Here is a 288,358-nt window from a genome sequence, read left to right on the forward strand (position 1 = left end):
TCTGCTTTAAATTCATCATCATCAGAATCTTTCCTGAATACATACTCGGGCTGTGTGTCTGGGTGTTGCCGGTACCAGAGCAAGCTATAGCTGTCCAATGCAGTATCATAGGTACAGTTTAAAGTCACCCCACCTCCTTCCGTCTCAACCTGCGAGGAAATCGGCTGAGTGACAGAATCTCCGTGACTCAGATCTGAAAGAAAATCATAACAGAATATGGTAATCGGCTGTTTACATTTTATTTCATACCATGCTTAAAATACGATGGAAACCATGAAAGGTATTAGTTCCGAAATGACCTGTTAGAAGAGCTCCCCACAGAAGCCAGATGCTAAGTGGCCGCATTTTTGCTGTGAGCTTTGTGAAACGGGAGTTGGATACTTGAAGACAGCCGATCTGATCCCCGCCCCGAATAATCTGCTGCCTTGTATCCGGATGTTCTCACCTCACTTCCTTCTGTCGCCATTGAACCGGGAAGGTAGTTAGCTGTCCTTCCGTGTCGAGGTGTAAGGTCTGGGTGTACGGATCAAACATATGCCGACTTAATGTGACCCGGAAGCAGATGCATTTTCCTGTTTTTATTGCCATTTTTTCAGAATCCCATTAACCCTATTATTCGGATAGTAGTGACACTTACTCCAGTCAGATCACACTCACGGCTCAGTTGGCAACTTTATTTTCTCCTTCAATGTTTTTCAACGCCGCTGTCAGGAATCAGGCATATTTACACTTGAATCATCGCATCATAGAATCCATGCAGTGCAGAAGGAGACCATTCGTCCCATCAATTCTGGACCCACTGAAAGTGAACCCAAGAAGGTAATGTGAGCCATTTTGAACGGTCTCATCGTTAGGGCGCCTGCTTAGGGAAAAGCCGGATATTGTCTCATGTCAGTTTGTATGCGACCATGCGGGGCCAACGTTTATTGCCATTATCATTTAAGTGTCAAACACATTCCCGTGGGAGAGCAGGTAAGGATGACATATTTCCCTCCCTAGAGGGAATTAGTGACAATGGTTAATGGTTGTCATTATACATTTCTATGCCAGACTTTTATTGAATTTAAATTTCACCAACTGCCGTGGTGGAATTCAATACACCACTTCCTCCCCGGTTAAAGACAGCGACATATTTCCAAGTCAGGATGCTGTGTGACCTAAAGGCAGACTTCCACATGGCAATCTTCACATGTATCTGTTGCCCTTGTCTTTCCAGCAGGTAGAGTTGGCAACTTTTGAAGGTATTCACAACGGTGTCTTTGTAATTTGCTGCTGTGAATCTTGCAGATGGCGCGCCCTGCTGTCAATGCGCACTGGTGGTGCTGTGAGTGAATGTCAAAGATGGTGGATGAAGCTCAAATCAAGGTGTGTGTTCTATGTTGGATGGTGTGAGGCTACTTGAGTATTATTGAAATGGCGCGAATCCAGGCAAGTGGGAAGAATTCAGTCACACGACTGGTGTGTTTCCTATCGATGTTGGGCAGACTTTGGGAGTTTGGAGACAAGTTCCTCGCCCCAAAATTCGCATTGTTTTGTCTGCTGCTTTAACGCCGTATTTATGTGATGGATCCAGTTAATGTTTCTGGTCAATGGCAACCTCCAGGGCATTTATGATCGAGGACACAATACCAAGGGTCGCTGGGTGCATTTGCTCTCGTTTGAGATGAACGTTGCATGCTGCTTTTGTGGCATAGATATTAGCTGTCACTTATCATCCTGATTCTGAATGTGTCCATGCCTTTCTCTATGTTAGGCTCAAATGCTTCAATAGTTCTGGGGTCTGTGGCGAGGCGGATGACATTGAAGTATCCAAATAACGTCCACATAGAGCCGTCGATAAATGTGTGTCTGAATGCACTGATACAGAGACTGAGATAAATAGAAGGAGTTTGTTGAAATGTAACAACAATCAAGCAGTAAGACTATTTTCCTATCAGAGTAGCCGGTAAGCCCATGTCTTGCCGTGGGATTGGGATTGACATACTTCTGTATAGCCATGCGGACAGTGAGAAGGGTGGTTGAACATCGCTTAATTTAGGTACAGTGCAACACATGAACAGAGAGAAGAGAGACGGATTGACTGAAGAAAATACGATGATTGGATGAGCAAAGTCATTGAAACAGAGGCTAAAAACAGAGAGATGGCAGAAAGAAACATTACACTTTGAAATCAAAGAATTCTTGATGTGGAATAAGACAGTTCAATGTATACAATCGAAAGGATACTTGACCAAAACAATCGTGCTGGCGATTGCGGCTGCCCTCAGCGGAGAGACTACCTGCACTCAATGGTTAATTGTAATCGCCATGGAGCAGGCAGTAGACCCAGAACCACCGGCACAGTCCTCTCACAGGCCCAACAAGGAGGCATGTGGGAAAATGGATATGGAGTGGCGAAACTAATTTATTTCTGTGCATTTTGTTGCGATCTGGGATGATGCCCTCATGGTGATTGAGAAGATGATACTAAAGCAAATGTAAAAGTTGATTATCAGTTCAAAAGGAGAATCCTGGGATGGTGGGAGTGGGTTAGGCGGTTTCCGATCTGAAAGGCGATTGAAACTTCGCTTTCTAACAGGCACACCTACTGTAAACCAAATCCTCTCACCGGATCCGAGATTTTTGTAATTCGGGTCAATTAATGCCCTTACCACACTATTGTTTCACAGTCCCTTGGAAGAGCGAGAAAGGGCAGGGTTGTCACAGACATTTGGAGATTCAATTATCTCTACTTCCGCTCTATCACTTGCGGAGACAGCTGAGGGTCACTACACAATTCTGTCAGGTTGACTCTGATTGTCACCGGCCACTGCGTCCAATTATCAGAGCTCTCGCTCTGACAAGACCACAAGACAGCGAAATTGCTGCCGCATGCCCATTTCTGTGATTGAGTGGATCAGCAGTGCAGTGACATTTCTGCGCCAACAGTAACTTTCCTGCACTGAATAGTGTCTGACTCATGAACAATCGCGGGGAGCCATTTCACAACACTCCTCGTCACCATCCCAAATCACTGTGTCTTTCCGATATGATAAAGCTCCCGCGTGCTGCAACTGAGAAACGACCATATCTGATGACAAGTAGCGATGGAGCATCTCAGACAAAAGAGGCAACCTCCAAGAACGGATAAACTTCCCCATTAACGACAATGTCAGAATCAACCTAACTCTGGGGCTCACATGTGCAAATTGTGATTAACACCGTTATCAGGGAGCCAACGCGAAACCTCAGAACGTTTACTTTAGACGTGCTAATGTCAAAGCATAATGGGTATCCACCATAATGAACATCTATCATAATGTACATCAAACATAATGGGCATCGATCATAATTGATACTAATGACATATTGAGCAGCTGCATGACTGAAATAGTTAAATACAGGTAATCAAGCAGGTGATTTTCAAACAGCTGGACAGTGGCCGAGGCCTCGGCCAGTAGTTCTCCCGATGCAGTCAGGAAGGAATGCACTTCCGCAAGTACAATCATCAATAATTTGTTGATAAACGGAAAAATGAGCCCTCTAATGCCGTGGAACCTGTACATAAATGTCGTGTGATCCGGTACCAGTTAGATTGAAAGCAAATGAAACTCAGTTGGTCTGAATGTGGGGATTGTTGCTGTTTATTTTGCAGCTAATAAAGGATCAAATTAGCGAGGGGATGACTGAATTTCATAAGAATATAAGAACATAAGAACTAGGAGCAGGAGTGAGCCATCTGGCCCTCGAGCCTGCTCCACCATTGAATGAGATCATTGCTGATCTTTTGTGGACTCAGCTCCACTTTCCGGCCCGAACACCATAACCCTTAATCCCTTTATTCTTCAAAAAACTATCTATCTTTATCTTAAAAACATTTAATGAAGGAGCCTCTACTGCTTCACTGGGCAAGGAATTCCATAGATTCACAACCTGTTGGGTGAAGAAGTTCCTCCTAACCTCAGTCCTAAATCTACTTCCCCTTATTTTGAGGCTATAACCACTAATTCTGCTTTCACCCGCCAGTGGAAACAACCTGCCCGCATCTATGCTATCTATTCCCTTCATAATCTTATATGTTTCTAAAAAATACCCCCTCATCCTTCTAAATTCCAACGAGTACAGTCCCAGTCTACTCAAACTCTCCTCGTAATCCAACCCCTTCAGATCTGGGATTAACCTAGTGAATCTCCTCTGCACACCCTCCAGTGCCAGTACGTCCTTTCTCAAGTAAGGAGACCAAAACTGAACACAATACTCCAGGTGTGGCCTCACTAACACCTTATACAATTGCACCATAACCTCCCTAGTCTTAAACTGCATCCCTCTAGCAATGAAGGACAAAATTCCACTTGCCTTCTTAATCACCTGTTGCACCTGTAAACCAACTTTTTGCGACTCATGCACTAACACACCCAGGTCTCTCTGCACAGCAGCATATTTTAATATTTTATCATTTAAATAACAATCCCTTTTGCTGTTATTCCTACCAAAATGGATAATCTCACATTTGTCAACATTGTATTCCATCTGCCAGACCCTAGCCCATTCACTTAGCCTATCCAAATCCCTCTGTAGACTTCCAGTATCCTCTGCACTTTTTGCTTTACCACTTATCTTAGTGTCGTCTGCAAACTTGGACACATTGCCCTTGGTCCCCAACTCCAAATCATCTATGTAAAATGTGAACAGTTGTGGGCCCAACACTGATCCCCGAGGGACACCACTGGCTACTGATTGCCAACCAGAGAAACACCCATTAATCCCCACTCTTTGCTTTCTATTAATTAACCAATCCTCTATCCATGCGACTACTTTACCCTTAATGCCATGCATCTTTATCTTATACAGTAACCTTTTGTGTGGCACCTTGTCAAAGGCTTTCTGGAAATCCAGATATACCACATCCATTGTCTCCCCGTTATCTACTGCACTGTTAATGTCCTCAAAAAATTCCACTAAATTAGTGAGGCACGACCTGCCCTTTATGAACCCATGCTGCGTCTGTCCAATGGGACAATTTCCATCCAGATGCCTCGCTATTTCTTCCTTGATGATAGATTCCAGCATCTTCCCTACTACCGAAGTTAAGCTCACTGGCCTATAATTACCCACTTTCTGCCTACCTCCTTTTTTAAACAGTGGTGTCACGTTTGCTAATTTCCAATCCGCCGGGACCACCCCAGAGTCTAGTGAATTTTGGTAAATTATCACTAGTGCATTTGCAATTTCCCTAGCCATCTCTTTTAGCACTCTGGGATGCATTCCATCAGGGCCAGGAGACTTGTCTACCTTTAGCCCCATTAGCTTGCCCATCACTACCTCCTTGGTGATATCAATCCTCTCAAGGTCCTCACCTGTCATAGCCTCATTTCCATCAGTCACTGGCATGTTATTTGTGTCTTCCACTGTGAAGACCGACCCAAAAAACCTGTTCAGTTCCTCAGCCATTTCCTCATCTCCCATTATTAAATCTCCCTTCTCATCCTCTAAAGGACCAATATTTACCTTAGCCATTCTTTTTGGTTTTATATATTTGTAGAAACTTTTACTATCTGTTTTTGTATTCTGAGCACGTTTACTCTCATAGTCTATCTTACTCTTCTTTATAGCTTTTTTAGTAGCTTTCTGTTGCCCCCTAAAGATTTCCCAGTCCTCTAGTCCCCCACTGATTTTCATTTAATGATTTCCATTTAATGTGATTAAGCGTTTATTCTTGTTGACTGTTGATATAGGTATTGACATTCACCATTGACCATCGGCACCTGCACAGTTCATCCCCACACAATTGGGCAACGGGAAATCCCGAATAGACAAACTTCCTCTCTGCTTTCAATCAGCATCTCATTAATGTGCAAGTACTCATCATCTCCGCCAGAGGGCGCCGTCCTCACGTGTCCCACCGAGACTCAGTTCAAAGATTTCACCCGTTAATGGAAATATCTAGATTTATGAATCCAATTCAGAACGTCCATAAGACCATAAGGCCACAAGACATAGGAGTGGAAGTAAGGCCATTCGGCCCATCGAGTCCACTCCACCATTCAATCATGGCTGATTTCAACTCCATTTACCCGCTCTCTCTCCATAGCCCTTAATTCCTTGAGAAATCACGAATTTATCAACTTCTGTCTTAAAGACACTCAACGTCCCGGCCTCCACCGCCCTCTGTGGCAATGAATTCCACAGACCCACCACTCTCTGGCTGAAGAAATGTCTCCTCATCTCTGTTCAAAAGTGACTCCCTTTTATTCTAAGGCTGTGCCCCCGGGTCCTAGTCTCCCCTGTTAATGGAAACTACTTCCCTACATCCACCCTATCTAAGCCATTCATTATCTTGTAAGTTTCTATTAGATCTCCCATCAACCTCCTAAACTTCAATGAATATAATCCCAGGATCCTCAGACGTTTATCGTATGTTAGGCCTACCATTCCTGGGATCATCCGTGTGAATCTCCGCTGGACCCGCTCCAGTGCCAGTATGTCCTTCCTGAGGTGTGGGGCCCAAAATTGCTCACAGTATTCTAAATGGGGCCTAAGTAATGATTTATAAAGCTTCAGGAGTACATCCCTGCTTTTATATTCCAAGCCTCTTGAGATGAATGACAACATTGCATTTGCTTTCTTAATTATGGACTCAACCTGCAAGTTTACCTTTAAAGAACCCTGGACTAGGACTCCCAAGTCCCTTTGCACTTCAGCATTATGAATTTTGTCGCCGTTTAGAAAATAGTCCATGCCTCTATTCTTTTTTCCAAAGTGCAAGACCTCGCACTTGTCCACGTTGAATTTCATCAGCCATTTCTTGGACCACTCTCCTAAACTGTCTAAATGTTTCTGCAGCCTCCCCACCTCCTCCATACTACCTGCCCCTCCACCTATCTTTGTATCATCGGCAAACTTAGCCAGAATGCCCCCAGTCCCGTCATCTAGATCGTTAATATATAAAGAGAACAGCTGTGGCCCCAACACTGAACCTTGCGGGACACCACTCGTCACCGGTTGCCATTCCGAAAAAGAACCTTTTATCCCAACTCTCTGCTCTTCTGCCTGACAGCCAATCGTCAATCCATGTTAGTACCTTGCCTCGAATACCATGGGCCCTTATTTTACTCAGCAGTCTCCCGTGAGGCACCTTATCAAAGGCCTTTTGGAAGTCAAGATAGATAACATCCATTGGCTCTCCTTGGTCGAACCTATTTGTTATCTCTTCAAAGAACTCTAACAGGTTTATCAGGCACGGCCTCCCCTTACTAAATCCATGCAGACTTGTCCTAATCCGACCCTGCACTTCCAAGAATTTAGAAATCTCATCCTTAACAATGGATTCTAGAATCTTGCCAACAACCGAGGTTAGACTAATTGGCCTATAATTTTCCATCTTTTTCCTTGTTCCCTTCTTGAACAGGGGGGTTACAACAGCGATTTTCCAATCCTCTGGGACTTTCTCTGACTCCAGTGACTTTTGAAAGATCATAACTAACGCCTCCACTATTTCTTCAGCTATCTCCTTTAGAACTCTAGGATGTAGCCCATCTGGGCCCGGGAATTTATCAATTTTTAGACCTCTTAGTTTCTCTACCACTTTCTCCTTTGTGATGGCTACCATATTCAACTCTGCCCCCTGATTCTCCGGAATTGTTGGGATATTACTCATGTCTTCTACTGTGAAGACTGACGCAAAGTACTTATTCAGTTCCTCAGCTATTTCCTTGTCTCCCATCACAAAATTACCAGAGTCATTTTTGAGCGGCCCAATGTCAACTTTTGCCTCCCGTTTGTTTTTAATGTATTTAAAGAAACTTTTACTATCATTCCTGATGTTACTGGCTAGCCTACCTTCAAATTTGATCCTCTCTTTCCTTGTCTCTCTCTTTGTTATCCTCTGTTTGTTTTTGTAGTCTTCCCAATCTTCTGACTTCCCACTACTCTTTGCCACATTAAAGGCTTTCTCTTTTGCTTTGATGCATTCCCTAACTTCCTTTGTCAGCCATGGCTGCCTAATCCCCCCTCTGATAACCTTTCTTTTCTTTGGGATGAACCTCTGTACTCCAGGAAACTCCTGCCATTGCTGTTCTACTGTCTTTCCCACTAGGCTCTGCTCCCAGTCGATTTTCGTCAGTTCCTCCCTCATGCCGCTGTAGTTACCTTTATTTAACTGTTACACCTTTACATCTGATTCTACCTTCTTTCTTTCAAATTGGAGATTGAATTCGACCGTATTATGATCACTGCCTCCTAAGTGCTCCCTTACTTTAAGATCTTTAATCAAGTCTGGCTCATTACATAACACTAAGTCCAGAATGGCCTGTTCCCTCGTGGGCTCCATCACAAGCTGTTCCAAAAAGCCCTCCTGTAAACATTCAATGAATTCCCTTTCCTTGGGTCCACTGGCAGCATTATTTACCCAGTCCACCTGCATATTGAAGTCCCCCATGATCACCGTGACCTTGCCTTTCTGGCATGCACTTTCTATTTCGTGGTGTATTTTGTGCCCCCGGTCCTGACCACTGTTAGGATGCCTGTACATAACTCCCATTATGTTTTTTTTGCCTTTGTGGTTCCTCAACTCTACCCACACAGACTCCACATCATCTGACCCTATGTCGTTTAGTGCGATTGATTTAATTTCATTCCTAATTAACAAGGCAACCCCGCCCCCTCTGCCCACATCTCTGTCTTTTCGATAGGTTGTGAATCCCTGGATGTTTAAATGCCAGTCTTGAACCCCCTGCAACCATGTCTCTGTGATGCCTACCACATCATACCTGCCAGTCATAATCTGGGCCACAAGCTCATCTACCTTGTTCCGTACACTGCGCACATTTAAATATAGCACCTTTAATTCCCTATAGACCGTCCCTTTTTGTTTCCTTCGTGTGGTGGACCTTGGTTTACTGAGCCTTTCCATACACTGTGTCATATTTTGTGGGATGGGGACAATCGTAACGTCGTTGTGTTTGTGCGTTTCAAAAATGTATTTTACAACTCACGTGTATGTGGTCCGACATTCATGTTAAAAATACAGCTGAATATGTATCTTATCATACTCAGGGATTGAAAACAGTTCGGGCTTGAGGTTTTGATAGCTTTGTAAAGATGCTTTCCAAACAAATAGACATCGTAATTATTGACATTTCGAATGAAGTCACGTTCGTGGAGATCGGCTATAATCCAATAAACATTTCTTCCCGTCTAATTTGCCACCATTTCATGCCCCATATGATTCATTTTAGCAGATTCGAACGGTCGGTCCGGATTGTTTTTCAGGAAGACATTAATGTTTTTCATCAGATAAAAGAAGCAGGAGCCTATATAGCCGTCCGTGAACCTACCTAAGGTGGGGTAATGCTGGTCAGGTCTTCTCCAACAGCCCAAAAATCGATTCTACTTTGGACAAAGATTTTCAGGTGATTTCCGTCACGGTCTGTTTCAAGTTTATGTTACTGACGCGGGGTGAAATGTAATTAACCTGATGGTGCGACTCACAAGGTGAAAGTATCATTTCAGTCTCTTTGGGAATCTGTTCTGAAAGCTGTTTTTTCTGTTATGGTCAGTATTTCTCCAAAATTAAGCACTAGAGAAAATCCATCTAAAAGTATAGACAGTTCAGAGTTGCATGAAAACCATTGTGTAAAAACTTCCAGTCACACGTCCGACAGTGGCATCAAATAAACAGATAATCTGAGGATGGCACGGTAGCGCAGTGGTTCGCACATTTGCTTCACACAGACAGTGACCCGGGTTCGATTCCCTGCTGGGTCACTGCTTGTGTGGAGTCTGGAAGTTCACCCCGTGTCTGCGTGGGTTTCCTCTGGGTGCTCCGGTTTCCTCCCACAAGTTCCGAATGATGTGCTTGTTCGATGTGCTTGTCACTTTTCCCTCAGTGTACCCGAGCAAGCGACAAGAGGATTGCACAGTAACTTCATTGCCGTGTTACTTGTGACACTAATAAAGATTATTATAAATGTCTGATTCGAGATCGTGCTTAAAATCAAGCAATGCAGACTATTTCCTCACCAGATAGACCGCACACATTGTGTGACTGTTTGCTCAATCGGATAATGTATGCTCTGACTATTAGTATCTTTACAGAAACCAGCGAGCAGAAAGATTGCTGATCAGCTTCTCCGTCGGCTGACACGTGGACAGATCAATTATCCATACACCAGATTGCTGCTTGATGTAGTAACTTAAATTGAAAAAAAGTGGTTAAAGTTTAGCTGTTCAGCCATAAAGCTATTGATTACAAATTTAGGTTTTGCTTATTTTTTAAATTTATGATAAGCGCATGATCAATAACATGTTGGAAATATTTGCATGGTTTATTTTCGCAGAACTCATTGATTCCTCTTGATTTTCTCGCAGTCCCATTGCTCTCCAAACTCTGAGTCACTCCACATTTCATATCGATTTGTATAATCTGAGGACAGCGGTTCAAATATGCAGCTCACCGCCAGTTTCTAAAGGGATGGGCTATCAATGTTGCTGCCAGTGAAGCCTACACCCTTGAAGGAACAAGCAAGCAGGTTCTGTTCTAGTCCTTCAGAGGCCACTGCATGTCTATTACTCCTCTTTTCTATCCTCAAGGCAGTCATAACAGTTAGAGCTAAGCACTGACCCTGAGGAACTCTGGCCTTTGTGCCACAATAACATTGGCTAGTCGGCTTGACAGACTCATCGTCATCGACTGACGCCCTTCAGATGATTTTCGTCCCCTTGGAAAAGGACAAACTGACCCTCGGCTTTTTCGATGCAACGTGAGATCTCAGTTTTTATTTTAATTATATTTGGGCCGTGTGCTTATTACAAAAATGCAGGTGAACACAAGAACAAAGAACAAAGAAATTTACAGCACAGGAACAGGCCCTTCGGCCCTCCCAGACTGCGACGATCCAGATCCTTTATCTAAACCTGTCGCCTATTTTCCAAGGATCTACTTCCCTCTGTTCCCCGCCCGTTCATATATCTGTCTAGATGCATCTTAAATGATGCTTATCATGCCCGCCTCTACCACCTCCACTGGCAAAGCATTCCAGGCACCCACCACCCTCTGCGTAAAAAACTTTCCACGCACATCTCCCTTAAACTTTCCCCTCTCACCTTGAAATTGTGACCCCTTGTAATTGGAAAAAGCTTGTTGCTATCCACCCTGTCCATACCTCTCATAATTTTGTAGACCTCAATCAGGTCCCCCCTCAACCTCCGTCTTTCCAATGAAAACAATCCTAATCTACTCAACTTTTCTTCATAGCTAGCACCCTCCATACCAGGCAACATCCTGGTGAACCTCCGCTGCACCCTCTCTAAAGCATCCACATCCTTCTGGTAATGTGGCGACCAGAACTGCATGCAGTATTCCAAATGTGGCCTAACCAAAGTCTTATACAACTGTAACATGACCTGCCGACTCTAGTACTCAATAACCTGTCCGATGAGGGCAAGCATGCTGTATGTCTTCTTGACCACTCTATCGACCTGCGTTGCCACCTTCAGGGTACAATGGACCTGAACTCCCAGATCTCTCTGTACATCAATTTTTCGCAGGACACGAAACACGAGGAAAAGAGAACATCGACACCTCGATCCTACACCCTGGGCCAATAAGATCATCGATATTCGCCTTAACTCCACTTTCCAGGTGACCCACATGAACACTGATTCGCCTGAAGTTCAAACATATCATTGGAAATCAGAATCACAAGTAGGGATAGACTGGCGGAACATTGGAAGTGACGACGGTGAATAATGTCGAGAGAGAAAGGACAACCCGCGAATCAGATTCTCACATACTCCTCAGGAATGTTTCGACAGGTTGGAAAACATTTTCACAAATGTAGAAAAATCGAGTGAATCCGATTACAGAATAATCTCTACACAGACTTTATTCGTTAGAGCCTGTGTAAGGTAAAATTAAATGTACCTCGACAGACACCGCTGGCTATTAACAATCGTGTATCCATCTGTGTTTGTGTTGGAGTGTGTGTGCTGTGCGTGTGTACGTTGTGTGTGTATTTGTGCTTGTGTATGTGTGTGCTTGCGTGTTTGCGCATCCCTGTGAAATATGTATCCATCCGTTTGTATCGGAACTTGTGCCTGGGCAATTATCTGCCTGTGTGTCTGCGTTTGTGTGTCTGTGTTTGCGAGTACGTGGTCGAGTATGCATATCCGTGGGGGCATCTCCAAATGTTTGTATGTGTGTCTCTGCAGGTACCAATGTAGGTTTCTCGAGATCACCTTCCCCGAGTGCTATCCTGTTCAGGACACAGGAGGGCGCTACTTCATCATCTATTAAATCATTTTCAGCCCAAACACAGTTGAGTGCCCGTTCATAACTTTCAAATATATTAACAGTTAATGTATCCTTTCCCCTTTCGTATTATATTTCCCACATTATTTCAGTTAAAATAATTAACGGGTCACTTCAACTCCAGGCAGCTTCAATGTTCAACTTAACGAAAGGACAAAAGAAGCATTGTGAGTGAGAAAGGCGGAGAAAATCATGTCGTGAAAATGGAATGAAGCAGCAAGAGGCATGCAGACAGAGAGAGAGAGCATGCAGAAAAAGAAAGAAAGTGAAAGAGGGAATGAGGGAAAGCGAGAGAGAGGGGGAAGTGGGAGACTGGAACAACGAGAGATGATGAAGAAAACTGAAGGAGAGGCACCAAGAAAGAGGCACCTGCAACAGATGCTGAGTGGAGCAAAGAAATGCATCAGCGTGGGTGTGTGTGGATGTGCCCGTTTGTACTTATCCGTCCAAGTGTATTCCTGTTTATCATAGAATCCCCACAGTGTAAAAGGAGGCCAATTGCCCCATCGAATCTGCACCTATCCTTTGCAGGAGAACTCTGCCAAGGCCCGATCCTCTGCCCTATCCCTGTAACCCCATAATCGTTTGGACACTCATGGAAAATTTAGCTTGACCAATGTACCCAACCAACACACCTTTAGACTGAAGGAGGAAACGGGAGCCTCCAGAGGAAATCCACGCCGACAATTTGCAAACTCCACAGCGGCAGTCACTCAAGACTGGAATTGAAGCCGGGTCCCTGGCGCTGTGAGGCAGCAGTGAAAACCACTGTGCCAGTGTGCCGTGTGTGTGATTTGTTTGTGTTTGTGTGCGTTCGAGTATGTTTGGATGTGTGCGTGTGTCCGTGTTTAGAACATAGAACATACAGTACAGAAAGAGGCCATTCGGCCCATCGAGTCTGCACCGACCCACTTCCGCCCTATCCCCGTAACCCAATAACCACTCCCAACCTTTTTGGTCACTAAGGGCAATTTAGCATGGCCAATCCACCTAACCTGCACATCTTTGGACTGTGGGAGGAAACCAGAGCACCCGGAGGAAACCCAGGCAGACACGGGGAGAACGTGCAGACTCCGCACAGACAGTGACCCAGCGGGGAATCGAACCTGGGACCCTGGCGCTGTGAAGCCACAGTGCTATCCACTTGTGCTAACATGCTGCCCACAAACAAACGTTTGTCCGCGTATTTGTGATTTTGTGCATTCGATGTGTGTTGATCTATGTGTATGTCTCTGTTTGTGTTTGTCTGTGCGTGTGTTTTGCGTGTAGCTGTGCTTTGACTGCCTGACTGTGTCTGTGTGTGCATGTGTGGGTCTGTGTGTGCGTTTGTCAATGTTTGTTTGTGTGTGTGTTTGGTTTGTGTGTCTGTGCGCGCGTGCCTGTGTGTTAGTGTTTATGAGTATGTCTGTGTTTGTCTGTGAATGTCTGCTGGTTCGTTCGTGCCTGTGGGTGTTGGTCTGCCTTTGTGTTTCTGCGTGGCTGAATTTGTCTGTGTGTGTGTGAATATGTGTGTGCCAGTGTGTGTGGGGTATGTGTGTGTATCTACCTGTGTCTGTACATGCCTTGGCGTGGTTTTGTTTATGTTTGCGCGTCTGCACGTTCTCCCATTGTCTGCGTGGGTTTCCTCCGGGTGCTCCGGTTTCCTCCCACAGTTCAAAGATGTGCAGGTTAGGTGGATTGACCAGGATAAATTGCTCTTAGTGTCCAAAACGTTTGGGTCTGGGTTTGTGCTTAGGTAGGGTGCTCTTTCCAAAAGGGCCGGTGCGGACTCGATGGGTCGAATGGCCTCCTTCTGCACTGCAAATTCTATGATACTATGATCCTATAATGTCTGGAGGTGTGTGTGTGTTTGCCTTTGTGTCTGAGAGTGAGTGTGCCGATGTGTATGTGTGTGTGTTTATCTGTTTGGCGGTGTCTGTAGGTGTTCCTGTGCCTGTTTTTATGTGTTTTGTGTGTGGTTCTATGTGTCCGTGTTGTCTGTGTCCGTGTGCCTGGTTTTGCGTGTCTATGTGCGTGAGTGTATGTGTCCCTGTGTTTGTTTGTGTTTCCCTGTGTGTTGTTTTATTTGTGTGTTTGTTTGTGTGTGTATCTATGCGTGTTTATCTGTGTGTCTGTTTGCCCGCGTTTCTATCTGTTGCGTGTTTATTTACGCATGTTTCTTATCTATAGGTGACCGTGTGTCTGTGCTTGTTTGTCTGTGTTTCTGTGCCTGTGGGTGTGTCTGTTTTTGTGTCCAGGTATGGGTGTCTCAGTGTGTGAGAAAATGAGTGCGTGCCTGTCGATATGTGTATCTGTGCTTTGAGTGTGTGCCTGTGAGTGTGCCTGTATTGTTGTGTGTATGTGTGCCTGAGTGTGCGCATGTTAGTGCCTGCACCTGACCATGCACAAAGAGAGATGGGGTGAGAAGCGCGATATCCTCAGGCAGACTTCGGGCGGAAACAGGCGAGATTATTTCACACCAGTGATACTGATTGGTTGACAGTTCGTATCTGTTTTAAAAAATCAGCCAATCCCGTCGTGAGCAGCATCCTCAGTGTCAGACGTGGTCTGTTTTTACTTTTAAACATGAGAATGAAAGGTTCCGCAGTTTGAACCATTCTGTTGTGCTAATCGGACTGCACAGCACATACCATGTGCTCCGTATATTCTTTACTGATAATCATGGTTCTGTTACCCGGTGAGTCGACGGTTCAATACGTCTGTGTGCATTGATCAGGTTACTCCCAAATGTTTAACACAGCCTGTTCTTTATTTCAGGAACAGAGGGAAAGGATACAGTTTCCCAGGAACCGCCTGATGTGACGGTTCATGAGGGACACGCGATACTATTAAACTGCAATTACTCCACAACCGATATCTATCCCTACCTCTTCTGGTACATCCTGTATCCCGGGGAATACCGAGATATTTACTGAACAAGTTCGGCAAGGCGCAGGGGAACAAGTCGCCATATTTCCCCGACCGGGTTTCTGCTCGTTTGGACCAGGAGCAGAAAACAGTACCTTTAACTATCACCGGGGTCCGTGTCTCTGACTCTGCTGTGTATCACTGTGCTCTGAGACCCACGCCGACACAGTCAGTCCATACAAAAAACGGCAAGGCACTCTCACATCCACTCATTGACTGTGAACTGTTGTCCCCTTGTTCAAGAAGGGGAGTAGAGACAACCCCGGTAACTATAGACCAGTGAGCCTTACTTCTGTTGTGGGCAAAGTCTTGGAAAGGTTTAGAAGAGATAGGTTGTATAATCATCTGTAAAGGAATAATTTGATTAGAGATAGTCAACACGGTTTTGTGAAGGGTAGGTCGTGCCTCACAAACCTTATTGAGTTATTTGAGAAGATGACCAAACAGGTGGATGAGGGTAAAGCAGTTGATGTGGTGTATATGGATTTCACTAAAGCGTTTGATAAGGTTCCCCACGGTAAGCTACTGCAGAAAATACGGAGGCATGGGATTCAGGGTGATTTAGCAGTTTGGATCAGAAATTGGCTAGCTGGAAGAAGACAAAGGGTGGTGGTTGATGGGAAGTGTTCAGACTGGAGTCCAGTTACGAGTGGTCTACCAGAAGGATCTGTTTCGGGGCCACTGCTGTTTGTCGTTTTTATAAATGACCTGGAGGAGGGCGTTGAAGGATGGGTGAGTAAATTTGCAGATGACACTGAAGTCGGTGGAGTTGTGGACAGTGCGGAAGGATGTTACAAGTTACAGAGGGACATAGATAAGTTGCAGAGCTGGGCTGAGAGGTGACAAATGGAATTTAATGCAGAAAAGTGTGAGGTGATTCATTTTGGAAGGATAACAGGAAGACAGAGTACTGGGCTAATGGCAGTGTGGATGAGCAGAGAGATCTCGGTGTCCATGTACATAGATCCCTGAAAGTTGCCACCCAGGTTGATAGGGTTGTTAAGAAGGCGTACGGTGTGTTAGCTTTTATTGGTAGAGGGATTGGGTTTCGGCGCCATGAGGTCATGTTGCAGCTGTACAAAACTCTGGTGCGGCCGCATTTGGAGTATTGCGTGCAATTCTGGTCGCCGCATTATAGGAAGGACGTGGAAGCATTGGAAAGGGTGCAGAGGAGATTTACCAGAATGTTTACTGGTATGGAGGGAAGATCTTATGAGGAAAGGCTGAGGGATTTAAGGCTGTTTTCGTTAGAGAGAAAAAGGTTAAGAGGTGACTTAATTGAGGCATAAAAGATGATCAGAGGATTGGATAGGGTGGACAGTGAGAGGCTTTTTCCTTGGATGGTGATGTCTAGCACGAGGGGACATAGCTTTAAATTGAGGGGAGATAGATATAGGACAGATGTCAGAGGTAGGTTCTTTACTCAGAGAGTAGTAAGGGCGTGGAATGCCCTGCCTGCAACAGTAGTGGACTCGCCAACACTAAGCGCATTCAAATGGTCATTGGATAGACGTATGGAAGATAAGGGAATAGTGTAGATGGGCTTTAGAGTCGTTTCACAGGTCGGCGCAACATCGAGGGCCATAGGGCCTGTACTGCGCTGTAATGTTCTATGTTCTATGTATATTGAACCTGTTAGGGGGAAACAATCTGTTACAATTTGAAATGAAGTCCAGGATTTCTGAAAAGCAGTGGATCCATTATCAGCAAAGATCTCACCCACGAAGCAGATAAGTTACTGAGTGAACCTCTTCCCACCCACAACCACACCTAGAAGGACAAGGGCAGCAGATGTATGGAACATCACCTCCTGGAAGTTCCCCTCCAAGCCACGCCATCCTGACTTGGGAACATATTGCCGTTCCTTCACTGTTGCTGCATCACTATCCTTCGTAACAGCGCTGTGGGTAGACCTACACCACATGGACTGAAGAGCAGAAACTTATAGCCAAGTTCCGCACACATGAGTGCGGCCTCAACCGGGACCTGGGATTCATGTCACATTACATTCATCCCCCACCATCTGGCCTGCGAAATCCTACCAACTGTCCTGGCTTGAGACAATTCACACCTCTTTAACCTGGGGTTACCCCATCTCTGGATCTGTAAAGATTTAATCACCTGCTAATGCTCGCATTCCAAGCATTGTTTGGCATCTTTGAATTTGTCTACATATGTGTTTCTGGAACAGACCTCTTCATTCACCTGAGGAAGGAGCAGCGCTCCGAAAGCTAGTGACATCGAAACAAACCTGTTGGACTTTAAGCTGGTGTTGTAAGACTTCGTACTGGACTGAAGAGGTTCAAGAAGGTGGCCCACTAGGGGGTTGTCAAGTAACTTCATTTGAAGCCTACTTGTGATGATAAGCGATTTTCATTTTATTTTCATTCATTTCATTTCATCTCTGCCTTCTGAGTAAACTTAATGCACCTCTTCTGAAGTGGAAGTCACTTGTCAGGAACAATGCAAGTTTCCCTCTACGTTTTCTAAGGTACAGAACAAATTTCTCTCTAAATCATCCCATCACAAACTCACAGGACAATAAAGCACAGGCTAGGTACAAAGGAAAACTCCCACTACATGACACATCAAACAGTGCCAGAGAGTAGGTACAGCACAGCTTTGATCAGGGTAATATTCCCTCTGCCCTGCCCCATCAAACACTCCCAGCACTAATAAGCTGGATTTTGCGAGGGCATTTACCAGGCAATGGAATGATGTCATAAAGCATCACCATTCAATGGAGCTGGTTCTCTCCTTGTCCCTTTGAAGGTGGAGAACTGGGACATCCTGTCTCCAAAACACATCCCGCCCTGTTCACACTGCAAATGCCAGGATGGATAATTCTCACACACATTCATTCCTGTGGATTTACCTGCGTGCTAAAACAGACATTAGAGGTTCACTGGTTAGTTAAGCACACAAGAGTTCCTGGTAGCATTTGATCCAATAATTCTACACATTTCACATGCCCCAGTGACATTATTAATAAAGGGTCAAGTTAAGGGAGTGTCCCCAATGTGATAGAACAGATAGATTATAGAATTATAAAGTTAAGACGTAATTATTCTGCAACCTCATAATTGGCTGGGTGTTTTGCAGTATGAAAAACCCCACATGTTTGAAGGTGGAGAGAGGCCAATGTCCAGCAGATTTCTTCCTCCTGCACATCTGCACCTTACTGTCATAGACATAGAAATGATAGACACAGAATTCTTACAGTGCAAAAGGAGGCCATTCGGTCATTTCAGTCTGCACCATCCCTCTGAAAGAGCACCCTACCTCGGTCCATTCTCCCAATCTAACTTTGGACACCAAGGGGCAATTTTAGCATGACCAATCCACCTAACCTGCACATCTTTGGACTGTTGGGGGAAACTGGAGCACCCAGAGAAAACCCACCCAGACATGGGGAAAATGTGAAAACTGCACTCAGACATTCACCAAAGTTCCGAATCAAACCTAGGTTCCTGTGAGGCCACTGTTCCATCATGCTGCCCGTGTCCTTCTGCTTGGAGCAATGTGGACAGAATGATTCACCATTTATATATCACAGAATGGAGGGGAAGGGCATATCTCATAATCCTACAAAATAGAATAATATAGATAGTGAGCATTATCCACTCCCACTGCCCAGAGGTGTTCGGAAAATGAATGTATTAATTGAAAAACAATTCTTTTTATTTTAAATTTAACACCTTAGTTTATAAATTGAATTGTGTTTGTTTAACTAGATTTCCCAAATAACTTACACAGCCTCATATTATTTTTTCTTCTGAGACCATGAACTCTGACAATGATCGGAAAGTGGACCGGGTCCTTAAAGGACAATTGTTTCCCTCTTTCCGTGTTTGTTGAAGATACAGAGTTTCATATCCTCTCATTTTGTACCTACTGTGGACAATGTTTCACTTTACAGCTCTGGATAAATAACGTAAAATGTTAATGCCTAATTTAGTAGTATACCACAAGGATATGTTTTGGGGCCACTGCTGATTGTCATTTTTATAAATGACCTGGAGGAAGGCGTAGAAGGATGGGTGAGTAAATTTGCAGATGACACTAAAGTCGGTGGAGTTGTGGACAGTGTGGAAGGATGTTACAAGTTACAGAGGGACATAGATAAGCTGCAGAGCTGGGCTTAGAGTTGGCAAATGGAGTTTAATGCAGAGAAGTGTGAGGTGATTCATTTTGGAAGGAATAACAGGAAGACAGAGTACTGAGCTAATGGTAAGATTCTTTGTAGTGTGGATGAGCAGAGAGATCTCTGTGTCCATGTACATAGATCCCTGAAAGTTGCCACCCAGGTTGAGAGGGTTGTTAAGAAGGCGTATGGTTTATTAGCTTTTATTGGTAGAGGGATTGAGTTTCAGAGCCATGAGGTCATGTTGCAGCTGTACAAAACTTTGGTGCGGCCGCATTTGGAGTATTGAGTGCAATTCTGGATGCCGCATTATAGGAATGATTTGGAAGCATTGGAAAGGGTGCAGAGGAGATTTACTAGAACGTTGCCTGGTATGGAGGGAAGCTCTTATGAGGGAAGGCTGAGGGACTTGAGGCTGTTTTCGTTAGAGAGAAGAAGGTTAAGAGGTAACTTAATTGAGGCATACAAGATGATCAGAGGATTAGATAGGGTGGACAGTGAGAACCTTTTTCCATGGATGGTGATTTCCAGCACGAGGGGACAAATTGAGTGAGATAGATATAGGACAGATGTCAGAGGTAGGTTCTTTACTCAGAGAGTAGTAACGGCGTGGGATGCCTTGCCTGCAACAGTAGTGGACCAGCCAACACTAAGGGCATTCAAATGGTCATTGGATAGACATATGGACGATAAGGGACTATTGTAGATGGGCTTTATAGTGGTTTCACAGGTCGGCGCAGCATCGAGGGCCAAAGGGCCTGTACTGCGCTGTAATATTCTATGTTCTATGTTCAAATTCCTGCACTATGGAAGGTGTCCATTGAGTCGGCACCAGTACTCTGAAAGAACACCCTCTCTAGGCCCAGCTCCCCATCCCCGCTTAACCTATACATCCTTGGATTGTGAGAGGAAATGAGAGCACCTGGAAGAAACCCATGCAGACCCGTGGAGAAAGTGCAAACTCCACAAGTCACCAAAGTGCTGGAATCAAACCCAGGTCGCAGGGACTGCGCGGCAGCAGTGATACCATGCTCACCACTGCCCACCATGCTACCTGAGTTCCTAATATTACTGATTTCCGCTGCAATCGCCAAATCATAGCGAAATAATTAACAATTCCCTTCTTGGTTGGTAGCTACCATGGCGGGGACATTACCCGACACCCCCCGGGGTTGTGAATGTCCTCTAGCCAGAGCATAGGAGTGCAGTGCGCAGGCTCAGGTCCGCCTTGTCTTGGAGCATGCGCAGTGATAGCGATGGGAAACCTATTGTTTATCGGATCTCCAAACCGGTGAGGTTGCGGAAACGCGGAGGTGGCGATGGAGCCGGCGGGTGGATAGGGAGGGTTTCTAAACACCTGGTGAAGGCATCAAGCCCCGAATCCGAAGCTGCGGGTCCCACATTTGCAGCTCCGGCTCTTTTCCCCGGAGACAGACCGAGACGAATGGCCGCCATCTTATTTCATGGGCGAGAGTGCGCAAGCGTTCGTGTTTTGGCGAAAACGAAACATGGTGGGCGGGACTTCAGAGCCTCTATTTCCAACCAGGTCCTAGTGTCCGGGCAGTGCATTATGCTGCAGGTGGTGCTTGGGTGGCTGCAGTCCCGATAGTTAGTTACCTGCAAAGCTACTTCTCAAGTTTTAGTTACACTTCAGCCCCCTGCTCCTAATCTTTGGCTGCCCGGGGTGGAGGGACTGGGCAAGTCAGAGGACCTTCTCCTGGACTTGCTCTTGGGCCTGGTTAAAACAGCAGTTTATAGAATTTGGATGATCAGGTCCCATTTGGTGGTGGGGATGACACTGGTTAAATATAAGAAATAGGAGCAGGAGGCAGCCACTACGGCACTACCACTATACCAGCACCACATAGTGGAATTGTCACTGGACTACTAAACCAGAAATCCAGGGTAATGCTTCGGGTAAAACCCAGGTTCAAATCCTGCCACTACAGATGTTGAAATTTGAATTCAATAAGCATCTGGAATTAACAATCTAATGATGACCATGAAACCATTGTCGATTGTCGATAAAAACTCAACTGATTCACTAATGACCTTGAGAGAAGGAAATCTGCCGTCCTTACTCGGTCTGGCCTCCATGTGACTCCAGACCCACAGCAATGTAATTGACTCTTAACTGTCTCCTCCAGGGCAATTAGGGATGGGCAATAAGTATGAATGAATAAAATAAAAATCAGTCCATTGAGCCTGCTCCACCATTGAATAAGGTCAAGTTACTGCTGCCCCCATAAGACGCTGCCAGCCTCTCTTCCATGGACCTGCCTGTGTCTGGGTGGCTCTGGGGACGTAGCATGTGGTGTCCACCAGTACAATTGACACCTTCCACAATCGGTGGGTGGGTTCCTCAGATTACAGAGTGTCTCACAGACATTGGTAATAACATTCTGGTTTAGTCAGGAAGATTCGCTTGCTCTTGTTGGGACTTTGTTTCTGATTATGGTTTATTTTACTATGATTGAACAACACGTTTGGGAAAACAAGAAAAGAATGAATGTTGCATTGAAACTAGAATTGTCTGTTGTAGGTTTCTATCCTGCACTGACAGCAATGACTTTTGTAAACTCTGATTATAGGATATTAGGAGATGACCTGTGGATAGGAAACTCAAACCAAGCATCACATTAAGATCTGATCATCACTTGATTCACTAGGAGCTGAATATCATCAAGCTTTGAATGTCAATGGAGAAATATTTATCTGTTTTGTCAGCAAGAAATGATTTCAAACATCAGTGAGACTGGGAAAGCACCGAGACAGACACACACCCGAGTGAGAGTTTCCAGTTGAACTTTAAGCAGTTCCACAGCCTGAATAAACATCACACCATTCACAGCGGGAAGAAAATTGTACACATATTCTGTGTGTGGACGAGGCTTCAACTGACCATCCAACCTGGAGAGACACAAGCTAATTCGCACTACAAAGAAACCGTGGAAATGTGGGGACTGTGGGAAGGGATTCCTTTGCCCATCCCAGCTGGAAGCTCATCGACGCAGTCACACTGGGGAGAGGCCATTCACCTGCTCCGTATGTGGGAATGGATTCACTCTAATGTCCAGCCTTCAGTTACACCTGCGAGTTCATACTGATGAGAGACCTTTTAAATGTTCTGATTGTGAAAAATGCTTTAAAATCTCACCGGATCTGATTAAACACCAGTTTGTTCACACAGATGAGAGACCATTCGGTTGTTCTCAGTGTGAGAAGAGATTCAGACAGTCGCCTCACCTTATTCAACACCAGCGAATTCACAGCGGGGAGAGGCCGTATACCTGCTCTGTGTGTGGGAAGGGATTCATTTCATCATCCAACCTGGTGAGACACCAACGGGTTCACACAAGGGAGAAGATATTCACCTGCTCTGTGTGTGGGAAGGGCTTTACTCAGTCTTCCAACCTGCTGAGACACCAGCAAGTTCACACTGGGGAGAGGCCGTTCACCTGCTCTGTGTGTGAGAAGAGATTTGCTCGATCATCTCATTTGCTGACACACCAGCGAGTTCACTAGTGACTGTGGAGTTTAGATTCTGCTGTTAATCACATCCTTTGTTTGTTTCTGTTGCTGTTAGTAACTCCTGTAACTAAATCGGTGATGATGAAATCAGACAGTGCCATTGTTGGCAGGCAAGGGTTAGGAGCAGGATCAGGCCAGACAACCTGTCTCACCTCCTCCGTTATTCAATACAATCATGGCTGAATGAGCCTCAATTCCTCACTCCTGCCTGTTCACCAGAACCCTTGATTCTCTGAGAGACCAAAATTCAGTCTATTTCAGTCTTAAATGTGTTTGATAATGGAAACAGAAAATTTTAATTTATAGGACCAAAGGAGGCCAGTTGGCCCATCATATCTGTACCAGCCCAACCCCACTTTCTAGCTCTTAGTCTATAACCTTGTAGGTTGCAACACGTCAAATACCTCACTGTAATGATTTGTTCGACAGGCACTCTCCACCGCCTTACTGCTAAATAATCAGTAAGAAACGGAATTGTGAATCACAATGGCGGGGTTTTTACCCAGCATTCCCCACATGGTGAATGTCCCCTATCTGCAGCACAGGAGACGAGTGTACAGGTGCAGTGTCACCCAGTGTTTGGAGCATGTGCTGTGTTGGTCATGACTATGGACAGGTGTTTATTTGTCACATCTGCAGCTGGCCGAAGGAGTGATGGAGTTGGCGGCTGGATGGGGAGGATTTGGAAACACTTTGTGGATCCACAAACCCATCAGAATCATTGTCAGCTCCCTGGTTTGCCTGTGGGGCTTCTCCCTCCCTCCCGGGAACAGGCCCAGGTTAACGGGCACCATCCTGCTTCAGACACTGGAGGATGGTTCACATCAGAGGATGGGGGAGGGGACAATAAATAAGAGCTTACTCTTTGCACTCAAATCAATGAGGACTCTGATCTCTGGGAAACTATTAACAAATGTCTCACTGTGAAACATCAGCTCAGGGTTACGTTGGGCAGGAAGAGAACCAGAAACCAAAATGAGAGAGAGAGAGAGAGAGAAAGGTTAATGTCTGAATTGTGATGACGATACAAATATAACAAGTAATTAGAATTCATCACATCGTTATAGATAGCCATTAAATAAAAATATAAAATAATAAAATAATAAAAGTATTGCACATTATGATCATTTCATCAGGCAAATAATTACAATAGGTTACAAAAAGCAGGACTCCTCAACCAACAGAATAGAAATGAAAGATTCTCTGCAATCTGCGTTTTATATTAAATCCACAGATCATATGTTGTCAGCTTGAGTTCATTAAATTCTCAATCATTTACATACTGTCTGTGAGTTTTATAAAGTAGGTCATTGGGCTGTCTTGTAGTCTATTTGTTCTATATCGTACTTGTGGAGCAGAGTCCTTTGTCCTGAAATCCAAATAACATTTATTTTTGTGTGGTTGTGACAAGAGATAGTGGCAGTGGGGACGAAGGTTCAAGAGTTTTCCAGTGAAATCCAAACACAGTTTTCCAACTTGCTGGGAACACATATTGAGACGATTGATTGTATAATATTTTATCAGGATTCATGGATGAAATGAATTATCAAACGTGTTTCTATCTCTATTTGTAAAAAGGATACAGAAAGCAATATCCCACACTTCATTTGGATTTCAGCCCAGTGGGGAGGGAGAGTGTGTGGGACGGGGACTGTAGCTGTCGTGTTGGAGGGTGCTCCGGTTTCCTTCCACAGTCCAAAGATGTGCAGGTTAGGTGATTTGGCCATGATAAGTTGCCCTTAGTGTCCAAAATTGCCCTTAGTGTTGGGTGGGGTTACTGGGTTATGGGGATAGGGTGGAGGTGTGGACCTTGGGTAGGGTGCTCTTTCCAAGAGCCGGTGCAGCCTTGATGGGCCGAAAGGCCTCCTTCTGCACTGTAAATTCTATGATAATCTCAGGAGAAACCCATTAACATTTAGTTCTTATGGTTTTGGTTGCAGAATGAGAAGTGTAATCTGATCATTTAGATTTTATTGTAAAACGAAGTGAGGGGAAAAGGAAGCAATATTATAAATGTCTCTGATATTGAGTGACGTCCATCTTTGTGCGGGGCACAGCAGTTCCATTAGGCCAGAGGGTGAATGGAATCGGAGCGAGGTGCCCCTAACACAGATGGTGGCGGGATAATGAGCGGAGCATGCATTTCGCCGAGGACGTCCGGACAGCAGCGCATGCTCATTGCAGCGGGTGTGGTTTGTTGACGGAAGTGCGCGGATTATTCCCCAGATCAGATTTGAGGGGGGCTAAGCGCGCGCACTGGACCCTCGAGCTCAAACTCAGCGGCGGCAGCAGGTGCAGAGGCTGCGCTTGAGCCTGGGGCTGAAGTAGGAGGTGCAGGACGGGCCAGCCTGCCTCTCCCGTGGGGAGGGCACCGCTCACTGACCCGGGGATGTGAACACCAACCCAAAATTTTCCATCCCACGGTTTTCCAGGGCCCTTTCACTCCGCACTTGGCCCCCCTCAGCAGAAAGTAGCCTCTCAAATCTTCGAGAAACCACTCAGAATGTCCAAATTTCGGGACTTGTGGGACTCAATGACTCCCCCCTCGGACTGATGTGTTCCCTGTAAGAACACTGTTCACAACGCCCTATGCTGCTCTTGCTCATGTATTTGCTTTGTGTGGCCCCTTGTTCCGCACTGTAACCAATCACTGTTTGTCGATGTACCATTTGTCAATGTACTCTGTTGATTATTCTTTTTTTATCTACTGTGTTCGTTCCCTCAGCCGCAGAAAAATACTTTTCACTGTACTTCCGTATATGTGACAATAAATCAAATCAAATAACTTGAAACAGAGAGACTCAACGTGCAGACTCCGCACAGACAGTGACCCAAGAGCAGGTTGTTGCTGAGCAAGTGCCACTTGATAGCACTGTTGATGATCCCTCCATCACTTTACTGATGATTGAGAGAAGACTGATGGGGCAGTAAAGGGCTGGGTTTGTCCAGCTCTTTGTGCATCGGGTAATTTTCCACACTTATTGGTAATCAGTAATTTACAAAGATTCACGGTAGCTTCCCTGCGTTTGTACTGTGTCCACATTAATAAACAGGGGAACCCCATTAGCTTATTTTTAAACAGCTTAATCAACCAAATGTGTACATTTACCACCCCCCACCCAGACAAGATTTTTGATGCTACACTGTTTAAAATTGCACCATTTAGTTTATACTGTCTCTCCTCCTTCCAAAATTCATCATTGACTGTGAATCACTTTGGGATGTTCTGAGGGTGTGAAATTAACACAATAACTTTCTTTCTCTTTTATAGCTGATTTAAATCTGCAGCGTTTGAACAAAAGATTAAATTGGGATTGATATCCAAAGTTAATTATTTTACTGCAGGAACAGCTTCAGCTGGGAGTCAGTGAATGAAGAGGAAAGGTCCTAGACTGTTGTTCTTCAAGGTTCACTGCAGGCCCGACAGCTCAATCAGCTCCACTCTCAGCTCAGGAGAGCTCAGCAACTCCACACACTGTCCACAGGGGAGTTCTTCTGGTCCAGAGAGACCAACATTCATGTTTTAATTGACACCACCAAAACATCTGTGTTCCGATCTCAGTTGATGTTGGAACTGGACGGGAAGATCCCAGAATGGAACCCTCGCTCAAAAAACCGTGGGCGGGATTCTCCACTCCCGCGCCGAAGTGCCCACGCCGTCGTGAGATTCACGATGGCGCGAAACAGCCTCTATCCCGACCGATTCAGGGCCCGATAATGGGCTAGGAGCGGGGCCGCGTCATCTACAGGCGCAGGCCCTGTCGCCGCGTAAAGGTGGTGCTGCATACATGTCGTGGCCGGTGGCGCATAACTGGCGTCACCCATGCATGCGTGGGGTGGCCGGCACCAACCCACACATGCGTGGTTGCAGTCCTCCCCGAGTCCGCCCCGCAAGAAGATGGCGGACGGATCTTGCGGGGCTGCGGAAGGAAGGAGGTCCTCCTTCAGAGAGGACGGCCCAACGATCGGTGGGCACCAATCGCTGGCCACCCTACATTTGAGGTACCCCCCCGGTGCAGGATCCCCCCCCCCCCCGCAGGCCGCCCCCCCAGCATTACCACGCCGTTCCCGAAGGCAGCGACGGTGCCGGGGGAACCCGCCGTTTTGGTCTGGCCGCTCGGCCCACCCGGGCCTGAGAATAGCGGGGGTGCCAGAGAATCGCCATTTTGGGGGTCTCCGGCGATTCCCCAGCCTGCGGCCCGCAGAACTCGACGGGGCCGTTCCTGCCGCTTGGGAGAATCGCAGGAGGGCGTCGGACCGGCGTCGGGGGAAATTTTGGCGGCCTAGGCGATTCTCCCAACCGGCGCGGGAGTGGAGAATCTCGCCCCGTAACTTTTACTTTTAAAAAAAATCAACATGGAAGAGTTACAGGACCGCTAATTAGTTAAAAAAGACATTTATTAAACTTGAAAACATGGATTATAATACAATACTCCTTTATCCTCCTCCCTTTCCTTCACAAATATATGCAGGTTTTAAAATTAACAAGGGTGACAAAATACATTTGAAGCCACAATGGTCTCATCGACACACCAAAGTCTCTTTGACACACACAAGATGCCTATGGTCAAATACACACCCCACCCAGAAATCCCAAGTGAATGTCAGTGGATGTCTCCTCAGAATCTTCCCAGATGATTGTCATGGATCCCAAAACACTCTTTTAAAATATTCAGTCATTATTATTCTTTGTTAGCGATTTGCATTCTGAAATCCACTCCATATTATCCATCGGACTCTTTTGAACAGGGCCTCCGCTCCACTAAATCAGTGACTCAATTCCAGGCTTTACACCAAACCCTTTTCGGATTTATTTGTCTTGTCTGCTTTTACACACATAGAACTTCGACATCCAGTCACTAATTGCTCCACAATTATTTCAATTAATGTCTCACAAACTGGTCAGATATCACAACCCTTAGAACCACTGAACGTGTTTTTCTGACATTGCAGTAGCCAGCTCCTTTACAGTTCTGTGACTTCTGTTCTGCTCCCAGTTCCTTTTTCTTCCTGTAGAAGGGACTTTAGTTGGCAGATTAGCTGCCTTAATTCTCTGTATTCATTTGAACCAGCTTCTTGACTATATTTCATGGAAATAGGCACATGGCAAAGCATGATGGATCTTTAGGCTTATATTTTAGTCAAGAGGTTCTGTATGAAACAGTCAGAAGGTCATACAATGTAAATAAGCATACAGCTGTATACTGTTTTGCTGACAGTAAACAATTATTATTTTTCTTAGGCGAGGAACTCAAGGCCTGCTCGTTTTTTCTGTCTTTCTGCTTATCTAAAGAATGCATTTGGTACGAGATATTGCTTACTGTAACATATAAATTGTTTGCCTTACCTCTGTAGAGGGGGGACATTTGGAATGACTTTGGTCTATCTAATCCCCCCACGAACTTTGTGTTAAATAAAGGACCTTTCGCGAAAACTCAAAGTGCTGACTATTATTTTTTTCTACAGTTCTGATAACTTCAGGCTCCCTGGAAATACGTTTTCATTTCTCTGGTTTCCTTAAGTAACTGTCCTTGAGATTTCTGGCACTGGCTTTCTGAACCATTACTCCTTGTGTGACTTTCAGACAATGAATGACAGAAAAGCTGAGAGATGTTCCCTCTCTATCTTCCTATCAAACTGTTGTTGCTTTGAACTAACACTAACAAAGGAAAACGTTTTTTCCTTACCAGGGCCTCTAGTTGCTAAGCAACTGTATTTATTCTTCACCCCGGAGCTCTCTTTCACAATAGAAATATAATTGGAACTTAACCAACCACCACGCACTCAAACACCTTTTTCCAGCACGAGTTTAACTATAGGTCCGTTCCAGGCACAGAAACATGAAATTCAACCCACCTAAACTTACACCTTATTTCTACTATTTACCAATACAAATATATATCTCATAAAATTACCTTTTGTTTCCGAACAACTGGATTAATGGGTCACTGATCTGATTGCTGTTTGCGGAATCGTACTGTGCGCAGTAACAACTGGTATTTATACAACACGATTACTGTAATAAAACATCCCCAGGTGATTCAGAGAGGTTTCATAAAGAAAATATTGACACTGAGTCACATGGAGATATATTTGAACAGATGGTTAAAAGTTTAATTGGAGAGGCTGATTTTAACAACAATCTTTAATCAGGAGAGAAAAGTGGAGTGGTGGAGAGGTTTGGAGAGGGAATTTCACAGTTTCCGGCCTTGGCCCTGACACTGATAGTGGAGTAATTAAAATGGGGAATGCTAATTAGGCCAGAGTGAGCAGAGTGCTGATATCTCAGAGGGTTGTGAAACTGGAAATTATAGGGAGGGATGAGGCCATGAAGGGATTTGCAAACAAGGATGAGGATGTGAATTTTAAAATCAAGGCTGTGTTGGTTAAGGAGCCAGTGTGGTTAATGAGCACAGGGGTGATGGTGAACAGGACTTGGTGTGAGAAAGCTCACAGTCAGCAGAGTTTTGGATGATCTCATATTTCCCTGTGGGGGCGGGGTGAATGTGAGAGGTTGGTTTAGCACAGTGGGCTAAACAGATGGCTTGTAATGCAGAACATGGCCAGCAGCGCGAGTTCAATTCCCGTACCGGCCTCCTCGAACAGGCGCTGGAATATGGCGACTAGTGGCTTTTCACAGTAATTTCATTGAAGCCTATTTGTGACAATAATCAATTATTAGAGGCTGGTAAGAAATGTATTGGAATCATCAAGTCTAAAGGTAACAGGGGCATGGATGAGGGTTTCAACAGCAGATGAGCTGGGATGGGTGGGAGACCGGCGACATTATGGAGATTGAAATATCTGGTATCAGTGATGGTGTGGATATGAGGTCAGAAACTCATCTTGGGGTCAGATCTGACACGGAGATTGTGCAGAGTGCGGTTCAGCCTCAGGCAGTTCCCAGGGAGAGGGATGGACTCGGGAGTTAGGGAACGGAATTTGTGGTGGTGACTGAAGACAATGGCTTTGATCTTCCCAATATTTAATTGGAGGAACTTTCTGCTCATTGAGTACTGGATGTGGGATAAGCAGTTTGATAATTGAGTCACAGTGGAGGAATGGAGAGGGATGGTGGTGAGGTAGAGCTGGGTGTTGTCAGTATCCATGTGAAAACTAACGCGGTGCTTTTGGATGATGTCACCTCATGGCAGCTTGAAGATGAGAAATAGGAGCAGCCGAGGATAGATCCTTGGGGGACACAAGAGTACAAGGACTTTGGAGAGAAAACAGAAGTTGGAGATGGGGCGGCAGGTTGTCAGGACGATGGGGTCGAGGGTTTTGTTTTTCGGTTGGATGATGAGAGTGAATTTAACGCTGGGAGGGACAGGATCAGAAGAGACAGAACCATTAACAATATCAGATAATGTGGGGAGTCAGGTGATCAGTAATTTAATGGAAAAAGGGTAAAGAAAAAATACGGCAGGTCTCATGGACAGGATGATCAATGAGAAGGTTTGACAGGAGATAGGAGAGAAACTGGAGAAAGATGTGAGTTCAGATCTTGGACAAGGGGACTTTAGAGACAGTTTGGTTCAGTGGGCTAGTGGGAGGGAGGGAAGCAGCAGAGACAGCTGATTAGATTGTCTCAATCTCAGTGACAAAGAAGCTCCATGAGCTCCTCACATTTGTTGTTGGAGGTGAGGAGACAGGGGAGGGGTAGAGCCATTCAAACGGAGAACCCTTCAGATATTAAAAATACACAATACAGCATGTTTAACACAAAGATGGTATATTTAATTTTTGCCCAGGGTATTTGGCTCTACGACTGGTCTGAAGTGTATTAACATCAGCAGTAACAGACCTCAATGAACAGGGCTAAGTTCTCAATGAGAGTAACAACAAAATCCAATCACTGTAGTTACCAGTGAACTCGCTGGTGTCTCAGTAGGTTGGATGACGAGTAAATCCCTTCCCACACTGGGAACACAAACTGTCTCTCCCTGGTGTGAACTTGTTGATGTGTCAGAAGTTTGGATGACTGAATGAATCTCTTCCCACAATCAGAGCAGATGAACAGCCTCTCCCGAGTGTGAACTCGCTGGTGTCTTCGCAGAGCGGATGACTGACTGAATCTCTTCCCACACTCGGAGCAGGTGTACGGTGTCTCTCCTGTGTGAGTGCGCTGGTGTACAGGGAGATGAGATCATCGCCTGAACCCAGTCTCGCAGTGAGAGCACCTGAACGGTTTCTCATCAGTGTGAACACGTTGATGGGAGACCAGTTCCTGCGAGGTTTTAAAACACTTCCCGCAGTCCAGACTTCGAGCTGACGGCAGCCAATGGCAGCCGGGGCGGCAGCTTTAAAGACGCAGCCAGCCCCGAGCAGCCATGGCTCTAGCAATGATTTCAGACAGGCCCATGACAGCGGTGATGAGGCAGGATGAAGTTTTCTCCATGAAGTGCCCAGTTTGGGATTTGAAGAAGCAGCTTAGTGACACCAAGGTACAGCTGGGTAAAGCAAAGACACGGGTGTCGGAGTACACAGACAAGCTGGAGGTCTCGGAGCTGCAGAGAGACAGATTCATAAATGAAAATGAAAAATGAAATGAAAATCGCTTATTGTCACAAGTAGGCTTCAATGAAGTTACTGTGAAAAGCCCCTAGTCGCCACCTTCCGGCGCCTGTTCGGGGAGGCTGGTATGGGAATTGAACCGTGCTGCTGGCCTGCCTTGGTCTGATTTCAAAGCCAGCGATTTAGCCCTGTGCTAAACAGCCCCGCATAAGACTGTGAGTCTGAGAGATGCAGAGCTGGATGCTGCCAGATCCCAGATAAGTGACCAACAAAGCAATCTAACTGCCATGGAGCTCCTATTGAAAGAGCGAGAAGTGGAGTTGAAAGAGTGTCTATATGAAAGTGCAGCCAAGCAGAGAAGGTTGGACGTACTGAAAGCTGACAATATTGAAGAATTAAAGACTGAGTTCCAAGGCTTCCTCTCCGCTATAATGGATGATTCTGAGAGCAACTACATGGATTTTTCACAAAAGGCTGCGATCATAGAAGAGCAGCAATCCACAATTGAAGAACAGCGTGAAATGATAATGAGGATAGTTTTTAAAAATGCGTTGTACAGAACTGGAGCGGCGCCGGTTACACAACACCGTGGAAGAACTGAAGGTTCAGAACTTGATTGCACTGGCAAAAAACAATCGGTCCGTAGCAAAAACGGCAGCGAATGACCATTCCCCACAGTGTCTTCCAACTCAAAACTGAAGGGACCAACTCTGGCCATGATCTCCAGTGTACATCCACCTTAAGTCTGGTGGACGTGGCGGGCAGTGAACGCCTGGACAAATCTCAGTGCAAGGGTGATTGTTTGAGGGAGGCGCGGGAAATCAACCAGCCTTTACTATCTTGGGCATGTCATCATGCCACTGACGAACAAGATGAAGAACTGTGTGATTGAGACGGCACAGCTGAACCGCAAATAGTTGTCCACAGCTGTACGGTCTTGTTAACCAAAATCGATTTTCAGCTCCAGTCCATCATTTGGGATCCTGTGGTGTACATTCTTGTTCTTTGATCCTTTGTATCTGTAAACGGTAAATTATTTTCATGTTCATATTATTCAGCTCATACCTACACTGTACAGTGCTGTGTACGTCTGAATGGCCCTCGCTTTATGGCATGAAATGCCATTGGTGAAAATAATCAGCGCAAGAGCAAAATATTATGAATTATTGTGTAAACACTGTATAGAAGAAATACTTTTTAAGATGCCAATAAAGTTGTGTTGTCCAATCAGTTTTTTTAAAAAAAGGTCTCTCGTCAGTATGAACTCTTTGGTGTATCAGGTGCGATGAATGAATTAATCCCTTCCCACACTCAAAGTAGATGAATGGTCTCTGTTTAGAGAGAACTTGCAGGGTGGATTGGTGAGAGAATCTCTTCTCACAATCAGAGCAGGAAAATAGCTTCTCCCTGGTGTGTATTCGCTGGTGTGTCAGCAGGGTGGATGACTGAGTGAATCCCATGCCACACACAGAACAGGTGAATTGTTTCTCCCCAGTGTGTATTCGCTGATGTTTCAACAGAGTGGATGACTGAGTGAATCTCTTCCCACAGTCCAAGCAGGTGAATGGCCTCTCCCCGGTGTGACCACGCTGAATTAATTTCCAGCTCTGATGGGTAATTGAATCCTTTCCCACAGTCCTCACATTTCCACAGCTTCTCCCCATCATGCCTACATTTATGTTTTGAAAAGCCAGATGATCGATTGAACCCTCGTCCACACACAGAACACGTGTACGGTTTCTCCTCACTGTGAATGGTGCTTTTTCCTTCCATCTTCAAAATCCGATGATATTCAGGTTACAATAGATTGGGCGCGTCCATGAGATCCTGATGTGATCTTTCGTTTCAGTTTCCCGTCTGCAAATCCTCCCCTTTCTAATATCCTGTGATTATAGATTTCAAAAAGAAAAAAGGAAGTGAGAGAGAGCCCACAGAAACACAAAGGCAAGCTGTAACATTCTGCTGAATGAATCTGGTCATTTGTGAGGTCGACACGAGGAAAGTGACTGTGGAAATTGCTGGATTGTCATAATAATCAGGCTGGTTTACTAATGTTGTTCACAGAATGGATCCTGCCACCCAATCTGGGATTACACAATCTAGCATCGATGGAAGGGGGTGAGAGGAAGAGACAGGGAGGGGGGGGGGGGGTGCAAGAAACAGGGTGAAAGAGAGGGATTTTCTGCATCTACAGCTTGACCAGAACTCTGACAGAATCTTCTAAACCATCAACCTCCACCGTCTGGATGGACTCGGGTAGTAGGTGCAAATGAAGATCATCACCTAGTTCATCTCCAACTCACACACACTGTCCTGGCTTGTCTGACATCAAGTGCTGCAGGAACAGAAATTTCCAGCCTTTAAACATTGAGAAGACTGAAGCCATTCTCTCCAGTCACCACCACAAACTTCACTCTCTAACCACTAACTCCATCCCTCTACTTGTTAACTGTCTGAGGCTGAAGGACAGCTTTTGACCAATGTCCACATCATCACCAAGTCCACCTATTTCCCCCTCAGTTACATTGCCCGGCTCCACTTTAGTCTCAGTTTATCTGCTGGAGAAATCATCATCATCCCTTCCTTTTAGTTTTATAGACAGATGTATTCTGTTAAAGACACAATATGAATACAAATGATTGTCATTGACCTGATATCGTTGTTCGGCGTCATCGATAAGAACAAACAAAGAACAAAGAAAAGTACAGCACAGGAACAGGCCCTTCGGCCCTCCAAGCCTGTCCCGACCATGCTGCCCGTATAACCTAAAATCTTCTACACTTCCTGGGTCCGTATCCCTCTATTCCCATCCTATTCATGTATTTGTCAAGATGCCCCTGAAATGTCACTATCGTCCCTGCTTCCACCACCTCCTCCGGCAGAGAGTTCCAGGCACCCACTACCCTCTGTGTACAAAAACTTGCCTCGTACATCTCCTCTAAACCTTGCCCCGCGCACCTTCAACCCATGCCCCCTAGTAATTGACCCCTCTACCCTGGGGAAAAGCCTCTGACTATCCACTCTGTCTATGCCCCTCATAATTTTGTACACCTCTATCAGGTCGTCCTTCAACCTCCGTCATTCCAGTGAGAACAAACCGAGTTTATTCAACCGCTCCTCATAGCTAATGCTCTCCATACCAGGCAACACCTGGTAAATCTCTTCTGCAGCCTCTCTAAAGCCTCCACATCCTTCTGGTAGTGTGGCGACCAGAATTGAACACTATACTCCAAGTGTGGCCGAACTGAGGTTCTATACAGCTGCAACATGACTTGCCAATTCTTATACTCAATGCCCCGGCCAATGAAGGCAAGCATGCCGTATGCCTTCTTGACTACCTTCTCCACCTGTGTTGCCCCTTGCAGTGACCTGTGGACCTGTACACCTAGATCTCTCTGACTGTCAATACTCGTGAGGGTTCTACCAATCACTGTATATTCCCTACCTACATTAAACCTTCCAAAATGCATTACCTCAGATTTGTCCGGATTAAACTCCATCTGCCATCTCTCCGCCCAAGTCTCCAAACGATCTAAATCCTGCTGTATCCTCTGACAGTTCTCATCGCTATCCCCAATTCCACCAACCTTTGTGTCGCCTGCAAACGTACTAATCAGACCAGTTACTTTTTCCTCCAAATCATTTTCTATACACTACGAACATCAAAGGTCCCAGCACTGATCCCTGTGGAACACCACTAGTCACAGCCCTCCAATCAGAAAAGCACCCTTCCATTACTACTCTCTGCCTTCTATGACCTGGCCAGTTCTGTGTCTATCTTGCCAGCTCACCCCTGATCCCGTGTGTCTTCACCTTTTGTACCAGTGAGGGACCTTGTCAAAGGCCTTACTAAAGTCCATATAGACAACATCCACTGCCCTTCCTGCATCAATCATCTTTGTGACCTCTTCGAAAAACTCTATCAAGTTAGTGAGACATGACCTCCCCTTCACAATAATACGTCCATTTGCTTCCAAATGGGAGTAGATCCTGTCTCGAAGAATTCTCTCCAGTAATTTCCCTACCACTGAAGTAAGGCTCATCGGCCTGTAGTTCCCGGGATTATCCTTGCTACCCTTCTTAAACAAAGGAACAACATTGGCTATTCTCCAGTTCTCCGGGACATCAACTGAAGACAGTGAGAATCCAAAGATTTCTGTCAAGGCCTCAGCAATTTCCTCTTAGTATTCTGGGGTAGATCACATCAGGCCCTGGGGACTTATTTACCTTAATATTTTTCAAGACGCCCAACACCTCGTCTTTTTGGATCTCAACGTGCCCCACGCTATCTACACACCCTTCACCAGACTCAACATCCACCAATTCCTTCTCTTTGCTGAATACTGATGCAAAGTATTCATTTAGTACCTCGCCCATTTCCTCTGGCGCCACACATAGATTCCCTTGCCTATCCTTCAGTGGGCCAACCCTTTCCCTGGCTACCCTCTTGCTTTTGATGTACATGTAAAAAGCCCAGGGATTTTCCTTGACCCTCTTTGCCAATGACATTTTGTGACCCCTTTTAGCCCTCTTGGCTCCTTGCTTAAGTTCTTTCCTACTTTCCTTATATTCCACACATGCTTCGTCTGTTTCCAGCCTTCTAGCCCTGACAAATGCCTCCTTTTTCTTTTTGACGAGGCCTACAATATCTCTCGTTATCTAAGGTTCCCGAAATTTGCCGTTTTTATCCTTCTTCCGCACAGGAACATGCCGGTCCTGAATTCCTTTCAACTGACATATGAAAATCTCCCACATGTCAGATGTTGATTTACCCTCAAACATCCGCCCCCAATCTAGGTTCTTCAGTTCCCGACTAATTTGTTATAATTAGCCTTCCCCCAATTTAGCACATTCACCCTAGGACCACTCTTCTCCTTGTCCAGCAGCACTTTAAAACTTACTGAATTTTGGTCACTGTTCCCGAAATGCTCCCCTACTGAAACTTCTATAACCTGGCCAGGCTCACTCTCCAATACCAGGTCCAGTACAGCCGCTTCCCTAGTTGGACTATCTACAGATTGTTTTCAGAAGCCCTCCTGGATGCTCCTTACAAACTCTGCCCCGTCCAAGCCCCAAGCACTAAGTGAGTCCCAGTCAATAGTGGGGAAGTTGAAGTCTCCCATCACAACAACCCTGTAGTTTTTACTTGTTTCCAAAATCTGTCTACCTATCTGCTCCTCTATCTCCTGCTGGCTGTTGGGAGGCCTGTAGTAAACCCCCAACATTGTGACTGCACCCTTCTTATTCCTGATCTCTACCCATACAGCCTCGCTGCCCTCTGAGGTGTCCTCCCGTAGTACAGCTGTGATATTCTCCCTAACCAGTAGCGCAACCCCACCACCCCTTTTACATTCCCCTCTATCCCGCCTGGAACATCTAAATCCTGGAACATTTAGCTGACAATCCAGTCCTTCCCCCAACCAGGTCTCTGTAATGGCAACAACATCATAGTTCCAAGTACTAATCCAAGCTCTTTTCATCTGCCTTACCTGTAATACTTCTTGCATTAAAACATATGCACTTCAGACCACCAGACCCGCTGTTTTCAGCAACATCTCCCTGTCTGCTCTTCCTCAGAGCCATACTGGCCCTAATCCCTAATTCTCCCTCAATGCTTTTACCTTCTGACCTATTGCTCCAGTACCCAACCCCCGCCATACTAGTTTAAGCCCTCCCGTGTGACACTCGCAAACCTCACAGCCAGGATATTTATGCCTTTCCAGTTTAGATGCAACCCGTCCTTCTTATACAGGTCACACCTGACCCGGAAGAGCTCCCAGTGGTCCAGATAACGGAAACCCTCCCTCCTACACCAGCTGTTTAGCCATGTGTTTAGCTGCTTTATCTTCCTATTCCTAGCCCCTCTGTCACGTGGCACAGGGAGTAATCCTGAGATTACAACCCTAGAGGTCCTGTCTTTTAACTTTTTGCATAGCTCCCTGAACTCCTGCTGCAGGACCACATGCCCCTTCCCGCCTATGTCGTTAGTACCAATATGTACAACGACCTCTGACTGTTTGCTCTCCCCCTTCAGGATACCCGCTACCCATTCTGAGACATCCTGGACCCTGGCACCAGGGAGGCAACATACCATCCTGGAGTCTCTTTCACATCCACTGAAGCGCCTATCTGTGCCCCTGACTATAGAGTCCCCCATGACGATTGCTCTTCTGCGCTTTAATCTTCCCTGCTGAACATCAGTGCCAGCCGTGGTGCCACTGCTCTGGCTGCTGTTGTTTTCCCCTGATATCCCCCCCTGATAGTATCCAAAGGGGTATACCTTTTTGAGAGGGACAACCACAGGGAATTCCTGCACTGACTGCCTGCCCCTTCTGTGGTCACCTATTTCTCTACCTGCACCTTGGGTGTGACCACATTTATATAACTGCTATCTATGACGCTTTCTGCCACCTGCATGCTCCTACGTGCATCCAACTGCTGCTCCAACCGAACCATGCGAAGTTGAGGAGCTCCAGTTGGGTGTACTTTCTGCAGATGAAGCCATCCAGGACACTGGAAGCCTCCCGGACCTGCCACATCTCACAGTCAGAGCACTGCACCCCTCTAATTGACAGTGCATTAATTAATTAGTAAATGAAATGTTTAAAAAAATGTCATAAACGTTACTGTTAACTGTATGTTTCCTAGCATTAGATTTCTACAATAAATGTGAAAGCTAAATACAGTACTCTCCGATCTCTGGCTTAGATACCCATCTAAATTATAATTAAGTAATTAATTAATTATGTTTAATTAGTTTAACAATGTTTAATTTTTTAATTTAGTGCAGATTCCCAACCAGCCAATCAGGTCACAGCTTTACTATGATGTCACTTCAGTTTTCCCCCCACACAATTTGAAAAAGTAATAAAAACTAAAAATCACTTACCTTCCCATGATGCTCTCTGGTTCTCTCCCTACAGATTAACAGTTACAGGCCAGAAAAAGAGAACAAAACAGTACTCTGCACCGAATTACCTCACTCCACCAAATTACCAAATTCCAATTCCCACTCTGGATGTGTCTCCTTGACATGCACAAAGCTTACTGAGTGAGCTTTCTGTCTGTCTTTTATACAGACCTCAGCTAACCAGGGTGACTCAGACTACTTAAGCTTCAAACAGAATAATACAATGTACAGCCTTGTGCCACTAAACAGGCCTCAGGTGACTGACATATAACTGCCTGTCAGCAATTAGGGTGGGGGCAGCTTCAGCCAATTAGACACTAAGCTACACACTGCACTTTTAACTGAAAAACTGCAGAATTAGACTTACCACTTACCTTTCCTCATTACCTCACTGCACCAAATTACCAAGTTCCAATTCCCACTCTGGATGTGTCTCACTCAGGCTGTGTCTCCTTGACCTGCGCAAAGAAATTGGAGGTGAAAGAGTGAATCAGTCTATTGAACAATTTGTTGACATTCTGTCACTGGGTAAATCTCAAAAATATTGCCCCTAACAAAGATGGCGGGTGCACTTGCCAGTATCTTCAATTTTTAAAAAATATATATATTAAAGTTTTTTAACACAATTTTTCTCCCTTACAAACAATAACCACCCCCCCCCCCCCCCGCCCCCCCATAACAAAAAGAAAACGAGAAATCGCGCAGAGCAAGGTATATACATGGCAAAATGATATATTTACACAGCTTTGTACACTGGCCCTCACCCACAAATGCCAGTTTCCCCAACCCTTCATGTTGTCTGTTGCTCATTCACCCTCCCAGGCAGTCCCCCCTCCCCCTCTAGGACGTCCCCTCTTCCCCCCCCCTCCCAAGGTTGCTGCTGCTGCTGACCGACCTTCCTCTAACGCTCCGCGAGATATTCTAGGAACGGTTGCCACCGCCTGTAGAACCCCTGCGCAGACCCTCTCAAGGCGAACTTAATCCTTTCCAACTTTATGAACCCAGCCATATCATTTATCCAGGCTGGAGGGCTTCGCCTCCTTCCACATTAGCAGGATCCTTTGCCAGGCTACTAGGGACGCAAAGGCCAGAATAGAACATAGAACATAGAACAATACAGCGCAGTACAGGCCCTTCGGCCCACGATGTTGCACCGAAACAAAAGCCATCTAACCTACACTATGCCATTATCATCCATATGTTTATCCAATAAACTTTTAAATGCCCTCAATGTTGGCGAGTTCACTACTGTAGCAGGTAGGGCATTCCACGCCCTCACTACTCTTTGCGTAAAGAACCTACCTCTGACCTCTGTCCTATATCTATTACCCCTCAGTTTAAAGTTATGTCCCCTCGTGCCAGCCATATCCATCCGCGGGAGAAGGCTCTCACTGTCCACCCTAGCCAACCCCCTGATCATTTTGTATGCCTCTATTAAGTCTCCTCTTAACCTTCTTCTCTCCAACGAAAACAACCTCAAGTCCATCAGCCTTTCCTCATAAGATTTTCCCTCCATACCAGGCAACATCCTGGTAAATCTCCTCTGCACCCGCTCCAAAGCCTCCACGTCCTTCCTATAATGCGGTGACCAGAACTGTACGCAATACTCCAAATGCGGCCGTACCAGAGTTCTGTACAGCTGCAACATGACCTCCCGACTCCGGAACTCAATCCCTCTACCAATAAAGGCCAACATTCCATAGGCCTTCTTCACAACCCTATCAACCTGGGTGGCAACTTTCAGGGATCTATGTACATGGACACCTAGATCCCTCTGCTCATCCACACTTTCAAGAACTTTACCATTAGCCAAATATTCCGCATTCCTGTTATTCCTTCCAAAGTGAATCACCTCACACTTCTCTACATTAAACTCCATTTGCCACCTCTCAGCCCAGCTCTGCAGCTTATCTATATCCCTCTGTAACCTGCTACATCCTTCCACACTATCGACAACACCACCGACTTTAGTATCGTCTGCAAATTTACTCACCCACCCTTCTGCGCCTTCCTCTAGGTCATTGATAAAAATGACAAACAGCAACAGCCCCAGAACAGATCCTTGTGGTACTCCACTTGTGACTGTACTCCATTCTGAACATTTCCCATCAACCACCACCCTCTGTCTTCTTTCAGCTAGCCAATTTCTGATCCACATCTCTAAATCACCCTCAATCCCCAGCCTCCGTATTTTTTGCAATACCGAGGAGCTTTGCAATACAAAGAATGGCGGCCTCTTTCGCCTCCTGCACTCCCAGTTCATCCACTACTCCAAATATTGCTAGCCCCCAGCTTGGCTTGACCCGGACTTTCACCACCTGGGATATTGCTCCTGCCACTCCTCTCCAGAACCCCTCCAGTGCCGTGCATGACCAAAACATATGGACATGGTTCGCCGGGCTCCCTGAGCACCTTCCACATCTGTCCTCTACCCCAAAGAACCTACTCAACCTCGCCCCCGTCAAGTGCGCTCTGTGGACCACCTTAAATTGTATCAGGCTGAGCCTGGCACACGAGGAGGAATTAACCCTACCCAGGACATCAGCCCACAGACCTTCCTCGATCTCCTCCCCCAGCTCCTGTTGCCAGTATCTTCAATAAAGATGGCGATTCCGGATTGTGCCGCCCTGCTACCAGTGACCCCGACAAAGATGGCGGACATTAACCTGGGTTTGTAACTGAGGAAAGCTGCAGCCTTGCTCTGTGGAAAGGGTGGGGGACCATCCCGGATTATCGGTAGGTTATTTTTCATGGGTTTGTGGTTCATATAACATGTTTACAAAGCTTCTCCAACCCCGCCCGCCCGATCCGTAGCTCCCTCCGGTTCTGCCACACCCAGCTCTGCGGATTATCGAACCGAGAAAGAACCGTCTCTGCGCCGCCATTAATCACACTGCGCATGCCTCTAATGACACTGCGCATGCCTCAAACGACCTAGCCTAGCCCAGCCCTCGCTCACTCGGATTGGTTGGAGGACCAGTCACTCCCTCTCGGTCCTCCAGCCCCGCCCCCATTTTCCTTATTGGCCTGGAGGTGCCGTCAATCATCCCCCGGACATTGTGAGGTACCAGGTGAGAGGTCAGTGACTATCCGCCGCTTCTGGCTTACATAGAACATAACAGCGCAGTACAGGCCCTTCAGCCCTCGATGTTGCGCCGACCTGTGAAACCACTCTAAAGCCCATCTACACTATTCCCTTATCGTCCATATGTCTATCCAATGACCATTTGAATACCCTTAGTGTTGGCGAGTCCACTACTGCTGCAGGCAGGGCATTCCACACCCTTACTACTCTCTGAGTAAAGAACCTACCTCTGATGTCTGTCTTATATCTATCTCCCCTCAATTTAAAGCTATGTCCCCTCGTGCTAGACATCACCATCCGAGGAAAAAGGCTCTCACTGTCCACCCTATCCAATCCTCTGATCATCTTGTATGCCTCAATTAAGTCACCTCTTAACCTTCTTCTCTCTAACGAAAACAGCCTCAAGTCCCTCAGCCTTTCCTCATAAGATCTTCCCTCCATACCAGGCAACATTCTGGTAAATCTCCTCTGCACCCTTTCCAATGCTTCCACATCCTTCCTATAATGCGGTGACCAGAATTGCACGCTATACTCTAAATGCGGCCGCACCAGAGTTTTGTACAGCTGCAACATGACCTCATGGCTCCGAAACTCAATCCCTCTACCAATAAAAGCTAACACACCGTACGCCTTCTTAACAACCCTCTCAACCTGAGTGGCAACTTTCAGGGATCTATGTACATGGACACCGAGATCTCTCTGCTCATCCACACTGCCAAGAATCTTACCATGAGCCCAGTACTCTGTCTTCCTGTTATTCCTTCCAAAATGAATCACCTCACTTTTCTGCATTAAACTCCATTTGCCACCTCTCAGCCCAGCGCTGCAGCTTATCTATGTCCCTCTGTAACTTGTAACATCCTTCCGCACTGTCCACAGTTCCACCGACTTTAGTGTCATCTGAAAATTTACTCACCCATCCTTCTACGCCCTCCTCCAGGTCATTTATAAAAATGACAAACAGCAGTGGCCCCAAAACAGATCCTTGTGGTACACCACTAGTAACTGGACTCCAGTCTGAACACTTCCCATCAATCACCACCCTTTGTCTTCTTCCAGCTAGCCAATTTCTGATCCAAACTGCTAAATCTCCCTGAATTCCATGCTTCCGTATTTTTTGCAGTAGCCTACCGTGGGGAACCTTATCAAACGCTTTACTGAAATCCATATACACCACATCTCCCTCCACAAACAACCTCATAGAGACCAGGGGTTGGAAACTGACCCAGTGACAATGTCACTGCATTGGTCATCCAGAGAGACAGGAGAATGTTCTGGGGACATGGGCTCCAATCCATTAAATTAATAAAATCTGGAATTTAAAGTTAGTCTCAGTGATGGTGACTGAGGCTCCACTGAGAAAATCTTCACACAGTCAGTTCTGGACAAGGTTAATGTCTGTTATTCTGTCTCCTCAATCAGGGTGATTCAGATTCATGTCTTGTCACAAATCCTGAGTAAATTTATATCCAGATTGTTAAAAGGATCTGGAAACAATTTGCAAAAACATTTTTGGATTTCAGCCCAATGAAGAGGGAGTGTGTGTGGGATGGGGATTTACAGTTCTGGGGGAACGAGAGGGAAGAAATGGTCCACAGAAACTGGAATTAATGTTCAAAATTTCTATCCTGGACTGACACTGGGTACTCTTGTAAACTCCTTTAGCAGGATATTTATGGGGAAGGATTTGCAGATGGGAAACTCAAACCAAACATCACATCAAGATCTGACACAGGCACTCGATTAATCAGGATCTGAATATCATGGACCTTTGAATCTAGAAAAATACATTTGTTGCCTTGCTGTCTGTGGGAAAAGCTTTTAAACTCGTGTGACTGGAAAAACACCGAGAGACACACACACACACTCGAGTGAGAATGTTTCAGTAAACTGACTGTTGAAAGAGTTTTCACCACTTACACAGCCAATGTGATGCCTGCTAATTGAGTAAACGCCTTCCCACACACTGAGCAAGTGAACGGCTTCTCCTCAGTGTGAATGCGTCGATGGTTTCTCAGCAGGGATCGATAATAGAATTTGGGCGGAAAAGTGGAGCTGAGTCCACAAAAGATCAACCATGATCTCATTGAATGGCGGAGCAGGCTCTAGGGGCCAGATGGCCTACTCCTGATCCTAGATCTTATGTTCTTATTATATTTTATATTTACTGCATGTCAATAATTTAGAATTGTGAGGGATGATCTGCAGGTGGGGAGGATGAATCTGAGTCGATGGTTATCACATTTTACTGGAAATGTTTTACTTGTATTCGTGTTGACAGCTCAAGGGTTTGTGTCACTGATTGTGATCATTCTGCTGGCTTTAGTTTGTTACCTAGTTTATAATCAAGAAATTAGGAAAACAAGCTCACAGCTTAGAAATAGCTGGGTTAGTCAGAAACCAGTTGTGAGAAGTCAATCAGGATATTCCCTTCTCCAGTTGGGAAATCTGTAAGACATCCTTGTCCAATAACTTTAAGAAATGTATTGATTGTGTTCAGAACAGTTCTCTTTCTCTCACTCTCGTCACCTCCAGCCCCGGAGTTCAGCATCCCCCAATCCAGCACCAGTAAACCATTCCGAGGAAACTCACCTCCAGTCCCGGAGATCGGCATCTCCCTGATCCAGGACTGGTAAACAATTCCAAGGAAGATGTCACCTCCAGCCACAGAGGTCAGCATCTCCCTGATGCAGGTCAGTAAACTGTTCCCACCTGATCCAGGGTTGTAAGTCTTTTCTGTCGATTTAGCTGATGCATTATATCTAAACTGTTGCTTCTTAATCAACTGCTTTAAAATCACCTATGATTTCGACCCCCTTTTTGGAGACTCTGTGACTCCTGGACACTTGTCCATGAGAGTACGGGAAGGTCTGAGAACTGAAATAATCCAGAATAATGATGAGGTGTTAGTTGTGGCTCAGTGGTTACATTCTTATCTCTGAGTCAGAAGGTTGTGGGTTCAAATCCACCTCCAGAAACATGAGCATCAAATCCAGGTTGATATTCTGATGCAGTCGTGAAGGAGCACTGCACTGTCAGAGGTCCAGTGTTCCAGATCAGACCTTCAACTCTGGGCCCATCTGCCCTCAGTTGGGTGTAAAAGTTCCCATGATGTTATTCCAAAGAGCAGGGGAGTTCTCCCTGGTTTACTGCTTAATATTCATCCCTCAACAAACATCACTGAACAGATTCTCTGGTCACAGTCACATTTCTGTTTGTGGGATCTTTCTGTGCACATTTGGTGACTGTATTTTCTACATTACAACAGTGACTACATTTCAAAAGAACGTCATTGGCTGTAAAGCACTTTGGGACATCCTGAAGTTGTGAAAGGCGCTATATAAATACAAGTCTTCCATTAACAAAGGAGAAAAGACCCAACAATGGAACAGTCAGTAAGAGGACATCAATCAGTCTCCTCTTATCTTAGAGAAATCAAGGACTCCAACACTGTGTGTTTGACACAAAGCGGATTTAATTCATCTCTATCCAGAACATTAAACTCCAGTTACAGGGATTATTAACATCAACTGAAACAAACTCCAACTTTCAGAATTCACATGGTTCAGTCCTCGATGTGATTCACAGCAGCAATAACAGCAGAATCCAACTCCTGTAACTTGTGAAATCGCTGGTGTTTCTGCAGGATGGATGAATGATTCAATCCCTTTCCATTCTTGGAGCAGTGAACGGTCTCGCTCCAGTGTGAGCGCGTTGGTGAGTCAGCAGATTCATTTTGATTCTAAAGCTCTTCTCACATTCAGAACACATAAAATGTATTGTGTCAGAGTGAACATGTTGGTGTGAAGTGAGATGGGTTAGAGTTGTAGAGTTTTACAGCACAAAACACGGCCCTTTGTCCCATTGTTTCTGTGCCGGCTATCAAGCACCAATCTATTCTAATCTCAGTTTCAGGGATTATGAACATCAACTCAAACAAACTCCAGCTGTCAGAATGAACATGGTTCTGTCCTGGATGTGATTTTGGTTCAGTCCTGGATGTGATTAACATCAATAACAGCAGAGTCCTGGAGGCACTTGTGAACTTCCTGGTGTGTCTGCAAGGTGGATGATGAATGAATCCCTTCCCACACACAGGGCAGAAGAATAATGTCTCCCTGGTGTGAAAGCGCTGGTGTTTCAGCCGGAGGGAATGCTGAGTGAATCCCTTCCCACACACGGAGCAGGTGAACGGCCTCTCTCCAATGTGACTGCGCTGGTGAATCAGCAGATCCATTTTGCCTTTGAAGCTCTTCTCACAGGTGGAACATTTAAAAGGTCTCGTGTCAGAGTGAACACATTGGTGTGAAGCGAGGTATTGTCACGAGCAGTCTTAATGTAAGCCTATTTGTGACAATAATAAAGATGATGTGTTTGGCTATTTTAGGGAACAGGAAGAACTTCCTTGGTTCGACCTATTGTCCCCTCAGATATTCGATCTGTTTTTGGTGAATGTGTCTGGAGTCTTTGAGTTCTTCCAGTCTGGATGAACCCTCCCTCCCTGGTGTGAATGCGCTGGTGTTTCTTCCGGAGGGACTGCTGAGTGAATCCCTTCCCACACTCGGAGCTGCTGAGCGACTTCTCCACAGTGTGAACTCGCTTGTGTTCAGAGAGATGGGATAAATTAGTGAATCGGTTCCCACATACAGAGCAGCTGAATGGCCTCTCCACAGTGTGAATGGACTGGTGTCTCTGCAAATTCCCTGTACTTTTGAAGCTCTTCCCACAGTCAAAACATCTAAACGGTCTCTTATCTGTGTGAACAAGTTGATGTTTACTGAGCTGTGATGACTGAGTGAATCCCTTCCCACACACAGAGCAAGAGAATGGCCTCTCCTCTGTGTGGAGACGTTGGTGTTTCATCAGTTCATTTCTGCTTTTAAAGCTCTTCCCACAGTCAGAACATTTACATGGTCTCTCATCGGAGTGAACAATTTTGTGTCTTCTGAGATAGGATAAGCATGAGAATCCCTTCTCACACAGGGAGCAGGTAAACAGCTTCTCCCCAGTGTGAACGTTCTGGTGTTCACGGAGGTGAGAGGAAGTAGCGAATCCCTTCCCACACTCAGTGCAGGTGAATGGTTTCTCTCCGGTGTGAATGCGCTGGTGTCTCAGAAGATGGGATGATTTAACAAGCCCTTTCCCACAAGTGGAGCAAACAAAGGGTCTCTCTCCAGTGTGAATGCGCTTGTGTTCAGTGAGGCTTGAATACTGCCTGAACTTTTTCCCACACTGAAGGCAGCTGAATGGTCTATCCCCAGTGTGAACACGCTTGTGTTCATTGAGGCGGGAAGCACAAGTGAATCCCTTCCCACACTCACAGCAACTGAATGGTTTATCTCCCTTGTGAACACGCAAATGTTCAGTGAGGTGAGACACTTGCCTAAATTTCTTCTCACACTGAGAACAACTGAATGGTCTCTCCCCAGTGTGAACTCGTTTATGATGACTTAAACCCTTAGAGCTCTTAAAACTATTCCCACAGTCAGAACATTTAAAAGGTCTCTCGTCAGTGTGAACTCGCTGGTGTGACACCAGGCCAAATGATTCAGCAAATCCTTTACCACACACACAGCAACTGAATGGTTTCTCTCCAGTGTGTCTGCGTCGATGAATTTCCAGCTCAGATGGGGATCTGAATTCTTTCCAACAATCCCCACATTTCCATGGTTTCTCCGAGATGCTGGTGTTGTTGTGTCTCTCCAGGTTTGATGCTCAGTTGAAGCCTTATCCACACACAGAACATGTGTACAGTTTCTCCCCGCTATGAATGATGTAATTTTTTTTAGGTTCTGCAAAGTTCTTTCCACAGTCAGATCACTGGAGCTTTCTCACTCGAGTGTGTGTATGTGTCGGTGCTTTTCCAGTCACACTGATGTCTGAATACTCTTGCACAGACAGAACAGCAAATATTCCTTCTTCCACATTCAAGGCTGATGTTCAGGTCCTGATGAATTGAGTGGCGGTTAAATCTTGATGTGTAGTTTGATTTGAGATTCATGTCTGTAAATCTCTCCCTGCAAAAGAGCGAACAAAAATATTAACTGTAAGTACATGGTAGAAATTCTGAACAAACAATTCGAATTTCTCTGGAACATATTTTTCTCTCTTATTTCCCCAAAGCTGGAAATCCCCGTCCCACACACTCTCCCTCCTCCCTGGGCTGAAATCCAAACCCATCTCACCATTTCTTTCCTCTATTCCCAGTTTGCTCCCTCCCTCCCCTCTGCTTAGGTTCAGTTCTCCAGCTCCTGTCTGCAGATTGACAATAAAATCAATGGATCTTATTGGGGTTTGGAGCCTCCAGCGGATGTTTGTGAATCCTCTCCGCCCACCTGCCAGGGTTTCCTTCCTTGTCAGAGTCCTCATTGATTTGAGTAAAAAGTGGAAGCTCTTATTTCTTATCGCCCCTCCCCCATCCACTGATGTGAACCATCCTCCAGTGGCTGAAGCAGGATGGTGCCCGTTAACCTGGGCCTGTTCCCGGGAGGGAGAAGCTCCGCATCTGCAAACCAGGGAGCTGACAATGATTGGGAACAGTACAAAGTCTTACAACACCAGGTTAAAGTCCAACAGGATTGTTTTGATGTCACTAGCTTTCGGAGCGCTGCTCCTTCCTCAGGTGAATGAAGAGGTAACCTGAGGTAGGAGCAGTGCTCCGATAGCTAGTGACATCGAAACAAACCTGTTGGACTTTAACCTGGTGTTGTAAGACTCTGTGCTCACCCCAGTCCAACGCCGGCATCTCCACATAATGATTGGGAAGGGTTTGCTCCAGCTCACAATGCCCGGGAACTGATTGACGGCAGGTTCGGACCAATAGGAAGAGGGTGGGACCTCCAACCAATTAGAGTAAATGAGAGGCGGAGCTAAGCCGAGCCTCTCGCCCCCTCCGCATGCGCAAGGCCGCACACTTCGACCAGCCGGGCCTGTCTCGGGGAAAAGCCCGAGCAGCTTTCGCCGGTTCAGTTGCTGTATCCGAGCTTCGTATTCGGGGTTGGGGCCAGACGGAGTGTTTTTGAAGCCTCCCGACCCATCCGCCGCCTCCATCCCTCCCTCATGACTCACCCGGCTGAATTTGACCGGATGAGGATTTCCACCCGACCGCCTCAATCCTGAGTTGTCATCTGTAATGCGCATGCTCAACTCACGATGGCGATTGGGGCTCAGCCCGCCCCTTATTCACTCCGATTGGTTGGAAGAGCAGCTACTCCGCCTGGTCCTCCACTCCCCCTATTGGTCTAGAGCAGCCGTCAATCATTCCCCGGGCATTGGGAGCTGGAGCATGCGCAGTGCCGATGCTGGACTCGACCGGGAGGTTTCACTGAAAGAGGTGTTTTCAAGAGTCTTAAAGGACGAAAGTGAGCTGGAGAGAGGGAATTCAGTGCTTGGGGCCGAGGGAGCTTAAAACCATGGCGGAGTAATTATACTCGGGGGGTGTACAAGACTCTAGAATCAGAGCTGTACAGATATCTCGGGAAGGGGGGGGGGGTGGCGGCTGGAGGAGATGACAGACACAGGGAGAATGCAAGTCTCGGAGCACAGGGATCATAGGGGAAAGGAACTTGCTGTGAATTAAGACATGGGTAGCAGACTTTTGGATGGCTTTAAGTTTACAGAGGTAGAATGTGGGAGAGCAGCCAGGTGTGTGATGGAATAGTTGAAAATGAATGAATGAAAATCGCTTATTGTCACAAGTAGAATTCAAATGAAGTTACTGAAAAGCCCCTAGTCGCCACATTCCGGCGCCTGTTCGGGGAGGCTGTTACGGGAATCGAACCGTGCTGCTGGCCTGCCTCGGTCTGCTTTCAAAGCCAGTGATTTAGCCCTGTGCTAAACAGGAGGTGAGGATGACATGACCAAGGTTTTAGCACCAGATGCACAGACACAGGAGAGAAGCCGGATAATGTAACGCAAGTGGAAACAGTCTTAGTGATGGCACAGGTATGAGGTCAGAAGCTCATATTGGGATCAAATATGAAACCAAGTTTACAAAGAGACTGGCTAAGTCTCAGACTGTTGCCAGGGTGAGGGGTAGAGATGGTATGTCAGGAATGGAGATTGGAGAAGGGACCGAACAATGGATTCAGTCTTCTCCATATTTGATTGAAGTTATTTAGTCAGCAGCAAGAGAACCAGAATGGGCACCGAGTCTGATATCCGGTATAACTTCGTTCGAGAGGGAGAGGAAGAACAAAGGAAACCGGGAAGATTTGGAGAAATGACCTTTGCGATTGCTCATCAAATCTCCACACGTCAGTTCTGGACACAAGGTTCACATCTGTTATCATAGATCATAGCATTTACAGTACAGAAGGAGGCTATTCGGCCCATCGAGTCTGCACCGGCTCTTGGAAAGAGCACCCGACCCAAGGTCAACATCTCCACTCTATCCCCAGAACCCAGTAACCCCACCCAACACTAAGGGCAATTTATCATGGCCAGTCCACCTAACCTGCAATCTTTGGACTGTGGGAGGAAACCGGTGCGCCCGGAGGAAACCCACACGGAAAGGGGGAGAACATACAGACTCCGCACAGACAGTGACCCAGCGGGGAATCGAATCTGGGACCCTGCTGCTGTGAAGCCACAGTGCTATCCACTTGTGCTTCCATGTGTTCTGTGTGAGGATGAAACTTCACTTGATTATGGAAAGAGAGGCACAAACACGATGACTCCATAGAGGTACCATGGAAACGTGGAGATTGTGGAAGCTGGATGTTCAGCAGTTTAGTGAGAATCGGGTCAAAGGAGCAAAGGGTAAGTCTCACAGACAAGATGATCTCTGAGAGAGCATGATGGGAGATAACAGAAAAAGAGGGGAAAGATGTGAGTTCAGAACTTGGAAAAGAAACGACTTTCGAGGCAGATTTACTGAGTGGTTTAGTGGAGGAGCAGCAGAATCAGCTGATCGGATTGTTTCAATGGGTGGGATTTTCCAGCCCTTCCTGCTGGCTGGATCTTCCAGTCCTGCCAGAGGCCACCCCCTCGCGGCGGTTCCCACGGCGGGATGGGTGAACCACACAAATAGACCAGAGACTTTGACAGGACCGGAATATCCCGCCGGCAGCCAATGGCGAGTTTCCTCCCCCACCGGAAAGCAAGTCGCGGGAGAACCGGAAAACCCTGCCCAATCTGAGTGACAAAGAAGCTCCATGAGCTCCTCACATTTGTTGGGGGTGAGGATGGAGGAGACAGGGGAGGGAGAACAAAGGTTCGAGATATTAAAAAGACAACACACCGTATTTAACACAAGGCTGATTTTATTAGAATTTTATGCAGAATATTAACTCCTATAACTGGGCTGGTGTTTATTATCAACAGGAGAGACTCCAATGAATCATCTTTAGGTTGTTTGGAGACTTGGGCGGAGAGATGGCAGATGGAGTTTAATCCGGACAAATGTGAGGTAATGCATTTTGGTAATGCTATGGTAATCATGGCGGGAACAGGGAGGCAGGAAAGAGGGGGCCTCACACAGTGGGAGCCGAGGTCACGGGGGGAAGCCGAGGTCGGCCAGAGTTTGCTGACTTCTGGGAGCAACATGGGGGGGTGCAATTACGCTAGTGAGGGATCTAGCAGGGGGGGGAGGTTAACTGGGTTGCTGCTGCTGGGGAGAAGGGGAGCTGGTATGGGGTGGGGTGGTCGGGGCGGGAGGGCGCCGTTGGGGGGAGATACGGCTACGTGGGAACCGGGTGAGGAGCTGGATTGAAAAAGGAGATGGCTAGTCGACAAGGGGGGGGGGGGTAAAGAGCCCCCCAACCCGGCTGATCACGTGGAATGTGAGAGGGCTGAACGGGCCGATTAAGAGGGCACGGGTACTCGCACACCTAAAGAAACTTAAGGCAGATGTGGTTATGCTGCAGGAGACGCATCTGAAACTGATAGACCAGGTCAGACTATGCAAAGGATGGGTGGGCAGGTGGTTCATTCGGGGCTAGACGCAAAAAACAGGGGGGTGGCTATACTAGTGGGGAAGCGGGTAATGTTTGAGGCAAAGACCATAGTGGCGGATAGTGGGGGCAGATACGTGATGGTGAGTGGCAAATTGCAAGGGGAGGCAGTGGTCTTAGTGAACGTATATGCCCCGAACTGGGATGATGCCAACTTTATGAGGCGTATGTTAGGACGTATCCCGGGCCTAGAGGTGGGGAAGTTGGTAATGGGTGGAGATTTTAATACGGTGGTGGACCCAGGGCTGGACAGATCGAGGTCCAGGACCGGAAGGAGGCCGGCTGCAGCTAGGGTGCTTAAGGACTTTATGGAGCAGATGGGATGAGTAGACCCCTGGAGATTTAGTAGACCTAGGAGTAAGGAGTTTTCGTTTTTCTCCTATGTCCACAAAGTTTATTCACAAATAGACTTTTTTGTTTTGGGAAGGGCACTGATCCCGAAGGTGACGGGGACGGAGTACACGGCTATAGCTATTTCGGATCACGCTCCACATTGGGTGGACCTGGAGATAGGGGAGGAAAAACAACAGCGTCCACACTGGAGAATGGACATGGGATTATTGGCAGATGAGGGTGTGTGTTTAAGGTTGAGGGGGTGTATTGAAAGGTACTTGGAACTCAATGATAATGGGGAGGTTCAGGTGGGAGTTGTCTGGGAGGCGCTGAAGGCAGTGGTTCGAGGGGAGCTGATATCTATTAGGGCACATAAAGGAAAGCAGGAGGGTAGGGAAGGGAGCGGTTGTTGAAAGAACTTCTGAGGGTGGACAGACAATATGCGGAGGCACCGGAGGAGGGACTGTACAGGGAAAGGCAAAGGCTACATGTAGAATTTGACTTGTTGACTACGGGTAATGCAGAGGCACAATGGAGGAAGGCACAGGGTGTACAGTACGAATATGGGGAGAAGGCGAGCAGGTTGCTGGCCCACCAACTGAGGAAAAGGGGAGCAGCGAGGGAGATAGGGGGGGGGTGAGAGACGAGGAGGGAGAGATGGAGCGGAGAGAGTGAATGGAGTGTTCAAGGCATTTTATGAAAGATTATATGAAGCTCAGCCCCCGGATGGGAAGGAGAGAATGATGTGCTTTCTGGATCAGCTGGAATTTCCTAAGGTGGAGGAGCAGGCGAGGGTGGGACTGGGAGCACAGATTGAGACGGAGGAAGTAGTGAAAGGGATTGGGAGCATGCATGCGGGGAAGGCCCCGGGACCAGACGGATTCCCAGTTGAATTCTATAGGAAATATATGGACTTGCTGGCCCCGCTACTGATGAGAACCTTCAATGAGGCGAGGGAAAGGGGGCAGCTGCCCCCGACTATGTCAGAGGCAACGATATCGCTCCTCCTAAAGAAGGAAAAAGACCCGCTGCAATGCGGGTCCTACAGGCCCATTTCCCTCCTGAATGTGGACGCTAAGATTCTGGCCAAGGTAATGGCAACGAGGATAGAGGATTGTGTCCCGGGGGTGGTTCATGAGGACCAAACTGGGTTTGTGAAGGGGAGACAGCTGAATACAAATATAGAGAGGCTGCTAGGGGTAATGATGATGCCCCCACCAGAGGGGAAAGCGGAGATAGTGGTGGCGATGGATGCCGAGAAAGCATTTGATAGAGTGGAGTGGGATTATTTGTGGGAGGTGCTGAGGAGATTTGGCTTTGGAGATGGGTATATCAGATGGGTACAGTTGCTGTATAGGGCCCCGATGGCGAGCGTGGTCACGAATGGACGGGGGTCTGATTATTTTCGGCTCCATAGAGGGACGAGGCAGGGATGTCCTCTGTCCCCGTTATTGTTTGCACTGGCAATTGAACCCCTGGCCATAGCATTGAGGGGTTCCAGGAAGTGGAGGGGAGTACTCAGGGGAGGAGAAGAACACCGGGTACCTCTGTGTGCGGATGATTTGTTGCTATATGTGGCGGACCCGGCGGAGGGGATGCCAGAGATAATGCGGATACTTGGGGAGTTTGGGGATTTTTCAGGGTATAAACTGAACATGGGGAAAAGAGAGTTGTTTGTGGTGCATCCAGGGGAGCAGAGCAGAGAAATAGAGGATTTACCATTGAGGAAGGTAACAAGGGACTTCCGGTACTTGGGGATCCAGATAGCCAAGAATTGGGGTACACTACATAGGCTTAATTTAATGCGGTTGGTGGAACAGATGGAGGAGGACTTTAAGAGATGGGACACGGTGTCCCTGTCACTGGCAGGTAGGGTGCAGGCGGTTAAAATGGTGGTCCTCCCGAGATTCCTTTTTGTGTTTCATTGCCTCCCGGTGGTGGTCACGAAGGCTTTTTTCAAAAGAATCGAGAAGAGTATTATGAGTTTTGTGTGGGCTGGGAAGACCCCGAGAGTGAGGAGGGGATTTTTGCAGCGTAGTAGGGACAGGGGGGTGCTGGCACTACCGAGCCTAAGTGAGTACTACTGGGCCGCCAATATTTCTATGGTGTGTAAGTGGATGGGAGAAGGGGAGGGAGCGGCGTGGAAGAGATTGGAGAGGGCGTCCTGCAGGGGGACTAGCCTACAAGCAATGGTGACGGCACCGTTGCCATTCTAACCGAAGAAATACACCACAAGTCCGGTGGTGGTGGCTACATTGAAAATTTGGGGGCAGTGGAGACGGCATAGGGGAAAGACAGGAGCCTCGGTGTGGTCCCCGATAGGAAATAACCATAGGTTTGTTCCGGGGAGAATGGATGGGGGATTTGGAGCATGGCAAAGAGCAGGGGTAGCACAATTGAGAGATCTGTTCATGGATGGGACGTTTGCGAGTCTGGGCGCGCTGACGGAAAAATATGGGTTGCCCCAAGGGAATGCATTTCGGTATATGCAACTGAGGACTTTTGCGAGTCAACAGGTGAGGGAATTCCCGCAGCTCCCGACACAGGAGGTGCAGGATAGAATGATCTCAGAGACATGGGTGGGGGATGGTAAGGTGTCGGACATATATAGGGAAATGAGGGACTATGGGGAGATCATGGTAGATGAGCTGAAAGGGAAATGGGAAGAAGAGCTGGGGGAGGAGATTGAGGAGGGGCTGTGGGCTGATGCCCTATGTAGGGTAAACTCATCGTCCTCGTGTGCCAGGCTAAGCCTGATACAATTTAAGGTGTTACACAGGGCGCATATGACTGGAGCACGGCTTAGTAAATTTTTTGGGGTAGAGGATAGGTGTGCGAGATGCTCGAGAAGCCCAGCCAATCACACCCACATGTTCTGGTCATGCCCGGCACTACAGGAGTTTTGGGTGGGGGTGGCAAAGGTGCTTTCGAAGGTGGTGGGGGCCCAGGTCGAACCAAGCTGGGGGTTGGCTATATTTGGGGTGGCAGTAGAGCCGGGAGTGCAGGAGGTGAGAGAGGCTGATGTTTTGGCCTTTGCGTTCCTAGTAGCCCGGCGCAGGATATTGTTAATGTGGAAGGAAGCCAAACCCCCGGGTGTGGAGACCTGGATAAACGACATGGCAGGGTTTATAAAGTTAGAACGGATTAAGTTCGTATTAAGGGGTTCGGCTCAAGGGTTCACCAGGCGGTGGCAACCATTCGTCGACTACCTCACAGAAAGATAGAGGGAATGGAAAAGAAGAAGACAACAGCAGCAACCCAGGGGGGAGGGGGGGGGGCGGGAGGAATCGGACGGACTCTCAGGGATGTTATTGTATATGTATAGACATTTGTTATAGGTAATTGTATATTGAACTGTTGGATTGTATCTTTGGAGAGTATTTATTTTTGACAAGGCAGTTGCCATTTCGTTTTGTTTTTGTTTCTGTTCATATATTATTTATTTATTTGTTTAAAACTGGCCACTGTTATTTATATTGCTTTATTGTTGTGTAAAAGAAACACTATGTACTGTTATGTTTGGCCAAAAAATCTTGAATAAAATATATTAAAAAAAAAAGAATTGGCTTGTTTCCTCTGACAGGTTTGCGGTGCCCTTTCATACGGCAACATTCCAGCTGAGTGATAATGGGGGGCACGGTAGCACAGTGGTTAGCACTGTTTCTTCACAGCGTTCGGGACTCGGGTTCGATTCCCGGCTTGGGTCACTGCCTGTACGGAGTCTGCACATTCTTCCAGTGTCTGCATGGGTTTCCTCCAGGGTGCTCCGATTTCCTCCCACAAGTCCCAAAAGACATGCTTGTTCGGTGAATTGGGCATTCCAAATTTTCCCTTTGTGTACCCGAACAGGCGCTGTGATGTGGTGACTAGGGGATTTTCACAGTAACTTCGATTTTTTTTTTTTGATTTGATTTGATTTATTGTCACATGTACTGAAGTGCAGTGAAAAGTATTTTTCTGCGACCGTGGGAAGGTTCACAGTACATACATAATAGACAAAAAGAATAATCTACAGAGTACATTGACAAATGGTACATCGACAAACAGTGGTTGGTTACAGTGCGGATCAAAGGGCCAAACAGAGCAAATACATGAGCAGGAGCAGCATAGGGCGTCGTGAATAGTGTTCTTACAGGACATCAAACCTGTAAGAAAACATAGAAGAACATTATTAGTAATTATATAAGAAGTGGAAAATACTTTTAGTAGGTCAGAATGGTGATAGGAGATAAAAGAAAAAGGTGTGGGGCGAGAGCTCGCAGAGAGTCGCCATGCTCTGGCGCCATCTTGGATCTTTACAGTGTTCATAGAGTGTCATAGAATTTACAGTGCAGAAGGAGGCCATTCGGCCCATCGAATCTGCACCAGCCCTTGGAAAGAGCATACCTAAGCCCATACCCCCGCCCTAGCCCCATAACGCAGTAACCCCACCCAACACAACCTTTTTGGACACCAAGGGCAAATTAGCATGGCCTGCACCTGACCTGCACATTTTTGGACTATGGGACAAAACCGGAGCACAGGGAGGAAAACCATGCAGACACGGGGAGAACATGCAAACTCCACACAGACAGTGACCCAGCCAGGAATCGAACCTGGACCCTGGAGCTGTGAAGCAACTGTGCTAACCACTGTACTACCGTGCCCCCCCACTGTACTGGGGTTAATGTCAGCCTACTTGTGACATATGATTCTGATATTGATTTTGACATTGCAGGATATTAATGCCTTTAATTTGTAACCCCATAATTCATCTGCTCTATCACACCAGGATACTCCCTTAACTTGACCCTTTATTAATAATGTCATTGTGGTTTGTGCAGTCTGCCAATTGTTTAATTAACTCAGTCAGGTGCTTTGTGTGCATAACTAATAGTGAGCACTTAATATCTGCTCAATAAATTGGACAATCAATTTTTCCACCGGGGTGAATGCAACTGTGAACTATCCAACTGAAAACCTTTTCCATTAAACTCTCGATTAAAGCAGATATACGTTGTTCTAACTCTGCCAGCTGGGCTGTGGGATTAATTGGAGAGATCTTCCGAAGAGCCAGGACAGGCATAATGAGCCGAATGACTTCTATTTCCCGTAACAGCCTCCCCGAACAGGCGCCGGAATGTGGCGACTAGGGGCTTTTCACAGTAACTTCATTTGAAGCCTACTTGTGCCAATAAGTGATTTTCATTTTTTAATTTAATTTGTGCAGTATTATTCTGTAAAATAGTGAATAGTCAGAATTAACGATGGAGAGGAAAACAGAGAGGCACCAGTGACTGTGATTGAACCCAGCCAGAGTTTGAAACATCAGATGAGAGAGAGGAAATAGTACAAAACGCTTTAAAAACTCTGCATGGTTGCACAGGAGAACTTTGAGAAATGAGGCATAGCAGATCACCAATTCACAATTCATCACATTTTTAAATGAATTCATCTCAAATGTTAAGAAAGTTATTTTGTTTTAACAGTTTGATGTTTAAATGGTGCATGTATTACCCAGCATGCCCCGCGGCAGTGAATGTGCCCTATTCGCTCCACAGGAACCCAGTGCGCAGGCGCAGAACCACTTTGTTCGGAGCCCTGCGAGTACGGGAGAGGCTTTTTGGGCGGGTGAGTCGGTGGGGCGGAGGGAGGAATGGAGTCGGGATAGGGAGAGAACGGAGGCTTTATAAACACCCGGTACAGGTCCCCCGATCGGAATAAGATTCTGCAGGACCCGAGTTTGTAGCTGCGGGGCTTTTATCGGGAATCAGGCCCAGTTCCACCGCCGCCACCTTCCATCAGCGGAGAGCAGAGCGCATGCGCGGCCATCCTGGCTTCTTTGATCACAGAATCCCTGGAGTGTGGAATGAGGCCCATCGAGTCTGCACCAACCCTTTGAAAGAGCACCCTACCTAGGCCCACACTTCACCCTATCCCCACTTGACCTGTGGAAGGAAACCAGAGCAGCCGGAGGAAGCCCACGCAGAAACGGGGAGAATGTGCAAACTCCACAGTCACCCAAGGCCGGAATTCATCCCAGGTCCCTGGCGCTGTGAGACAGCAATGCTAACCACTCTGCCACCATGACGCCCAAGGGGCTTCAGGGTTCCAGTGACCAGGAGAGAAAATGTATGACTCATTGATTGAAAGGTCCAGTTTTGAGGGGGGACTTGCTTCATGGTAGCACAGCGATTAGCACAGTTGCTTCACAGCTTGAGGGTCCCAGGTTCGATTCCCTGTTTGAGTCACTGACTGCACGGAGTCTGCACGTTCTCCCCATGTCTGCGTGGGTTTCCTCTGGATGCTCACGTTCCTCCCACAGTCCAAAAATGTGTGGGTTAGGTGGATTGGCCATGATAAATTGCCCTTGGTGTCCCAAAAAAAGGTTAGGTAGGGTTACTGGGTTACGCGGAAAGGGTGCAGGTGTGAGCTTGGTAGGCTGCTCTTTCCAAAGGTCGATGCAGACTCGATGGGCTGAATAGCCTGCTTATGCACTGCAAATTCTATGTATGTATGTATTGAAAATGAAAATCGCTTATTGTCACGAGTAGGCTTCAATGAAGTTACTGTGAAAAGCCCCTAGTCGCCACATTCTGGCGCCTATTCGGGGAGGCTGGTACGGGAATCGAACCGTGCTGCTGGCCTGCCTTGGTCTGCATTAAAAGCCAGCGATTTAGCCCAGTGTGCTAAACCAGCTAAATCAGGGTGCATCTGATGCCATTTTAATAACAGAAGAATAAGATCATCAGAATTAGCAGCAGGAGAAGGCCATTCAAACCATTGAGGCTGCTCTGCCATTTGATAAACCCATGGTTCATCTGATCATTAACTCCATTTTCCTCCTGTCCCTAACAAGTAAAATGTTGTGTAACACAGCCTTGAATATACTCCATGGCCCAGCCTCCACTGTTTACTGGGGGAAAGAATTTCACCAGCTACTGGTTCTCTGAGAGAAGCAATTTATCCTGTTCTCCGTCTTAAGCCCTTATGTTTAAACTGTCCCTGCAGTTTTAGATTCCCTATTGAGGGCAAGCATCCTTCCAGCACTTCCCCTGTAAACTGCCCTCAAATACTTGTATGCTTCAGTAAGATCGCCTCTCGTTTATCTAAAATCCGTTTCACACTTGGTCAACATTTCCTTATGAAACCAACTCCTTCTAGCCAGGAATCAGCTCAGTGAATGTTGTCGGAACTGCTTCCAATTAAGTATATCCCATCTTAAGTAATCCTACACCAGGAAACAGAAGGAGAGAATGTTATGAATTTGCATCCCTGACTGACGGACTTTGAAAACTCCTTAAACTCCTTTTACAAGAGGTTAAAATGGGAGTAGTTACACAGCAATCTCAAATCAAGAAAAAATGTTTCTCTCTCAATTTGTAACCACAATTGCCACATGACTCTTGTAATCTCCTTTTCCAGGGAGTTAGAAGATTTGAAGACTGTGATTTTGCTCTGATTCCAGAGAATTCTTTCGAGCTGCTGCTCCAGCAGCAGGGTTTAAATTTGAAACCAGTGAAATTGTTCCAGAGGTGAGTATTGTTGAGCATTAATCTTTAATTTAGAGTTTTTAGTGTTGTGCTTTGTTATCTATGCTCTGGTTCCATGGCTCTGGGGCAGGTTTGGCTCCTTTACTGTGGATCTGATTCCATATTTCACCCATTGCTCTGTTATGCCTCTGCCCTCCCTGATCACCTCTCTGCCATTGTTTAACTTCTTCTGCCTCTAATAGTGGATTTATTTTATTTTATTAATTTTTCCATTGAGGGGCAATTTACGTGGCCAATCCACCTACCCTGCACATCTTTGGGTTCTTCGGGTAAGACCCACACATACACGGGGAGCAGTGACCCAGGGCTGGGTTCGAACCCGGGTCCTTGGCGCTGTGAAGTAGATAGTAGATTTATTTTAACCACGTTTGGTATTTTACCTGTTATTTCTTTCAATTTGTCTGAATGAAGATTTCATTGCTGCCCATCCCTCGGCTATGTGCTGCTGATTTACCATCTTTATCTTCCCAGTTTTTCCTGAACTGGAGACCATTTCTCTTCTGTTCATCTGTTGATATTAACCATCAAATTCTGCACCACAGTCCGGTTGCGGCAATGACCAGCTAAGCCGCACGTTTCGGTGGCTCCAGCTCCAACGGACCTTCGGGCTCTTTTAAGAGCCCCAACGGGAAATTTTCGTGCGACGAAACCCGGTGTGGGGTGAGTGAGTAGGGAGTCCCCCCCCAACGAAAGAGGAAAATATCGGCGGCTGCAGCGCGAGGAATCCTCGACGATAGGGACAGAAAGGGAGAAGACACAAGATGGCAGCGGAGAAAGCCCAGGCGACATGGGGGCCCGAGCAAGACGAATTCTTGAGACGGTGTGTGGAGCTACTAAAGAGGGAGGTGCTGACCCCGATGGTACAGGCAATTGAGGGGCTCAAGGAGGCACAAAGGACCCAGGAGACAGAGCTCCGCGTGGTGGAGCAGAAGGTGACGGATAATGAGGACGAGATCCTGGGCCTGGCGGTCAAAACACAGACGCGCGAGGCGCTCCACAAAAAGTGCATTGAAAGGATTGAGGCCCTAGAAAACAGAGCGCGAAGGAAGAACCTTCGGATACTGGGTCTCCCTGAGGGAGTGGAAGGAGCGGATTGCGGGGCTTATGTAAGCGCGATGCTAAGCTCGTTGATGGGAGCTGAGGCCCCTGCGGGCCCCTTAGAGGTGGAGGGGGCCCATCGGATCCCGGCGAGAAGACCAAAAGCGGGAGAACCACCTAGGGCGACAATCGTGCGATTTCACCGCCTTAAAGATAGAGAAGAGGTCCTGAGATGGGCTAAAAAAGTACGGAGTAGCAGATGGGAGAATGCAGTGGTACGGGTGTACCAGGATTGGAGTGCGGAGGTGGCGAGAAGGAGGGCGAGTTTTGGAGGTGTTACACAAAAAGGTGAAGTTCGGGATGCTGCAGCCGGCACGACTATGGGTCACGTACCAGGAGAGACATCACTATTTCGAAACGGCAGAAGAAGCATGGTCCTTTATTAAAGAGGAGAAATTGGATCGGAACTGAGGGACTGATACTGTAGGGAATGTTATTGTCGATGTAAATAGAGAAGTAAATTGAGAAGGGGGGAGACACTAAGAAATGTGGGCGCCGGTGAGGGGGGAAAGATGGGACATAGGCGGAGAATGAGGAATGGGAGTGGGAGGGGAAAGGGAGCTGCGCCACAAGAGGCGGGTCAGATATAGGGATGTTCCCGCGCCAGAAAGATAATGGCGGGAAGACATTCGCAAGGCAGATGGGAGTTCCCCACACGGGGGGGTCAGGGAGGGAGCAGGAGTAGCCGGGGTCAGTTGAAGTCAGCTGACTTGCGGAAGTAATATGGGGGGAGCAATCACGCTAGAAGGGGATCTAGCGAGGGGAGGGGGTTGGAGAGGGATAACTGGGTTGCTGCTGCGGAAATCAAAGAGGAAATGGCTAAAGAGTGGGTGGACGGGGATGGAATGCGACGCCTGGGGAGCGAGTGGGAGCACGGAGGCGGGACACGGGACTGGCCTAGAGAAGGTGATGGCTAGTCGACACGGGAAGGGGGCAGGTAGCCCCCTAGTGAGGCTGATCACGTGGAACGTGAGAGGCCTGAATGGACCGATTAAAAGGGCCCGAGTGCTCGCGCACTTGAAAGGACTAAGGGCAGACGTGGCTATGCTCCAGGAGACGCACCTGAAGGTGGCGGACCAAGTTAGGTTAAGGAAAGGATGGGTGGGACAGGTGTTCCACTCAGGGCTAGATGCAAAGAATAGAGGGGTGGCCATATTGGTGGGGAAACGGGTAGCATTTGAAGCAAGGAGCATTGTAGCAGATAGCGGAGGAAGATATGTAATGGTGAGTGGCAGGCTGGAGGGAATGGAGGTCGTGCTGGTTAACGTATATGCCCCGAATTGGGACGATGCGGGATTTTTGAGACGGATGTTGGGTCGTATACCGGGCCTGGAGGTAGGAAACTTGATATTGGGAGGGGACTTCAACACCGTGCTGGACCCAGGGTTAGATAGATCCAGATCTAAGACCGGAAGAAGGCCGGCAGCGGCCAAGGTGCTCAAGGGGTTTATGGACCAAATGGGGGGAGTGGATCCATGGCGATTTCTTAGACCGTGGGCCAGGGAGTTCTCCTTCTTCTCCCATGTCCATAAAGTGTACTCCTGGATAGATTTTTTTGTTCTGGGAAGGTCGTTGATCTCGAGGGTGGAAGAAGCTGAGTATTCAGCCATAGCGGTTTCGGACCATGCCCCACACTGGGTGGACCTGGAACTAGGAGAGGAAAGGGAGCAGCGAGCACTCTGGCGATTAGATGTGGGATTGATGGCGGATGAGGGAGTGTGTGGAAGAGTGCGGGGATGTATTGAGAGGTACCTGGAGGCCAATGACGATGGGGAGGTCCGAGTGGGAGTGGTATGGGAAGCACTAAAAGCGGTGGTCAGAGGAGAGCTGATCTCCATCAGGGCCCACAAAGGGAAAACAGAGGCCAAGGAAAGGGAAAGATTACTGGGGGAGATTTTAAGGGTGGACAGGGAATTTGCGGAGACCCCGGAGGAGGGACTGTACAGGGAGAGAAGACGACTCCAGACGGAGTTCGACCTTTTGACCACCAGAAGGGCGGAGGTGCTGTGGAGGAAGGCACAGGGGAGGAGGTATGAATATGGGGAAAAGGCGAGTCGCCTGCTGGCCCATCAGCTGCAAAAGAGGACAGCGGCGAGGGAGATAGGGGGAATTAGAGACGAAAAGGGAGCTACGGTGCGGAGAGCAGGGAAGGTAAACGAGGTGTTTAAGACCTTTTATGAAGGACTGTATAGGTCCCAGCCCCTGGAGGGAGAGGAGGGGATGCGGCAGTTCCTGGATCAATTGAGGTTCCCGAGGGTGGAGGAGCAGGAGGTGGAAGGCCTGGGGGCACCGATTGGGGTGGACGAGGTTGTTAAGGAGCTGGGGAATATGCAAGCAGGGAAAGGCTCCGGGACCAGATGGGTTCCCGGTGGAATTTTATAGAAAATACGTGGACTTGTTGGCCCCGCTGTTGGTGAGGACGTTTAATGAGGCCAGGGAAGGAGGGACTTTACCCCCGACAATGTCGGAGGCGACGATATCGCTAATTCTGAAGCGGGATAAAGATCCGTTGCAGTGCGGGTCCTATAGACCTATTTCATTATTGAATGTGGACGCCAAATTGCTGGCAAAGGTACTGGCATCGAGGATAGAGGACTGTGTCCCGGGGGTGGTGCACGAAGACCAGACAGGGTTCGTAAAGGGGAGACAACTGAATGTCAACGTGCGACGACTATTAGGGGTGATAATGATGCCCCCAGTGGAGGGGGAGGCAGAGATAGTGGCGGCAATGGATGCAGAGAAGGCATTTGATAGGGTGGAGTGGGAGTACTTATGGGAGGTGTTAAGGAGGTTTGGGTTCGGGAACGGGTTTATTAGCCATGTCAAACTCCTTTATGGGGCCCCAACGGCAAGTGTGGTCACGGGTCGGCAAAGATCGGAGTATTTCCGACTATATAGGGGAACAAGACAGGGATGCCCGCTATCTCCATTGTTGTTCGCGTTGGCAATTGAACCTCTGGCCATGGCGTTGAGAGACTCCAGGAAATGGAGAGGGGTGATTAGAGGGGGAGAAGAACACCGAGTGTCGCTATACGCAGATGACCTACTGTTGTATGTGACGGACCCAGTGGGGGGGATGACAGAGGTCATGCAGATATTGAGGGAGTTCGGAGATTTCTCGGGATATAGGCTTAACATGGGGAAGAGTGAACTATTCGTGATTCACCCTGGGGACCAGAGTAGAGAGATAGAAGGCCTGCCTCTAAGGAAAGTGGAAAGAAACTTCCGATACCTGGGGATTCAGATCGCTAGGAGCTGGGGAACCCTACACAGACTTAATCTGACACGATTGGTAGAACAAATGGAGGAGGACTTCAAGAGGTGGGACATGCAACCTCTGTCGTTGGCGGGCAGAGTGCAGGCAATTAAGATGATGGTCCTCCCGAGGTTCTTATTTGTATTTCAATGTCTCCCTATACTAATCACTAAGACCTTTTTTTAAAAAATAGACAGGAGCATCACGAGCTTCGTGTGGGCAGGGAAAGTCCCGAGGGTAAGGAGGGGGTTCCTACAACATAGCAGAGACAGAGGAGGATTGGCGCTACCGAATTTGGGCGACGACTATTGGGCCGCCAATGTGGCGATGATTCGTAAATGGATGATGGAGGGAGAGGGAGCGGCGTGGAAAAGACAACAGATGAGGGAATTTCCGCTGCTCCCGGCACAGGGGATCCAGGACAGAGTGCTTTCGGGGGTGTGGGTCGGGGAGGGCAAGGTGTCAGAGATATACCGAGAGATGAGGGAAGAGGGGGAGGAGCTGGTGGGCGAACTAAAAGGAAAGTGGGAAGAAGAACTAGGGGAGGAGATAGAGGAGGGTATGTGGGCTGATGCCCTAAGCAGGGTAAATTCCTCTTCCTCGTGCGCCAGGCTTAGCCTGATTCAATTCAAGGTGCTACATAGAGCACACATAACGGGAGCAAGGTTGAGCAGGTTCTTCGGAGTGGAGGACAAGTGTGGGAGGTGTGGCGGAAGCCCGGCAAACCACGCACATATATTTTGGTCGTGCCCGGCACTGGAAGGGTATTGGAAGGGAGTGACGGGAGTGATTTCGAAGGTGGTGAAGGTCCGGGTCAAACCAGGCTGGGGGCTAGCTTTATTTGGAGTTGCGGATGAGCCGGGAGTGCAGGAGGCGAAAGAGGCCGACGTTGTGGCCTTTGCGTCCCTAGTAGCCCGGCGTAGGATTTTACTCATGTGGAAGGAAGCAAAACCCCCTGGACTGGAGGCCTGGATAAATGATATGGCGGGGTTCATAAAACTGGAGCAGATGAAGTTTGCGCTGAGAGGATCGGCTCAAGGGTTCACCAGGCGGTGGCAGCCATTCCTCAACTACCTAGGGGAACGTTAGAGGGAAGACAGATGACCAGCAGCAGCAACCCAGGGGGGAGGGGGGGGGGGGGTGGAAAGTTTTAGTTTATGTTAAATGATTAGTTTACCATGTTGATTAGCCATTTGTTCACTGTTACATTTTCTTTTTTATGAGTTTGATGTGTAAGGGGAAAAAATTGTGATCGAAAAATTTTCAATAAAATATATATTTTTTTAAAATAAAAAAATTCTGCACCATATTTATTCCCTATAATTGAAGATTTGAGATTACTATCAGACCAGCCATGATCTTATTAAATGGTGGAGCAGGCTTGAGGGGCTGAATGGCTCCTGCTCCTTGTTCGTATTGATGCTGCACACTCTGAGATATTATCTGTTTCTCCTGCCACAATTACTTGCTGACATATTGAGTATTTTCAGCAACAACAGTATTTTGCTATTATTTTGTTGGAGGTGTTTCTCACAGAACCCAAGTTTAGAAGCAGAGATTAAGAACAGATTTGTATTGCGGAGGGTGTTGGTTGTGGAGGTTAGTCTCTGGCCTCCAGTTACAGTCCTTTTTCACAGAATGATTGAATGATTACAATACAAATGGAGGCCATTCAGCTCATCATACCCATGCTGGCTCATCCCATTCCCCTGCCCTTTCTTCTCTTCCTTGCGGCATTTCTTCTTTCCAAGGTCTTATCCAATTCCCTTTGGTTTGTTGTAGCAGTTTGGCTGGAGTGGCGATGCAGGAGAAGCTGCTAGGTTTAACCCCAAGGACTTTGTAACCCAGTATTGAGCAATATTTTCAGGTGCAAAGTTGTCAAGGGAGGTACGGGGAATGACACTAAGTCATCATCCTTGTTTGGAGAGTCGGTGCAGACACGATGGGCCTTCTGCACCCGAACAATTCAATGATTGGGGTGATCTACGATAGTTTGCTCTCTGGTCAGCTCTAGCATGTGCTGCTCTAAGAAACTGTCCCAAAAAGACTCTGCGAGCTCATCTGCCTGGCTACCTTTACCAATCTGATTCGCCCAATCTATGTGTAGATTTAAATCACCCATGATTATTGCTGTACTTTTCTCACAAGCCATTGTCCCTCCCTGTATTCTCCGTCCGTCCTACAGTGTGGTTACTGTTCAGGGGCCTAGAAACTACTCCCACAAGTGACTTCCTACCTTTATCTTTTCTTATCGATACCCAACCTGATTGTGCATCTTGCTCTCCATAACTAAGGTCATCTCTCTCTATTGTACTAATGCCGTCCTTAATTAACAGAGCTGTCCCTCCGCATATTCCCAGCTTCCTGTCCTTCTGAAAAGTCACGCAGCCTTGAGTACTCAGGTCCCAGCCCTTGTCATCTTGCAGCCATGTCTCTGTCATGACTGTCAGATCACAGTACCTGGAGTACGGTGCACACTTTTAGTCTCCTTAACTGAGGAGCGTGATTCTTGCATTGGGAGCAATTCAGAGAAGGATCACCGGGCTGATTCCTGGGATGAAGGTGCTGTGTTGTGAGGAAATGTTGGGTCTGTACTCATTGGAGTTTAGAGGTGACCATATTGAAACAGATAAGATTCTGAGGGAACATGATAGGGGAGATGAAGAGAGGATGTTTCCCTCCTGGGGGATTCTGGAACAAGTGGGTCCCCATTTCTGATGGAGATGAGGGGAAATGTCTTCCCTCAGAGGGTGGTTAGTCTTTGCAATTCTCTTCCCCAGAGAGCAGTGGAGGCTGCACCATTAAATATATTCAAGGCTCAGTTAGAGTTTTGATCAGAAATGGAGTCGAGGGTTACGGGTGACAGGAAGGAAACAAAGTTAAGGTCACAATCCGATCAGCTGTGATCTTATTAAACAGAAAAACAGGTTTGATGGGCCGAATGGCCTACTGCTGCTCTTATTTCTGAGGATATATGATCTCTTGGTCGAGAACAGGAAACGCTGTGTGTCGATCTGTCGATCAGCATGAATTACCACCTTCTGGAGAAGAAGGAGTGTGTATCTTAGATACAGCAGAGTGAGAATGGAGGGAGAGAGAGAGGGAGAGAGTGTGTGACAGCAACTAGAATTGTCTGTCCTGAATTTGTGAGCTGTATTGACAGTGATGATATTTGTAAACTCCTTTAACAGGATATTCAAAGGGGAGGATTTGCAGCAAGAAATCTCAAACCCAACTTCACATCCCAAGATCTGACGGAGTCGGCCATCAGTCATTTTACCATTAGTGTGACTGGAAAAGCACCGAGACTCCCGCACCAGGGGGGGATCCGTGGAAACGTGGCAATTGTGGGAAGGGAATCACTTCCCCATCTCATTGACACACTCACACCGGGGAGAGACCGTTCACCTGCTCTCAGTGTGGGAAAGGACTTACTGCTTCATCCAACCTGCTGACACACCAGTGAGGTCACAGTGGGGTCACACTGTTCACCTGCTTCGTGGGGGAAGGGAGTTACTACTTCTTCCAGTCTACGCAAACACCAGCAAGTGCACACTGGGGAGAGACCATTTACCTGCTCGCTGTGTGGGAAGGGATTCGTCCATTCATTCAGTCTGCTTACACACTGGCGACTTCACACTGAGATGCCGTTCATCTGCTCCGTGTGTGGGAAGGGATTCGGAGATTCATTCAAACTGCTCACACACTTTCGAATTCACACTGGGGAGAGGCCTTTTACCTGTTCTGTGTGTGGGAAGGGATTTGCTCAGTTATGCAGCCAACTGAGACACCAGCGAATTCACACTGGGGAGATGCCGTTTATCTGCTCCGTGTGTGGGAAGGGATTCGGAGATTCATCCAACCTGCACACACACTCCCGAGTTCACACTGGAGAGAGGCCATACACCTGTTCTGACTGTGGGAAGGGATTCACTCAGTTGTCCAGCCTGCTAACACACCAGCGACTTCACTCTGGGGAGAGACCATTCACCTGCTCCGTGTGTCGGAAGGAATTTGGAGATCCATCCAGCCTGAGCAGACACCAGCGAATTCATACTGGGGAGAAGCCGTTTACTTGTTCAGTTTGTGGAAACAGATTTATTGATTCAATCCACCTGCAGAGACACCAGCGAGTTCACACTGGGGAGAAGCCATTCACCTGCTCAGTGTGTGGGAAGGGATTCACTCAGTTATCCAACCTGCAGACACACCAGCGAGTTCACACTGGGGAGAGACCGTTCACCTGCTCAGTGTGTAGGAAGAGATTTGTTAATTCATCCAACTTGCTAACACACCAGCGACTTCACACTGATGAGAAGCAGTTTATCTGTTCCGTGTGTGGGAAAGGATTCAGAAGTACAGCCCACTTGCAGAAACACCAGCGAGTTCACAAGTCATTGCAGGGGTTGGATTCTGCTGTTATTGCTACTATTCGTCGCATCCAGGACTGAACCCTGTTCATTTTGACAGTTGATGACGTGGGAGCGTCTGCACTGGCCGGTGTCCCAATTTTCATTTCTGTCGGCTGAATCTCTGAGCAAGGGCACATTTCCACTGAAATGATCCACAGAAGCAGATGTAATACATTAATTTTATCCTGAACAGTTGATGAATGTAGGAATTTATTATATATATTGTATCATATATATCTGTTGCAGTGATATTTTTAAAAATCCATGTTTAACATCTAGGCAGGTGGTGTGTCTGCAAGATATGCAATTAAGATGTTGTAAAAGTTGGATAATCATTGATTTAAAAAAAATAAATTCAGAGTACCCAATTATTTTTTTTCCCCAACTAAGGGGAAATCCACCTAGCCTGCACAGCTTTTGGGTTGTGGGGGTGAAACCCACGCAGACACGGGGAGAATATGCAAACTCCAGACCGACAGTGACCTAGAGCTGCGATTCGAATCCCTGTCCTCAGCGCCGTAGTCCCAGTGTTAACCACTGCCCCACCTTGCTGCCCAGGGGATAATTATTGATGCTAACCATTTAATTGTTTAAACTATATTGTGCTAATGGAAATTTCTTCATGGAAAAACTGTTCCCTGGGGTTCAGTTAATTGAGGGATTGTGTTTAGTCTTATTAAGATGGACATGAGACTGTTCGTGGAAAGAGATGTATTTAATGGGTGGAGCCAGGTCTGCAGCAAGCAGTTGAACTTTTAGTCTGCCAAAGACAGAACGACTTGCAGGTTGTGCCTGAATGGATGTCTCACATTTGCTGAGAGCAACTCTCTACACAGGATAGTAAGTAACGCTGGGTTTGCTAACTTTTGACCTATAATAGGCTTTGCTTAATTGGAGATAGAGAAGGTATAAGTTAGTAGTTAAATTGTTTAATTTTATTGTAAAGAATTGTTTAACTGTTAATTGTAAGCTATTTTCTGTGATAACAATGTAGTTGGAACTGTGTTAATAATAAAGTTTGTTTCAAAATAAAAGATCCCTATTGGCCAGTGGAATAATTCCGTGGGTTGGCAGCGCTCCAAAGACTTGGAGACTTGGGCGGAGAGATGGCAGATGGAGTTTAATCCGGACAAATGTGAGGTAATGCATTTTGGAAGGTCTAATGCAGGTAGGGAATATACAGTGAATGATAGAACCCTCAAGAGTATTGAAAGTCAGAGAGATCTAGGTGTACAGGTCCACAGGTCACTGCAAGGGGCAACACCGGTGGAGAAGGTAGTCAAGAAGGCATACGGCATGCTTGCCTTCATTGGCCGGGGCATTGAGTATAAGAATTGACAAGTCATGTTGCAGCTGTATAGAACATTAGTGAAATGAAAAAGAAATTGCTTATTGTCACAAGTAGGCTTCAAATGAAGTTACTGTGAAAAGCCCCTAGTCGCCACATTCCGGCGCCTGTTCGGGGAGGCTGGTACAGGAATTGAACCGTGCTGCTGGCCTGTCTTGGCCTGCTTTCAAAACCAGTGATTTAGCCCTGTGCTAAACCAGCCTAAGTAGTTAGGCCACACTTGGAGAAGGTGTTCGATTCTGGTCGCCACACTAGCAGAAGGATGTGGAGGCTTTAGAGAGGGTGCAGAAGAGATTTACCAGGATGTTGCCTGATATGGAGGGCATTAGCTATGAGGAGCGGTTGAATGAACTTGGTTTGTTCTCTCTGGAACAACGGAGGTTGAGGGTCGGCCTGATAGAGGTCTACAAAATTATGAGGGGCATAGACAGAGTGGATAGTCAGAGCTTTTCCCCAGCATAGAGGGATCAATTACTAGGGGGCATAGGTTTAAGGGGCAAGGTTTAGAGGAGATGTACGAGGCAAGTTTTTTGCACAGAGGGTAGTGGGTGCCTGGAACTCGCTGCCAGAGGAGGTGGTGGAAGCAGGGACGATTGTGACATTTAAGGAGCATCTTGACAAATACATGAATAGGATGGGAATAGAGGGATACAGACCCAGGAGGTGTAGAAGATTTTAGTTTAGTCGGGCAGCATGGTTGGCACGGGCGTGGAGGGCCGAAGGGCCTGTTCCTGTGCTGTACCTTTCTTTGTTCTTTGAATCTCCACTGATTTAGAATTAATACATTTAATTAAATTAACATATATTTGATTTTGGTGGGTTAGGTTTATGCACGTTAGGGAAAGTTGCGGAGAGGGGTTGACAGGCTCTTTAACAGAAAGTGGGTCCCTCTGAGGTCATTGGCAGAGCTGGAAATGCGATTTTAGTGAGTTTTTCTGATCTGTCTGAAAGCAGATTCAATAGTATTTCCCAAAGGTTAAAATACTTAAAAGGGAAGAATTTGCAGGGCTGTTAAAAAGAGCAGAGCAGTTGGATGAATCAGGGTCCTTTCAAACAAATAGCAGAGGAATGTTGGGCTGAATGGACTCCAGCAGTCTGTGAAATTGTGCCTCCTACTTTGTGCAGATTAAAAAGGACAGATTTCATTGCAGCCTCTTCCCTGTATATGTATTTAAAGAGAAGGGTTTCCATTCGCTCCGAGTGATGACATAACAATGTCTTCACTCTTCTGTGTATTTTAACCATTGAAGTCTTGCACGGCCGAATATAGTCAACAGCCTTCCTGTAGCTCTCTCTGGACACAGCAAGAAAGCGTTTGACTGCTTAACAAGAGCAGGTTCCACTGAATATGATCTAACCACAACAACAAAAACAACATCCATTTGTATAGCACCTTTAAACTTCCTAGAGATCTTCACAGATGTGAATACCAAACAGAATTTGACACTGAGCCACATAAAGAGATATTGGTTCAGATGACCAGTCGCTCGGTCAAAGAGGAAGGTTTTAAGGACTATCCTAAAGAAACAAAAAGATTGAGGAGCAGAGAGGTTTATGGAGGGAATTCCAAAACCTAGGGCGCAGGCAGCTGAAGACAAGATCCCCAGTGGTTGTACAATTGAAACTGGGGGTATTGAAGAGGGCAGTATTAGTGAAGTACAGATATCTCGGAGGGAGGGCAGCACGATAGCGCAGTGGATAGCACTGCTGCCTCACAGCGTCGAGGTCCCAGGTTTGGCTCTGGGTCACTGTCCGTGTGGAGTTTGCACATTCTCCCCGTGTTTGCGTGAGTTTTGCACCCAGAACCCAAAGATGTGCAGGCTAGGTGGATTGGCCACACTAAATTGCTCCTTAATTGAAAAAAATGAATTGGATACTCTTTTTTTAAAAATAAAATTTAAAAAAAAAAGATAGCTCCGAGGGTTGTCGAATTGGAGAAGACTACAGGGATGGGAGTGGGGAATTTGTGACCATATGGTGATTTGAAAATAAAAGACGCTGTGGAGGTTTTGAAAAGAATGGACCTGATTTTAACTGACCCAAATTCGCAGTCACTTGTACAGAGGTAAAATCAGGCCGAAGGAGAATTTTAAAACTGAGGTGTTAATTGAACGGACAGGCACGGTAGCACAGTTGCTTCACAGCACCAGGGTCCCAGGTTCGATTCCCAGCTTGGGTCACTGTCTGTGCAGAGTCTGCACATTCTCCCCGTGTCTGCGTGGGTTTCCTCCGAGTGCTCCGGTTTCCTCCCACAGTCCAAAGATGTGCAGGTTTGGTGCTATTCTAAATTGCCCCTGGTGTCCAAAAAAGGTTGGGTGGTGTTACGGGTGGGCTTGTGTGGGGTGCTCTTTCCGAGGGCCGGTGAGGACTCGATGGGGCGAGTGGCCTCCTTCTGCACTGTAAATTCTATGATGTAGATCAGGGAGCACAGGGGGTGATCGGTGAATGGGACTCGGTGTGAGTTGGGACAGTGGCAGAAAAGTTTCTCTCTTGAAGAAAACAACTGGGACAGTTCTGTACATTTCCCATCACACTGCTTATGTCTAAAGTCAAGCTGACATCACCGTGTTCCTTTGGGAGTGTGGAATCCACTGATGTCATCACATTCTATTGCGGTGATGTCATAAGATGACAGGGGAGAAAGAGAGAGACCTTCAAAGGGAACTAACTTGTTTGTGAAATGTTAGAAAAGATTTAACTGTGTTCAACACAAAGCTGTTTTATTTAAATTTTATCCAGAATATTAGCCCACGCAACTGGGTTGAAATTTATTAACATCAGCAGAAACATACCCCAATGAAGATGGATCGGTCTTGGATGTGCTTCAAAGAAGAATCCACTCACTGTAACTACTTTTACATTTTTAACATTTAGAATCATAGAATTTACAGTGCAGAAGGAGGCCATTTGGCCCATCAAGTCTGCACCAGCCCTTGGAAAGAGCACCCCACCCTAGCCCACACCTCCACCCTATCCCAGTAACCCAACCTAACTGGACATTAAGGGCAATTTAGCATGGCAAACCCACCTAACCTGCGCATCATTTATTTCCAAAGATGGCATCTGGAGCATGGCGACTCTCTGCGAGCTCCCTCCCTCTGTCCCTTTTCTTTTATCTCCTATCAGCGTTCTGACCTACTAAAACTATTTTCCTCTTATATAATTCCGCACTGTAACCAATCACTGTTTTGTCGATGTACCATTTGTCATTGTTCCGTGTTGATTATTCTTGTGTCTACTATGTACGTGCTGTGTACTTTCCTCGGCCGCAGAAAAATACTTTTCACTGTACTTCGGTACAAGTGACAATAAATCATATCAAATCCAAATCATATATCTACGATGGAAATTTCAGGAGGGTCAATAATATGGAATATATATTCCAGCCATTAAATTGTTTTCCCCACTATCCAGTGTTGCCATTTTGGATGCAGATGGAAAACCAGTTACATAGATGTTTGTCAGCCAAAATTGTAAATGGATAAAGTCTATATCCGGACTAGTTGAGCAAAAATCTGCACTGTACAAGATCAGTATTAGCTGCCTTATATTAGTATGGTATTCAAACATTTGATTAAGTTGTCAACATAACTGCTACTTTGTGACGGTTTCTTTAGTTAATTCTCCGAATGGTTCAAACCACTACTTTATTAACGCTGAAATTATGGCACAAAAGAAAGGGTGCAATAGGTCCATATCTACCTTATTTAGAGGCTTGAGATTTTACATATTTAAACAGTAATGGGAATACTTAGATTCTGCTGGCCTGTAAGTTTTAACTAGCGCGGTATCAGTGTCTATCCTATACCCAAACTTCCTCCAGTAACAATATAAAAAGCTGACAAAAACCATCTACGGATGGCATCAAATCAATTAAAGGAGCATTAACGCATCCTGTGTTTGTAAAATTAAAATAACATTCAGCATGGAATAGTTTTATTTCCATCTACTTGACTTCAATTTTACAAAACCAGAGAAGAACAACAGTTCCAAATGCATCACTTTCATCTTTTATTTAGAAATTGTATGAGCAAATTGTTCACCATGATCAAGGTGAGAAATGGTGGTTTAATTGCTGGCTGTGCACGCTTCCATCTTTGGTTTTTGGCATAAACAATTGGCAAACATTCCCAGTCAGGTCGAGCAGATTTGATTCTGAGCACAGTTCCCTGCAATGGCCCATACTTCCCACACCGAGCAACAATCTGTACCTTATAAATAAATGTTTAAGCACATGGTTGCTGCATCACTTGCTGAACCAGGAATGAAGCATAATTTTGGCTTCAAGTTCTGACTTGCTGTTGGGTACATTAAAGTAAACTTTAAAGTCTCCCGGCCAGCCAGCAAATGCTATAATCAAATTCATGACGCATCTATTTATGTTCCAATCACATCCTGTTAAATCACCTAACAAAAACAGCACTGTAATGTAATCGCTGAAAGCTGCATCCTGTTGTGCTATTGACATTACTTTCACTATTTCTGATACCACCAAACCTTATTGCATGCATTAGATAGGTTATTGTCAACAATTCGCTTGACTGTCAGCAGACTGGATAACGTGTGAATCTCTTCCCACTCATGGGGCAGGTTAATGGCCTCTCCCCAGTGTGAATTTGCTTTGTGTGTCAGCAAGCTGGATGACTGTGTGAATCTCTTCCCACACTGGCAGCAGCTGAACGGCCTCTCCCCAGTATGAACTTGCTTGTGTGTCAGCAGGCTGGATGACTGAGTGAATGTCTTCCCACATTGGGAGCATGTGAACAGCCTCTTCCCAGTGTGAGTTCGCTGGTGTACAGTGAGGTCAGATGATGTCTTGAACCCAGTCCCACAGTAAGAGCACCTGCTCATAAAACCATCCCTTGCATGTTCCACTCCAAGGGACGCACTGTCTGAACTTGTCTGACATCCAGTACTGGAGGAGCAGAAATTTCCTCTTTAAATATTAAGATTCCGTCCCCTCTGCAAATTCCACTCCCTCGCCACTAACTCCATCCTTGTCCCTGCCAAATGTCTGAGGCAGAAGCAGCCTGTTCACAACCCTCGTGAAATATTTCACCCCTGTTGAGCTTCCAAACACATATCCACATCATCACCAAGATCACCTATTTCCACCTCAGCAACACTGCCTGACTCCGCCTTAGTGTCTTTTTATCTGCTACAGAAACCATCATTTATTCTTTTACCCCTCGACCAAATTTTTCTAACACACTCCCAGTCAGCCTCCAATGTTAAACAACCCCCTCCATCCCATCCAAAACTCTGCTGCCCATGTGTTAACTCATAAGTCTTGTTTCCCCATCCCCTGTGCTCACTGATCTACAAATGATTCCCTTTCAGAAGCACCGAAAGTTGAAATTTCTCATTCTTCTATTGTAATAGTTGTGATCATCCTGATCTCTGTAATCTCCCCCCCCCCCCCCCCCATCACCACCTCTTGGAGATCTCTGCCCTCATTAATTCCGGCCAGTACAGCATTCCTCATTTTTCTGACGCTGCACCATTACTGGTCTTTTATCATTTGGCTGGGCCGCATTCTCTGAAATTTCCTCTTTAAAACTCTGCGACTCCCTGACTCACTTTCCTCTATTAAGATTCTCCTCAAAGCTAATATCTCCTGTGGCTCAGTGTCAATTGTTATTTTGTAACGTTTCTCTGAAAAGTCTGAAAGTTTTATTCTGGTCAAGGCACAATACAAATACGAATTATTGTCATTATACATTGTTCTGCCTTATAAATACTCAGAGTGGAACAGTTTGATGGACATTCTGACACGAAGAAACATTTTTAAAAATTTGCCCACATCAATGATGGCGACTGCGCCTGCGCTCCGCTGCTACTGCCCCAATAAAGATGGCGGGTGCGCATGTGCACTGCTGCGAGTGCCCAATGTAAAAGGCGAGTGCGCATGCGCATTGCTGCCAGTGCGCAACTAAGATGGCGGCCGCTGAGTCCTGTCAGAAAGCTGCAGCCCCCGCTCAGGTCACCGGGTCCCGGTCGGTTATTTCTCCGGGTTTCGTGATGAATTATAGTTGTGTGGTGCCAGAACCTGCAGAGAAGCAGCTGCTTCCGTTGTTAGAATCACCAAACAGATTTCTGATTAATGAGGATGTCCAGGGTTATGGGGAACTGGCAGATAAATGGCGAGAAAGCTGAGATGAGGCGTTTCTGTCCTGTACTGACAGTGATAAAATGTGTTCAATGTTTTCACAGGATACTAGATGAGGAAGAATTACAGACAGAAATCTCAAACGTCACGTCTCGCTCTGACAGTCACTGGTTTCCTTGGAACCTGAATATCATCGGCCTTTGAATCTAGAAGGAGAAATATTTGCCTGAACTCTCAGCTTCTAAAGATTTCAAACATCAGTGTGACTGGAGAAGCACGGAGATACAACACGCACACCCGAGTGAGAGTGTTCCAGTGAACTGACTGTGGAAACATCAGTGTGACTGGAGAAGCACCGAGATACACACAACACACCCGAGTGAGAGTGTTCTAGAGTGACTGGAAAGTTCTTTAACCAGTTACACTGCCTGAATAAACATAACATTCACAGCGGGGAGAGACCATACCTGTGTTGTGTCTGTGGACGAGGCTTCAACTGATTGTCCAGCCTGCAGAAACACTGGGAGACCCAAAACATGGAGAAACCGTGGAAATGTGGGGACTGTGGGAAGGGATTCCGAGCCCCATCAGAGCTGGAAACCCATCGACGCAGTCACACTGGGGAGAGGCCGTTCTCCTGCTCCCAGTGTGGGAAAGGATTTACTGAAGGATACAGCCTGCAGTCACACCAGCGAGTTCACACTGGGGAGAGGCCATTCACCTGCTCTCAGTGTGGGAAAGGATTTTGTGATTCATCTAGCCTTTTGAGACACCAGCGAATTCACACTGGGGAGAGGCCATTCACTTGCTCTCAGTGTGGGAAAGGATTCAATCAATTATCCACCCTACAGAAACACCAGCGAGTTCACACCGGGGAGAGGCCGTTCTCCTGCTCCCAGTGTGGGAAAGGATTTACTGAAGTATACAGCTTGCAGTCACACCAGCGAGTTCACACCGGGGAGAGGCCATTCACCTGCTCTCAGTGCGGGAAAGGATTTTGTGACTCATCCCGCCTATTGAGACACCAGCGAATTCACACTGGGGAGAGGCCATTTGCCTGCTATCAGTGTGGGAAAGGATTTACTCAATTATCCCACCTGCAGAAACACCAGCGAGTTCACACCGGGGAGAGGCCATTCATCTGCTCCCAGTGTGGGAAGGGATTCACTCAGTTATCTCACCTGCAGTCACACCAGCGAGTTCACACCGGAGAGAGGCCATTCACCTGCTCCCAGTGTGGAAAAGGATTTTGTGATTCATCTCGTCTATTGAGACACCAGCTAATTCACACCGGGGAGAGGCCGTTCATCTGCTCTCAGTGTGGGAAAGGATTTACTGAACTATGCAGTTTGCAGAAACACCAGCGAGTTCACACTGGCGAGAGGCCATTCACCTGCTCTCAGTGTGGGACGGGATTCACTCAATTATCTCACCTTCAGAGACACCAGCGGGTTCACACTGGGGAGAGGCCATTCACCTGCTCTCAGTGTGGGAAGGGATTTACTCGGTTATCTCACCTGCGGAGACACCAGCGAGTTCACACTGGGGAGAGGCTGCTCTCAGTGTGGGAAGGGATTCCCTCGGTTATCCACCCTTCGGAGACACCAGCGAGTTCACACTGGGGAGATGCCGTCCACCTCTCAATGTGAGACAGGATTGCATGATTCATCGCACCAGCTGTGACACCAACAATTTCACAATTGATTACAGGGGTTGGATTCTGCTGTTATTGTTTCTGCTCTACACCCAGGACTGCATTTTGTTCATTCTGACAGGTGGTCAGTGGGGATGGTCGGAGGGTTTCTTTCTGCTGGACTGACCGGTCTCACCACTTTGCCTCCTGATGCACTTTGAGCCTTGTTGCTAATACTTGGCTTCAAATTGCACAAGGATCACAGAGTGAAAGGGTATTTGGAAGTTTGAAGATATTTAGTTTCCATTTCTGTTTCAAACCCCTCAAAGCATGCCATGTTGCCATGGAGATGGGCCCTGATGGTTACAAAGTTCTTTTGTTTAATTTATCTGGGTGTTCCTCACAGAAGAAACCTATCAGGATATGAGGGGCAAGTTGTTTGAGGTGGAGTGGGAAACTGATTGGTCCAGGGAACACCTAATATTTAAGGAATTATTACATATTTACGAGAGGGTCGGTTAGCTCAGTTGGCTGTACGACTGGTTCGTGATGCAGAGCAAGGCCAACAGTGAGGATTCAACTCCCGTACTGGCTGGGGTTATTCATGAAGGCCCCGCCTTCTCAACCAGGCCCCTTGCCTGAGGTGTGCTGACCCTCGGGTTAAATCGCCTCCAGTCAGCTCTCTCTCTGTCAAAGGGGAGAGCAGCCTATGGTCCTCTGGGATTTTTGCGACTTTTATTTCACATTATTATGGGCCAGGGTTTAGAGAATACCAAAGTTTGTTTTTCCTCTGGAAGGTAACTCAACAATTTATCCCAATTTTTAAGAACATCCTCATTTTACAATTTAATTTGAGGGATGTCAAATTCAAAGTCATCTGGATTTGGTTTGTCACTTTGAGTTAGAATCATTAAAACCTCCTCCAGTTTCTCTCCTTCCGTTTCAAAGTACCTGTTAAGCAAATTCACATGACACACTCGGTGAGTTTTCCTTTCTGGCATTTTTACCACATAATTCACCTCACTTAATTTCCTTGCAATCTCATAAGGTCCACAAAACTTTGCTTTTAAAGGTTCACCGACCATTGGTAACAATACTAAAACTTTGTCTCCACTGGCAAAACTACAAACCTTTGCTTTCTTGTCCGCTACCGTTTAATCACATTTTGTGCAACTTTTAAATGTTGTCTCGCCAATTCCCCTGCTCTATTTAATCATTCCCGAAAGTTTGACACGTAATCCAATAATGTAAGTTCCGACTGCTCAATCACCAATTTTTCCTCAATCACTTTAAGTGGTCCTTTTACCTCATGACCAAAAATTAGTTCAAAAGGACTGAATTTGGTTGACTCATTAGGTGCATCCTTAATTGGAAACAGTACGAATGGAATTCCTTTATCCTAATCCTCTGGATAATCGTGACAATAAGGCCTCAACATTGTCTTTAACGTCTGATGCCACCTTTCTAACGCGCCCGTGATTCTGGATGGTATGCAGTTGATTTAAATTGTTTTATTCCTAAGCTATCCATAACTTCTTTGAACAACCTTTAGGTAAAATTTGGTCCTTGATTCGATTGTATTTCTGTGGGTAGTCCATATCTAGTAAAGAATTTAAGTAACTCCTCCACAATCTTTCTAGCTGTAATATTTCTGTTGTAACTCCACCAATTTTCCTGAAATAAAAATATCCGCCTCAACCTCCACCTGTTCTTGTTCTTTTCCAACCATCTGATCAAAAGTCGTTTCTGATAATTGAACTTTGACTTTATCTTCACTCTTTGATGTCTCTCTGATAATTGAACTTTGACTTTATCTTCACTCTTTGATGTCTCCCCTTGTCTTAACCTGTGACTTTGCGACCTCGTTACTACACAATCCTGAAAAATCCCAGGATATTCGTCCTTCAATACTTCAGTTGTCTGATTTTCCACTGGCTTATTAACCACAGTGGGCATCACTTCCACATGCGATCCAGCTATATCATTACCCAAGATAAACTGTATTCCTGGACAAGATAGTTTCTCTGTTGCTCTTACTACCACTTCACCACTCTTCACTGGACTTTCCAACCTTACCTTATATAATGGAACACTACTCCTCTCACCCTGAATTCCACATATTACCACCTTTTCTGGCAGTATTCTTCCCAAACTACATAACTCCTCATCTCTTACCATTAAAGATTGACTAGCTCCCGTATCTCTCAAAATTGTGACTTCTTTACCTGCTCCTCCTGATGCACATGAGCAAACTTTACCCATACAAGTAAATTCTTTAAAGAGATCTGGCACCTTCTTATCAATCAACTCTTGATCAGCCTGTACAATCTTTTGCACCTCCTTCGCTTCACTTGGGCTTTCCTTTACCACTTTAAGAAACCCCACTGTCTTATCCTGTTTTACCACATCAGCTTTTCTTCAACCACCAACACTGTGACTTTACATGGCCTAGTTTATTACAGTGAAAACATTTGAAACTTTTCATTTCTCTTCCACCCTCTTGGATTTCTTTTTTATTCTGAGGTACACTCTCATTATCTCCAATCAGATCTCCTTTCCCTCTACCACTTGAGTATTTCTTTTTCCCCCAGTTTCTGTCCCTCACAGGCTGAAACTAATGTTGGAAACCAAGCTTTGATTTATGAACTAATTCATAATCATCTGCCATTTCTGCTGCTAACCTCACAGTTTTAACCCTCTGCTCTTCCACATGAGTTCTCACTACATCAGGAATTGGATTTTTAAACTCTTCCAAAACTATAATTTCTCTGAAGCTTCATACGTTTGGTCTATTTTCATCCACCTATCAAAATTACTCTGTTTGATCCTTTCAAACTCCACGTACGTTTGACCAGGTTCTTTCCTTAAATTTCTAATCCTATGTCTGTAGGCTTTAGGCACTAGTTCATATGGACCTAAGATGGATGTTTTCACCTCCTCATACGTCCCAGATATCTCCTCTGATAGTGATGCAAACACTTCACTAGCCCAACCTACCAGCTTTGTTTGAATCAGTAATAACCACATCTCCTGAGGCCATTTCATTTGTTTAGCCATGTTCTCAGATGAAATAGGCTTCTACCTCCTTCTCATCAAATATTGGCAATGCTTGGACATATCTAAATAGTTCCCCACCAAGCCTTTGACTACGATGCTCTTTCTCTTTATCCTCATCACTATCCTCCAACTGTATGTTTCCCTTTATATCCGTCAATTTTAACTGACTATCATGTTTCATGGCCATTTTCTGAAGTCCAAAGTCCCTCTCTTTTTCCCTTTCCTCTCTTTTTCTTTTTGTTTTTGTTCTGCTGGGGCTATTCTTTCTCTGTTTTTTTTCTTCTCTCTCCTTTTCTTTTTCCTTGATCTGTGTCTCCCTTTCTCTCTCTTTTTCTCTCATTTTGTATTCAAGCTGCTTTAATTCTTTTTCATGTTCAAGTTGCTTGATTTGTAACTGAATTTTTGCCATTTCTACTGAGACTGGATCTCAGGCAATTGTAAATGCTCACCTAGCACCGTAAGTACCTCTTCTTTCCGTGTGCTGTCAGGTAACGCTAACCAATGTTTTTGCCAAATCTAAAAATCTTTTTTTTAGTCTCTGTTCGAAACGTATTGTGTGTGACCTTCTCCAGCCCCAACAATGTCCGATCCTCTGAAAGAGTTATTGTCCGCAACACACTCCCTACTTAAACTGGAGTTCCACACCAGAAAAGCAAGCACAAATATGCTCACCCCTCACTATCTTTGAGTTCACTAAGCCAACCCAATCACGAAAGATAGACTTTTATCCCGGACTAACCTCCAATTTATTATGGGCCAGGGTTTAGAGAACACCAAAGTATACCATGGAGTTCACCTGACCCACAACTTTAAATAGATTTTGGTTATGGGGAGCACAAGGGCCCACTTTACAGGTGTGATGCAACAGAAAGCTAAAGTATGTTTGAAACAAAACAATGTTTATTCTATGAATCCAGTTAACATTTTATAAACACACAGTAAACAGTTTATCAACTACCAATCCTGATCCCCCCCAAAAAAAGATACAGTATTCTATAGATAACCCTTGATAACTTTTCAAACAACATCCACAAGTTAAACCCTTTTAAAATAAAGACAGCAGGTTTAAATTCTCTACAAAAACAGGTATTACTTTGAAATGAGCAAGTGATCTTTAGTTTGCAGAGAGAGATCATAACATCTTGGTGTGAATGCAGCTCTTCACCTCTGAAAACGAAACCAAAAACACACTGCAGCTGCCAGCTCAAAAACAAAAGTGAAAGACAGACAGCCCAGCTCCACCCACTCACTGACATCACTGCAGCTATTTGATAAACACCCATTTCTTAAAGGTACATCTACCTGACAACATGTATACAACAAATATAGATTCCTTTAAGGAACAAAAATCCAACAGGAAAAGTAATGTCACTGTGGAGAACAAGAAACGTTAATGATTTCATGAGATCCATTAGAATTCAGCAAAGAAGGACCAAGAAACTGATGAGAGCAAACTGGCGAGAGACATAAAAAACCGACTGGGAAAGCTTCGACAGGAATGTGAAAAGGAAAAGATTAGCAAAGACCAATGTGGGTCCATTCCAGGCAGAGACAGGAGAGTTTGTAATGGGGAGTAAGGAAATGGCAGAGAAACTGAACAATGTGTGTCTGTCTTCACAGAGGAAGATACAGAAATTGTCCCCAAAACACCAGAGAACCAAGGGACTGGCAGAGATTAGTATTGGTGAAAAAGTCGTACTGGAGAAATTAATGGGGTTGAAAGTTAATAAAACCTCAAAAGCTGATGATCTGCATCCCAGAGTGTTGAACGAGGTGGCTGTAGAGATCTCTATTCCTCATTCTAAATTCTCCTGACTCTATCGGGAATGGACAAACCTTTGTCTGAGCCAAATGTTTACAATCCATTTTTATGTATTTTGCCAGTTCACATTCTACTCTGTGGCCACCTAAAATGGTGTCCAGAAAGGCATGCTGGGAAAGGTTTTATGGACAAGCAGGCTGCAGAACAGATCAAAAACGTTGCAACAATAGGTTTTGCAGACTTCAAAAGATTTTACAGGTTGATGCAAATAACATAAGCAAATGGCCATCTCCAGGCCATCCCAGGAACAATAGAATCGTCCTGTCATTCACGCTTCTTTACCAGACACAGCGGCACCTAAATTCCTTATTTGGAAAGCCTACATGCCCCGAACACTTCCAGGCATGGTCACTGAGTACCCACCCCAAAATTGACACGGCAGCCCCTGATTGGATTTGATCGATCAGGCTGATTGATCCCTGATCAATTGATTGACAAAAGACCAAGGGGTCCACCAACGGGGACGAAATTCAAGCAGCTTTAAAAGGTTCTGCACAACTTTAGAATCTCTCTGCAGCAGTGACCAACAACTGTGATTTCCACTGGTCGACGGAGTAGACCATCACCCGACCACCTGAAGGAAGACCAGAGCCAGGGACAGACCAGACCAAGGACTGAACATTGAGGACTACAAGATTCGAGATACAGATAAAGGTCAATATCTGTCTGAGACTTGCCAGTCACTCTGAATTAAGTTCAGGTCTTGTGCATAATAGCTTTGCAGTTTGAATTAAGTGTGTGTGTGATCGAATAACAATAACAAATATGTGATAGTGAATAAATATTGAATCATTGTATGAAACATAGTCACAGGGGTGCTGGAGGGGAGGCTAGTGGCGCTGGTAAGTGTATATGGTCACATTGGGACGATGTAGGATTCGCAAAGAAGGTGTGTAGAGCCATCCCCAACTTGGATGCACACAAACGGATGGTGGGGGGCGGGGGGGGGGGGGAGGTGGACTGGAACCTGTAGCAGGAGCCAAGGTTGGACAGGTCACGCTGCGCTCGCATGTTCCGTCAGTGGGGGGGGGGGGGGGGAGGTGCTGGCTGGGCTAATGGTGGAAATGGGAGGGGTGGACCCATGGAGGTTTCTGCACCGAGGGAGCGGGAGTACCCGTTTTTCTCAGCAGTTCATAATGTGTACTCGCGGATTACTTTTTCATGGTGGGGAAGGTGCTGCTGGCTGGGGTTAAGGGGTCGGAGTACTCCGCAATTGCAACATCAGATCATGCTCTGCATTGAGTGGATATGGTACTGGAGAAGGGGGTGGTACAGGAACCAGGGTGGAAGTTAGATGTGGGACTGTTGGGGGACCAAGGGGTCTGAAAAATTGAAAAAGTAATTGAGGAATATGTAGGTTTCAGTTGCTTGGGTGAGGTGTCAAAGGTGGTTGTTTGGGAGGCTCTAAAGACGGTGGGAGGGGTGAGGTGATCTCGTTCAAGGCTAGGCAAGACAAAGATGAGAGGTTGGAGCATCAGAGGGTAATAGATATGCTGGAGGTAGATAGGAGGTATGCAAAAGATAGGGACCCAGCGAAGTTGGAAAAGAGAAAGGAACTTCAGTCGAGCTTTGACCAACTAGCTACCAGCAAGGCGGTATGCCAATTGGGGCGAGCAAGGGATGCAGTTTACGAGCATGGAGAGAAGGTGGGGCATGTTGGTGGGTCAGCTCCGGAGGGAGGCTGCAGCAAGGGAAATTGTCCAGGTGTGGGACAGGGCAGGGAAGTTGGTGGTAGCTCCAAATCAGATTAACAAGGTCTCAGGAATTTTCTGAGAGGTTGTACAGGTCTTAGTCACCTGGGGGAGGCCAGGAGATGTAGAAATTTCTAGATGAGCTGGAGTACCCAAGGTTAGGGGAGGGGGAGAGGACGACATTAGAAGGGGTGATAGTGGAGCAGGAGATAAAAGATGCGATTGGGAGGATGCAGTCGGGGAGGTGACAGGGTCGAATTGGTTTCCGGTGGAATATTATTAAAAAATTCAAAGATAAGCTGGTACTACTGATGGTGCGGATGTTTGAGGAGGCGATGGGGAAGGGGGTGTTACCACAAACTTTTGGGCAGGCACTGACTTCCCTGTTGCTTAAAAGAGATAAGGATCCGACGGAGTGTGGGTCGTATAGGCCCATATCACTTTTAAACGTGGCGCAAAGATATTGGCGAAGGTACTGGCAGGTAGGCTGTAGGAGTGCCTCCCGAAGGTGACAGGTGAAGATCAGATGGGGTTTGTGAGAGGGAGGCAGCTCTTTTCGAACATTAGGAGGGTATTGAACGTGGTTATGGCATCAAGGAATCAAAGGTGGTTGTGGCAGTGGATGCCGAGAAAGCGTTTGACCGGGTAGAATGGGTGTACTTGATGCCAGTTCTGGAGTGGTTTGGGTTTGGACCAAGATTTGTGGACTGGGTAAAGCTACTGTATAAGGAGCCAAGGGCGAGTGTCCGCATAAATAACATCAGCTCAGAATACTTTTCTCTCCATCGTGGGACGAGGCAGGGATGTCTATGTCCCCCCTGCTTCTTGCATTCGCGATTGAGTCACTGGCCATCGCGTTAAGAGGTTTGAGGGTATTGACAGGGATAGTGTGGGGTGAGTGGGGGGGGGGATATAGCATAGGGTGTTCTTATATGCCGATGACTTATATGTGTCAGAACCGAGTGTGCCAACAGGGGGAATATTGGAGCTGCTTCGGGTGTTTGGGTCTTTCTCGGGATACAAATTAAATCTAGACAGAGTGAGTATTTTGTGGTGTCTCGGCCAGTCGTGGGGGGGGGGGGGGGGGCTGCCATTCCATAAGGCAGGGACTCACTTTAGATACTTGGGGGTGCAGGTTGCTTAGGATTGGGGGGGGGGGCACCATAGCTACAACATTTATAGTTTAGTGGGGAGGGTGAAAGCCGATCTGGCAAGGTGGGATGGTCTCCCTTTGTCACTGGCGGGTTGGGTACAGGTGGTTAAAATGAACGTGTTGCCACGATTTTTGTTTGTTTTCCAATGCCTGCCGATTTTACTCCCAAATGCATTTTTTAGAGAGGTTGAAGGGTAGTTTACCTCGTTCATATGGGGACGAAAGGTGGCCAGAATTAGAAAGGTGCTATGACAGAGAGGAAGACAGGCAGGGGGTTTGGGTCTTCCGAACCTGATGAATTATGGAGAATATGGAGAAGGTACGGAGCTGGGTCAGAGGGGTTGACTCCCAGTGGGTCAGAATGGAGGAAAGTTTGTGTCAGGGGTCGAGATTGAAGGCGCTAGCAACATCACCGCTCCCGACGGCCCCGGGGAAATACTCAGGGAGTCCGGTAGTAATAGCTTTGTTGAGAATTTGGAGGCAGTTTCGCCAGCACTTCGGGTTGGGGACAGGGTCAAGTGAAATGCCGATTCGGGGAACCATAGATTTGACCCAGGGAAGTGGGATGTAAATTTTCAGATATCGGAGGTGAAAGGAATGAGGAGACTAAAAGATTTGTTTCTTGGGAATCGGTTTGCAGGATTGAAGGAGTCTGTCTCTGCAAAGATCTGTGGAGGGGGTAGTATTGAGGAAGCAAGGGGGCTGCAGAAGGATTTGGACAAGCTGGGAGAGTGGGCAATGAAGTGGCAAACAAAATACAATGTGGAAAAGTGTGAGGTTATGCACTTTGAAAGGAGGAATTTAGGCATAGACTATTTTCTAAATGGGGAAATGCTTAGGAAATCAGAAGCACAAAGGGACTTGGGACTCCTTGTTCACGATTCTCTTCAGGTTAACATGCAGGTTCAGTCAGCAGTAAAGAAGGCAAATGGAATTTTTATTTTTAACAAACAATTTTATTGAGGTATTTTAGGCAAAGAGAAAAAGTGACATTGTACAGTACAAAAAAAAAGTCAAGACACAAATTAAACATAGTGCAAACCACGGCTCTGTTCACGGAAGGACCTGCCTCAATATCCCTCTACTCTACTCTATCCTAGCCCCACCCCGCTCCACTGCTGACGCTTACTCCTCTGCGAAGAAGTCAATAAATGTCTGCCACCTTCGGATGAACCCTAATAGCGAACCTCTCACGGCGAACTTGACTTTCTCTAGGCCAAGAAAGCTCGCCATGTCCGATAGCCATACCTCAGCCCTCGGGGGCTTTGAGTCCCTCCATGCTAACAGTATTCGTCACTGGGCTACCAGGGAAGCAAAGGCCAGAACTTCAGCCTCTATTTCTTCCTGGACTCCCGGGTCCTCCGAAACCCCAAAGATTGTCACCTCCGGGCTCATTACCACCCCAGTTTTCAATACCCGGGACATGACATCTGCGAATCCCTGCCAATACCCCCTGAGTTTAGGGCACAACCAGAACATGTGTACATGGTTAGTTGGCCCTCCGGCGCATCTAGCACACTTGCCTCCAGCCCAAAGAATTTGCTCATACGGGCCACTGTCATGTGGGCCCGGTGCAAGACCTTAAACTGGATCAGGCTGAGCCTGGCGCATGTTGCGGTCGTGTTTACTCTGCTCAGGGCTTCTGCCCAGATACCATCCTCCATCTCCTCCCCCCGAACACCTCTTCCCACTTAAGCTTCAGGTCCTTGGTCTACATATCCTCAGCTCCCATTAGTTCCTTATAGACATCTGAGACTCTACCCTCTCCCACCTCTCCCCTAGAAACTACCCTGTCCTGCCTCCCCTTCGGCGAGAGACATGGGAAGCATGACACCAATCTGCGTACAAAATCCCACAACTGTAAGTATCTAAATTCGTTCCCCCTCGCCAGCCGAAACCTCTCCAGCGCCCTCATGCTCGGAAACTGCAGGTCTACCCAGTGCTGAGCATGGTCCGATATGGCAATTATTGAATATTCTGTCCTCACCATTCCGGCCAGCAGGTCCCTACTCACAACAAAGTAGTCAATTCGGAAATACACCTTGTGGACGTGGGAGTAGTATGAGAACTCCCTCGCCATCGGCCCGCTAAATCTCCATGGATCTGCTCCCTCCGTTTGCTCCATGAACCCTCTCAGTTCCTTCAGAATATCCAATTCACCTAACAGCACGTCTTTCGGGACATGTGGGAGGAAACCCACGCAGACACGGGGAGAACGTGCAGACTCCACACAGACAGTGACTCAGGCCGGGAATCGAACCTGGGACCCTGGCGCTATGAAGCAACGGTGCTAACCACTGTGCTACCGTGAACGTGTCCAGGGAATGTTGAAATAATGAGCTTCACATTGGTAAATAGTCGAATCCTGAGTAAAGGAGAGAATTTTTTAAATCTGGAAAAGATAAACATAACAATGAATAGTCAGTATGAATTTAAAATGGTAAAATCTTGTCTGACCAAAGTTATGTGTTTTGTTGCTTGTGCGAGTGCTGCTTATCATTAGATGTCAGCAACCTTCCTCTTCAAGCAATGTGGTTCCTGACAATTCCATTGAGTGATTTGAATGGTACGATTAGAGTCAGACAGTTTTTTCAGGAGTGAAAAATGCGTTTTAACCCATTATAATATAATAATAATCGCTTATTGTCATGAGTAGGCTTCAAAGAAGTTACTGTGAAAACCCCTGGTCGCCGCATTCCGGTGCCTGTTCGGGAGGCCGGTATGGGCCTCCATGTGTGTCCACATCAAGCACCTATTTATTCTAATCCCATTTTCCAGCACTTAGTCCATAGCCTTCCATGCTACAGCATTTCAAGTGCTCATCTAAATACTTCTTAAAATGTTGTGAAGTTTACATTCTCTACCACACTTTCAGGCAGTGAATTCCAGATTCCCACCGACCTCTGTGTGAAAATGTTTTTCTTCGCAATCTCCTGTAAACTTCCTGTCATTACCTGAAATCTATGCCCCTGCTTATTGATCCCTCCGGTAAGGGGAAAGTTTCTTTTCCCAGCCCACTGGTTATTGACCCCTCCGCGAAGCTAAGGGGAAAGTTTCCTTTCTAGGCCCACTGGTTATTTACCCCTCGGCTAAGGGGAAAGGTTCCATCCTGTCCACCACATCTATTCACCACTAATGCACTCGATAATTTTATACACATCAATCAGGTCCCTCTCAGCCTTCTCTGCTCCTAGGAAAACTCCAGACTATCCAGTTTCTTTTGTTAGCCGGAACACTCCAGCCCAGGCCATCCTGGTAAATCTCCTCTGCATCCTCTCGAGTGCAATCACTTCCTTCCAGAACTGCACACACTACTCCAGCTGTGGTCTAACCAGCATTTTATTCAGCTCCATCAGGGCGGCAAGGTAGCACAGTGGTTAGCAGTCGCTTCACAGCTCCAGGGTCCCAGGTTCGATTCCCGCCTTGGGTCACTGTCGGTGTGGAGTCTGCACGTTCTCCCCATGTCTGCGTGGGTTTCCTCCAGGTGCTCCGGTTTCGTCCCACAGTCCAAAGACGTGCAGGTTAGATGGATTGGCCATGCTAAATTGCCCTTAGTGTCCAAAGGGGTTGGGTGGGGTTGCTGGGTTACGGGTATGGGGCGGAGTTCTGGGCTTAAATGGGGGTGCTCTTTCCAAGGGCCGGTGCAGGCTCGATGGGCTGAATGGCCTCCTTCTGCACTGTATTGTCTATGTAATCATAACCTCCCTGCTCTTATATTCTATGATGTGGAGATGCCGGCGTTGGACTGGGGTGAGCACAGTCCACCAGGTTAAAGTCCAACAGGTTTGTTTTGATATCACTAGCTTTTGGAGCGCTGCTCCTTCCTCAGGTGAATGAAGAAGTATGTTCCAGAAACACATATATCGACAAATTCAAAGATGCCAAACAATGCTTGGAATGTGAGCATTAGCAGGTGATTAAATCTTTACAGATATTTAAAGATTTAATCACCTGCTAATGCTTGCATTCCAAGCATTGTCTGGCATCTTTGAATTTGTCTATATATATGTTTCTGGAATATACCTCTTCATTCACCTATGGATATGCCCACCAAGGTCCCTCTGATCCTCTGTAGTTCTTCGGGTCCTACCATTAATTGTTTATTCCCTTGCCTTGTTTGCAGATTCTTTATCCAGCGTGAAACCACAGGCTGACCGTGTGCTCTGTAAAACCTGACATTCCACAGGCCCCACTTTCCTGGAACAACATGAAGAATCTGCTGCTTTCCAGATCCCTTCATTTCCTCTCATCTGTTTAAAACCACAGAAAGGTCCAGTTTTCTCCTGGAGTTTGAGACAAATCAGCTTTCAAAAAGATGCAGTTTCAGCCAATGAGGGAGATCCCGCCCCTCATTCACTCTGATTGGTTGAAGGACCAGCCCTTTCCATTCAGTCCTCCAGCTCCGCCCCTTCTTCCTATTGGTCCGAACCTGCTGTCAATCAGTCCCCGGGCATTGTGAGCTGGAGCAAACCCTTCACAACCACTATCAGCTCTCTAGTTTGCAGCTGCGGAGCTTCTCCCTCCCGGGAACAGGCCCAGGTTAACGGGCACCATCCTGCTTCAGACACTGGAGGATGGTTCACATCAGTGGATGGGGGAGGGGGACAAGAAATAAGAGCTTACACTTTACACTCAAATCAATGAGGACTCTGATCTCTGGCAAGGAAGGAAACCCTGGCAGGTGGGCGGGGAGGATTCACAAACACCCGCTGGAGGCCCCAAACCCCCAATAAGACCCATTGATTTTATTGTCAGTCTGCAGACAGGAGCTGGAGAACTGAACCCAGGCAGAGGAGAGGGAGGGAGAAAACTGGGAGTGGAGGAAAGAAATGGTGCAGATGGTGAGATGGGTTTGGATTTCAGCCCAGGGAGGAGGGAGAGTGTGTGGGACGGGGATTTACAGCTTTGGGGGAATAAGAGAAGAAAAAATGTTGCAGAGAAACTAGAATTGAGTTTCCTGAATTTTTATCCTGGACTGACAGTGGTGACTTTTGGAAACTCCTTTTACAGGGTATTAAAAGGGGAGATTTCAAAGACTGGAAACTCAAACAGTTTTGCATAGATAGAGTGGATATTCAGAGATTTTTTTCCCAGGGTAGAGGGGTCAATTACTAGGGGGCATAGGTTTAAGGTGCGGGGGGCAAGGCTTAGAGGAGATGTACGAGGTACGTTTTTTACACCGGGTCGTGGGTGCCTGGAACTCGCTGCTGGAGGAGGTGGTGGAAGCAGGGACGATAGTGACGTTTGAGGGGCATCTTGACAAATACATGAATAGGATGGGAATAGAGGAATATGGACCCCGGAAGTGTAGAAGATTTTAGTTTAGACGGGCAGCATGGTCAGCGCAGGCTTGGAGGGCCGAAGGGCTTGTTCCTGTGCTGTACTTTTCTTTGTTCAAACCAAATATTACAACAGCATTTGGCTGAGTTAATGGCTTCATCATTGCCTGGATATCACCAGCCTTTGAATGTGGAAGGAGAAATGTTTGCCTGTTCTACCTGTGGGAGAACATTACAAATAGCAGTGTGATTGGAAAAGGACAGAGGCACAGACACATCTGAGTGACAGTGTTCCAGTTCACTGACTGTGCAAAGTGCTTCAACCAATTACTCAGCCTGCACCATTCACATAGAGGAGGAAACATCCATATATTCTGTGTGGCCAAGGCTTCAACTGGTTGTCCGAACTGGAGAGATACAAGGACACCTGGATCATGGAGACATGGAAATGTGGAGACTGTGGGAAGGAATTCCAATATCAATGCATGCTGGAAACCCACCGTGTATTCACAGAGGAGAGAGACCATTCACCTGCTCTGAATGTGGGAAAGGATTTACTCAATCAGCTGGCCTCATGTTACACCAGCGATATCATGCAGAAGACAAACCATTCAGCTGCACGTCCTGTGAAAAAAGGTTCAGGCATTCCTCTTCCCTCACTGCACACCAATACACTCACACTGGAGAGCGACCGCTCACCTGCTGCACTTGTGGGAAGGGTTCACTTGTTCTTCCGTCTTTACTGCACACCAGCGGATTCACACTGGGGAGAGGCCATTCACCTGCTACAAGTGTGGGAAGGGATTCACTCAGTTATCCAACCTGCTTACACACCAGCGGATTCACACTGGAGAAAGGCCATTCACCTGCTAAAAGTGTGGAAAGGTATTCGCTCAGTCATCCAATCTGCTTAGACACCAGCGGGTTCATGCTGAGAAGAGGCTGTTCACCTGTTCTGTGTGTGGGAAGGGATTCACTCAGTCAGCTGGACTCATGTTACACCAACGAATTCACTCTGAGGACAGAGCATTCAGCTGCATGTCCTGTGCAAAGAGGTTCACGTCTTCATCTAATCTCACTATCCACAATTGTGTTCACACCGGGGAGAGACCATTTACCTGCTCAGTTTGCGGGAAGGGATTCACTCAATCATCCAGTCTGCTCAGACACCAGTGAAGTTACACTATGGAGAAGCTATTCAGCTGTAGTTTCATTGGAAAGATGCTCATAAAGTCATCCACCTTCAGTGCACACCAACAAATTCACAAAGGGACTTGACCGACCATCGACGCTGTGGGAAGGGATTCACTCAGTCACGATATGAGCTGAGACATCAGCAAGTTGACAAGTGACTGCAGGGATTGGATTTTGCTGTTTATGCTACTGTTATTCACATCCAGCATTGATGGTCTGACAATATCTGGTTTGATTCTGCTGATGTTAACAAACCCTAGAACTGGCTGCAGTTTAATATTTTCAGATGTCATTGATTCTCGGGGCGGCGATGTCCCATTTTCAAAGCAGCATCTGTGATATTCTCCTTCAATCAAGAACTCTTAACAGGATCGTCCTAAATTGATGTTTGATCCAAAATCTACAATTCAGAGTTTAAAAGGTTCCACTGATTAACATCTCCAATTAGAAAGTGCTGATTAATCCTTGCTGACAATTGTTACTCACACATTCCTCACAGTAACATGTCCATTGTGAAATGACATTATCAAGGAGCATTAAACTAAACTGTGAAATATTTCACAGGCACATCAATAAAAACTTCATCAATCAACATTGATATTGATTAAACTTGGAAGTCACTGTGTTCAATCATTTCTCACACAGCAAGATTGCAAGAAACTGCAGAGTGTGGTGAACTCAGCCCAACGCATCACACAAGCTTTCCACCCTCCCATTGATTCTGTCTACACCTCCCGCTGCCTCAGAAAGGCAGACAGCATTGTCAGAGACCCCTCACACCCAGGGTTAGCCCTCTTCCAGACCCTTCCATCAGGCAGAAGGTACAGAAGTCTGAAGACCTGCACATCCAGACATAGGAGCAGCTTCTTCCCCACAGCTACTGACTCCTCAACGACTCTCCCTTGGACTGATCTGTTCCCTGTAAGAACACTATTCACAACGCCCTATGCTGCTCTTGTTTGGCCTTGTTCCGCACTGTAACCAATCACTATTTTGTTGATGCACCACAGTCAATGTACTCTGTCAATTATTCTTTTGTCTGCTATGTACGTACTGTGTAAGTTCCCTTGGCCGCGGAAAAATACTTTTCACTGTACTTCAGTACATGTGACAATAAATATCAATCAATCAGCGGCAGCAGCCAGGGTTAGGGGATCGGGCGGGGAGTGGGCTGAGACAGAGTGCTCTTTCAGAGGGTCTGTGCAGACTCAATGGGTCAAATGGCCTCCTTCGACACTGTAAAGATCCGACAGGATTCAATGGTAAAAGTGGAACCTACAGCACAGACTGGTTTGAGACACACTCAGCAGAGATGATATCTGTCATTGAAGCAAAAAGCAAAGGCGACCTGATGTACAACATAAACCCAACACCGAGAACACGGCATCATGTGAAAATAACCAAGACAGTTGTGTAAAACACGGAGAGATTGTGCAAATAAACACTGAATCAGCCAACGTCAGTAATTCCACACTGCCTGTGATAACAGAAATCTGTGTGCTGTGTGTGATGGGAAGAGGGCGCTGGGTCTGACCATCACCAAAGTTGTGCCCCTGAAATCCCAGATGGTGACATCCTGGCAGATGTAAACAGATGTCCCGCTGGGTTGAACATGACTGTGAGCTGTGGACATCTCCCAGTCTCTGTTTGACTCTCCTGCAGCTTCCTGTCATGGTTCAGTTGGACAAGGAACCCTCATCATTTGAGCTGGAAAAGGCCATTGATTGCTGAGCAAGCAGAAAGGTGCCCGACAAAGGTGGAATTCCAGCTGAACTGCTCACACATAGAAAGTCCCATCGACTGTCACACCTTCACCACCTCCTCCTCTGTTGGGAGGTCGGAACAATTCCATGTGCATGATGCTAAAATCATCATAACCTATAAATGCAGTAGTGACAGAGGAGATTGCAACAACTACAGGGACATCTCACTCCTTAGCATCACTGGAAAGACCTTCGCTAGGGAGATGTTTAAAAGATCCATCTACTTGCAGACTGAGTGTATCCAGAATCACAGTGCGGTTTCTGTGCTGACATCTAAGTGAACATGATCTTCTCCACACACCAGCTACAAGAGAAGTGAACAATTGGAATTTGATCTGGAGTCTCTGCTGAGAAAAGTGACATGTTCTAATTACTGAGTAAAAGTAAATCTTTAAGTATGAATTGCAATTTATTTGTACAATTGTAAAAGGCAGTGAAAAGTTGGATTCTCTTAAGTTAAACTTCAGCCTTAACGTTGTGAATTGGATTTCACAAGTTTTTGAAGCTCCACCCTCTTTAACTTCTTTTGGTCTAAGAAGGTTGAAGCTTTTGGTTACCTGTGAAAGCTGATTGCTTTGCCTTTATTTTTCTTTAGTTTTATTTGAATCAATTGGAAAGGTGCCTGAAGAAAGAGGAAAAAACACATTTGGGCAAAGCTGAGAAAAATGCCCAAAGAATTGAGGAAACAAAGTTTAAAATGGTGTTTGGTTCTTTTATCTGAAAATAAAGTTACACAAAGTCAACACAGTTGTGCACATTTGAGAATGTTTGCTCCAATACCTTTGGGAGCTGAGAAGTTGAAGTTAACCCTTTCCACTGACAGCACGGTGACGATTTGAAATAAAGACTTTTAAAGATTTGGCTTCATCCCATTTGTTAACTTTCCAGACAAAGTGTTTGAGAACAGGAGATATTGGAGTTATTTCCAAACTGATTGCAAGTTCCTGTCCTTCTGTCCCTGATCTACAAATATATTATGTGAACATTAAAATGGACAGTAATGTTACTCCAGCACTCCAGTGAGTAAGACTGCTGCCTCACAGAGACACGGACCTGGGTACGATTCCAGCCTTGGGTGATTGTCTGCGTGGATTTCCTCCGGGTGATTTTGTTTCCTGTCACAGTCCAAAGATGTGTAGACTAGCAGGATTGGCCAAGTTAAATTGCCCCATACTGTCCAAAGATGTGGTTAGTTGGGGTTGCGGGTTGGGGGAATGGGCTTAGGGATGGTGTTCTTAGGGCAGCACAGTAGCGCAGTGGTTAGCACTGCTGCCTCAGGGCATCGAGGACCCAGGTTCGATCCTGGCCCGGGTCACAGTCTGTGTGCAGTTTGCACATTCTCCCCGTGTCTGCGTGGGTCTCACCCCCACAACCCAAAACGATGTGCAGGGTAGGTGGATTGGCCACGCTAAATTGCCCCTTAATTGGAAAAATTGTTTCAAAAAGGGAGGATGTTCTTTCGGAGGGCCAGAGCAGACTCGATGGGCTGAATGGCCTCCTCCTCTACTGTAGGGATTCTATGGATGCTATATTTCACAATATCCATGATTTCATAATCCTCCAAAATATCTGTGGTCTCCATTTTAAATACTTTCCCCAGTCTCACCAATGCATAGCACGTATATCTTAACAACAGATGTGAACTTATTGAATGGTGGAGCAGGCTTGAAGGGCCAAATGGCCTACTCCTCTTTCTAAGTCCTATGTTTCCCTATGTTTAACTGACTTTAATATCCCTCCAATGTCCATCTCAGGTTCACAAGTCCATCTTGATAACAGCTGAATTCCATGTCCAGGAAACACAGTCCACTGAAGAAGGAATGTTACTGCTGCTGTGTTTTCTGAAAGTTTTCTTCTTATAATAATTATTGTCCAAAGTTCTTTCTGCGAGAGGAGAGTCCTCACTGCTGCTCAGATGTGAATGTTCAAGTTCAGTTTTTAGACAGTTCACCTTTAGAACTTTACTTTCTCCCATGTTTGTAGTTTCTCCATTGTTCCAATCCACAGAGAAGATTCCAGTTATTTCCACAGTTAAACTCGCTTCTTCTTGCTCAGTTGTAGGTGGATCTTCATTTTTTAGTTCATTTCTCAGACTCAAACATTCTAGATTCTCTTTTTGAGACAGAAATGGCTTCTTTTGTGCCAACCTGTTCCTTCATTGGTCAAAATCTTCTTCCACGCTTTAGGAGGGATGTCAGGCTCCTTGAGATGGTGTAGAAGAGATTTGGAGAATGCTTCCAGGGAAGAGGAATTTTATCCACAAGGTTAGGGTGGAGACACTGGGGTTGTTCACCTTGGAACACAGGAGGGTAAGGGGAGATGTGATCGAGGTGGACAAGTTTATGGCAGCTTTAGATGAGGTGAAAAAGGAAAAGCTGCTCCGATTAGCTGATGGTACAAGGATGAGGGTGCACAGATTTGTGAGTTCTGGACTGATGCAGGGGGATGTGAGGGAGAAGTTTAATGCAGTGAGTGGTAATGAGCAGGAACTCGCTGCCTATGAGGCCAGAGACAATGAAAGATTTAACAAGGAAAATGGATGGACACTTGAGGGAAATAAACCTGAAAGGACAAAGGGACAGAACAGGGAAATGGGACACTGGTTTACCCAATGAGTGCAATACCAGAACTAAGAGGAAAGACCAGGGTTGCGTTTTTCTAAAAAGAGAAGACTGAAGGGTGACCTGATGGAAGTCTTTAAGATTATGCAGAGGTTCAATAATCCAATAGGAATTTCAGTAGAAACCTCTTTACCCAGCGAGTGGTGAGAATGTGGAACTCACTCCCACAGCGAGTGGTTGAGGTGAACAGCATGAATCCATTGAAGGGGAAGCTGTATACATACATGAGGGAAAAAGGAATATGATGGAGGAAGGTTGTTGATGAAGCTGTTAAAGACGGTTGGGCCTCGGACAAGAACCTGAAGATATCCTGCAGTGATGTCCTGGAGCTGAGATAACTGACCTCAACAATGACAACCATCTTCCTCTGTGCTCGACATTATTCCATCTTTATCTTCATTGCACATTCTTTACATAAACAGGAACTAAAGTTTTACATTTTACAGCAAGTAAAATTCAGTCTTGGTATATAACTACTCATTGATTATTGATTCATTAATTACATTAGAATTAAGGATCACTACTTATTCAAACTTCTGTTACTGACAGGTAAGTAGTGAATACAATAATCTTTAACGAATACAGGCATCAGCCCACACTTTTCAGGCTTAAATTCTATTTGCCACAGATCTGACCAGCCCGTCTACATCATCCTGTATCAGAAAAACAGAGCATTTAGCCCTCAGGAAAGGCGGGGGCTGCTTTTCTTTAAAAAAAGAGAAGACTAAAGTGTGACCTGATGCAAGTCTTTAAGATTATGCAGGCTTCAATAATCCAATAGGGATTTCATGAGACACCTCTTTATCCAGCGAGTGGTGAGAATGTGGAACTCACTCCCACAGCGAGTGGTTGAGGTGAACAGCATGAATTCATTGAAGGGGAAGCTGTATACATACATGCGAGAGAAAGGAATAGAAGGAGATGCTGATGGGGGAGATGAAGAGGGGCGGGTGGAGAATCATGTGGAGCATAAATACGACACAGACCAATTGATCCGACCGGCCTGGCCCTGTGCTGTAGACCCAATGCAACAGACACAAATGTATGTATTTTAGATCTACCTGGAGAGGCAGGAATAACACTATTTGCTGTCCAGGATAAAATAAATGTCCTTCATCAGCTTTTGTGGGTCATTTCCATGGAAACGTGCTCTCCCAGGCTCAATGAACATCAGCCCACTGGAAGCAGAGTCGTGAGACCGGCCAGTCCAGCTGAAAGAAACCCTCCGACCCGACCACTCAACTGTCAGAATGAACATGGACTCAACTGTCAGAATGAACATGGTTCAGTTCTGGATGTGATTAACAGCAGCAATAATAGCAGAATCCAACCCCCGCAATTACTGGTGAATTCGCTGATGTGTCTTCAGGATGGATGACCGAGTGAATCCCTTCCCACACACAGAGCAGGTGAATGGTCTCTCCCCAGTGTGAACTCGCTGGTGTGTCAGCAGGGTGGATGAATCAATGAATCCCTTCCCACACTCAGAGCAGGTGAATGGCCTTTCACCGGTGTGAATCCGCTGGTGTGTCAGCAGGATGGATAACCGAGTGAATCCCTTCCCACACTCGGAGCAGGGGAACGGTCTCTCCCCAGTGTGAACGAGCTGGTGGGTCTGCAGGTGGGCTGACCGACTGAAGCCCCTCCCACACTGAGAGCAGGTGAATGGCCTCACCCCAGTGTGAATTCGCTGGTGTATCCGCAGGGAGGCAGAGCAATAAAATTCCTTCCCACAACCCGAACAGACGAACATCTTTTCCTCTGTGTGAACTCGCTGGTGTATCCGCAGGCTGGATGAATGACGGAATCTCTTCTCACACTCTGAGCATTTGAATGGCCTCTCCCCGGTGTGAACTCGTTGGTGTGTCCGCAGATTTGATAAATCAGTGAATCGCTTCTCACATTCAAAGCAGGTGAACGACCACTCTCCAGTGTGAACTCTCTGGTGTATCCGCAGTTTGGATGAATTAATGAATCCCTTCTCACATTCAAAGCAGGTGAATGGCCTTTCCCCGGTGTGAACTCGCTTGTGTACCAGGAGATGGGAAGACCGAGAGAATCCCTTCCCACACTCAGAGCAGGTGAATGGCTTCTCCCCAGTGTGAACTCGCTGATGTTCCAGCAGGGTGGAGGAACGACAGAATCCCTTCCCACACTCAGAGCAGGTGAATGGCCTCTCTCCTGTGTGAACTTGCTGGTGTGTCAGCAGGTCAGATGAATTAGTAAATCCCCTTCCACACTCGGAGCAGGTAAATGGTTTCTCCCCAGTGTGCCTGCGTCGATGGATCTCCAGCTGAGACGGGGAACTGAATCCATTCCCACAGTCCTCACATTTCCACGGTTTCTCCATGGTGTTGGTGTCCTTGTCTCTTTCGAGGTTCACTGATCAGCAGACACGTCCTCACACACAGCACGGATACGGTCTTTCTCGGCTGTGAATGGTGTGATGGTTCTTCAGGCTGTGGAACTGGTTAAATATCTTTACCACACCGGAACACTCTAATTCACATAGATGTCTTGGTGCTTTTTCAGTCGCACTGATGTTTAAAATCTACTGAAGTTTACAGAACAGACAAACATTTCTCCTTCTAGATTCAAAAGCCATTGATATTCAGGTCCAGACAATCGAGCGACTGTCAATTCTCCACTTGACATTTGATTTGAGGTTTATGTCTGCAAATCCTCCCCTTCTGATATTCTGGAAAAGGATTTGACAAAAGTCATCAGGATAAACATTTAGTACAGGCAATTCTAGTTTATGACAGTGGGTGGGGGATGTGAGGAAGAAGTTTCTTTAGACAGTGAGTGGGTCATAATCTGGAACTCACTGTCTGAGGATGATAGAAGAGGAGACAAATGGTTTCAAAATGAAACTAGATGGGCACTTGGACGGAAATTAACATTTGGGGCTAAGGGGATATAGAGGGGGAAATGGGACTGAGTGGATTGGAATGCAGAGATTTGATGTCTCAAATTTCCAAATGGATTCCTTTTGAACTATAATGTCGAGAACTGGAAATGTATAACATAGCGACAATACTAGATTACAAAAATAGAAATAAATAAATTCTATAACTGAAACATAAATATTACACCTAATATGTTCTATAAAACAACACTGGATATATCTCTGTTGCTGAGTCCCCTGGGAAACCATAACCATAAAATAAAAAATTCCAAAATTACTCAAAGGAAAAGATGGACGAGGTTTCATGTGTTTAGATTTTTTACAGTAACAATCAAACTAAAATCAACATCACTGAATTATGCATTCAGAGACAAATAGTGTTTGAATAGAAAGGATAAATTTGACTTTAAATAGCTGCACAAAATCACAAGCACTTTCCCTCTCAACATACTAGGCACTAGATGTCTTGTGGCGCAGTGACTAGTGCCCTGCCTCTGAGCAGGAAGCTTCGGGTTCGTGTCCCACCCTGGAAATTGATGGTCGAGGGAAGTGGGTACAGGGAGCAGTCAAGCGGATTGAGTGGATCAACATGGAAATCCTTCCAGACTCATCAATGGCTGGCAGTAAGAATGGGAGAGACTCCTGGTCAGCAATGTTGACATCCCCTGTGACAGACTCGCAACCTGTTTCAGGAATTACTAGCTTTAGAAAAAGATGGAAATCTGCCTTAATGCATCACTCGGTGTGGGAAGAGAATAAGCAGTAAATGCAATTACAGAGTTTCACAACTCCCTGTATTTCTCAGAGAGAAATAAAAGGCAGGAGACAGGTACTAAGTCATGATGCTCATTTGGAGAGCCTAGACAGACATAATGGATTGAATGACCCAAATGTATTTTTGCATGGGGATTATAGAAGTGTGTAATATGCAGTGCTCTATTACGTGATTAGAGAGATAGGGGTCAGTGAGAAAGAGCTTTATTTTGGCAGTGAGTGATCAATACCTGGAATTCACTGTCAATGAGGGTGAAGCAGAGATGATCAGTGATTTCAAAATGAAATTGGACAGATGCTTGAAGGAAATAACCTTTCAGCTGGCACAGTGCTTAGCACTGCTGCCTCACAGCACCAGGGACCCAGGTTCAATTCTTCTGATTGTCTGTGTGGATTTTGCACTTTCTCCCTTTGTCTGTGTGGGTTTCCTCCGGTGCTTTGGTTTCCCCCCACAGTCCAAAGATGTGCAGTTAGGTAGATTGGCTATGCTAAATTGCTCCTAAATGTCCAAAAGTGTTGGTGCAGATTGATGGGCCGAATGGCCTGTTTCTGCACTGTTGGGATTCTATTCTGTTCTATTCAGCTGAACACGGATATAAAGGGGGAATGGGACTGACTGGATTGCTGTACAGAGTTAGCAGGACTCGAGTTCCTTCTGTACTGTCATGTCTCTAAAACTGGAAATATATAATGCAGCTACACTGCGATATATTACAATAGAAAAAATTATTATAATGAACTTTAGAAATCATAAATAATACATTATGTACCATATAATCATCTGTACTGTATTAATTTACTATTCATTTTAAACTCATTCATCTACTTGGAAAACGATCCCTTTCATTGTGAACATTAGGTAGGACACCATCCTGTCAGCCAGACAAATAATGTGTCAAACTGAGGGAGTTAAAGGATGTTAATGTATTTACGAGATACCTGGGCCTACTCCGCTCGCGCGCGCGCGCGCGCGCGCCCTTTTCTCCCTACGGCGGCTGGCTGGTCCAAAAAGAGATCGGGAGCGACCGCTGGCGGCAGCCGCACTCAGCTTGCTGACACAGCTCGGGCACAGCTCAGGTCAGCAGCGCTTTCTGCGCTTGCGCGCTGGGCCTACAGCTGAGGGAGTGGGGGAGGAGACTTTGCAAAATGTCTTCCCATCATTTTCTTCCCAGTCCTGCAGTTTGATTTGAAACAACCGAGCATTGGATTTTAGCTTCACACACAGACTTCAAAACTTCCTCTTCTATCCAACATCTGTAAGTCAAACACTTTCTTACTCTCCCTGGGAAATACAGTTGTGGGACTCTGGAACTGGAATTAGAGATAAATCTGCTGAGGGGGGAAATGCTGAGATTTTGTGGAACCTGTTTTTATTATCTGAGATATTTAAAGTCAAATTTATCCTGGCTATTCAAATACTATTTGTTAATAAATGATTCATTTATGTTTTTAGTTTGATTGTTACAGTAAATAAAAACCTTCTCCTTTGATTTATTACATTGTCTGGCCATTTAGAATTTTTCTATTCTGTAATATAATACTGGATGAATTGATACATTCAGGAGGGTAATTGGGAGGGTGTATGTTAGGTACAGCAGAGTGAGAGTGGAGGGATGGAGGTTTACAGATTTTGTGGAAGGAGAGGGGAAAGAATGTCCCACAGCAACTACTAAAATTGTCTGTTTTGAATTTCTCTCCCATACTGACAGTGATGACTTGTAAACTCCCTTTAAAGGATATCAGAAGTGGAGGATTTGCAGTCAGAAATCTCCAATGAAACAGCATGTCCAGATCTGACAGAGTCACTCGATTCATCGGGACCTGAATTTCATCAGCTTTTGAATCTAGAAGGAAAATGATTGTTCTGTCTGCTTCAAAGCATTTTAACCATCAATGTGACTGGAAAAGCACCGAGACACACACCCGGGTGAGAGTGTTCCAGTGCACTAACTGTTACACAGTTTGAAAAAGCATCACACCATTCACAGCGGATTGAAACCCAACAATTGGGCCCGTCCAACTAACCTGGAGAGACACAAGAAAATCGACACCATGGAGAAACCGTGGAAATGTGGGAAGGGATTCCATTTACCATCTGGGCTGGAAGCTCATTTACATATTCACACTGGGGAGAGGCCTTTCACCTGCTCTAAGTGTGGGAAGGGATTCACTCAGTCATCCCATCTGCAAACACACAAACGAGTTCACACTGGGGAGAGACCACTCACCTGCTCTGAGTGTGGAAAGGGATTTGCTCAGTCATCCAACCTGGTAACCCACCAGAAAGTTCACACTGGGGCGAGGCCATTCATCTGCTCCATGTGTGGGAAGGGATACATTGATTCATCTGCCTTGCTGTTACACCAGCGAGTTCACACTGGGGAGAGGCCCTTTACCTGCTCCAATTGTGGGAAGAGATACATGGATTCATCCAGCCTGCTGGTACACCAGCGAGTTCACACTGGGGAGAGGCCATTTACCTGCTCTAAGTGTGGCAAGGGATTCAATCAGTCATCCAGCCTTAAGACGCACCAGCGTCTTCACACCAGTGAGAAGCCATTCACATGCTCCACGTGTGAGAAGAGATTCAGTGATTCATCCAGTCTGCTGACTCACCGGCGCATTCACACTGGGGAGAGGCCATTCACCTGCTCCGACTGTGGGAAAAAATTTACTACTTCATCCAACCTGCAGAGACACCGGCGCATTCAGACTGGGGAGAGGCCGTTCACCTGCTGGCAGTGTGGGAAAGGATTCACTCAGTTATCCAGCCTCCTGAAACACCAGCATGTTCACAGTGGGGAGAGGCCATTCACCTGCTCCGACTGTGAGAAAGGATTTATTGATTCATTCCACCTGCTGAGACACCAGCATGTTCACAAGTGATGACAGGGGTTGGATTCTGATGTTAATGCTGCTGTTACTCACATCCAGGACTGAGCCATGTTCATTCTGACAGTGGGTGAAGTGGGAGGTCAGAGGGTTTCTTTCTGCTGGACTGGCCGGTCCCATGTCTCTGCAGTGGGCTGGTGCTCTTTGAGCCAGAAGGTTCACCTTTCCACTGAAATGATCCACAAAAGCTGATGAAGTCCATTTATTTTATCCTGGATAGTAAATAGTGTTTTCCTTCCACTGCAGTTAAATCTAAAATAAATACTCAGTTCCATTGAGTCTACAGCACAGGGCCAGGCCAGTTAGCTCATGAAATCCCTATTGGATTATTGGACCTTTCATAATTTTCAAGACTTGTCAGTCTCTTCTTATCCAGAGAAAAGCACCCCAGCCTTTATTGAGCAATCAATTATTTCAATTCTGATCTGATCATTTTGAATACGTTTGACAATTGTTCCAGTGCCACCATTTCCTTTTTCGAAATGAAGATCACTAATGTTGACAGTACATCCTGTGTAGTCTGACCATGGTACTAAACAAGTTGAACATAACCTCCCTGCTTTTCAATTCTCTCCCCCCAGAATAGAATCCTACCTATGGGCCCCACACTTTTGGAAAGATGTGACGTTCCCCGAGAAGGTGCAGAGAGGATTTCTGAGAATGGTGCCAGGGATGAAGGAGTTCAGTGAGTTGGAGAGACTGGAGCAGCAGAAGCTGTTCTCTTTGGATCAGCCACTAAATCAGAGCTGGAGGCCATTTGGCCCATCATTTCCATGCCTGCTCACTGAGTAAATCAGTCAGTCTCATTGCCCTGTTATATTCCCGTGTTTATTTCCCTCACGCCTTCATCCAGTTTCTCTTTGAATTCATTCATCTTCACACCTGCCTCTATGATTGGTTGGAGGCTCATTTCCCAGTCAGTCCTCTCACACCATACTGTTTCTCTGTCATTGTGAGGCCAATGACAGTTTCCTGAGAGAAAGGCCCCGTTATTCACATCTAAATCCAGCCCTCAGCTCCGTTAGCTGGCTGTCATTGACACAGATACATGGAAAATAGAAGGTCGAGGCCATTCGGCCCTTCGAGCCTGCGCCACCATTTATCATGATCATGGCTGATCATCCACCTCAGTTGGCTAATCCTACCCCCCCCCCCCCCCCCCCCATCCCCCCTCATGTCCTTTGATTCCCTTCGCCCTAAGTGCTATATCTAACTGCTTCTTGAAAACATACAATGTTTTAGCCTCAACTGCTTCCTGTGGTAACAAATTCCACTCTCTGGGAAAAGAGATTTATCTTCATCTCTGTCCTCAATGGTCTACCCTGTATCCTCAGACTGTGACTCCTGGTTCTGGACACCCTCACCATCGGGAACATTCTTCTTGCATCTACCCTGTCTAATCCTGTTAGGTTTTTGTAGGTTTTTATGAGATCCCTCCTCATTCTTCCGAACTCCAGCGAATACAATCCTAACTGACTCACCTCTCCTCATACAGCAGTCCCTCCATCCCAGGAATCAGTATGATAAACCTTTACTGCACTCCCTCCATAGCAAGAACATCCTTCCTCAGATAGGGAGACCAAAACTGCATATAATATTCCATGTATGGCCTCATTCCTGTAATCAAATCCCCTCACAATAAAGGAAATGAGCAATAGAGAGACAGAAAGATGTCAGAGGCTCAAATAGGAAGTGGAAACTGGGGGACTGCTGTTCTGTTGGAGCTGCTCTGCTGTCTGTCTTTTGGATGAGATGCTGACTCAACCGCCCCATCAGGCCACAATTTCAAAGAGCAGGGGAGTTCTCCCCAGTGTCCTGGGCAATATTTATCAATCAACATCACTGACAACAGGGAAGGTAAAGTTGCCATAGTCCCAAAAGACCATAGGCTGCTTTCCCCTTTGAGGGGGAGAGCTGACTCGTGGTGATTTAACCTGAGGATCACCACATCCCAGACGAGGGGCAAGGTTGAGAAGGCAGGGCCTTCATGAATAACCTCAGCCAGTACGGGGATTGAACCTGCGCTGCTGGCCTTGTCTCTGCATCGTAAAGCTAGCTAGCCAAGTGAGCTAAACCAGCCTGACCGACAACAAACCATCTGCTCATTATCACATTGCTGTTTGTGGGATCTTGCTGTGTTAAATTGGCTGTTGCGTCTCCTCCATTACAACAGTGACTACTCTTCAAAAGTACTTCATTGGCTGTAACACTTTGGGACAACCCGTGGTCATGAAAGGTGCTACAGAAATGCAAGTTTTAAAATTTAAGATTTGTATTTGAACTTATTATCTGTAATTTAATTGGCTAAAGAACTGATTCAACCATTTGATAAGTCGCTTTGGTTCGGGCGATACTTTAATTAAAGCAATGTCAGAATTCTCTGTATAGTAAAATTAAAAAGACATTTATTGAAAGAAAAACGTTTACTTAACTTTAAAACATTGACATTTACAACTTCATGCGGGTGATCAGTCTGTCGAAGCATAACCATCTCTGGCTCCTTCTTTGACAGTAATTTCCTTGGAACACGGTCTCGGGAATCTTCAGTACTTGGCCAGCAAAGAAGACCTTTTATCTGCCAAATTGACCATTCCTTCACGTCAGATTGGGGCTTGTTGACAATTGGTCAGTTTGGTTACTGGATTCTCCATTACTTACACCACCATCTGATTATCTTAGACAGAAATGCAATGGAACCGCTTCATACTGTCCCTTTATTGGATTCTATACAATCCCTCATTCACTATTCCGTTATCTGATTCTATACAATCCCTCCTTCACTATTCCTTTATCTGATTCTATACAATCCCTCCTTCACTATTCCTTTATCTGATTCTAAACAATTCCACATTCACTATTCCTTTATCGGATTATATACAATCCCTCATTCACTATTCCTTTATCTGATTCTATACAATCCTTCATTCACTATTCCGTTATCTGATTCTATACAATCCCACATTCACTATTCTGTTATCTGATTCTATACAATCCCTCATTCATTATTCCATTATCTGATTCTATACAATCCCTCATTCACTATTCCTTTATCTGATTCTATACAATCCCTCATTCATTATTCCGTTATCTGATTCTATACAATCCCTCATTCACTATTCCTTTATCTGATTCTATACAATCCCTCATTCACTATTCCGTTATCTGAATCTATACAATCCCTTGTACAGTTTCAAACTGAGGCTAATGAGCGGTTAAAGGTAGGTGGCACGTGACACAGTGGTGAGCACTGCTTCCTACAGGGCCGAGGATACGGGTTCATATCCCGGCTCCGGGTCATTTCCGTGTGGAGTTTGCCCATTCTCCCCGTGACTGCGTGGGTTTCACCCCCACAACACAATGATGTGCAAGTTAGGTGGATTTGCTTCGCTAAATTGTCCCTTAATTGGAAAATATAAATAAATAAATAAATAATTGGGTACTCAATGTTTATTTACATAAGAACATAAGAACTAGGAACAGGAGTAGGCCATCTGGCCCCTCGAGCCTGCTCCGCCATTTAATGAGATCATGGCTGATCTTTGTGGACTCAGCTCCACTCTCCGGCCCGTACACCATATCCCCGAATCCCTTTATTCTTTAGAAAGGCATCTATCTTTTTCTTAAAAACGTTTAAAGAAGGAGCCTCAACTGCTTCACTGGGCAAGGAATTCCAGAGATTCACGACCCTTTGGGTGAAGAAGTTCCTCCTACACTCCGTCCTAAATCTACCTCCCCTTATTTTGAGGCTATGCCCCCTAGTTCTGCTTTCCCCGACCAGTGGAAACAACCTGCCCGCATCTATCCTATCTATTCCCTTCGTAATTTTATATGTCTCAATAAGATCCCCCCGCATCCTTCTAAACTCCAATGAGTACAGTCCCAGTCTACTCAACCTCTCGTCATAATCTAATCCCCTCAACTCTGGGATCAACCTAGTGAATCTCCTCTGCACTCCTACTTCTTAAGTCCGAGGTTAAAGGTTTCTCTCGCTATTAATTTTATTTATTTTTCATTCAAGGGATGTGGATTTTGCTGACTGGGCCAACATTTATTGTCCATCCCCAATTGCCCTTGAGAATATGGTGGTGAGCTGCCTTCTTGAACCGCTGCAGTTCCTGTGGTGTAGGTAAGCCCACAGTGCTGATAGGGAGGGAATTTCAGGAGTTTGACCCAGCAATAGTAAAGAATTTGTGATATATTTCCAAGTCTGGATCGTGAGTGACTTGGAGAGAAACTTTCAGATGGTGGCGATCCCTTGTATCTGTTGTCCTTCTAGACGGTAGAGTTTGTGGGTTCAGAAGGTGCTGTCCGAAAAGCTGTGGTTAGTTCCTACAGTCCATCTTGTGGATGGTACAATCTGCTGCTATTGTGCATCATTGGTGGAGACATTGAATGTTTGTGGCTAGCTTGTTAATAAAGGTGGCTGCTTTATCTTGGATGGCGTTGAGCTTCTTGAATGGTGTTGGAGCTACACTCATCCAGGTTGGTGGAGAATATCCCATCAGACTCCTGACTTGTGCCTTGTAGATGGTGGATGGGCTTTGGAGAGTCAGGAGGTGAGTTATTAGCCACAGGATTCCCAGCCTCTGAACTACTCTTGTAGCCACAGTATTCATATGGTTAGTCCAGCTGAGTTTCTGACCAATGGTAAATGCCAGGATGTGGATAGTGGGGGATTCAACAATGCTGTCATTGAAAATCAAGAAGCGATGATTAGATTCTATTTGGAGAAAGTCTGGCACTTATGTGGCACGAATGTCAGTTGTCACTTCCCAGCCCTGGCAAGATATTGTCCAGGTCTGACTGCATTTGAACATGGACTGCTTCAGTATCTGAGGAGTGATGAATGTTGCTGAACATCAGTAATCCTGACCTTATAATGGAGGTTGTTGAGGAAGCTGTTAAAGACGGTTGGGCCTCGGAAAATAACCTGAAGATTTCCTGCAGTGATGTCCTGGAGCTGAGATGACTGACCTCCAACAATGACAGCCATCTTCCTCTGTGCTCGATATGATTCCATCTTTATCTTCATTGCACATTCTTTACATAAACAGTAACTAAAGTTTGACATTTTACCGCAAGTAAAATTCAACCTTGTTGTATAACTACTCATTGATTAATTAATTTAATTAGAATTAAGGATCACTACTTATTCAATCTTCTATTACTGACAGGTAAGTAGTGAATACAGTAATCTTTAATGAATACAGGCATCAGCCCACACTTTTTAGGCTTAAATTCCATTTGCCACAGATCTGCCCATCTGACCAGCCCGTCTACATCATCCTGTATCAGAAAAACTGAGAGCATTTAGCCCTCAGGAAAGGCAGGGGCTGCTTTTCTTTAAGAAAAGAGAAGACTGAAGTGTGACTTGATGCAAGTCTTTATTATGCAGGTGTTCAATAATCCAATAGGAATTGCATGGGAAAACTCTTTATCCAGCGAGTGGTGAGAATGTGGAACTCACTCCCACAGCGGGTGGTTGAGGTGAACAGCATGAATACATTGAGGGGGAAGCTGGATCCATACATGAGGGAGAAAGGAATAGAAGGCGATGCTGATGGGGGGATATGAAGAGGGGTGGATGGAGACTCATGTGGAGCATAAATACTTTTTTTTTAAATTAAAAAATTTAGAGTACCCAATTCATTTTTTCCAATTAAGTGGCAATTTAGTGAGTTCAATCCACCTACCTTGCACATCTTTGGGTTGTGGGGGCGAAACCCACACAAACACGGGGAGAATGTGCAAACTCCACACGGACAGTGACCCAGAGCCGGGATCGAACCTGGGACCTCGGCGCCATGAGGCAGCAGTGCTACCACTGCACCACCGTGCTGCCCGTGGAGCATAAATACTGACACAGACCAATTGATCTGACCGGCCTGGCCCTGGTTTGTAGACTCAATGCAACAGACAAATGTATTTATTTTCTAGCTACCTGCAATGGTTGTTAAAATAAAAACTAAAAATTAATATTACTATCCAGGATAAAATAAATATCCTTCATTAACATTTGTGGATACTTTCCATGGAAACGTGCTCTATCAGGCTCCATAAACATCAGCCCACTGGAAGCAGAGTAGTGAGACCGGCCAGTCCAGCTGAAAGAAACCCTCTGACCTCACACTCAACTGTCAGAATGAACATGGTTCAGTCCTGGATTAACAGCAGCAAAAATAGTAGAACCCAACCCCTGTAATTACTTGTGAACTCGCTGATGTGTCTTCAGGTGAGATGACTGAATGAATCCCTTCCCACACACAGAGCAGGTGAATGGTCTCTGCCCAGTGTGGACTCGCTGGTGTGTTCGCAAGTTGAATGAATTACTGAATCCCTTCCCACACTGAGAGCAGGTGAACAGCCTCTCCACAGTGTGAATCTGCTGGTGTGTCAGCAGGTGGGATGATCGAGTGAATCCCTTCCCACACTGAGAGCAGGTGAATGGCCTCTCCCCGGTGTGAACTCGCTGGTGAGTCAACAGGGCGGATGAATCATTAAATCTTTTCCCACACAGAGAGCAGTTGTACGGCCTCTCCCCGGTGTGAATTCGTTGGTGTTTTCGAAGACTGGATGACGTTCTAAATGTTTTTATGCAGTGAGAGCAGCTGAATGGTCTCTCCTCGGTGTGAATGCGCTGGTGGACCCTCAGATCAGCAGCTATTTTGAAGCAACTCTCGCAGTTCGAGCATTTGAAAGGTCTCTCATTGGTGTGAGTGACATGGTGTGCCAGCAGGCTGGCTGACTGAGTGAATCGTTTCCCACACAGAGTGCAAGTGAATGGCCTCTCCCCAGTGTGAACTCGCTGATGCGTCCGTACAGAGGAAGAATGAGTGAATTTCTTCCCACAGACGGTGCAAGTAAACGGCCTCTCCCCAGTGTGAACTCGCTGGTGTATCAGCAAGTTGAATGAATTACTAAATCCCTTCCCACACTCTGAGCAAGTGAACAGACTCTCCCCATTGTGAACTTGCTGGTGAGCCACCAGGTTGGATGATCGAGTGAATCCCTTCCCACATTCAGAGCAGGTGAATGGCCTCTCCCCAGTGTGAACTCGGTGGTGTTTCCGCAGGGTGGATGAATCGCTGAATCCCTTCCCACACACAGAGCAGGAGAATGGCTTCTCCCCAGTGTGAACACGCTTGTGCGTCAGGAGATTGGATGAATGAGCGAATCCCTTACCACACTCGGAGCAGGTAAATGGCCTCTCTCCAGTATGACTGCGTTGATGAATCTCTAGCTCTGATCGAGATTTGAATCCCTTCCCACAGTCAGAACAGGTGAACGGTCTCTCACTGGTGTGAACTCGTTTGTGTTTCAATAAGTTGGATGAATTAGTGAAGCTCTTCCCACACTCGGAGCAGGTGAATGGCCTCTCCCCAGTGTGGCTGCGTCGATGAATCTCCAACTCTGATGGGGATCTGAATCCCTTCTCACAGTCACGGCATTTCCACAGTTTCCCCATGGTGCGGGTGTCCTTGTCTCTCGAGGTTGATCAGTTGAAGCCTCGCCCACACACAAAGCAAATGTATGGTTTCCCCGAGCAAGGCTTATGCAAGCTGTGTTACTGGTTAAAGCTCATTCCACTGTCAGTTCACTGGAACACTCTCACTCAGGCCTGTGTGTGTCTCGTGCTTTTCCGGTCACACTGATGTTTAAAATCCTTTTGAGATTTCTGTCTGCAAATTCTCCCCTTCTATAATCCTGTAAACGGAGAACACAAAAGTCATTGCTATCAGTCCAAGATAGAAATAGAAAATCAAAAATTTAGGGCAGCACGGTAGCATAGTGGTTAGCACAAATGTTTTACAGCTCCAGGGTCCCAGTTTCGATTCCCGGCTGGGTCACTGTCTGTGTGGAGTCTGCACGTTCTCCCCGTGTGTGCGTGGGTTTCCTCCGGGTGCACCGGTTTCCTCCCACAGTCCAAAGATGTGCTGGTTAGGTGGATTGGCCATGCTAAATTGCCCTTAATGTCCAAAATTGCCCTTAGTGCTAGTTGAATGAGGTGACTGGGTTATGGGGATAGGGTGGTGTGGGCTTGGGTAGGGTGCTCTTTCCAAGAGCTGGTGCAGACTCGATGGGACGAATGGCCTCCTTCTGCACTGTAAATTCTGTGAAAAATTCTAGTTTCTGCGAATCCTTCTTTCATATATCATTCCTCAAAGATCAACCCAGACACATTCTCTCCATTATCACTGTGCTGTACCTAATATTCACCCAAACAATTCTCATGAACGATTGATTCATACTGCTCAACAGTTTCTACTCTACGTAGTCTCCTGGAATATATGTATTATGTGTCCATGTAACTGTTTAAAAATGTGTAATATGCTAGACTCAATTTCTTAATTATGCTGCAGTGTCAGAGGATATGCGAAAGAACACTATTTATACAGTGAGTGGTTTTAATCATCTGTTTCCACATGAAATTTGATGGATACTTGAAGGAAATAAACTTGCACGAGTACAGTAATATAGGGGGAATGCAAGTGACTGGGTGACTCAGCAAAGAGTGGAGTTGCTGTTTGATCTCCTCTGTATTGTGAGGATTGTAAAGATATACAGAACTATATTTTAAAAGTGGAAATAAATGATTTTATGACAGAACCATAAATAATATATCAAATATGTACCACATAACAACACCAGGTATATCTCTGTCCAATATTAATTCATTGTCCCCTTAAATGTCAGCCATCTCAAGGGGAAACCACTCTTAATTGTGAACATTAGGAAAGAGACCACATTTTTGGCCAGACAAATAAATATGCCAATGTGAGGGAGAAAATGGAGTTAGTGTTTTGAAAATGAAAATCGCTTATTGTCACAAGTAGGCTTAAAATGAAGTTACTGTGAAAAGCCCCTAGTCGCCACATTCCGGCACCTGTTCGGGGAGACTGGTACGGGAATTGAACCGTGCTGCTGGCCTGCTTTCAAAGCCAGCGATTTAGCCCTGTGCTAAACAAGCCCCTTAAGAGAGGAAGATACCTGGGCCAACCTTTCTGGAGTCTGCACCCTCCCTGGATTCACTTCCTTTCCCTCCAGTTCCTGCAAGTCAACAATTGAAGCCTAGAATTGGAAAATAAATAAAAATGGGAAGAGAAAGTGTTTTACTCACAAATGTTACATTTGGAGGTTTTAGTCTGGGTGAATCTCAATCTTCATTCAGAGATGGAGCAGCAGCAGCTTTGCTGGGCTGCAATGAGCAGCTTCACAAGCCCCATATTCACACAATCGAGGAAGCTGCTTGCAGTCATTGGCACAAAGCCCGCGGTCTGATTGGCTGGGTGTTCAGAGTGCTTCCGTTCACTCAGCTCCTCCCATTGGTCAATTCCTTGTATGAAGACAATGGGGAAGCAATTCCCGAGCTCACGTGGGGGTGGGGGACACTTTGACCTCCAGACGGGGGTTGAGCTGTTGTCCAATCCGCAGTATTCTGTTTCTGGAACCAATGGATCACGATGTGCTGGGAAAACGTCACAAAGGACTCTGCCGGAATCGTCCAATAGGAATCACTCTGCTCCGCGGTGACGTCCACAGGCGCGCGGCCACAGGAGCCCCGCCCCCACCCTTTGTTTCCCCCATTTCCCCAACACCTGGTTTCCGGCCAGAGCGAGCAGCTGCTCACTGACCTCCCCCGCCCCCCTTCCCATCTCCACAGCGGCTGGCTGGTCCAAAACGACATAGGGAGCACTGCGCCTGCTCCGGACAACAGCGCGTCCTGCGCTTGCGCGCTGGGCCTACAGCTGAGGGAGTGGGGGAGGGGACTTGGCAAAATGTCTTCCCATCATTTTCTTCGCAGTCCTGCAGCTTGATTTGAAACAGCACAGCATTGTTTTTTTTAGCTTCACACACAGGCTAAAGCGTCCGCCTCTGTTCAACATCTGTGAGTAAAATACTTTCATTCTCCCTCTGGGAAATACAGAGTTGTGGGACTCTGGAACTGGAATTAGAGACAAATCTGCTGAGGGGAAAATGCTGTGATTTTGTGGAACCTGTTTTTATTGTCTGAGATATTTAAAGTCAAATTTATCCTGTCCATTCATAAGACCATTAGATATAGGAGCAGAATTAGACCATTTGGTCCATCAAGTTGCTCCATCATTCAATCATGGCTGATAAATTTCTCATTCCCATTCTCCTGGCCTCTCCCCATAAGCCCTGATCCCTTTGTATTCCAATATTGTTTGGATTGGATTTGTTTATTGTCACGTGTACCGAGGTACAGTGAAAAGTATTTTTCTGCGAGCAGCTCAACAGATCATTAAGTACATGAGAAGAAAAGGGAATAAAAGAAAATACATAATAGGGCAACACAACATATACAATGTAACTACAAAAGCACTGGCATCGGATGAAGCATACAGGGTGTAGTGTTCATGAAATCAGTCCATAAGAGGGTCATTTAGGAGTCTGGTGACAGTGGGGAAGAAGCTGTTTTTGAGTCTGTTCGTGCGTGTTCTCAGACTTCTGTATCTCCTGCCCGATGGAAGAAGTTGGAAGAGTGGGTAAGCCCGGTGGGAGGGATCTTTGATTATACTGCCCGCTTTCTCCAGGCAGCGGGAGGTGTAGATGGAGTCAATGGATGGGAGGCAGGTTCGTGTGATGGACTGGGCGGTCTTCACGACTCTCTGAAGTTTCTTGCGGTCCTGGGCCGAGCAGTTGCCATACCAGGCTGTGATGCAGCCTGATAGGATGCTTTCTATGGTGCATCTGTAAAAGTTGGTAAGAGTCAATGTGGACATGCCGAATTTCCTTAGTTTCCTGAGGAAATATAGGCGCTGTTGTGCTTTCTTGGTGGTAGCTTCGACGTGGGTGGACCAGGACAGGGGTTTGGAGATGTGCACCCCTAGGAATTTGAAACTGCTAACCATCTCCACCTCCACCTCCATCTAACCATCTCTGCTAACTTGAAACTGCTAACCACCTCCATCTCCACCTGTTGATGCTGACAGGGGTGTACAGTACTTTGCTTCCTGAACCCAATTACCAGCTCTTTAGTTTTGCTCAGTACGAAGTCTTACAACACCAGGTTAAAGTCCAACAGGTTTGTTTCGATGTCACTAGCTTTCGGAGCGCTGCTCCTTCCTCAGGTGAATGAAGAGGTCTGTTCCAGAAACACATATATAGACAAATTCAAAGATGCCAAACAATGCTAGGAACGTGAGCATTAGCAGGTGATTAAATCCTTACAGATCCAGAGATGGGGTAACCCCAGGTTAAAGAGGTGTGAATTGTATCAAGCCAGGACAGTTGGTAGGATTTCGCAGGCCAGATGGTGGGGGATGAATGTAATGTGACATGAATCCCAGGTCCCGGTTGAGGCCGCACTCATGTGTGCGGAACTTGGCTATAAGTTTCTGCTCGGCGATTCTGCGTTGTCGCGCGTCCTGAAGGTTTTGCTGGCATTGAGGGAGAGATTGTTGTCGCTACACCATTCCACTAGGTTCTCTATCTCCCTCCTGTATTCGGACTCATCGTTATTCGAGATCCGGCCCACTATGGTCGTATCGTCAGCAAACTTGTAGATGGAGTTGGAACCAAGTTTTGCCACGCAGTCGTGTGTGTACAGGGAGTAGGGTAGGGGGCTAAGTACGCAGCCTTGCGGGGCGCCGGTGTTGAGGACTATTGTGGAGGAGGTGTTGTTGTTCATTCTTACTGATTGTGGTCTGTTGGTCAGAAAATCGAGGATCCAGTTGCAGAGTGAGGAGCCAAGTCCTAGGTTTTGGAGCTTTGATATGAGCTTGGCTGGGATTATGGTGTTGAAGGCGGAGCTGTAGTCAATAAATAGGAGTCTAATGTCGGAGTCCTTGTTTTCGAGATGCTCCAGGGATGAGTGAAGGGCCAGGGAAATGGTGTCTGATGTGGACCGGTTGCAGTGGTATGCGAATTGCAGTGGATCAAGGTGTTCTGGGAGTATGGAGGTGATGCGCTTCATGATCAACCTCTCGAAGCACTTCATTACTACTGAAGTCAGGGCCACTGGTCGGTAGTCATTGAGGCACGTTGCCTGGTTCTTCTTTGGTACCGGTATGATTAATACATGATTCATTTATGTTGATTCACGTGGGCAGCACGTTAACACTGCTGCTTCACAGCGCCTGCTTCACAGCGCCAGGGATCTGGATTCGATTCCCGGCTTGGGTCACTGTCTGTGCAGAGTCAGCACTTTCTCCCCGTGTCTGCATAGGTTTCCTCCAGGTCCTCCGGTTTCCTCCCACAAGTCCCAAAAACGTGCTTGTTAGGTGAATTGGACATCCTGAGTTCTCCCTCTGTACCCGAACAGACGCTGGAGTGTGGCGACTGGGGAGATTTTCACAGCAACTTCATTGCAGTGTTAGCGTAAGCCTACTTGTGACATTGATAAAGTTTCATAGAATTTATCATAGAATTTACAGTGCAGAAGGAGGCCATTCAGCCCATCGAGTCTGCACTGGCTCTTGGAAAGAGCACCCTACCCAAGGTTACACCTCCACCCTATCCCCATAACCCAGTAACCCCACCCAACACTAAGGGCAATTTTGGACACTAAGGGCAATTTATCATGGCCAATCCACCTAACCTGCACATCTTTGGACTGTGGGAGGAAACCGGAGCCCCGGAGGAAACCCACGCACACACGGGGAGGATGTGCAGACTCCGCACAGACAGTGAACCAAGCCGGAATCGAACCTGGGACCCTGGAGCTGTGAAGCTATCGTGCTGCCCTTTGCTTATTGTCACAAGTAGGCTTCAATGAAGTTACTGTGAAAAGCCCCTGGTTGCCACATTCCAGCGGCTGTTCGGGGAGGCCGGTTTTATTTATTTGGTTTATTATTTGTTTGATTTTTTTTTTAAAGTGAAACCTTATCCTGCAATTCAATCCATGGAAGTCCAACAGTGGAGATGGAGGCCATTCAACCTATCGAGTCTGCACTGACCCTCTGAAAGAGTACCCTACTTAGGCCTTATCCCTGTAACCTCAGTTAGCCTGCATTAGCACAGTGGGCTAAGTAGCTGGCTTGTAATGCAGAACAATGCCAGCAGCGCAGGTTCAATTCCTGTACTGGCCCCCCCCAAACAGGTGCCGGAATGTGGCGACTAGGGGCTTTTCACAGTAACTTCATTGAAGCCTACTTGTGACAATAAGCTATTATTATTATTATTATATCCTTAGACACCAAGGGGTAATTGTAACATGGTCAATCCACCTAACATGCACGTCTTTGCACACCAAGAGGCAATTATAGCATGGCCAATCCACCTAACCTGCAAATCTTTGGACACTGAAGGAGTATTTTTCACACAGCCAATCTACCTAACCTGCGAATCTTTGGACAGTTGGGGTTCTCTGGAAATGTGTTTATTTTCAGGTTATTGGTCCCTACGGAGATTGTAGCAACATTAATATGTCTAGTTCTTGTATGGTACATATTAAATATATTATTTATGGCTATGCAGTAAAGTTAATTTATAATTATTTCTATTCTGTAAGATAGTACCAAAGCTACATTACATATTTCCAGCCAGTTAGTACAGTAGAGAAGGAGTCCATTCAGCCCCTCAAGTCCATGCTGACTCTGTGCAGAAAATCTCATCAGTCCCATTCCCCCTCTATATCCTCATTCATCTGTAGGTTTATTTCCTTGAATATCCATTTTGGAATTTTTGATCAACTCCTCTTCCACCATCCTTGGAGACGGTGAGTTCCATATAATGATCACTCACTGTCAAAATAAATGTTACCTTCAAACCACCTCTGTGTATCTAATGAAGTAATATCTCACACATTCTTGAGCCCACTAAAATGCACTTATAAATTTAGACCAACTACTTGCATGAAGATTTTCAGATCTCTGTGTGCTGAAAAGGAAGTAGTGAGCATGAATCGAGATAAATGGCACCTTGAGAATTGGAAGTGTGTATATCAGGCACAGCAGAGTGAGAATGAACAGAGAGTGTGTGAGACGGTGATTGACAACTTTTGGGGGAAAAGAAAGGAAAGAATTTTCCATAGAAACTAAAATTATCTGTTCTGAATTTTTATCCTGGATTTACAGTGATGACTTTTGGAAAAACTATTTTTACAGGATATCAGAAGGGAAGGATTTTCAGACACAAATCTAAAAACAAATGTCATGCTGCGATCTGACACAGCCAATCGATTCATTGAGAGCTGAATATCATCAGATTTTGAATCTAGAGTGCAAAATGTTTCTGTGTCAAAGGATTTTAATCATCAGTGACTGGAAAAGCACCGAGACACACACACGCTCGAACGAGAGTGTTCCAGTGAACTGACTGTGGAAAGAACTTTAACCAGTTTCACAGCCTGAAGAAATATCACACCATTCACAGCGAGGAGAAACCATACACATGTTCCATGTGTGGACAATGCTGTAACTGACTGTCAAACCTGGAGAGACACAAGGACACCCACATGATGGAGAAACTGTGGAAATGTAAGGACTGTGGGAAGGGATTTCTGTTCCCACTGGAGAGAGACCGTTTACCTGCTCTGCCTGTGGAAAGGGATTCAGTGATTCATCCACCCTGCGAAAACATCAGCATGTGCACACCAAGAAGAGGCTGTTCACCTGCTCTGAGTGTGGGAAGGGATTCAGGGATTCATCACACTTGCTGACACACCAGCCGGTTCACACTGGGGAGAGGCCATTCACCTGCTCTGACTGTGGGAAGGCATTCAGGAATTCAGCACACCTGCAGACACACCAGCGAGTTCACACCGGGGAGAGGCCATTCACCTGCTCTGCATGTGGGAAGGGATTCAGTCAGTCTTGCAACCTGGTTGTTCACCAACGCGTTCACACCGGGGAGAGGCCATTCACCTGCCCCGAATGTGGGAAGGGATTCAGCGATCCATCTGCCCTACAGAGACACCAACTTGTTCACACTGGGGAGAAGCCATTCACCTGCTCAGTGTGTGGGAAGGGATTCACTCAATTATCCAACCTGCTGAGACATCGGCGAGTTCACAAGTGATTCCATTGGCTGGATTCTGCTGTTAATCACATTCAGGACTGAACTGTGTTCTTTCTGACAGTTGGTGAAGAGGGAGGATCAGAGAGTTTATTTCTGCTGGACTGGCCGGTTTCATTACTTTGCTTCCAGGGAGCTGATACTCTTTGAGCCTGGGAATGCACATTTCCACTCATTCAGCCCATCACGTTCCTGCTGGTTCCGCGAGAACAATTCAGTGAGTCCCATTTCCCTGTATTTTCCACAAGTGTCCTTTCTAAATTATTCCATCATCTCTGTTTCTCCCACACTCATGGGGAGTGTATTCCAGGTCATTACCACTCACTTGACTGACAGACAAAATGAAGAGGTTAGGAGGTGGCCTCTCTGCCAATCTTGATCATGCTGCCTGTTTGAAAGAGCTACCCAGTTAATCCCTTTTCCCTGCAATTTTCATTTCCTTTCTTTTGGAAAACAGTCTCGCAATGCAGGCCGCGGATTCCAAATCACAAAACTTCACTGTGTTTTCAAACAAATAATTCAGGAGAAAGTGTGTTTGGATTTTCAGAGTATTTAACATGGTGTCAAAGACATGGTCATTTTATACAATTAAAACATGAAGCTTTTTTTTTTTTGAAATATATTTTATTGAAATCTTTCGATCACAATTTTTTCCCTTTACAAATCAAACATAAAAAGAAAAAGAAAAATGTAACAGTACATGTAGCATGTTAACCACAGTCTAATAAAAGGTAATTAACCAACATGATAAACTAATCAATTAACATAAACTGAAACTTTCTCATCTTTAATAAAGGTCCATGCTTCTTCCGCCGTTTTGAAGTAGTGATGTCTCTCCTGGTACGTAACCCATAGTCGCGCCGGCTGCAGCATCCCGAACTTCACCTTCTTGTGTAACACCTCCTTGGCACGATTAAAACACGCCCTCCTTCTCGCCACCTCCGCACTCCAATCCTGGTACACCCGTACCACTGCATTCTCCCATCTACTACTCCGTACCTTTTTGGCCCATCTCAGAACTACTTCTCTATCATTGAAGCGGTGAAATCGCACGATTGTCGCCCTAGGTGGTTCTCCCGCCTTTGGTGTCCTCGCCGGGACCCGATGAGCCCCCTCCACTTCTAAGGGGCCCGCAGGGGCCTCAGCTCCCATCAGCGAGCTTAGCATCGTGCTCACGTAAGCCCCGCAGTCCGCTCCTTTCACTCCCTCAGGGAGACCCAGGATCCGAAGGTTCTTCCTTCGTGCTCTGTTTTCTAGGGCCTCAATCCTTTCAATGCACTTTTTGTGGAGCACCTCGTGCGTCTGTGTTTTGACCGCCAGGCCCAGGATCTCGTCCTCATTATCCGTCACCTTCTGCTCCGCCACGCGGAGCTCTGTCTCCTGGGTCCTTTGTGCCTCCTTAAGCCCCTCAATTGCCTGTAGCATCGGGGTCAGCACCTCCTTCTTTAGTAGCTCCACACACCGTCTTAAAAATTTGTCTTGATCGGGCCCCCATGTCGCCTGGGCTTTCTCCGCCGCCATCTTGCTTCTTTTTCCTTTCTGTCCCTCTCGTCGAGGATTCCTCGCGATGTAGCCGCCGCCGCCGATATTTTCTTCTTTCGTTGGGGGGGGACTCCCTATTAACTCACCCCACACCGGATTTCGTTGTGCGAAAATTTCACGTTGGGGCTCTTAAAAGAGCACAAAGGTCCGTTGGAGCTGGAGCCGCCTAAACGTGCGGCTTAGCTAGTCATCGCCGCAACCGGAAGTCAAAACGTGAATCTTTATTAATGACTAAATGTACCATATACAAATTTGTGGCCAATTGAAAAAAATGCATTTCTTATTACACCTCTCACGACCGCAGGACTTCCCAAAGCATTTTGCAGCCCATGGAGTACTTTTGAAGTGGAGTCACTGTTGCAATGTGGGAAAATGTAGGGAGGCCTGGGGAGTCATTTTTAGTTTTAAAAATCAATCTTGTTCATACTGTATTCATACTGTATTCATTGTTATAAGTAACAAGGTCAAGGAAGCCCTTTTATCTCCAATTTCTTTCAGCTGTTTCACATTTAGTAACTCTTCTTTATTTATTTTTTAATAAATATTTTATTGAAAATTTTTGGTCAACCAACACAGTACATTGTGCATCCTTTACACAATATTATAACAACACAAATAACAATGACCTATTTTATAAACAAAAAATGAATAAATAATAAATAACAAAAATGAAAACTAACCCTAATTGGCAACTGCCTTATCGCAAGTAACACTCTCCAAAGATATAATTTAACAGTACAATATATAATTATCTGTCGCAACGACATATACATATTATACAGTATATATTAACAACCCAGAGAGTCCTTCTGGTTCCTCCTCCTCTTCCCCCCCCCCCCCCCCCCCGGATCCTGGGCTGCTGCTGCTGCCTTCTTTTTTCCATTCCATCTATCTTTCTGCGAGGTATTCGACGAACGGTTGCCACCGCCTGGTGAACCCTTGAGCCGACCCCTTAGAACGAACTTAATCCGCTCTAGCTTTATAAACCCTACCATACCATTTATCCAGGTCTCCACCCCTGGGGGCTTGGCTTCTTTCCACATTAACAATATCCTGTGCCGGGCTACTAGGGACGCAAATGCCAAAACATCGGCCTCTCTCGCCTCCTGCACTCCCGGCTCTTGTGCAACCCCAAATATAGCCAACCCCCAGCTTGGTTCGACCCGGACCTCCACTACTTTTGAAAGCACCTTTGTCACCCCCATCCAAAACCCCTGTATTGCCGGGCATGACCAAAACATATGGGTATGATTCGCTGGGCTTCTCGAGCACCTCGCACACCTATCCTCCACCCCAAAAAATTTACTGAGCCGTGCTCCAGTCATATGCGCCCTGTGTAATACCTTAAACTAAATCAGGCTTAGCCTGGCACACGAGGACGACGAGTTTACCCTGCTTAGGGCATCTGCCCACAGCCCCTCCTCGGTCTCCTCCCCCAGCTCTTCTTCCCATTTCCCTTTTAGTTCATCTACCATAGTCTCCCCTTCGTCCCTCATTTCCCTATATATATCTGACACCTTACCATCCCCCACCCATGTCTTTGAGATCACTCTGTCCTGCACCTCTTGTGTCGGGAGCTGCGGGAATTCCCTCACCTGTTGCCTCGCAAAAGCCCTCCGTTGCATATACCTGAATGCATTCCCTTGGGGCAACCCATATTTCTCGGTCAGCGCTCCCAGACTCGCAAACTTCCCATCCACAAACAGATCTTTCAGTTGCGTTATTCCTGCTCTTTGCCACATTCCATATCCCCCATCCATTCCCCCCGGGGCAAACCTATGGTTGTTTCTTATCGGGGACCCCCCCAAGGCTCCAGTCTTTCCCCTATGCCGTCTCCACTGTCCCCAAATCTTCAGTGTAGCCACCACCACCGGGCTTGTGGTGTAGTTCCTCGGTGAGAACGGCAATGGGGCTGTCACCATAGCCTGCAGGCTAGTCCCCCTACAGGACGCCCTCTCTAATCTCTTCCACGCCGCTCCCTCCTCCTCTCCCATCCACTTACTCACCATTGAAATATTAGCGGCCCAATAATACTCACTTAGGCTCGGTAGTGCCAGCCCCCCCCCCTATCCCTGCTACGCTGTAAGAATCCCTTCCTCACTCTCGGGGTCTTCCCGGCCCACACAAAACCCATGATGCTCTTTTCAATCCCTTTAAAAAAAGCCTTCGTGATCACCACCGGGAGGCACTGAAACACAAAGAGGAATCTCGGGAGGACCACCATCTTAACCGCCTGCACCCTCCCTGCCATTGACAGGGATACCATATCCCATCTTTTGAAATCCTGCTCCATTTGTTCCACCAACCGCGTTAAATTTAACCTATGCAATGTGCCCCAATTCTTGGCTATCTGGATCCCCAGGTAACGAAAGTCCCTTGTTACCTTCCTCAACGGTAGGTCCTCTATTTCTCTACTCTGCTCCCCTGGATGCACCACAAACAACTCACTTTTTCCCATGTTCAATTTATACCCTGAAAAATCCCCAAACTCCCCAAGTATCCGCATTATTTCTGGCATCCCCTCCGCCGGGTCTGCCACGTATAGTAGCAAATCGTCCGCATACAAAGATACCCGGTGCTCTTCTCCTCCTCTAAGTACTCCCCTCCACTTCTTGGAACCCCTCAACGCTAGCGCCAGGGGCTCAATCGCCAGTGCAAACAATAATGGGGACAGAGGGCATCCCTGCCTTGTCCCTCTATGGAGCCGAAAATATGCAGATCCCCGTCCATTCGTGACCACGCTCGCCATCGGGGCCCTATACAACAGCTGCACCCATCTAACATACCCCTCTCCAAAACCAAATCTCCTCAACACCTCCCACAAATAATCCCACTCCACTCTATCAAATGCTTTCTCGGCATCCATCGCCACTACTATCTCCGTTTCCCCCTCTGGTGGGGCCATCATCATTACCCCTAACAGCCTCCGTATATTCGTGTTCAGCTGTCTCCCCTTCACAAACCCAGTTTGGTCCTCGTGGACCAATAGAGTGAACACATTCCTCTATTCTCATTGCCATTACCTTGGCCAGGATCTTGGCATCTACATTTAGGAGGGAAATAGGTCTATAGGACCCGCATTGTAGCGGGTCCTTTTCCTTCTTTAAGAGAAGCGATATCGTTGCTTCAGACATAGTCGGGGGCAGTTGTCCCCTTTCCTTTGCCTCATTAAAGGTCCTCGTCAATACCGGGGCGAGCAAGTCCACATATTTTCTATAGAATTCGACTGGGAATCCATCCGGTCCCGGGGCCTTTCCCGCCTGCATGCTCCTAATTCCTTTCACCACTTCTTCTACCTCGATCTGTGCTCCCAGTCCCACCCTTTCCTGCTCTTCCACCTTGGGAAATTCCAGCCGATCCAAGAAGCCCATCATTCTCTCCCTCCCATCCGGGGGTTGAGCTTCATATATTTTTTTATAAAATGTCTTGAACACTCCATTCACTCTCTCCGCTCCCCGCTCCATCTCTCCTTCCTCATCCCTCACTCCCCCTATTTCCCTCGCTGCTCCCCTTTTCCTCAATTGGTGTGCCAGCAACCTGCTCGCCTTCTCCCCATATTTGTACTGTCCACTCTGTGCCTTCCTCCATTGTGCCTCTGCAGTGCCCGTAGTCAGCAAGTCAAATTCTACATGTAGTCTTTGCCTTTCCCTGTACAGTCCCTCCTCCGGTGCTTCCGCATATTGTCTGTCCACCCTCAAAAGTTCTTGCAGCAACCGCTCCCGTTCCTTACTCTCCTGCTTCCCTTTATGTGCCCTTATTGATATCAGCTCCCCTCTAACCACCGCCTTCAACGCCTCCCAGACCACTCCCACCTGGACCTCCCCATTATCATTGAGTTCCAAGTACTTTTCAATGCACCCCCTCACCCTTAGACACACCCCCTCATCTGCCATTAGTCCCATGTCCATTCTCCAGGGTGGGCGCCCTCCTGTTTCCTCCCCTATCTCCAAGTCTACCCAGTGTGGAGCGTGATCCAAAATGGCTATAGCCGTATACTCCGGTCCCCTCACCTTTGGGATCAACGCCCTTCCCAGCACAAAAAAGTCTATTCGCGAGTAGACTTTATGGACATAGGAGAAAAACGAGAACTCCTTACTCCTAGGTCTGCTAAATCTCCACGGGTCTACACCTCCCATCTGCTCCATAAAACCTTTACGTACCTTGGCTGCTGCCGGCCTCCTTCCAGTCCTGGACTTTGACCTATCCAGCCCTGGTTCCAACACCGTATTAAAATCTCCCCCCATCATCAGCTTTCCCATCTCTAGGTCCTGAATGCGTCCTAGCATCCAAAACAAAGAACAAAGAAATGTACAGCACAGGAACAGGCCCTTCGGCCCTCCACGCCCGTGCCGACCATACTGCCCGACTAAACTACAATCTTCTACACTTCCTGGGTCCGTATCCTTCTATTCCCATCCTATTCATATATTTGTCAAGATGCCCCTTAAATGTCCCTATCGTCCCTGCTTCCACTACCTTCTCCGGTAGCGAGTTCCAGGCACCCACTACCCTCTGCGTAAAAAACTTGCCTCATACATCTACTCTAAACCTTGCCCCTCTCACCTTAAACCTATGCCCCCTAGTAATTGACCCCTCTACCCTGGGGAAAAGCCTCTGACTATCCACTCTGTCTATACCCCTCATAATTTTGTATACCTCTATCAGGTCGCCCCTCAACCTCCTTCCTTCCAGTGAGAACAAACCGAGTTTATTCAATCGCTCCTCATAGCTTATGCCCTCCATACCAGGCAACATTCTGGTAAATCTCTTCTGCACCCTCTCTAAAGCCTCCACATCCTTCTGGTAGTGTGGCGACCAGAATTGAACACTATACTCCAAGTGTGGCCTAACTAAGGTTCTATACAGCTGCAACATGACTTGCCAATTCTTATACTCAATGCCCCGGCCAATGAAGGCAAGCATGCCGTATGCCTTCTTGACTACCTTCTCCACCTGTTTTGCCCCTTTCAATGACCTGTGGACCTGTACTCCTAGATCTCTTTGACTTTCAATACTCTTGAGGGTTCTACCATTCACTGTATATTCCCTAACTGCATTAGACCTTCCAAAATGCATTACCTCACATTTGTCCGGATTAAACTCCATCTGCCATCTCTCCGCCCAAGTCGCCAGATAATCTAAATCCTGCTGTATCCTCAGACAGTCCTCATCGCTATCCGCAATTCCACCAACCTTTGTGTCGTCTGCAAACTTACGAATCAGACCAGTTACATTTTCCTCCAAATCATTTATATATACTACAAACAGCAAAGGTCCCAACACTGATCCCTGTGGAACACCACTGGTCACAGCCCTCCAATTAGAAAAGCATCCCTCCATTGCTACCCTCTGCCTTCTATGGCCTAGCCAGTTCTGTATCCACCTTGCCAGTTCACCCCTGATCCCGTGTGACTTCACCTTTTGTACTAGTCTACCATGAGGGACCTTGTCAAAGGCCTTACTGAAGTCCATATAGACAACATCTACTGCCCTACCTGCATCAATCATCTTAGTGACCTCCTCGAAAAACTCTATCAAGTTAGTGAGACACGACCTCCCCTTCACAAAACCGTGCTGCCTCTCACTAATACGTCCATTTGCTTCCAAATGGGAGTAGATCCTGTCTCGAAGAATTCTCTCCAGTAATTTCCCTACCACTGAAGTAAGGCTCACCGGCCTGTAGTTCCCAGGATTATCCTTGCTACCCTTCTTAAACAGAGGAACAACATTGGCTATTCTCCAGTCCTCCGGGACATCCCCTGAAGACAGCGAGGATCCAAAGATTTCTGTGAAGGCCACAGCAATTTCCTCTCCAGCCTCCTTCAGTATTCTGGGGTAGATCCCATCAGGCCCTGGGGACTTATCTACCTTAATATTTTTTAAGACACCCAACACCTCGTCTTTTTGGATCACAATGTGACCCAGGCTATCTACACCCCCTTCTCCAGACTCAACATCTACCAATTCCTTCTCTTTGGTGAATCCGCCTCATAAAATTGGCATCATCCCAGTTCGGGGCATATACGTTTACCAAAACCACCGTCTCCCCCTGTAGTTTGCCACTCACCATCACGTATCGGCCCCCGTTATCCGCCATTATAGTCTTTGCCTCGAACATTACCCGCTTCCCCACTAATATAGCCACCCCCCTGTTTTAGCCCCGAATGGAACACCTGCCCCACCCATCCTTTGTGTAGCCTAACCTGGTCTATCAGTTTCAGGTGCGTTTCCTGTAACATAACCACATCCGCCTTAAGTTTCTTAAGGTGTGCGAGTACCCGTGCCCTCTTTATCGGCCCGTTCAGCCCTCTCACGTTCCACGTGATCAGCCGGGTTGGGGGGCTTCCTACCCCCCCCATCCTTGTCGATTAGCCATCCCCTTTTTCCAGCTCCTCACCCAGTTCCCACGCAGCTGTATCTTCCCCCAGGCGGTGCCCCCCCCCCCGCCCATCCCCTCCCATACCAGCTCCCCCCTCTCCCCAGCAGCAGCAACCCAGTAATTCCCCCCTCCCACCCCCCTCCCCGCTAGATCCCCCGCTAGCGTAATTACTCCCCCCATGTTGCTCCCAGAAGTCAGCGAACTCTGGCCGACCTCGGCTTCCCCCCGTGACCTCGGCTCGCACCGTGCGACGCCCCCTCCTTCCTGCTTCTCTATTCCCGCCATGATTATCATAGCGCGGGAACCAAGCCCGTGCTTCTCCCTGGGCCCCGCCCCCAATGGCCAACGCCCCATCTCCTCCACCTCCCCTCCTCCCCCCATCACCACCTGTGGAAGAGAGAAAAGTTACCACATCGCAGGATTAGTACATAAAACTCCTCTTTCCCCCCTTTTTAACCCCCCTCTTTGCCCCCCACATTCGCCCCACCACTTTGTTCAAACGTTCTTTTTAATAACCCGCTCATTCCAGTTTTTCTTCCACAACAAAAGTCCACACTTCATCCGCCGTCTCAAAGTAGTGGTGCCTCCCTCGATATGTGACCCACAGTCTTGCCGGTTGCAGCATTCCAAATTTTATCTTCTTTTTATGAAGCACCGCCTTGGCCCGATTAAAGCTCGCCCTCCTTCTCGCCACCTCCGCACTCCAGTCTTGATAAACGCGGATCACCGCGTTCTCCCATTTACTGCTCCGAGTTTTCTTTGCCCATCTAAGGACCATTTCTCTATCCTTAAAACGGAGGAATCTCACCACTATGGCTCTGGGAATTTCTCCTGCTCTCGGTCCTCGCGCCATCACTCGGTATGCTCCCTCCACCTCCAACGGACCCGCCGGGGCCTCCGCTCCCATTAACGAATGCAGCATTGTGCTCACATATGCCCCGACGTCCGCTCCCTCCGCACCTTCAGGAAGACCAAGAATCCTCAGGTTGTTCCTCCTTGCGTTGTTCTCCAGTGCCTCCAACCTTTCCACACATCGTTTCTGATGTGCCTCATGCGTCTCCGTCTTCACCACCAGGCCCTGTATGTCGTCCTCATTCTCGGCTGCCTTTGCCTTCACGACCCGAAGCTCCCGCTCCTGGGTCTTTTGTTCCTCCTTTAGCCCTTCGATCGCCTGTAGTATCGGGGCCAACAGCTCTTTCTTCATTTCCTTTTTGAGCTCTTCCACACAGCATTTCAAGAACTCTTGTTGTTCAGGGCCCCATGTTAAACTGCCACCTTCCGACGCCATCTTGGTTTTTGCTTGCCTTCCTTGCCGCTGTTCTAAAGGATCCACTGCAATCCGGCCACTTTCTCCTCCTTTTTTCATCCGTATCCAGGGGGGATTCCCTTCTGGTTTACCGCACAGTGTTTTTAGCCGTCAAAATTGCCGTTGGGGCTCCTATCAAGAGCCCAAAAGTCCGTTTCACCGGGAGCTGCCGAAACGTGCGACTCAGCTGGTCATCGCCGCACCCGGAAGTCCCTAACTCTTCTTTATTAACTATAGATTGAACTACATAAAGTCACTGATGATGAAGGTGATAATTACGTTTTCACAGTAACTTCATTGCAGTGTTAAACAGAAATTGAACTGGACCAGCCACATTAATACTGTGGCTACCAGGGCAGGTCAAAGGCTAGGAAAACTATGGCAAGTAACTCACCGCCTGACCCCTCAAAGGCTGTCTACCATCTACAAGGCACAAGTAAGTGTAATGGAATACTCTCCACTTGCCTGGATGAGTGCAGCTCCAACAGCACTCAATAAGCTTGACTCCATCCAGGACAAAGCATTCCGCTTGATTGCTCCATCTTCCTCAAAAATTCAAACCCTGCACCACCGACAGAAAGTAGCAACCTTGTGTACCTCGACAAGATCACTGCAGTAACTCACCAAGGTTCCTTTGGCAGCACCTTCCAAACCCACAACCCCTACCATCTAGAAGTACAAGAGCAGCAGATACCTGGGAACCCCACCACCTGGAGGTTCCCTCCAAGTCACTCACCACCCTAAATTGGAAATATGTCCCCGTTCTTTCACTGTCGCTGAGCAAAATCCTGAAACTCCCTCCCTCACAGCACAGTGGGTGTACCTACACCTGAAGGACTGCAGCGGTTCAAGATGGCAGCTCATTACCACTCTCTGAAGGGCAACTAGGGATGGGTAATAAATGCTGACCTAACCAACGATGCCCACATCCCATAAAAATGAATTTTAAAAATATAAGCCTATTTGTGACAATAAGAAAGATTACTAGATTATTATTAGTAATGAACCTTGATTCGGCTATGCTGAGTGCTGCAAAACCCAAAACCCATTGTGCTACATTAGATGTGATCCGCAATTGGATAATATTTGTTAAGCAATTCTGACTGTTGTAAGAATTACGCTGGCACCCAATTTAAGATTATCATTTGGGCTTTCAGAGTGGTTCTAGAAGCTACATCTGTGAATACACAGAGCCCTGATCAATGCAGACCGAAGAAGCTGGAAACTCATATGCTTGCTTGAACTGAACAAAATAATGACAGGTGTGTTCCATTGGCTGGATTGCGGGTTTGGGATGTGGAGCAAGGCCAGCAGCGCGGGTTCAATCCTGATACCGGCTGAGGTTATTCAGGAAGGCCCCTCCTTCTCAACCTTGCCCCTCGTCTGGGATGTGGTGATCCTCAGGTTAAATCACCACCAGTCATCTCTCCCCCTCAAAGGGGAAAGCAGCCTATGGTCATCTGGGTTGATGGCAATTTTACATGGCTCGTTCCACAGGAAATGCCCTGATACAATCAGAGTCAACCTGCCTGGTTTGAATTTAAACAAAGCTTGTCTCATCAGTTAACTGGTGCACTCTCCATAGCAATGCCTCTCCATGGCAATGTCTCTCCACGGCAATGCCTCCCCATGGCAACACCTCTACCAATCAGAGTCCACTTATCAACAAATCAACACTCTCTTCTCATGAAGTTTAAATTGTTGTTCCCTTTACATTTTCTATTCTTGCGAATGTCCTAATGAGTGGAAGATGAAAAGCTTCAACTCTTTTCTCGATTACTGTTTTCATTACCTACCAGTCTGTAATGCTTGAGTAAGAAGTGAGCCTTCATTGAGTTACAATTAACTAATCAGTAGTTATAGTGAAAGGCTCACTTTTATTTGTTGTAAAAATGTAAAAGCCTAATTGTTGTGTATGTAAAGAATGTGCAATGAGGATAAATGTACTGGCAAGAGAGACCTTCCAACTCTGATTAACCTCAACATTTGAAACGGTATGAATAAGGAATTGTACAGAATCAGATAAAGGGATATTATGAAACAGTTCAATTGTATTCCTGTCCAAGATAATGAGAGATGGTGATTCAAGTAATTACCATCCAGTCATAAATTAATCTAGTGATCAAATTGAACAATTTTCATGTTGCAACAAGCCCAACTCTTGCCTTTGCCAATGTGTCGCATAGGAGACTGTTAAATAAGTTTAAGAGCCCATGGTGTTAAGGGTAAGATCCTGGCATAGATAGGGGATTGGCTGACTGGCAGAAGGCAGAGAGTGGTGATAAAGGGGTCTTTTTCAGGATGGCCACTGGTGACTAGTGGTTAGCCTAGGGTCTGTGCTGGGACCACAAATTTTCACAATGTACATTAATAATCTGGAAGAAGGAACTGAAGGCACTGTTTGCAGATGATAAGATCTGTAGAGGGACAGATTGTATTGAGGGGGGCTGCAGAAGGATTTGGATAGGCTAGGAGAGTGAGCGAAAAGTGGCAGCTGGAATACAATGTGGAAAAGTGTGAGGTTATGCACTTTGGAAGGAGGAATTTAGGAATAGACTATTTTTTAAATGGGAAAATGCTTATGAAATCAGAAGCACAAAGGGACTTGGGAGTCCTTATTCAGGATTCTCTTAAGGTTAATGCGCAGGTTCAGTCGGCAGTTAGAAGGCAAATGCAATGTTAGCATTCATGTCAAGAGGAAAGAATACAAGACCAGGGATGTACTTCTGAGTCTGTATAAAATCTGATCAGACCCCATTTTGAGTATTGTGAGCAGTTTTGGGCCCATGTCTAAGGACGGATGTGCTGGCCTTGGAAAGTGTCCAGAAAAGGTTCACAAGAATGATCCCTGGAATGAAGAGCTTCTTGTATGAGGAATGGTTGAGGACTCTGGGTCTGTACTCGTTGGAGTTTAGAAGGATGAGAGGGGATCTTATTGAAACTTCTAGGGTACTGCGAGGCCTGGATAGAATGGACGTGGTGAGGATGTTTCCACTTGTAGGAAAAACTAGAACCAGTGGACACCATCTCAGACTAAAGGGACGATCCTTTAAAACAAAGATGAAGAGGAATTTCTTCAGCCCGAGGGTGGTGAATCTGTGGAACTCAATGCCGCAGAAAGCTATGGAGGTCAAATCACTGAGTGCGTTTAAGACAGCGATAGATAGATTCTTGATTAACAAGGGGATCAGGGGTATGGAGAAAAGGCAGGAGAATGGGGATGAGAAAAATATCAGACATAATTGAATGGTGGAGCAGACTCGATGGGCTGAGTTGCCTAATTCTGCTCCTATGTCTTATGGTGAGCTCATGGTCACTTTGGAGGATAAAATAGAGGTTCCAAAGGTCTTGTTAGCCAAGTGCTAAAGACTACCGAGGCTACGTTCCACAGAAATTGCTGTCAGAGAAGGAGCCTGAGAGGGTTAGGTTTCTACAGATTGGTCACCTGCATGACGTTGTGAAGGTCAATATCTCAAAGTTGTTCAGTAAACCTTTATCTTTGAATAAACCTATTTATCTTGGGGATCACTGCACAATGTTCAGTGCCATTCACAACTCCTCAGATACTCAAGCAGTTCATTTCCAAATGCAACAAGATCTGGACAATATCCAGACTTGGGTTGATAAGTGGAAAGTAACATTCAAGCCAGTCAAGTGCCAGGCAATGGCCATTTCCAACAAGAGAGAATCTAACCAATGCCCCTTGACATTCAATGGCATTACCACCTCTGAACAGTGCTAACCACCATGCTACCCATAAGTGTAATGCAATACTCTGCCTTTGCCTGAGTGGAGCTCCCAACAACAGGCAAGAAGCTTGACACCATCCAGGACAAAGCAGCCCACTTGATTGGTACCCCATCCACAACATTCACTCCTTCCACTACTAACAAACAGTGGCAATGGTGTGTAACATCTACAATATGCACTGGTGAAACTCACCGAAGCTCCTTACACAACACCTTCCAAACCCCCAACCACGACCATCCAGTAGGACAAAGACAACAGATATATGAAAACACCATCACCTGGAAGTTCACCTCCAAATCACTCACCATCCTAACTTGGAAATATATTACCATTCCTTCACTGTCACTGGAACTCCCTCCCTAAGAGTACTGTGTGTGTACCAACACTTCAGGTACTTCAGGGGTTCAAGAAGGAAGCTCACCACCAACTTCTTGAGGTCACGTAGGGATGAGCGATAAATGTTGTCCAAGCCCGTTAATGCACATCCCTTGAATAAATAAAAATTAAATAATAATGAACTTTATTAGTGTCATAAGTAGGCTTACATTACACTGGAATGAAGTTACTGTGAAAATCCCCTAGTTGCCACACTCCGGTGCCAGTTCGGGTACACTGAGGGAGAATTCACCTAACAAGCATCTTTGGGACTTGTGGGAGAAAGCTGGAGCGCCCGGAGGAAATCCACGCAGACACTGGGATAACGTGTAGACTCCGCACAGACAATGACCCAAGCCAGGAATCTAACCTGGGACCCTGGTGCTGTGAAGCAGCAGTGCTAACCACTGTGTTACCATGCCACCACCTTTCACTTAAACTGTCCTGGGTATAGACAAGGCAGCCATCTTGAATCCTACCCCTGCCATTTCACATTATCCAATTCATATCCAGGTGATAAATACCTACGATTACCTTTCTCACAAGTCCCTATTATTTCTGCAGCAATTATAAATCGACCAGGCTGCTTCTGTTAGGTGACATTTAAACTACTAAGTACAACCGTGACTTACTACTTATTTTGCTTATCTCCAGACAAGCTAATTCTACATCTGAGACGTAATTCTACATCTAATCAAGGGCTGGTTAGCACAGGGCTAAATCGCTGGCTTTGAAAGTAGACCAATGCAGGCCAGCAGCATGGTTCAGTTCCCGTACCAGCCTCCCCAAACAGGTGCCGGAATGTGGCGACTAGGGGCTTTTCACAGTAACTACATTGAAGCCCACTTGTGACAATAAGTGATTTTCATTTCATTTCATTTTCACATCTTCATCTTCTGAGCCAGGATAATTTCTCACGACTGTGTTGATCTCAAATGTGATCAACAGAACATACCCTTTCATCTCGTCCTATCCTCTGTGAAGTCAACTACCCCGCAATATTCAGTTTCCAGCCTCAGCAACTTTGCAAACACATCCCTGTATTGGCTGCGATACCATGCACATTTATTTCTATCTCTGCCATCAGTTCATCTATATTATTACAAATACTGGTGTATTCAGATGGAGAGCATTTAAATCTCTTTCTATCCTGTTTCCCTACTTTGACCCTCTGTTGCATCATTATATTTGTACATATCTGATAACTCTGGTTATCATTGCCTGTATTGCTACTTTGACTATTGCCTTGTCTTTGTTCGTTAAATTTGGAGGGTATTACTTTTTTGTTCGCTATTTAATTCCAATCTAAGATGCTCATGCTCCCAGAGGAGAACCTCTTGCTGTATGCTACCGATGTTGCTGGCAACAACATCTACCACAATAACTACGCCAACCCTCTCCTTCTCTGTATTCTATGGAGCAGATCCCCCACCATTCATAATGCGGACTTAAGCGTTTTACATCTGTGGTTCAAATTATAATCGGACCACGAAAGATGAATTTGTATTCAACAATATCTCGTCGTAATGGCGATTTGATTACCCAGCATGCACTGAGAGGGTGAATATGCCCTAACTTCACTACGGGCGTTAATTGCGCAGGCGCACTACCGCTCATGCTGGAGCGTGCGCAGTGCGGGTGTTGCCAGTGGGCGGATGGGTTGATGTTGGAGTCGCAGGAAGAGCAGAAAGTGATTGGAGACAGCAGGTGAGTGAGGTTAAATGGAGGCGGTGGGCGAGAGGGGAGGCTTCATAAACACCTGGGGCAGGAAGGGAAGCTTTAATAAAACCGGATGGAGGCCTTATACCACAAATGAAAAGCTCGAGGTCCCGTGTTTGGACCGATTATGCAGCCGCCATCTTGTTCAATAGACGAAGTTGGGGCCATCTTTATGGGGGGCACTGGGCAGCAGAGCGCATGCACGGCCGCCATCTTTATTGGGGCCAATAGGATCCGCCCATGAGACCAGGGTGGAGTCGGTCAATCTTACTATCGTGGGAATAGGCGGCCCTGTTGGTGATGTGAATGTGTGCTCAGAATCTCGGTTTGGGAATTAGTAAATAGTTTACTTCAGCCTCAGACAATCCCCAGGGAGAGGGCTGGAGTCAGTGACTAAGGAGTTTGTACTGGGGACTGAAGGCAAAGATCTCGCTCTGCCCCATATTCAAATAGAGGAAATCCAATACAGTCAGGCAAGTCACGAAGATGACCTGGTCCATCTAGAAGGTGCAGTTTTAGGGTTTGGGAAATTGTACTTCAGTTGTAGGTTTATAAAATACTTCTCCATCGCTCTGTGTCTCCCACACCTTTTCCTGTCCCTCTGTTCCCATTCTCGCTCTGTGTCTCTCACTTCCCCTCGCTGCTTCTCTTATCACAAAATTCTCTACCCCATAGGGTTGTGGGTGTACCATCATTGAATATATTTAAGGCTGAGATGGAGGGAATTGAGGGCGGCATGGTAGCACAGTGGTTAGCACTGTTGCTTCACAGCGCCATGGTCCCACGTTCGATTCACGCTTGTTCTCCCTGTGTCGGCGTGGGTTTCCTCCCACAAGTTCCAAATACGTGCTATTCGGGGAACATTGTGAATTCTCCCTCTCTGTACTCCAACAGGCACCGGGCTTTTCACAGTAACTTCATTTGAAGCCTACTTGTGACAATAAGCGATTTTCATTCATTTCATGTGGCGACGAGGGACTTTTCACAGTAACGTCATTGCAGTGTTATAATGCGGATTAGCCTACTTGTGACAATAGTACAGATTATTATTGTTTTGGTCTCTTGGGAAGTCAAAAGGATCTGGGGAACTGATGGGAAAGTGGAGTTGAAGATTAAGATCAGCCATGATTGTGCTGGATGGTGGAACAGGCTCGACGGGCCAAATGTTCTACTTCTCCTATTATGTTGTTACAGAGGGCAGAGTCTTGTCTCGGTCCACAACGGTGGCAAGTTCCCTTCACTGAAAGACATGAATGAACCAGTTGGTTTTCTGCAAAAATCCAGCAGCTTTCCTGGTCATTGTTTTCCTAGTGCCGGCCCCACAAATGACCAGATTCATTCAGCTCAATTTCAGAACCTGCCTTTGTGTTTTAGTGGGTTTTTTCTCACTCCCTATTTTCTGTTTCAAATCAATTTCACAGAATACTCGAAAGGGAGGATTTGCAATCAAGAAACACAAAGCAAACCACGTCATAATCGGACGCAGTTCCCCATTTAGTTGTAAACTGAATATCGATGAATGTTTAACATGGAAGAAAACGGCAACATTCACACTGAGGAGAAACCCTGGAAATGTGGAGACTGTGAGGAGGGATTTGGATCCCCATCTGAGTTGGAATCTCATCGACGCAGTCACACTGGGGAGAGGCCGTTCACCTGTTTTGCGTGTGGGAAGGGATTCGCTCGATCATCCAACCTGCTGCAACACCAGCGGGTTCACACTGTGGAGAGAACATTCACCTGTCCACAGTGTGGGAAGGGATTCACTCAATCCTCCCAGCTGCTGAGACACCAGCGAGTTCATAGTGGGGAGAAACCATTCATCTGCCCCGAGTGTGGGAAGGGATTCACTCGCACATCAGGGCTGCTGACGCACCAGCGAGTTCACACTGGGGAGAGGCCATTCACCTGCTCCAAGTGTGGAAAGGGATTCGCTCAGTCATCCAACCTGCTGAAACACCAGCGAATTCACACCGAGGAGAGACCTTTCAAATGCCCAGACTGTGGGCAGTACTATAAAAGTTCCCTGGACCTAATGCGTCATCAAATTGTTCACACTGATGAGAGACCGTTCAAGTGCTCTCACTGTGGGTCTGGGTTCAGGCGATCAGAAGAACTCACTGTGCACCTACGAATTCACACGGGGGAAAGACCATTCACCTGCTCAGAGTGTTTGAAGCGATTCACTCAGTCATCTGCACTGCTGACGCACCAGCGAGTCCACACTGGGGAGAGACCATTCCCTTGCTCAGAGTGTGGGAAGAGATTCACTGATTTATCCACCCTGCTGAAACACCAGAGTGTTCACACTGATGAGAGACCTTTTAAATGCTTGGACTGTGTAAAGTGCTATAAAAGTCATCGGCAACTGATGTATCATCAACGTGTTCACACCACTGAGAGACCATTTAAATGTCTAGACTGCGAGAAGTGCTACAAAAGTTCTGGGGAACTGATCCGCCATCAACGCGTTCACACTGACGAGAGACCATTCAAGTGCTCTTACTGCGAGACAGGTTTCAGGGGACCAGAACAACTCACTGCGCACCAGAGAATTCACACTGGGGAGAGGCCATTCACCTGCTCCAAATGTGGGAGGGGATTCACTCAGTCATCCACACTGCTGCGACACCAGCGAGTTCACACTGGGGAGAGACCATTCGCCTGCCCAGAGTGTGGGAAGGGATTTACTACCTCATCCACCCTCTGCAAACACCAGCATGTTCACAATGAACAACAGTGATTGGATTTTGTGATTAATCATATCCACACTGAACCATGTTTATTAGGGTCTGTTTCTGCTGATGTTAGTAAACTCCAGCCCATATATCTTCACTAATATTGTAGATAATGGTCAAATAAATCAGTTTTGTGCTAAACACAGTGTGTTGAGTCTCAAACACAACTTAGTTCTTTTTGGAGTGTTCTCCCTCTCCCCCGTCTCCTCCATCCTCACCTCCAACAACAAGTGTGAGGAGCTCATGGAGTTTCTTTGTCACCAAGGTTGAGACAATCTGATCAGCTGCCTCTGCTGCTTCCCTCCCACTAACCCACCAGGCCAAACTATTTCTACATTTCCTCAAAGTCTGAGCCCTGAACTACATCTTTCTCCAGTTTCTCTATCTCCTTCCCTCTCAGAGCTCACCTTGTCCATGAGACCCACCTTCTGCTCCTTTGACCCTATCCTCAGAAAAATGCTGACTATCCAACTTCTCCATGTGACTGATATCCTTAGTGATTCTCTCTTAAATTCACTATCATCAATCATCCTTTTTTTAAAAAAGTGTTCATCCCACCACCTTTGCAAACTAGCACCCCATCTCCAACCTGCCTTTCCAAAATTCTTTTCATCTGTGTCCCCCGAGGATCTGTCCTCGGCCACTCCTATTTCCCATCTCCACGCTGCCACAAGGTGACATCATCCAAAAGCACATTGTTAGTTTTCACATGGACACTGACAACACCCAGCTCTACCTCACTCCCATCCCTCTCCATTCCTCCACTGTTACTAAATTATCAAACTGCTTATCCCACATCCAGTACTGAATGAGCAGAAAATTCTTCCAATTAAATATCGGGAAGATCAAAGCCATTGTCTTCAGTCCCCATTAGAAATGCCGTTCCCTAACTCCCGAGTCCATCCCTCTCCCTGCGAACTGTCTGAGACTGAAGCACACTCTGCGCAATCTCCGTGTCAGATTTGACCCCAAGATGAGTTTCTGACCCCATATCCACACCATCACTAATATCAGATATTTCAATCTCCATAATGTCACCTGTGTCCATCCCCACCCCCAGCTCATCTGCTGCTGAAACCCTCATCCATGCCCCTGTTACCTTTGACTTGATGATTCCAATACATTCCTGTCCAGCCTCTCACATTCACCCCACACGGAAACGTGAGATCATCCAAAACTCTGCTGCCTGAGTGCTTTCTCACACCAAGTCCTGTTCACCATCAGCCCTGTGCTCACTGACTTTGCTCCTGGTCTGGTAATGCCTCAATTTAAAAATTCACATCCTTGTTTCAAATTCCTCCCTGGCCTCGCCCCTCCCTATGTCTGTAATCTCCAGTCGCACTCTCTCGGAGATGTTTGCACTCTTCTCATTCTGGCCTCTTCACATCTCCGATTTTTAAAAAAATGTTTTTTATTGGATTTTTGTACAGAGTATATTTCACCGTTATGTACACAGGATATTTGTATATACATGTAAGTAGGCATCCGTTTGTGCCGGCGAGGCACTTCCGGAGGGCAATCCTCAAGTGGGCCTGGTGCCGGTGATGGCCCTCGCTTCTCCCGGTCGGATTTCGCCGCCGTTGTCTTTCGTGCACGCTGCCGCTGCAGCCGGCCCTCCCGTCCTCCGCCTGTATTCTCCTTTTTCTCTGTTCCTGTGGATGTCAGGTTGGTTAACGTTCCCCCCCCCCCCCCCCCACCTACCTCCCTGGCTCTCCTCTATTGTTCCCTATCCCTTCCGTCCTCTCACCCCACCCCCGCGGTTCGCCTTTCCTGCCTCTTAGAATGAGTTGTTCTCCCACCCACCCCCCAATCTCTCGTTCTATCTCACCCTCTCATGGTTTGGCTGCTTTCCACTGGTTCCTGGCTATTCTTCTCCTTGTTTGTTGGCCACAAACGAGTCCCGGAACAATTGGGTGAATGGCTCCCACGTTCTGTGGAAGAGGTCGTCTGACACTCGGATGGCGTATTAAATTTTCTCCATTAGGAGAGATTCTGAGAGGTCGGACAGCCAGTCTGCTGCTTGCGGTGGTGCTGCTGACCGCCAGCCGAACAGGATTCTACGGCAGGTGATCAGCGAGGCAAAGGCAAGGGCGTCCGCCCTCCTCCCCAGGAATAGATCTGGCCGGTCTAAAACCCTGAAGACCGCCACTTTCGGGCATGGCTCCACCCTCACCCCCACCACTTTGGACATTTCCTCGCAGAAAGCTGTCCAGTACTCCACAAGTCTGGGGCAAGACCAGAACATGTGGGCATGGTTGGCCGGGCCTCCTTGGCACCGTTCACATCTATCGTCCACTTCCGGGAAGAACCTACTCATAAGAATTCTTGTTAAGTGGGCTCCATATACCATTTTTAGTTGCGTCAGGCTGAGCCTTGCGCAGGTGGAGGTGGAGTTGACCCTATGCAGTGCTTCGCTCCAGAGTCCCCATCCTATCTCGATCCCCAGGTCCTCCTCCCATTTCCTTCTTGTTGCGTCCAGTATGGTGTCGGCCCCTTCTACCAGTCGGTTGTACATGTCGCTGCAGTTTCCTCTCTCTAATATGCTTGTGTCCAGTAACTCTTCCAGTAATGTCTGTCGTGGCGGTTGTGGGTAAGTCCTTGTCTCCTTTCGTAGCAAGTTTCTCAGCTGCAGATACCTTAAGCTCGTTCCCCCTGGTCATCTGGAATTTCTCCGTCAGTTCATCCAGTGTCGCAACCCTGCCGTTGGTGTATAGGTCCCTGAGTGTCAGTGTCCCCTCGTCCTGTCTCCACATTTTGAAGGTGGTGTCGGTCAGTGCTGGTGTGAACCTATGGTTGTTACAGATGGGAGCTTTGTCTGGCATTTTGGTCAGGCCAAATTGCTGCCGTAGCTGGTTCCAGGACTGGAGGGTGGCTATCACCACCGGGCTGCTGGAGTGTTTTTTGGGTGGGGATTGGAGTGCCACCGTGGCGAGGGCCCAGAAGGAGGTCCCCTTACAGGAGGCCTCCTCTGCGCGCACCCACTCGGCTGCTGGCTCCTTGATCCATCCCCTTACTCGCTCGGCCGTCGCCGCCCAGTGGTAAAATTGTAGGTTTGGGAGGGCTAGCCCTCCCCTTGATTTTGTTTTTCGTAAGACCTTCTTTGTGATCCTAGCATTCTTTCCCCCCCCCCCCCCCCCCCGCCATATGAACGCCATGATTAGTTTGACTACTGCTTGGAAAAAGGCCTTGGAGATGTAGATCGGGATGGCTCTGAGTAGGAAGAGGTACCTCACACCTCTGATTTTAATAACTCCACCATTCATGGCAGGACTTGGGTATGAAACTCTGAAATTCACTCCCTAGAAGCTCCATCTCTCTCCTGATTAAAGATTGTTGTTAAAACCTGCCTCTCCAATCGTGCGTTTGTCCATCTGTTCAAATATCTCCCGATGTGACTCAGTGCCAATGTTTTTCTTTATGAGTCTCCCCTGAAACACATTGGGATGTTTTATTACATTAATCATGTTGTATAAATACAAGTTGTTGCTGTTTCATGACCGCCAGTTAAAGCAGAGTAAGATTCCACAAACAGCGGTCAGATGAGTAACTGATGTTTTTTCGTGCTGTCAGTTAAAACAGGAATGTAGGTCCCACTGCAGCAGGAGAACTCCCCGGTGAACAGGATGTGTTGTTGAGCTCTCCTGAGCTGAGAGTGGAGCTGATTGAGCTGTCAGGCATGTCGTGTATCCGGTGTACACAAGTTACAAACCTTATCTCATACTTTTAATGTTCTCAGTAAGTACACAGTCCATGCAAACCAATGGGTGAAATGTGGTCAGACAACCCACACTCCCAAACCAAGTGACAGACACCATCCAATACAACGTCTATGGATTTCTCTTCAATTCCCCAGACCTTTGTCACACTGTGAGCCACTTCAAAGTTCTTGCTCTCCCAATATAACTCTGGTTGCTAAGCAATAGTCTAGATTTTCTAAACCCGTACATTTGCTTTACTTTCTGTATACTGTCAATGGCAGAACCCTGAGGAACATTAACATACAGAGGGATCTGGGTGTGCAGGTCCACAGTTCCCTAAAAGTGGTAACACAGGTGGCCAAGGTGATTAAGAAGGCTTATGGTCTGCTTGCCTTCATCGGCCGGGGCATTGATGTTTGAAACCTTTTGGAACAGAGAGCAAGGATTCCTATCTTGACTTTGGAATCGCTCATGCTAGTTGTGTCCTAATGAATCGAGATATTTCCGACTGCAAATCCTTCCATTCCAATCCCTTGTAAACACATCAATCAGAGACATCACTGCCAGGACAGGATAGAAATTTGAAACTGATATTCTAGTTATCACACAACATTCTCTCCTTCAATAATCTCTCCCTCAATGTTAACAAAATGAAGGAGATTGTCATCGACTTCAGGAAGCGTAGTGGAGAACATGCCCCTGTCTACATCAATGGGAATGAAGTAGAAAGGGTTGAGAGCTTCAAGTTTTTAGATGTCCAGATTACCAAAATCCTGTCCTGCTCATCCCCCACATGCCGACACTCTAGTTAAGAAAGCCCACCAACGACTACTTTCTCAGAAGACTGAGGAAATTTGGCATGTCAGCTACGGCTCTCACCAACTTTTACAAATGCACCATAGGAAAGCACTCTTTCGGGTTGTATCTTGGCTTGCTCTGGTGTACGGTTCCTGCTCTGCCCAAGACTGCAGGAAAGTACAAACGGTCGTGAATGTAGCCCAATCCATCACGCAAACCAGCCTCCCATCCATTGGCTCTGTCTACAATTCCCGATGTCTCGGAAAGGCAGCCAGCATAATTAAGGACCCCACACACCCCGGACATACTCTCTTCCACCTACTTCCATCAGGAAAAAGATACAAAAGTTTGAGGTCAAGTATCAACCGACTCAAGAACAGCTTCTTCCCTACAGCCATCAGACTTTTGAATGGACCTACATCGTATTAAGTTGATCTTTTCTCTGCACCCTAGCTATGATTTGACATTACATTTTGTAGTCTCTCCTTTCTTCCCTATGTATGGTATGCATTGTCTGTATAGCAAGAAACCATACTTTTCACTGCATACTAATACATGTTGTGGAGATGCCGGCGTTGGACTGGGGTGAGCACAGTAAGAAGTCTTACAACACTAGGTTAAAGTCCAACAGGTTTATTTCGATGTCACTAGATTTCAGAGCGCTGCTCCTTCCTCGGGTGAATGAAGAGGTATGTTCCAGAAACATATATATATATATAGACAGATTCAAAGATGCCAGACAATGCTTGGAATGCGAGCATTAGCAGGTGATTAAATCTTTACAGATCCAGAGATGGGGTAACCCCAGGTTAAAGAGGTGTGAATTGTGTCAAGCCAGGACAGTTGGTAATATTTCGCAGGCCAGATGGTGGGGGATGAATGTAATGCAACATGAATCCCAGGTCCTGGTTGCGGCCACATTCATGTGTGCGGAACTTGGCTATAAACTTCTGCTCGGCGATTCTGCATTGTCGCGCGTCCTGAAGGCCGCCTTGGAGAACGCTTACCCGTAGATCAGAGGCTGAATGCCCTTGACTACTGAAGTGTTCCCCGACTGGAAGGGAACATTCCTGCCTGGTGATTGTCGCGCGATGTCCGTTCATTCATTGTCGCAGCGTCTGCATGGTCTCGCCAGTGTACCACGCTTCGGGACACGTCATCGATGAAGATGAACATCTTGCCAAAGTCATCCCCACACCCCCACTACTTGCCTTCAAACAACCGTGCAACCTCAAACAAACCATTGTTTGCAGCAAACTACCCAGTCTTCAGAACAGTGACCACGACACCACACGACCCTGCCATGGCAATCTCTGCAAGACGTGCCAGATCATCGACATGGATACCACCATTACACGTGAGAACACCACCCACCAGGTACGCGGTACATACTCATCCGACTCAGCCAACGTTGTCTATCTCATATGCTGCAGGAAAGGATGTCCCGAAGCGTGGTACGTTGGCAAGACCATGCAGACGCTGCGACAATGAATGAACAGACATCGCGCGACAATCACCAGGCTGGAATGTTCCCTTCCAGTCGGGGAACACTTCAGCCTCTGATCTACGGGTAAGCGTTCTCCAAGGTGGCCTTCAGGACGCACGACAACGCAGAATCGCCGAGCAGAAACTTATAGCCAAGTTCTGCACACATGAGTGCGGCCTCAACCGGGACCTGGGATTCATGTCGCATTACATTCATCCCCTACCATCTGGCCTGCGAAATCCTACCAACTGTCCTGGCTTTACACAATTCACACCTCTTTAACCTGGGGTTACCCCATCTCTGGATCTGTAAAGATTTAATCACCGGCTAATGCTCGCATTCCAAGCATTGTCTGGCATCTTTGAATCTGTCGATATATATGTTTCTGGAACATACCTCTTCATTCACCTGAGGAAGGAGCAGCGCTCTGAAAGCTAGTGACATCGAAACAAACCTGTTGGACTTTAACCTGGTCTCACCTCCTGACTCCCCAAAGCCTGTCCGGCATCTCCAAGGACGAAGTCAGGAGTGTGATGGAATACTCTCCCCTTGCCTGGATGAGTGCAGCTCCAACTGCACTCAAGAAGCTTGGCAAAACTCAGAACAAATCAACCCACTTGATTGGCATCTTTTCCTCATTCACTGCCCCCACCACTGATGTACAATATTGGCTGCGTCTACCATCTACAAGATGTGCTGCAGAAACCCCAAAAGGCTCCTTCAGCAGCAATTTCCAAACTCACAACATCTGACAAGTAATGATAAAAATCTTTATTAGTGTCACAAGTAGGCTTACATTAACACTGCAATGAAGTTACTGTGAAAATCCCCTAGTCGCCACATTCCGGCGTCTGTTTTGGTACACTGAGGGAGAATTCAGAATGTCCAATTCACCTAACAGCACATCTTTCGGGACTTGTGGGAGGAAACCGGAGCACCCGGAGGAAACCCATCCAAACACGGGGAGAACGTGCAGACTCCGCACAGACAGTGACCCAAACCGGGAATTCAAACAGGGAATTGAACCCGGGTCCCTGGCGCTGTGAAACAATAGTGCTAACCATTGTGCGACAGTATCACCCAATTAGAAGGTAGAAAGACGAGGACAGCAGATACATGAGAACACCTCCACCTAGGCATTCACCTCCAAGTCACTCATGTCAGGAAAACAGAGATAGTTTTAAGTGATCTGTATTTGTGTTGTTAAATATTAAAATCGAGTATAGATTTCAGTGGGTTTGATTCAGTATTCTGTGCAGGAACAGAACAAAGAACAAAGAAAAGTACAGCACAGGAACAGGACCTTCGGCCCTCCAAGCCTGTGCCGACCATGCTGCCCGTCTAAACTACAATCTTCTACACTTCCTGGGTCCGTATCCCTCTATTCCCATCCTATTCATGTATTTGTCAAGATGCCCCTTAAATGTCACTATCGTCCCTGCTTCCACCACCTCCTCCGGCAACGAGTTCCAGTACCCTCTGTGTAAAAAAACTTGCCTCGTACATCCCCTCTAAACCTTGCCCCTCGCACCTTAAACCTATGCCCCCTAGTAATTGACCTCTCTACCCTGGGGAAAAGCCTCTGACTATCCACTCTGTCTATGCCCCTCATAATTTTATTCACCTCGATCAGGTCGCCCCTCAACCTCCGTCATTCCAGTGAGAACAAACCGAGTTTATTCAACCGCTCCTCATAGCTAATGCCCTCCATACCAGGCAACATCCTGGTAAATCTCTTCTGCACCCTCTCTAAAGTCCTTCACATCCTTCTGGTAGTGTGGCGACCAGAATTGAACACTATACTCCAAGTGTGGCCTAACTAAGGTTCTCTCCAGCTGCAACATGACTTACCAATTCCTATACTCAATGCCCCGGCCAATGAAGGCAAGCATGCCGTATGCCTTCTTGACTACCTTCATCACCTGTGTTGCCCCTTTCAGTGACCTGTGGACCTGTACACCTAGATCTCTCTGACTTTCAATACTCTTGAGGGTTCTACCATTCACTGTATATTTCCTACCTGCATTAGACCTTGCAAAATGCATTTCCTCACATTTGTCCGGATTAAACTCCATCTGCCATCTCTCCGCCCAAGTCTCCAAACAATCTAAATCCTGTTGTGTCCTCTGACAGTCCTCATCGCTATCCGCAATTTCACCAATCTTTGTGTCATCTGCAAACTTACAAATCAGACCAGTTACATTTTCCTCCAAATCATTTATATATACTACAAACAGCAAAGGTCCCAGCACTGATCCCTGCGGAACACCACTAGTCACAGCCCTCCAATTAGAAAAGCACCCTTCCATTGCTACTCTTTGCCTTCTATGACCTAGCCAGTTCTGTATCCATCTTGCCAGCTCACCCCTGATCCCGTGTGACTTCACCATTGGTATCAGTCTACCATGAGGGACCTTGTCAAAGGCCTTACTGAAGTCCATATAGACAACATCCACTGTCCTACCTGTATCAATCATCTTTGTGACCTCTTCGAAAAACTCTATCAAGTTAGTGAGACCCGGGGCAGCACGGTGGCGCAGTGGTAGCACTGCAGTCTCACGGCGCCGAGGTCCCAGGTTCGATCCCGGCTCTGGGTCACTGTCCGTGTGGAGTTTGCACATTCTCCCTGTGTTTGCGTGGATTTCGCTCCCACAACCCAAAGATGTGCAGGATAGGTGGATTGAACATGCTAAATTTTCCCTTAGTTGGAAAAAATGAATTGGGTACTCTAAAGTTATTTTTAAAAAGTTAGTGAGATCCAACCTCCCCTTCACAAAACCATGCTGTCTCTCGCTAATACGTCCATTTGCTTCCAAATAGGAGTAGATCCTGCCTCGAAGAATTCTCTCCAGTAATTTCCCTACCACTGATGTAAGGCTCACCGGTCTGTAGTTCCCTGGATTATCCTTCTTAAACAAAGGAACAACATTGGCTATTCTCCAGTCCTCCGGGACATGACCTGAAGACAGTGAGGATCCAAAGATTTCTGTCAAGGCCTCAGCATTTTCCTCTCTAGACTCCTTCAGTATTCTGGGGTAGATCCCATCAGGCCCTGGGGACTTATCTACCTTACTATTTTTCAAGACGCCTAACACCTCGTCTTTTTGGATCTCAATGTGATCCAGGCTATCTACACACCTTTCTCCAGACTCAACATCCACCAATTCCTTCTCTTTGGTGAATACTGATGCAAAGTATTCATTTAATACCTCACCCTTTCCTCTGGCTCCACACATAGATTCCCTTGCCTATCCTTCAGTGGGCCAACCCTTTACCTGGCTACCCTCTTGCTTTTTATGTACATGTAGAAAGCCTTGGGATTTTCCTTAACCCTATTTGCCAATTACTTTTTGTGACCCCTTCTAGCCGTCCTGACTCCTTGCTTAAGTTTCTTCCTACTTTCCTTATATTCCACACAGGCTTAGTCTTTCCCAGCCTTCTAGCCCTGACAAATGCCTCCTTTTTCTTTTTGATGAGGCCTACAATATCTCTCGTTATCCAAGGTTCCCGAAATTTGCCGTATTTATCCTTCCACACAGGAGCATGCCGGTCCTGAATTCCTTTCAACTGACATTTGAAAGCCTCCCACATGTCAGATGTTGATTTACCCTTAAACATCCGCCCCCAATCTAGGTTCTTCAATTCCCGCCTAATATTGTTATAATTAGCCTTCCCCCAATTTAGCACATTCACCCTAGGACCACTTTTATCCTTGTCCACCAGCACTTTAGAACTTACTGAGTTGTGGTCACTGTTCCCGAAATGCTCCCCTACTGAAACTTCTACCACCTGGCCGGGCTCATTCTCGAATACCAGGTCCAGTATAGCCCCTTCCCTAGTTGGACTATCTACATATTGTTTTAAGAAGCCCTCCTGGATGCTCCTTACAAACTCTGCCCCGTCTAAGCCCCTGGCACTAAGTGAGTCCCAGTCAATATTGGGGAAGTTGAAGTCTCCCATCACACCAACCCTGTTGTTTTTACTTGTTTCCAAAATCTGTCTACCTATCTGCTCCTCTATCTCCCGCTGGCTGTTGGGAGACCTGCAGTAAACCACCAACATTGTGATTGCATCTCTACCCATATAGCCTCGCTGCCCTCTGAGGTGTCCTCCCGTAGTACAGCTGTGATATTCTCCCTAACCAGTAGCGCAACTCCGGCACCCCTTTTACATCCCCCTCTATCCTGCCTGAAACATCTAAATCCTGGAACATTTAGCTGCCAATCCTGTCCTTCCCTCAACCGGGTCTCTGTAATGGTAAGAACATTATAGTTACAAGTACTAATCCAAGCTCTAAGTTCATCTGCCTTACCTGGTATACTTCTTGCATTAAAACATATGCACTTCAGGCCATCAGACCAGCTGTTTTCAGCAACATCTTCCTGTCTGCTCTTCCTCAGAGCCATACTGGCCCTATTCCCTAGTACTCCCTCAATGCTTTCACCTTCTGACCTATTGCTCCCATGCCCACCCCCCTGCCATACTAGTTTAAACCCTCCCGTGTGACACTAGCAGTGTGGGGGAGCGGTGGTTGTCTGTTCATGGATAACCTGTGCGTTCAAAGGCACGGTGTGTCCACTGAGAACATTATAGTAAAAGATATGTTGTAACCTGTGTTGTCCTTGAAAACTGTGCACGTTTGTGAAGATAAGGAGGAGTGAAGGAGTATTGTATCACAGTGAGACCTTTCATGTTTAATGAATGTTTTTGTTGGTGAAAGCTAATTGGCAATCCTGTGCTCTGTTCCTCCACATTTTCTAAACAAAGTTACAGTCTTTTTAGCCAGGGTTCCATTCTGGGATCTTCCCATCCAGTTATTACATCACTGGGATTGTAACACTCACCATCTTGCTGTGGAAATATATCACTGTTCCTTCACTGCCCCGGGTCAGAATCCTGGTACTTCCTCCCTCACCACACTGTGGGTGACACCATAGGGACTGCAGCAGTTCAAGACGTCAGCTCACCACCACCTTCTCAAGGGCAATTAGGGATGGGCAATAAATGGTGACTTAGACAGAGGCACACACCTTTGTTTTATTCATTCACAGGAATAAATGGGCTTTGACCTCCATAAAGGAATAGAAAATATTAGGCAAGACCTGTTTTTAGCCCATTTCATTGGGTTTCAATGCCATCATTGCCTTCTCCCTTGTTCTCATGTCCTGGGCCTCTTACAAAGTGATGCCTGATGGAATCGAGTCAGCCTGACTCCACTTTGTTACTTCTGACACTGTTATCAATCCCCAGATTGGTACAGAGACCTTTATCACCTCAAAACAAACACATCTTTCTCACAGTTTGAGGCTAGTTCTCCTGCACAATTCAATTCATTTTGCAGCCATTGCTAATTCTGGCAAGGCTGTGACTTGACTAAATTGTCCATCATGCTTTGCATTTTGAGCCCACAATGCAGTTCTTCAGATATCCACGGTCTGGGTTCTTCTATCACCTCGATGTTCCATGTTACCACCATGACACAAACTCCACACACAGGGTTACACCACAGCCCGTCTGCACTGATTAATATTAAAGAAATAAAGAGAGTTAAAAATTGATTGCACATTTTAAAAGGTGGATATTAATAATAATCTTTATTAGTGTCACAAGTCGACTTACATTAACACTGTAATGAAGTTACTGTGAAAATCCCCTCGTCGCCACACACCGGTCCCTGTTCGGGTACACTCAGGAAGAATTCAGAATGTCTAATTCACCTAAGAAGCACGTCTTTCGGGACTTTTGGAAAGAAATCTGAACACGTGGAGGAAACCCACGCAGACACGGATAACATGTAGCCTTCCAGTAGAGCTATTGAGTTAAAAGCAGGTAAGGTGGGCAGCACGGTGGCACAGTGGTTAGCATTTCTGCCTCACGGCGCTGAGGTCCCAGGTTCGATCCCAGCTCTGGGTCACTGTCCGTGTGGAGTTTGCACATTCTCCCCGTGTCTGCGTGGGTTCACTCCCACAACCCAAAGATGTGCAGGATAGATGGATTGGCCACCTTAAATTGCCCCATAATTTGAAAAAATGAATTGGGTACTCTAAATTTATTTTTAAAAAGCAGATAAGTTAGGCTGAACCTTTATCAATCACTGTTAAATCACAATGGTACGCCGCGCTCCGTATCGATGGCCTCAGAACTTTGCCTGAGGTCCGCCTCCCGATGCTCCTCCCCGACCAGCCAAGTTCCTGATGGTGTGGGTCGCGTCTGGTCCCATCCTGTCGAGAACTCGGCATGGCGGCTGCGGACTCAGTCCAGCACTGCCACAGTCAGGGGAGGGCTGATCCGTGGGCAGGGGGTTCTTTACTAGGGGCTGGGGGCACTATGGGGGTGGTCCGGAGCGTGCGAGCCAGCCAAATGGGGGGCATTATTTTGCAGGCCAGGTCCGCGAGTGGCCTCTGCCATGTAGTACGGCGCGGCCGCCGCTGTGCGCATATGCGGCCACAGACCTGGCAAATCTCCAGGGCATATTGGCAGCTAGAGCCGGGTGCTCTACGCAGCCGACATGCTAGCCCCCAGGAAAACGGGGAATCGGTAGCCGTTTTACACCACCGTTCCCACGCCGGCGTGGGGATATAATCCCAGAATGGGAGAATCCAGCCCCATATGTTTCAATCAGATTCCCTCTCATTCTTCCAAACTCAAGTGGATACAGGCACAGCCTGTCCAAGTTTTCCTCCTATGATAACCCCTCATCCAGTCAAGTGAACCTTCTCTGGCCAGTTTCGAATGAAATTATGTCCTTTCTTAAATAAGGAGACCAAAATCGTACAGAGTACTTTGCATGTGGTCTCACCAATACCCTGTACAACTGCAGTACTTTCCCCTTGCAATAAACAGCAACACTCCCTTTACCTTCCCAATCGTGTACTGTATCTGCAGAGTAACTGGTCCTGATTCATGCACCAGTACACCTCGATCCCTCTGTACCTCGGAGCTGCAATCTCTGTGCATTTAAACAAGCAATGCAAGATGGCGCCGGAACGGGGCGACTCTCTGCGAGCTCTCTCACAGATCCTCTTCTTACATCTCCGATAATCATACTAATCTCTTAAAACTTAATTCTAACACCAACACTAACCTTTCTCTTTTACATTCTCTTCACACAGCTTTCTGAATGAGTAGTACTACACTCTGCATGCTTCACCTGATGTCTGTGTGATGATGTATTTACATTGTGTATTTTATGGTTGCCCTATGTATTGTCTTTTCATGTACAGAATGATCTGCCTGAGCTGTGCGCAGAACAATATTTTTCGCTGTATCTCGGTACACATGACAATAAACAAATTCCATCCAATATATTGCTTTTTTATTCTTCCTGCCAAAGTGGACAAGTTCACATTTCCCCACATTATGCTCAATCTGCCAAATTGTTGCTCACTTATTTAGCTTATCTGCACCCTTTACAGACTCCTTATGGTCACTCACAACTTACCTTCCTCCATACCTTTGTAGCAACAGCAAATTCTGCAACCGTACTTTTGATCCTGTCAACCAAGTCCTGAAAATAGTTGAGGCCCAGTCCTGACCCCTGTGGCACTCCACAGGTTACATCTTGCCAGTCCAAAAATGACAATTTTTTACCTTCTCAATGTTTCCTGTTCGCTAACCAAGCCTCTGTTGATGCTGTTACCAATTACAGAATGAGCTTTTATTTTGTGGAGTGAACTTTTATGTGGCACCTTGTCAAGTGCCTGCTGGAAATCTAAATGCACACATCCACAGGTCCCCCTTTATCCACATCGCTTGTTACTTCCTCAAATAACTTTACTAAATTGGTCAAACATGATTTCCCTTGCACAAAATCATGTTGATTCTGCCTGATTGCACTGAGATTATCTAAGTGCCCAATCTAGCCTCTCAATAACAGAATTAACATGGTTCAGTCCTGCATTGTATTAGCAGCAGCAGCAACAGCAGAATCTAACCCCTGCAGTGACTTGTGAACTCGCTGGTGTCTCAGCAGATTGGATGACCGAGCAAATCTCTTCCCACATATGGAGCAGGTGAATGACCTCTCTCCTGTGTGAACCTGCTGGTGTCTAAGCAGGTGGGATGACTGAACAAATCTCTTCCCACACATGGAACAGGTGAATGACCTCTCCCCACTGTGACCTTGTTGGTGTCTCAGAAGGTCCTTAGTGCTCTTAAAGCTCTTCTCACAGTCAGAACATTTGAAAGGTCTCTGCTCAGTGTGAACAAGTTGATGTACAGTGAGCTGGGATGGCTGAGTGAATCCCTTTCCACACATGGAGCAAGTGAAAGGTCTTTCTCCAGTGTGAATTCGCTCATGTATCAGAAGGTGGGGTGAATCAGCAAATCCCTTACCACACACAGAGCAAATGAACGGCCTCTCTCCAGTGTGAACGCGCTGGTGTCTCAGACGGTGGGATGAATGGGTGAATCCCTTCCCACACACAGAGCAGGTGAATGGCCTCTCTCCAGTGTGAACTCGCTGGTGTGTCACCAGATCCTGTTTGCTTTTAAAGCTCTTCTCACAATCAGAACATTGAAATGGTCTCTGATCAGAGTGAACTCGCTGGTGTGTCTGTAGCTGGGATAAACGTCCAAATCTCCTCTGACAGAGAGAGCAGATGAACGGCATCTCCCCAGTGTGAGTGCATTGATGGGCTTGTAAATCATTTTTACTTTTAAAACACTTCTCACAGTGCGAGCATTGAAAAGGTCTCTTATCAGAGTGAACAAGTTGGTGTGTTAGAAGGTGGGATGACTGAGTGAATCCCTTCCCGCACACTGAGCAGGTGAAAGGCCTCACCTCCATGTGAGTGCGCTGGTGTCTCAGCAGGTCCTTTGTGCTTTTAAAGCTTTTGTCACAATCAGAACATTGAAACGGTCTCTGATCAGAGTGAACTTGCTGGTGAATCAGGAGGCTTGATAAAGCATTACACCCCTTCCCACATTCAAGGCAATTGAATGGCCTCTCGCCAGTATGAACACGCTGATGTGTATACAGGCTGGATGAGTATGCAAATCCTTTCCCACACACAGTGCAGGTGTAAGGCCTCTCTCCAGTGTGAATGCGTCGATGAATATCCAATGCAGATGGGTAATTGAATCCCTTTCCACAGTCCCCACATTTCAATAGTTTCTCCATGATGTGAGTGTCCTTGTGTTTCTCCAGGTTGTATAATGTTGAAGCCTCGTTTACACAGAATATGTACAGGGTGACTACTCACTGTGAATGCGGTGGTTTTTCTTTCAGGCTGGTGAAAGCTCTTTCCGTATCCAGCACATTGGAAACTCTCGGGTATTTGCGTATCTCGGTGCTTTCTCAGTCACACTGATGGCTCACATCTTTTTCCACAGACAGAATGGAACAAACGTTTCTCCTTCTGTGTACAAAGGCTGATGATATTCTGATGAATCAAATCGCTGAAGCATCTTGATGTGAAGTTTGGTTTGAGTTTCATGTCTGTAAATTCTGCTAATATCCTGTAAAAATAATTTTACAAAATCCATCACTGACATTCCAGGGGGTTTGGGGCCTCCAGCGGGTGTTTGTGAATCCTCCCCGCCCACCTGCCAGTGTTTCCTTCCTTGTCAGAGATCAGAGTCCTCATTGATTTGAGTGCAAAGTGTAAGCTCTTATTTATTATCCCCCCCCTCCCCCATACTCTGATGTGAACCAGTGGGCAGCACGGTAGCATTGTGGATAGCACAACTGCTTCACAGCTCCAGGGTACCAGGTTCGATTCCGGCTTGGGTCACTGTCTGTGTGGAGTCTGCACATCCTCCCCGTGTGTGCGTGGGTTTCCTCCGGGTGCTCCGGTTTCCTCCCACAGTCCAAAGATGTGCAGGTTAGGTGGATTGGCCATGATAAATTGCCCTTAGTGTCCAAAATTGCCCTTAGTGTTGGGTGGGGTTACTGGGTTATGGGGATAGGGTAGAGGTGTTAACCTTGGGTAGGGTGCTCTTTCCAAGAGCCGGTGCAGACTCGATGGGCCGAATGGCCTCCTTCTGCACTGTAAATTCTATGATCTATGAACCATCCTCCAGTGTCTGAAGCAGGATGGTGCCCGTTAACCTGGGCCTGTTCCCGGGAGAGAGAAGCCCCGCAGCTGCAAATTGTGAAGGGTTTGCGGATCCACAAAGTGTTTCCAAATCCTCCCACCCACCGCCTGACGCTGACTCCGCTTCTCCGGGACAAACAAGGGCCGAGGCATCAATCATAATGCGCATGCTCCAAACTCTTTGACACTACGCCTGCGCATTGGTGTCCAGCTCTGTGCATGCTCCGGATCCAATGCCCGGCTGATTGACAACAGTTCAGGACCAATTGGAAGATGTTGTGGGACTGGAGAACTGAGCACGAGCTACTCATTCTCCAACCAATCAGAATGAATGAGGGGCGGGGCTGAGCCCGGATCTCCCTCATTGGCTGAAACTGCATCATTTTGAAAGCTGATTTGTCTCAAACTCCAGGAGAAAACTGGACCTTTCTGTTTGTGGCTTTAAACAGATGAAACTCTGTGGGTGTGGAGCAAACATTTCAACATTTGTTTCTGAAATGTGAAACTCTGTTTACATAATTGAAGAGCTGACTTCACAGAAGAACAGGGAAGAGAGGGAATGTCCACAATTTGTATTTGGGTTACTGTGCATCAGTTTGCTCTCACTTACCGTTACTTGTTTAAAGGTGTAGAAGGAGCTTTTAATGAAATGAAATGAAAATTGCTTATTGTCACAATAGGCTTCAAATGAAGTTACTGTGAAAAGCCCTGAGTCGCCACATTCCGGCGCCTGTTCGGGGAGGCTGGTATGGGAATTGAACCGTGCTGCTGGCCTGCCTTGGTCTGCTTTAAAAGCCAGCGATTTAGCCCTGTGCTAAACCAGCCCCATTGAGACACAGTGGGCGGGATGCTCCATTCCTGAGACGAAGTATTGATGCAGAGGCAGGATTCATGGACTTCCACGACAGCAAAACTGGCGCCGAGCGTGGACGGATTCAGTGACTTTAGAGGGGCTAGAACCGCCACCACATGGAACATGCAAGCGATGCCATTGAGAAACAGTGTGGGATTTGCCGGGTCCGTGATTGACACTCGGGAGGCTGACAAGCTGCAACCGCATATACACATTACACTCCCCACACACACTCATCCCAGCCAACAAGATGGCACTGGTTGCGCTGGAGCACGCCCATCCTGCTGAGGAGTCAGCTGAGGCCAGAGGGCACCTAGGGTGGTGCCCCGGGGGGGGGGGTGGGGAGGGACTCATGTGACCTGTGGCCCTAAGTTCACAATGGACAGTCACCGGTATACACAGCTGCATGGTTACCTTGCAGATTGCGGTAATGACGCTTTCTGCCGGTCCACCCCACAGCTCAAATCCAGGCTATCCCGAGCTACTCCCCCGACCCTGGCAGAAGCCCCCACCCAGCGGCACAACTGTCAGCGAACTATGGCGATGCTACACACGTTCCGTACCCCCTCTCCCTCATCAGCGACGGGACCTGTTTAATAATTTTTAAAAGCACAAATGAACCTCGCCATCAGGAATTTGGCCCATCCTAGGCAGAGAATCACAGAGGCCCTGGAGAATACTCGGTCAGGCCCACTAATCATAGAATCCTAGAATTTACAGTGCATAAGGATGCCATTTGGGCCATTGAGTCTGCAGCAGCCCTTGGAAAGAGCACGCTACCCAAGCCCATACCTCCACCTTATCCCTGTAACCCCACCCAAGATTTTGGATACTAAGGGCAATTTAGCATGGCCAATCCACCTAACCTGCACATTGTTTGACTGTGGGAGGAAACCGGAGCACTCGGAGGAAACAAACGCAGACAAGGGGAGAACATGCAGACTCCGCATAGGCAGTGACCCTCGCCGGCAATTGAACCTGGGACCCTGGAGCTGTGAAGCAACAACGCTAACCACTGTGCGACGGTGCCACCCTAATGATATGCAAATGGTGTCTAACTGTATGTGCATTCTGAAATGCATTGACGCCACTGTCGAGGTCATGGATAATTGTGATTTGGCATGAAATCGGTGCCCCCCCATGATTTCAAAGTCAGAATCGATTCTCCACCCAATCGCGTTTGGCGATTCCGGTGTCAGCCGATGGAGAATCTCACACAGGAACTGTCACGTTGCTCAAAGTGAAATAAAACTAACTGTTTGTCTTTACAAAGGAGATAAATGCTACCCAAGCCATGCAGACAGACTAGGAAGCCCTGTCCGCAGATAGAACATAGAACATTACAGCGCAGTACAGGCCCTTCGGCCCTCGATGTTGCGCCGACCTGTGAAACCACTCTAAAGCCCATCTACACTATTCCCTTATCGTCCATATGTCTATCCAATGACCATTTGAATGCCCTTAGTGTTGGCGAGTCCACTACTGTTGCAGGCAGGGCATTCCACGCCCTTACTACTCTCTGAGTAAAGAACCTACCTCTGACATCTGTCTTATATCTATCTCCCCTCAATTTAAAGCTATGCCCCCTCGTGCTAGACATCACCATCTGATGAAAAAGGCTTTCACTGTCCACCCTATCCAATCCTCTGATCATCTTGTAACCTAGGTTCAAAATTGATAAGGAGTGAAGTAAAAATGTAAATTTCAGGGGTGCTGATCTCCCAGTCTTTCCTGGAGGTGCCAGACTTGAGAATTACAAATACAAAGAACAAAGAAAAGTACAGCATAGGAACAGGCGCTTAGGCCCTCCAAGCCCGTGCCGACCATGCTGCCCGACTAAACTACAATCTTCTACACTTCCTGGGTCCGTCTCCCTCTATTCCTATCCTATTCATGTATTTGTCAAGATGCCCCTTAAATGTCACTATCGTCCCTGCTTCCACCACCTCCTCTGGCAGCGAGCTCCAGGCACCCACTTCCCTCTGTGTAAAGAATTTGCCTCGTGCATCTACTCTAAACCTTGCCCCACGCACCTTAAAGCTATGCCCCCTAGTAATTGACCCCTCTACCCTGGGGAAAAGCCTCTGACTATCCACTCTGTCTATGCCTCTCATAATTTTGTAGACCTCTATCAGGTCGCCCCTCAACCTCCGTCGTTCCAATGAGAACAAACCGAGTTTATTCAACCGCTCCTCATAGCTAATGCCCTCCATTCCAGGCAACATTCTGGTAAATCTCTCCTGCACCCTATCAAAAGCATCCACATCCTTCTGGTAGTGTGGCGACCAGAATTGAACACTATACTCCAAGTGTGGCCTAACTAAGGTTCTATACAGCTGCAACATGACTTGCCAATTCTTATACTCAATGCCCCAGCCAATGAAGGCAAGCATCCAGTATGAGTTGTTGACTACCTACTCCACCTGTGTTGCCTCTTTCAGTGACCTGTGGACCTATACACCTAGACCTCTCTGACTTTCAATACTCTTGAGGGTTCTACCATTCACTGTATATTCCCTACCTGCATCAGACCTTCCAAAATGCATTACCTCACATTTGTCCGGATTAAACTCCATCTGCCATCTCTCCGCCCAAGTCTCCAAACAATCTAAATCCTGCTGTATCCTCCAACAGTCCTCATCACTATCCTCAATTCCACCAACCTTTGTGTCATCTGCAAACTTACTAATCAGACCAGTTACATTTTCCTCCAAATCATTTATATAAACTACAAACAGCAAAGGTCCCAGCACTGATCCCTGCAGAACATCACTAGTCACAGCCCTCCAATTAGAAAAGCATCCTTCCATTGCTACTCTCTGCCTTCTATGACCTAGCCAGTTCTGTATCCACCTTGCCAGCTCACCCCTGATCCCGTGTGATTTCACCTTTTGTGCTAGTCTACCACGAGGGACCTTGTCAAAGGCCTTAGTGAAGTCACTATAGACAACATCCACTGCCCTACCTGCATCAATCATCTTTGTGACCTCTTCGAAAAACTCTTATCAAGTTAGTGAGACATGACCTCCCTTTCACAAAACCATGCTGCCTCTCACTAATACGTCCATTTGCTTCCAAATGGGAGTAGATTCTATCTCGAAGAATTCTCTCCAGTCATTTCTCTACCACCGATGTAAGGCTCACCGGCCTGTAGTTCCTGGATTATCCTTGCTACCCTTCTTAAACAGAGGAACAACATTGGCTATTCTCCAGTCCTCCGGGACATCACCTGAAGACAGTGAGGATCCAAATCTTATGCCTTTATTCAAAAAGTGTTGTAAGGATATCCCCAGCAATTACAGACCAGATAGTTCAACACCAGTTGTTCGGCATGCTTCAAGAAAGTCATCTTTATTGTCACAAGTAGGCTTACATTATCACTGCAATGAAGTTACTGTGAAAAGCTCCTGTGAAGTTACGGTGAAAAGATAGAATTAACAGCCACATGGAAAAATGTGTGCTTATTTGGAAGAACCAGCATGGATTTCTAAAGGGGAAATCATGTTTAATTAATTTGCTGCAGTTTTTTTATAGGATAGGTAAAGAGAGCATTTAAAGCATATAATATGAGCTAGCTTAATAAGGGCATAAACTACAGGAACAAGCTGGTTATACTAAACTTGTACAAGGCACTAGTTAGACCTCAGTTGGAATATTGTGTACAGTTCTGAGCGCATGCCTTCTTCCAACTAACCACAGGATACCCAGGGAAGGTAATAACAGTGTATTCATGATTCAGGCATGGAGGGAACTACCCAAGAGAAACCTCTGGCTCTGGGGTAGCACTTTCCCCCGATACAGCTCTTTGTCTTGCCCCCTTAATGTTTAATATCACCTGGCTGGAGCTCAGAAAGGACAATTAGAGGAGTGGGTGGGGCAGGGAGGGTGGTGATCATATGACAAGAACAGAATTTCAGCCTGGACACAATCCACGAGCATGGTGACCATCCACATCTTGTCCCTGTTGTTAAAATAAATCAAGCACAGTATTTATTTGCATTCTAGTTATCGGACTTTTTCATGTTTTACCTGACACACTTATCTCCATGGTAACACAGATACTATGCTTCCTTCCCTCATTTGTGAATAGCCAATAAAAGACGTGTTCATCATGTGCAACTTCACAATTAGTCTTCCTGTCGCACGGCCGGATTAGTTTGGACACAGTTTCAGGTGTTGACGAACATCCTGGTGTTTCTTCAGCCACCAGTAGTAATTATGAACATATGGGGACATAAAAGAGAAACACTCCCTAAATCTGATCCCGAAACAAAATTAGTTATTTTGCAAGACATCAAGGTGTGATGCAAGTCAAATTAGAGCCACTTTGTGATAGAAACCCGCATCATGTAGGATGGGTGAGACCTTACTTGCTGAGGGAACACCTTTGCGATGGTGTACCGCTGCTTTCCCATACTCACTCCAGGGTCCGGGTCCTGACAAGTTTTAAAATTCAGGTTTAACTGGAGTCTGTCATACCAGTGCCAATGATTGAGTTTTCTATTTTGGGTGGATCCCCTGAATCTCCTCTAGAGCAGCTTTCCGGGTGAGTCAGTGTACCTGTTTGTTACCATTACCCTCTTCACTAACTCCTGCTGCTAATGTACCTTCACCTTACAAATAACAATTCTCTCTTATCAGCAACATCCCAAATTATTCAGAGTTTGGAGTGGAGGGTGAGTGGTTTCCTTTCTGCTATGGAAAGCTGTGTGTTTTATTTTTTTGCCAGAGATGTATGTTTTCAGTAAGGGTCTAACAGTGAATGAAGCTTTCAGAATCATTGATAATTTTATCAGGAACGATTTCAAGGGCTGTGATTATGATGATGTCCTGAGATTTATGGGCTAAATACTGTGGTGGGTATTTAATGAGGATACTACAGTTGTCATTGGGAATCAAAGACACAGCACCAGACTGATACGGACCCAGATTCATTCACAAACCTCAGTACAGTCGAACAGTGATGTGGCTTGAACAGGTATATTGGACTTGGCCTGTTTCCTCTGACAGCAATGTGGGGCCCTTTCATACTGCAACATTCCAGCCAAGTGAGAATTGTGAAATTGCAGGATATTAATGCCTTTACTTTGTAACCCCATAATGCATCCACTCTATCATATCAAGATACTCCCTTGACTTGACCCTTTATGAATAATGTCACTGTGGTTTGTGCGGACTGTCAATTGTTGAATTAACTCCATTAGATGCTCTGTGTGCATAACTAACAGTGAGGACCTGATATCTGCTCAACAAAATAGGCAATCAATTTTTCCACAGGGGTGAATGTGACTGTGAACCATCCAACTGCAAATTAAGCACTGGATTACATCAGCAGATATACATTGTTCCGACTCTGCCAGCAAGGCAGGGATTAATTGGACAGATCTTCCAAAGAGCCAGTACAGATAAGGCCAAATAACTTTTATTTGTGCAGTAATATTATGTAAAACAGTGAATATTCAGAATTAACGATGGAGAGGGGAAAACAGAGGAACCAGTGACTGTGATTGAACCCAGCCAGAGTCAGAAACATCAGAGGAGGGATGAGAGAGAGGAAATAATATAAACGCTTTAAAAACTCTGCATGGTCGCACAGGAGAATTTTGAGATATAGAGCTTAGCAGATCACCAATTCACAATTTGAGATTTTAAAAATTAATTTATCCCCAAGGGTAACAAAGTTATTTTGTATGAACTGATTGAGCTTTCAATGGTGTGGTTGTTACCCAACATTCCGAGCGGCTGTGAATGTGCCCTATTCACGCCACAGGAGCCAGTGCACAGGCGCAGTGTCACTTTGCCCGCAGCCTGACGAATGCGGGAGCCGCTTTTTGGGCGGGTGAGTCGGTGGAGCGGAGAGAGGAATGGAGCCGGGAGTAAAGGTGGGGAGGGAGCAGAGTCTTTATAAACACCCGGTGAAGGCCACAGGGTCTGAATAAGAGCCTGCAGTTCCCGTGTTAGCAGCTGCGGGGCTTTTATCCGGGATCAGGCCCAGTTCCAACGCCGCCATCTTGGTTCAACGGGCAGACTAGCGCATGCGCGGCCATCACCTTTGTGAGGTGGTGTCTCTGTGGGGGCGGTGTCTGTCTGTGGGGGCGGTGTCTGTCTGTGGGGGCGATGTGTGTCTGTGGGGGCGGTGTCTGTCTGTGGGGGCGGTGTCTGTCTGTGGGGGCGGTGTCTGTCTGGAGGCGGTGTGTGTCTGTGGGGGTGGTGTGTGTCTGTGGGGGCGGTAGTGGCACTGCCTGTTTGAGATTCTGGGAAGGTTTGGCCCGAAGTTTGTGGCGTTTGTGCGTTTGTTGTATGTGGCCCCGGTGGCGAGTGTACAGACAAATGAGATGAGTTCTCAGAGTTTTGGTTTGTACAGGGGAACAAGACGAGTATCCACTGTCACCATATTGGTTGTGCTGGTGATAGAGCCCTTCACGATGGCCCTTAAGGGGTCAGTGCAGTGGCAGAGCATTGTGGGGTGGGGTGGGGTGGGCGGGGAGCAGGGAACACTGGGTGTCACTATATGCGGACAACCTTCTGCTGTTGGTGTCGGACTCATTGGAGAGTATGGGAAGAATTATGGACATATTAGTGAAGTTAGGGCCTTCTCGGGATATAAATTGAATGTCGGGAGGAGCGAGGTCTTTCCAGTGAATGCGGCGGATCGGGGGCCAATCTGGGGGTGTTGCTATTTAAGGTAGCCAGAGACAGGTTTGGGTATTTGGGAGTTAAGGTGACGAGGGAGTGGTCAATGATGTACAAGAGGAACCTGACCACGTTGGTGGAGGAGCTTAGGGGATTTTAGGAGATGGGATACACTACACCTGACATTGGTAGGAAGGGTCTAGGCTGTTAAAATGAATATTCTGGCAAGGTTCCTGTTTGCATTCCAGACCTTCCTGACCTTCATCCCGAAGACCTTTTTTCGGAATTGGACGCAGCAATCTCAAGAGTTTATATGGGCGGGGAAGGGACCGAGGGTGAAGAGGGCCCTGTTGCAGAGGCAGAAAGGGGGGTTGGCACTACCAAACCTGCTGTATTGCGACTGGATGGTGAATGCGGAAAAGGTGAGATGGTGCTGGGAAGGAGAGGGGTTAGAGCGGGTTAGGATGGAGGAGGAGTCCTGTAGAGGGTCCAGCCTGAAGGCCACGGTGACGGCATCGCTTCTGCTGGCGCCGGGGTGGTACGCGGTGAGCCCGGTGGTGCAGTCCACGGGGGTGTGAAACCAGTTGAGGAGACACTTTAGGATGGAAAGGATGTAGGTGCTGACACCGCTGTGTGAGAACTGTGGGTTTAAGCCGGGTGAGGGCGACGGCCTGTATAGGAAGTGGAGGGAGGTGGGGCTGGTGAGGGTGAGGGATCTATACCTGGAGCAGAGGTTTGCAGATCTGGCAGAGCTGTGGGAGAGGGTGGAGCTGCCGAAGGGAAGCAAGTTCAGGTATATGCAAGTGATCGGTTTTGCGCGGAACGAATGGAGAAGGTTTCCCAGGCTGCCGGAGAATTTCCTGTTGGAGCAGCTGCTGCTCCCGGACGTAGAAGGAGAGGGCAGAATATGCTTGGCTTGGGGAGCACGGGGGAGTGCAGGTGATGAGGATTAACAATAAATGGGAGGAGGAACTGGGAGGATGATAGGATGTGGAGTGAGGTGATGCGCGGAGTAAATTCAACCTCGTGTGGGAGAATGAGTTTGATTCAGTTTAAGGTGGTGCACAGGATGCATGTGACTCGGGCGAGGATGAGTGGGTTCTTCCAGGGGGTGGCAGACAAATGTGAGAGTGTGGGTGAGGACCGGCAAATCCCGCACATATGTTCTGGGGCTGTGAGAGTTTAGTGAGGGGGTATTCGCATGGTTAGAGGTCAGGCCGAACCCAATGGTGGCTATTTTTGAGGTATGGGAAATGCCGGAGCTGATGGAGGGGAGGACGGCCGATGTTGTGGGTCGCCTCTCTGATTGCCCGGCGAAGGAACTCTGTTGGGTTGCCGATCGGCAACGCCACCAGTGGTAGCGGCCTAGCTGGGGGATCCTGTACCATTTCCTCCGACTGGAAACAATCAAGTTGAAGTTGACAGGATCAGCGGAGGGCTTTGAGACACGGTGGACACTGTTCATGACGATGTTTGAGGAATTATTTGTTGCGGTGGGGTTGGTGGGGAAGGGGGCGAATAGGGGAAAAACTTGCATGAACTGTGGGGTGTTGACAATGTTTTTTGATTCATGCCTTTGTACTTTTTGAATAAAATACATTAAATATATATACATCCAAGGCTCAGTTCGATTTTTGATCTTCAAGGGAGTTGAGGGTTATGGGTGACAGGAAGAAAATAATCAGCCATGATATTAACTAGAAGAGCAGGCTTGATGGGCCGAATGGCCTGCTCTTATTTCTTATGATCTTATGATCTCTCGGTCGAGAACTGGAAATGCTGTGTGTTGATCTGTCGATCGGGAGAGTAGGGACGGTGTATATTAGATAATGGAGTGAGATTGGAGAGTGTGTGTTTGTACAGATGCGTGCGGTGAAATTTACAGCTTTTGGGGAACTAGGGAGGAAAGCATGTTCCACAGCGATTAGAATTGTCTGTTCTGAATTTCTGAGCTGTACTGACAGTGATGACATTTGTAAACCCCTTTAACAGGATATTCAAAAGGGAGGATTTGCAGCAAGAAATCTCAAACCAAACTTCACATCCAAGATCTGACAGAGTCACTCGATTCATTAGGACGGGGAAAACCATCGGCTATTTTACCATCAGTGTGACTGGAAAAGCACCGAGTCACGGACACCGGCACCATGGGAAAACCGTGGAAATGTGGGGATTGTGGGAAAGGATTCACTTCCCCACCTGAGCTGGAAACTCATCGACGTACTCACACCGTGGAGAGACTGTTCATTTGCTCTCAGTGTGGAAAAGGATTTACCGCTTCATCCAACCTGCTGACACACCAGCGAGTTGGCACCGGGGAGACGCCATTCACCTGCTCAGTGTGTAGGCAAGGATTCATAAATTCATCCAGCCGACTGACACACCAGCGAATTCACACTGAGGAGAAACTGTTCACCTGCTCAGTGTGTGCGAAGGGTTTTACTAATTCATCCAACCTGCTGACACACCAGCGAGTTCACACCGCAGAGAGGCCATTCACCTGCAATGTGTGTGAGAAAGGATTTATTAATTCATCCAACTTGGTAACACACCAGCGAATTCACACTGGGGAAAGACCATTCACCTGCTCCGTGTGTGAGAAGAGATTTGTTAATTCATCCAACCTGCTGACACACCAGCGAGTTCACACCGCATTGAGGCCATTCACCTGTAAACTATGTGGGAAAGGATTCATTAATTCATCCAACTTGGTAACACACCAGCGACTTCACACTGGGGAGAGGCCATTCACCTGCTCTGTGTGTAGGAAGGGATTTATTAATTCATCTAACCTGCTGAGACACCAGCGAGTTCACACTAAGGAGAAGCCGTTTACCTGCTCCACGTGTGGGAAAGGATTCAGCAGTACATCCTACCTGCAGAAACACCAGCGAGTTCACAAGTAATTACAGGGGTTGGATCCTGCTGATTTTTGCTGCTCTTGATCACATTCAGGACTGAACCATGGTCATTCTAACAGTGGGTGAAGTGGGAGATCAGAAGGTTTCTCTGTGGGCTGGCCAGTCTTCCAATGTTCACTCCAGTGGGCTGATACTCTTTCAGCGAGAGCACTTTTCCACTGAAATGATCCACAGAAGCAGATGTGATACATTAATTTTACCCTGGATAGTACACAGGAACATAAGAATTAGGAGCAGAAGTGGGCAATTCGGCCCTTCGAAAAAGATCAATTCTTCAACTGTCTTGAAGAGGCAAATTAATTCATTCAGAATCTCAATTTGAACTCTGTTTGATTCTCTTTCATATTGGAGTTATTCTGCGTTGTGACGTTCGGGAGTTCTTACTGTGTTTAGCTGGATATATCAGAGTTACTCTGTGTTTGTCTGTATATATTAGACTTGCTCTGTTTGTCTGGATATATCAGAGTTATTGTGTTTTGAGGTTCAGGAGTTTTATATTGTATAAAATTTAGGATATGAAGCTATTGTTGGGTTTTACACGAGTTGTACTTTTTCTTCTTCGCACTCTGGTTGCATTGTGAATTATATCAGTGTAAGAGTTTTTTCTTTGAGTCTATGGTTGAGTGGAGAGCCTCCCAGCTCAGGATGAGGTTAGCTGACGGGAGGGACTGCGAGGTGCTGCAGCTCCTCGCCCCAAATACCATGTGAATAGGAGCTCAGAATATTGTTGTGGTTGGATTATGTTATGTAGAGATTTAGAGATAAGTGATTGTTGGGTAATATTACTGATGGGTGTTGTTGGGTTAGGGAGGGATGGGGAGGGTGTTAGTTGTTTGACGGTGTCACTACTCTGTGTCTGTCTGGGCACTGGGCTGGGTTTGGTTGCCGGCCTGGATGATCTCCTCACCTTTGGCTTGTCAAGATCCCTTGCTTGATATTATTCAGAAGTTATGGCTGACCCCGATGTAGGAATTAATGGGAGATCTCCACTTGGCCTTGTAACCTGGAATGTTTGGGGTAAATGGCCGAGTGAAGCAGACTGGGGTTTTTGCTCCTCTTCAGGGTCTAAACTCGGTTAGCGTATTTCTACAGGAAACACACCTGTGTGTCAAGGACCAGATAAGGCTTTACAGATATTGGGTGGGACAAATCTTTCATTCAGGCTTTAACGGTCGGGCTAGAAGCACGGCAATATTAATCCATAAGGAGTACAATTTACCCCCTCTCGGATTATGGACAATCCCAATAGTCGCTAAATTATTGCCTGTGGTTCACTGGAAAACACTCCGTTTATTTCAGTAAACATTTCTGCTACCAACTGGGACGATCCAAATTTTGGAAACTCTTTGGTGAACCTCCTCCCTGACTTTTATATTCACATCGGATGACTAGGAGGTGACCTGAACTGTGCCTTGGACCCGAAATTGGACCTTCCATGTCTAAATCTCTGACTCCGTCTGGGATGTCCAGGGCACTGCCCTCATTTATGGGATGGATTGGTGGGGGGTGGGGGTGGGTCCGTGGCCTTTTCTGCATCCAAACAGGAAAGAATTTCCCTTTTTTTCTCATGTTGGCCGTGCCTATTCCCGAATTGTTGTTTTTATTGGTAAGTCCCTCCTCCCTTCAGTGGTGGCAGCCGAATACTCGGTGATTGTCATCTCTGATCATGCCACTCATTTTGTTGATTTTCGTTTTGATTTTGATCCTTCAAGCACCCACCTTGGAGACGAGATGCCACTTTGATGTCTGATAAATTTTGTGAGCATTTGTCTGCTGCCATAGCAGACTTTATTAAGGTCAATATCTCCTTCGACACTCTGGGAAACCCTGAAGGCCGCCATAAGGGGGGAGATTATCTCATATCAGGCTCACATCATGAAAATCGAGAGAATGGAACGGCAAAAGCTGGTGGATTCCATTTTGAAAGTTAACCATCAATACTCACTTGCCCCAATGCCGGGTTGACTGATTCACAGAACAAATTTACAGTTCCAATTTGAATTGCTATCTAAGGATAAGGCCAGCATCAGTTACGACGTTCCAGGGCACCGTGTGTGAACATGGGGAGGAGGCGGGTTGTCTTGTTGCACATCAACTCGAGGCAGACTACCTCTCGAGAAACTCCTTTGGTTCAGAACAAGGAAGGTAACTTGAAATGAAATGAAAATCGCTTATTGTCACAAGTAGGCTTCAAATGAAGTTACTGTGAAAAGCCCCTAGTCGCCACATTCCGGCGCCTGTTCGGGGAGGCTGTTACGGGAATTGAACTGTGCTGCTGGCCTGCCTTGGTCTGCTGTCAAAGCCAGCGATTTAGCCCTGTGCTAAACAGCTCCTCCTCTCCAGGTTAATGGGCTTTCAGCTCATATTGCCATGAGCTGTATGAGTCAGAACCTTCTCCAAACACTTCAGATGTGAAGAGTTTTCTGGATGGTCTACACATCCCGACCATAAGAGGAAGGCAGGAGTCGGGAATTGGACTCCCCGTTATTCCCAGAAGAAATACTGAAATGTATTGGTGGTTGCAATCCGCCAGAAGGCACCCAGTAGAGTGTGGGCCAAACCGACCCATTTCACTTCTGAACACGGATGTTAAACTGCTGGCTCAGGTCCTGGCTTCCCGAATGGAGCCCTGTCTCCCAGTTATAGTATCTGAGGATCGGACAGGCTTTATTAAAGGCCAACAATTGTCTGCCAATGTCCGACACCGCTTAAACATTGTCCTTTTCCCCGCCACTGCTCTGGAACCTGAAGTCATCGTATCTTTGGATGCAGAGAAAGTATTAGATAGGGTGGAATGGAACTACCTCGGGAGATTTGGATTTGGTCTGAAATTTACCTCTTCGATTCCTCTGATGTACAATGTTCTTGAAGCCAACATCTGTACGAATATGGTATCTTCAGAATACTTTCCATGAGGCAGAGATACTAAAGATGGCCAACCCCATTTCCCCGCTGTTCTTTGCTTTAGCTAGTGAGCCTCTGCGATAGTGTTGAGGTCATCTGAGGGGTGGAAGAGTATCTGCTGGGATGGAGTGGAGCACCGGGTATCTACTTCCATGCCGATGATCTACTTCTGTATATTTCAGTTCCAGTCTCCTCTGTAGACAACAGTGAAGATACTCACAACATTCGGCACCGTGCTATCTGCTGGGTTTCCTTTTTTATACGATACATAAGATTTTACGGGTGACCCGAGAACCTTGCCTACTGGTAACAATATTTGGAGTCTCAGACTTGCCAGCATTCCATTCCGGGGTTGGGGCGGACGTTCCCACCTTTGCTTCTTTGATAGTCAGGAGGCAAATATTGCTCAGTTAGAGATCTCCCACTCCATCTAAAGCATCCACGAGATTGGAGGATATGACATCATTCCTATAGCTGGAGAAGACCAAACATGCCATTAGGGGCACAGTGGGGAGATTCTACCAGAGGTGGCTGCCATTCATCTCAATCTTTAAAGAACTGGACACGGTCGAGGGTTAAGGGGGTTAGGGTAAAATGGGGATAGTTTGATTGTTGCTATAAAGACCGATGTATACGACTTTTCTGAATCTTTACCTATATATTCTGTATACTTTTCTGTTATTGTTCATCTTTGGAAATTCAATAAATATATTTTTCAAAAACAAAGTACTTTGTATCTGTGTTCACCAGGGAGAAGGACATGACGGATGTTGAGGTCAGGGATAGGTTTGTGAACTCTCTTGGGAACGTCAATTTATCAAAGGACGAAGTGTTGAGTATCCTAAATTGCATTAAGGTAGACAAATCCCCTGGGCCGGATGGGATCTATCCCAGGTTACTGCAGGAGGCAAGGGGAGAAGTAGCTGGGGTCTTAACAGATATCTTCACATCCTCTTTGATCACAGGCGAGGTTGCAAAGGACTGGAGAATCGCAAATGTTGCTCCCTTGTTCAAGAAAGGAAGCAAGGAAAATCCATCAAGTCTGCACCGACCCACTTAAGCCCTCACTTCCACCCTATCCCCGTAACCCAATAACCCCTCCTAACCTTTTTGGACACTAATGGCAATTTAGCATGACCAATCCACCTAACCTGCACATCTTTGGACTGGGAGGAAACCGGAGCACCGGAAAAAACCCACGCAGACACGGGGAGAACGTGCAGACTCCGCACAGACAGTGACCCAGTGGGGAATCCAACCTAGGACCCTGGAGCTGTGAAGCTACAGTGCTAGCCACTGTGCTGCCCACAATGTATGGGAAACGTCACGTCTCACCAATTTGATTGAGTTTTTTTAAAAGGGTGACAAAGAATATTGATGGAATGGCTGTGGATGTAGTTTATATGGACTTTAGTAAGGCGTTTGGCAAGGCCACATGGCAGACAGATGCAAAAACTAAAATCATATGGGATTCGGGGTGGGCTGGTTAGATGGACTCAGAACTGGCTTGGTTATAGAAGACAGAGTAGCAGTGGAAGAGTGTTTTTCAGAATGGAGCTCTGTAGATAGTGGTGTTCCGCAGGGATCAGTGCTGGGACCTCTGTTGTTTGTAGTACATATAAATGATCTGGAAGAAAATGTGGGTGGTCTGATTAGTAAGTTTGTGGATGACATGAAGATTGGCGGAGTTGCTGATAGTGCCGAGGATTATCAGAGGATACAACAGGATACAGATAGATTGGAGACTTGGGCACCGAAATGGAAGATGGAGTTTAATCCGGACAAAAGCGAGGTGATGCGTTTTGGAAGATCAAATCTAGGTATGAATTATACTGTAAATGGCAGAACATTATACTGTAAATGGCTGTAACATTAACATACAGAGGGATCTGGGTGTGCAGGTCCGCAGTTACCTAAAAGTGGCAACACTAGTGGCCAAGGTGATTAAGAAGGCATATGGCATTCTTGCCCTCATCAGCCAGGGCATTGAGTACGAGAGTTGGGAAATCATGTTGCAGCTATATAAAACCTTGGTTAGGCTGCATTTGGAGTATTCTTATTATTTTTAAAAATAATTTTTATTCACATTTTCACAAAATATCAACAACAAAATACAGAAAGAAAAGAACAACCGCCCCCGTATACATAAATAATAAATTAACAGCCATCATCAACACAAAACAAATATACACGGCCTCTTTCGCCTCCTGCACTCCCAGCTCCTCTGCCATCCCAAATATTGCGAGCCCCCAGCCCGGCTTGACCCTGGATCCTACCACCCTCGACACCGTCCTCGCTACGGCCTTCCAAAAGTCCTCCAGCGCTGGGCATGCCCAGAACATGTGGGTGTGGTTTGCTGGGCTCCCTGAGCACCTAACACACCTGTCCTCACCCCCAAAAAACCGGCTTATCCTTGCCCCGGTCATGTGAGCCCTATGCAGCACCTTAAATTGTATGAGGCTGAGCCTCGCGCAAGAGGAGGAAGAGTTCACTCTCCCCAGGGCATCCGCCCACATCCCCTCGTCAATCTCCTCACCCAACTCCTCCTCCCACTTACCCTTTCGCACCTCCACCGAGGCCTCCTCCTCCTCCTGCATCACCTGATACGTTGCCGAGATCCTCCCCTCTCCAACGCACCCCCCCGACAGCACCCTGTCCTGGACCCTGCGTGGCGGCAACAGTGGGAACTCCACCACCTGCCGCCTAACAGACGCCCTAACCTGCATATATCTGACGGTGTTCCCCGGGGGGAGCCCAAACGTCTCCTCCAGCTCACCCAGGCTCGCGAACTTCCCGTCCACAAACAGGTTCCCCATCCTTTTAATACCTGCCCTGTGCCAACTCAGGAACCCTTTGTCCATCCTCCCCGGGACAAACTGGTGGTTCCCCCGTATCGGGGACCACACCGAGGCCCCCACCTCCCCCCTCTGACGTCTCCATTGCCCCCAGAATTTGAGGGTAGCCGCCACCACCGGGCTCGTGGTAGACCTCGTTGGAGGAAGCGGCAGCGGTGCCGTCACCAGCGCCTCCAGGCTCGTGTCCACACAGGACGCCAGCTCTAGCCTCTTCCATGCTGCCTCATCCCCCTCCATCACCCACTTACGCACCATCGCCACGTTGGCGGCAAAATAATACCCACAGAGGTTAGGCAGCACCAACCCCTGCACCGCTCCAGGATCACCCTTCTCACCCTCGAGGTCTTCTGCGCCCACACAAACCCCATAATGCTCCTGTTAACCCACCTGAACAAGGCCCTAGGGATCAGGATGGGCAGGCATTGGAACAGGAACAAAAACTTCGGGAGCACCGTCATTTTAACTGACTGCACCCTACCTGCCAGGGAGAGTGGCAGCACGTCCCACCTCTTTTTTTTAAATTTAAATATTTATTAAAGTTTTTAACACAATTTTTCTCCCTTACAAACAATAACCCCCCCCCCCCCCCCCCCCCCCCCGTAACAAAAAAAAGAAACGAGAAATTGCACGGAGCAAGATATATACGTGGCAAAATAATTTATTTACCTAGCTTTGTACACGGGCTCTCTCCCATACGTGCCAGTTTCCCCGACTCTTCATGTTGTCTCTTGCTCATCCACACCCCCAGGCAGCTCCTCCCCAACCCAGGTTGCTGCTGCTGCTGCTGACCGACCATCCTCTAACGTCCCGCGAGATAGCCTAGGAACGGTTGCCACCGCCTGTAGAACCCCTGCGCAGACCCTCTCAAGGCGAACTTAATCCTCGCCAACTTTATGAACCCAGCCATATCATTTATCCAGGCCTCCACGCTGGGGGGCTTTGCCTCCTTCCACATTAGCAAGATCCTTCGCTGGGCTACTAGGGACGCAAAGGCCAGAATGCCGGACTCTTTCGCCTTCTGCACTCCCAGTTCGTCCACTACTCAGAATATTGCTAGCCCCCAGCTTGGCTTGACCAGGACTTTCACCACCTGAGATATTGCTCCCACCACTCCTCTCCAGAACCTCTCCAGTGCCGGGCATGACCAAAATATATGGACATGGTTCGCCGGGCGCGTGTCCCACTTCTTAAACTCCTCCTCCATCTGCTCCACAAGCCTTGTGAAGTTAAGCTTATGTAGGGCCCCCAGCTCCTAGCCACCTGGACCCCCAGGTACCTGAAACTCCTCTCTGCCCTTTTTAGCGGGAACTCAACTATCCCCCTCTCCTGGTCCCCTGGGTGCACTACAAACAACTCGCTCTTCCCCATGTTGAGCTTGTACCTGGAGAAATCCCCAAACTCACTAAGGATCCTCATCACCTCCGGCATTCCCCCCACCGGGTGCACCACATATAGCAGCAAATCATCCGCATAGAGCGACACCCGATGCTCTTCCCCACCCCGCACCAGCCACCTCCAGTTCCTCGACTCCCTCAACGCCATGGCCAGGGGTTCAATCACCAGCGCAAAGTGCAGGGGGGCAGGGGACACCCCTGCCTCGTCCCCCGGTGTAGCCGGAAATACTCTGACCTCCTTCTGTTCGTGGCCACACTCGCCACCGGGGCCTCATATAGCAGCCTCACCCACCTGACGAACCCCTCCCCAAACCTTTTCAACACCTCCCACAGGTACCCCCATTCCACCCTATGAAAGGCCTTCTCCGCATCCATTGCCGCCACTATCTCTGCCTCCCCTTTCATCGCCGGCATCATTATAACATTCAAGAGCCTCCGTACATTAGTATTCAATTGCCTCCCTTTCACGAACCCCATCTGATCCTCGTGTATGACCTGCGGCACACAGTCCTCTATCCTTATGGCCAAAATCTTTGCATCCACATTTAAGAGTGAGATCGGCCTATATGGCCCACACTGTAGGGGATTCTTGTCCCGCTTCAGGATTAGGGAAATCAGTGCTCTAGACATCCCTTGCCTCATTGAAGGTCCTTACCAACAGCGGGCCCAGCAGGTCCGAATACTTCTTGTAAAATTCAACCGGGAACCCATCAGGCCCCGGTGCCTTCGCTGCCTGCATGTTCCCTATCCCTTTGACCAACTCCTCCAACCCAACCGGCGCCCCCAACCCCGCCACCTGCCCCTCCTCCACCCTCGGAAACCTCAGCCAGTCCAGGAAGCGACCCATCCCTCCCTCCTCCAGTGGGGGCTCAGACCGGTACAGTTCCCCGTAGAAGTCCCTGAAGACCGCATTGCTACCCACCGCACTTCGCACCGTGTTCCCTCCTCCATCCCGATCTCCCTAGCTGCCTCTCGCTTCCAAAGCTGGTGCGCCAGATTCCAGCTCGCCTTTTCTCCGTATTCCTATACTGCCCCCTGCGCATTCCTCCACTGCGCCTCGGCCTTCCTGGTGGTCAACAAATCGAACTCCGCCTGGAGGCTGCGCTGCTCCCTAAGCAATCCCTCCTCCGGGACTTCCGCGTACCTCCTGTCCACCCTCACCATCTCCCCCACCAACCTCTCCCTCTCTCTCCTCTTCCCCCTCTCCTTATGTGCCCTAATGGAGATCAGCTCTCTGACCACCGCCTTCAGCGTCTCCCAGACCCGACTTGCACCTCCCCATTGTCATTAGCCTCCAGGTACCTCTCTATACACCCCCAGACCCGCCCGCTGGCCTCCTCGTCCACCTGCAACCCCACCTCTAGGCGCCACAGTGGGGGTTGGTCCCTCTCCTCCCTCAACTCGAGGTCCACCCAGTGCGGAGCATGATCAGAAAAGGCTATCGCCGAGTACTCCGTATCCTCCACCCTCGGAATCAGCACCCTGCTCATGACAAAAAAGTCAGTCCGAGAGTAGGTCTTGTGGACGTGGGAGAAGAATAAAAATTCCCTGGCCCCCGGCCTCACAAACCTCCATGGGCCCACCCCTCCCATCTAGTCCACAGACCCCCTCAGCACCTTTGCCGCCGCCGGCCTCCTGCCCGTCCTCGACCTAGAGCGATCCAGTGCCGGGTCCAGCACCGTGTTGAAATCCCCCCTCATTATCAGGCCCCCTGCCTCCAGGTCCAGAATCCGGCCCAACAAACGCCGCATGAACCCCACATCATCCCAATTCGGGGCGTATACATTGACCAACACCACCCGCTCCCCCTGCAGCTTGCCACTTACCATCACATACCTACCGCCATTGTCTGCCACGATGCTCGACGCCTCGAACGACACTCTCTTCCCCACCAAGATCGCCACCGCCCCCCCCCCCCGATTTTTTTGCATCCAAACCCGAATGAAACACCTGCCCTACCCACCCCTTTCTCAACCCTACCTGATCCGCCACCCTCAGGTGCGTCTCCTGAAGCATAGCCACATCCGCCTTCAGCCCCTTCAGGTGCGCGAACACCCGGGCCCGCTTGACCGGCCCATTCAGTCCCCTTACATTCCAGGTTATCAGCTGGATCAGGGGGCTACTCACCCCCCTCCCCCACCAACTAGCCATCGCCCTTCCGAGGCCAGCCACGTGCCTGCACCCCCCAGACAACTCGTTCCCCACAGCAGCAGACCACCGCTCCGACCTCCTCTACCAACTGCAGCTCCCTCTTGGCCATTCCAGCAGCAACCTCCCCCCCCCCCCCCCCAACCAGCTAGGTTCCCCCCCCCCCTAAGCTGCAGTGCACTCCCGTAAGTCTGCTGACCCCAGCCACTCCCGCCACTCCATCGACCCCCCCCCCCCCAGTATGGAACTTCCACCCCACCCCCCTTTGTCCACCAGCAGGCTCTCCTCCTCCCCCTTCCACTCCCAGCATGGGAAAAAGCCCGCGCTTCCCAGCTCTGGCCCCGCCCCTTCAACCCTATGCGCGGGAAAAAGCCCGCGCTTGCCACTCGCCCGGCCTCGCCTCCTCTGGCGCAGCTCCCTTTCCAGGCCCAGTCCCACTACCCACAACTCAGGTGCCTCACCCCCCCCCCCCCTCACCCCCCCCTGCGGGGACCCATTTCCCCTACCGGCCAACAAATCACCAAGCAATTTACCTACCCCCCCCCGCACACCACGAGCCCACCCAGCGGACCTAATCAAAACAACGCCCAATTAACCCCCGAAAAACAAAGAAGCCCCCCTCGAAACACAACACAACAATCCCCAACCATCCCTCCACCACGATCCCTCATCCCCGACCCTTAGTCCGAGTCCAGTTTTTCGGCCTGAACAAAGGCCCACGCCTCCTCCGGGGACTCAAAATAATGGTGTCGGTCCTTATAGGTGACCCACAGACGCGCCGGCTGCAGCATACCGAACTTCACCCTCTTCCTGTGCAGCACTGCCTTCACTCGGTTGTAACCGGCCCTCTTCTTCGCCACCTCCGCGCTCTAATCCTGGTAGATCCGGACCTCCGCGTTCTCCCACCTGCTGCTCCGCTCCTTCTTGGCCCACCTTAACACACACTCTCGATCAGCAAACCGGTGGAACCGCGGCGGCTCGCTGGGCTTGAGCCTCCTCGCCAGCACTCGTTGGGCCCCCTCCAACTCCAAGGGCCCCTGAAAGGCCCCCGCTTCCATCAGCGAATTCAGCATGGTGACCACGTAGGCCCCCACGTCCGATCCCTCCAGCCCCTCCAGGAGACCCAGGATCCGCAGGTTCTTCCGCCTCGACCGGTTCTCCATCTCCTCGAACGTCGCCTGCCATTTCTTGTGAAGCACCTCGTCTGCCTCCACCTTCACCGCCAGGCCCAGGATCTCGTCCTCGTTCTCCGAGACCTTCTGCCAGACCTCCCAGATCGCCGCTCCTTGGGCCAGAAGAAATACGTTTTAAGGAGCATCTTAATAAGGAAAGTGATGTGGAGAGGTTGTTCAGAGGAAATTCCACAGTTTAAGTCCAACCTCGAATCTCCCTCACCCCCACCCCCTCCCTCTCTTCACCCATAGAAACCAGTTTCCTGTGTCAGCACAGACCGGGTGGTAGGTTCCCTTTCCTGAAGAACATTAACAAACCAGTTGGGTTTTTATGACAATCCAGCTGTTTTCACGGTCGCTTTTTCCCAGAGCCGGCCCCACAAATAACCACATTCATTCAGCTCAATTTCACAACCTGCCTTTGTGTTTTTGTGGGTTCTCTCTCACCCCCTATTTTCTGTTTTCAATCAGTTTCACAGGGTGTTCGAAGGATCGGATTTTCAATCAGGAAATTAAAGCTTCACATCAGGTACTGACAGAATTTCTCAACCTGCTGTAACGTGAATATCGGATTTTGAAGATGAAAGAGAACAGCCCCATTCACAGTGGGGAGAAACCGTACACGTGTTCTGTGTGTGGATGAGGCTTCAGCCAATCACCTGGCCTGGCAGAACACAAGTGCAGCCACACTGGGGAGAAACCATGGAAATGAGGGTGGGACAGGATGCAGAACCCCATCGGCACAGTCACACTGGGGACAAACCATTCATCTGCCCAGAGTGTGGGAAAGGGTTCATTAACTCTTCAAACCTGCTGACACACCAGCGGGTTCACACAGGGGAGAGACTGTTTAACTGCTCCGAGTGTGGGAAGCACTTCACTTCTTCATCCACATTGCTGACACACCGGCAGCTTCACAATGGGGAAAGACCTTTTAAATGCTTGGAGTGTGGGAGGTGCTATAAATGTTCCTGGTAACTGAAGTCCCATCAACGTGTTCACAGTGACGAGAGACCATTCAGATGCTCTCACTGTGGGTCTGGGTTCAAGACATTATCTGACCTCACTGTACACCAGCGAACTCGCACTGCAGACAGACTGTTCGCCTGCCCTGACTGTGGGAAGGAATTCACCCATTCATCCAACTTGCTGGAGCACCAACAGGTTCACACTGGGGAGCGACCGTTCACCTGCTCCGAATGTGGGAAGGGATTCACTCAATCATCTAGCCTTCTGAAGCACAAGCAAGTTCACACTGGGGATAAGCCATTCATCTGCTCTAAGTGTGGGAAGGGATTCACTCAATTATGTACCTTGCTGAAACACCAGCAAGTGCACACTAGGGAGAGACTGTTCACTTATTCTGAGCAAGGGGAGGGATTCACTCAGTCCTCCAGCCTAATGATACACCAACAATTCCACACTGGGGAGAAGCCATTTATCTGCTCTGAGTGTGGGAGGGATTTACGCGGTCCTTCCATCTGCAGACACACCAGCGAGTTCACACTGGGGAGAGGCCGTTCAACTGCTCTCAGTGTGGGAAAGGATTTACTCAGTCATCCAGCTTGCTGAGACACCAGCGAGTTCATCAAGATGAAAGACCTTTCAAGTGCCCAGAAACCAATGTCTCATCAACAAGCTCAAACTGACGAGACCATTTGGGTTGAGAAAACCATCTGAAATCATTGCAGATTTGAACTGGGGAAACAACGTTAAACTGAGTTTGGAAATGGATTTACCCATTCATCTGCAATGCCTTTGCACTAGTGAATATGCACTGGTGAGAGAGGCTTCCATCTACTCTGAATAAGGGGAGGGATTTGCTTAATTATCCAACCTGCTGAGTCACCAGCGAGTTCGCAAGTAACAAATTTGATTAGGATTTTGCTGCTCCTCGCATCCAGCACTGAACCATATTTATTGGCTGATATTAATCATTCAGCGCCCTTAAAGGTACTAATATTAAAGATAAATGTCAAATAAATCATCCTTGTGTTAAATGCAATGTGATGAGTGTTTTCGAAATCTCTAACACAAAATAAGCTTCTTTTGCCAATTTCCTCATCCCTTGTTTCCTTGAGAGCTTCCGGTCAGCTGCCTCTGCTGTTTCCCTAGCACTGGCCTACTGTGCCACACTGCCTCTAAAGATCCCCCTTAACAAACATCTGAACCCTCTAGATCTCTCCTATATCCCGCATTCCATCTCAGGTCTCATTATGACCATGAGACCCACCTCCTGTTCTAATCCCAGTAAACCCCTGATCTCCCAACTTCCCCATGTTTGCTGATATTGTTGATGGTTCGATCTCTCTCCCTCTTCATTTATTGTCCCTCTTGACTTTAAATCATCATTATCACCCATCCTCAAAAAGAATTCCTGATTACTACTGCCCTATTTCTAACCGACCTTTCCTCTCCAAAGTTTTGTCATCTCTGAAATCCATGCCCAGGAATTCTATATTTTGAATTCCCCAGTAATGTTTCTGCCTATGCCACAGCATTGCAACAGCTCTTTATCAAAGTAACATATTGAATCCAATGTGAGTTTGACAAGGATTATCTGTTCTTTATTGTTCTTTTTGGCCTGTCTACGCCTTTGACACCATTGACCAAACCATCCTCCTGTAATCTACTGCTGTCACGCTGGCTGTAATGTTCCTCTCCAATTTCTTTCTTCTCAATACAGTTGTAGCCAGAGACTCACCTGCAGTAGCTATGATTATGAGTTACTGTCACAAACTCACTTAGTTTGTGAGGAAACACACATATTCCCGTACCAGCCTCCCCGAACAGGCGCTGGAATGTGGCGACTAGGGGCTTTTCACAGTAACTTCATTGAAGCCTACTCGTGACAATAAGCGATTTTCATTTCATTTCATATTCCATAATCACTGTCACTGTATCTCGCAAAGTTCTCTTCAACAAGCAGCCCTGCTTGAGAAGATCAACATGAACAGAGTAGAGTGAAGAAGTTAAAATCCACAACCCAAGCTCACAGTGGTAAAAATATCTGATAATTCCCATTCAGGTACAAAGCATAGCTGAATGGCTAGCTGGGCCAGTTTAGCTCAGTTGACTGGACAGCTGGTTCATGGTGCACAGCAAGGTCAACAGCGTGGATGGTAGCACAGTGGTTAGCACAGTTGCTTCACAGCTCCAGGTTCGATTCCCGGCTTGGGTCACTGTCTGTGCAGAGTCTGCAAGTTCTGCTCGTGTCTGCGTGGGTTTCCTCCGGTTTCCTCCCACAGTCCAAAGATGTGCAGTAGGTTAGGTGGATTGACCATGCTAAATTGCCCTTGGTGCCCAAAAAGGTTGGGTGGGGTTACTGGCTTACATAGATAGGGTTGAGGTGTAGGCTTGGGGAGGGTGCTCTTTCCAAGGGTCGTGTCGACTCGATGGGCCGAATGGCCTCCTTCTGCACAGTAAATTCTATGATCTACAATTCTCGTACAGAAGGCCAGCCTTCTCAACCTTGCCCCTCGCCTGAGTTGTGGTGTTGCTCAGGTTACACCAGTCAGCTCTTCCCCTCAAAGTGGAGAGCAGCCGATGGTCATCTGGCACTCTGCTGACTTTATTTATAGCAGAACAACAGTGTATTACTACAGCAGAATTATAAAGTCTGCTCTGACCCTCTGAAAGAGCAGGTAGGAGATGGATCTTGATGATGCTTATTTTACAATCTCGGTCAGCCAAATCTCATCCTTACTTCTCCAGATTCAAAGATTAATTGAGAATTGGGTCTGAATTGGCAGCCAGATTACCCACAGTCCCACGTGCCTCAGAAACCGCTGGTTAGCTCTGTTGCTTCACAGCTCCAGGGTCCCAGGTTTGATACCCGGCTTGGGTCACTGTCTGCGCGGAGTCTGCACGTTCTCCCCGTGACTGCGTGGGTTTCCTCCGGGTGCTCCGGTTTCCTCCCACAAGTTGAAAGACACGTTGTTAGGTAATTTGGAAATTCTGAAATCTCCCTCTGTGTACCCGAACAGGTGCCGGAATGTGGCGATTAGGGGCTTTTCACAGGAACTTCATCGCAGTGTTAAAGTAAGCCTACTTGTGACAGGGCCCTGCACAAACTCAATTTGACGCAGCTGGTGGAGCAGATGGATGAGGATTTCAAAAGATGGGATGTGCTGCCACTCTTGCTAGCGGGCAGGGTGCAGTCGGTTAAAATGATGGTCCTTCCGAGGTTTCTCTTTGTATTCCAGTGCCTTCCCATTATGATACCCAAGGCCTTTTTCAAACGGGTAGGTAGGAGTATCATGGGTTTCGTGTGGGCAAGTATGACCCCGAGGGTAAAGGGTGTTTCTGGAGCGTAGTAGGGACAGGGAGGGCTGGCTCTGCCGAATCTGTGCGACTATTATTGGGCTGCCAATGTGGCGATGATCTGTAAGTGGGTAATGGAGGGAGAGGGGGCGGCGTGGAAGAGGTTGGAGATGGTGTCCTGTGTGGGCACGAGCCTGAGGACGCTGGTGACGGCACTGCTGCCGCTCTCGCCGACAAGGTACACCACAAGTCCGGTGGTGGCGGCGACGTTGAAGATCTGGGGGCAGTGGACACGACACAGGGGCAAGGTGGGAGCCTCGGTTTGGTCCCCGATTCGGGAGAACCATTGGTTCGTCCTGGGAAGGATGGATGGGGGATTTCGGAGCTGGCATCGGGCAGGGATTAGAAGAATGGGGGACCTGTTTATAGATGCGACGTTTGCGAGCCTAGGGGCGCTGGAGGAGGAGTTTAGGTTACCCCCGGGAAATGCTTTCAGGTATATGCAAGTGAGGGCGTTTGTGAGGCGGCAGGTGAGGGAATTCCAGCTGCTCCCGGCACAGGGGACTCAGGACAGGGTGATTTTGGGTGTATGGGTTATTAAGATGCTCTCTTTCCAGGGGTGAATTCGGGTGGGTGGGGGGGGCTTCCCTACGGGTAGCTTTGAATGTCATATGGGGGTGTGACTGTATATGGGGAAACCCAATGTAAAAGTTTTGTATAATTTTTGACTTGTGTTTGCGTTTCTTTTTGTTATGGGGGTGGGTTTGTTAAAAATTTTGTTGGAAAATTTAAATAAACACATTAAAAAAAAAGAAATTGAGGAGAGGAACCTTTCTTTGAGTTGGCACGTGCGCCTGCGCGGTTGCTTCTTCTGTGAGGATCGGCGCCCCGCCCTTCAGTCACTGATTGGTTGGAGGACCACTCACTCCCTTTCGGTCCTCCAGCAATCCCCTTCTTCTCCTATTGTTCGGAGCTGCCGTCAATCATTGTCCGGGCATTGTGAGGTGAGAGGTCAGTGCCGGGGGGCGGGGTTTACAAATCCCGAGGGCGCTGCAGAGCCCAATGTGAAACAATGTTATTATTGATCAATCAGCCGCTCTCGCCGTCTCCAACTGTCACAATGCCCGGATAATTGGCGGCAGCCCTGGTCCAATAGCAGGGGCGGGGCTGAAGTACCGAATGGGAGCGGCTGGTCTTCCAACCAATCGGAGTGAATGAGGGGCGGGTCCGCTGCGATTGAAGCATGCGCAGTGTGGGTAATGGCGGTGCGGAAGGGCGGCTTTTTCATTTTCGAAATCGGTAATAGGCATTTGAAACGATGGAGGAAGCAAGAAATCGCGGGAGTGGGCGGAAACGTTGTGTAAAGCTGTTGCAATCGTAAACCTCGGAATAGTTTACGGGACCGAGTTTGTACCGAGCGGGGTTGCAGCTCCTCATCTTCGGCTCGAGTTAACGGCCGCCATCTTTATTGGATGTGCATCAGGGCGCATGCGCGTGTGTCATCTTTGTCGGGGGCGATGTTTCAATGAGTGGGAGGAGCTTGTTCCCCATTGTTCAGAATGTGGAGATGGCGCGTTGGACGGGGCTGGGCTCCGGAAGTCTGACAACAACAGGTTTATTTGGTATCACGAGTTTTCAGAGGGCAGCTTCTTAATCAGGTGAATGAAGAGGAAGGTTACAGACTTCCCTCAGAGGGTTGTTAGTCTTTGGATTTCTCTTCCACAGGGACCAGTTGTATCTGGGGGTCATTGAATATATTGAAGCACAAGTTTGACAGATATTTTATTGGCAATGGAGTGAAGGGTTATGGGGAAAATAGAGTGAAAGCTGAGATGAGGAGGGATTTCTTCACTCGAGGATGTGGTGAAGCTTTGCAATTCTCTACCCCAGAGGAATGTGCAGCCTCAGTCCCCAAGTATGTTCAAGACAAATATTGATAGGTTTCTAGATATTGAAGATATCGAGGGATAGATCGGCCAAGGATCGCATTGAATGGTTGAGAAGACGCAGTGGGCTGAATAGCCTACTTGCTCATATTATAATCTCTGTGTCCTGGTCAGGAAGCATTGAGCTGAGCTTGGATCTGTCAATCAACATGAATCAGCCCTTCAGGAGAATTGGGAGGGTAAATATTAGGTGCAGCAGAGTGAGAATGGAGGGTGATTGTGTGGGATGGAAATTTACAGCTTTTGGAGAATGAGAGAGGAAATAATGTTTCATCGGAACTAGAATTGTCTGTTCTGAATTTCTATCCTGTACTAACCAATGACTTTTGTAAATTGTTTTCAAAGGATATTGGAAGAGGAGGAATTATAGACAGAAATCTCAAACATCACGTCTCGATGTGACAAACTCACTCGATTCCTTCTGAACTAGATATCATCGGGTTCTGAATATCATTGGCGAGAAGGAGAAATGTTTGTCCAATCTGTCGGCTTCAAAAGATTATAAACGTGAATGTGACTAGAAAAGCACCCAGACCCACACAACACACACCCGCGTGAGAGTGTTCCAGTGAACGGACTGTGGAAACATCAGTGTGACTGGAAAAGCACCAAGACCCACGCAACACACACCCGAGTGAGAGTGTTCCATTGAACTGACTGTGGAAAGAGCTTTAACCAGTTACACAGCCTGAAAAAACATCACACCACAGTGAGGAGAGACAGTGCACATGTCCTGTGTGTAGACAAGGCTTCCACTGATTGTTTAATCTGGAGAGACACGAGGAGACCAACAACATGGAGAAACCATGGAAATGTGCGGACTGTGGGAAGGGATACAGATGCCCATCTGAGCTGGAGATCCATCGACGCAGTCACACTGGGGAGAGGCCATTCACCTGCTCTCAGTGTGGGCAGGGATTCACTCGATTAGGCAACCTGCAGAGACACGAGCGAGTTCACACTGGTGAGATGCCTTTCACCTGCTCTCAGTGTGGGAAGGGATTAACTGATTTATCCAGCCTGCAGTCACACCAGCGAATTCATACTGGGGAGAAGCCATTCACCTGCTCTCAGTGTGGGGAGGGATTCATTGATTCATCCAACCTGCGGAAACATCAGCGAATTCACACTAGGGAGAGGCCGTTCACCTGTTCTGAGTGTGGGAAGGGATTTATTAATTCATCCACTCTGCGGAAACATCAGCGAATTCACACTGGGGAGAGGCCGTTCACCTGCTCTCAGTGTGGAAAGGGATTCATTGATTCATCCGCCCTGCGGCAACACCAGCGAATTCACACTGGGGAGAGGCCGTTCACCTGCTCTCAGTGTGGGAAGGGATTCATTAATTCATCCACCCTGCGGAAACATCAGCGAGTTCACACTGGGGAGAGGCCGTTCACCTGCTCTCAGTGTGGGAAGGGATTCATTGATTCATCCACCCTGTGGAAACATCAGCGCATTCACACTGGGGAGAGGCCGTTCACCTGCTCTCAGTGTGGGAAGGGATTCACTTGGTTATCCCACCTGCAGACACACCAGCGGGTTCACACTGGGGAGAGGCCATTCACCTGCTCCGTCTGTGGGAAGGGATTCACACAGTTATCCAGTCTGCAGACACACCAGCGAGTTCACACTGGGGAGAGGCCATTCATCTGCTCTCAGTGTGGGCAGAGATTCCGTGCTTTATCCAACCTGCGGAAACATCAGCAGGTTCACACTCGGGAGAGGCCATTCACCTGCTCTCAGTGTGGGGAGAGATTCAGTGATTTCTCCAGTCTGCAAACACACCAGCGAGTTCACACCGGGGAGACGTCATTCATCTGCTCTCAATGTGGGGAGAGATTCAATGATTTATCCAGTCTGCAGACACACCAGCGCGTTCACACTGGGGAGAGGCCATTCACCTGCTCTCAGTGTGGGAATGGATTCACTAGGTTATCCAGCCTCCGGAACCATGAGCGAGTTCACATTGGGGAGACATTCACCTGCTCTCAGTGTGGGGCGAGATTCGGTGATTTATCCAGCCTGCAGACACACCAGCGAATTCACACTGGGGAGAAGCCGTTCACCTGCTCTCAGTGTGGGAAGGGATTTCTTGATTCAGCCATCCTGCGGAAACATCAGCGTCTTCACACTGGGGAGAAGCCATTCACCTGCTCCCTCTGTGGGAATGGATTCACACAATTATCCACTCTGCAGACACACCAGCAAGTTCACACTGGGGAGAGACCATTCACCTGCTCTTAGTGTGGGCAGGGATTACGTAGAAACTTAGAAAATAGGAGCAGGATGAGGCCATTTGGCCCTTCGATCTGCTTCACCATTCATTATGATCATGGCTTATCATCTAACTCCATAGCCTAATCCCGCTTTCGTCTCCATATCCTTTGATCCCTTCGCCCTAAGGGCTATTTCTAAATTCCTCTTGAAAACATACCTAATGTATTGGCCTCAACTATTTCATGTGGAACAAATTCCACAGGCTCACCACTCTCTACTCTCTGGTTGAAGAAATTACTCTTCATCTCTGTCTAAATGGTCTACCTCGTATTCTCAGACTGCGACCACTGGTTCTGTTTACTCCCACCATCGGGGAAATCGATCCTGCATCTCCCCGGTCAAGTCCTTTTCGAATATTACAGGTTTCTCTGAGATCCCTCATTCTTCTGAACTCCAGTGAATACAATCCTAACTGATTCAATCTCTTATACGTTAGTTCCACCATCCCAGGAATCAGTCTGGTAAACCTTTGCTGCGCGAATCTCACCCCCAGAACCCAAAGGTGCGCAGGGTAGGTGAATTGGCCACACTAAATTGCCCCTTAATTAGAAAAAAAAATTGGGTACTATAAATTTAAAAAGAAAAATCATTAATATATCTTGTGAATATCTGGGGTCCTAGCACCGACCCCTGTGGTACCCCAATAGTCACTGCCTGCCAATTTCAAAAAGACCTATTAATCTCTACTCTTTGTTTCCTGTCTGCCAACCAGTTTTTTATCCTTCTCAATACACTACCCCTAATGCCATGTTCTTTAATTTTACACACTAATCTCTTATGCGGGACTTAGTCAAAAGCCACCTGAAAGTCCAAATATACCACATCCACTGGCTCTCCCTCGTGAACTCTACCAGTTACACCCTCGAAGAATTCCAGTAGATTTGTCAAGCATGATTTCCCCTTCATAAATCCATGAATGTTCCCTACTGCCAATGTCAGGCTTACTGGTCTATTATTCCCTGTTTTCTTTCTATCTCCCTTTTTAAATAGTGGGGTTACATAAGCCACCCTCCAATCTGCAGGAACTTCAAAGTCGAAGCCCTCATTTGTGAAGACAGAACCAAATTATGTATTTATTTGCTTACCCATTTCTTTGTTCCCTGTTATACATTCCCCTGTTTCTGACTGTAAGGAATGTACATTAGTCTTCACCAATTTTTTCTCTTCACATACCTACAGATACTTTTCCAATCAGCCTAATGTCCTGTTTTATGCCATTCCCAACATCACCACTGCAGTTTGGGGTCTATATACGATGCCCGCTTATTTTTTTTGCCCCTTGGTGTTTCTCAGCTCTACCCATACAGATTCCACGTTGTCGGAGCTAATATCCTTCCTCACTATTGCATTAATTTACTCTTTAACCAGCACTGCCACTCCACTGCCTTTTCCTTTTTGTCTGTCCTTCCTAAATACTGAATATATTAAATTCCCATCCCTGGTTATCCTGCAGCCATGTCTCCATAAACCCGATTATCTCACACCCGCTTACGTTTATTTGCGCTATTCACTCGGTTATGCCGTCTGCAGTCACACCAGGGAGTTCACACTGGGGAGAGGCCATTCACCTGCTCTCAATGTGCGAAGGGATTTAGTAATTCATCGCACTTTCTGAAACACCAACAGGTTCACAAGTGATTACAGGGATTGGATTCTGCTGTTATTGTTTCTGTTCTCAATTACATCCAGGACTGCATTTTGTTCATTCTGTTGGTCAATGGGGATGGTCAGAGGGTTTCTTTCTGCTGGACTGGCCGGTCTCACGACTTCGCCTCCAGTGGGCTGATTCTCTCTGAGCCTTCAAGCTAATATTTGGTTGCACATTCCATAAGGATCAGAGCGAAAGAGTGTTTGGAGGTTAGAAGATGTTTCATTACCATTTCTGTTTGGAAGCCCCCAAAATCATGCCATATTGCCATGAAGATGGGCTATGGTGGTTACATTGTTCTTTTGTTTAATTTATCTTGATGCTTCTCACAGAAGAAAACTATCAGGGTATGAGGGGCAAGTTATCTGAGGTGCACTGGGAAACTACATTAAATAGTATGGTGGGAGACAGGCAATCACTAATATTTACGGAATTATTACAGATTTACTTGGGGGATCGGTTAGCTCAATTGGCTGGATGGCTGGTTTGTGCTGAGTGACATCAACAGCACAGGTTAAATTCCCATAACAGCTGAGGGTAGCCATGGTCTGTGTCAGTGTTTATGCTCCACATGATCCTCTGCCCACCCCTCTACATCTCCCCCCATCAGCATCTCCCTCTATTCCTTTCTCCCTCATGTATGTATCTAGCTTTCTGTTCAATGTATTCATGCTGTTCGCCTCAACCACTCGCTGTGGTAGCAAGTTGCACATTCTCACCACTCCTGGGTAAAAAGGTTTCTACTGAAATTCCTATTGGATTATTGAACTTCTTCATAATCTTAAAGATTTCCATCAATCTTCTCTTTCCCAGAAAAAAAGTCTCAGCCTTTCCTGAGTGTTAAATGCTCTCAGTTCTGTATATTATGAATCTTTGTTGCACCTTCTCCAGTGCCTCTTATTTCCTTTATCTAAATGGAGATCGCCAATGTTGACAGTGCTCCCGGTATAGCCTCACCCTGGTTCTAAACAAGTTGAACATTTCCTCCATGCTTTTCAATTCTATCCCTCTAGAATGGAATGTGAGGTAATGCATTTTGGAAGGGCTAATGCAGGTAGGGAATATACAGTGAATGGTAGAACCCTCAAGAGTATTGAAAGTCAAAGAGATCTAGGAGTACAGGTCCACAGGTCATTGAAAGGGGCAACACAGGTGGAGAAGGTAGTCAAGAAGGCATCCGGCATGCTTGCCTTCATTGGCCGGGGCATTGAGTATAAGAATTGGCAAGTCATGTTGCAGCTGTATAGAACCTTAGTTAGGCCACACTTGGAGTATAGTGTTCAATTCTGGTCGCCACACTACCAGAAGGATGTGGAGGCTTTAGAGAGGGTGCAGAAGAGATTTACCAGAATGTTGCCTGGTATGGAGGGCATAAGCTATGAGGAGCGATTGAATAAACTCGGTTTGTTCTCACTGGAACGAAGGAGGTTGAGGGGCGACCTGATAGAGGTATACAAAATTATGAAGGGCATAGACAGAGTGGATAGTCAGAGGCTTTTCCCCAGGGTAGAGGGGTCAATTACTAGGGGGCATAGGTTTAAGGTGAGAGGGGCAAGGTTTAGAGTAGATGTACGAGGCAAGTTTTTTACGCAGAGGGTAGTGGGTGCCTGGAACTCACTACCGGAGGAGGTAGTGGAAGCAGGGACGATAGGGACATTCAAGGGGCATCTTGACAAATATATGAATAGGATGGGAATAGAAGGATACGGACCCAGGAAGTGTAGAAGATTGTAGTTTAGTCGGGCAGTATGGTCGGCACGGGCTTGGAGGGCCGAAGGGCCTGTTCCTGTGCTGTACATTTCTTTGTTCTTTGAATCCTAGATGGGCCCCACACTAAAGGAAAGATGTGAAGTTCTGAGAGAGGGTGGAGAGGACATTTACAAGAATGGGACCAGGGATAAGGGACTCCAGTTAATTAGAGTGACTGGAGCAGCTGAATTTCTCTCCTGAGATCACTGTTCCTGGAGGGTGGGGAATGGGGCCATTCAGCCCTTTGGGACCGTGTCGGCTCCCTGTGGAGGAAGCCAGTCTGCCCATTGCCCCGTTCTATCCCCAAATCCTTGTAGGTTTATTTCTCTCAGTGCCTGTCCAATTTCCTATTGAAATCCTTCCGTCATCTCTGCATCTCCTACCCACATAGGCAGTAGGTTCCAGGTCGTTACCACTCGTTTTACATGTACACAAGGCTGCTAGAGCACAGAGGAGTCTATTTGGCCCATTTTCCCCATGCCAGCTCTTTGTACAGCGACCCATTTAATCACAAAGTTCGACTAATTTGTTTTCTTTTTCAGAATGTACCAAATTCCCTTTTGGAAGCTACAGTGCAATGAGATTCCAGCTCCATTTATAGACCGTGCATTCCAAATCACAACAACCCGCTGTGTTTTACAACAAATAATTGTGCACATGGTGTGTCTGGAGCTTCACAGAGTATTCAAAATGGTGTCAACACCATGATTATTACACAAAATTAAGACTCAGTCTTTATCAGTGATTCGGATGAGGACACCGAGTGTAATATATCCTAATTTGCGAACAATTAGAACAAGTGTACATTTCTATAAAACCTCACTCCCACTGGACCTCCAAAAGTGTTTTCAAGCCAATGGAGTACTTTTGAATCATAATCACTGTTGTAATGTAGGAAGTTGTAAGTACGCATGTGTAATCACATTTAGTTTTAAAAATGTTATTTTCATAGTATATTCACTGTCATTAGTAACAAGGTCAAGGAAGCCCTTTTATACCTCGAACATGTGGCTTCCTGCAACCATTTCACCTTCTGTACCTCTTCTATATCAACTATATATTGATTTCATAGCAAAAAATAATAATTAAATGAATGATTATTCAGTCATGAACATTGATTATCATTGATGAATTGGTGTATTATAAAGACTAGATCTTTATTTTTTTTTAAATAACATTATCAACCAAAATGTTTCCAGAAACTGCAGAGCTATCAGAATTTGTTTGAAAAAGTAAATTGCTTCATATTTTTGAGAAGTTACAAGACATCATATTCTGCCAAGAATATTTGGGCTAGTAATCCAGAGACCCAGGTTAATGCTCTGGGGATCTGGGATCGAATCTGGCTACGACAGATATTGAAATTGAATAAAAGTCTCAAATTAAAAGTCTAATGATGACATTGTGGATTGTTGTAAAAACCCGTCTGGTTCACTAATGTCCTTTAGGAAATCTGCTCTCCTTACGTGGCCTGGCCTACACGTGACTCCAGATCCACAGCAATGTTGTGGTTGACTTGAACGTGTCCCCTGAAATAGCCTCACAAGACACGCAGTTCAAGGGCAATTGGAATGAGCAGTCAATGCTGGTCCAGCCACTGACCCCCACCTCCCACTTTTAATTTTTTAGAAGGCTCATTGTTCAATCTGAAGACTAGTAAGAAACTGTCTCTTTGATTGGATTTGATTTATTGTCACGTGTACCGAGTACAGTGAAAAGTATTGTTCTGCGTACAGTCCAGACAGACCGTTCCATACACGAAAAAATAAAGTGCAGATCTTGGCAGTTTGCTCAGTTCACAAAAGAAGTTAATGACTTTGTAGACGCAGATTAACATTTTAATCAGCAGTCAAAACATATCGAATGGTGATGTGTGCTCATATAGACAGAACTGAATTGAAGGAAATAGCAGAGATTTAACTAAAACACCTTTTTGAAAGATTCGGCCTTAATGATGGAGAAACAGGAAAAGCCACTCAGGGAGATGAGGAAATCCAGGCTCAGTGCGGATTTGCTGTCACCCCTCCTTTCTTATACATGAACGGGATTTAGGCGGCAGAATGTCTCACACCAAAACACAGAGGGGTCAAATATAAGCAACAGACAATTCTCAAGTCACTTCCATTTAACTATATTTGACTTTGTTTAATAGCTGTCTGAGGTCAAACTGAACAAAGATTCATGGGATTTGTATTACCCAGTGACAAGCTTTCTTTTCTTGATCAGTCATGTTTGCAATTCAATGGTGCATATTTCAGAGTTATTCAGAGTGAAGACTTGAAAGCTATTCAATTGAAAATGAAGTCATATATAACAAATAAATATACTGATGTTCAACATTGAATAATGAAACAAATATTGAGTAAAATCGGGGGAAATCTTCTGTAGGAAGATAAGAATGAGGCATTAATGATTGAACAGAGAGCATTATTCCGTTAGATATTTACTGAACAAATGCTAAAGTTCAATGTAAGTTCTATATCTTATGGTCTTACAAGTTGAGTCATCTGTTTTAAAGAAACAGCTGTCTTCATGTAATCAGTGACACGGCCTCCCAGCCCAACCATTGAAATCTGCAGCAAGACTGTGCAGTTGAACGTTGCACAAGGCCATTGGGTACTGTGCTGCCAGCTGTTTCTGTAGTGTAGCAGTCATCACATTCGCCTAACGTGCAAAATGTTTGAAACTGGCAGAAGCATTAAATGCTTCTCATTAATTTATTTATTTTTTTAAATTGGGGGGGGGGGGGACAATTTAGCGTGGCCAATCCACCTAACTTGCACATTTTTGGGTTGTGGGGGTGAAACGCACGCAGACACAGGGAGAATGTGCAAACTCCACATGGACAGTGGGCACGGTAAGAAGTCTTACAACGCCAGGTTAAAGTCCAACAGGTTTGTTTCGAATCACTAGCTTTCGGAGCGCAGCTCCTTTCACAGGTGAATGAAGAGGTGGGTTCCACAAACACAGATATAGAAAAATTCAATGATGCGAGATGGAACTTTGAATGCGAGTCTTTGCAGGTAATTAAGTCTTTACAGGTCCAGGCGGTGCGACTGGAGAGAGGGATAATCACAGGTTAAAGAGGTGTGAATTGTATCAAGCCAGGACAGTTGGTAGGATTTCGTAAGCCCAGGCCAGATGGTGGGGGGTGAATGTAATGCGACATGAATCCAAGGTCCAGGTTGAGGCCGTAGTCATGTGTGCAGAACTTGGCTATCAGTTTCTGTTCAGCGATTCTGCATTGCCATGTGTCCTGAAGGCTGCCTTGAAGAATGCTTACCTGAAGATCAGAGGCTGATTGCCTTTGGCTGCAGAAGTGTTCCCCGGCTGGAAGGGAACATTCCTGCTTGGCGAATGTCACGTGATGGTTTTGCTCAGTGCGCTAGATAGCTAGTTTGTGATGCAGAACAAGGCCAGCAGCGCAGGTTCAATTCCTGTACCCGCTTACACAAACAGGTGCCAGAATGTGGCAACTAGGGGCTTTTCACAGTAATTTCATCCAGTGTCTGCATGGTCTCGCCAATCTGCCACGCCTCGGGACATCCTTACCTGAAGTGTATGAGGTAGACAACGTTCCGAGTCGCACGAGTATGTACCGCGTACCTGGTGGGTGGTGTTCCTGCGAGTAATGGTGGTACCCATGATGATGATCTGGCACGTCTTGCAGAGGTTGTTTGCTGCAAACAATGGTCTGTTTGAGGTTGCGCGGTTGTTTGAAAGCAAGTAGTGGGGGGGGGGGGGGGGGGGGGGGGCCTTGGCAAGATATTCGTCTTCATTGATAACGTGTTGAAGGCTGCAAAGATGATGTCGCAGTTTTTCCGCTCCAGAGAATTCATCAGACGAATGAGGTTCCGGGAGTTCTTTCACAGACCCCAAGAGGCGTACAGTGAACCCAATGAGACAATCAGTGAACCAGAACAGCAGACTGAGAGATCTGTGGGACTGGAAGATCCAGCCAGCAGGAAGGACTGGAAAACCCCACCCATTGAAACAATCCGATCAGCTGATTCTGCTGCTCGTCTTCCACGCAACCACTCAGTAAAATTGCCTCGAAAGTCCTTTTTGTCCAAATTTTGAACTCACATCTTTTCCCTCTTTTCCTGCTATCTTCCATCATGCTCTCTCAGAGCTCAACTTGTCTCTGATACTTAACCCTTTCCTCCTTTGGCTCGATTCTCATTGAACTGTTGAGCATCCAATGTCCACAATCTCTATGTTTCCACGGTATCTCCATGGAGTCAGTGTCTTTGTGCATTTCCTCTTTAGACAATCAAATGAAGCTTGGTCCTCACACAGAACACATGTATGGTTTCTCCCCTTAGTGAATGGTGTGTTTTTTCAGGTTGTAACTGGTTAAAACTCTTTCCACAGTCAGTTCACCGGAACACTCACTCAAGTGCGTGTGTGTCTCGGTGCTTTTCCAGTCACACTGATGTTTGAAATATTTTCCCACAAACCGAACAAACATTTTTCATTCCACATTCATAGTCTGAGGATATTCAGGTCCTGATCAATTAAGTGACACTGTTGGATCTTAATGTGATATTTGGTTTGTTTCATGTCTGAAAATCCTCTCCTAATGCCCTGGAAAGGGAGTTTACAAAGGTCACACTATCAGTACAGGATAGAAATTCAGAACAGACAATTCCAGTTTCTGGGGAACATTTTTTTCTCACTTCTTTCCCCAAAGCTGTAAATCCCCGTCCCACACACTCCCTCCTCCCTGGGGCTGAAATCCAAATAAAGTATTAGATCATTATTTCTGCATCCTTTTACCAAAGTTATATAATTAGAGATAAGAATATGCTTCATAAGTCACTTCATTTATGACTTGTGACAGACATGAATCTGAATCACCCTGATAACAGAGGTGAACCTTGTGTCCAGAACTGACTGTGGAGATTTGATGAGTAATCGCGAAGCGCGTTTCTCTAAATCTTCCAGGGTTTGCTTCGTTCTTCCTCTTCCTCTCGAACTAAGTTGTACCGGATATCAGACTCAGGGCCCATTCTGGTTCTCTTCCTGTTTACTAAATAACTTCACTCACATATGGAGAAGACTGAATCCACTGTTCGGTCCCTGCTCCAATCTCCATTCCTGACATACCGGCTCTATCCCTCTCCCTGGCAACAGTCTGCGACTTAGCCAGTCTCTTTGTAAACTTGGTTTCACATTTGATCCCAATATGAGCTTCTGACCTCATTGAATTTACAGTACAGAAGGAGGCCATTCGGCCCATTGAGCTGCACCAGCCCTCGGAATGAGCACCCTACCTAAGCCCACACCTCCACCCTATCCCCGTAACCCCATCTAACCTTACTGGACACTAAGGCAATTTAGCATGGCCAATCCACCTAACTTGCACATCTCTGGACTCATGTCTGTGCTGTCACTAAGACTGCCTGTTTCCAAGACTTCCGGTTGCGGCTATGCCTAGGTAGGTTGCACGGTCGGCAGCTCCCGCCGATAACGGAAGTCTGGGCCCTTTTAAGAAGCTCCAGCGGCATTTGGACGACGATTCTCGGTGTGGGTAGGAAATAGTGAGGGTCCCCTAGCACTGTATGGAGTGGACCAGGAGTGGAGCGGTCAAAAAAGTGGCTTTAGAGAAGAGAGAACGGGCGTGAAAAAACAAGATGGCAGCAGGCCGTGATCAGGCAGTGTGGGCCCAGTGGTCTCGGGAGCAGCAGGAGTTTTTAAGAAGTAGATTTGCTGACTTGAAGGCGGAGACGTTGGCCCCTATGAAGGCGTCGATTGAAAGGCTGGTGGAGACCCAGAAGATGCAGGGATTGGCGATAAAGGAGGTGAAGCAGGAGGCCTCTGATAATGAGGACGAGATTCTGGGCCTGGTGGTCAGAGTGGAAGCTCACGAGGCGCTGCACAAAAAATGCCAGGAGAAGTTCGAGGACCTGGAGAATAGGTCGAGGAGGCAGAACCTGCGGATTCTGGATCTCCCTGAGGACGTGGAGGGGTCGGTAGCTGGGGCGTATGTGGCTACGATGCTGAGTACGCTGTTGGGCACGGGAGCCTTACTGAGGCCACTGGAGCTGGATGGGGCGCACAGGATCCTGGTGAGGAGGCCGAAGGCGGTGGTGGTGAGGTTCCACTGCTTCACCGACAGGGAGTGTGGCCTGCGATGGGCGAAGAAGGAGCGGAGCAACAGGTGGGAGAACACCGAGATCCGGATTTATCAGGACTGGAGTGCAGAGCTGGCCAAGAAGCGTGCAGGATTCAATCGGGCCAAGGCGGTCCTCGACGGAAAGGGGGTGAAGTTCGGACTGCTACAGCCGGCGAGGCTGTGGGTCACATACCAGGACCGACACCATTATTTTGATACGCCGGATGAGGCGTGGACTTTCATCAAGAATGAGAAGTTGGACTCGAGTTAATGGATTGCAGTATGTTATGGGGGTTGTTGGTGAGGGGGATGGGGCGGTGTTTGGGTGGGGTTTCCCCACGTTTTCTTGTGTCTTTGTGGCCCCGTGCCCTCGGGGATTTGGGTGAAGTCGCAGTTGAGAGGAGCTGCGTCACAGGGGGTGGGGTCGGCCCAGGCAAGGAGCGCGGTTTTACCCGCAAAATGGTGGGGATGGTACCTGAAGCGGGGGACGGTTCTGTGTTCGATGTCCGCATTGGTTCATACGGGGTGTAGGGGGGGGCTTTCTCTACCCCACTTAGGTGGAGGGGGCTGGAGATTTGGATGGGGAATCCACAGGGGGATTGGAGGTAGAGGGGGGAGCGGCCGGGGTCAGCATGATTCAGCTGACTTACAGGAGTGCAATGTTGGGGCAGGGGGATTAAGCTGTTGCTTGGCTGGGGGAGGGGGATTTGGGGGGGGGGGCTGGGTTGCTGCTGTGCTGACTGAGAGGGAATTGATGGTAATAGGGAGAGTCAGGGCGGGGAGCCTTCGCCTAGGGGGCTGGAGGGTGCGGTTGGCGTGGGCACGTGGCTGGCCTAAAAAAGGAGATGGTTAGATGGCGGGGGAGGAGGGGGATGGGGGTTGGGTAGCCCCCCGATCCGGCTGATCACGTGGAACGTGAGAGGCCTGAATGGGCCGGTCAAGAGGTCCCGGGTGTTTTCGCACTTAAAGGGGCTAATGGCAGATGTAGCCATGCTACAGGAAACGCACCTGAAGATCGCGGATCAAACCAGGCTGAGGAAGGGATGGGTGGGACAGGTTTTTCACGCAGGACTGGATGAAAAAAGAAATGAAATGAAAATCGCTTATTGTCACAAGTAGGCTTCAAATGAAGTTACTGTGAAAAGCCCCTAGTCGCCACATTCCGGCGCCTGTTCGGGGATGTGAAGAACAGGGGGTCGCAATCTTGGTGAGTGAGCGAGTGGCATTTGTGTCAGATAAGGGGGGTTGTTACGTTATGGTGAGTGGCAGGCTGCAGGGGGCCCGGGTGGTGCTAGTGAATGTGTATGCTCCGAACTGGGACGATGCAGGGTTCATGAAGCGGATGCTGAGCCGGATTACGGATCTGGAGTCATGTAGTTTGGTAATGTGGTGGGGGAACTTTAATACGGTCCTGGACACGACGCTGGACCGGTCTAGGTCGAGGTCGGGTAAGAGGCCGGCAGCGGCCAATGTCCTGAGGGGGTTCATGGACCAGATGGGGGGAGTGGATCCGTGGAGATTTGCCAGGCCAAGGGCGAAGGAGTTTTCCTTCTTCACCCATGTACACAACGCTTACTCGCGGATAGATTTGTTCGTGATAAGCAGGGCGCTAATTCCGAGAGTGGAGGGGGCGGAGTACTCGGCCATTGCGATCTCGGACCATGCCCTGCACTGGGTGGAGTTGGGGATGGGGGAGGAGAGAGGCCAACGCCCACTGTGGCGAATGGATGTGGGACTACTGGCGACGAGGAAGTCTGTGGGCGGGTCCGGAGGTGCATCCAAAGATATGTGGAGGCCAATGATAATGGGGAGGTCTGGGAGGCGCTGAAGGCAGTGGTCAGGGTGGAGCTAATTTCAATCAGGGCCCACAGGGAGAAAAGGGAGAGGATGGAGAGGGAGAGGTTGGTGGGGGAGATACTGAGGGTGGATAGGAGGTATGCGGAATCCCCTGAGGAGGGGTTGTTGAAGGAGCGCCGGAGCCTTCAAACGGAGTCTGACTTGTTAACTATGGGGAAGGCTGAGGCCCAGTTGAGGAAGGTACAGGGAGCAGTGTATGAGTATGGGGAGAAGGCAAGTCGGATGCTGGCGCATCAGCTGCGGAAGAGGGAGGCAGCTAGGGAGATTGGGGGAATTAGAGATGGGGGGGGGGAGGGGCGGGGGAACATGGTGCTGAGCTCAGCTAAGATAAATGAGGTCTTTAAGGACTTTTATGGTCAATTATACGAGTCAGAACCCCCGGAGGGAGGGGAGGGGATGAGGCAGTTCCTGGACCAACTGAGGTTTCCAAAGGTGGAGGAGGAAGGGCGGGTAGAGGGATTGGGGGCCCTGATTGAGATGGAGGAACTAATTAAGGGGTTGGGGAGTATGCAGGCGGGCAAGGCCCTGGGGCTGGATGGGTTTCCCGTAGAATTCTATAGGAAATTCTCGGAGCTTTTGGGCCCATTGCTGTTGAGAACTTTTAACGAGGCTAAGGAAAAGGGAATCCTTCCCCCGACGATGTTGCAGGCTCTGATCTCGCTTATCCTCAAGCGTGATAAGGACCTGCTGCAATGTGGCTCCTATAGGCCGTTTTTGCTCCTTAATGTGGATGCCAAGCTGTTGGCCAAGATCTTGGCCACTAGGATTGAGGACTGTATCCCGGGAGTGTTTCATGAGGATCAGATGGGGTTTGTGAAGGGCAGGCAGCTGAATACGAATGTGCGGAGGCTTCCGAATGTGACCATGATGCCCTTGGAGGGTGGGGATGCAGAAGTGGTAGCGGCAATGGACGCGGAGAAAGCTTTTGACAGGGTGGAGTGGGAAGTGTCAGGCAGATTTGGGTTTGGGGAGGAATTCATAGGGTGGGTCAAATTGTTGTATCAGGCCCCGGTGGTGAGTGTTTCGATGAACCGGCGGCGGTCGGGGTACTTTAGACTATATCGTGAACGAGGCCCTTGTCCCCCCCTGCTGTTTGCCCTAGCGATTGAGCCGCTGGCTATGGCATTGAGAGAGTCCAGAAACTGGAGGGGGTTGGTTCAGGGGCGGGGGAGGAGCACCGTATTTCACTGTATGCGGATGACCTACTCCTGTACATTGCAGATCCGGTGGAGAGGATGAGGGAGGTCATGCGGATACTTAGGGATTTTGGAGACTTCTCGGGATACAAGCTAAATGTGGGAAAAAGCGAGCTTTTTGAGGTGCCTGCGAGGGGCCAGGAGAAGAGGTTGGGAGAGCTACCGCTCAAGATGGTGGAGAGGAGCTTTCGGTACTTGGGCATCCAGGTTGCCAAGAGTTTGGGGGTCCTGCATAAGCTCAACTTAGCGCGGCTGGTGGATCAGATGGAGGAGGACTTTAGGAGGTGGGACATGCTGCCACTCTCCCTGGCGGGGAGGGTGCAGTCCGTAAAGATGACGGTCCTCCCTCGGTTCTTGTTCGTCTTCCAGTGCCTGCCCATTCTCATCCCCAAGTCCTTTTTCAAGCGGGTAAATAGGAGTATTAGAGATTTGTGTGGGCAAATAAGACCCCACGGGTTGAGACTGTTTTTGGAGTGCAGTCGGGTGGGAGGGGGTTGGCGCTGCCAAACGTGTGCAGCTATTACCGGGCAGCAAATGTGTCTATGATTCTGGAATAGGTAATGGAGGGAGAGGGGGCGGCGTGGAAGCACCGTCCTGTACAGATACTAGCCTGGGGGCACTGGTGACGGCACCGTTGCCACTTCCGCCGAAACAGTATACCACGAGCCCGGTGGTGACGGCGACACTGAGGATTTGGGGGCAGTGGAGAGGGCATAGGGGGGAGGTAGGGGCCTCAGCCTGGACTCCGATATGGAGAACCATGTCTAGGATAGACGGCGGGTTCCTAAGCTGGCACAGGGCGGGAATCAAAAGGATGGGTGATTTGTTTATCGATGGGACTTTTGCCAGTCTGAGGGCGCTGGAGGAGAAATTTGGGTTGCCCCCGGGGAACACTTTTAGGTACATGCGGGTTCGGGTGTTTGTGAAAAAGCAGGTGGGGGAATTCCCGCTGCTACCTGCCCGGAGGATGCAGGACAGGGTGGTCTCAGGCATGTGGGTGGGGGATGGCAAAGTATCGACATATACCAGGAGCTGCAGGAGGCGGAGGAGGCCTCGGTGGAAGAGCTGAAGGGCAAATGGGAGGAGGAGCTGGATGAGGGCCTGTGGGCTGACGCCCAGGGCAGGGTCAATTCCTCCTCATCTTGCGCCAGGCTAAGCCTGATTCAGTTTAAATTAGTGCACCGGGCGCATATGACAGGGGCGAGAATGAGTAAGTTCTTTGGGGTAGAGGACAAGTGTGTGAGATGTTCAGGGAGCCCAGCGAACCACGCCCATTTGTTTTGGACATGCCCAGCACTTGCCGAATTTTGGAAAGGCTTTGCAAAGACTATGTCCAAGGTCTTGGACACTCGGGTTAAACCGAGCTGGGGGAATAGTGATATTTGGGGTATCGGATGATCCGGGAGTGCAGGAGTCGAAAGAGGCTGGAGTTCTAGCCTTTGCCTCCTTGGTAGCCCGGAGAAGGCTCTTGTTAATGTGGAGGGACGCGAAGGCCCCAAGCATAGAGGCTTGGGTTAGTGACATGGCGGGGTTTCTCAGGTTGGAGAAGATGAAGTTTGCCTTGCGAGGGTCCTTGCAGGGGTTCTCCAGGCGGTGACGAATGTGATATAAAATAGTTACTTTAAATATTAATGTAGATGTAGGCCAGTCTAATTCATGTTAGTTCACAGACAAAGGATTTCAGAGAGCATGGCAAGGGAAGGGGGATGGGGGTGTTTAGAGTATGAGGAGAAAAGGATGCTGGGTAATAAGAGGCCAGAGGAAGGAATGAGAAGTGAGCCAATTAGGATGTATGGCCAGGTCAGGAGGTGTATAGGATGACCTATGGGAATCTTGCATGTGAAACTTGATGCCATTTGAATGTGTTGTTAGAGATTTCTTTGTTCTCTAGAAGCACTTGATTCTGGAGACCTAGGAGACTGCTTGTGTTCTGGGATTTTGTGAAACGAGTCAGACTTGCAAGTCGAATAAAAATAACTAATGCTATGCCTACAAATCCATCTCGAGTTTATTTGAGGCCAGACTGACGGGTAAAGATAAATATGTTTTATCAGCGGTGGCAACCGTTCCTTGACTTTCTCGCGGAACGTTAGATGGAGGTCAGCAGCAATCCGGGGGGTTGGGGGAGGTTCATTTCATTTTATTTGTAAGGGGCAAATGCCCCCCCTTGTTTTGTTTGTTAAACTGTTAATTTGTTAGAGGGTTAAATTGTTTTTGTTGGCTTATTGTTTTGTTCTCTTTGCATTATATTTTCTTTTGTAGTGGTTTGTAAAAATTATTGAAACATTTTGAATAAAAACATTTTTTTAAAAAGACTGCCTGTTTCCACATACATTACATGATCTGGCCTCTCTCCTGTGTCTGTGCGCCTGGGGCTGAAACCTCGGTCATGCCATTGTCACCTCCCGATTGGACAATTCCATCACACACCTGGCTGCTCTCCCACATTCTACCTCTGTAAACTTAAAGCCATCCAAAAGTCTGCTACCCATGTCTTAATTCACAGCAAGTTCCTTTCCCCTATGATCCCTGTGCTCCGAGACTTGCATTCGCTCCCAGTCAATTGAAAATGAAAATGAAATGAAAATCGCTTATTGTCACAAGTAGGCTTCAAATGAAGTTACTGTGAAAAGCCCCTAGTCGCCACATTCCGGCGCCTGTTCAGGGAAGCTGGTACGGGAATTCTCACCCTTGTTTTCAAATCCCTCCATGGCCTCCTCTCTCCGTGTCTGCCATCTCCTCCAGTCCCACAACCCCCTGAGATATCTGCACAGCTCTGATCCTGGGCTCTTGCACACCCCCGATTGTAATTACTCCACCATGGTTTTAAGTTCCCTCGGCCCCAAGCACTGAATTCCCTCCCTAAACCTCCCCGTCTCCACTCACTCACCTCCTTTCAGACTCTTTTAAACTCACCTCTTGGACCAAGTTTTGGTCACCTGTCCTAATATCTCCTTTTGTGTCTGGGTGTCTCACTTTGTTTTAGAATGTTCCTGTGAGGTTGACTGGGATGATTTATGATGTTAAAGGTGTTATATAAATAGAAGTTGTTGTTGTTGACTGTAACCCTGACCTCCTGTTTTACATCCCATTGGTTTCACAACAAACTCTATCTCTGATGTTTTGCCCCCTGCGGGTTTGCAGCCTCTATAAAGACGGCGGCCGTTAACTCAGGCCTGTCACCGGGAGCAGGCCGCAGCTGTCCCCCGGCTCGATGCAAACCCGGGCCGGAAACTTCTTATTGGGGTTTGGGGTCCACACCGCGTTTCAGTGAAACCGCCCGGCCGAGACCAGCATCGACATTGCGCATGCTCCAGCTCACAATGATCGGGTAATTGACGGCAGCTCGGGACCAATAGAAAGAGAGGGGCGGGGCTGGAGTACCGAGGGAAGCAGCTGATCCTCCAACCAATCGGAGTGAATGGGGGCGGGGCAGAGCCACGATCACCAACGTGACTAAGAGCATGCGCAGTGTCGATGACAGGTTAGGATGCAGGCGGTCGGGTGAAAATCGTTCGCCGGTCAGATCCGCGCGGTGAGTCATGGGGGAGGGATGGAGGCGTCGGATAGGTTGGGAGGCTTTACAAACACTTCGTGTTGGCCACAGGTCTGGATACGAAGCTCGGATACAGCAATTGAACCGGCGAAAGCTGCTCGGGCTTTTCCCCGAGACAGGCCCGAGTGGCCGGGCGCACGCGAAGGGAGCGAGAGCCCCGGGTTTGCTCCACCTCTCGTTCACTCTGATTGGTTGGAGGACCAGCTGCTCTCGTTCCTCCAGATCCGCCCCTTCTTCGTATTGGTCCGGACCCGCCGTCAATCAGTCCCCGGGCATTGTGAGCTGGAGCAAACCCGTCACCATCATTCTCAGCTCCCTGGTTTGCAGCTGCGGGGCTTCTCCCTCCCGGGAACAGGCCCAGGTTAACGGGCACCATCCTGCTTCAGACACTGGAGGATGGTTCGCATCAGAGGATGGGGGAGGGGGGGATAATAAATAAGAGCTTACACTTTGCACTCAAATCAATGAGGACTCTGATCTCTGACAAGAAAGGAAACCCTGGCAGGTGGGCGGGGAGGATTCACAAACACCCGCTGGAGACCCCAAACCCCCAATAAGACCCATTGATATTATTGTCAGTCTGCAGACAGGAGCTGGAGAACTGAACCCAGGCAGAGGAGAGGGAGAAAACTGGGAGTGGAGGAAAGAGATGGTGAGATGGGTTTGGATTTCAGCCCAGGGAGGAGGGAGAGTGTGTGGGACGGGGATTTACAGCTTTGGGGGAACAAGAGAGGAAAAAATGTTCCAGAGAAATTAGAATTGCCTGTTCAGAATTTCTATCCTGGACTGATAGTGATGGCTTTTTTAAACTCCTTTTACAGGGGGTTAGAATTGGAGAATTTGCACACAACAAACTGAACCCAACAGAAAGGTTTGTCTCTTTGTGAATTCTATCCTGCATTGACAGTGATGACTTTTGTAATATGAGAGATTACAGCTCTCAGGAAAGATTAAATGGAGAGGGGTGATGTGAGAGAGTGACCATCAATAAACAACAAGTCATAAATACAAGATAGTTATGGATAAATCCAAGGGGACAATACAGACAAATGTATTTCCTCACAGGTTCTGAATGTGCAACCCATTACCATGGAAAGGAGTTGAGGAAAGTGCTGAGATGTTTTCAAAAGGAAACGGGACAAGGACATGAGAGAAAATGGAATTGAAAATCAGCTGAAAGGCTGAGATTTGATAGATGGGACAGTCGGGAGATGTGTGCCGAGTATGGACAGCAGCAGAATCTGTGACAGAATGGCCTGTTTGTGTCTTATATATTCACAATATTACAATGTAATCTCCTTTCACATAATATTTGCAGATGCAAACAACATGTTGAGATCTGACCGAGTCACTTGATTCATCAGGACCGGCCTTTCAACGTGGAAGGAGAAATGTTTGTCTGTTTTGTCTTTTGGAAAAAATTTCAAAAATCAGTGTTTGGAAAAGCACCGAGACACGGACATCAAGTAATTTTCCACAGTTAGCTGGAACTGAGCTTTAACCAATCACACAGCATGAAATTAAATTGCAGCATTTACATCAGGGAGACACCATACTCAGGGCTTCTCCAAGTTGGAGAGACATAAGGACATTCACACCAAAGGAATCAAGAAGCAGCAAAAGGACATTCAGCCCCGTGAGCCTGTTCCACCATTTAATAACATCATGGCTGATCTGACAGTGACCTCAAATCTGCATCCCACCTACACCTGATAACTTGCCGATAACCATGGAGAAACCGTGGCAATGTGGGGACTGTGGGATGGGATTCAATTACCCATCTGAATTGGAAACTCATCAACGTATTCACACTGGGGAAAGGCCGTTCACCTGCTCCGTGTGTGGAAAGGGATTCACTCGGTCATCATACCTCCTGACACACCAACTTGTTCATACTGATCAGAGACCATTTAAATGTGCTGACTGTGGAAAGAGCTTTAAGCGCAGAAAGGATTTACTGACACATCAACGCACTCACACTGGGGAGAGGCCATTCACCTGCTCTGTGTGTGGGAAGGGATTCACTCTGTCATCCCACCTCCTGACACACCAACTTGTTCATACTGATCAGAGACCTTTTAAATGTGCTGATTGTGAGAAGAGCTTTAAAAGCAGAAATAGTTTACTGTTACATCAACGCACTCACACTGGGGAGAGGCCATTCACCTGTTTGGAATGTGGGAAGGGATTTACTGATTTGTCAAACCTCCGGGCTCACCATCAGGTTCACTCTGACCAGAGACCTTTTAAATGTGCTGACTGTGAAAAGAGCTTTAAATCCAGAAAAGATCTACTGACACATCAACGCCATCACACTGGAGAGAAGCCATTCACCTGCTCCGTGTGTGGGAAGGGATTCACTCAGCCATCATTCCTCCTGAGACACCAACTTGTTCATACTGATCAGAGACCTTTTAAATGTGCTGACTGTGAGAAGAGCTTTAAAAGTAAAAAGGATTTACTGAGACACCAAAGCACTCACACTGGTGAGAGGCCATTCACCTGCTCCGTGTGTGGGAAGGGATTCACTCGGTTATCCCACCTCCTGGAGCACCAACTTGTTCATTCTGATCAGAGACTTTTTAAATGTGCTGACTGTGAGAAGAGCTTTAAAAGTAAAAAGGAATTACTGAGACACCAACGCACTCACACTGGGGAGAGGCCATTCACCTGCTCCTTGTGTGGGACGGGATTCACTCAGTCATCAATCCTACTGAGACACCAACTTGTTCATACTGATCAGAGATGTTTTAAATGTGCTGACTGTGAGAAGAGCTTTAAAAGTAAAATGAATTTACTGAGACACCAACGCAATCACACTGCGGAGAGGCCGTTCTCCTGCTCCGTGTGTGGGAAGAGATTCACATGTTCATCCCAGCTTCTGCAACACCAGCGAGTTCATACTGGGCAGAGACCGTACTCTTGCACCGTGTGTGACAAGAAATTTACTCAGTCATCCCACCTGACGAGACATCAACTTGTTCACATTGATCAGAAACCTTTTAAATGTTCTGACTGTGAAAAGAGATTTAAAAGTAAACCAAATCTGCGGAAACACCAGCGAGTTCACACTGAAACGGAATCATAGTGTATACAGTGCAAAAGGAGGGCATTCAGCTCATCGAGTGCACCAGCGCTTAGAAAGAGCACCCGACTTAAGCCCGTACCTCTGACCCAACCCTTAACCCCACCTAACCTTTTTGGACACTAAGGGCAATTTAGCATGGCCAGTGCACCTAATCTACACAATTTTGGACTGGGGGGGGGAAACCGGAGCACCTGGAGGAAACCCACGCACACACGGGGACAACGCGCAGACTCCGCACAGACAGTGACCCAAGCCGGGAATCAAACCTGGGTCCCTGGAGCTGTGAAGCAACGGTGCTAACCACTGTGCTACCATGTGGCCCACACGTGGGAGCGGTACTGGGGAGGCTGTTTAACTGCTCCCTGCGTGAGAGGAGATTCACTCTGTCAAACAACCTGCACAGGCATCAGCAAGTTCGCAGGCAACAGCAGGGCTTGGATTCAGCTGTTGTTGCTGCTGTTAGTCACATTCAGGACTGAATGATGCCTGGACGTCCGTTCCAGTGGGGCTCCACAGTTTCCGGTATATATCAATGATTTAGACTGAAATGTATGCACCACGATTATATAAATGTTGTTCATGTGTTTTAGACAATGAGGGAGAAAGCCATGGACTGGGCCAGGTGGACAGAAAAGTGGTGAATGGAAATTTAGATAATGAGAGGTTAGGAAAACACTTCAGTTAACTCCCGATAAAAATAAGGTCACTTCAGGATAATGGAAAAAACTGATTGGTGAGTATCTGATGAATCTTTATTTGTTTCATTCTTTTTTTATATAAATTTAGAGTTCTCAATTCATTTTTTCCAATTCAGGGACAATTTAGCGTGGCCAATACACCTAGCCTGCGCATCTTTGGGTTGTGGGGGCGAAACCCACGCAAACACGGGGAGAATGTGCAAACTTCACACGGAGAGTGACCCAGAGCCAGCATCGAACCTGGGACTTCAACGCCGTGAGGCCGTAGTGCTAACTACTGCACCACCATACGGCCCTATTTGTTTTAATCTTCAGTTTATTTACTTAAGTCAGTGAATAATTAAATAAATAATGCACATCCAGTTCCATGTGGGGAAACCAGGACACTTCCATTACGCTGGAAATGTCATCAGCTGGAGCAGCAGGAAGCAAAGGGGAATGGTCCAGAGGTATTTTTGTGACTGGAAGACTGTTTCCAGCGGAGTTCTGGATTGTTCAGGACAAGATTCCATGCTTTGTGTGGTATATATGAATGATTTAGATTTTAACACAGGGACATGGTTAAGACATTTGCAGTCTTGTGGTTTACAGTGAGGAATAAAGTTGTAGACTACAGGAAGATATCGGTAGACTGATCAGCTGGGCAGCAAAGAAGCAAATGGAGATCAATCTGGAGGAGTGTGAGGTAATAAATACATTTGTGGTTTGTGTACAAGGACACACAGATCTTTCTCTACTCTGGTATTCTGCAATCTCTCTATTTAAATTATTATTCTTCCCAACACAGGACAACTTCACTTTTTTCCCAAATTATACTTTATCTGCCATATATTTCCCACTGACTTACCCTATGTGTGATCTTTCTGCTGGCTGTGTAACTGGGTGAAGCTCTTTTCACGGTTCATTGGAACTCTCTCACTTGGGGGGGGGGGGGGGGGAGGTGTTGAGAATCGGCACGTTTCCAGTCACAATAATATTTGAAATCTTTTCCCACGGGCAGAATAGACTTAACATTGCTCCTTCCACATTCAATGGCCTGTGATATTCCAGTCCCAATGAATCGAATAACTGTTACCCTTCAATGTGATGTTTGGTTTGAGTTTCTCATCTGCAAATTTTCCTCTTTAATACTTTGTACAAAATTTGGGACAGACAATTCCACTTTCAATGTTTTCTTTCAATTACCCAAAGCTGTAAATTCTCATCTCACACACTCTCCCTTCTTTCTGTGATAAGAACCAAACCCATCTCACCATCTGCACCATTTCTTTCCTCCACTCCCAGTTTTCTTCCTCTCTCTCCTCTGCCTGGGTTCAGTTCTCCAGCTCCTGTCTGCCGACTGACAATAAAATCAATGGGTCTTATTGGCAGTTTGGGGCCTCCAGCAGGTGTTTGTGAATCCTGCCGCCCACCTGCCAGGGTTTCCTTCCTTGCCAGAGATCAGACTCCTCATTGATTTGAATGCAAAGTGTAAGCTCTTATTTCTTGTCCCCCTCCCCCATCCTCTGATGTGAACCATCCTCCAGTGTCTGAAGCAGGATGGTGCCCGTTAACCTGGGCCTGTTCCCGGGAGGGAGGGAGAAGCTCCGCAGCTGCAAACCAGGGAGCTGTGAACCCTTGTGAAGGGTTTGCTCCAGCTCACAATGCCTGGGGACTGATTGATGGCAGGTATGGACCAATAGGCAGAGTTGCAGGCTGGAGGACCGAACAAGAACGGCTGGTCCTCCAACCAATCAGTGTGAATGGGAAGCGGGGCTGAGCCGGATGTCCCACATTGGCTGAAAGTCTGCATCATTTTGAAAGCTGATTTTTAAAATAATCTTTATTGTCACAAGTAGGCTTACAGAAACACTGCGATGAAGTTACTGTGAAAAGCCCCTAGTCACCACATTCCGGCACCTGTTCGGGTACACAGAGGGAGAATTTAGCATGTCCAATTCACCTCTGTGAGCATGCCTTTCAGGACTTGTGGGAGAGAACCGGAGTGCCCGGAGGAAACCCACGCAGACACAGGGAGAACGTGCAGACTCCGCACAGACAGTGACCCAATCTGGGAATTGAACCTGGGACCCTGGCAAGCAACAGTGCTAACCACTGTGCTACCATGCCACCTTTTGTCTCAAATCACTGCTACAGTGATTTGTCTCAGACCCCAGGAGAAAACGGGACCTTTCTGTGGCTTTAGACAGATGAAACCCTGTGGGTGTGGAGCAAACATTTCAACATTTGTTGCTGAAATGTGGCAACGAGATGGTTCAATCTACAAACAATTCAAAGACTGACTTAAAGGGCTTGTTCAGCTCAGTGGGCTAGACAGCTGGTTTGTAATGCAGAATAAGGCCAGCAGTGCGGGTTCAATTTCCGTACCAGCTTACCCGAACAGGCGCCTGAATGTGGCGACTAGGAGCTTTTCGCAGTAACTTCATACTTGTGACAATAAAAGATTATTATTATCAAGGAATAACTGGCAGACAGGAAATGTCACCAATAGAACAAGTATTGTTTCTCATTCTAACAACTAGGACAGGATAGGGAGAAGGTTAATACTGTAACCATTCAAAGATGGCACGGTGGTGCAGTGGTTAGCACTGCTGCCTCACGGCGTCGAGATCCCAGGTTCGATCCAACTGCAATTATGTAGTTTTCAGGTTTCCCACCACACTTATACACATAAGCACCCACACACACTCACAGACACACAGAAGCACCCACACACTCACAGACACACACGGGGACACTTCCAGTCCAACCAGATGGAAATTTTTCCTCACACTAACCAACTTGACTATTACTGTGGTTATGTCCACAGTTTTGTCGAAATTCAAGTAAACCTATTCCTGCGGGACTGTGAGCAGTTTTAACCATCCAGTGTTTAAGCGTCCATTGATCAATGTGTGATTGTTTACAATACAGGGCACCATCCTTGAATAATTGCAACCTGCTATTACAGATGATGCTAATTCCCCTGAGCTTGATGGGGAGATGAAGAGGAATCTAAGACAGGTTACAAAGAGAAAAATGCAATGGGAATGTTTGCACTGAGCAAGAGAAAAGCTTTGAAGCAGCAAAAGGATTAAATGTTTTGCGCCCCGAGGTGGTGTGTGTGCGGGGGGAGGGGATGGGGGGGGTGTAAATACAGGGAAGCCATGTGGGGACGGTACAAATGATTATTTATTTGAAAATATTTTATTCCGGCATATATAATTTTAAAGAGGAAAAACAACAAAGTAAATACTCAGCTAAACCCAGCCAACGTGGCTCACATACGTAGTGCGGGATTCTCCACTCCCGCGCCGAAGTGCCCACACCGTGGTGAACGCCGTCGAGGTTCACGACGGCGCGAAACAGCCCCTATCCCGACCGATTCAGGGCCCGATAATGGGCTAGGATTGGGGCCGCGTCATCTACATGCGCCAGGCCTTGTCGCCACGTAAAGGCGGCGCCGCATACATGATGCAGCCGGCACCGCATAACTGGCGTCACCCGCGCATGCGTGGTTGCCGTCCTCTCCGAGTCCGCCCCGCAAGAAGATGGCGGACGGATCTTGCGGGGCCGCGGAAGGAAGGAAGTCCTCCTTCAGAGAGGATGGCCCAATGATCGGTGGGCACCGATCGCGGGCCATCCCACATTTGAGGTACCCCCCGGTGCAGGATCCCCCCTCCCCACCCCCGCAGGCCGCCTTACCCCAGCGTTCCTGCGCTGTTCCCGACGGCAGCGACCAGGTGTGGACGCCGCCGGGGGGAACCCGCCATTTTGGCCTGGCCGCTCGGCCCATCCGGGCCTGAGAATAGCGGGGGTGCCGGAGAATCGCCATTTTGGGTGTCTCCGGCGATTCTCCGGCCTGCGGAACTCGACGGGGCCGTTCCCGCCGCTTGGGAGAATCGCGGGAGGGCGTCGGACCGGCGTCCCGGGAAATTATGGCGGCCCAGGTGATTCTCCCAACCGGCGCGGGAGTGGAGAATCTCGCCCATAATTCCCCAATCCCCCTTTCCTACTAATTATTTCCCACCCCAACCAGCCCCCCACCCCCTTCTAAAAGCTTAATTATCCCCCAAAAAGTCGTTAACCGTTGGCACCTCTGGGCAAACCCTAACATCGATCCCCTCAGGGCGAATTTGATCATTTCAAGCCTGAGAAACCCGATCATGTCACTAAATCATACCCCCGATTTCAGAGACTCCGAGTCCCTCCACGCCAATAAGATCCGTCTCCCAGCTCCCAGGGAGGCAAAGGCCGAAACATCGGCCTCTCTCGCCCCCTGAACTCCCGGGTCTTCCGACACACCAAACATCGCAAACTCTGGTCTCGGAACCACCCGTACCATCAATATCTTCGACATGACATCGGCAAATCCCTGCCCAATTCCGCTAAACCTTGGACATGCCCAAAACATACGGACATGATTTGTGGGCTCACCCGCACCATCCACACCTGAACTCCACCCCTTCAAACTACAACTAATTCTCAAAACATTATTGAACAGTTCTCAAATGGAAAGGCACTTGACCACATTAAAACTAAGGATCTGCAATAGACGTTTGTTCTAGCAAGTTATATTTGGGGCAAGATTATAAACAGAGGGCATTGATTTAAGGTGATTATAAAAAGAAGCAATGCTGATGAGAAGAAAACATTCTGTGCTGCATGTGATAACATGAATGCACTGCTCGGAAATGTGGTGGAGGCAGATTCAATTGACGTTTTGAAAGAGAATTGGACAACTATCTTACTTTCAGATCAGCCATGACCTTATTAAATGGTGGAGCAGACTGGGCTGAATAGCCAACTCCAGCTCCTTGCTCATCTGTTCGTATCTTTTGAGGAAAAAATATCTAGAGTTCAGGGCCAATGACAGGGGATTGTGACTGTTGCAGAAAGTTGGCACAGATACAATTTGTCGAGTGCCTTCATTTTGTGCTGTCACCTTTCTATGCCACTGTGAGATTAGAGAAATGCAGTGCACCAATGCAAGAGAGGCAGATTGCTCCCTCCCAATATAATAGAAACCCTGTGCCCCAATGCAGGAGAGGTTGGTTGTTGGGCAGTGTGAGCTGAACATACATGGCTGGATAACAACTAAAGCAGATGTCAAGATATTTGGAGGGAAAGCAAATCTGGAGGGAGTGGGTCAAAAAACCTGGGGAGTTGCATTTTGCATGAATCGTGAGTGTGACCCAGTCACAATTATGAACAGTAAACAAACCTATCACTGGTAAATACTGTGCATACTGTAAATCAGCCTGCTGGCTGCCCATGTCCAAGTGATATCTTAGAAGAATAATGTGCTGGTCTTAAATAAAGTATCCAAACCTCTCATTGTGTTTCATGCCCAGCAGGTTGCCTGTCTGTGGTCTTCTGTTTTGCTAACTGGGAAAAAGAATCTTTCTGTTTACTAATTGCTCTCTACGGCGGCTGCTTTACCCAGAATCCCCCACGCTGCAGAAAGTCACCGATCAGTGAGTGTAGGAGGCCAGTGCACAGGTGCAGTGTGGGTGTGAGCTCTGAGCATGCTCAGTGTCAGTCATGGTGAGAGACTGAGGAGGAGCGGATGGTTCGGGAGGAGATTGTGAGCACAGGGTAGGAATGGAAGCCGCGGCTGCACTGGAAACTTTATCAACTTCTGGGGTCGGCCTGAGGCCACAAATAAAAGGCCACAGGCACCATGTTTACCTCAGATGGCTGCCTGCGGCGACAGGCCCGGGGGGAGCGGGCTCACTGGTCGCCATCTTGCGAGTGGGAGTCAGGGAGGCGGGGCTTCCTCCCCGGTGACAGGCCCGAGTTACCCAGGCAACCGGCCACCGCCATCTTGGACAGGGTTCAGGTCTTTCCCATGAGAGACAGAAACTGGGATTGACAGGTTTGGGGAAGGGATATTCCAGAGAAACTAGAATTGTCTATTCTGAATTTCTATCCTGTACTCACAGTGAGCACTCTTTTCAATTCACTTTCCAGGGGGTCAGGGGAGGATTTTCAGACAGAAAATCGAATCAAAAATCATGTCAAAGTCTTTACAGAGGTCCATCAGGAGCTAAATATCATCGCTCTCTGAATGTGGAAGGAGAAATTATTGTCTGTTCTGTTTGGTGGAGAAGATTTAAAACATTAGTGTGACTGGAAAAGCACCGAGACACACACACGACTCGCATGAGAGTGTTCCAGTGAACTGACTGTGGAAAGAGCTTTAACCAGTTACACAGTCTGAAAAAACATCACATCATTCACAGTGGGGAGAAACCATACACGTGTTCTGTGGACGAGGCTCCAACTGATTGTCCAACCTGGAGAATCACAAGGACACCAACTCCATGGGGAAACCGTGGAAATGTGAGGATTGTGGGAAGAGATTCAATTATCCATGCCAGCTGGAAATCCATCGACGCAGTCACACTGGAACCAACACGGTAGCATTGTGGATAGCACAATTGCTTCACAGCTCCAGGGTCCCAGGTTCGATTCCGGCTTGGGTCACTGTCTGTGCGGAGTCTGCACATCCTCCCCGTGTGTGCGTGGGTTTCCTCCGGGTGCTCCGGTTTCCTCCCACAGTCCAAAGATGTGCAGATTAGGTGGATTGGCCATGATAAATTGCCCTTAGTGTCCAAAATTGCCCTTAGTGTTGGGTGGGGTTACTGGTTTCTGGGGATAGGGTGGAGGTGTTGACCTTGGGTAGGGTGCTCTTTCCAAGAGCCGGTGCAGACTCGATGGGCCGAATGGCCTCCTTCTGCACTGTAAATTCTATGATAACCACCGCAGAAAGATCGTGGAAATGTGAGGATTGTGGTAAAGGATTCTATTATCCATGCCTGCTGGAAATCCATCAACGCAGTCACACTGGGGAGAAGCCATTCAGCTGCTCTGTCTGTGGGAAGGGTTTTACTCAGTTATCAGCCCTGCTGACACACCAGAGAAATCACACTGGGGAGAGCCCATTCAGTTGCACTTCCTACGGAAAGAGGGTCAGGTCTTCATCCAACCTCAGCACCCACAAATGTGTTCACACTGGGGAGAAACCATTCACCTGCTCCGAGTGTGGGATGGGATTCACTCAGTCAACCAACCTGGTGGGACACAGGAGAATTCACACTGAGGAGAAACCATTCACCTGCACTTCCTGTGGAAAGAGCTTCAGGCAGTTATCCACACTCACTGCACACCAACGCACTCACACTGGAGAGAGACCATTCGCCTGTTCCTTATCTGGGAAGGGATTCACACAATCAGCCAGCCTCATGTTACACCAGCGAATTCACACTGAGGAGAGGCCGTTTGGCTGCACTCACTGTGGAAAGAGATTCAGGCAGTCTTCCGACCTCACTGCACACCATGTTCACACCGGGCAGAGACCATTCATCTGCTCCGTCTGTGGAACGGGATTCAATCAGTCATCTGGCCTTTGGTCACACCGGCGAGTTCACACTGAGGTGAAGCCGTTCAGCTGCACAGTCTGTGGAAAGAGTTTCAGATCTTCATCTGATCTCAACGTACACAAGCGCGTTCACACTGGGGTGAGGCCGTTCACCCGCTCTGTGTGTGGGAAGGGATTCAGTCGGTCACACAATCTGTGGACACACCAGAGAGTTCACAAGTGACTGCAGGAATTATGCTGTTATTGTTGCTGTTACACAGATCCAGGATTGTTAGTCTGATAATATTTGGTTTGTTTCTGGTGAAATTAACAACCCAATAACAGACGGAACTGTAATGTTCTGGATATCACCCTGATTCTCGGGGCTGCAATGTCCCTGTTTAAAACACCATCTGGGATCTTTCCCCTTCATTCAAGAACTCTCAACAGAAGCTACTTTACAATAAAATTATTAACTTCTACTTGAATCCTAAATTGCTCTTTGATGTAAAATCTACAATTCAGTGTCTGAAAGGTTCCACTGATGAACATCTCCAATTGTAACATGCTGATTAATCCTTGCTGACAATTCTCTCTGACATATACGTTCTTCACATTGGGAGCTCCATTATATTATCACGGCACATTGAACAAAACAGTAAAGTATTTCACAGACACAAATAAAATTTACATTGACATTGATGAACAGTCAACATTGATATTGATGAAGTTTGGAAGCGCTGAGTTGAATCATTTCTGACACAGTAGCAGCATCATTTGGTAAAGGTGGAACCCACAACAAAGTCTGGTTTGAGAGCCACTCAGCAGAGATGACATCTGTCATTGAAGCAAAAAGCAAAGCCGACCTGATGTACAACATAAATCCAACACCGAGAATGCTGCATCATGTGAAAGTAACCCAGAAAGTAGCAAAGGACAGTAGCAAATAAACACGGGATGAGCCGACATCAAGAATTCCAAACTGCCTATGACAATGGAAATATATCTGTAATGTATTTGATGGGATTAAGAGGACAATTAGTACTGCTTTCACCAAAGTAGGTGTCCTGAAATCATCAGACTCTAAAATCCTCACTGACAGAAATAAACAGATGTCCCGTTGGGTTGAACACGACCGTGAGGTGCACTCCTGTGAGACGGACAGCTCCTCGTCTCTGTTTGACTCTCCTGCAGCTTCCTATCATGGTTGAATTGGACAAGAACCCTCATCATTTGAGCTGGACAAGGCCATTTGATTGCTGAACAAGCAACAAGGTGCCCGGCGAGGATGGAATTCCAGCTGAACTGCTCACACACAGAAAGTCCCATCAACTGTCCCACCTTCATAACCTCCTCTTCTGGGGTGTGCGACTGGTCCACGGAACATGTGAGATGCAATAAAAACAGCAGTGACAAAGGAGACAGCATAAACTACAGGGACATCTCACTCCTTAGAGTCAGGGGGAAGACCTTCACTCGGGTCATGTTTAAAGATTCATCTACTTGCAGACTGAGTGTATCCAGAAGCACAGTGCGGTTTCTGTGCTGACAGATCTACAGTGAACATGATCTTCTCCACACACCAGCTACAAGAGAAGTGAACAATTGGGATTTAATTTAAAGTATCAGTGCTGAGAAAGTGAAATGTTCTAATTAGTGAGTGAAAGTAAACCTTTAAGTGTGTATCATAATTTACTGGTACAATTGGAAAAGGCACCAAAACGTTTCAAACTCTGAAGATAAACTTCAGCCTTGAAGTTATGTTTAGGTGCTCACAAGCTGTGGGAATCTTTGTGACTGTTTCCTCTTCCCTTTTGTAAACAAGCAGAGAAGTTAACTCTTTCCCCTGACAGCATGGCAATGATTTGAAATAAAGACTTGTCTTTTAAAGATTTGGTTTTATCCAATTTGTTGGGGTCATATTTCCGGTCGTGGGAATCATAGCGGGCGGAATGGAAAATTTAAAGGTCCATTGACCTTGGGAGGGAATTTCAGGGCTCCGGAATTAGATAGAATGATCCTTAATGGGATGTCCCACTGAGAATAAAAGAGAACGGTCACACCATCAAATGGGAATTGGAATTATTCAGCCTGGGGCAGGCAAATGGTTTCTCCCCAGTGTGAACTCGCTGATGTAACAGAAAGCTGGATAACTGAGTGAATTCCCACACTCAGAGCAGGGGTACGGCCTCTCCCCGGTGTAAACTCGTTGGTGTGTCAGCAGATTTGCTTTTCTTTTGAAGCTCTTCTCACAGTCGGAACATTTCAAAGGTCTGGTATCAGAGTGAACAAGTTGATGTGTAGTGAGGTGGGTTAGTCGAGTGAACCTCTTCCCACACTTGGAGCAAGTGAATGGTCTTTCGCCGGTGTGACTGCGCCGATGAATATCCAGCACAGACAGATATGAATCCCTTACCATGGTCCCCACATTTCCACGGTTTGTCCATGTGTCTCTCCAGGTTGGACAATCGGTTGAAAACTGAATGGTGTGATTTATTTTCAGGCAGTGTCAAAGCTCTTTCCACAGTCAGTTCACTGGAACACTCTCACTCGGGTGTATGTGTCTCTCGGTACTTTCCCAGGCACACCGGTGTTTTGAAATCTTTTTCCACAGACAGCACAGCCAAGCATGTCTCCATCCACATTCAAAAGCCAATGATATTCAGGTCCTGATGAATTGAATGACTGTCAGATCTTGATGTGATGTTTGATTTGAGTTTCCTTTCTGTCAATCCACTCCTTGTAACCCTTTAAAACCAATTTGCACAGATTAGCCCAGGACAGAAACGTAGAACAGATAATTCTAGTTCCCGGGGTTTAATTATTGCTCTCTTCTCCCCAAAGCTGCAAATCCCAGTCCCACACACTCTCCCCTTCTTACAAACTCACCACAATGATTTCACGGTCACCAATACCGAGATGAACATTGAATTTCAGATTATTAATTGAATTTACATTCCACCAATTGCCATGATGGGATTTGAATCCTTGTCCCCAGAACACTAGCATGTGTCTGGATCGCTGGTATAGTGAACCCCCATGGAAAGTGGTACTGACCTGGAACTCAATGCTTACACTCAAAGACCAATAATATCCAGGTTCTGATTAATAAAGTGACTCTCGACTTCCGGGTGTGGCGATGACCAGCTAAGTCGCACGTTTCGGCAATTCCCGGTAGAACGGACTTTTGGGCTCTTAATAGGAGCCCCAACGGCAATTTTAACGGCTAAAAGCACTGTGCGGTAAACCAGAAGGGAATCCCCCCTGGATACGGATGGAAAAAGGAGAGGAAAGTGGCCGGATTGCGGTGGATCCTTTAGAGCAGCGGCAAGGAAGGCAAGCAAAAACCAAGATGGCGTCGGAAGGTGGCAGTTTAATATGGGGCCCTGAACAACACGAGTTTTTGAAACGCTGCGTGGAAGAGCTTAAAAAGGAGATGAAGAAGGAGCTGTTGGCCCCGATATTACAGGCGATTGAAGGGCTAAAAGATGAGCAAAAGACCCAGGAGCGGGAGCTTTGGGTCGTGAAGGCAAAGGCTGCCGAGAACGAGGACGATATACAGGGCCTGGTGGTGAAGACGGAGATGCACGAGGCACACCATAAACGATGTGTGGAAAGGCTGGAGGTGCTGGAGAATAATGCGAGGAGGAAGAATTTAAGGATTCTTGGTCTTCCTGAAGGTGCAGAAGGGGCGGACGTCGGGCATATGTGAGCACGATGCTGCACTCGTTGATGGGGTCGGAGGCCCCGGCGGGTCCGCTGGAGGTGGGGGGAGCCTATCGAGTTATGGCGCGAAGACCGAGGGCTGGAGAAATTCCTCGAGCCATAGTGGTGAGATTCCTCCGTTTTAAGGACAGAGAGATGGTCCTAAGATGGGCAAAGAAAACTCGGAGCAGCAGATGGGAGAACGCGGTGATCCGCGTATATCAAGACTGGAGTGCAGAGGTGGCAAGAAGGAGGGCGAGCTTTAATCGGGCCAAGGCGGTGCTTCATAAAAAGATCAAATTTGGAATGCTGCAGCCGGCAAGACTGTGGGTCACATATCAAGGGAAGCACCACTACTTTGAAACGGCGGATGAGGCGTGGACATTTATTGTTGAAGAGAAATTGGAATGAGTGGGTTATTAAAAAAGAACGTTTGAGACAAAGTGGTGGGGCGAAGAGGGGGGGCGAAGAGGGGGGGATAAAGGGGGGAGAGATGATTTTTATGTTGTTAATCCTGCGACCCGGTAACTTTTCTCTCTTCCACAGGTTGTGGGGGAGGGAGGAAGGGAGGTGGAGGAGTTGGGGGCGTTGGCCATTGGGGGCGGGGCCAAAAGGGAAGCGCGGGCTTTGTTCCCGCGCTATGATAATTATGGCGGGAATAGGGAAACAGGAAGGAGGGGGCGTCGCACGGTGCGAGCCGAGGTCACGGGGGGAAGCCGAGGTCGGCCAGAGTTTGCTGACTTCTGGGAGCAACATGGGGGGTGTAACTACGCTAGTGGGGGATCTAGCGGGGGGGGGGTGGCAGGGGGGATTTACTGGGTTGCTGCTGCTGGGGAGAAGGGGGAGCTGGTATGGGGTGGGGGGGCGGGGCGGGGGGGGCACCGCCTGGGGCGGACACAGCTGCGTGGGAACCGGGTGAGGAGCTGGGTAAAAGGGGATGGCTAATCGACAAGGGGGGGATAAAGAGCCCCCCAACCCGGCTGATCACGTGGAATGTGAGAGGGCTGAACGGGCCGATAAAGAGGGCACGGGTACTCGCACACCTAAAGAAACTTAAGGCAGATGTGGTTATGTTACAGGAGACGCATTTGAAACTGATAGACCAGGTTAGACTACGCAAAGGATGGGTGGGGCAGGTGTTTCATTCGGGGCTAGATGCGAAAAACAGGGGGGTGGCTATATTAGTGGGGAAGCGGGTAATGTTTGAGGCAAAGACCATAGTGGCGGATAGTGGGGGCAGATACGTGATGGTGAGTGGCAAATTACAGGGGGAGGCGGTGGTCTTAGTGAACGTATATGCCCCGAACTGGGATGATGCCAACTTTATGAGGCGCATGTTAGGACGTATCCCGGACCTAGAGGTGGGGAAGTTGGTAATGGGTGGAGATTTTAACACGGTGCTGGAATCAGGACTGGACAGATCGAGGTCCAGGACTGGAAGGAGGCCGGCAGCAGCCAAGGTGCTTAAAGACTTTATGGAGCAGATGGGAGGAGTAGACCCATGGAGATTTAGTAGACCTAGGAGTAAGGAGTTTTCGTTTTTCTCCTATGTCCACAAAGTTTATTCGCGAATAGACTTTTTTGTTTTGGGAAGGGCGTTGATCCCGAAGGTGAGGGGGACGGAGTATATGGCTATAGCTATCTCGGATCACGCTCCACATTGGGTGGACTTGGAGATAGGGGAGGAAAAAGAACGGCGTCCACCCTGGAGAATGGACATGGGACTAATGTCGGATGAGGGGGTGTGTCTAAGGGTGAGGGGGTGTATTGAAAAGTACTTGGAACTCAATGATAATGGGGAGGTCCAGGTGGGAGTGGTCTGGGAGGCGCTGAAGGCAGTGGTTAGAGGGGAACTGATATCAATCAGGGCACATAAAGGAAAGCAGGAGAGTAGGGAACGGGAGCGGTTGCTGCAAGAACTTCTGAGGGTGGACAGGCAATATGCGGAGGCACCGGAGGAGGGACTGTACAGGGAAAGGCAAAGGCTACACGTAGAATTTGATTTGCTGACTACGGGTACTGCAGAGGCACAGTGGAGGAAGGCACAGGGTGTACAATACGAATATGGGGAGAAGGCGAGCAGGTTGCTGGCCCACCAACTGAGGAAAAGGGGAGCAGCGAGGGAAATAGGGGGAGTGAGGGATGAGGAGGGAGAGATGGAGCGGGGAGCGGAGAGAGTGAATGGAGTGTTCAAGGCATTCTATTAAACATTATATGAAGCTCAGCCCCCGGATGGGAACGAGAGAATGATGTGTTTTCTGGACCAGCTGGAATTTCCTAAGGTGGAGGAGCAGGAGAGGGTGGGACTGGGAGCACAGATCGAAATGGAGGAAGTAGTGAAAGGAATTAGGAGCATGCAGGCGGGGAAGGCTCCGGGACCGGATGGATTCCCAGTTGAATTTTACAGGAAATATGTGGACTTGCTCGCCCCGCTACTGATGAGAACCTTTAATGAGGCGAGGGAAAGGGGACAGCTGCCCCCGACTATGTCAGAGGCAACGATATCGCTTCTCCTAAAGAAAGAAAAAGACCCGCTGCAATGCGGGTCCGATAGGCCTATTTCCCTCCTGAATGTAGACGCTAAGATTCTGGCCAAGGTAATGGCAATGAGGATAGAGGATTGTGTCCCGGGGGTGGTCCATGAGGACCAAACTGGGTTTGTGAAGGGGAGACAGCTGAATACGAATATACGGAGGCTGCTAGGGGTAATGATGATGCCCCCACCAGAGGGGGAAGCGGAGATAGTGGTGGCGATGGATGCCGAGAAAGCATTTGATAGAGTGGAGTGGGATTATTTGTGGCAGGTGTTGAGGAGATTTGGCTTTGGAGATGAGTATATTAGATGGGTACAGCTGCTGTATAGGGCCCCGATGGCGAGCGTGGTCACGAATGGACGGGGGTCTGCATATTTTCGGCTCCATAGAGGGATGAGGCAGGGATGTCCTCTGTCCCCATTATTGTTTGCACTGGCGATTGAGCCCCTGGCAATAGCATTGAGGGGTTCCAGGAAGTGGAGGGGAGTACGCAGGGGAGGAGAAGAACACCGGGTATCTCTGTATGCGGATGATTTGTTGTTGTATGTGGCGGACCCGGCGGAGGGGATGCCAGAGATAATGCAGATACTTGGGGAGTTTGGAGAATTTTCAGGATATAAACTGAACATGGGGAAAAGTGAGTTGTTTGTGGTGCATCCAGGGGGGCAGGGCAGAGAAATAGAGGACTTACTGCTGAGGAAGGTAACAAGGGACTTTCGCTACTTGGGGATCCAGATAGCCATGAATTAGGGTACATTGCACAGTTTAAATTTAACGCGGTTGGTGGAACAGATGGAGGAGGACTTCAAGAGATGGGACATGGTATCCCTGTCACTGGCAGAGAGGGTGCAGGCTGTTAAAACGGTGGTCCTCCCGAGATTCCTTTTTGTGTTTCAGTGCCTCCCGGTGGTGATCACGAAGGCTTTTTTCAAAAGGATTGAGAAGAATATCATGAGTTTTGTGTGGGCCGGGAAGACCCCGAGAGTGAGGAGGGGATTTTTGCAGCGTAGTAGGGATAGGGGGGGACTGGCACTACCGAGCCTAAGTGAGTACTACTGGACCGCCAATATCTCAATGGTATGCAAGTGGATGGGAGAAGAGGAGGGAGCGGCGTGGAAGAGATTGGAGAGTGCGTCCTGCAGGGGGACTAGCCTACAAGCTATGGTGACGGCGCCGTTGCCGTTCTCACTGAAGAAATACACGACAAGCCTGGTGGTGGTGGCTACTCTGAAAATCTGGGGGCAGTGGAGACGGCATAGGGGTAAGACGGGAGCCTCGGGGTGGTCCCCGATAAGAAATAACCATAGGTTTGCTCCAGGGAGAATGGATGGGGGATTTGGAACATGGCAAAGAGCAGGAGTAACACAATTGAGAGATCTGTTTGTAGATGGGATGTTTGCAAGTCTGGGAGCGCTGACCGAAAAATATGGGTTGCCCCAAGGGAATGCATTCCGGTATATGCAACTCAGGGCTTTTGCTAGGCAACAGGTGAGGGGGTTCCCGCAGCTCCCGACGCAGGAGGTGCAGGACAGAGTGATCTCAAAGACATGGGTGGGGGACGGTAAGGTATCAGATATATATAGGGAAATGAGGGACGAGGGGGAGATTATGGTAGATGAGCTGAAAGGGAAATGGGAAGAGGAGCTGGGGGAGAAGATTGAGGAGGGGCTGTGGGCTGATGCCCTAAGTAGGGTAAACTCATCGTCCTCGTGTGCCAGGCTAAGCCTGATACAATTTAAGGTGTTACACAGGGCGCATATGACTGGAGCACGGCTCAGTAAATTTTTTGGAGTAGAGGATAGGTGTGCGAGATGCTCGAGAAGCCCAGCAAATCACACCCACATGTTCTGGTCATGTCCGGCACTACAGGGGTTTTGGGTGGGGGTGACAAAGGTGCTTTCGAAGGTGGTGGGGGTCCAGGTCGAACCAAGCTGGGGGTTGGCTATATTCGGGGTTGCAGAGGAGCCGGGAGTGCAGGAGGCGAAAGAGGCTGATGTTTTGGCCTTTGCATCCCTAGTAGCCCGGCGCAGGATACTGTTGATGTGGAAGGAAGCCAAGCCCCCGGGTGTGGAGACCTGGATAAATGACATGGCAGGGTTTATAAAGTTGGAACGGATTATGTTCGTCCTAAAGGGATCGGCTCAAGGGTTCACCAGGCGGTGGCAACCGTTCATCGAATACCTCACAGAAAGATAGAGGGAATGGAAAAGAAGAAGATAGCAGCAGCAACCCGGGGGGGGGGGGGGGGGGGTAGGGGAGGGGGGGGGGGAGGGGAGCAGAGGGGGGGGGGTACGGGAGGGGGGGAGGGGAGGGGAGGGGGGGGGAGGAACCAGAAGGACTCTCAGGGATGTTAGTGTTCATGTATAATATGTATAGGTTGTTGTTATAGGTAATTGTATATTGGATTGCTGAATTGTATTTTTGGAGAGTATTTATTTGGGACAAGGCAGTTGCCATTTAGTTTTGTTTTTTAATTTTGATGTTGTTTATATATTATTTATTTATTGCTTAAAACTGGCCATTGTTATTTATATTGTTATATTACTGTGTAAAGGATACACAATGTACTGTCATGGTTGGCCAAAAATTTTGAATAAAATACATTTAAAAAAAAATAAAGTGACTCTCTCAGGTCTCAATGTCTTGTTTGATTTCACTTTGCTGTGTTTAAATCCTCCACTTGTCACGCCCTGTAAAAGGAGTTTCCAGAATCCATCACTGTCAGTCCTGCTGAGTGGACAGAGCTCACCGCGCATGCGCCCTGCTGCACACTGCCCCCGATGAGAATGGTGGTGGTTAACTGGGGAAAGGCTCTGCAGGAAAACCTTCCCGCTGGGTGCAAACACGGGAGCGGTATTTTTTTGTTTCAGCTTTGACGCCTGCACTGGGTGTTTGTGAAGCCTCCCCATCCATCCAACCACCCACCCACTGCCCCTAACGCTGCCTCCGCTTATTCGCCTCCTTCCCGCCTGAAGATGAAACAAAGAAACGTCTGTCCCTGGGTACGAGCCGCACTGCGCATGCTCCACAGCACAATGCCCGGGGAGTGATTGACGGCAGGTGCAGACCAATAGGAAGAGGGGGCAGGGCTGGAGGACCAAGCGAAAGCTGCTGGTCCTCCAAGCAATCGGAGTCAATGAGGGGCGGGGCTGATCACGGATCTCCTTCATTGGCTGAGATTCTGCATTATTTGGAGTTCTTCCCAATGTCCACGTGGACGCGGGTACCAAACCTAATTTCCTGCCTTTGAGATGTTGACCATTGGGAAGATTTGGAGGACCGGATGAACTCTGGTCCTCCAGGCAATCAGGCTACTGGCTTTGTGTGAATGAAGATTGAGCTTCACACAGACTGAAACGTCTTCCTGTGTCAAACCTGAGTGAAATACTTTATTTCCACTTCTTTTCAAAGCGTTTAATTCATTGACCCTTCTACAGAACTGTTGCAACAAGGAACAACAAAGTTTAACTCTGTTTCTCTCGTCACAGATGTGGCAAGGTGGCACAGTGGTTAGCACCGCTGCATCACAGCGCCAGAAACCCAGGACAATTCCGGCCTTGGGTGACTGTGGAGTTTGCACATTCTCCCCGTGTCTGTGTGAGTTCGCCCCGGGTGCTCCAGTTTTCTCCCACTGTCCAAAGATGTGCCGGTTTGGTGGATTGGCTATGCTAAATTGCCCCTTAGTGTCCAAAGGTGAAGTGGGGTTATGGGGAGAGGGCAAGGGAAGTGCACCTGGGTTGGGTGCTCCTTTGTAGGATTGGTGCAAACACGATGGGTCGAATGGCCTCCTTCTGCAGTATAGGGATTCAATGATGCTGCCAGACCAGTTGAGTTAATCTAGGATTTTCTGTTTTACTCTATATTACAGACATTTCTAATCCACTAATTATATTTATTGAGCCATCAACTACCAGGAGCATTGTGTTGATGTTTCAGCTATTCCGGCCTTGGGTGACTGTGTGAAGTTTGCACATTGTCCCCCGTGACTGTGTGGGTTCCCTCCGGGTGCACTAGTTTTCTCCCACCATCCAAAGATGGGCAGGTTAGGTGGATTGACTATTCCAAGTGTCCAAACAAAGGTTAGGTGAGGTGACTGGGTTACGGGGATAGGGTGGAGACATGGGCTTAAGTGGGGTGCTCTTTCTGAGGGCCGGTGCAGGCTCGATGGGCCAAATGGCCTCCTTCTGCACTGTAAATTGTTGTATTTTCTCTCCCACAGTCTGACTCGGTGGGCCTGTCTGGTGTTATTTCTTGGTACTGTCCATGTGTTTGGATGTTTGCGTATTTTAGGGAGCAGGTAGAACTTCCTTGGTTCTACCTGTTGTCCCCTGTTGTTTTTGGTTAATGTGTCTGGAGTCTTTTGCGTTCTTCCAGTCCATCTCCAATTCTCCTTACTGTCTCAGGTATATGGATCTAGGTAGCTTGGTGTTGTGATTCGTGTTGTTTAGTTGCTGTCTGTCTCCAGTAGGTATTGTTATCATATCATAGAATTTACAGTGCAGAAGGAGGCCATTCAGCCCATCGAGTCTGCACCGGCTCTTGGAAAGAGCACCCTACCCAAGACTGCACCTCCACCCTATCCCCATAACCCAGTAACGCCACCCAACACTAAGGGCAATTTTGGACACTAAGGGCAATTTATCATGGCCAATCCACCTAACCTGCACATCTTTGGACTGTGGGAGGAAACCGGAGCACCCGGAGGAAACCCACGCACACATGGGGAGGATGTGCAGACTCCGCACAGACAGTGACCCAAGCCGGAATTGAACCTGGGACCCTGGAGCTGTGAAGCAATTGTGCTATCCACTATGCTACCATGTTATCTCTCGCTAATGACTGTGCTGCTATCCTTGTCTTCTGGTCATATGAACATATCCGTGTTGGATTCAAGCTCCCGGAGTGTCTATCTTTCTCTCCTGGTACGATACGGTTTGTCTCTTCTATTTCACTACTGTGACTGGGCAGAGACCTGATTGAAGGATCCAAACATGGGAATTCTGGGAAAGATGGCCAAAGATTTGGGAGGTGACAACATGTTCAAAGAGTTTGGAGAGGAGAGGGAGGTTGAAGACGGGGCAGTAATTTGTATGGATGGCAGGGTCAAGGGTTTGTTTTATTTTTTATAAATTTTGAGTACCCAATTCATTTTTTTCAATTAAGGGGCAATTTAGCATGGCCAATTCACCAACCCTGCACAACTTTGTGTTGTGGGGGTGAAACCCACGCAAACACGGGGAGAATGTGCAAACTCCACACGGACAGTGACCCAGAGCCGGGATCGCACCTGGGACCTCGGCGCCGTGAGACAGCAGTGCTAACCGCTGCTTGCGGTGATTGTTTAACATAAACTGCCTGGAGCTCAGAAAGGACAATCTGGGGGAGGATCATACGGCAGGAACAGAGCTTCAGCCTCGACAGTCCTTCAGGGACACACTGAGGGAGTCAAACAGGCACTTTGGTCTTTCTCATCTCCCTTCACTGACTCTGTGGGTTAATGTATAAGAAATGTGTCCCAGTTTCTCTCTCTTCCAGGCCTCAGAGTTCCTAATAATAATAATCGCTTATTGTCACAAGTAGGCTTCAATGAAGTTACTGTGAAAAGCCCCTCGTCCCCACATTCCACCACCTGTTCGGGGAGACTGGTACGGGAATTGAACCTGCGCTGCTGGCCCCTAGACATGGAACTGAAGACTCCTTTACATCTGTGCTCAGAGCTAGGAAGAACAGTAAATGCCAGAGACATGCTGTCAAATCAGAGATTGGTGGAAAATGATTTGTTCCAGACTGAAAATAAACAGCAGGTTTAAGTTTGAAAGGTAGATTGATAACCAGGGTTTCACAATGCTTCAACAGATGCCAATCCACCTAACCTGCACATCTTTGGACTGTGGGAGGAAACCGGAGCACCTGGAGTAAACCCACGCAGGCACGGGGAGAACGTGCAGACTCTGCACAGACAATGACCCAAGCGGGATTCGAACCAGCAGCCACAATAATTTGCTTTTATACAGAACTCGCTCCCTTAATTCTCTGACCTCTGAGTTCTCTTCCTGTTGGCTTCCAGGAGAATCAATCACCACACTCCAACATTTTAAAAAATAAATTTAGAATACCCAATTAGTATTTTTCCAATTAAGGGGCAATTTAGCGTGTTCAATTCATCTACCCTGCACATCTTTGGGTTGTGGGGATGAAACCCACACAGGCACGGGGAGAATGTGCAAATTCCACACGAACAGTGACGCAGGGCCGGGATTCAAACCCGGGTGCTCAACGTTGCAGTCCCAGTGCTAACCACTGTGCCACCGTGCGGCCCCTTCCATACGCCAACATTACACTGTCTGATAAAGTTGACAGTCAAGGGCATTCAGCCTCTGATCTCCGGGTAAGCGTTCTCCAAGGCGGCCTTCAGGACCCGCGACAACGCAGAATCGCCGAGCAGAAACTTATAGCCAAGTTCCGCACACATGAGTGCGGCCTCAACCGGGACCTGGGATTCATGTCACATTACATTCATCCCCCACCATCTGGCCTGCGAAATCCTACCAACTGTCCTTGCTTGATACAATTCACACCTCTTTAACCTGGGGTTACCCCATCTCTGGATCTGTAAAGATTTAATCACCTGCTAATGCTCGCATTCCTAGCATTGTTTGGCATCTCTGAATTTGTCTATATATGTGTTTCTGGATCAGACCTCTTCATTCACCTGAGGAAGGAGCAGCGCTCCGAAAGCTAGTGACATCGAAACAAACCTGTTGGACTTTAACCTGGTGTTGTAAGACTTCGTACTGATAAAGTTGAAGGTTTGGAGGAAGAAACAAAATGAGGCCATGAATCGAAATTGGGAAATGAATCAGATTACCATGATTATATTTTGAAACAATGTCATTTAAAATCATGATATTTAATAAATTAATTTTGCGCTTGATAGGTAAGGAGTGGGACTAGATAATGTTCACTACTTTACAACATTTTATTTTTCAATGACACATGGTGTTTTCCATATGGATGGGATGAATGAGTGAATCCAGCTCATCTTCAACGCACATGCGCAGGAAAGCTCAGCCCCCAGAGCCCGCTTCCCGGAGCATGCGCTGCACAACCTCAGCAACAGCGAATGCAAACGGACGGGGGGGGGGGGGGGGGCCGTAATGGCGGAGACGTTACCCAGCCTTCCCCGCGGTGGGGAATACCCTCTGTCCTTCGCTGGAAATCGGAACGCATGCGCAGTTCCTCCAGTATTCCAAGCATGCGCAGGTTGAGTGATGGTGATGGAGAGACGTCTGTTTGTCGCTCGGCAGCCGGTAAGAGCCCGTAGAGCGGCGGGAGGGGATCCGGCGATTACGTGGGTGGGAAGAAGGTTTATTAATGGCCCGTGTAGGCCCTAAACCCCAAGAACAACCTGCAGATCTCGTGTTTGCAGCGTCGGTGCTTTCCCCAGGAACAGAGGAACAGGCCCAAGTTAACGGCCGCCATCTTTTTCCAGCGGGGAGCAGAGCGCAGGCGCGGGTATCATGGTGACCTCACAATGAAGGGCAGGACGCTGGGAAGTGGAGGGTCAGAGGGAGCTTGTCCACAGTCCCTGAGGCAGCAGCACAGGGACATCAGCTGCTTCAGAAGGCAGATAGGACATTTGTCTTTATTAGCCGAAGCATAGAATATAAGAGCAGGGATGATCTGTTGGAGCTGTATAAAACACTTGTCAGCTGGATCACTGTGTGCAATTGTGGTCGCCACACTATAGGAAGGGTATTATTGCACCCCAGAGAGTGTGGAGGAGATTCACCAGGATGTTGCCTGAACTAAACTGTTTCAGTTATGAAGAGAGGCTGGCTAAACTGGGGTTATTTTCCGCAGAGCAGGGAAAGCTGAGAGGCACATAATCGAGGTGTACAATATTATGACGGACATAGATAGGGAGGTACTTGTCCCTTTAGTAGAGAGATCAATAGCCAGGGGACATAGATTTAGGGTAGGGGATTTGAGGGAAAGCTTTTCCACCCAGAGGCTGGTGGGAATCTGGAAGTCACTACCTGAAAGGGTGGTAGAGGCAGGAACGTTCACAACATTTAAGAATCATTTAGATGAGCGCTTGAAATGGAATAGCATGCAAGGCTTTTGACCAAGTTCAGTAAAATGGGATTAGAATAGATGGGTATCTGATGGCTGGGCCTCTTTTTGTGCTGTAAAACTCTATGATTTTCGCCGAGGAAGGAGCAAAAATGTGCAGGATGGTGATTTACAGTTTTTGTGCAACAAGTGAGGGAGAAATGTTCCATACAAACTAGAATTGTCCGTTCTGAATTTCTGTCTGTACTGACAGTGCTGACTTTTGTGAAATCCTAATTTGTCTCAGAAATAAAAGGATTTCTAACTTCTGTGTGACTGCCTGCTTCTGTGCAGTGACTTTGTCTCATTCTATTCTTTTATAACAGGATCTGGAAGCACTCACTCCGGAGTGATAGAGTCCAGTATACTGACTGGAAAGAGGTTTCTCTGGTTGCAAAGCCTGACAGCGGGGAGAAACCATACATGTGTTGTGTGTGTGAACGAGGCTTCAACTGATCATCCAACCTGGAGAGTCACAAGGACGTCTGTTTGTCGCTCGGCAGCCGGTAAGAGCCCGCAGAGCGGCGGGAGGGGATCCGGCGATTACGTGGGTGGGAAGAAGGTTTATTAATGGCCCGTGTAGGCCCCAAACCCCCAATAACAACCTGCAGCTCCCGTGTTTGCAGCTTGCGCCATGGAGAAACCGTGGAAATGTGAGGACTGTGGGAAAGAATTTAATTATCCATCCCGACTAGAAATCCATCGACGCAGTCACACTGGGGCTGGCATAATGGAGAAACCATGCAAATGTGAGGACTGTGGGAAGGGATTCAATTATCCATCCTTGCTGGAACTTCACCGACGCAGTCACACGGGAGAGAGACCATGGAAATGTGAGGAATGTGGGAAAGGATTCAATTATCCATCCCTGTTGGAAAACCATCGACGCAGTCACACAGGGGAGACAAGATGGAAATGTGAGAAATGTGGGAAAGGATTCAATTATCCATCCCTGCTGGAATACCATCGACGCAGTCACACTGGGGCAGGGACCATGGAGAAACCATGGAAATGTGAGGACTGTGGCAAAGGATTTAATTTCCCATGCCTGTTGGAAATCCATCGACGCAGCCACACTGGGGAGAAGCCGTTCACCTGTTGTGTGTGTGGGAAGGGATTTACTAAGTCAACCAACCTGCTGAGACATCAGCGAAATCACACCGAAGAAAAGCCCTTCAGCTGTACTGACTGTGGAAAGAGTTTTGGGCAGTTATCCAATCTCACTGCACACCAACGGGTTCACACTGGGGAGAGGCCATTCAACTGCCTTGTGTGTGGGAAGGGATTCACTCAGTCAGCCAGCCTCATGTTACACCAAAGAATTCACACTGATCAGAGGCCGTTCAGCTGCACTTACTGTGGAAAGAGGTTCAGACAGTCCTCTGACCTCACTGCACACCAACGCACTCACACTGGGGAGAAACCGTTCATTTGTTCTGTGTGTGGGAAGGGATTCACTCATTCATCTGGCCTTTGGTCACACCGGCAAACTCACACCGAGGAGAAACCATTCAGCTGCATTGCCTGTGAAAAGAGGTTTAGACATTCTTCCGCCCTCACTGCACACCAACGCAGTCACACTGGGGAGAGACCATTCACCTGCTCCCAGTGTGGGAAGGGATTCACTCAATGCTCTCACCTGCTGACACACCAGAGAGTTCATACTGGGGAACCTGCTCTGTGAGTGGGAAGGGATTCACTCAGTCACAACACCCACTGTCACATCAGCAAGTTTACAAGCGACAGCAGTTGTTGAATTCTGCTGTAACTGCTGCTGTTAATTATGTCAAGAATCGATCATCTGAATATATATATATTTTTTCTGCTGATATTAAGAATAACAGGCTGAGGGCAGTGGCGCAGTGGTTAGCACTGCTGCCTCACGGCACTGAGGTCCCAGGATCGATCCCGGCTCTGGGTCACTGTCCGTGTGGAGTTTGCACATTCTCCTCATGTTTGCGTGGGTTTCACCCACACAACACAAAGATGTGCAGGGTAGGTGGATTGACCATGCTAAATTGCCCCTTAATTGGAAAAAATGAATTGGGTACTCTAAATTTTTTTTAAAAATACATTTACAGTACCCGATTCTTTAAAAAAAACATTTTTTAAAAAAGAACAGCTGGCTGGAGTTTAATACTCTGGAGAAGTCACTGATTTTGAGGACCGCAGTCTCCCTTTTTAAAAGCACCATCTGTGAACTTTCCGCTTATTTCATGATCCCATGACAGATACTCCAGTCCAATAAAATTATTAACTTTTACTGCAATCCGAAATTGCTCTTTGGTGCAAAATGTACAATTCTGTATCTGAAAGGTTCCACTGTTGACATCTCCAGTTAGAAAGTGCTGATTAATCCTTGCTGACAATTCTCACTGACTTGCACATTCTTCACAGTGACCCCTCCATTAAGAATATAAATTATCCAGACACATCTGCCAAAACAATAAAATATTTTATAGATACAAATAATAAAAGAATGTGATGTGAATTGGACCATTAAGGGATAGACAGCACAATACCACAATTAATGAGGGAGAGATGATTGAAATATTCAAACATTCTTTTGACCCGCTTTTTCCCAGGGATAGAGAACAGGTAAACATAACATTGAATAATAAGACAAGTTATGAGATAAATTAATTTAAAATCAGGAAAAGATGTGTTGACTAAACTCATATAACTTAGAGGATGGACTAAATTCACATATTTTAAAAGAATGCAGAGAAGTGATAGCACAGGCAGTATGGCTCATAATTCATTCACTAAAGGTGTAGTGTCAGAGGACTGGTGGATCATTAATGTAATTTCTATATTTAAGAAGGGGACAGATCATGCCCAGGGATGGTACACCAGTCAGCTTCACATCAGCAAATAATACAATCCTGACTAAAGTAGAGAATATAAGAACATATTAAAAATATATATATATCAATGAACAGTCCGTGTGGATTTCAAAAGGAAAAGTCTTGCCTGACCAGCCTTATCGACTGTTTTGATGTGATAACAGAGAGCATATACAATGGTAATGCAGCCAATGGCATTTATCTGGATTTTCGAAAGGCCATTGATAAGATTCCCTACGGGAGAATAATGGACACGGTCGGAGAATGTGGAGTTGGGACAAATGATAGACTGGATTGTCAGCTGGTTTCAAGACAGAAAGTAGAGAGTGGGAGTAAAGGGGAGTTATTCAGAGTGACAGAAGGTGGGAAGTGATGTTCCACAAGGATCAGTGCTGGGACCACGACTGTTCACAATTTCCATTCACGATGTGGACTTTGGAATCCAATACACAATCTCTAAACTGGGAAGATAGAACAGAGGAGAAGTGCAACAAATTACAAGACGGCATTTTTAAACTTGCTAAATAGACAAATAATTGACGAATGATGTACAATGGATAACTGTGAAGTACATCGATTATAGAACATACAGTGCAGAAGGAGGCCATTCGGCCCATCGAGTCTGCACCGACCCGTTAGTACATTTTGGTGCAAAGAATGAGGGGGTCACTTCTTACTTGGAAGTTGTGAGTGTAGATGGTGGAGAGAAATAGAGGTCTCAGAGAAAATAAATAAAGCAGAGGGCGAGAGGGGCACAAGTGAAAAGAAGGAAGTTATGATGATCCTTTGGGAACTTGGTTACACCATACGTAGAGTACACGGTGTGGTTCTATTCAGCTTATATCTTTGGCAACCTTCCATCTTGTGAGATGATAGTTTGCATCTTAAGTGTTCAGCTCTGTTTTAAACATTGCCTGGGATAGTTCAGGAGCCTTTCTGAGGCAAGACAGTATCTGACACATTTGCTGCAGATGAAGACATTGGGCTGAGAAGGTGCTGGATTCTCTGGATCCTCTCCTCAGCAAACTGAGCTTTCCATTTCTCTGGTCCCCACATTATAAAATGGAGATGGGAACAGAGAAGATTCACAAGGATCATACCAAAAGTGTGTGGGTTTATAAATCAGGAAAGGATTGAGAGACTGGATCTCTTTACTCTTGGTTTCAATGGTTCCTCTTGTAGGGAAGAGCAAAACTAGAAACCACAACATACGGTCATCACCAAGAAATCCAATAGGGAATACAGAAAAAACTCCTTCACCCAGAGAATGGTGAGAATGAGCTCACTCCCACAGGCACTGGGTGAAGTGAATAGTATCAATGTATGTATAGGGAGGCTGGACACACACACACACACACACACACACACACACACATATATATATATATATATGGGAGAAGCAAAGATGGTAGGAGACTCAAATAGAACTTAAACACCAGTACAAACTGGCTGGATGAATGGCCTGTCTCTGTGCTGTATATCCTGTATCATCTAATTCAAGGCTTCAACTGATCATCCAACCTGGAGAGACACAAGGATGCCCACAGCAGGGAGAAATGTGGGACTGTGGGAAAGAATTCAGTTCTCCATCCCAGCTGGGAACTCATTGACACCACCGCACCAGGGAGAGAGCGTTTACCTAGCTTGTGTGTGGGAAGGGATTCACTGAATTGTCCAGCTTCCAGAAACACCAGCACATTCACAGCGAGGAAAAAATGAAACTGACTCCGTGTCTGCGAAAAGATTCAATCAGTTATCCTGTCTCCGGATACACCCACACCAGAGAGATGCTGTTCATTCGCTCCAAATGTGGGAAATGATTTACTTGTGTTTCCAGCCTCGCTGCCCATCAAGTTGTTCACTCATTCAAGGGACCTTTTAATTGTTCGCGTGGTGGGAAAAGATATAAAAGTGTTAAATATCTTATGAAAAACCAACTCACTGACACAGGAGAGAAACCATTCACCTGCACTGTGTGGGAGAAGGGATTCACTCAGGCACTGAACCCGCTGACAGCAATCCACATCTGACTGTATTGGGTGGATTCTGTTGTTATTCTGGCCACTAACTACACCTGAACCAAACTGTTCATCGCCTCAGCATCGATTTCACCCTGAACTGATTTTCTGATCCATATTCGCTCCATCACCAAGGCAGCCTACATCCACCTCTGTGACATCGCCGGTCTCTTCTGCTTCAGCCTAGTTGCTGCTGAAACTCTCATTCAGGCCATAACATCCTCGAGATCTGACTATTCATGAACCCTCTGAGCTGCCCCTCATATACCAGCTGCTGTCAGTCTGGAACATTGGTGCCTTTTCTTTAATTCTTCCAGAGGGTGTCAGTGGCAAGGCCAGCAATTGTTGCCCATCCTGACTGAAGTTTACAACCAACTCAGGGCAGTTAATAGTCACTATATTGCTCTGGTCTGGAGTCACATGTAGGCCAGACCAGGGTTTTTAACAACAATTTCATGGTCCCCATTATTGAGACTAGCTTTCAGTTCCAGATTTTATTGAATTTAAATACCACCAATTCATATTTGGATTTGACCCCATGTCCCCAGAATATTTGTCTGACCTCTGGATTACTAGTTACATTATCACTACCCCTGCACCTCTCTATCCTAACTCAGTCCCATTCACTGATTACTCCTGTACTCATTGATCTACATTGGTGCCCCGTCTAACAATGCATCAATTTTTACACTTCTCAGATTTTATTCCAAATCCCTCCCTGATCTCGCCCCTCCCTCTCTGTAACCACCTCCAGCACGACATCCCACTTAGATTTTTGAAGAGATCTACCATGCGGATTTAGTGAAATCTTGCGACACCAAAACTCAGTAGAAATTTGAGTTAAACTTCTCGGATGCAAACAAGAATTTGATTACAATTGAGAGAAACTTAAATCTATTCTCAATAAAGTCCGGCTAGCAAAAGGACTTCAAGAGAAGTAACTTTTACACAATTTAACTTTCACAATAATACAGAAATGGTTTCTTGCTTACGGCAAAATAGCTTGCATTTACTTCAAGAGTTCGAGTGGAAAGTGAAAATATGAAAATAGAGATAGCGAGTAGTTAGATCAAAGTATAGGATGTTCCAGGAATAAAGATGGCCGTACGGACCATCATGTTTAAAGAGAATTTTATCAGTCTGAAGCCATCTGTCTACACCTCTATGTTGTCCTAATTGGTTTGGGTGAGAATCAGATACATTTGATTCGATGGTTAACTGTCAATCCTTAATGTGCAACATAAGTTCTGAATGTTTCATGTTTGAATATTTGTGTATGTTATGGAATGTGATTCTGTGCTTTTATCAAGACTGGTTTCTACTGGTTTTCTGCTGACTTTGCTTTATCCACATTCTGGACAATGGTGCCTTCATATGAAATGAAATGAAATGAAAATCGCTTATTGTCACAAGTAGGCTTCAAATGAAGTTACTGTGAAAAGCCCCTAGTCTCCACATTCCGACGCCTGTTCGGGGAGGCTGGTACGGGAATTGAACCGTGCTGCTGGCCTGCCTTGGTCTGCTTTCCAAGCCAGCGATTTAGCCCAGTGTTGCTGTGGTGCTTACTTGGCCTTGATCTCGATTACTGCTACAGCTTATTTCTTAATGTCAAACTGACTTTGAAAATATGTTCATCAGAACAATAGCTGTTTCATCTTGCTTAGTGAAAATGGTGTTTTTATCTCCAAATAGGCTTTTGCTGACACATGCATAAACTATGTGTTTTGTCATGACCTGAGGTTATGAATGCTGAAATCCTCATTTTAAAATGGGTATTAAAACTGGGTCTTAATATTTACATTAAAATAGCCTTTTTACCTATCAGATCTATCATGCCCAGTCTAACAATGCATCAATTTTTACATTTCTCAGATTTTATTTTAAATCCCTCCCTCTCTGTAACCACCTCCAGCGTGACATCCCACTCAGATCTTTCTGCTCCTCCAATTCAAGACTCTTGTACATCCCGATTTCCAGCACTCCTCCAGTGTCGGATGTGCATTCAGCTGCCTGGATGCTGAGCTCTGGATTCCTCCCTAACCAGCCCCACCTCTCGAACTTTCTCTCCTCTCCTTTAAAACTTCTCTCTGGCCCAGTGTTTGGTCACCTGCCCGAATATCTCCTGTTGAGTCTTGGTGTTGAGGTTTATTTGACTACACTCCTGTGAAGCACCTTGGGATGTTTGACAATGTTAAAGGTGCCAAATCATCACAAGTTGTTATTGCTGCTGTTAATCACGTTAAGGACTGAACCATCTTCATGCTGCCACTTGGGAGTTTATTGCTGATATTAATAATCTCTATACAACTGGGATTGGGGATAAGATTCTGGAGATATGTCAGAAATCAGTTTTGTTTCACATACACTGATAAATTGTTGATTTCTCTTTGATAAGCAGAGACTAACTGATGTCCTTTACGGATTATTTAGTTTGCTGTCATTTTCTCCTTTCTTACTCCAGATTATTTTAGTTTTCAAACCTTTAGTTACAAATACCAGCTCCCCTCACCTGACACTGAATTTCCTTTCTCACGATACTGTTATTCTTCAAATAATCCCTGCTGTCTGTGCTGAATTAATCCACCTCAGTAACAAATGTTGAAGTGTTTTCTCCACACCCATTGGGTTTCATCATAGAATGAAATCCCTACAGTGCAGGATACCATTTGGCCCATCGAGTCTGCCCCAACCCTCTGAGACCTAGGCCCACTCCCTGCCCCATTCCTGTAAGCTCATAACCCCACCTCACTTTTGACGCTTAGGGGCAATTTCGCATGGCCAATCTACTTGCACATCTTTGGACTGTGGAAGGAAACCGGAGCAGCCGGAGGAAACCCACGCAGACACAGTGAGCAAATGCCTCAGTCACTCAAGGCTGGAATTGAACCCGGATCCCTGGCGCTGTGAGGTAACAGTCCAGGGACTTCAGGACAAAAAAAATCACATCCAATATTCCTTGCCCAGCACTCAGTGAGTGGTGCACTGTCAGAGTTTCCTTCTTTCAAATAAGATGTTCAACTGAAGCCCTGTCAGTTCCTCTCAGGTCCTGTAAAAGTTCCCACAGCCACTATTGTGAAGAAGAGTTGGGGAGTTATCCCCGGTGTCCTGGCAAGTATTTATCCCTCAATCAACATCACCAAAATCCGATCATCTGCTCATTGTCATATTGCTGTTTGTGGGATCTTGCTCTGTATAAATTTGCTGCTGTTTTTCCTACATTACACCAGTTACTACCCTTCAAAAGTACTCTTGGCTGTAAAGCACTTTGTGACGACCTATGATTGTGAAAGGCGCTACAGAAATGCAAGTTTTTAAATCGAAGATTGATCTTATCTGATTTTATTATCTGTAACTTAATTGATCTCAGCCACCCCCAACTTACCATTCAATAAATTCACTTTGTTTCACTGTTTCAGACATATTTTAAGCAATTAAAGCAACGGCAGAATTCTCTGGATAGTAAATTTAAAATGTTTATCAAAAGAAAAAGGTTTACTGAAAACTTGAAGATATTGAAGTTTACAACTTCAAGGCGGTGATCAGTCTGTAGAAGCGTAACCCTCCCTGGCTCCTTCTTTGACAGTAATTTCCTTGGAACTCAGCCTCGAGTCTGCAGTACTTGGCCAGCAAGGAAGACCTTCAGAACCTCTACTTTTATCCCCAAAGTGACCATTACCTCATGTCAGAGTTGGGCCTGTTGTAACATAACCATTGGTCAATTAGGCACCAGTTTAATTGAATTGGATTCCCAATTACTGACACCACCTCTCATTATCTTAGACAGGAATACAATTGAACAGTTTCAGACTATCCTTTTATCTGATTCTGTACAATTTCTTATTCATACAGTTTCAAATGCTGGGGCTAATCAGGCTGAAAGGTCTCTCTTGTGGGTACATTTATCCTCATTGCACATTCTTTATATACACAGCAATTAAGCATTTACATTTTTACAACAAATAAAACTTAGACCTTTACTGTAACCACTGATTCATTATTGTTTCATTAAGTGTAGCTCAATTAAGGATCACTACTTATTTTATCATGTTACAGACTGGTAGCTAATTAATACAGTAATATTTAATTAATACATTTGGTCTATCATACACTGGTTATCTACTGAGTAGTACTACACTCCGTATGCTTCACCCGGTGTCTTTGTATTTACATTGTGTATTTATCGTGTGTCCTAGGTTTTTTCACGTATGGAATGATCTGTCTGGACTACGCAGAACAATACTTTTCACTATCTCGATATACACGACAATAAACCAATCCAATCAAAGAGAGTTTCTTACTAGTCTTCAGATTGAACAATGAGTCTTCTTAAAAATTATTCATTCGTGGAAGGTGGGGGTCAGTGGCTGGGCCAGCATTTACTGCTCATTCCAATTGCCCTTGAACTGCGTGTCTTGTGAGGCTATTTCAGAGGGCACTTACAAATCAACCACAACATTGCTGTGGATCTGGAGTCAAGTGCAGGCCAGGCCACGTAAGGAGAGCAGATTTCCTAAAGGACATTAGTGAACCAGATGGGTTTTTACAACCATCCACAACATCATCATTCGACTTAATTTGAGACTTTTATTCCATTTCAATATCTGTCGTAGCCAGATTCCATCCCAGATCCCCAGAGCATTAACCTGCGTCTCTGGATTACTAGCCCAGTAACAATACCATTACGCCACTGCTGAGCCCACATAGTCTTGGCAGAATATGATGTCTTGTAACTTCTCAAAAATTATTTATGTATTTATTTTTAAATTTAGAGTACCCAATTATTTTTTTCCAATTAAGAGGCAATTTAGCATGGCCAATCCACCTACCCTGCACATCTTTAGGTTGTGAGGGCGAAACCCACGCAAACAAGGGGAGAATGGGTAAACTTCACACAGACAGTGATCCAAGCCAGGAATCAAACTGGTGCTGTGAAGCAACAGTACTAACCACTATGCTACCATGCCACCTGTAAAGTAGCCAATACTTTTCTTCCAATTAAGGGGCAATTTAGCATAGTCGAGTCACGTACCCTGCACATCTTTGGGTTATGAGGGTGAGACCCACACCGACATGGGGAGAACTTTTTTCCACGCGGACAGTGACCCTGGTCCTCAGTCCGTGAGGCAGTAGTGCTAACCACTGCGCCGCCCTATATATTAACAATTTAGATGAGGGAACTGAATGCAATATCTCCAAATTTGCAGATGCCACCAAGTTGCATGGGAGGGTGAGCTGTGAGGAGGATGCAGAGATCCTTCAGTGTGATTTGGACAAGTTGGGTGAGTGGGCAAATGAATGGCAGATACAGTATAATTTGGAGAAATGAGAGGTTGTCCACTTTGGTAGCAAAAACAAGGCGGCAGACTATTAGCTCATAAATTACAAGGGGAATGTGCAACGAGACCTGGGTGTCCTCGTACACCAGTCACTGAAGGTAAGCAGGCAGCTACAGCTGGCGGTAAAGAAGGCAAACGGTATGCTAGCCTTCATTGCGAGCGGATTCGAGTACAGGAGCAGAGATCTTTTGCTGCAATTATACAGGGCCTTGGCGAGGCCATACCTAGAATATTGTGTGCAGTTTTGGGTCTTCTTATCTGAGGAAGGATGTTCTTGCTCTCGAGGGATTGCAGCGAAGGTTTACCAGACTGATTCCTGGGATGGTGGGACTGACGTATGAGAGATTGAATCAGTTAGGATTGTATTCGCTGGAGTTCAGAAGAATGGGGGATCTCATAGAAAATAATACATACAGATACATAGAAGATAGGAGCAGGAGGAGGTCTTTTGGCCCTTCGAGCCTGCTCAGCCATTTATCACTATCATGGCTGATCATCCAACTCAATAGCCTAATCCTGTTTTCTCCCTAAAGCCTTCAATCCCATTCTCCCCAAATGCTATATCTAGCCGCCTCTTGAATATATTCAGTGTTTTAGCATCAACTACTTCCTGTGGTAATGAACTTCACAGGCTCACCACTCTTTGGGTGAAGAAATGTCTCCTCATCTCTGTCCGAAATGGTTTACCCTGAAACCTCAGACTGTGACTCCTGGTTCTGGACACACTAATCATTGGTAACATCTCCCCTGCAACTACACCGTCTAGTCCTGTTAGAATTTTATTAGTCTCTATGAGATCCCCCCCCCCATTCTTCTGAACTCCAGCGAGAACAATCCTAACCTAGTCAATCTCTCCTCATGTGACAGTCCTGCCATCCCTGGAATCAGTCTTGTTAACCTTCGCTGCATTCCCGCGAAAGCAAGAACATCCTTCCTCAGAAAAGGAGACCAAAACTGCACATAATATTCTAGGTGCGGCCGCATCAAGGCCCTGTATAATTGCAGCAACACATCCCTGCTTCTGTACTCGAAACCTCTCGCAATGAAGGAGAACATACCATTAGCCGAGCGGCATGTGGCTCAGTGGTTAGCACTGGGACTGCAGCGCTGAGGACCTAGGTTCGAATCCCGGCCCTGGGTCACTGTCTGTGTGGAGTTTGCATATTCTCCTCATGTCTGCATGGATTTCACACTCCCAACGCAAAGATGTGCAGGGTCGGTGGATTGGCCACACTAAATTGCCCCTTAATTGGAGGAAAAAATAATTTGAGTACTCTATATATAAAAACACAAAAAAAACATACCATTAGCCTTCTTTACCGCCTGCTGCACCTGCATGCTTACCTTCAGCAACTGGTGCACAAGGGCACCCAGGTCCCACTGCACACTCCCCTCTCCCAATTTACAACCATTCAGGTAGTAATCTGCCTTCCTGTTTTTGCTTCCAAAGTGAATAACCTCACACTTATCCAAATTATACTGCATCTGCCATTGATTTGCCCACTCGCCCAGCCTGTCCAGATCATGCTGTAGGATCCCTGCATCATCGTCACAGTTCACCCTCCCACCCAACTTGGTATCATCTGCAAACTTTGAGATGTTACACTTTGTTCCCTCATCCAAATCATTAATATATATTGTGAATAGATGGGGTCCCAGCACCAATCCCTGTGGCACCCCACTAGTTACTGCCTTCCAATTTGAAAAGGACCAATTAATTCCTATTCTTTGTTTCCTCTCTGCCAACCAGTTTTATATCCACCTCAATACACTTCCTTCAATCCCATGCACTTTAATTGTGCACAATAAACTCTTAGGCGGGACTTTGTCAAACGCCCTCTGAATGTCCAAATATACATCGACTGGCTCCCCCTTCTCAACTGAACTGGTTACATCTTCAAAGAATTCCAACAGATTTGTGAAGCATGATTTCCCCTTCATAAATCCATGCTGACTGACTGATCCTGCCACTGTTTTCTAAATGTTCCGCTGTAAAGCCCTTGATAATGGATTTAAGAATTTTCCCCAGTACCGATGTTAGGCTTACTGGTCTATAATTCCCTGCTTTCTCTCTACCTCTCGACAGAACCAAAGTATGTATTCAATTGCTCAGCCATTTCTTTGTCCCTTATTATGCATTCCCCTGTTTCTGTCTGTCGCGGGCCGACATTTCTCTTCACCAATCTCTTTCTCTTCACATATAGAAACTCTTAGTGTCAGTCTTTATGTTCCCTGCAAGCTTACTTTCATACTCTACTTTCCCCTTTTTAATCAATCCCTTTGTCCTTCTTTGCTGAATTCTAAATTGCTCCCAATCGTCAGACCTATTATTTTTCTTGGCCAATCTGTATGCTTCTTCCTTGGATCGGATACTATTTCTAATTTCCTTTGTAAGCCATGGATTGCCCCTCTTACCCATTTTGCTTCTGTGCCGACAGGAATGAATGATTGCTGTAGTTCCCCCATGCGATCCTTGAATGTTTGCCATTGCCTATCCAATGTCATCCCTTTCAGTAACTCTCCCCAATCTATCAAGGCCAACTCATGCCTCATATCTTCACAATTCCCTGTATTTAAAAAAAATAAATTTACAGTACCCAATTCATTTTTTCAATTAAGGGGCAATTTAGTGTGGCCAATCTAGCTCGCCTGCACATCTTTGGGTTGTGGGGGTGAAACCCATGCAAACACTAGGAGAATGTGCAAACTCCACACGGACAGTGATCCAAGCCGTTAATCGAACTGGCGCTGTGAAGCAACAGTGCTAACCACTGTGCTACCGTGTACAGAACCAGAGGTCGCAGTCTGAGGATACGGGGTAGACCATTTAGGACAGAGATGAGGAATAATTTCTTCAACCGGAGAGTGGTGAGCTTGTGGAATTTGTTACCACAGGAAATAGTTGATGCCAATACATTGTATGTTTTCAAGAAGCAGATGGATATAGCACTGAGGGCGAAGGGGATCAAAGGATATGGAGGGGAAAGTGGGATTAGGCTGTTAAGTTGGATGATAAGGCAATATATAACGAATGGCAGAGCAGGCGCAAAGGGCCAAATGGTCTCTTCCTGCTCCTATTTTCTATGTTTCTATGTAATCCCTTCCCACACTGAGAGCAGGTGAATGGCCTCTCCCCAGTGTGAACTCGCTGGTGTCTCTGCAGGGTGGATGAATCAATGAATCCCTTCCCACACTGAGAGCAAATGAATGGCCTCTCCCCAGTGTGAATTCGTTGATGTTTCCGCAGGACGGATGAATCAATAAATCCCTTCCCACACTGAGAGCAGATGAATGGCCTTTCCCCACTGTGAACGCGCTGATGTCTCCACAGGGCAGATGAATCAATTAATCCCTTCCCACATTGAGAACAGGTGAATGGCCTCTCCCGAGTGTGAACTCGCTGATGTTTCCGCAGGGTGAATGAAGCACGGAATCTCTGCCCACACAGAGCAGGTGAATGGTTTCTCCCCAGTGTGAACTCGCTGGTGTGACTGCAGGGTGGATGAATCAATAAATCCCTTCCCACACTAAGAGCAGGTGAACAGCCTCACTCCCGTGTGAATTCGCTGATGTTTCCGTAGGGTGGATGAATCAATAAACCCCTTCCCACACTGAGAGCAGGTGAATGGCCTCTCCCCATTGTGAACTCGCTGATGCCTCCGCAGGGTGAATGGAGCACGGAATCCCTTCCCACACTGAGAGCAGGTGAATGGCCTCTCCCCAGTATGAACTCGCTGGTGTGACTGCAGGTAAGATAACTGAGTGAATCCCTTCCCACACTGAGAGCAGGTGAATGGCCTCTCTCCAGTGTGACTGCGTCGATGAAGCTGCAGCTTAGATGGGACTTTGTATCCCCTCCCACAGTCCCCACATTTCCACGGTTTCGCCATGTTTTGGGTCTCCTCGTGTCTCTCCAGTTTGGACAATCAGTGGAAGCCTCGTCTACAAACAGAACATGTGCACTGTCTCTCCTCACTGTGAATGGTGTGATGTTTTTTCAGGCTGTGTAACTAGTTGAAGCTCTTTCCACAGTCAGTTCACTGGAACACTCTCACTCGGGTGTGTGTTGTGTGGATCTCGGTGCTTTTCCAGTCACACTGATGTTTCCACAGTCAGTTCACTGGAACACTCTCACTCGGGTGTGTGTTGTGTGGATCTCGGTGCTTTTCCAGTTGCATTCACGTTTAAAATGTTTTGGAAGCCAACACATCGGACAAACATTTCTCCTTCTCGCCGATGATATTCAGGTCAGAAGGAATCGACTGAGTTTGTCACATTGAGACGTGATGTTTGAGATTTCTGTCTGTAATTCCTCCTCTTCCAATATCCTTGATAAACAATTTACAAAAGTCATCGTTGTCAGTACAGGAACAAAATTCAGAACAGACAATTCTAGTTCCTAGGGAACATTATTTCCTCTCTTGTTCTCCAAAAGCTGTAAATCTCCATCCCACACACTCTCCCTCCATTCTCACTCCGCTGTATCTAATATTCACCCTCCCAATTCTCCTGAAGGTGCTCATTCATGTTGATTGACAGATCCGAGCTCCACTCACTGCTTCCTGACCAGGACACAGAGATTATAACAGGAGCAAGAGGTATGCCATTCGGCCCACCGAGTCTGCTCAACTATTCAATGAGATCCTTGGCTGATCTACCTGAGCACCATTTTCCCACACGATCCCCATAGCCCTCGATATCTTCAATATCTAGAAACCTATTTGTCTTGAACATACTTGATGACTGAGGCTCCACATTCCTCTGGGGTAGAGAATTCCAAAGCTTCACCACATCCTCGAGTGAAGAAATCCCTCCTCATCTCAGCTTTCACTCTATTTTCCTGCCTGATCCCCATAACCCTGAACTCCATTGTCAATAAAACATCTGTCAGACTTGTGCTTCAATACATTCAATGACCCTCAGATACAACTGGTCCCTGTGGAAGAGAAATCCAAAGACTAACAACTCTCTGAGGGAAGAGATGACTGGAAATCTATAACGTAGCTGCAGTCTTATATTACAAGACGGGAAATAATAATACATTTACATTAAATTTTATATTTATATTACCGTAAATAATATATCTAATCTGCACCATGTAACAAAACTAGACACATCTCTGTCCATTATTTTTTTTTTAATAAATATTTTATTGAAAATTTTTGGTCAACCAACACAGTACATTGTGCATCCTTTACACAATATTATAACAACACAAATAACAATGACCTATTTTATAAACAAAAAATGAATAAATAATAAATAACAAAAATGAAAACTAACCCTAATTGGCAACTGCCTTATCACAAGTAACACTCTCCAAAAATATAATTTAACAGTCCAATATATAATTATCTGTCGCAACGACCTATACATATTATACAGTATATATTAACAACCCTGAGAGTCCTTCTGGTTCCTCCTCCCCCCCCCCCCCCCCCCGACCCCCCCAACCCCCCCCCGACCCCCCCAACCCCCCCTTCGCCCCCCCCCCCCCCCATCCTGGGCTGCTGCTGCTGCCTTCTTTTTTTCCATTCCATCTATCTTTCTGCGAGGTATTCGACGAACGGTTGCCACCGCCTGGTGAACCCTTGAGCCGACCCCCTTAGGACGAACTTAATCCGCTCTAGCTTTATAAACCCTGCCATGTCATTTATCCAGGTCTCCACCCCCGGGGGCTTGGCTTCTTTCCACATTAACAATATCCTGCGCCGGGCTACTAGGGACGCAAAGGCCAAAACATCGGCCTCTCTCGCCTCCTGCACTCCCGGCTCTTGTGCAACCCCAAATAGAGCCAACCCCCAGCTTGGTTCGACCCGGACCCCCACTACTTTTGAAAGCACCTTTGTCACCCCCATCCAAAACCCCTGTAGTGCCGGGCATGACCAAAACATATGGGTATGATTCGCTGGGCTTCTCGAGCACCTCGCACACCTATCCTCCACCCCAAAAAATTTACTGAGCCGTGCTCCAGTCATATGCGCCCTGTGTAATACCTTAAACTGAATCAGGCTTAGCCTGCCCACGAGGACGACGAGTTTACCCTGCTTAGGGCATCTGCCCACAGCCCCTCCTCGATCTCCTCCCCCAGCTCTTCTTCCCATTTCCCTTTTAGTTCATCTACCATAGTCTCCCCTTCGTCCCTCATTTCCCTATATATATCTGACACCTTACAATCCCCCACCCATGTCTTTGAGATCACTCTGTCCTGCACCTCTTGTGTCGGGAGCTGCGGGAATTCCCTCACCTGTTGCCTCGCAAAAGCCCTCAGTTGCATATACCTGAATGCATTCCCTTGGGGCAACCCATATTTCTCGGTCAGCGCTCCCAGACTCGCGAACTTCCCATCCACAAACAGATCTTTCAGTTGCGTTATTCCTGCTCTTTCCCACATTCCATATCCCCCATCCATTCCCCACGGGGCAAACCTATGGTTGTTTCTTATCGGGGACCCCCCCAAGGCTCCAGTCTTTCCCCTATGCCGTCTCCACTGTCCCCAAAACTTCAGTGTAGCCACCACCACTGGGCTTGTGGTGTAGTTCCTCGGTGAGAACGGCAATGGGGGTGTCACCATAGCCTGTAGGCTAGTCCCCCTACAGGACGCCCTCTCTAATCTCTTCCACGCCGCTCCCTCCTCCTCTCCCATCCATTTACTCACCATTGAAATATTAGCGGCCCAATAATACTCACTTAGGCTCGGTAGTGCCAGCCCCCCCCCCTATCCCTGCTATGCTGTAAGAATCCCTTCCTCACTCTCGGGGTCTTCCCGGCCCACACAAAACCCATGATGCTCTTTTCAATCCTTTTTAAAAAAGCCTTCATGATCACCACCGGGAGGCACTGAAACACAAAGAGGAATCTCGGGAGGACCACCATCTTAACCGTCTGCACCCTCCCTGCCAGTGACAGGGATACCATATCCCATCTCTTAAAATCCTCCTCCATTTGTTCCACCAACCGCATTAAATTTAACCTATGCAATGTGCCCCAATTCTTGGCTATCTGGATCCCCAGGTAACGAAAGTCCCTTGTTACCTTCCTCAACGGTAGGTCCTCTATTTCTCTACTCTGCTCCCCTGGATGCACCACAAACAACTCACTTTTCCCCATGTTCAATTTATACCCTGAAAAATCCCCAAACACCCCAAGTATCCGCATTATTTCTGGCATCCCCTCCGCCCGGTCTGCCACGTATAGTAGCAAATCGTCCGCATACAAAGATACCCGGTGTTCTTCTCCTCCTCTAAGTACTCCCCTCCACTTCTTGGAACCCCTGAACGCTATCGCCAGGGGCTCAATCACCAGTGCAAACAATAATGGGGACAGAGGGCATCCCTGCCTTGTCCCTCTATGGAGCCGAAAATATGCAGATCCCCGTCCATTCGTGACCACGCTCGCCATCGGGGCCCTATACAACAGCTGCACCCATCTAACATACCCCTCTCCAAAACCAAATCTCCTCAACACCTCCCACAAATAATCCCACTCCACTCGATCAAATGCTTTCTCGGCATCCATCGCCACTACTATCTCCGTTTCCCCCTCTGGTGGGGCTATCATCATTACCCCTAACAGCCTCCGTATATTCGTGTTCAGCTGTCTCCCCTTCACAAACCCAGTTTGGTCCTCGTGGACCACCCCCGGGACACATTCCTCTATTCTCATTGCCATTACCTTGGCCAGGATCTTGGCATCTACATTTAGGAGGGAAATAGGTCTATAGGACCCGCATTGTAGCGGGTCCTTTTCCTTCTTTAAGAGAAGCGATATCGTTGCTTCAGACATAGTCGGGGGCAGTTGTCCCCTTTCCTTTGCCTCATTAAAGGTCCTCGTCAATACCGGGGCGAGCAAGTCCACATATTTTCTATAGAATTCGACTGGGAATCCATCCGGTCCCGGGGCCTTTCCCGCCTGCATGCTCCTAATTCCTTTCACCACTTCTTCTACCTCGATCTGTGCTCCCAGTCCCACCCTTTCCTGCTCTTCCACCTTGGGAAATTCCAGCCGATCCAAGAAGCCCATCATTCTCTCCCTCCCATCCGGGGGTTGAGCTTCATAGAATTTTTTATAAAATGTCTTGAACACTCCATTCACTCTCTCCGCTCCCCGCTCCATCTCTCCTTCCTCATCCCTCACTCCCCCTATTTCCCTCGCTGCTCCCCTTTTCCTCAATTGGTGTGCCAGCAACCTGCTCGCCTTCTCCCCATATTCGTACTGTACACCCTGTGCCTTCCTCCATTGTGCCTCTGCAGTGCCCGTAGTCAGCAAGTCAAATTCTACATGTAGCCTTTGCCTTTCCCTGTACAGTCCCTCCTCCGGTGCTTCCGCATATTGTCTGTCCACCCTCAAATGTTCTTGCAGCAACCGCTCCCGTTCCTTACTCTCCTGCTTCCCTTTATGTGCCCTTATTGATATCAGCTCCCCTCTAACCACCGCCTTCAACGCCTCCCAGACCACTCCCACCTGGACCTCCCCATTATCATTGAGTTCCAAGTACTTTTCAATGCACCCCCTCACCCTTAGACACACCCCCTTATCTGCCATTAGTCCCATGTCCATTCTCCAGGGTGGGCGCCCTCCTGTTTCCTCCCCTATCTCCAAGTCTACCCAGTGTGGAGCGTGATCCGAAATGGCTATAGCCGTATACTCCGTTCCCCTCACCTTCGGGATCAACGCCCTTCCCAGCACAAAAAAGTCTATTCGCGAGTAGACTTTATGGACATAGGAGAAAAACGAGAACTCCTTACTCCTAGGTCTGCTAAATCTCCACGGGTCTACACCTCCCATCTGCTCCATAAAATCTTTAAGTACCTTGGCTGCTGCCGGCCTCCTTCCAGTCCTGGACTTCGACCTATCCAGCCCTGGTTCCAACACCGTATTAAAATCTCCCCCCATTATCAGCTTTCCCATCTCTAGGTCCGGAATGCGTCCTAGCATCCGCCTCATAAAATTGGCATCATCCGAGTTCGGGGCATATATGTTTACCAAAACCACCGTCTCCCCCTGTAGTTTGCCACTCACCATCACGTATCTGCCCCCGTTATCCGCCACTATAGTCTTTGCCTCGAACATTACCCGCTTCCCCACTAATATAGCCACCCCCCTGTTTTTCGCAGCTAGCCCCGAATGGAACACCTGCCCCACCCATCCTTTGCGTAGCCTAACCTGGTCTATCAGTTTCAGGTGCGTTTCCTGTAACATAACCACATCTGCCTTAAGTTTCTTAAGGTGTGCGAGTACCCGTGCCCTCTTTATCGGCCCGTTCAGCCCTCTCACGTTCCACGTGATCAGCCGGGTTGGGGGCTTCCTACCCCCCCCCCCCCCCACTTGTCGATTAGCCATCCCCTTTTTCCAGCTCCTCACCCGGTTCCCACGCAGCTGTATCTCCCCCAGGCGGTGCCCCCCCTCCCATACCAGCTCCCCCCTCTCCCCAGCAGCAGCAACCCAGTAATTCCCCCCTCCCACCCCCGCTAGATCCCCCGCTAGCTTAATTACTCCCCCCATGTTGCTCCCAGAAGTCAGCAAACTCTGGCCGACCACGGCTTCCCCCCGTGACCTCGGCTCGCACCGTGCGACGCCCCCTCCTTCCTGCTTCTCTATTCCCGCCATGATTATCATAGCGCGGGAACCAAGCCCGCGCTTCTCCCTTGGCCCCGCCCCTAATGGCCAACGCCCCATCTCCTCCACCTCCCCTCCTCCCCCATCACCACCTGTGGAAGAGAGAAAAGTTACCACATCGCAGGATTAGTACATAAAACTCCTCTTCCCCCCCCTTTTTAACCCCCCTCTTTGCCCCCCACATTCGCCCCACCACTTTGTTCAAACGTTCTTTTTAATAACCCGCTCATTCCAGTTTTTCTTCCACAATAAAAGTCCACGCTTCATCCGCCGTCTCAAAGTAGTGGTGCCTCCCTCGATATGTGACCCACAGTCTTGCCGGTTGCAGCATTCCAAATTTTATCTTCTTTTTATGAAGCACCGCCTTGGCCCAATTAAAGCTCGCCCTCCTTCTCGCCACCTCCGCACTCCAGTCTTGATAAACGCGGATCACCGCGTTCTCCCATTTACTGCTCCGAGTTTTCTTTGCCCATCTAAGGACCATTTCTCTATGCTTAAAACGGAGGAATCTCACCACTATGGCTCTGGGAACTTCTCCTGCTCTCGGCCCTCGCGCCATCACTCGGTATGCTCCCTCCACCTCCAACGGACCCCCCGGGGCCTCCGCTCCCATTAACAAGTGCAGCATCGTGCTCACATATGCCCTGACGTCCGCTCCCTCCACACCTTCAGGAAGACCAAGAATCCTCAGGTTGTTCCTCCTTGCGTTGTTCTCCAGTGCCTCTAACCTTTCCACACATCGTTTCTGATGTGCCTCATGCGTCTCCGCCTTCACCACCAGGCCCTGTATGTCGTCCTCATTCTCGGCTGCCTTTGCCTTCACGACCCGAAGCTCCCGCTCCTGGGTCTTTTGTTCCTCCTTTAGCCCTTCGATCGCCTGGAGTATTGGGGCCAACAGCTCTTTCTTCATTTCCTTTTTGAGCTCTTCCACACAGCATTTCAAGAACTCTTGTTGTTCAGGGCCCCATGTTAAACTGCCACCTTCCGACGCCATCTTGGTTTTTGCTTGCCTTCCTTGCCGCTGTTCTAAAGGATCCACTGCAATCCGGCCACTTTCTCCTCCTTTTTTCATCCGTATCCAGGGGGGATTCCCTTCTGGTTTACCGCACAGTGTTTTTAGCCGTCAAAATTGCCGTTGGGGCTCCAATCAAGAGCCCAAAAGTCCGTTTCACCGGGAGCTGCCGAAACGTGCGACTCAGCTGGTCATCGCCGCACCCGGAAGTCCTCTCTGTCCATTATTAATTAATCGCCCTGACATGTCAGCCATCTCCTGGGGAACCCACCCCTTTAATTGTGAACATTAGGAAAGAGACAAGCCTTTTTTGAAATAAATTTAGAGTAACCAATTATTTTTTTTGCAATTAAGCTGCAATTTAGCGAGGCCAATCCGCCTACCCTGCACATCTTTGAGTTGTGGAGGTGAGACCCACGCAGGTACAGGGAGAATGTGCGAACTCCAAACGGACATTGACCTGGGGCCGGGATCAAACAAGGGTCCTTGGCTCCGTGATGCAGCAGTGCTAACCACTGTGCTGCCAGAGACCATCCTTTTAGTCAGTTAAATAAATGCGTCAACCTGTTAAGGAGATGGGTGGGACAAGATGGAAACACTTTGTGCAGCCGCTAACCTTCATGTAACATTTTTTCCCCAATTAAGGGGCAATTTAGCGTTGTTCCAGGTTGGACTCAAAGCATCAATGAGGACTCTGATCTCTGGCAAGGAAGGAAACCCTGGCAGGTGGGCGGGGAGGATTCATAAACACCCGCTGGAGGCCCCAAACCCCCAATAATTTTATTGTCAGTCTGCAGACAGGAACTGGAGAACTGAACTCAGGCAAAGGAGAGGGAGGGAGAATACGGGGAGTGGAGGAAAGAAATGGTGCAGATGGTGAGATGGGTTTGGATTTCAGCCCAGGGAGGAGGGAAGGAGTGTGGGACAGGGAAAAATGTTCCAGAGAAACTAGAATTGTATGTTCAGAATTTCTATTCTGGATTGACAGTGATGTATTTTGTTTATTTTTAATTAAAACAGTTCTTTTTTAAAGAGTACCCAATTTTTTCCCCTCAATTGAGGCGTAATCTTTGCGAGGCCAATTCACCTCCCCTGCACATCTTTTTCGATTGTAGGGGTGAGTCCCACACAGACACGGAGAGAATGTGCAAACTCCGTACGGGCAGTGACTCGGGCTGGGATCAAACCCGGGTCCTCGGTTAACCAGATGGAAACTCAAATCAAACTTCACATCAAGATTTAACAGTCACTCCATTCATCAGGACCTGAATATCACTGGCCTGTGAATGTGGAAGTCAAAATGTTTGTTCTGTCCGTAGGAAAATATTTTCTTTTTTAAAAATAAATTTAGAGTACCCAATTATTTTTTCCCACTTATGGGGCAATCGGGAGAGACGTGTTATTTTTTAATAAATTGTTGGGATCCATCCCAGACCCGGATACACATCAATGAATTCTTGGAGCAAACTTCAATTGTGAACTGGATCCTAAAATGGACTGGTCCAAGCCCATTCAACCATGACAAAAAGAAAAATGGAGTGAAATCTGGACGGACCACCCGGCACCAGAAACGACAACGGCAAACCTGGCAAAAGATAAAGAAATCTGTTCCCATCTGCAGATTGTAAAAGAATTATGGGACACAGATTTAAGATTGTGAGCAAGATCTACGGGGGAGAGATGAGGGAGAAATTTTACACAGTGAGTGGTAATGACCTGAATGCAATGCTTACACACAAAGGTCGGAAATCTCCAGATCCTGATAACTGAATGGTGCTGTCAGAATTTGATGTGAGTATTGGTTGTGAGTTTCCTGTCTGTGAATCCCTTTCTAAGCCCCTGTAAAAGGAGTTTACAAAGGCATCACTGTCAGTCCAGAAATGAAATTCAGGAAAAATAAACATTTCTCCCGGTTTGAGTTTGCTGTGTGTAAATCCTCCCCGACTAATCTTCTGTAAAAGTGGTTTCCAAAATTAACCAGTCAGTCCAGCATTGAAATTCACAACATTCTCTCCTCCTGCTTATAGGTCCAGGATGACCGCTCATGCCTCCCGGTGCACACTATCCCTCTCATCATCAGCAGTCCCCTGATTTGAGCGTGATGTTGACTCAGAGTTGTGTGCTTCTGCCCTGGGACTTCAAGTGACTGAACAGAGCCGCACAGCTTTGGACACACGGGGCAGGATGTCCAATGAGACAGTGAAATCTGGAGAGCAGGATGTCTTCCCATTATTTCCATCTCTGCCACCGCTTTGCATCATCAATAAGACAATGGGACTCAAAGGGTGAGGCAGTTTGATGGACAAGTTGTCTCCATTCTGATCAATAGCAAGTCTTACAATACCAGGTTAAAGTCCAACAGTTTATTCGGAATCATGAGTTTTCAGAGCATAGCTCCTTCATCAGATGAGTGAAGAGGTAGGTTACGCAAACACTGCCAATGATGCAAGATGATACTTTGAATGAAAGTCTTTGCAGATAATTAAGTATTTACAGGTCCAGACGGTGTGATTAGAGAGAGGGATAATCACAGGTTAAAAAGGTGTGAATTGTCTCAAGCCAGGACAGTGGAAGGATTTTGCAAGCCCAGGCCAGGTGGTGGGGTTAACTGTTGTGAAATGTACATGAATCCAAGATAACGGATGAATGGACATCATGCGACAATCACCAAGCAGAAATGTCCATTTCCAGTCGTGGAACACATCAGCAGTCAAGGGCATTCAGCCTCTGATCTTGGGGTAAGTGTTCTTCAAGGTGGCCCTCAGGATGTTTGACAATGCAGAATCGCCGAGCAGAAACTGATAGCCAAGTTCTGCACACATGAGAACGGTATCAACCGGCATCTTGAATTCATGTACATTTTACAAATTTTAACCTCCCACCAGGTGGGCTTGCGAAATCCTGTAAAGACTTAATGACCTGCAAAGACTCACATTCAAAGTATCATCTTTCATCAATGGCTGTGTTTGTGTAACCTACCTCTTCACTCGCCCGATGAAGGAACTACCCTCTGAAAGCTCGTGATTCCAAACAAAGCTTTTGGACTTTAACCTGGTGTTGTCAACCTTCTTACTGAGCCCAGCCCAACGCGGCATCTCCACATTCTGAACAATGGGGAATAAGGTTCCCACGGTAGGCCACTGCAGAAAATACGGAAGCATGGGATTCAGGGAGATTTAGCAGTTTGGATCGGAAATTGGCTAGCTGGAAGAAGACAAAGGGTGGTGATTGATGGGAAGTGTTCAGACTGGAGTCCAGTTACTACTGGTGTGCCACAAGGATCTGTTTTGGGGCCACTGCTGTTTGTCATTTTTATAAATGACCTGGAGGAGGGCGTAGAAGGATGGGTGAGTAAATTTGCAGATGACACTAAAGTCGGTGGCGTTGTGGACAGTGCGGATGTTACAAGTTACAGAGGGACATAGATAAGCTGCAGCGCTGGGCTGAGAGGTGGCAAATGGAGTTTAATGCAGAAATGTGTCAGGTGATTCATTTTGGAAGGAATAACAGGAAGATAGAGTACTGGGCTAATGGTAAGATTCTTGGCAGTGTGGATGAGCAGAGAGATCTCGGTGTCCATGTACATAGATCCCTGAAAGTTGCCACTCAGGTTGAGAGGGTTGTTAAGAAGGCGTACGGTGTGTTAGCTTTTATTGGTAGAGGGATTAAGTTTCGGAGCCATGAGGTCATATTGCAGCTGTACAAAACTCTGGTGCGGCCGCATTTGGAGTATTGCGTGCAATTCTGGGCGCCGCATTATAGGAAGGATGTGGAAGCATTGGAAAGGGTGCAGAGGAGATTTACCAGAATGTTGCCTGGTATGGAGGGAAGATCTTATGAGGGAAGGCTGAGGGACTTGAGGCTGTTTTCGTTAGAGAGAAGAAGGTTAAGAGGTGACTTAATTGAGGCATACAAGATGATCAGAGGATTGGATAGGGTGGATAGTAAGAGCCTTTTTCCTCGGATGGTGATGTCCGCACGAAGGGACATAGCTTTAAATTGAGGGGAGCTAGATATAGGACAGATGTCAGAGGTAGATTCTTTACTCAGAGAGTAAAGTAGTAAGGGCGTGGAATGCCCTGCCTGCAACAGTAGTGGACTTGCCAGCACTAAGGGCATTCAAATGGTCATTGGATAGACATATGGACGATAAGGGAATCGTGTAGATGGGCTTTAGTGGTTTCACAGGTTGGCTCAACATCGAGGGCCGAAGGGCCTATACTGCGCTGTAATGTTCTATGTTCTCAGCTCCTCCCACTCATTGAAACATCACCCCCGACAATGACAGCAAACGCGCATGCGCCCTGGTGCACATCCAATAAAGATGGCGGCCGTCAACCCGAGCCGAAGATGAGGAGCTGGAGCTCCGTTCGGTACAAACGGGTCCCGTAAAGTTTTCCGAGGTTTGCGGCTTACAACAACTTTACATAACGTTTGCGCTTATCCCCGCGATCTCTCGCTTCCTCCATATTGTAAAACCCCTCTTACCAATTTCGTATCTGAAAACACAGCTCTGCTGCTTCGCCATTACCTACACTGCGCATGCTTCAATCGCAGTGGACCCGCCCCTCATTCACTCCGATTGGTTGGAGGACCAGTCGCTCACAGTAGGTCCTCCAGTTCGGCCTCTCCTCTTCCTATTGGACCACACCTGCCGTCAATCACCCGGTGAGAGTGGCCACAGGCTCAGGCTGACTCGCTGATTGATCAATAACAACATTGTTTCACATTCGGCTCTGGGGCAGCACTCGGGATTTGTAAACACCGTCCCCCGACACTGACCTTTCACCTGACACCTCACAATGCCCGGAGTGATTGACGGAAGCCTCTGACCAAAGAGGAGAAGGGGATTGGTTGGATGACCGAACGGGAGTGGCTGGTCCTCCAAACAATCAGTGAATGACGGGCGCGGCTCTCGGGGTGCCGGATCTTTACAGAAGAAGCAACCGCGCAGGCGCACGTGCCAACTCAAACAAAGAAACATTCGAATCCTCAATTTGTGACCTGGATGCATAGTGATGGTTTTTGGAAACAGAGATTACAGCTACCGGGCAAAAATTAAACAGATTGGGCCTTATTTTCTTGAGAAAACAAATCACTCAGTAGTGACCTGATACAAGTCTTTAAAATGATTTGTGGGTTGGACAGGGGAGAGGTGGGGCGGATGCTGCCAATTGTAAAGGAGTCGAAAACTGGGAGCCAGGAATAAACATGGGCGGCACCATGTCATAGAATTTACAGTGTGGAAGGAGTCCATTCAGCCCATCGAGTCTGCACTGGCCCTTGGAAAGAGCACCCTACACAGCACCCCACGCCTCCACCCTATCCCCTTTATCCCGGTAACCTAATAACCCCACCTAAACATTTTGGACACGAAGGGGAATTTAGAATGGCCAATCCACCTAACCTGCACATCTCTACACAAGCCGGGAATCGAACCTGGGACCCTGGAGCTGTGAAGCTAACCACTATGCAGCCGTGCTGCCCCTGTGCTACGTTGTAGCACAGTGGTTAGCACAGAAATAGTGCAGGATTTTCTGGTTTCACGCTTGAGGAGGCTGACAAGCACTGTTGCATTATAGTGCCAGGGTCCCTGTTGCCTCACAGCGCCAGGGTCCCTGTTGCCTCACAGCGCCAGTCGATTCCCGGCTTGGGTCACTGTCTCTGCGGAGTATGCATGTTCTCCCCGTGTCTGCGTGGGTTTCCTCCGCGTGCTCGGGTTTCCTCCCACAAGTCCTGAAAGATGTGCTTGTTCGGTGAATTGGACATTCTGAATTCTCCCTCAGTGTACCCGAACAGGTGCCAGAGTGTGGCGATGGGGCTTTTCACAGTAACTTCATTGCAATGTTAATGTAAGCCTACTTGTGACAATAATAAAGATTATTATTATAAACACGGTCATAAATGCAAGAGAGTTACTAATAAATCCAAGAGGGAGATATAGACACATTTCTTCACTCATTGGATTAGAATGTGCAACTTGTTACCAGGGAAGGAGTTGAGGAAAGTGCTGGGATGTTTCCAAAAGGAAATGGGACAAGCACATGAGAAAAGGGAATGGAAAGATCAGCTGACAGGCTGAGATGAGGTGGATGGGATGGAAGGAGATGTGTGTCGGGGATAATCAGCAGCAGAACAGTTGGACCAACTGGCCTGTTTATGCATTGTAGAATCTAAGTAATTCAATGTAAACTTCCTTTACACAATATTAGGATTGCAGATGGGAAATTCAAACCAAACATCATGCAAGTCCTAACAGAGTCTATCGATTCATCAGGAGTTGAAAATCATCGGCCTTTCAATGTGGAAGGAGGAATCTTTGTCTGGTCTGCCTAAAAGAAAAGATTGCAAACATCAGTGCGACTGGAAAAGCACTGAGGCACATACACACAGTGATTATTCCAGCGAACTGGCTGTGCAAAGAGCTTTAACCAGTCAGATAGCCTGAAAAAATATTGCGCCATTTACATCAAGAAGTGACCGTACTCAGGCTGTGTGGACCAGGCTTCACATCAGGAAGAAACCGTACTCAGGCTGTGTGTGTGGACCAGGTTTCACATCAGGAAGAGACCGTACTCAGGCTGTGTGTGGCACCCAGGTTTCAACTCATCGTCGAACCTGGACAGACAAAGGACATCAGTACCATGGAGAAACCGTGGAAATGTGGGGACTGTGGGAAGGGATTCAATTATCCACCTGAAGTGGAAACCCATCGACACAGTCACACTGGTGAGAGGCCATTCACCTGTCTGGGTTGTGGGAAGGGATTTAATGCTTTATCAAACCTCCGGACTCACCATCAGGTCCACTCTGACCAGAGACCGTTTAAATGTCCTGACTGTGACAAGAGCTTTAAAAGCAGAAAAGATTTACTGTTGCACCAACGCACTCACACTGGGGGGTGGGGTTGGCATTCACCTGCTGTGTGTGTCGGAAGGGATTCACTCAGTCATCACACCTCCGGACCCACCATCAGGTCCAGTCTGATCAGAGACCTTTTAAGTGTTCAGACTGAGAAGAGTTTTAAAAGTAAAAAGGATTTACTGATACATCAACGCACACACTGTGGAGAAGCCGTTCACCTGCTTTGTGTGTGAGAAGGGATTCACTTGTTCCTCCCACCTTTTGATTCAGCAATTTCTTCACACTCATCAGAGACCATTTAATTGTTCTGACTGTGAGAAAACTTTTCAGCAAAAAAGATCTTCTGAAACACCAACACACTCACACTGGGGAGAGGCTATTCGCCTGCTCGATCTATGGGAAGGGATTCACTCAGTTAGCTCACCTTCTGAGACACCATCGAGTTTACACTGGAGGACGGCCATTCACCTGCCGTGTGTGTGGACAGGAATTAATTGATTCATCCAACCTTCTGATAGACCAACGAGTTCACACTGGGGAGAGACCGTACACATGCACTGTGTGTGACAAGAAATTCACTCAGTCATCCCACCTGACTACACACCAACTTGTTCACACATGAGAAACCTTTTAAATGTTCGCACTGTGAGAAGGGATTTAAAAGTAAACAGAATCTGCTGAAACACCAGCGGGTTCACACTGGGTAGAGGCCATTCAACTGCCCCGTGTGTGGGAAGGCATTTGCTCAGTCAAACAACCTGCTCATAGACCAGCAAGTTCACAGGCGGCATCAGGGTTTGGATTCTCCTGTTATTGCTGCCGTTAATCACATCCAGGACTGAATTATGTTTGGACGCCTGTTTTGTGTGGGGTTCCACAGTTTTGTGGTGTACATATCAATGATTTAGAGTGAAATATAGGGACCATAATTAAGAAGTTGGTCGATGGTACAAAAGTTATTTATGTGTTTGACAGTGCAGAATAAAGCCAAGGACAGCAGGAAGATATCACTGGACTGGGTCTTCAGCCAGAGGGTGGTGAATCTGTGGAACTCTTTGCCACAGAAAGCTGTTGAGGCCAAATCACTGAGTGTCTTTAATAGAGATAGATAGATTCTTGATTAATAAGGGGATCAGGGGTGATGGGGAGAAGGCAGGAGAATGGGGATGAGAAAAATATCAGCTGTGATTGAATGGCGGAGCAGACTTGATGGGCCGAGTGGCCTAATTCTGCTCCTATGTCTTACGGGTCAGATGGACAGAAAAATGGCAAACAGAATTCAATCTGGAGCAGTGTGACATCAAGAGTTTGGAGGGTAAACAAGAGAAGAGAATGAAGAATAAATGGGATGATGCTGAGAATTATACAGGAACAGTGACCTTGGATTCAAAAACCACAGATTCCTGAAGGTGGCTGGGCAGGTAGATCAGGTGGTCAAGAAGGCATTTGGGACACTTTTCCTTCTTGGCTGAGGCCCAGGATGAAAGAACAGGGAGATTATGTTTGATCTGTATCAAACATAGAGCACATCGAGAGTGCTGAGTACAGTTATGGTCACTGCATTGATCAACTATAAAGTAAAGATATATTAATCAACTAATGTAAATCTTAAAAGAAATTCATAATTTATCAAATAGTTACATTCAATGTTCAGTTAATCAAATCTAGGGGATAAAGATAACACTAACTAACAAAGGATTGCAACAGTGAAGAAATTTCAATTTTTCAGTAAAGTAAATTCTGAGGTGTTTAGATAATAATAAAGAAAATAATTTCAGTTAACTCCATAAAACAAGGTGACTACAGCACAATGAAGAAGCTGATTGGTGAGTAGTTATTTATTTTAATATGAAATTGATTCTGGTTCAGTGAGTTAATAATCAGATAAACAAAGACACGGCAGGGCATCCTAGTCCTGTGGAGTGCAATCCAGTGCCCTGTGAGCAAAGCACGATGTTTCTCATAGGCTGGACAGTCACAAGTGCAGGAAATGTCATCAGCTGAGCAGCAGGAAGCAAAGAGGAATGGTCGCGAGGTATTTTTATGCCTGGAAACTGTTCCCAGTAGGATTTGATATTTCTCAGGATAAGATTCCATGCATTGTGTGGTACATATCAATGATTTAGACTTTGTCTAGGGGGCATGTTCAAGACAGTGACAGTCTTGCGGTTGACAGTGAGGAAGAAAGCTGTAACCTGCAGGAAAATATCAGTCGACTGATCAGGTGGGAAGACAAGTAACAAATGGAGATTAATATACAACATTGTGAAGTAATAAATACATTTGGGGCGGATAAACAAGGCAAAGAGAAATAATATTACTGGTATGAGAGTGAGAAGTGTAGAGGCACAGAGGGAGATCGGAGTGCATGTCCACAGATCACTGAAAGTAACAGGAGAGGTAGATGAGATGGTTGAAAAGGCACACAGGACACTTTCCATTGTAAGAGGAGAACTAATGAATATGGTTTAATTAATGATTTATTAGGGCAGACAATAATTATAGTCTATTCAAGGATCTTAAAAGAATATTTTCAATGAGTGTTTTCGAAAGTAAAAGGAAAATTCCACATTCAGGGTAAAGACATCACCCAGAAACATGCTGATGTGGCAAAGACACAACATGGAAAATCCACCTAACCTGCAAGGCTCATTTCAGTAACTTGTTCTTCAGTAACTTGTTTTTACAGACTGCAACTTGTTTTTTAAGACACCTGCAGGGCCCACATCAGGAACTTGTTTTTCAGTATTTTTTTGGGTGATCTCTCCAACTTGTTTTCCATGTCCTGAAGTAGCAGACACAGCTAACGGTGCAAGGTGGAGCCAGTTAGCAACAAGGGAGAGACTACGAGCAGCCAGAGAGGGATGTGTGAAAAATGCTTACTCTGCCCGCAACTTGCTTAAGTCTGAACCAGACAGTCCAAATGTCTGGCCTACAGTGTATAAATATTGCTCGATTTATCAACCAGGTAGTCAGCTCCAGGGATCATTGTCTAACATTGTGCTCTCCCAGTGCATTGGCTAATAAACAATAATTCTGTACTTTGGTCTCCTGAGATTATTTCCTCCAATTATCTTGTCCACGTGCTCCACTGTAGGGCAGCACGGTAGCACAAGTGGATAGCACTATGGCTTCACAGCGCCACGGTCCCAGGATCGATTCCCTGCCGGGTCACTGTCTGTGCGGAGTCTGCACATTCTGCCTGTGTCTGCGTGGGTTTCCTCCGGGTGCTCCGGTTTCCTCCCACAGTCTAAAAGACGTGCAGGTTAGGTGGATTGGCCATGATGAATTGCCCAATGACCAAAAAGGTTCGGACAAGTTATTGGATTACGGGGATAAGGTGGAAGTGAGGGCTTAAGTAGGTTGGTGCATACTAGATGGGCCGAATGGCCTCCTACTGCACTGTATGTTCTATGTTCACGACACCGATATGAAGTGAGACATGGTATATTAGAGCAGGGAATATGTCCAGCATTTTCTGGTGATGAACGATTATGGGCTGGATTCTCTGTATTCTATGTCCGCAGGATAAAAGTCGGCGCCGCCCCCGCACCGATCCTCTGCCCGGTGGGGGGTGCCAGCAGCCGCTCCGCATAAAGCCCCTGGCTCGACCTGCGGATACGGCTGCAGAATGGTTGGCTCAATAGCCGCGCATGCACACGGCTGTGGCCTCCTACAGCATGGCACTGGCCGCGCTTGGACAGGCTTGTCAAAATCTGCATCTCTGTCACCCCCCAGACCACCCCCACTAGTCCCCCCAGGCCCCGCCGAAGCCTCCCCTGCCAGCGGAACGACCCCCCCCCCCACCAACCCCCGACAGTGAAAGCGCTGGACACAGTCCTCAGTCGCCACGGGAGGTCCCTGAAAGTTGTGAGGACACTTGTCTCACACCATCGGGGAGTCGGCCAATTGGTGGCGGAGCATCGGGGGAGGGTCCCGGGTGAAGTCCTGGGGCCGTCCATACGCCGTACAGTGCACTCCCGAGTATTCCGTTTTAGGGGGCGGAGCATCGGAAAAACGGCGTCCCCTATGATTCCAGCATAAAAATGGATTGTCCGGCCAATCGCCAAACGCAATTTCGGCGATCGGAGAATCCAGCCTCTTATGGGCCAGGGTTTAGACAACACCAAAGTATATCATGGAGTTCATCTGACCCACAACTTTAAATAGATTGTGGTTATGGGGAGCACAAGGGCCCACTTTACAGGTGTGATGCAACAGAGAGCTAAAGTATGTTTAAAACAAAACAATGTTTATTCTATGAATCCAGTTAACGTTTTATAAACACACAGTAAACAATTTATCAACTACCAATCCTGACCACTCCCCCCAAAAGAATACAGTACTCTATAGATCACCCTTGATAACTTTCCAAACAACATCCATAAGGTAAATCCTTTTTAAAATAAAGACAGCAGGTTTAAATGCTCTACAGAAACAGGTATTACTTTGGAATCATCAATGATCATGAGACATGGGAGAAGAATTAGGCCTCTCGGCCCATCGAGTCTGCTCCGCCATTCAATCATGGCTGATATTTTTCTCATCCCCCTCATACTCATGAAGAAGGAGCTTTTAAAGGTTGAGTCACAGTAACTGTCACCTTGTTCAAAATCAAACTAAACTCACTGTCTTTACCAAGGAGATAGGTGCTATCTGTAAAGTCTCAGGCAAGCGACCACTCGGAAGCGATGACTGTAGAAAAGTTTAGGTTTATTCCTCTTACTATTTACATCTCCTACTCACCAAAGGGTGTCCCGCGTCTACCCACAGCTGGGTCAGGATATTTATGTTCCAGCAGTCTGAGGAAAACGTGTGGCAGCTCCCCCTCCCCTCACTCAGGTGAGGCCACAGGGACTCTAGAGGTTGCAGATCCCTGGGCCTTCTGTAGGGTTAGAACACTACCCAGGCCATGGAGACAGGCTAGGAAACCCTGTCCCTTGATCAGTTCAAAATTGAGGAAGTGTTGAAGTGAGAATGTAAATTACAGCAGCGCTGGCAATAATCTCCGAGTCATTCCTGGAGGTGCCAGAGGACTGGAGAATTGCAAATGTTATGCACTTGTTCAAAAAGGACAGTTCCAGCAATTACAGCCCAGTTAGTTTTGAATATCCTGGGAAAGGAGTTCACTAAAATCAGCAACAACCCAGCCTCTTGTGCGGTTTTGGTTTCTGTTTCTCTTCCTGCACAATAAAACCCTGAGCTCACGTTTACAATGATCCACTTCCCAAACAGAGATCTGAGGCTTCATTAATTTCAGCCCAAAGTGTAACCACAGGAAGAGGAGGCTTTGCAAACATCCCATCCTTAATGATGAGATTCAGTACAGATCCAGTACATCAGGCCAAAAAACTAGCTCTTGTGTTTAGTGGTCCCGGGAGTGTTCCCAATACCTTCCCTGGATCCTAGGGTTCGGAAACACTCTGGAAGGTGTGGGGAGCTGGGGCCTGTCCATGGGAGTAACTGAATGTATGAAAACTGGATTAAAAAGGAGAAAAGACCCGAAAATGGAGCAGTTGGGAACAGGATACCAATTAGTTTCCTCTTATCCTCGAGAAATTACTGGCTCTGCTGTGTGTCTGAAAAAACATAAATTCATTTGACACAGATCAGAATATTAAACTGCAGCAAACAGTTTTTGTTTGTGAACTCTCTAGTGTCTTAAGAGGTGGGACGAGTGGATGAATGTCTTCCCACAGTCAGAGCAAAGAAACAGCCTTGCCCCAGTGTGAACTCGCTGGTGTGTCAGAAGATTGGATGGATGAATGAATCCCTTCCCACACGTGGAGCAGGTGAATGACCTCTCCCCAGTGTGAACTCGCTGGTGTTTCTGGAGGCTGGATGACAGGGTGAATCCGTTCCCACACACAGTAGACCTGAATGGCCTCTCCTCATTGTGAACTCGCTGGTGTGTTAGCAGATCAGTTGAGGTTTTGTAAATCTTCTCACATTCAGAACATTTGAAAAGTCTTTTATCCGTGTGAACCAGTTGGTGTTTAGCAAGGTGGGATGATCGTGAGAATCCCTTCCCCCATACAGAGCAGGTGAATGGCCTCTCCCCATTGTGGACTCTCTGGTGTATCAGCAATTCACTTGTGGTTTTATAACTCTTCTCACATTCAGTACATTTGAAAGGTCTGTTATCCGTGTGAACCAGTCGGTGTGTCATGAGGTAGGATGATCGGGTGAATCCTTTCCCACACACAGAGCAGATGAATGGCCTCTCCCCAGTGTGAGTACGTTCATGTTCAATGAGTGTCTGTGATCGTATGAACCACTTCGCACAGTGAGAGCAACTGAATTGTCTCTCGGTGGGAACAACCTGGTGCGTAACCAAGTCCTTGGAGCTTTTAGAGTTGTTATCACAGCCTGAGGGCTTAAAGAGCCTCTCGTCAATGTGAGCAGGTAGGATGACTGAATGAATCCCTTCCCACATATGGAGCAGATGAATGGCCTCTCCCCAGTGCGACTGCGTCGATGATTTTCAAGCAGGGATGGATAATTGAATCCCTTTCCACAGTCCCCACATTTCCACGGTTTCTCCATGGCGTCAGTGTTGTTGTGTCTCTCCAGGATAGGTGATCAGTTGAAGTCTTGTCCACACACAGAACATGTGTAGTTTCTCCTCACTTTTAATGGTGTGATATTGTTTCTGGCTGTCTTAACTGGTTACAGCTCTTTCCACAGTCAGTTCACTGGGACACTCACTCAGGTGCTTTTCCAGTCACACTGATATTTGAAATCTTTTCCCATGAACAGAACAGAGAAACATTTCTCCTTCCACATTTTTCGATGTTATTCAGATTCTGATGTAGCGAGTGATTCTGTTAGATCTCTGCGATGTTTTATTTGAGTTTCCCACTTGCAAAATTTCCTCTTCTAATACCCTGTAAGTTTACAAACATCATCACTGTACAGTATATTAGAAATTCAGAACAGACAATTCCAGTTTCTATGGAGTAACCTCTGACCTCTTGTTACCCCAAATATGTGGGGCAAACAAACTGAAAGATGACAAAATTAGCAACAAAAGCAAAGGAAGCTTCCGAACTCAACCAGAACGTTGTTTCCAGTGTCTTGGAGTTGTTCTGTAGCCTGAAGTTCCCAACAGTTGTGGAAGGTAGCAAGCGTACCAGTGGACACCACTGCTCCCTTTCCAGACAGGCTGTCAGGCAGTGTGACAGCCACCGAACCTCCATAGGGACTGCAAATTCAGCTCCAACAAATTTGTGTTAACCAGGTCCAAGAACAGGTCTAGGAGAAGTACTTCTGATTTACCCAGCCTCTTCCAAGGATTCGGAGCCAAGTGTAAGCAAAGTTGAAGAGCAACCCCCTTCTGGAAACTATACAGAGGCTGCAACCTCTCACATTGAACAGAAACATGGCTCCATGCACTCTTCTGCACTGCAGCCTGGGGATGAGTGAAGTTGTTAAACAAATAGTGTAGGTTAGATGGCTTTTGTTTCGGTGCAACATCGTGGGCCGAAGGGCCTGTACTGCGCTGTATTGTTCTATGTTCTATAGTGTAGGTTAGATGGCTTTTGTTTCGGTGCAACATCGTGGGCCGAAGGGCCTGTACTGCGCTGTATTGTTCTATAGTGTAGGTTAGATGGCTTTTGTTTCGGTGCAACATCGTGGGCCGAAGGGCCTGTACTGCGCTGTATTGTTCTATGTTCTATAGTGTAGGTTAGATGGCTTTTGTTTCGGTGCAACATCGTGGGCCGAAGGGCCTGTACTGCGCTGTATTGTTCTATGTTCTATAGTGTAGGTTAGATGGCTTTTGTTTCGGTGCAACATCGTGGGCCGAAGGGCCTGTACTGCGCTGTATTGTTCTATGTTCTATAGTGTAGGTTAGATGGCTTTTGTTTCGGTGCAACATCGTGGGCCGAAGGGCCTGTACTGCGCTGTATTGTTCTATAGTGTAGGTTAGATGGCTTTTGTTTCGGTGCAACATCGTGGGCCGAAGGGCCTGTACTGCGCTGTATTGTTCTATGTTCTATAGTGTAGGTTAGATGGCTTTTGTTTCGGTGCAACATCGTGGGCCGAAGGGCCTGTACTGCGCTGTATTGTTCTATGTTCTATAGTGTAGGTTAGATGGCTTTTGTTTCGGTGCAACATCGTGGCCGAAGGGCCTGTACTGCGCTGTATTGTTCTATGTTCTATAGTGTAGGTTAGATGGCTTTTGTTTCGGTGCAACATCATGGGCCGAAGGGCCTGTACTGCGCTGTATTGTTCTATGTTCTATGTTCTAATCTGTGACCCAGTCTCTAGTATTCCCCGAGCACTAGGACCCGGGCGGGAATAGAGAACCCGAAGCCCACCAACCACCCGCGCATGCGCACCGATTCAATTGAATCAAGATGGCGACCGTCAAGCCGGGCCTGTTCCCGGGAAAACGACCCGAAGCTGCAAACGCAGGACTTCCAGGTACGTATTCCTGGTTTAGGGCTTTCACCCGGTGTTTAGACACTCTCCCCATCCAGACCCGGCTTCATCGCTTCCTCCAGGTTTCCGCTTCCTTACCCGCTGCCCATGAGACAAAGAACCGTCTCTCTCTCGCAGGCGCCATCACACACTGCGCATGCTCCAATTCCGCTAGATATTACGCCTGCGCATTGCTGTCCTGCGGTGCAGAGAGGGAACATTCACCACCGCGGGGAATGCTGGGTATAGAGTCCGCCATCGATAATCCCAATTACGTGATTAGTGATTTTTGTTTGTTACGTTGTGAAAGTTGGGGCTGGTGGGACAACCAATAAAATTCGGAATATAATCATAGGTAAATCCAACTGAGCAGACCCTCAATTATCAACCAGAAAGAAAAGTAGTGGAAATTAATGAAACACCAGCCATCCAAGTATGGAAAATAGATATATAATGAGGGAAATCAATTTATGTATCTTTAATGAACATCGAAAAGCAAAGAGGAAGATTAAAGATCTTTAAACACCTCACACACTGGGCAAGAAATGTCTTGAAACTCAAAACAGGAGCTTCAGGAAATCAATACTGACCTTGGGTAGAGTGCTCTTTCCAAGAGCCGGTGCAGACTCGGGCCAAATTGCCTCCTTCTGCGATGTAAATTCTATGATAACCCTGACAAATATGAAACTACTAGGTTGATGGAAGACATTTTTAAATTACAAATCGTTTACCAGGGATTCACACTCACTCACTTAACTTGCGAATTCAGGTTCCAGCCCTCAAGTCTGGCAACAGACCTTACTGCTCCCTTGCCCCTCCGGCCTCTGAGCACCTCTTGCTGCTGTTTCCCAGGACAATCAGTGTCTACTCTCCAACATTACTCTGTCAAATGGAGTTCAGAGGCTCAGAGGAAAAAAAAGAATGAGGACATGGATCTGAATTTGGAAATACAGTTAAAGAAACATGATTCCATTTGTAAACTGAAGTATTTTCATTGAAATTCAAAGTACTTGATTGCAATTAACACATTCATTTTGCCTGACACTTGTGGGCAATGGGAGTAAATTATGCTCATTATTTTATATCAATCTACTTTTCTATGATTTTGACACATAATCTTTCTTTTTTATCACATTTAAATGGTGGACTTTGAGCTGAAAAATCATCAACGCAGTCACAATGGTGAGAAGCCGTTCAGTTGTACTGAATGTGGGAAAGCATTTACACATTCATCCACCCTGGTGACACACCAGCAAGTTCACACTGGGGAGAGGCCATTCACCTGTTCCGTGTGTGGGAAGAGATGCATGTTTTTATCTGGGCTGCGGAGATACCAGCAAGTTCACAATGACAAGAGATGGTTTCATTGCTCTGACTGTGATAGGAGCTTTAAATGTCTGTATGGGCTGAGGGAGCACCAGCACATTCACACTGGTTACTCACCATTCAGCTGCTCTCACCGCACAAAGAGCTTCAGCAGATCGTCCAGCCTGTTGATACATCAGCGACTTCACACTGGGGAGAGGCCATTCACTTGTCATGTGTGTGAGAAGGGATTCATTAACTCATCCAATCTGCTGATACACCGGCGAGTTCACGCTGGGGAGAGATCTTTTAAATGCCCAGACTGTGGGAAGAGCTAACAAAGTTCCGGAGACCTGGTGCACCATCAACGTGTTCACACTGATGAGAGACCGTTCAGGGGCTCTCACTGCGGGGCTGGGTTCAGGCGATCATCTGACCTCAGTGTACATCAGCGAGTTCACACTGGGGCAAAGCCGTTTTCCTGTTCCGAATGGGGAAAGGGATTTGTTCGTTCATGCAACCTGTGGAGGCATCTGCAAGTTCACAGTGGAAAGAGGCTGTTCACCTGATCTGTGTGTGGGAAGAGATTCACTCATTCATCCACTCTGCTGACACACCAACAAGTTCACAAGTGACTGCAGGGGTTGGATTCTGCTGTTATTCCTCCTGTTAATCATGTCCAGAACTGAACCATGTTCATTCTGACCATTGGGATCTGTTTCTGAAGATTTGAATAAACTCCAGCCCAGTTAAAATTATTCAGATTCTGGATAACTGTCAAATCAGCTTTATCTTAAACACAAAGATAAAAGCAAATTACTGCAGACGCTGGAACCTGAAACAAAAACAGAAAATACAGGACAATCTCAGCAGGTCTGTCCGAGATGCTCTCCACAGAGGCTGCCAGACCACCTGAGATTGTCCAGTATTATCTGTTTTGTATTAAACACAGTGTGAGTGTGTTATGTCTTTTTAAATATGTGAAGACAAGTTAGTTCCTTTCAAAAAGTTCTCTGTTGTTTCACAACAACTAGTGTGTGCACAACAAGATCCGAACAGCAAGGAGACAAACGACCGATTGATCCAGTTTTCTGGTGGTGTCAGTTAAAACATGAATGCTGGTCCCACTGGACCAGGAAATCTCCCCTGTGGACAGTGTGTGGAGCTGCTGAGCTCTCCCAAGCTGAAAGTGGAGCTGATTGAGCTGTTGCGCCTGCAGTGAACCGTGAAGAACCGCTGCCTGGGATCTTTCCTCTTCATTCAGACTCCCAGCTGAAGCTGTTTCTGCAGTAAAATAGTTACCAAAACAAACAAAGAACAAAGAAATGTACAGCACAGGAACAGGCCCTTCGGCCCTCCAAGCCCGTGCCGACCATGCTGCCCGACTAAACTACAATCTTCTACACTTCCTGGGTCCGTATCCCTCTATTCCCATCCTATTCATGTATTTGTCAAGATGCCCCTTAAATGTCACTATCGCCCCTGCTTCCACCACCTCCTCCGGTAGCGAGTTCCAGGCACACACTACCCTCTGCGTAAAAAACTTGCCTCATACCTCTACTCTAAACCTTGCCCCTCTCACCTTAAACCTATGCCCCCTAGTAATTGACCCCTCTACACTGGGGAAAAACCTCTGACTATCCACTCTGTCTATGCCCCTCATAATTTTGTAGACCTCTATCAGGTCTATCCTCAACCTCTTTCGTTCCAGTGAGAACAAACCGAGTTTATTCAACCGCTCCTCATAGCTAATGCCCTCCATACCAGGCAACATTCTGGTAAATCTCTTCTGCACCCTCTCTAAAGCCTCCACATCCTTCTGGTAGTGTGGCGACCAGAATTGAACACTATACTCCAAGTGTGGCCTAACTAAGATTCTATACAGCTGCAACATGACTTGCCAATTCTTATACTCAATGCCCCGGCCAATGAAGGCAAGCATGCCGTATGCCTTCTTGACTACCTTCTCCACCTGTGTTGCCCCTTTCAATGACCTGTGGACCTGTACTCCTAGATCTCTTTAACTTTCAATACTCTTGAGGGTTCTACCATTCACTGTATATTCCCTACCTGCATTAGACCTTCCAAAATGCATTACCTCACATTTGTCCGGATTAAACCCCATCTGCCATCTCTCCGCCCAAGTCTCCAAACAATCTAAATCCTGCTGTATCCTCTGACAGTCCTCATCGCTATCCGCAATTCCACCAACCTTTGTGTCGTCTGCAAAGTTACTAATCAGACCAGTTACATTTTCCTCCAAATCATTTATATATACTACAAAGAGCAAAGGTCCCAGCACTGATCCCTGTGGAACACCACTGGTCACAGCCCTCCAATTAGAAAAGCATCCTTCCATTGCTACTCTCTGCCTTCTATGACCTAGCCAGTTCTGTATCCACCTTGCCAGCTCACCCCGATCCCGTGTGACTTCACCTTTTGTACTAGTCTACCATGAGGGACCTTGTCAAAGGCCTTACTGAAGTCCATATAGACAACATCCACTGCCCTACCTGCATCAATCATCTTAGTGACCTCCTCGAAAAACTCTGTCAAGTTAGTGAGACACGACCTTCCCTTCACAAAACCGTGCTGTCTCTCACTAATACGTCCATTTGCTTCCAAATGGGAGTAGATCCTATCTCGAAGAATTCTCTCCAGTAATTTCCCTACCACTGAAGTAAGGCTCACCGGCCTGTAGTTCCCGGGATTATCCTTGCTACCCTTCTTAAACAGAGGAACAACATGGGCTATTCTCCAGTCCTCCAAGACATCTCCTGAAGACAGTGAGGATCCAAAGATTTCTGTCAAGGCCTCAGCAATTTCCTCTCCAGCCTCCTTCAGTATTCTGGGGTAGATCCCATCAGGCCCTGGGGACTTATCTACCTTAATATTTTTTAAGACACCCAACACATTGTCTTTTTGGATCTCAATGTGACCCAGGCTATCTACACACCCTTCTCCAGACTCAACATCTACCAATTTCTTCTCTTTGGTGAATACTGATGCAAAGTATTCATTTAGTACCTCGCCCATTTCTTCTGGCTCCACACATAGATTCCCTTGCCTATCCTTCAGTGGGCCAACCCTTTCCCTGGCCACCCTCTTGCTTTTTATGTACGTGTAAAAAGCCTTGTGATTTTCCTTAACCCTATTTGCCAATGACTTTTCATGACCCCTTCTAGCCCTCCTGACTCCTTGCTTAAGTTCCTTCCTACTTTCCTTATATTCCACGCAGGCTTCGTCTGTTCCCAGCCTTTTAGCCCTGACAAGTGCCTCCTTTTTCTTTTTGACGAGGCCTACAATATCTCTCGTTATCCAAGGTTCCCGAAAATTGCCGTATTTATCCTTATTCCTCACAGGAACATGCCGGTCCTGAATTCCTTTCAACTGCCACTTGAAAGCCTCCCACATGTCAGCTGTTGATTTGCCCTCAAACATCCGCCCCCAATCTATGTTCTTCAGTTCCTGCCTAATATTGTTATAATTAGCCTTCCCCCAATTTAGCACATTCATCCTAGGACCACTCTTATCCTTGTCCACCAGTACTTTAAAACTTACTGAATTGTGGTCACTGTTACCGAAATGCTCCCCTACTGAAACTTCTACCACCTGGCTGGGCTCATTCCCCAATACCAGGTCCAGTACCGCCCCTTCCCTAGTTGGACTGTCTACATATTGTTTTAAGAAGCCCTCCTGGATGCTCCTTACAAACTCCGCCCCGTCTAAGCCCCTGGCACTAAGTGAGTCCCAGTCAATATTGGGGAAGTTGAAGTCTCCCATCACCACAACCCTGTTGTTTTTACTCTTTTCCAAAATCTGTCTACCTATCTACTCCTCTATCTCCCGCTGGCTGTTGGGAGGCCTGTAGTAAACCCCCAACATTGTGACTGCACCCTTCTTATTCCTGATCTCTACCCATATAGCCTCACTGCCCTCTGAGGTGTCCTCCCGCAGTACAGCTGTGATATTCTCCCGAACCAGTAGCGGAACTCTGCCTCCCCTTTTACATCCCCCTCTATCCCGCCTGAAACATCTAAATCCTGGAACGTTTAGCTGCCAATCCTGCCCTTCCCTCAACCAGGTCTCTGTAATGGCAACAACATCATAGTTCCAAGTACTAATCCAAGCTCTAAGTTCATCTGCCTTACCCGTAATACTTCTTGCATTAAAACATATGCACTTCAGGCCACCAGACCCTCTGTGTTCATCAACTTCTCCCTGTCTGCTCTGCCTCAGAGCCCCACTGTCCCTATTCCCTAGTTCTCTCTCAATGCTCTCACCTTCTGACCTATTGCTCCCATGCCCACCCCCCTGCCATACTAGTTTAAACCCTCCCGTGTGACACTAGCAAACCTCGCGGCCAGGATATTTATGCCTCTCCGGTTTAGATGCAACCCGTCCTTATATAGGTCACACCTGCCCCGGAAGAGCTCCCAGTGGTCCAGATAACGGAAACCCTCCCTCCTACACCAGCTGTTTAGCCACGTGTTTAGCTGCTCTATCTTCCTGTTTCTAGCCTCACTGGCACGTGGCACAGGGAGTAATCCCGAGATTACAACCCTCGAGGTCCTGTCTTTTAACTTTCTGCCTAGCTCCCTGAACTCCTGCTGCAGGACCTCATGCCCCTTCCTGCCTATGTCGTTAGTACCAATATGTACAACGACCTCTGCCTGTTTGCCCTCCCGCTTCAGGATGCCCTCTACCCGTTCGGAGACATCCTGGACCCTGGCACCAGGGAGGCAACATACCATCCTGGAGTCTCTTTCACGTCCACAGAAGCGCCTATCTGTGCCCCTGACTATAGAGTCCCCTATTACTATTACTCTTCTGCGCTTTGACCCTCCCTTCTGAACATCAGAGCCAGCCGTGGTGCCACTGCTCTGGCTGCTGCTGTTTTCCCCTGATAGGCTATCCCCCCCCGACAGTATCCAAAGGGGTATACCTGTTCGAGAGGGGGACAACCACAGGGGATTCCTGCACTGACTGCCTGCCCTTTCTGGTGGTCACCCATTTCTCTGCCTGCACCTTGGGTGTGACCACATTTACATAACTGCGATCTATGACGTTTTCCGCCACCTGCATGCTCCTAAGTGCATCCAATTGCTGCTCCAACCGAACCATGCGGTCTGTGAGGAGCTCCAGTTGGGTGCACTTTCTGCAGATGAAGCCATCCGGGACGCTGGAAGCCTCCCGGACCTGCCACATCTCATAGTCAGAGCACTGCACCCCTCTAACTGACATTGCGTCAATTAATTAAAATTAAAATTAAAAATTTTTAAAAATAGATATATATATTTTTTTTAAATTTCAAAGTTACTGTTAACTATCTGTTTCCTAGCACTAGATTTCTAATAGAAATGCGAAAGCTAAATATAGTACTCTCCGATTCTGGCTTAGATATCCCTCTAAATTATAATTAAGTAATTATGTTTAATTAGTTACCAATGCTTAATTTTTTTAATTTAGTGTAGATTCCCAACCAGCCACTCAGGCCACAGCTTTTCTGTGATGTCACTTCAGTTTCCCCCCGACACACACAATTTGAAAAAGGTATAAAAGTAAAAATGAGTAAAAATCACTTACTTACCTTCTTACCCTCTGAGTGTCTTAGATGTTCTCAGGTTCTCTCCCTGACAGAGACTGCTCCTCCTCCTCCGAACGGCTCCCGAAACTAGGCCGCAATCTTTTAAGATCTCCGCTCCGACTCGCAGCTCCTGCGCTTTTTAAATCTCCCGCGCTGTTTTCAGAGTCCCGGCTCACTCAGCTCCCGCGCTGTTTTCAGAGTCCCGGCTCACTCAGCTCCCGCGCTGTTTTCAGAGTCCCGGCTCACTCAGCTCCCGCGCTGTTTTCAGAGTCCCGGCTCACTCAGCTCCCGCGCTGTTTTCAGAGTCCCGGCTCACTCACCTCCCGCGCTGTTTTCAGAGTCCCGGCTCACTCAGCTCCCGCGCTGTTTTCTTTGAACTTTGAATATCAATCCCAATTTAATCTTTGGTTCAAAATCTATAACTTTTTAAACAATGTGCAGTGTTACAGGGAGAAGGCAGGAGAACGGCACTGGGTGAAAGGCTCATTCAGAAAGACAGTGCAGACACGAGGGACCGAATGGTCTCCTTCTGCACTGTAACAGTCTGTGATTCTGTTGAGCTCATGTAGAACCTTTCACACCTTCAGAATATCCAATATGGTTCACAGCCAATGATGGATTCTGGAAGGAATAATGAGGAGAGGCAGTATAAACTAAACAGTAGAATTTTAAACAGAGCAGGAACAGAGTGGCCTGAAGTTTATGGACACAAATGTTAGAAGGTGGCAGGACAAGTTGATGAGGTGTCAAAAATGCACAAATGATCCTTGTTATCATTGAAATGGGCAGGAGTACAGGGAAGCTATGGGAAACGTTTATTAAACGTTTGGGCCTTAGCTGGATCTCATGACCAGCTGTGGGCAGCACAATTTAGAAAGGAGGCCAATGTCTTAGAGAGGGAGCAGGGGAGATTCACCAGAATGGTACCAAGGTTGAGGGATTTCAGTTTTGTAGAGAGACTGGAGAAGTTGGGATTTCCTTTCTTACACAGAGAAGGTTCGAGGAAAATTTATTGCTGGTGATCAAAATGATGAGAGGTTTCTGCAGGTAGATCGGAAGAAAGCGTTTCCACTCTTAGGAGAGTCAGTAAACTCTGGAATTCCTTCCCTAACTATCCCCACCTCATTTTCCTCCTTTGGACACTCCTTAATTCCTACTTCTTTGACCAGCCTTTGGTCACATCTGCTCTATTGTATCCTTTCATTGCTCAGTGTTAAATGATGATTGATAGCGTCTCCCATGAAATGTTTTGGGATGTCAGACAAAATATCCAGGCTTGGGCTAACTAGTGCCAAGTAACACACAAGTGTCAGGCAATGACCATCTCCAATAAGAGACAATCTAACCATCGCCCCTTGACATGCAATGGCATTACCATCACTGAATCCCCCACTGTCAACATCGTGGGGGTGGGTGACCATTGATCTGAAACTAAACTGGAATAGCCATATAAATAGTGTGGCTACAAGAGCAGGTCAGAAGTTAGGGATTCTGCATGGAATAACTCACTTCCTCACTCCCCAAAGCCTGTCCACCATCTACAAGGTACAAGTCAGGAGTGTGATGGAATGCTCACCACTTACCTGGATGAGTGCAGCTCCAACCACACTCAAGAAGCTGAACACCATCCAGGATAAGGCAGCACACTTGATTGGCATGCCTTCCACAAACATTCACTCCCTCCACCACTGACGCACGGTAGTAGCAGTGGGTGTACCATCTACAAGATGCACTGCGGGAAATCACCAAGACTCCTTGGGCAGCACCTTCCAAACCAATGACATGACTATCTAGAAGAACATAATCAGCAGATACCCTGACATCAAGAACACACCAGACACTCACCGCACACACTGACTGACACACCCACACAAACAGACACACACACTCAGGCATGCAGTCACTACCATCTAGAGGGACAGGAACAGCAGATATATTTTTAAAAATTCAATTTTTACAAGATGTGGTCGTCACTGGCTCGGCCAGGATTTATTACCCATTCTTAGTTTCCCTTCAGACGGTGATGGTGAGTTGCCTTCTTGAACCGCTGCTGTCCTTGAGGTGTAGGTACACCCGCTGTGCTGTCAGGGAGGTAGTTCCAGGATGTTGCCCCAGAGACAGTGAAGGAGCGGTGATATATTTCAATGTCAGGCCACTGAATGACTTGGTGAACCTCCAGGTGATGGGGTTCCCGGTGTCCGTTGCTCATGTCCTTCCAGATGGTAGTGGTTGTGGGTTTGGAAGATGCTGTCTCAGGAACCTTGGTGAGTTACTGCAGTGCATCTTGCAGATGGTACACACAGCTGATTGATCAGGAGCTGGTTTAGCACACTGGGCTAAATTGCTGGCTTTTAAAGCAGACCAAGGCAGGCCATATTCGGTACATACGACAATAAATCAATCAGTCAAATGAACATGAAATGAAATGAAATGAAAATCGCTTATTGTCACAAGTAGGCTTCAATGAAGTTACTGTGAAAAGCCCCTAGTCGCCACATTCCGGCACCTGTTCGGGGAGGCTGGTAGGGAATTGAACCATGCTGCTGGCCTGCCTTGGCCTGCTTTTAAAGCCAGCAATTTAGCCCAGTGTGACTGTGACAGATTTATTGTCATATGTACCGAAGTACAGTGAAAAGTATTTTTCTGTGGCCAAGGGAACATACACAGTACGTACACAGTAGACAAAAAGGATAATTGACAAAGAAAATAATTGATTTTATTGTCAGTCTTCAGACAGGAGCTGGAGAACTGAACCCAGACAGAGGAGAGGGAGGGAGAAAACTGGGAGTGGAGGAAAGAAATGGTGCAGATGGTGAGATGGGTTTGGATTTCAGCCCAGGGAGGAGGGAGAGTGTGTGGAACGGGGATTGACAGCTTTGGGGGAACGAGAGAGGAAAAAATGTTCCAGAGAAACTAGAATTGTCTGTTCAGAATTTATATGCTGCACTGACAGTGATGACGTTTGTAAATTTCTTTTACAGGATATTGGAAAGGAGGATTTACAGATGTGAGACTGAAACCAAACATCATCTGACAGTCACTCAATTCATCAGGACCTGAAAATCCTCAGACTTTGAATGTTGAAGGAGAAACGATTGTCTCTTCTGTCTGTGAGAAACAATTTTAAACATCAGTGTGACTGGAAAGATAGCAAGACAAACACACCCGAGCGAGAGTGTTCCAGTGAACTGACCGAAGAAAGAGCTTTAACCAGTTACACAGCCTGAAGAAACATCACGACCTTCACAGTGAGGAGAAACCATACACGTGACCTGTACGTGGAGAAGACTTCAACCGATCATCCACCTTGGAGAGACACAAGGACACAGGCGCCATGGAGAAACCATGGAAATGTGAGGACTGTGGGAAGGGATTCAGTTACCCTTCCCTGCTGGAAAACCATCGGCAGTCACACTGGGGAGAGGCCATTCACCTGCTCTGTGTGTGGGGAGAGATCAATTCAGTCATCTGGCCTTGGTCTCACTAGCGGATTCACACTGAGGAAAAGCTATTCATCTGCCCCTCCTGTGGAAAGAGGTTCAGGCATTCTTCAGCACTCACTATACATCAACGCACTCACACTGGGGAGAGGCCGTTCATCTGCTCCGACTGTGGGAAGGGATTCACTCAGTCATTCCACCTGCTGTCACACCAGCGTGTTCATGGAGGTGAGCGGCCGTTCACCTGCTCTGTGTGTGGGAAGGGATTCACTGGATCATCCCACTTGCTGTCACACCAGCGAGTTCACATGAAGGAGAAACCATTCAGCTCCACTTCCTGTGGAAAGAGTTTCATACAGGCATCCTCCCTCATTGCACAGCAGCGGCTCCATACTGGGGAAAGACCGTTTACTTGCTTTGTGTGTGGGAAGGGATTCACAGTTTTACCCACCCTTCTGAGACACCAGCGAATTCACACTGAAGAGAAACCATTCGGCTGCACCTCCTGTGGAAAGAGTTTCAGGCAGTCATCCAACCTCACTGCTCACCAACACACTCACACTGCGGAGAGACCATTCACATGCTCCGTGTGTGGGAAGGGATTCAATTGGTCGTCACTGCTCACCAGCGTGTTCACACTGGGGATAAACCGTTTACCTGCTCAGTGTGTGGGAAGGGATTCACAAAGTCTTTCAACTTGCTGACACACCAACGCACTCACACTAAGAGACAATTCAAATGCTGTGTGTGTGTGGGAAGGGATTCACTCAGTCACGATGCCTCCAGCAAGTTCATAAATGACTGTAGGGGTTGGATTCTGCTGTTGTTTAGTATTGACAGTCTGACAATATTTTGTTCCTGCTGATGTTAACCCCTATAACTGCTGGAACTCAATATGCTGAAAATGGCATTTATTGTGGGGGCTACAGTGTCTATTTTTAAAAGCACCATCTGTGATCTGTCCCCTTAATCCAGGAACTCTCAGCAGAAACCTGTTTAGAATAAATTTCTGAACTTTTGCTTCAATTCTAAATCAACTTTTGGTGCATAATCTACAATTGTCTGAAAGATCCAACTGCAGGGCTTAATATATATGTTTTTCAATGGCTCTTCTTGAGATTTTCTCGAGAGATGCTCTCTGATTTTCAGGAGTTAATTTTTGGTTTCCAGGGTCTCCTTTTCCACTCTCACTGACTCCTTTATTAAGTGATGTAGTCACGCAATCACATTACCGTCAACATTTGTGTTGAGTATTTTTTGAGTTTACTTATTTTCGTACAGAAGATAGCACAAATACCAAAGACTGTGTACATATTAAATGTTTTAAATTGAAAGCAATAAGATGTTTTGGTTAATTTATTTAAAAAGGAAACACCCTTAACTTACTCCATTTCCAAAATGAGAATTCAAACTATCTGACACAATGAAACTCAACAGATGCCGAGTGTTTATTGGATCAGACGGTGAAGCAGGAAAAAACTCACCAATTCTGATCTTTATTATGTGGATTTACATTCAAAACCCATCGATAACCTCACTGCACCCACTGAGATCAGCTCAGACCGGGGGTTTTGTTTGTTGTCTGTGAGCGTTCAATTGCAAATAACAGCAGTGAAGAATGAAACCTGGATCACAACTTCTAATTTGACAGATGTGATTAGTGAGTAAGTTCACAGCAGAGATTACGCCAATTCCTGAGCTGTGCATCCCACCTCCTGAGATGTATAAAAATAATGAAATATTGCTCAGCAGAAGGGAAAGCTCTAAGTGTCTGCATCTCCTTCCGAAGCTCACACTGCTATGAAACCCTCTAGTTGTGTCCCAGGGAGACACGGTTCCTCCACACAGCACTGACTCAGGCAGCACGTCAGCCAGCTTCTTTCCTCAAAATGGACGACAAAGCTGTTCCTCCAATCACAGATTCTGTCGCTGCAGAAGCAACAACATTGGGAGAGACAGAATCTGTGATTGAAAGAGCTGTTCTTCACAGATTCTGTCGCTCCCATATACAGGGGCAGGTATTCTTCCAGTGGATTCTCCCATGATAGAACTTTCGTGGTCCTTTTGAGGATGAATTCATGATTCACACCTGGTTCTGAAATACTATCACTCTAGGTGTAAGGCTTCGTGGGATAAAACATGGATCTACATCTTGTCACCTAACACAAATTCATATCGTCACCTGAGTCCCAGATTTAAATGTGATTGTCCAATACAGAAAATATATATAAATTCACACCGTTAAATCTGATTCACAAGGTACAGGAGATACTTTGTGTTGTTCACAATGACGGCATTATCAACCTTCTCCCTAACCTGGCCTAATTCTTCTGCTGACCAGGGAGACTCCTTGTTCTAATGGGGACATTCACGTCTGTCCAGTCATCCCTTTAAGCCCTTGAATTGTTTGTGAATCGTGTCACATGTAGACCTGACTGGGTAAGGATGGCTGATTTCCTTCCCAAAAGGGCATTAAGAGAACCAGATGCGTTTTTATGACATTTGATCCATGCTCACAATATTTTTATTGAATTAAATTCAGCCGTGGTAGGATTCAAACTCAGGTACCATTATAATAAAAACAGCTGATTTGTGGCATTAACTCAGCGGGTCTGGCAGTATCTGTGGAGAGAGAAAAATAATAAACATTTTGAGTCTCCTTCGGTAATTTCTGATTTTATTAGATTTCCAGCATCTGCGGTATCTTGCTTTTATTATTATTTTTTTCAAAAAATATACTTTATTCATAAAATCGATCATAAACATTACAGAACATTGAATTGTCTTGACTGTACATTTCCATCAGAGTTACACATTCCCTTGACTTTCTTCCATTCAATTTTGATAACCTTCCACAGATATCGCTCTTTACGTTACAATTCCTTCTTAAACATTTACATTGTCATGTTTCTTTTACGCATTGGAGTGTTAATCACAAAATCATTACCCTGGCTGTCTGGATTGCTTGTCCACTGCCTCCCTGGGAAGGCTGCTCCTTAAGAATCTGCTGCCCTTGTCCTTCCAGGTGATGGTTACATACATAGATTACATAGAACATACAGTGCAGAAGGAGGCCATTCGGCCCATCGAGTCTGCACCGACCCACATTAATCCCTCACTTCCACCCAATAACCCCTCCCAACCCTTATGGACACTACGGGTAATTTAGCATGGCCAATCCACCTAACCTGCACGTCTTTGGACTGTGGGAGGAAACCGGAGCACCCGGAGGAAACCCACGCGGACACGGGGAGAACGTGCAAACTCCGCACAGACAGTGACCCAGCGGGGAATCGAACCTGGGACCCTGGCGCTGTGAAGCCACAGTGCTAATCACTTGTGCTACCGTGCTGCCGATATCAAAGGGCTCGTCAGGGATTTGAACCCGGGACCTCCCATATTTTCCTGCAGCCCAAACCCCGAAGTGAGAATCTTACCCCTAGACCAATGAGCCAGTAAAATGGTGACCAGGGTTTGGAAGCTCCTATCTGGTGAGTTCCCACACTTCAGTAACAAATGATGAAATGTTTGCTCCACACCCACAGGGTTTCATCTGTTTAAAGCCACAGAAAGGTCCCGTTTTCTCCTGGATTTTGAGACAAATTAGCTTTCAAAATGATGCAGAGTCTCAGCCAATGAGGGAGGTCTGGGCTCAGCCCCTCCCCTCATTCACTCTGATTGGTTGGAGGACCAGTCGCTCCCGCTCAGTCCTCCACCCCGCCCATCTTCCTATTGGTCGAGAGGTGCCGTCAATCACTCCCCGGTCATTGTGGTCTGGCGCATGGGCAATGCTGTTGCTGGATTTTAGTAAGAAGTCTTACAACACCAGGTTAAAGTCCAACAGGTTTGTTTCAAACACTAGCTTCCAGAGCACTGCCCCTTCCTCAGGTGAATGAAGAGGTATGTTCCAGAAACATATATATAGACAAATTCAAAGATGCAAGACAATGCTTGGAATGCGAGCATTTGCAGTTAATTAAGTGTTTATAGATCCAGAGAAATGAGTAACCCCAGGTTAAATAGGTGTGAATTGTCTCAAGCCAGGACAGTTGGTAGGAGTTCGCAAGCCCAGTCCAGATGGTGGGGGGTGAATGTAATGCGACATGAATCCCAGGTCGCGGTTGAGGCCGCACTCGTGTGCGGAACTTGGCTATAAGTTTCTGCTCGGCGATTCTGCGTTGTCGCGCGTCCTGAAGGCCGCTTTCGAGAACGCTTACCCGGAGATCAGAGGCTGAATGCCTTTGACTGCTGAAGTGTTCCCTGAGTGGAAGGGAACATTCCTGCCTGGTGATTGTCACGCGATGTCCGTTCATTCGTTGTCGCAGCGTCTGCATGGTCTCGCCAATGTACCACGCTTCGGGACATCCTTTCCTGCAGCGTATGAGGTAGACAACGTTGGCCGAGTCGCACGAGTATGTACCGCGTACCTGGTGGGTGGTGTTCTCACGTGTAATGGTGGTATACATGTCGATGATCTGGCAATTGCGTCTTGCAGAGATTGCCATGGCAGGGTTGTGTGGTGTCGTGGTTGCTGTTCTGAAGGCTGGGTAGTTTGCTGCAATGGTTTGTTTGAGGTTGCACGGTTGTTTGAAGGCAAGTAGTGGGGGTGTGGGAATGACCTAGGCAAGATATTCATCTTCATCGATGACGTGTTGAAGGCTACGAAGAAGATGTCGTAGTTTCTCGGTCCAGGAAAGTACTGGACGACGAAGGGTACTCTGTCGGTTGTGTCCCATGTTTGTCTTCTGAGGAGGTTGGTGCGTTTTTTTGCTGTGGCGCATTGGAACTGTCGATCGATGAGTCGAGCGCCATAACCCATTCATACGAGGGCACCTTTCAGCGTCTGTAGATGTCTGTTGCGCTCCTCCTCGTCTGAGCAGATCCTGTGTATACGGAGGGCCTGTCCATAGGGGATGGCTTCCTTAATGTGTTTAGGGTGGAAGCTGGAGAAGTGGAGCATCGTGAGGTTATCCGTGGGCTTGCGGTAAAGCGAACTGCTGAGGTGACCCTCCTTGATGGAGATGAGTGTGTCCAAGAATGCAACTGATTTTGGAGAGTAGTCCATAGTGAGTCTGATGGTGGGATGGAACTTAATGATGTCATCGTGTATTTGTTTCAGTGAATCTTCGCCGTGGGTCCAAAGGAAAAAAATGTCATCGATGTATCTGGTGTATAACGCCGATTGAAGGTCCTGTGCGGTGAGGAGGTCTTGTTCAAACTTGTGCATGAAGATGTTGGCAAATTGAGGTGCGAATTTGGTCCCCACGGCTGTTCCGTGCGTCTGGATGAAGAACTTGTTGTCGAAGGTGAAGACGTCGTGATCCAGAATGAAGCGGATGAGTTGCAGAATTGCGTCTGGAGATTGGCAGTTGTCGGTGTTGAGTACTGAGGCTGTTGCAGCAATGCTGCCGTCATGTGATTTTAAAGCTCTTCTCACATTCAGAACATTTGAAAGGTTTCTTATCCGAGTGAACAAGTTGGTGTGATCGGAGGCTGGTTAAATAAATGAATCCCTTTCCACATAAAGAGCAGGTGAATGACCTCTCCCCTGTGTGAACTCGCTGGTGTTTCTGGAGGCCAGATAACTGAGTAAATCCCTTCCCACACACTGTACATCTGAACGGCCTCTCCTCGTTGTGAACCCGCTGGTGTATCAGCAGATCATTTGTGGTTTTATAACTCTTCTCACATTCAGTACATTTGAAAGGTCTGTTATCACTGTGAACCAATCTGTGAGTAGCGAGGTGGGATGATCGTGTGAATCCTTTCCCACACACAGAGCAGGTGAATGGTCTCTCCCCAGTGTGAGTGCGTTCGTGTTCAATGAGAATCTGTGATCGTTTGAATAGCTTCCCACAGTGAGAGCAACTGAACTGTCTCTCAGTGCCAACAACCTGGTGCTTGACCAGGTCCTCGGAGAATTTAGAGTTATCACAGTCTGACTGGTTAAACAGCCACTCATCAATATGAACTTGCTGGTGGGTCAGCAGGTGGAATGACTGAATGAATTCCTTCCCACACATGGAGCAGGTGAACGGCCTCTCTCCAGTGTGACTGCGTCAACGCATTTCCAGCAGGGATGGGTAATTGAATCCCTTCCCACAGTCCCCACATTTCCACGGTTTCAGTGGCGTCAGTGTTGTTGTGTCCATCCAGGTTGGATGATCAGTGGAAACCTCGTCCACAAACAGAACACGTGTTTCTCCCTACAGTGAATGGGGTGATGTTTGTTTCAGGCTGTGTAACTGGTTAAAACTCTTTCCACAGTCAGTTCACTGGAACACTCTCACTCAGGTGTGTGTGGGTCTCGGGGCTTTTCCTGTCACACTGATGTTTGAAATCTTTTCCCACAGACAGAACAGACAAATATTTCTCCTTCCACATTCAAAGACCGATGATATTCAGGTCCTCATGAATTAAGTGACTCTGTCAGATCTCGATATGATGTTTGGTTTGAGTTTCCCATCTGCAAATCAACGACCTCTTGTGCCTTGTAAAAGACATTGACAGTGTCAGTATTCCCATTTGTACAGGATAGAAATTTAGAACCAACAATTCCAGTTTCTATGAATTTTGTTTCTCTCTTGTTTCCCCAAACTTGTGGTCCAATCAAACTTCCTTCTCAACTACACCAGAATGTTGTTTCCAGTGTCTATGGGACATTCTGCACCCTGAGGTGGCCACCAGTGTGGAAGGTCTCAAGTGTTCCGCTAGACACCGCATGCCCCCTCTCCAGGACAACCCAGGGACCGACAAGACCACAGAAGAGGGGCCGACAGCCAGAGTTACCCCCCTGCCGATCTACAGGCTGCTGCTTTAATCAGGCCCAAAAGCAGGTCCAGGAGCAGATCCTCTGACTTATTCAGTCCCCTCCACACTGGGCAGGCAGTGATTAGTAGTGTGAGGTTGAAGTGCAAAACCAAATGGAGAAGCAGCTCCTTCAGGTAACCATACAGGGGCTATATAGCTGGTTTAGCTCAGTCGGCTAGATAGCTGGTTTGTGATGCAGAATAAGGCCAACAGTGCGGGTTCAATTCCTGTACCAGCTTACCCAAACAGGTGCCGGAATGTGGCGATTAGGGGCTTTTCACAGTAGCTTCATAATTGTGACAATAAAAGGTTATTATTAGGGGCTGTAACCTTTCACTGAAAATAAATATAAGGCCCAAAGTGGGAAGCACGGTGCCGAGAACCCAGATTCGAACCCAGCCCCTGGTCACTATCTGTGTGAAGTTTGTACATATTCCCCGTGTCTGCGTGAGTCTCAAAAGAAAGGGAAGCTGAAACGAAAGAGAAAATGCTGGAAAATCTCAGCAAGTCTGGCAGCATCTGTAGGGAGAGAAAAGAGCTAATGTTTGGAGTCCGATGACTCTTTGTCAAAGCTGAAAGGGGAGCTGAATTGGGGCTATATTGCCCCTTAATTGGAATAAAAGAACTGGGTGCTCTAAATTTATTTTTTAAAATAAAATTATATGACCCAAATACCCCTCTAGGCCGCGAACATCAAGCGCAACCCGTTAAGTGGGAAATATGTTTAAAAACGTGCTATCAACAATTCGGCCCCGGACACTAGGACCCGGTGAGAACAGAAACCTGTAGCTCCGCCTACTCTGCGTCTTAAGGCTACAGCGCATGCACTCCGCCCTGAAACAAGATGGCGACCATTAGCCAGAAGCTGGGTCTGGGGAAAAAAGACCCGGAGCTGGAAACGCGGGATCTGCAGAGTCTCATTCAGGGTTTGAGGCCCTCACCGGGTGTTTAGAAACCCTCCCTATCCAGATCCGGCCCCATTGTTCCCTCAGAGTTTCCACATCCTTCCCACTGCAGACGACAAAAGAGCGACCCTCCCCCTCGCCATTACTTACACTGCATATGCGCAGCCTATTCCTATTCCTCTGGCGTGAAGAGGGGACATTCACTGCCGCGGGGAATGCTGGGTAAACACCCGGCATCGAAAATACTAAAACCAAAGAAAATGCTGGAAAATCTCAGCAGGTCTGGCAGCATCTGTAGGGAGAGAAAAGAGCTGACGTTTCGAGTCCAGGTGACCTTTTGTCAAAGCTGGAAATACTAATCAAAAATACTAATTAGTTAGTCGTGATCTTTTTTGCTGTGATGTGGATATTGGGAGAAAATGGGAAATTTATAAAATTAGGAACCAAGTAATAAACCCATGTGCACAGACCCTTCATTATCCATCAGAAAGATGGAGTGATGATGTGGAGATGCCGGCGTGGGACTGGAGTGAGCACAGTAAGAAGTCTCACAACACCTGGTTAAAGTCCAACAGGTTTGTTTCAAACGCTAGCTTTCGGAGCACTGCTCCTTCCTCAGGTGACTATACAGGGGCTATATAACTGGTTTTGCTCAGTGGGCTAGATAGCTGGTTTGTGATGCAAAATAAGGCCAACAGCGTGGGTTCAATTCCTGTAAGATGGAGTGATAATTGGTGGAGAATTTCAAATGCCCCAAAGTTTTCCAAAACAGCAGCAATGACAGAGTCCAATGCAAACGCAGAAGGTGGGGTGACTGAGTGAAGCATTTTGGTGATACAATGGTAAGCACTATTACCTCACAGTGCCAGAGACTCAAATTCAATTCCGGCATTGGGTGACTGTGTGGAATTTGCACTTTATCCCCATGTCTGCGTGCCTTGCCTCTGGGTGCTCTGGTTTGCTCCCACAGTCCAAAGATGTGCAGGTTAGGTGGACTGGCAATGCTAAATTGTCCCTTTGTCCAGGGATGTCAATTTATCTGGGGTTACGGGGATAGGGCAGGGAAGTGGGCCTAGGTAGTGTGCTCTTGCAGAGGGCAGGTGCAGACTTGATGGGTCGAGTAGCCTCCTTCTGCACTATAGGAATTCTTGGTTCTATTGCACCAAGTTACTGTCAGGATTGTATTTGCGTGGATATTCCAGGTCAGTTTTAAAAATGCATTCATGGGAGGTGGGTGCGGCTGGTTCAGCCAGCATTTATTGCCAATCCCTGGTTGCCCTTGAGATGTTGCTGGTGAGTTGCCTTCTTGAACTGCTGCAGTCAATGTTGTGTAGGAACACTCACGGTGTTGTTAGGGAGGGAATTCGGGATTTTCCTGGAGGAATGGCAATATATCTCCTTGTCAGGGTGGTGAGTGGTTTGGAGGGAAATTTCCAGGTGGTGTTTTTTCCCCCAAATGTCTGCTGCCCTTATCCTTTTCGGTGGCAGTGGGCTTGGATTTTATTTTATTGCAGGTTTTATATAGATTTTCAAAATAAAATCTTTGGAAGTATGTTAGTGAACATTTGAAACAATTCCAGCAACTTTGTTATCCACTTCACCTTAGTTCCAACCCCACAATTTACCAGATATGTTCAGCTCAATTTCACAACTTACCTTTGTGTTTTTGTGGCTTGTCTCTCATGTTTCCCTCTTTCTGTTTTCAATTCATTTTTGAAGGTATTAGAAGATGAGAAATTACAGACAATCGTAAATCAAAGATCAGGTCAAGATCTGACTCAGTCATTCGATTCTCCAGGATCTGAATATCATCAGCTTTTGAACATGGAAGGAAAAAGCACCGTTCACCATGGGGTAAAACTGCATATGTGTTCTGTGTGTGGACAAGGTTTCAACCGTTCATTTGGCCTGACGAGATACAAGCACAGTCACACCGGGGAAAGACCGTATAAATGTGAAGACTGTGGGAGAGGATTCCATTATCCAGTTGACCTGGAAAGTCACCGGCGCACTCACACTGGAGAGAGATGTTTCACCTGCTGAGTGTGTGGGAAGGGATTCACTCAGTGGGCTGGCCTGTTGATACACCAGCGTATTCATAACAGGGAGAGGCAGTTCACCTGCTCCGTGTGGGGGAAGGGATTTACTCAATCAGCTGGCCTGTTGATACCAGTGCATTCACAGCAGGGCGATATAGTTCACCTGCTCCGAATGTGGAAAGGGATTTACTCAGTCATCGGCCCTGCTGATACATTGGCACATTCACACAGGGGAGAGGCCGTTCACCTGCTCTGTGTGTGGGAAGGGAAGCACTGATTTCTCTGCCCTGCAGTCACACCAGCGAGTTCACACCAACAAGAGAGAGTTTAAATGCTCTGATTGTGGAAAGAGTTTTATAAGTCCACGCACACTGAGGGAGCACCACTACATTCACACCGATTCCACACCGTTCAGCTGCTCTCACTGCCAGAAGGGGTACAGGACATCTTTCCACCTTGTGGCACATGAGAACATTCACACTGGGGACAGGCCGTTCACCTGCTCTGAATGTGGGAAGGGATTTAATCGGTCATCCAACCTGCAGAAACACCAACATGTTCACGGTGAAGAGAGACCGTTTAAATGCCCCGATTGCGGGAAGTGCTATAAAAGTTCTGAGGAACTGCAGCACCATCAGCGTGTTCACTCTGACGAGAGACCGTTCAGGTGCTCTCACTACGGGACTGGGTTCAGGAGAACAGGCGACCTCACTGTACACCAGCGAATTCACACTGGGGAGAGGCCGTTCACCTGCCATGTGTGTGGGAAGGGATTCAGTTGTTTATCCCATCTCACTGCACACCAGCATGTTCACATGACTGAGAAACCGTTTAAATGTCCTGACTGTGAGAAGAGCTTTAAAAGCAGAAAACTTCTGCTTATACAGCAGCGTAATCACTCTGGAGACAGACCATTCACCTGCACAGTGTGGGAAAGGATTTACCCGGTCATCCACTCTGCTGAGGCCAGCAGGTTCACAGCGAAGAGAAGCCAGTCACTTGTTCCATGTGCCGGAAGGGATTTACCCGGTCATACAACCTGCTGAGACACCAGCGAGTTCACCAGTGATTACAGGGGTGTGATTCTGCTGTTATTGCTGCTGTTAATCACATCCAGGACTGTTTATTCTGATAGTTGGAGTTTATTTCTGATGTAAAGCAGCCCTATTGGACTTGGTGTGTGCCCCACAGCATTTCTCATTCATGTGTGAATAGAACATCATCTCCGCAAACCTTGTTTTAAATTTGCATTGAACTGAACATGAACAATAAACAGATCTCAGTCCAATCCTGCAGCTGCATATTGACAGGGGAAAGTCTGTTCTGTAACTTGAGGATAAGGCCGTGTATGCTCTGAATGTTTGTAATCATTAGGTTTAAGCTATGTGATAGACACCTAACTTATCAGACATTGAAGGAATTACTCTGAAAGTAAACTCACCGATTTCTCACCTCAGACTCTGGTCCTGCTGTAATGAACACTCAGCATCCATTAGTGCTGATTTACAGTGAATTACTGAATATCCTGTGGGATCTTTGTTTTGTGAAATATCTCTGCCCATTAGTGCTGAACTGCTGGATAAATCTGATTATATTTCAACATGATTTGGATTTAGTTCAAAGTGCAGGTTAGCTGGGATTGGCTGTGCTAAATTGCCCCTTAGTGTCCAAAGATGTGCAGGTTGGGTGGGGTTACAGGGATAGGGCAGGGGAGTGGGCCCAGGTAGGGTGCTGTTTCGGAGCATCGGTACAGACTCAATGGGCTGAATGGCCTCCTTCTGCAATGTAGGGATTCTATGACAAGAAAGGGTATGTGAGCCCAGATAAATGGGTAATTTGTAACCAATAAACAATGTTTATGTCCTGACTTGTAGTCTGGCGTCTTTGTGATTTGTGAAGATTTAATTCACTCACTCAGCAGCTTGAGGGGAACCAGACTGAGTTTTAAAAAAATGAATTTAGAGTACCCAATTTTCCAATTAAGGGGCAATTTCGCCTGTTCAATCCACCTGCCCTGCACATCTTTGGGTTGTGGGGATGAAACCCACGCAAACACGGGGAGAATATGCAAACTCCACACAGACAGTGACCCAGAGCCCGGATCGAACCTGGGACCTCAACACCGTGAGGCAGAAGTGCTAACCACTGTGCTGCCCTCAGATTGAGGTTTAACGAACATAATGAGCAGGAAGAGGCCTTTCGGTCGTTCGAGCCTGTCCTACTATTCTTTTATTTGTCTAGGGGATGTGTGTATCACTGGCTAGCATTTATTGCCCATTCCTGATTGCCCTTGAATTGATTTGCCAGTTCAGAAGTCATTTCTGTGGGTCTGGAGTCACGTAGACCAGACCAGGTAAGGGTGACATATTTACTTCCCTCAAGGGCATCAGATAGGTTTTTACAACATTTGATAATGGTTTTCATGGTCATCAAAAGATTTTAATTTGAGATTTTTATTGAATTCAAATCTGACCATCTGCCATGGTGGGATTCGAACCCAGATCCCAGGAGCAGTCCCCTGGGTCTCTGGATTTCTGACCCTGTGACAATACCACTACATCACCGTCTCCTCGATCATCACTGATTGGCTACTCCAATTCCACCTCCCTGTACTCTCCCCATACCTCTCAATTCCCTTTATACGCAAAAATCTATCAATATGTCTTAACTACACTCACTGACTGAGCATCTATTGCTCTCTGGGAGAGAGAATTCCAGAAATTCACAACCTTGGTGAAGAAATTGCTCATCACAATTTGAAATGGGCAACCCTTTATTCTGAGAGTCAGTGTTCCAGATTCCCCAGTCAGGAAAAAAACCCATCTTTACAGCGTCTAACCTCTCTGGATCTTTATCAATCATATGTTCTAATTAGATCACCTCTCATTTTTCTAACAACCACAAAATTTGGACCTAGTCTGATTTTATTAGTACCCAGTCACCAAGTCCCTAATAATAAGGATAGATTCTAGCATTTTGCCTACGCTTGATGTTAGGCTAACTGGATGGTAGTTTCCCATTTTATCTCCTTCTCATTTCTGGAATAGTGAGGCTATGTTTTCTACTTTCCAATCCTTGGGGATTGTTCTAGAAGTAAGGAATTCTGGAAGATCCAATATTTATGCAGCTGCCTCTTAAATCCCAAGGATATAGGGTGTCTGGACCAGAGGATATAGTCACTATTTAGTCCCATTAATTTCTCCACTCTATAATTCTAGAAGTTCATCATTCTGACTGGATAAGGGAGTCTGTAACCTGCATCTGCAAAGCTGTATGCAGCTCAGTCAGGATTCATGCAGCTTCCATTCTTGATCAATCAAACACATTTTCAATGGGAATTAAATGGTCTTTTTCATTTTTTAAACTTTTATTCACATTATAATTGTCAGAAAGCATGATTCAATTAACAACTTTTCTGTAAAATTCTATAAAATAATGTTGAAACGTGTGTCTGACTGGATTTTCATTATTACTGGCATCTGATTAACATAGTTGTGGCTCTTCAGATATTGTACTGTTGACCAATTTTTAAAAATATGACTCGTTCTTGTACTAAGGTTGCCATCCGCCCCCTGCACCAAACCCTCAGTTCCCCCTTGTAATTGGAACTTTTCTGTTTCCTACGATGAAGACAGATAAAAAGTATTTGTTTTGTGTCTTATTTCCTTATTCCGATTATAATTTCCCCGTCTCTCATGGAGGCATGTTTACTTTCACTCTTCCTATCTATGCACCTACAGAAATATTTACAATCAGCTTTGTAACTGACTCAAATTCTCCATTCACATTTAATTCAGGCTGTTGTTTCCCAAGTCAATGATCCCGACCACTGTGATCCCACTCCTTATTTAAACTGTTTTTTAATTACTTTATCAGAATTACAAAGCCATATCTCAGAGTGTGGCCAGGAGCAAATCCCTAATCCAGCTCTTTGCCTGCTCCAAAAAACAATTCAAATTGAATCCAATTCATGGTCCCCACCAGAGAGACATACCAGATGCAGGCATTTCACCTGACCTCACGCTCACCTTCGCCAAAAGGCCGAGAAGCGATGTGATTCCACTCCTAACACCACTTGAAAGATACAGAGTGAGGAATCATAACTTACCCGAAAAGAGGATTGAGCTCAGGAGTGATTTTAAAACAAATTATTGAGAAGCAACAAACATGAGTTAAATGGACAGAAAAAGTAAACATTTCTTTAGGTGATGATGGTTTCTGGCTCCTGGAGGACAAACAGAAGGATGGTGCTGAGTGATGTTGGTGTCCATGGCTGGTGGCTGCCATCCTCTCTGAACAGTTCACTGGTGTTGGTGTCCATGGCTGGTGGCTGCAGTGTCCTCTGAACGGTTCACTGGTGTTGGTGTCCATGGCTGGTGGCTGCCACCGCCTCTGAACGGATCACTGGTGTGAGCCAGATTTTGATGTTTGGGTGAAGCCAATCACTTTGAAATCTCCTTGTTCTTGAGAGCGTGTGTTAATCTTCACACACACAATTGGGTTACGAATGGCTCATAATGTCCAATTATATCAGGGTTCAAAATGTCTTCTTTCAGGGGCTATACTCAAGACATTGTCCTTGGCAGAGATAACAGGTCTGTCCTGTGTTTGTCATTCAGCAAGCTGACATAGAAGCTTTCTTCAGAATACAGAGGGAGAACTATTTCTCAAATATTCCATAGATTTCTGATGATTTTACACAAGTCGATTAAACTGTGATTTCTCACAATCTATTACTTGGATTGAACTTGTCTCCATTCCCGGTCTGAGGGGATTTCCGGACTAGATGGGAGATGGGAGGGATAACATTCTGGCCTCTCAATTCCCCACCAATTCCCATTCCCTTTCTTTCTGGGAGATAACGGAGACTTCACTGTGTGTAATGTACAAATCAGTAAGAATTGGCAGCAAGGGCTGATCAGCACTTTCTAATCGGAAATGTTAATCAGTGGAACAAATCAGACACTGAATTGTAGATTTTGTACCAAAGGTCATTTTGGGATTGAAGAAAAATCCAGAATCTTGTTGTGAACTAATTTCTGATGAGAGTTTCTGGATTATGGAGAGAGATCACACACAGCAGTTCCAGAATTCTGCAGCCCCAAGAATACAATCAGCTATAGATCCAGAATAATAAACTCCAGCCCAGTTAAACAGTGGATTAACATTAGCAGAAACAAACCCCGACTGTCAGAATGAATGTGATTGGGGCCTGGTTGTCATTAACAGCAGCAATAACAGCAGAATCCAATCCCTGAGTCACTTGTGACGTCGCTGGTGTTTCAGTAGTTGTGATGAATCAATGAATCCCTTCCCACACTCGGAGCAGGTGAACGGCCTCTCCCCAGTGTGAACCCGTTCATGTCTCAGCAGTTGGGATGACTCAGTGAATCCCTTCCCACACTCGGAGCAGGTGAACGGCCTCTCTCCAGTGTGAACCCGTTCATGTCTCAGCAACTGGCATGAATCAATGAATCCCTTCCCACACTCGGGGCAGGTGAACGGCCTCTCCCCACTGTGACCTCGCTGGTGTAATGCTAGATTAGATGACTGAGTGAATCCCCTCCCACACAAAGAGCAGGTGAATGGTCGCTCCCCTCTGTGAATTCGTTGGTGCACGGTGAAGCTGCTAGAATGCCTGAAGCTCTTTCCACAGTCAGGGCAGTTGAATGGTTTCTCACCAGTATGAACTCGCTGGTGTTTCTGCAGGGTGGATGAAAGCCTAAAGCTCATTCCACAGTCAGTGCAGCTGAATGGTTTCTCCCCAGTGTGAACTCGCTGGTGTGACACTAGGTTGGATGAGTTAATGAATCCCTTCCCACACACAGAGCAGGTGAATGGCCTCTCCCCAGTGTGAACCCGCTTGTGTAATGCTAAGTGTGATGACCGAGTGAATCCCTTCCCACACACAGAGCAGGTGAATGGCCTCTCCCCAGTGTGAACCCGCTGGTGTAATGCTAAGTTTGATGACCGAGTGAATCCCTTCCCACACACGGAGCAGGTGAACGGCCTGTCCCCAGTGTGAATGCGTCGATGAGTTACTAGCTGGGAGGGGAAAGTGAATACCTCCCCACATTGCCACAGTTTCTCCATGGTGCCAGTGTCCTTGTGTCTATCCACACAGAACAAGTGTACAGTTTGTTCCCAGAGCAATTGAGTTATATGTTTTCAGGCTGTGTAAGCGGTACAGTCAGTTTTCTGGAACACTCTCATTCGGGTGTTAGTGTTTCTCCGTGTTCTTCCAGTCACACTGATAGTTTAAATCTTTTTCCAAATGAAAACCTTCTTTCCACATTCAGAAACTGATGATATTCAGGTCCTGAAGAATAGAGTTAATTTGTTGGATGTTGATCTGATGTTATGTTTGACATTCCCGATGGCAAATTCTCCTCGCCTAATATCCTGTAAAAGGAGTTTACAAAAGTCATCACTGTCAGTCCAGGATAGAAATTCTGAACAGACAATTCTAGTTTCTCTGGAACATTTTTTCCTCTCTTGTTCCCCCAAAGCTGTAAATCCCCACCCCACACACTCTCCCTCCTTGGGCTGAAATCCAAACCCATCTCACCATCTTCTCCGTTTCTTTCCTCAACTCCAAGTTTTCTTCCTCCCTCTCCTCTGCCTGAGTTCAGTTCTCCAAACACCCTGAAAAGGGAATTTCTGTCAGTCCCAGATAGACATTCAGAAGTTACCCAAATTCTTCTTTGTTTCAGTTTGCTGTGTGAAAATCTTTTCCCCTTCTCACCCTGTACAGGAGTTTCCAGAATCCATCAGTGTCACTCAATGGGGCGGTGGTAGCGTAATGGACTAAATAACCAGAGACCCAGAACAATGCTCTGGGGATCTCAGGTTCAAATCCTGCCACTGCAGATGGCGAAATTTGAATTCAATAAAAATCTGGAATTAAAAGACTAATGATGACCATGAAACCATTGTTGATTGTTGTAAAAAAAAATCTAGTCATTTAAGGAAGGAAATCTGCTACCCTTACCTTGGCTGGCCTACATGTGATTCCAGACCCACAGCAATATGGTTGATCTTTAAATGCCCCCTCAAGGGCAATTAGGGATGGGCAATAAATGCTGGCACAGCCTACGACGTCCACGTCCCATCAACGAACTTAAAAAATGTCCAGGACTCCAATTCACAGATTTCTCTCCCTGAATTCTGAGCCTGAATGGTGGCGCATCAATAGAAAGATGGCGACTGCGCATGCGCCTTCCCGCACGGCCCAATATAAAGACAATGGCAGCCGTTATCTGCGATATTCACCAGGAAAAGTCGCTCAGCCGCAAGCACGGGTCTACTAACTGTTTATTCGGGCTTTGAATCTTCCACGGAATGGGTTTGAATTCTCTCAGGTTATTCTGCAGACTTCATTCCTCCCGCTCACTCAGCGGCTGCATTATCCAAAGCGCTGGCGGTCATCTCCCATCCACTCTGTCCAGTTCCAGCATCAGCACTGCGCATAACGTCACCGCGCATGCTCTATTCACAGCTCCGCCCTGCGCATGGAAATGTCCCGCGAGGGGGTGCAGGGGCGGGGCAACAATGGGGCGGGGCCACTGTCTCCGAGGGACGGGTCTCCTGTCTCCGAGGGGCGGGGCTCGTGTCTCCGAGGGGCGGGGCTCGTGACTCCAAGGGGCGGGCGGGGCTGGTGATTCCAAGGGGCGGGGCGGGGCTTCTATCTCTGAGTTGGGGGGCTCCTTGTCTCCGAGCGCCGGGCCGGAGCTGCAAGCCGGAGATGTCACCGCGGAAGAGTGATTCCTTTGGCTGATTCAGGAGGGGTGCATTGTGACGTCACAATGCGGAAGTTGTGTTGGAGGAAATCCGTGTCTGTCCCTTTTCCATGTCTCCTCTCGCAACAGCAGCTTAAAGTACAATAGGTTTATGTCAAATCAGAAGCTTTTGAAGGAGCAGCTTGCAGCGCAGGCACGGCGCTCGAAAGCTTGTGACTTAAAAATAAACCTGTTGGACTTTAACCTGGTGTTGTGAGACTTCTGACTTTGCCCATCCCAGTCCAGCTTCATTTCTTTTCTCGTTCTGGGATAAATTTGTGACTTGCAGGAACTGAAGGGAAAGGAAGTGAATCCAGGGAGGGTGCAGACTCTGGAAAGGTTGGACCAGGTCTCTCCCTCTCTCTCTTAAAGACATTGACTTTCAAGATTCTCTGAAGGTTAACGTGCAGGTTCAATGGGCAGTTAGGAAGGCAAATGCAATGTTAGCATTCATGTTGAGAGGGCTAGAATACAAAAGCAGTACTTCTGAGGCTGTATAAGGCTCTGGTCAGACAACATTTGGAGTTTTGGGCCCCGTATCAAAGGAACGATACGGGGCCCAAACCTTGCCGACCTTGGGAAAGGGTCCAGAGGTTCACAAGAATGATCCCTGGAATGAAGAACTTGTTGTATGAGGAACAATTGAGGACTCTGGTCTGCACTCGTTGGGAGTTCAGAAGGATGAGGGGGGACCTTATTGAAACTTACAGGATACTGTGAGGCCTGGATAGAATGGATGTGGAGAGGATGTTTCCACTTGTAGGAAAAACTAGAACCAGAGGAAGAGGGCAAGCAAGTCGGAAACAAGCTTAAAATAAACTTTCTAACTTTCAGAATCTCAGACTAAAGGGATGATCCTTTAAAACAGAGATGAGGAGGAATTTCTTCAGCCAGAGGGAGGTGAATCTGCGGCATGATCTGTATGATCTGGATTAACCCTTAATGGGTTTCCAGCTGGTTTAGCACACTGGGCTAAATCGCTGGCTTTTAAAGCAGACCAAGGCAGGCCAGCAGTACGGTTCAATTCCCGCACCAACCTCCCCAAACAGGCGCCGGAATGTGGTGACTAGGGGCTTTTCACAGTAACTTCATTGAAGCCTACGTGTGACAATAAGCGATTATTATTATAACTGTCAGAATGAACATGGTTCAGTCCTGGATGTGATTAACAGTAGCAATAACAGAATCCAACCTCTTGTGAACTCACTGGTGTTTCTGCAGGGTGAATGAACGAGTGAATCCCTTCCCACACACAGAGCAGATGAATAATGTCTCCCTGGTGTGAATGCGCTGATGTTTCAGTTGGAGGGAATGCTGAGTGAATCCCTTCCCACACACTGAGCAGGTGAATGCCTCTCTCCAGTGTGATTGCACTGGTGAATCAGCAGATCCATTTTGCCTTTAAAGCTCTTCTCACAGGCGGAACATTTAAAAGGTCTCAAATCAGAGTGAACACGTTGGTGTGCAGTCAGATGTGTTAGTCGAGCGAATCGCTTTCCACACTCGGAACAGGTGAACGGCCTCTCCCCAGTGTGAACTCGCTGGTGTATCAGAAGATTAAATTTGTTTTTAAAGCTCTTCTCACAATCGGAACATTTGAAAGGTCTCATGTCAGAGTGAACAAGTTGGTGTGCAGTAAGATGTGTTAGTCGAGTGAATCCCTTTCCACACTCGGAACAGGTGAATGGTCTCTCCCCGGTGTGACTGCGGTGATGGGTTTCCAGCTCAGAAGGGTAACTGAATCCCTTCCCACAATCCCCACATTTACACGGTTTCTCAATGATGCCGGCGTCCTTGTGTCTCTCCATTTTGGATGATCAGTTGAAGCTTCTTCCACACACAGAACACGTGTACAGTTTCTCCTCGCTGTGAATGGTGGGCTGTTTTTCAGGCTGTGTAACTGGTTAAAGCTCTTTCCACAGTCAGTTCACTGGAACACTCTCACTCGGGTGTGTGTGTTTCTTTGTGCTTTTCCAGTCACACTGATGGTTAAAATCTTTTCCCACAGACAGAACAAACATTTATCCTTCCACATTCAAAAGTTGATGACATTCAGATCCTGATCAATTGAGTGACTATCAGATCTTGATGTAATGATTGATTTGAGTTTCCAGTCTGTCAATCCATTCCTTGTAACCCTGTAAAATCAGTTTACACAGGTCAGAAATTCAGAACAGATAATTCTCGTCCCTGGGGAGTAATTGTTTCTCTCATTTCCCAAAGCTGCAAATCCCAGTCCCACAGTTTCCCCTTCCCACAAACTCACCACAATGGTTTCAAGGTCATTAATACGGAATGGAGTTTTGAATTTCAGATTATTCACTGAATTTAAATTCGACCATCTACGTTACATCAGTGTGAGTGGAGGATAGAAATTGCCCCCATT

General features: G+C 47.0%; 10 protein-coding genes and 8 long non-coding RNA genes across 30 annotated transcripts in view; 11 read left to right on the forward strand and 7 right to left on the reverse strand.

Moving 5' to 3' along the window:
- Positions 1–20,581: 20,581 nt before the first annotated feature.
- On the forward strand, positions 20,582–28,305 carry LOC140418494 (uncharacterized). Its single transcript, XR_011945083.1, has 2 exons — positions 20,582–20,631; positions 26,217–28,305. It is a non-coding gene; the product is annotated as an uncharacterized lncRNA (long non-coding RNA).
- LOC140421350 (uncharacterized) lies at positions 22,242–24,149 on the forward strand (the record flags this gene model as incomplete). Its single annotated transcript, XM_072506018.1, has 1 exon — positions 22,242–24,149. A coding segment is annotated over one exon (624 nt), but the record flags the coding sequence as incomplete, so codon positions are not given.
- Positions 28,306–33,047: 4,742 nt separating the features above from the next.
- Positions 33,048–43,739, reverse strand: LOC140418490 (uncharacterized). The gene is made up of 3 exons (XR_011945079.1): positions 43,301–43,739; positions 38,670–38,753; positions 33,048–33,268 (listed from the first exon to the last, which is right to left on the reverse strand). It is a non-coding gene; the product is annotated as an uncharacterized lncRNA (long non-coding RNA).
- Positions 43,740–44,837: 1,098 nt separating this feature from the next.
- Positions 44,838–47,381, reverse strand: LOC140422620 (uncharacterized). The gene is made up of 2 exons (XM_072507625.1): positions 47,216–47,381; positions 44,838–47,094 (listed from the first exon to the last, which is right to left on the reverse strand). Exons 1-2 carry the CDS (start codon positions 47,379–47,381, stop codon positions 45,764–45,766), a joined length of 1,497 nt encoding a protein of 498 aa, XP_072363726.1. The 3' UTR covers positions 44,838–45,763.
- Positions 47,382–55,586: 8,205 nt separating this feature from the next.
- On the reverse strand, positions 55,587–151,161 carry LOC140418474 (uncharacterized). Of its 2 annotated transcripts, none has more exons than XM_072501939.1 (2): positions 149,313–151,161; positions 55,587–55,811 (listed from the first exon to the last, which is right to left on the reverse strand). In XM_072501939.1, the coding sequence occupies exons 1-2, from the start codon at positions 150,097–150,099 to the stop codon at positions 55,642–55,644; spliced, it is 957 nt and encodes a 318-aa protein (XP_072358040.1). In that variant the 5' UTR covers positions 150,100–151,161; the 3' UTR covers positions 55,587–55,641. The 2 variants fall into 2 exon arrangements, with proteins under 2 accessions (XP_072358040.1, XP_072358042.1); XM_072501941.1 differs by lacking the exon at positions 55,587–55,811 and adding an exon at positions 146,002–146,492.
- Positions 57,229–78,758, forward strand: LOC140421351 (uncharacterized). The gene is given in 4 exon segments (XM_072506019.1): positions 57,229–57,276; positions 59,071–59,180; positions 66,744–68,000; positions 75,808–78,758. Coding segments are annotated over 2 exon segments (2,067 nt in total). The 5' UTR covers positions 57,229–57,276; positions 59,071–59,180; positions 66,744–67,196; the 3' UTR covers positions 77,071–78,758.
- LOC140418483 (uncharacterized) lies at positions 93,705–111,663 on the reverse strand. Its single transcript, XM_072501961.1, is given in 3 exon segments — positions 93,705–97,907; positions 108,415–109,912; positions 111,327–111,663. Coding segments are annotated over 2 exon segments (2,247 nt in total). The 5' UTR covers positions 109,674–109,912; positions 111,327–111,663; the 3' UTR covers positions 93,705–96,919.
- Positions 100,458–104,977, forward strand: LOC140418481 (uncharacterized). 2 transcript variants are annotated; one of them, XM_072501954.1, is made up of 2 exons: positions 100,458–100,572; positions 101,026–104,977. In XM_072501954.1, exon 2 carries the CDS (start codon positions 101,369–101,371, stop codon positions 102,200–102,202), a length of 834 nt encoding a protein of 277 aa, XP_072358055.1. In that variant the 5' UTR covers positions 100,458–100,572; positions 101,026–101,368; the 3' UTR covers positions 102,203–104,977. The 2 variants fall into 2 exon arrangements, with proteins under 2 accessions (XP_072358055.1, XP_072358056.1); XM_072501955.1 differs by having other exon boundaries at positions 101,052–104,977.
- Positions 111,781–135,137, forward strand: LOC140418475 (uncharacterized). 3 transcript variants are annotated; one of them, XR_011945071.1, is made up of 2 exons: positions 111,781–112,094; positions 116,278–117,792. XR_011945071.1 is itself a non-coding variant. In XM_072501943.1 (2 exons), the coding sequence occupies exon 2, from the start codon at positions 133,778–133,780 to the stop codon at positions 134,999–135,001; it is 1,224 nt and encodes a 407-aa protein (XP_072358044.1). In that variant the 5' UTR covers positions 111,781–112,094; positions 133,680–133,777; the 3' UTR covers positions 135,002–135,137. The 3 variants fall into 3 exon arrangements, 2 of the variants coding, with proteins under 2 accessions (XP_072358044.1, XP_072358043.1); XM_072501943.1 differs by lacking the exon at positions 116,278–117,792 and adding an exon at positions 133,680–135,137; XM_072501942.1 differs by lacking the exons at positions 111,781–112,094; positions 116,278–117,792 and adding exons at positions 132,171–132,246; positions 133,680–135,137.
- Positions 151,162–157,580: 6,419 nt separating the features above from the next.
- On the forward strand, positions 157,581–161,946 carry LOC140418468 (uncharacterized). Its single transcript, XR_011945068.1, has 2 exons — positions 157,581–157,750; positions 160,494–161,946. It is a non-coding gene; the product is annotated as an uncharacterized lncRNA (long non-coding RNA).
- Positions 161,947–177,377: 15,431 nt separating this feature from the next.
- Positions 177,378–185,175, forward strand: LOC140418469 (uncharacterized). Of its 3 annotated transcripts, XR_011945069.1 has the most exons (3): positions 177,402–177,816; positions 178,450–183,058; positions 183,854–185,175. XR_011945069.1 is itself a non-coding variant. In XM_072501936.1 (2 exons), the coding sequence occupies exon 2, from the start codon at positions 178,900–178,902 to the stop codon at positions 180,349–180,351; it is 1,452 nt and encodes a 483-aa protein (XP_072358037.1). In that variant the 5' UTR covers positions 177,378–177,457; positions 178,450–178,899; the 3' UTR covers positions 180,352–185,175. The 3 variants fall into 3 exon arrangements, 2 of the variants coding, with proteins under 2 accessions (XP_072358037.1, XP_072358036.1); XM_072501936.1 differs by having other exon boundaries at positions 177,378–177,457; positions 178,450–185,175; XM_072501935.1 differs by having other exon boundaries at positions 178,450–185,175.
- Positions 185,176–196,430: 11,255 nt separating this feature from the next.
- Positions 196,431–201,219, forward strand: LOC140418470 (uncharacterized). 3 transcript variants are annotated; one of them, XR_011945070.1, is made up of 3 exons: positions 196,431–196,487; positions 197,827–200,329; positions 200,411–201,219. XR_011945070.1 is itself a non-coding variant. In XM_072501938.1 (2 exons), the coding sequence occupies exon 2, from the start codon at positions 198,238–198,240 to the stop codon at positions 199,594–199,596; it is 1,359 nt and encodes a 452-aa protein (XP_072358039.1). In that variant the 5' UTR covers positions 196,431–196,487; positions 197,330–198,237; the 3' UTR covers positions 199,597–201,219. The 3 variants fall into 3 exon arrangements, 2 of the variants coding, with proteins under 2 accessions (XP_072358039.1, XP_072358038.1); XM_072501938.1 differs by having other exon boundaries at positions 197,330–201,219; XM_072501937.1 differs by having other exon boundaries at positions 197,827–201,219.
- Positions 201,220–221,113: 19,894 nt separating this feature from the next.
- LOC140418489 (uncharacterized) lies at positions 221,114–231,593 on the forward strand. Its single transcript, XR_011945078.1, has 3 exons — positions 221,114–221,185; positions 222,317–222,496; positions 231,048–231,593. It is a non-coding gene; the product is annotated as an uncharacterized lncRNA (long non-coding RNA).
- Positions 230,178–247,549, reverse strand: LOC140418492 (uncharacterized). Its single transcript, XR_011945081.1, has 2 exons — positions 247,309–247,549; positions 230,178–236,518 (listed from the first exon to the last, which is right to left on the reverse strand). It is a non-coding gene; the product is annotated as an uncharacterized lncRNA (long non-coding RNA).
- Positions 247,550–248,322: 773 nt separating this feature from the next.
- On the reverse strand, positions 248,323–258,256 carry LOC140418493 (uncharacterized). Its single transcript, XR_011945082.1, has 3 exons — positions 254,431–258,256; positions 250,109–250,241; positions 248,323–249,152 (listed from the first exon to the last, which is right to left on the reverse strand). It is a non-coding gene; the product is annotated as an uncharacterized lncRNA (long non-coding RNA).
- Positions 258,027–269,781, forward strand: LOC140418485 (uncharacterized). The gene is made up of 2 exons (XR_011945074.1): positions 258,027–258,111; positions 267,982–269,781. It is a non-coding gene; the product is annotated as an uncharacterized lncRNA (long non-coding RNA).
- A 6,191-nt stretch (positions 269,782–275,972) lies between these two features.
- LOC140418498 (uncharacterized) lies at positions 275,973–280,061 on the forward strand. Its single transcript, XR_011945085.1, has 2 exons — positions 275,973–276,730; positions 277,875–280,061. It is a non-coding gene; the product is annotated as an uncharacterized lncRNA (long non-coding RNA).
- Positions 280,062–281,540: 1,479 nt separating this feature from the next.
- LOC140418497 (uncharacterized) overlaps positions 281,541–288,358 on the reverse strand; it is a 7,050-nt gene continuing 232 nt past the window's right edge. The window contains exons 1-3 of one of the 5 annotated variants that reach the window (XM_072501973.1): positions 288,239–288,358; positions 287,180–288,110; positions 281,541–284,596 (exon numbers count right to left, since the gene is read on the reverse strand). The exon at positions 288,239–288,358 is cut by the window's right edge and continues 232 nt beyond it. In XM_072501973.1, coding sequence (XP_072358074.1) covers positions 283,454–284,287 — 834 coding nt within the window. In that variant the 5' untranslated portion in view covers positions 284,288–284,596; positions 287,180–288,110; positions 288,239–288,358 and the 3' untranslated portion in view covers positions 281,541–283,453. The other 4 variants (XM_072501972.1, XM_072501974.1, XM_072501971.1 and 1 more) reach the window with 4 other exon arrangements.

Source organism: Scyliorhinus torazame, chromosome 5 (assembly GCF_047496885.1).
Source record: "Scyliorhinus torazame isolate Kashiwa2021f chromosome 5, sScyTor2.1, whole genome shotgun sequence".
In the NCBI taxonomy this organism is placed as follows: domain Eukaryota; kingdom Metazoa; phylum Chordata; class Chondrichthyes; order Carcharhiniformes; family Scyliorhinidae; genus Scyliorhinus; species Scyliorhinus torazame.

Excerpts from the sequence above, each read along its gene's own strand:
- LOC140418481 (XM_072501954.1), top strand. The coding sequence starts at position 101,369 with ATGGAGAAACCGTGGAAATGTGGGAAGGGATTCCATTTACCATCTGGG.
- LOC140418469 (XM_072501936.1), top strand. The coding sequence starts at position 178,900 with ATGGAGAAACCATGGAAATGTGCGGACTGTGGGAAGGGATACAGATGC.
- LOC140422620 (XM_072507625.1), bottom strand. The coding sequence starts at position 47,381 with ATGAATCTCAAATCAAACTACACATCAAGATTTAACCGCCACTCAATT. Across the intron at positions 47,095-47,215 it reads CGACACATACACACACTCGA|CATCAAACCTGGAGAGACAC; the intron begins GTGAGAAAGCTC and ends GCTTCAACTGAG.
- LOC140418474 (XM_072501939.1), bottom strand. The coding sequence starts at position 150,099 with ATGGAGAAACTATTGAAATGTGGGGACTGTGGAAAGGGATTCAATTAC. Across the intron at positions 55,812-149,312 it reads GTTCATTTGCTCTGTGTGTG|GTTTGATGTCCTGTAAGAAC; the intron begins GTAAGGGATTTG and ends GTTTTCTTACAG.
- LOC140418470 (XM_072501938.1), top strand. The coding sequence starts at position 198,238 with ATGGAGAAACCGTGGCAATGTGGGGACTGTGGGATGGGATTCAATTAC.
- LOC140418475 (XM_072501943.1), top strand. The coding sequence starts at position 133,778 with ATGTTTAACATGGAAGAAAACGGCAACATTCACACTGAGGAGAAACCC.